The sequence below is a fragment of the Ascaphus truei genome, chromosome 2 (genome assembly GCF_040206685.1).
Source record: "Ascaphus truei isolate aAscTru1 chromosome 2, aAscTru1.hap1, whole genome shotgun sequence".
NCBI lineage: Eukaryota > Metazoa > Chordata > Amphibia > Anura > Ascaphidae > Ascaphus > Ascaphus truei.
In genome coordinates, this window is record NC_134484.1 from 418,462,695 (window position 1) to 418,751,052 (window position 288,358).

General features: G+C 43.5%; 2 long non-coding RNA genes across 3 annotated transcripts; one reads left to right on the top strand and one right to left on the bottom strand.

Moving 5' to 3' along the window:
• Window positions 1-28,112: 28,112 nt before the first annotated feature.
• Window positions 28,113-70,634, bottom strand: LOC142487755 (uncharacterized). The gene is made up of 3 exons (XR_012799304.1): window positions 70,556-70,634; window positions 66,546-66,669; window positions 28,113-28,483 (listed from the first exon to the last, which is right to left on the bottom strand). It is a non-coding gene; the product is annotated as an uncharacterized LOC142487755 (long non-coding RNA).
• LOC142487753 (uncharacterized) lies at window positions 45,368-238,863 on the top strand. 2 transcript variants are annotated; one of them, XR_012799301.1, is made up of 4 exons: window positions 45,368-46,075; window positions 217,206-217,433; window positions 237,936-237,977; window positions 238,127-238,863. It is a non-coding gene; the product is annotated as an uncharacterized LOC142487753 (long non-coding RNA). The 2 variants fall into 2 exon arrangements; XR_012799302.1 differs by lacking the exon at window positions 45,368-46,075 and adding an exon at window positions 210,576-211,028.
• The last annotated feature ends 49,495 nt before the right edge of the window (window positions 238,864-288,358 follow it).

The window sequence follows — 288,358 nt, forward strand, 5'->3', positions numbered from 1 at the left end:
ATAGTTCTGGAGGGCCCCTTTTCCATCAGTAATTTTTTTCAGTAGGAAGATTGGAATGTGAAACAAAGATAAGGTTGGTAACACGCAAGGTCAATATATGGTAATATATTTTTGTTACATCAGACAGAGAGGAGACAGAATAAAAACAATCAATTTGTGTCTAATAGAATAAACTCCAGTGAGCTATTGAAATTCTAATATTGATGAGAAAAGGTGTTTCCCAAATGCATGACTAATATGATGAGAATCACATAGTAATGAATACTGTGTACGTTTGACTGCTTTCATATATTTCTTTGTAATCGTTTCTTCCTATCCCGCGATTTCCCTGCTGGTGAGAGGCAGTTTGCTTGTGAGAGGAAAACTAAATTATATTCTGAGACAAACCCTACTTTGGTTATTTATTGTCATAGCTTATAAAACAATACATTGGACTGACTCTAAACGCCTTTTATTTATTGGGATCACAAAAGCTTATACAGAACCCTAGTGGCTTGATGTGTCAGCATCCAGATTGCCAATTAATTGATTATTGCTATTAATGGAAAATGAGTATCCATCTCTGACAACGAAAGTTGTCAGAAGGTCTTTGAAGAAAGGTAGTATTAATATTATTATCATTAGGACATTTAGGAGCAGGAGGAACCAAAATGTTAATTAAATGATGAGCTTTTCTGAAAACTATTTTTGGTCTTTCCATTAGTTTTTCCTTAAGACAAGGTTCCATTTGTAGTAATCCCCAATGTTTAACAAAGGTCCTACTTATGTCAAAATCTTGTGTACTATAAATGGTAACAAACATCGGTGCGCTCAAGGATTTAGAATAATTTATTTTGACTTTGTGTGTCAAAGTACAGTACCTCTTGTCATACACCTTTACTACTGTCAAATGATGTTTGACCAATGCTGGATCCATACCCTTTGTTCAAAAACATCTTGGGCTATAACATTTGTCTATTCATCAAAATCCTCTATTTTAAAAAAACAAATTCTAATTCTTAAAGATTGATCATTTGTTATGTTGTTGAGCCAAATGTTGGAATGGTTCATTGAAACTCCAGCTAAGAATTGACATCGACCTGTTTGAAAAATGTTTTACTGATCACTCAGTTGTTTTCAACAGTGAGACAAAGATCTAGAAACTGGATTTCATTGGGATGGTTTTCATTAAGTACTGTATTCCTATAAATAAAAAAGTGTGAAACCCTAACTCAAGCGCTAAACCTAGATATGTGTGAAATACACGTGAAAAACAAATACCAAATGTGATTAACAAGAGGTCAAAGCTGCCATAGGTTTCCCACAAAGCAAATATCTCAATTTGCATAAAGGACTATGAAAAATGAAAGGAGGATACCTGGCGCTTAAAGAGTCACTGTGTCCTTATGAAACAGTCTGATCTTTAAAGAGTGTCTCAAAGTCCAAAACTTGAAGTGGATGGCTGTAGTTTTTCTTCACTGCACTGCTCTTCAATACACCTGAAATTGATAAAAGGGTACACCATTGCGCAGTACTACTGATGTTTGATGTTAACCCCTTATTACCAACTTCCCCAGTGTGGACTGAATACACTTACAGGAGTGTTTCTTTCAGGGTACAGTGGAGACAATCTGTGCTTTATTCCCTTTCCGTTCTTTATACACCACGAATCCCCTGGGTGCTTCCTTTGTCTCATGGGATTTCGTGATCCCCAGAATCACCCGAACTCCACAAGCCCCCAGACAAGGAATTGAATAATAGCAAAGAAGGGGGTCACAAATTTATTAAAAAACGGCTTCAACAAGCCTAAAAACGGCTGATTAGCCTGCACTAAAAACAATTGGATGGTTACTCACATGTACTCACATGAATACATGCGTATCAAAACTTCATAAGGATGCCGTCCGCAGCTTGTGCCTCCTGTGTTTGCTCCGGATGAGAAGGGCTCTCTCACAGCATAACTTCTCCGGTTAGGTGTAATAGAGTCTCTACCTCCACTTGGCTGCGTTCCGGATTGCAACCGAGGGTTCTGGCAGACTCCTCACCTCTCAAACCACAGATGCTGCACTGCACTGCTCTCACGGGATCCTAACTCCTCCCACCCTAACGCGTTTCGTGACGTAGGCACGCCACTTTCTCAAAGGAATGAGGAGTTACAGCTGATCTCTCTTTAAATACCCTCTAGGGGTGGTTAACCTTGCAAGTAATGAACTGATAAGTATCACATGTTGGTGTACACTTGTCTGCTTTTAACCAATGTGTATCTAAGGGAGTTAACACCTTGGGATTCAAAGAATAAACAGATTCTATGCCCTTTTTATTTTACAGTAATGCCCTTAGCCTCATTCATATAGGGTTGGTCCGTTTTAGGAAAAGTATAGAATTTATTATGATGTATGTATATGTAAGTCTGTTATATCACGTTAAAGTGTAAGTCTGCTGAACATGCTGTTATTTGAATCCCAAGGTGTTAACTCCCTTAGATACACATTGGTTAATAGCAGACAAGTGTACACCAACATGTGATACTTATCAGTTCATTACTTGCAAGGTTAACCACCCCTAGAGGGTATTTAAAGAGAGATCAGCTGTAACTCCTCATTCCTTTGCGAAAGTGGCGTGCCTACGTCACGAAACGCGTTAGGGTGGGAGGAGTTAGGATCCCGTGAGAGCAGTGCAGTGCAGCATCTGTGGTTTGAGAGGTGAGGAGTCTGCCAGAACCCTCGGTTGCAATCCGGAACGCAGCCAAGTGGAGGTAGAGACTCTATTACACCTAACCGGAGAAGTTATGCTGTGAGAGAGCCCTTCTCATCCGGAGCAAACACAGGAGGCACAAGCTGCGGACGGCATCCTTATGAAGTTTTGATACGCATGTATTCATGTGAGTACATGTGAGTAACCATCCAATTGTTTTTAGTGCAGGCTAATCAGCCGTTTTTAGGCTTGTTGAAGCCGTTTTTTAATAAATTTGTGACCCCCTTCTTTGCTATTGTTCAATTCCTTGTCTGGGGGCTCGTGGAGTTCGGGTGATTCTGGGGATCACGAAATCCCAAGAGACAAAGGAAGCACCCAGGGGATTCGTGGTGTATAAAGAACGGAAAGGGAATAAAGCACAGATTGTCTCCACTGTACCCTGAAAGAAACACTCCTGTAAGTGTATTCAGTCCACACTGGGGAAGTTGGTAATAAGGGGTTAACATCAAACATCAGTAGTACTGCGCAATGGTGTACCCTTTTATCAATTTCAGGTGTATTGAAGAGCAGCAGCAGTGAAGAAAAACTACAGCCATCCACTTCAAGTTTTGGACTTTGAGACACTCTTTAAAGATCAGACTGTTTCATAAGGACACAGTGACTCTTTAAGCGCCAGGTATCCTCCTTTCATTTTTCACTGTATTCCTATAACTGGAATTCAAATATAAAACAAAAGTTTCCAAATCTTGCAAGGAACCACACCATATAATTAGGATATCATCAATATATCGTGTGTAATATTTGCCGTTAAAAATGTTATGGTAGGTAATAAAAAGTGACAAAAGCCTTCCACCATACAGTATAGAGCAACTAAAAATACCAATTGTGGGTACATTCGTGTGTCTCATACAGGTTTGCAACCCTGCTTTTCCCCATTATGTCTTTGGCTGCGTCCCCTGTGCTGCGGACCGCGCTCATGCTTGACAGTGGTGACGTCACCAACTCTACAAGCATGAGCGTTCGGGTGTCCGGCAACTTTTTCTGTCAGCGCGAGCAGGGGGCGTGGCCAAAACACTGACTGGCGCTGATTGGCTGAGGAGGTCATGTGACCCCTCAGCGCGCCTGAAAGTCAATTTAATTTGTCTCAGCAAGCCCCCAGCACTCATGAGCGTACATGCCCGCTCATGAGCGGGCGTGTTCCGCGTGAGCGTGGCTTGACCAATTAAAATTGATTGTTGGCGCGGTCAGCGGCAGCGTGGACAAAGCCTTAGCACTGCAGCCATGGATTATGGGTAGTAACATGCAAATGAGCACTAAGAGTGTGTCACTCTTTTCTTCTTATCCATTTTATGATGGACCCATATAAGCATATGCCTGCCATATTACACAGCCAGTAAATTTACTCATAGACAGCTGTTTTGATATTTTGTGTAATATTTGATGAAATCCTTTAAGGGATTATTCTCACAAATATGATAACTCTCCAAAATTCCCCTAAATAACCCTGCATTTTGTGCAACTTGTGTCCCCATGTCCATCCCATTGACATGTATATAGAATTGTTTTCAAATAAATAATAATTGTGATTCAGAATAAATGATATACTATCTAAAATATATTGTTGTGTGCTGATAAACGATGCAATGTGAGTGTTGAATGTGTAAAGTGAGGCTACATCCAAAGTAACCCTAAAAAAAATCTATAACTCTCATTCCAAGTGAAGGATTCTAGTGAATTAAGAACATCCAAACTATCCCTAAAATAAGAGGGTAGTGCAATAGTGAGTGGAGACAGAACAGCATCTACATATTATGATAGGCTTGAAGTGATATAATCTTTTCCTGACACAAAGGGATTGCCAGGGGGATTCATCACACACTTATGTATCTTGGGGAGATGGTACATAATGGGAATACGTGGATGTTCATTATAAATATGTTCATAGTCTTTTGGAGATAAAATATCCTCTTGCTTGACTCTTAATAAAAGATCTTGGAGAATGGATAAGTAAGGCAAAGTTGGATAACGATCTAATCGTTGATAAGGAACATTATCACTCAAAAGACAAATTGCATCGTTCACATAATCTTGACGGTTCTGCAACACCGTTCCACCTCCTTCTTCTGCCTGGAGTATGATCAGGTCCCAATTCCCACTGAGCTATTTGAGGGACTTTCTTTCCCATCTATCAAGATTATCATTGACTACATAATATCTAGAATCACTGCATTATTGAATGAAATCCTTTTATATAAATTTCCCAAAGATTTTAATGCATGGTCCCCTAAATTCTGTAACGCAGCTCGTCTCCAAACAGGACGCGGACCTGCAGGGCTGAGGTAGGGATGCAAATAAAACGACCAGGGACAGAGTCCTGTAAAAGTATTCGTAGTCGGTATGGAAGCAGGGGTCAGGGCTGGTGGCAATGGTGCAGAATCCAGGCGACAGGCAAAGGTTAGTGCAGGTGGAAGGCAGCGAGGTCGGGGTCACGGTCCGGGATCAGCAACAGGGAAATCCAATGTACAGGGGAGCCACAGGGATAGGCATGCCACAGCAACAGGCAGCCATACGGAAGGCTCAGGAACGGGGAGGCCACAGGGAATAGCAAGCCACAGCAACAGGCAAGCTACACGGAAGGCCCAGGAATGGGGAAGGCTCAGGAATGGGGAAGGCTCAGGAACTAGAGCCCAGGGTGGCCAGGAACACAGCTAAATGCATATAATGCTAGGACATGGACTGGGAGTCACTGGCTGCTATTTAAGCCCTGGAACAGGTGCAGCCAATAAAGCAGGCTGCCAGTAACCAAAATGTCCACCGCAGCCAGGTAAGGGAGGGTTCCAGTCAAAGCCTTGACTGGAACCCTTACAGTATCCCCCCTTTCAGGAGAGACCTCTGGGCAATCAGGACCTGGCTTGATCAAAGATCTTGGTGACCTGGAATTATTGCGGAAACATCTTGGATCTTGGACGGATAGTAGATTTGAGGCAAGACCGTTGCATGTACCATCTCTGAGACAGAAAGCAGTGGTACTGCAAGTTTTGATATGCAGGATGTATCATAGGGAAGTTCAGGAAACACGACAGGCATCATCAACACAAAGGTCAAGGCCTGCTGCTCAACAGTTTGCGCACACACACAGACACCAGTTCATGATGAGAGTCAGAATTATAAGGCAAAAGTTCCAGTGGAGCAACTACATCCATGATCAGCATGTAAACTTGTCTGGGATGTGGGACCCCCAGAATCCGCAGAGGAAGTGGTAGACACTGAAAAGGGAGTTGGGAGAAGCATGCCCGTGAGCATAAGAAGTAGGGACGGGCACTTCAGGCAAGGCAAGGAAGTCCAAGAGGAGTGCTTCAGTCTTTGAAGATGACACCATGAAATCAGGAGAGGGCACATCAGGCACTGCACAGGGACCAGTGAGTATTGAATCTGACATTAAAGTGGGAGAGCTTGGATCAGTACGGATTATATCAGGTACTGTAGGAAAATCCAAGATGACTGCGTCTGTCTTCATAGTCAGCGCCATACAATAAGTAAAGGGTATATCAGGCGCTGCACAGGAATCAGTTTGCAGTAATTCCGTTTTGAACACCTTTGAATCAGTAGGTATATCAGGTACTACAGAAACATCCATGAGAGGTAATCCTGAGTTTGAAGGAGACATTTTTAAGTCAGTCATGGGTACCTCAACTACTGTGACAGATCAGCGAGACACAGAGCTGTCTTTGGAGTGGGAATCCCAGACACAAAGGTTACATGAGGTACTGTAGGGAGAATAGCGAGAGGAAAACGATTCCTTGCTGTTGGAATTTTAGAGTCATCCACGGTTATAACAGGACCTGCAGAGCAGTCAGTGAATGATATGTTTGTCCCTGAAATGGATGTCTGAGAAGCAGCCGTGGTTACACTAGGTACTGCAAAGGAATCAGAGAGAGATTCGCTGGGCTCTGAAGTGGCTGTCTGAGAATCAGCAATGATTACCATAGGTGTTGCACAGGAATCAGAGAGAGATACACTGGTCTCTGAAATGGTTGTCTGGAAATCCACAGTGGTTATACTAGTTACTGCAGAGGGAGCAGAGACAGATATGCTGGTCTCTGAAGTGGGAGTCTGAGGACCAACAATAGGTACCAGATCCTGTGGGGAATTTTATGGCAAGAACCTTAGAAACAAAAATGTTTTATGCATGGAACCCAGCAGTAGGGGTACTTGTCTTGCAAAAATCAGAACTAGGTATATTTAATGATATGGGGACACTGGTGAAAGGTCTGCTTGTCACTGAAGTGGGTGTCTGATAATCCACAGTAGGTATACCAGATACTATGGGAAACTTTATGGCAAGAGCCTTAGAAACAGTCAAAGGAACCTCAGACATTGCAGGCGAATCAGAGAAACTTGACTTTAAAGAAATAGTTTTAGCATTAATGATAGGTATATCACACACTACAGGAGAGTCGGAGAAAGGGGAACCTGTTTTTTAAATCAGAGGCCTTATAACTAGTATAGCACAGGTCCCTTGGTTTCCCCCCATCAGCCCCTTACCTCCCGGCGTGGCCGCGCTAGGCAGCGGAGGAAGGGGGACAGATTCCGGCAGTGTTGGGGAGGTTGTGCAGGCGACTGCGTCGCCGGAGGTCCATCTGCAGGGCCAGAGTATGGGGTTGCGCATGCGCACTGAGTCCCCTTAGCCGGCGGCCATTACACCAGGCTTGGCGCATGTGCGGGATAGGCGCGCGAGGCGGCCAACGGGCAGGCAGTAGGGCAGGCAGTCAGCTGGCCAAGCACAGTCAATAGGGCTGAGAGGATTCCCTGCTTGCAAGAAGATACATTTGGCGCGCTTGCACCACGTTAGTCAGTCGGTACTGAGACAGGATAGGGGTAAGAGGTATGTGCAGGGGTCTGTGACTTCTGCACTAGGCCAGACATCCTTCCAGGCCCCAGCTAGGCCCCTACTCCTATACCAAGATTGTGGCTGCTACAGGGACAGGCCCTTAGGTAGGGACACTGCCCCATTAGCTGCTTGAGTTTAGGGACACAGCTGCAACGCTGCGCAACCCTGAGGATTGTGATCTGGGACCAGATCACTCTGCAAGGGATAAAGTCTATCCATACGTGGGACACTCCAGCTGGATACCACCCACGCGGAGGCGGAAGACATCGCTGGATCGGCGTATCCCATTGGTCACCCAGTTGGCGCGCCCGGGAGCTGGAGCATCCAGCAGGTACCTACATCACTAAGTGCACCAACCAAGTAACACACACCATAGTGGCAGTGCTGACCAAATCTAGGAGTGGGGGGGTTAGACTCTTGTGGATACCAGGGTGGTTGAGTGCCCGAGGGCTCCGTCAGGTACTGTGGACACGGTGTGGGATAACACAGTGGTGGGAAAAGGCTGTGCGAGGCTGTACGGTTAGCTGTAACCAGTAGTATTATTGTTATCATTGTTTGTCATTGCATATATGCCCAACAGTAAAGTTCTATTATTTTATTGCATCATTGTGTGTTGTACATATATGGTCCTGCACGGGGTTATCCCGCATCGTTGGGATCCCGCGCAGGTGGAGGCACTGTCACATATCGAATCAGGTACACCCCAGGCTCCCCGCAGCGGAGGTTCAGGTCTCCTGCGAACCACAGGTAACGCACACACACACACCGTAGACGCCTTATCTCCCAGGGGGTGGGGGAAAGTGTGCTACATTTGGAGGCTCTGCTGAGATCTCAGACCTGGGGTGCCCAACTTAAATTAAAAGCAGTCCGGTCAGTCTAGGACCATGTCCATACCGTCCCGCAAGAGCGTCCATGAGTGGGCACCACACATCTCCTCGCCACGTGGTCGCTGTTAGTCAAGTCCCTGTCTCCCTGCTGTTACCAAGCTTGCAAACCGCCCTGAGACAGATACCAGGGTTCACAAAAGCCCCGGTGGTAGACGCTAAGTGGGATACCGACATCCACTGGAGTACCCTCCTGGTTGATTGTCACCGTGACATTACGGTGGACAATGCCCCGCAGTTCTTACAGCTCCCCGACGCCACGCCCGGTGGGATTCCACTTATCTACCCTACCAGAACAGAAGCTTTATGCTTTAAAGCCCTGCTTGCTCAGCCAGAGCGGCTACCAGCACCTACTTTGGAGGTAAGTATCTCCAGAAGCAGGGGGATCCCTGACCTGAAATTAATGGTGTTCAGCTCCGGAGAATCCTTGCTTCAATTAAAAAATGTGGAAGAAAATTCACAGGCTTGGATTGCACCTTTAACTACCTCTAAAAGCAGATGACTCACATACTCATGCAACAGTACAGCAGCACTAAGAAGGTGCAGCAGCAAAGACAACAGAAGGAGCAGCAGCAGAGACAACAGAAGGAGCAGCAGCAGCAGCAGCAGCGACAACAGAAGGAGCAGCAGCAGCAGCAAAGACATCAGAAGGAGCAGTAAAGTCCCTTGTGAATTTGTTGCCAAAGGAAAAGCAGACAAAACAATGTTTTTCAGCAAGACAGGGTAGCCTTCCTCTTGCCTTCAACTGTATTGGTAATAATGTGTGTGTAGCCCTGTTCCCCCCTCTCTGGAAATTTTTTGCTGCTTCTGCTGATGTTGTGGTGCGTGCATACCTGTGAGGGTCCAGGAGAGCTGAGAGTCCACGATGGTGTGGGGTAACAGGACAGGCTTTTAGTGATCTTTACATTCGGTGACAGCGCCTCCAGTCACAGTAGGATGCAGTAGCTCTGCAGGCAGTCCCTACAATGACAGTCTTACTCTTAGGCCTTGGCCATGTTTAGCGCTTGCTGGCGGAAGCGCAGGTCTTAGGGGAATTTAAAATTCCCCCGCTTGCCGGCGCGACAGGCCGGTCACGTGAGCGGTTCGCCCAATGAGGGCGAACCAGCTCAGTGACGTCACTGGCCCGCCCCCGGCCAGTGACGCGCCCGCCCCCGGCCCACCCCTGACGGCCCGCTGACAGCGCGTGCGGTAAGCAACTGCAAGGCCAGAGAAAGCACCCGCTTTCCGTGCGCATCAACACACCAGCAGGGAGCATGGCCGAGGCCTTATTCTTCAGGCTAATAGACTGCAACTCAGCCAGAAGTATATAAACAAGATCTTTATTTGTAGCAACCACTGCAGATGGTAAATCAGTGTTGCATATAGTAGAGTAGGGGTTTCAGAACCCTGGATGGTGCTGGCCAGCAGATAATATTTGAGGCCTTGTGCTATGCACAGATCTTGGTTCCTCAACCCCAGGAGGGGCTGAGCTCCTCTCTCTTCCAGGTGGGAAGGCACACTCTGACCACCTCTCCCCAGGAGGGGTGGAGGAGAACTGAACTCCTATCATTTGGAACATCCTCACTAATGCAAAATGGGAGCGCACAGGGTCTGCACCATGATAGGCTGCAACACAGACCCAGTGTCACCACCTCTTCTGCCACTCAGGGAGTCTGCGTGAGGGGGGCAAGCCCCACAGGATAGCCTGTCACTGCATGTAGCTACTAGGGCTTACGTGACAGGGGGGTGGTAGAAAGATAGCTGGACCAGCCATGGCTATATGTGGGTTTATTAATGGAAAGAAAACATTGAATATAAACACTCCTCAGTGATCTTCAGATGTTAACCCTGTGATGCGAAAAGAAGAGGAGTGTCATAAAGGCAATTTCCCTTAGAAAACAAGCAAAAGGGGCATAATGTAGCTGCAAAATCATGGGGCCCCTGACGTGCCGCCCCTCAAGATGAAATAGGTGATTTACTTTGTTTATATGAACTCCTTTACACATGTAAGAACTGTACTGTTCTTATAAGATCTCAAGAAGGGTGTCCACAGATAATAATAACCTCTAACCATCTGCTCTGAAAAAGCTGTCATTCCCTTTTCCGTGTAAGCCATTCAGGACTTAAAAATAATTAAAGGCAGGAGTGAAATATGCAGTATAATGTACTGTGGGGGATATGTATCAAAGTCTTATAGCTGCCAAACAGGGATAGAACTGGAGCGAAAACAGATTTATCAAAGTAAAAGCTGCACAGCTTCAATTGGGAATTTTTTCTTGAATACATTTGGTGAGATTTTATTCCTCTCCAGTTTTACAGGCTGGAAACGTTAATATATATCCACCTGTGTGCATTTTGACCCTGCTCCTTTCATTTGTTCTGGGCCCCATGATTTCTGTTGGTGGCCCTTAGTTTGCTTCTGCAAAATTGTTGTTTTTTTGCAATTAATTTGCAAACTGGCAAGGCTTCACGGCAGTGAATATTTGTTGATTTGCATGATGAAAAATGTATTACTTCTCTTTTTATGCAAATATTGAAAAAAAAAAAATTTGCATGAAAATTTGCAACATTTTGTGGTGTTGCTGGTTTTTGGGGAACTTTTGTAAGTGTTTTTACACCAGCTGCAGGTGTTCAGAATTAGTCAAATTCCCAGTTCATCTGTCCCAAATAATTACCAAATCATATAGGCCCATATTGAATAAGAACTGCTGTTCTACATGTTCCCTTCCAACTCTGGTATCTTGTTGAGTAGCATCGCTTAGTAAATATAATCCATATGATACTGATAAATATACATGATAAAATCAAATTCAAGGCTAGAACTTAATGTACTTGACAAGCAAGTTATAAAATAATCTGAGTAATTTAGCATTCCACCCAATTATGAATCAGCGTATAATTGTTTTTAATTAAATCTCTGTGATCCTGTGAACAAAACATTCCAAGCATATAATAGACTAATAAAAATGTATTCTAGTGAGACAAGATCAGATCTGACACTTTTCTCTGGGAAGATCTTGAGTAAATCATGTTTTATATTTGAAATGGTTTATATTTATTGTTTATATTTTTGTTTGTTTTTTAAATATTTATTTATATTTTAAATATGTTATATTTGATGTGCCTTTTCTAGTTAACAGTGACTTTAAATATCTGTTCCAGTTCACATATAGCCTAGGGGTCTATTCTGCACCGACACACTTTATTCGAGCAAATACCCAGTATGTACCTGGCAGATACCTGGAATGCGCCGCTCCTCACCTCTGACAAGCCCCGTTGCGTTTGCCTTCCCAGCCTGGGTTCATGCCTGGCTGACGGGCGGCTGATCTGTTAAATGATAATGATTAGGATTTAATAGGCTGCAATGCTTCGCATGTCTACCAGATGGCATAAATTCATGAATTGTAATGCAGTATATATATATATATACTGTGCAGTATTGCAGCCAGCGGGAATAAAATGCTTCAATCCCTGCCTGGAAAATACCTCAATGCACTCGGGCAGAAAACAGTCACAAACCTCAATACACCCGGGTATACCCGAATTCGTGGGACTAGCCGAGCTCGAATAAAGTGTGTCGCCAGTGTATGCAAAGGCAATTTTGGAGCAAAACTGAGGCATTTTCACCCTGCACCTACTGTATGTATCAAAGCAAGTACGAAGGAGTGGCTCAGAGCCACTGACTGAAAAACAATGACACCGAGAATGAATCGGTATGATAGATCGAAATGACTGCCACTCAAGATTAATTGTGGACACTCACCAGCAGAATGAAACTAAAAACAATTTATTGGACTACATAAAAAACATGATCAAAACAGAAAAACCTCCTCCCACGCGTTTCACGCCCCCTATGGCACTTTCTCAAGGAGAAAGTGCCATAGGGGGCGTAAAACGCGTGGGAGGAGAGTTTTTTCTTGCTTGATCATGCTTTTTATGTAGTCCAATAAATTGTTTTTAGTTTCATTCTGCTGTTGAGTGTCCACATTTTTGAAGTGAAACTTCTTTAGTGGCACCTACTTCTGATAGGCAAAACGTGAGAGATTGAGACGAAATGTGAAACGGAAGTGATGTCACGGCTCCCCCCCGCTCCCACCACACGTCTGCTGTCACATGCGGCGGCGGCGATAGCCACCGGCGCCGCTCCTAACGGGCGCCGCTCCCCGCACACGGCCGATGACATATGCGGCTGCTCCTAACATTCCAGCCATTCCCCCCACACCGATGCTGTTCCGCGCCCGCTGACATGCCGCGCATGCGCGGTAGTCATGGCGACGGTCACGGACGCCACGGTTCGGAGACCTCCCTGCGCTGCCGGGTGAATGAGGACAGCTTTCACCTCCTCCCTCCTGAGTCCGCTCCCCCGAGTCCGCTCTCCCTCTCTGTCACCCGCCACGAGCAGAGCCCGCTCTCCCCCTCCTCCCCCCAGCCCACTGTCAAGACTGCACAGGCATTTCTGGTGCCCGCTGCTTGCGAGCACGCGCAGTCCTGCCGCCGTGATCTGAGGTGAGGGGAGGTGTAAGGGAGGTGCAGGGGGGTGATGTGAGATGAGGAGGTGCAGGGGGTGATGTACGGTGCAGGAGGGGTGATGTGCAGGAGGGGTGAAGTGCAGGGGGGTGATGTGCAGGAGGGGTGTTGTGCAGGGGGGGTGAAGTGCAGGGGGGTGAAGTGCAGGAGGGGTGATGTGCAGGGGGGGTGAAGTGCAGGGAGGGGTGAAGTGCAGGGGGGGTGAAGTGCAGGGGGGGTGATGTGCAGGGGGGTGATGTGCAGGGGGGGTGATGTGCAGGGGGGGGGGTGAAGTGCAGGGGGGTGAAGGGCAGGGGGGGTGAAGGGCAGGGGGGGTGATGTGCAGGGGGGGTGATGTGCAGGGGGGGTGATGTGCAGGGGGGTGAAGTGCAGGGGGGTGAAGTGCAGGGGGGGTGAAGTGCAGGGGGGGTGATGTGCAGGGGGGGTGAAGTGCAGGGGGGGGTGAAGTGCAGGGGGGGGTGAAGTGCAGGGGGGGTGATGTGCAGGGGGGGTGAAGGGCAGGGGGGGTGAAGGGCAGGGGGGGTGATGTGCAGGAGGGGTGATGTGCAGGGGGGGGGTGATGTGCAGGAGGGGTGATGTGCAGGAGGGGTGATGTGCAGGAGGGGTGATGGGGGTGATGTGCAGGGGGGGTGATGTGCAGGAGGGGTGATGTGCAGGAGGGGTGATGTGCAGAAGGGGTGATGTGCAGAGGGGGTGATGTGCAGAGGGGGTGATGAGCAGAGGGGGTGATGAGCAGGGGGGGTGATGAGCAGGGGGGGTGATGAGCAGGGGGGGTGATGTGCAGGGGGGGTAATGTGCAGGGGGGGTAATGTGCAGGGTGATGATGTGCAGGGTGATGATGTGCAGGGGGGGTGATGTGCAGGAGGGGTGATGTGCAGGGGGGGTTGATGGGGGTGATGTGCAGGGGGGGTGATGGGGGTGATGTGCAGGGGGGGTGATGGGGGTTATGTGCAGGGGGGGTGATGTGTAGGAGGGGTGATGTGCAGGAGGGGTGATGGGGATGATGTGCAGGGGGGGCGATGTGCAGGGGGGGCGATGTGCAGGGGGGGCGATGTGCAGGGGGGGCGATGTGCAGGGGGGGCGATGTGCAGGGGGGGCAATGTGCAGGGGGGGCAATGTGCAGGAGGGGCAATGTGCAGGAGGGGCAATGTGCAGGAGGGGCGATGTGCAGGAGGGGCGATGTGCAGGGGGAGAGATGTGCAGGGGGGGTGAGGTGCAGGAGGGGTGAGGTACAGGAGGGGTGAGGTACAGGAGGGGTGATGTGCAGGAGGGGTGATGTGCAGGAGGGTTGATGTGCAGGGGGGGTGATGTGCAGGGGGGGTGATGTGCAGGGGGGGTGATGTGCAGGAGGGGTGATGTGCAGGAGGGGTGATGTGCAGGAGGGGTGATGTGCAGGAGGGGTGATGGGGGTGATGTGCAGGGGGGGTGATGGGGGTGATGTGCAGGAGGGGTGATGGGGGTTATGTGCAGGGGGGGTGATGTGTAGGAGGGGTGATGTGCAGGAGGGGTGATGGGGATGATGTGCAGGGGGGTTGATGTGCAGGGGGGGTGATGTGCAGGGGGGGCGATGTGCAGGGGGGGCGATGTGCAGGGGGGGCGATGTGCAGGAGGGGCAATGTGCAGGAGGGGCAATGTGCAGGAGGGGTGATGTGCAGGAGGGGCGATGTGCAGGAGGGGTGATGTGCAGGGGGAGTGATGTGCGGGGGGTGAGGTGCAGGAGGGGTGAGGTACAGGAGGGGTGATGTGCAGGAGGGGTGATGTGCAGGAGGGTTGATGTGCATTGGGGTGATGTGCAGGGGGGGTGATGTGCAGGGGGGGTGATGTGCAGGGGGGGGGTGATGTGCAGGGGGGGGGTGATGTGCAGGGGGGGTGATGTGCAGGAGTGGTGATGTGCAGGAGGGGTGATGTGCAGGAGGGGTGATGTGCAGGAGGGGTGATGTGCAGGAGGGGTGATGTGCAGGAGGGGTGATGTGCAGGAGGGGTGATGTGCAGGAGGGGTGATGTGCAGGAGGGGTGATGTGCAGGAGGGGTGATGTGCAGGAGGGTTGATGTGCATTGGGGTGATGTGCAGGGGGGGTGATGTGCAGGGGGGTTGACGTGCAGGGGGGGGTGATGTGCAGGAGGGGAGAGGTACAGGAGGGGTGATGTGCATTGGGGTGATGTGCAGGGGGAATGATGTGCAGGGGGGGGTGTTGTGCAGGGGGGGGTGATGTGCAGGGGGGGGTGATGTGCAGGAGGGGAGAGGTACAGGAGGGGTGATGTGCATTGGGGTGATGTGCAGGGGGAATGATGTGCAGGGGGGGGTGATGTGCAGGGGGGGGTGATGTGCAGGGGGGGGTGATGTGCAGGGGGGGTTATGTGCAGGAGGGGTTATGTGCAGGAGGGGTGATGTGCAGGAGGGGTGATGTGCAGGAGGGGTGATGTGCAGGAGGGGTGATGTGCAGGAGGGGTGATGTGCAGGAGGGGTGATGTGCAGGAGGGGTGATGTGTAGGGGGAGTGATGTGCAGGGGGGTGAGGTGCAGGCGGGGTGAGGTACAGGAGGGGTGAGGTACAGGAGGGGTGATGTGCAGGAGGGGTGATGTGCAGGAGGGTTGATGTGCATTGGGGTAATGTGCAGGGGGGGTGATGTGCAGGGGGGGGTGACGTGCAGGGGGGGGTGATGTGCAGGAGGGGTGATGTGCAGGAGGGGTGATGTGCAGGAGGGGTGATGGGGGTGATGTGCAGGGGGGGTGATGGGGGTGATGTGCAGGAGGGGTGATGGGGGTTATGTGCAGGGGGGGTGATGTGTAGGAGGGGTGATGTGCAGGAGGGGTGATGGGGATGATGTGCAGGGGGGTTGATGTGCAGGGGGGTGATGTGCAGGGGGGGCGATGTGCAGGGGGGGCGATGTGCAGGGGGGGCGATGTGCAGGAGGGGCAATGTGCAGGGGGGGCGATGTGCAGGAGGGGCAATGTGCAGGAGGGGCAATGTGCAGGAGGGGCGATGTGCAGGAGGGGCGATGTGCAGGAGGGGCGATGTGCAGGAGGGGTGATGTGCAGGGGGAGTGATGTGCAGGGGGGGGTGAGGTGCAGGAGGGGTGAGGTACAGGAGGGGTGATGTGCAGGAGGGGTGATGTGCAGGAGGGTTGATGTGCATGGGGTGTGATGTGCAGGGGGTGTGATGTGCAGGAGGGGTGATGTGCAGGAGGGGTGATGTGCAGGAGGGGTGATGTGCAGGAGGGGTGATGTGCAGGAGGGGTGATGTGCAGGGGGGGTGATGTGCAGGGGGGGTGATGTGCAGGGGGGGGTGATGTGCAGGGGGGGGGTGATGTGCAGGGGGGGTGATGTGCAGGAGGGGTGATGTGCAGGAGGGGTGATGTGCAGGAGGGGTGATGTGCAGGAGGGGTGATGTGCAGGAGGGGTGATGTGATGGGGGTGCAGGAGGGTTGATGTGCAGGGGGGGGTGATGTGCAGGAGGGGAGAGGTACAGGAGGGGTGATGTGCATTGGGGTGATGTGCAGGGGGAATGATGTGCAGGAGGGGTGATGTGCAGGAGGGGTGATGTAATTGGGGTGATGTGCAGGGGGAGTGATGTGCAGGGGGAGTGATGTGCAGGAGGGGTGATGTGCAGGGGGGGTGATGTGCAGGGGGGGTGATGTGCAGGGGGGTGATGTGCAAGGGGGTGATGTGCAGGGGGGGCGATGTGCAGGGGGGGCGATGTGCAGGGGGGGCGATGTGCAGGGGGGGGGCGATGTGCAGGGGGGGGCGATGTGCAGGGGGGCGATGTGCAGGAGGGCGATGTGCAGGGGGGCGATGTGCAGGGGGGGCGATGTGCAGGGGGAGTGATGTGCAAGAGGGGTGAGGTACAGGAGGGGTGATGTGCAGGGGGAGTGATGTGCAGGAGGGGTGATGTGCAGGAGGGGTGATGTGCAGGAGGGGTGATGTGCAGGAGGGGGCGATGTGAAGGGAGGGTGCACATATGTCACACACACACTGTCACACACACAGTCACACACACACTGTCACACACACACACAGTCACACGTAGTCACACACACAAGGAATTCATGCTTAGTGCAAATAGCTAATACAGGGGATGTGTGCCGTGCACGCACTTTCTAAGTCAAATTTATTTGCGTTTTGTCAATTAAATTGTATTTTGATTTTTAATTAAAACATCACAAACACAAATACAATTTCTATGACAAAGGTCAAAGAAGTTTCACTTACTATGCGCGTGCACAGCACACACAGCTTCTTTTTTCTGGAGCAGCAGTCATTTCGAACTATCCATTCCCTTACCTGCACTAGCTTGCACCCTGGGGAGCGTCAGTATGAGGAGTTACATGGTGCACTGATTATAATGAGATGTATCCCAATCTACGTCTCTGTGTACCATGCTTTTTCCCTGTTTTTTGCCCCCCATAAGTCGTCCACATCTGAAGTGGCTAAAATCTACAATTCTGCATCACTGGAAAGAAACTGTTCTTACATATGCCATAACCCTTCTCCAAAAAAACAGAGCATTGCCTCTAAACACACTCTTCTCTCTGTTGCTACAGACCCCCCTCCTAACACATAATATATTACTTACTAGGTTATCGTATTTAGCCTCATCAATAAATCATTATGTTTTGGGGATTTTCAAATTTAAAAAAAAAAGGAAAATATATGAAGACAGATTACAGCACAATGTAGAGACTTTGTTAATATCTTTCGATGAAATACATTATAACAGGCTTAGTCATTTTAATTACAGTAACATTTTTCTCTGATTAATTCATCTTTAGATTATGACGATGACTCTTATTTCACTTTAAGTAATTACAGCCTGCTTCGGATGAAACCAATTAAAATACACAGCTCGCAGCTTATTTCTTAATTTCAAGTGCAAGTCCAATATTATTAGCATCATCCCACTGACTAAACAGGTATCAAGCATTCAACAGGCTAAGGAAGTCTGTGACCTCTTAACTGTCTGTGCATCATGACTGCTCTGTGAGATAATTCCCATAACATCCATCTCCCAGCCTAACAGAATGGTTATACCCAAAGAGAATAAGAGCATCTATAGTTCACTGCACAGTAAAATAGCTGTTAAATATCCCATGAATGGAGCCAATAAGAATATAATAACTCTTGTCAGAGGAAAATCACAGAATAGATTGAAAAAAAAATCTGAAAAGAATGACCGACAAAATACACCAGTCAAATACTGTATATGGACAAATCTAAAGCAAAAAAAAAATGAAGAAAAAAAACCTCTAAATATATTTGCTTATTAAAATGTATGTATGCATAACTTCTCTCCTTCCCTATTGTTTTTTTTTACAGGGATCTATGAACTAAGATTTTATTTTAAATGTCATTTTTCGTCAAAAATGTAAGTTCTAAAATAGTAATATAAACCTTTAAAAAAAAAAGTGCATCCTATTTATGAAAACGTATATATACGGTTGTGCCAAGACTTACTATTCCCAGAACCCTGGCAAGGTGCAAGATTTCTCCTGTGGGAAGACTTTGCTTACCGTGGGCTAACCATGGAAAGCTGAGGAAGCTTACGGAATGACATTCTAAACCACGGGTAGCGTTTTTTAACATCTTAATTGCAATTTCAGTACTTGTCCGCCAGGTGGCACAGTGAATATCTTTGTCGATGGTCACGGTGAGGCTATTGAACATCACAAGAACTTAACAGTACAAATAATAATCTTTTAATATTAATGTTTTTACACACAACTGTTTGTAATGTTATGTGACTGCAATAGGGTTCACTGTAAGAGCATGCAATGTTTCCTAGGGGAGATGAAACCACCGTAATAACCTTTGCACTACACTACTAAATGCACTACAATGTTGCATTCACAATCATTTCTTTTAAAAACCACTTGTTCTTATGTGAAACGCATACTGTACTGTCCATTCCAGGGAGATGCCTGCTGTACGTACATTGCATGCTTTGAGCACTGCACATACTATGCAGTGGACACCATGGAACACATGTAAGCATGTCACGGTTAGTTAAACTGTTGTCTACGCATGCTTGTCAGCACGCATTAAAATCCCTCACTCTCAATCATACATATTCTACGATAAAAGATATGCTCTTGTGCATTGTGGCCATTAAAATCCTACTAACTATGGTAACTATCTTTGAAACATTCCTTGATTTACTTTTATGTTTGTGTGGGGGAGTGGAGAAAGCTGCAGTATGTGTGACCAATTAATCAACATTAATTAGGGAAATCCTTACTTTAATGACACATTAGTCAACTTTGCCTAAGAATGTTCACTCACACAGTAGAATGTTGGTGCAAACAAAGCAAAAAATAAATAAAAACAAATAAAGGTTACAAAGCCCCATCACCTTAATATTCTACACAGCCTCATCACACCTTCCAATTAAACACCTCTCACTCCTGCTTGCACTTTTCTTGTCCCAATACTGCAAAAACCAAGATAGTGGTAATTGAATAAGAAATATTTATTAAGAGAGGGGAGACAGTACAGTGCAGTTGCTTTAACTAAAAGGTAACTACCATTGAAGAGCAGCTGTACAGTGCCTGTACCTTGACACACTTTAGTGTTAATCATTATAGGGTTCATACTGATTATCACATGTGATGTATCCCTTCACATCCCTGGACCATAGTAATTGCAGCATTGTTAAAGTCACGTTGCACTCTGGAACCTTCCATGACAGGGTGAGCACATAAAAAAAAAAAACATTGTTGCAGGGATGTGGAGTCCTTCTTTGAAGGACAGTCAAGCTGCAGGTGCGTCCAGGCAGAATGGAGAGAATCCCAGTGAAGCTGAAGGCAAGCCAAGTCAAAGCCAAAGTGGGGTCACATCCCACCAAACACTTTGTACATGCATCATGCCCACCTTTACCTGCCTGTACATGTCACCAACAAAGACGACACTGGGGGTATGTGGGATGCAGTACTCATCATGGTAAGTTACTGTATACTCTGTGTTTATGTGTAAACTGCATACATCTGGCTATTTCCACGCAAAAAAAATAAAAAATAACAGGTTTCAATTGCAAATGAAACAGTGTAGGTTTTAATATCTGTTAAAGCAGGGTTGTGCAAACTGGGGGACGCGCCCCCCAAGGGGGGGCAGGAGATTTTGCTGGGGGGCGGGGGCCATTGCAGAGGCCCCGCGCTCTTCCCTCAGCATTAAATGATTAATGCATGATTAAATGCCGGGGGATCGCGTGAGCCCTCTGCAACACTTTACTTACCCAGATTTAGCCGCTCTGTGGCGCATCGCCACGCGGCCAACGTGGTATCAAATGACGCAGCTCTTAGGCCTCGTTCAAGGTGCTGGCTTCGGAGGGCGGGCGTGCTGACGTGCGTGCTGCCGAGAGCAACAAAGTATTCAATTTGAATACTTGTTGTCAGGGTAGCAACTGCCCTGCCTCCGAAGCCAGGATTTGCCGCTGGCGACAGCTTCAGTAAACAAAAATTTCGTTTCTTGGAGCTGAAGCAGCGTCACAGGGACCAAGGCAGCCAATGAAATCATTCTTCAGAATGATTTCATGACTGCAACTTGGATACTTTACCCTTCCGTCTGTAGCCCCGCCCCCTCCCCAACGCTGAAAAGTCTGCTGGGGGATAATCACATGTCGCCCAGCAAACTCCCAGCACTGCCGCACGCCCTCCCTCCGAGTCCTCAGCTGGCTCCCTGAACGAGCCCTAAGGTAGGGAGGGGGTGTGGGAAACGCAGCAGGGAAGACGGGGGCCAGCACAAAAGGTTTGCGCTCCTGTGCGTTAAAGGATATCATCTGTTCCTCACTTATTGAGTTTGGTCACATTTAAGCTCGCAGGGCTTGTTCTACGTATCCTTTTGCTCTATGTTTTTTTTTTTTTTTTTACTGAGGTTTGTTTTTTTGCTGAGGTCTGTGTCTTCTCATGTGTATTATTGTTAGTGAAGTCCTCTGTGTGGTTAATGTTTTAAAACACAGTGAACGATTGACCAGAATGGAAGTGTTCTGAATTGTAAGGTGCTGCCGCTTTAGCTATAATAACCTCCTTGAAGTAAGCTTTATCCATGATTCCTGGTGATACAAAAAAAAAATTGATCCACTGTTAGAGTAGATGGCAAAAGTGACATGCTCATGCTATGGTAGAGTTACTGTACACAACAAAAAAAACAGATGTGGGTTTAACTTCAAAGATAACTAAGTTCTGGGCTGAGTCTAGGGCAGGGGTTCTCAACTCCAGTCCTCAAGACCCCCCAACAGGTCAGGTTTTATTGATATCCCTGCTTCAGCACACATGGCTCAGTCAAAACCTGACCTGTTGTGTGGTCTTGAGAAAAGAACTCTTGGTCTAGAGAATGCCCCCCACACATGAACTATTAGTGGATGCTCATTTTGAAGGACAATTTTGTTGGGGGGTGCAATAGTGGATAATTGTTCCACATCTGCTCAAGTTACAGAAAGATTGAATACCATGAATGCTGTACACTGACTAGCTACAGTCTCTGTCACAACCCGTATTCTTCACCGCTCAAGAGGATAGAAATATACCAGGCATCCCCACTTCCTTTTGACTATTATTCTTAAGGAAGGTATGGGGGAAAATTTCATGGACCTTGAATTTGCCAAAGATAACCTGGTTTCATCCAGACCTAAAGACTCTCCTGGAAGTAGTCTATGGTTCTCCACTAAACTCTGGTCCTGTTACCCATGAAACTGGTAATCTAACTCTCATCGTGAAGCCTGGTCATCAAGACGAGATATCTTTCAACCTCATTCTTTCACATCAGTTTCCAGTTATTCTGGGTATTCCTTGGCTCGTCGTTCATAACCCTCAAATTAATTGGAAAACTAGAACTGTTAATTTTCCCTCAGAACATTGTTGCGTGCTCTGAAGCAGCCCACCTTACAGGATAGCAATGTATAGAATTTCTTCCACCCATTCGGGTGCGCTACCACCTCAATATCAAGAATTTCAGAACAAAAGACCAAAGAAATGCAGATAAGCTTCCTCCACACCGACCATATCGTTGTCCAATTGATATAATGATCCATGCTGCATCAACTTCTTGGGTTTATTCATAGCAACTGCCGTCCACACAAACACTAATAGCAATCTTTTTATGGTTGAACTTGGTGTACTATTTTGATGCACTTTCAATTGATTTTGTGGACCACAGAAATATAATTGTTCAGTACATACCGTTCAAATCTATATGACAAGCACTGCACATTTCTTTGTGCCAAAATAAATGAAGAAAAAATCTTTTTTCATGCAGCTGGCACAGATGGAGAAACTTGCGCTTGGCACACAGAAGCACTTGAGATTGAGTTTGGCATGCATTAATTTTGCACCAAAAAAAGCTGTTGGTGACGCTTTGTACAAAGTCTTCATTGTTAATTAGGCCCAAAGTTTCTCAGAAAAAATGATTGACGACCCATGCAAATTAGAAGTGGTCACCCCAATATCATTTGTTCCGTTTTCATCTGATTCTATCCTTCTGGGCATTCCTTATCATTTATAAAAGCCTACAAATGAGGATTTTGACCATCAACATGCATAAATGGGGAACATTAATACTGATGTTATTCCATTGCCTATCAATGAGTGTTAAGCATGGTAAAGTATTCTCTCTCCCTCTCACTAAGAACTGTTACAGGGACCTCCGGGATCACCTGCCTCCCTAATTATGGAAGAAAACAGAGATTAGTTTATGCTGACATTATAAGGATGTATACTAGCAAGGACTCTAAGTTACATGATTTAAAATTTGCCAATATGTCTCTTTACATACTTGCTAATTTATTCCACTACTGTGATACATACTCTTTACATTTTGAAGAGCCAAAAAAGCAACTAAATGGAGAAGTAAAAGTAAATGCTCCATTCATAATGTAAGGCTGCGCTTATAGTGCCTGGCGATGCGATGTCGCGCCAAAACAAATACATTGAATCCGTTGCATGCGCTTATAGTAAGCGCGATGGAGCTACAAAAAATTTGGAAGCCATTGAAATTTGATTTTGGAAGAGACAGTCGCCACATGTGACTGTCTCTACACCAATCACAGAGCGCCTACTGCACTCTGCCCGCCCCCTTCGTGACGTCAATGGCCTTGTCGCAAGCGACATTGCTCCAAACTAAAGTGCAACATTCACCAGTGGCGACAGCAACGGGTGATGTCATCGGTCGCGTCGCCGGCACTACAAACGTGGCCTAAGACAACAAATGCGTGAGTACACAAATGTAAATAACCCTTGACCGCAATGGCTCAATGAATGGACAGGGAGTTTTGTCTTACTACAAATACATGGGCAGGTGGATGACACTTCCACAAGGTATAGGATTCATTCAGTAACGTACCTAACAAATATAGATACAGTACTTGTTCCAAATCATCACCCACAATTTACTGAACTGGTGTTACAGAAAATCGTATTCTTAGTACTAAACAAAAATGAATAGCAATCATTTATACATAGCTTGTCACAAACAAAAAACAGAAATATCTTTTATTGTTAGAAGTGATGTTTAATAAAGGGCAAATTTGGATAATCACTCTGGTTCGTTATTAAGGCATACAAATTTATATATAGATATTTTATTTCAACAGTTTGAAATCAGTTAACATGTGCCTTGTTTATTGGCAGATTTTAAATATATTTTTCTGGGTAGCTTCCAAATACTGTGTATGTGGATTTAAAGTATTATGCACCAAATACACAAAGCTCAAGTGATACTCAACTCAATTTTTAAAATGATCTTCACTGAGGCATTACAATCAAAAAAAGGCAAATGCACATGCATGGTCGTGCATAAGTACAAATTATAGTACATCTTCAAGGGTAAATGTAGACATAAATATCAGATGCAGAGCACGTCTTATACAGGAAATCACATCTATACAAACTATAAAAAAATCTCTCTTTTGACAGAGCAGATGGTAACAGTTTTCAATCCAACTTGATTTAATGAGAGGAAAGTACTAAATTAATTGGGAAGTGAAATATTAAATCTTGTGCAATTTCCTTTATTGTATTTACCTGTAAATTAAATGTGTTTCACTTTGATTTGTTATGACAAATACTGTATCACTGTCATTCAAAGTTTAAACTGCTGGTATGAAAATCTTGGTCATGAACGTGTAAATAACACTCTCTTTATATCTTCCTGTCTATTGTCACGATTTCATTAAAGTGTAAACCTGCTGCATTAGCCAACTTCCAAAGTCGGCAACCAAATTAGAGAGCGCTATTTCACAGTTTAGGTGTCAAGCCTGATCAGACTTCTTTTGTACTGCATGGTGTACGTGTGAGTACAGCGTAACATTTGTGCTTTTATTAAAAGTTCCTGTAAGGATTCGTGAGTCTTGCTACCCTCTGCGCGCTTCCTGCTTACCTCAGCCCACTATTGGGTGCTCCGCTTTCCTTGCCTCCTGTGGCGCATCACCTAGGTCATCTACGGGCACGTGCGTGTCACGCGCGAGAATTAAAGCAGACTCCTCTGGTCCCGCCTCCGGGGGGCGTCCTCGACACGCCATGTACGCGCGCTCTACACGCGCAGGTACCGCATCACCAATCCCCGCCAGTAAACCTTCCCATGTCTCCTGCACCTTTTCAGCTAATCACAGCAGGTGTTCCCGATGCGCCCCCTCTCACCTCGTCCTCATTGGTCCCAGTATGCCTTAAATGCTTAACCGTTTCACTGGTTCATCAGCTGAGCATAAACCTTCCTACGTGCAAAGTGTTCACTGCTGTCTTGCCTCCACAGTCTTGTCGTGCTTCCTGATATTTGCTCCTGACCTTGGCTATTGCTCCAGACTCGGCTCTTCTGTTCTCCTGACCTCGGCTACTTACGATAGTCCGCACCTCTCCAATACTGACCTCGGCAAAGTACCACGACGATCTGCCTTTCTCCAATCCAGATCATGGCTAAGTACCTCCTACTATCCGCTACTCTCCAACTCCAACCTCGGCAAGTATTACTGACCATCCAGACCTCTCTTACCCCGACCCGGCTACCTCGACCAATCTACACTCCAGACGCGCTCACGCGGCTGTGGGTTGGTGTAATATCAAATCCCCACCTTGGCCGCGCGGTCACATCTTGTTTGTGGTGAGCACTCTGTTACAGTATGCTCAGCCCCCCAAAAATGGACCCTGCTGAGGTGGAGCAAGTCTTGAGCCCGCATGCCAGCATGTTTTCCAAAATTGAACAATTCTTTGAACAAAATGACCATCACATGAAATTATTGCACCAGAATCTCATGTCCCTTACTGACCGGGTACAAACCCCTCCTTCTAGTCCTGTCCCTTCAGTGCCTTCTGCTGCAACTATTGCTTCTATGCCTATGTCCTCTTAATCTGAACCCTGATTTCCCACACCCAGCCGTTATGGTGGCGACCCCCATGGATGCAGGGGTTGGAAGCCATTGATGTCCGACCTCTGCAACCAGCATATCTCTTTACAGACCATTCACCTTCGTCTTCGTACAGGTGAGGACCACACGGAAGAGATCCAGCTGGATGTGGACGTGATTCTTGGCCTACCATGGCTGCAACTTCACAATCCACACATCGATTTGGTCTGACAAGGAACCTGTCCTTTGGAGCCCCTTTTGTTCCAAGAACTGCGCTGTGCCCATCAAAAGTATTTGTGGGATTACTGCTCCCAAAGAAGAGAAGGTAAAATTGGCCAAAGGTCTATGGCGAATTTCGTGACGTTTTTGATAAAGCCAGATCTGAGGATTTACCAGCACATCGTTCTTTCGATTGCCCTATTGACTTGCTTCCCGGCTGTGTACATCCCAGGAGCACTTCTTACCCACATTCCCTTCCTGAGACTAAAGCTATGAAGGAGTATATCCAAGAAAATTTACCAAGGGGCTTAATTCGAAAATCTTCTCCAGCTGGCGCAGACTTCATCTTTGTGAAGAAAAAGGACGGGCCGCTACGACCATGTATTGATTACAGAGGCCTTAACAAGATCACCATCAAAAAACGTTATCCTTTACCATTGATTTCGGAACTCTTCGATCGCCTCCAAGGAGCCAACATCTTCACTAAATTGGATCTCTGTGGGGCCTACAATTTAGTAAAGATCCACCAAGGTGACGAATGGAAAACGTCTTTCAATACCTATGACTGTCACTATGAATACCTTGTCTTGCCCTTCGGTCTCTGTAATGCCCCTGCCGTCTTCCAAGACATTCCCACATTCTCTCCCGTCTCGATTACTGTAACCTCCTGCTGTCCGGCCTTCATGCCTCTCACCTGTTTCCACAACAATCTATCCTAACCACTGCTGCCAGAATCACTCTGCTCTTTCCTAAATCTGTCTCAGCATCTCCCCTGCTAAAATCCCTCTCCTGGCTTCTGATCAAATCCCGCATCTCACACTCAATTCTCATCCTCACGTTTAAGCTTAACATTCTTCTGCTCCTCCTTACATTCCAGCCCTAATTTCTCGCTATGCACCATCCCAACTCTTGCGTTCCGCTCAAGGATGTCTTCTCCCTACCCCCTTTGTATCTAAAGCCCTCCCCCGCCTTAAACCCTTCTCACTGACTGCCCCACACTTCTGGAATGCCCTTCCCCTCTATACCCAACTAGCACCCTCTCTATCCACCTTTGAGATCCACCTTAAAACACACCTGCTTAACGAAGCATATGAGTAGCTCCGTGGCTAATACTATACACCTGATACGTAAAGCTTGGCCCCTTGCAGATGCACTTACCAGAATGCCCTCCAATTGCCTCTGCACGTTCTTCCGACCTACCAATTAGATTGTAAGCTCTTCGGAGCAGGGACTCCTCTGCCTAAATGTTTATTTTTATGTCTGATGCCCATCCCATCACTCACCTACACTGCTCCCATCATCCTAACATCCCCCTCATCCCATCACTCACCTACACTGCTCCTATTACCCTAACATTCCCTCATTCCATCACTCACCTACACTGCTCCCATCAGCCTAACATTCCCCTCATCCCATCACTCACCTACACTGCTCCTATTACCCTAACATTCCCTCATTCCATCACTCACCTACACTGCTCCCATCAGCCTAACATTCCCCTCATCCCATCACTCACCTACACTGCTCCTATTACCCTAACATTCCCTCATTCCATCACTCACCTACACTGCTCCCATCAGCCTAACATTCCCCTCATCCCATCACTCACCTACACTGCTCCCATCATCCTAACATCCCCCTCATCCCATCACTCACCTAAACTGCTCCCATCAGCCTAACATTCCCCTCATCCCATCACTCACCTACACTGCTCCCATCAGCCTAACATTCCCCTCATCCCATCACTCACCTACACTGCTCCCATCAGCCTAACATTCCCCTCATCCCATCACTCACCTACACTGCTCCCATCAGCCTAACATCCCCCCCATCCCATCACTCACCTACACTGCTCCTATTACCCTAACATCCCCTCATTCCATCACTCGCCTACACTGCTCCTATTACCCTAACATCCCCTCATTCCATCACTCGCCTACACTGCTCCCATCAACCTAACATCCCCCCCATCCCATCACTCACCTACTGAGTGAGTGCTGGGATGAGGGGTGGATGGAAGCAGTGAAGGTGAGAAAAGGTGAAGCGCAGACATGGAAAGGGTTTGGGAATGAAGGGATTAACCCTTTTTTTTCTGGAGGGATTTGCATTAAATCTCCCTGCAATGCCCTGCTGCCTCTTTGGTAGTAAAAGGGTTAGTAAAAGGAGGAGAAACGGGTTAAGAGGTAAGGGGCAAAGGAGTTAAGGAGAAAGATGAGGAAATTGGGGGCAGTGGGGTTAACAGTGGCAGGCAGTGGGGTTAACAGTGGCAGGCAGTGGGGTTAACAGTGGCAGGCAGTGGGGTTAACAGTGGCAGACAGGGGGGTTCACAAGGGCAGACGGGGTTCCCACGGGCAGGCAGGGCGGTTCACAGGGGCATGCAGGGGGGGAATCAACAGTGACAAGCACTGTCAGCCATTTAGTGAACCCCGAGCAGAATCTTCGCTGATCGATCATTGGAGAACGGGTCGATCGGCAATTTAGTCAATTACTTATCATTGTGTGGAATGTATTGATGCACATACTAAAGGGGAACAAATATATTTAAAAAAAAACGGCATCTTGGACTGCTGCTTTAAAGTATTCAATAATTCAGTTAGTATTACTTACTATTCAGTAGGAAACAGTTCTTTACTTATACATAAGCAAATAAAAAGCAGACATAGAGGGCTATAGACTGAAAGTTATTGTAAAGAGCATGACATAGAGAATTGTTGATGGTAGCTTTTAATGTCAGCATTGTGGATCGCAGTTTTTAATGCATAAAGACAAGTGCAGAAAACCTTTATAAATGCAGTACATGTATATGTGTTACCTCTGCCGCATCTGATGTATTTGTTCTGGACTTCAGCTGATCTGATAAATGTATTCTTTATATAAACAGAGCAATCTGGCCCTCTTCAGATGTACGGATTTGCTGGACACCGTCCCGGGCCAGCACTCCCTTTATCTTTGCCATGTCATCTATTCGCATCTTGTTTTTACCTGTCTCTGCAAGTGAGTTACTGTATCTTAGTGCTTTGTTTCAGAGCAAGTTAAATTATCAGTGTAGCATAAATGCAGTCAGGTAGCTTCATATTTCACACTATTTAAGATGAAAGATAGATACTGTATATCAGGATAATAATATTTGCAGTAATTAGAAAAATAAATCTGCTCAAGAACAACTTAATTCAATTATTGAGTCTTTCCCCTGTAACACTGTTTTCATTATAAACATGGCAAGGATTTTTTGTTATGGTATTAGGAGCTACTTTGCTTTGATACGGAAGGGCAAATTGATTGATACATTTATTTGAGCAAATACGTGCAATTAACGGCAAATTATTTGCATAATATTATTGTCCAGGAAATAGTGTTTGTGTGATATTTTCAAAATGAGTGTATGTGAAGACCATGGAAAATACCAAATGAATTTAACACATACTGTTGTTTTTTACTCAAGAGCAACTTAGAAAGTAACAGCACAGCCTTATGTGACTATCAAAAAAACCTGTAAAAATGTAGCAAATCTACACCACAATCTTTGTATTCTGTCTGTATTGTGCACTCCGCTTCATGTTGTTATTACAAGTTTACTATGCAGACTCAATACAATTTGTGTGCACTGTACGGTGGAGGGTTTTTGTCACTTTGTTTTACCAATCATAACTTTTTTTTTTTTAATGTTTGGTTAAACCCAACTTCACGTTGCATAGCCAGCAACCAACTTCGCTCTGACGAAACCCAAAAAATGGAAACAGCTGTCTGTGAGTAGGGTTACTGGCTATGCACTTCTTAAATCTAGACTGTGCTGGAAAGCTGTGTAATGCAGCAGGCATAAGCTTATAGGGGTCCATGTTAAAATGGATGAGAAGTAAAGAGTGACACTGTGCTCATTTGCATGTCATTACCCAGAATCCCTGGCTGCAGTGAAGCACTGTTTGCTAAGCGATAATAGGGAAAGCCGGTGTTGCAGACCGGTCAGAGACAGGAAAATGCCCCACCAGTGGTATTTTTATTTACTGTGTATTGTGTAAAATTAGATAATAGGATGCTATGCAAATACTAAATTAGTGCTAATAAAATATAAATATATACACAAAGGGATACATATTTTGGGCAGAGGCCTGACTCAGTTGAATGTTGGGTACTGCTATCTCCAACATTGACTGGGGTTTGCTGCTAAAACTGTTACAATATAGTTCAATTTATCAACATCTTCTATTGACTTGAAGAGCTTTCAAATCGCAGTGCAATTGGCCGCTTCAAAGGTTATTGAATACGCCCCTAAGGCCATGTCCATAGCAAGTAAGAGCTACGGCGTGAGCACCGAAAACAAAAGGCAGGAAGCAGTGCGCATGGACATACAGTAGACAGCACGTGCACGCATGTGCACATGAGCGCCAAAGTGGACGATGCGTGGTGAGACACATTTGCTTGAATTTGCCGGGTCACGTGCACGGTTCAGCCAATGAGGGCAAACCACTCATGTGATGTCACGGGCACACCCTCGGCACGCCTTTGGCACGCCCTCAACACGCCCCTTTCCCCCCCCCCCATAGCGCAACCCTGTAGGCCACGGATCGCTCCTAATACAAGCGTGCATGACATCACACGCTCTCTCACGCGCGCGCGTGCAACTACTCTGTACAAACCTAAGTGTTATCAATTCAGATCACAATAAAAACAGTAGGATAAGAAACTGATGAGACCAATAGAAACTTGAAGATGAGCTAAAATTACTTTGGCAGATCTATAGAATTTTTAAAATGAATAAATGGACGCTCATCAGTACAATTCATCAGAAACCAGCGAAACAAAATGTAGTGGCTGATGCTCACAGTCGGGTGAGGGCAGTGAGAAAAGATACAGCCTGGTTTTATGAGGATATTGATCAAGAACAGTTTAAGGACCCTGAGATAAACTCAGTGCACCACAAAATGTACAATGGGAAGCTTAAACTGGTATGGTGTAATGCTGTATAGAACCAGTTATCTATTGACTTGGCTATCAACCTACTAGTCTATGACAGCCCCAACATTGTATTATCAGCAAGTTTACAGAGAACAGTATAGGAATGTCTTCATGATAAGGAAGGATGTTGGCACTAGGAAGTGAAAAAACATTGCATCAAGTAGCAGATAGATGTTTCTGGCTGGGCATGTGAATGGAAGACAAAGATTGGCTACATTCTTGCCTTAACACAGAACCCTAGCAAGCTCTTTTTGGAAACCCCTGAGCCCCCACAAAATATATATGTATTTAAGTGTCAAAATGGAGTGCTATTGAGTGTGGCATATGTATACAACAGACGACAGAAAAGCCCAATGCTACATCCAACATGACAGAAATACACAGTAAAATACTTGTATATTCTCTTGAAAAAGGGTTATTTAGTTTAACCCTTTGGCCAAAGCGTTGTAAGCCTGCGAGCCACGACAAGGCAGACACCTGTTCGCAAGGCCTAACACTACCAGATAAAATACTACTATACCTCTATTAGGATTAAAATTGTCATTTAATCTATGCTACGCTCAATAGCACTCCATTTTGACACTTAAATACATATATTTTGTGGGGGCTCAGGGGTTCCCAAAAAGAGCTTGCTGGGGTTCTGTGTTTTGCTAACCTATTCTCAGCTGTTGGAGGTTGGTGGCTCTCCCTTCCCAGGTTTTAAGCCCGCCCCTCCCCACTTCCTTAGTTTGCAAGTCCTTTCATTCTGCTGGATATAGACTCACTGTGGTCTTTCTCCCTCCTAATAGAGGTAAATGAGAATTTTAATCCTAATAGAGGTATATTAGTATTTTATCTGGTAGTGTTAGGCCTTGCGAACGGGTGTCTGCCTTGTCGTGGCTCGCAAGCTTACAACGCTTTGGCCAAAGGGTTAAACTAAATGACCCTATTTCAAGAGAATATATAAGTATTTTACTGTGTATTTGTCATGCTGGATGTAGCATTGGGCTTCTCTGTCGTCTGTTGTATACATTCTTGCCTTACCTATCACATGAAGAAGGGCCCAACTAGAAAAAAACAAAACACATTGGGGAACATTACAGCCCAGTAAACAATGGAACTTCATGCAGGTTGATCTGAAGGGCCCATTTATCAGTAAAATCAGGTGGAAATCACTATTTACTGGTCATTTATGCCACCTACTCAAAGTACATGGTAGCACAGCCCATGAAGAACAAAAGAACTGAAACAGTTCTAGATGCATTGATGAAATATGGTGTGTTGCAATTTGGTCCATTTTGGAAATACAACCCAAAGAAGCTAGTGCTATTTTCAGTAAAGGCAAAAGTATCAGTTCAGTCCATTCAGTAGTCTAAAATTAAAATCATATATTTACATTATATTCTATGGGACAGCTTTTCAGGATCTGTACATGTCACAGTTTCAAACCGTTGAGAAATCTTTTGCACTCTGCTCTTTGGAAAAATTGAATCCTTTCTAATCTAAAATATATTATATTCAAACACACATCAAATCATATTAATATAGATATTTAAATGTGAAAAGGGATGAAGAAACACAAAAGGAGTGTAGTTATTATTCAAAATGACAAGAAGCCACAACGGTTTGATGCAATGCCTTACTTCCTTGTACACTATACCTGCCTATATTTTACCTTGCATAATATCTGGATGGATGTATTTTACATTGGGAAAAATATATGCAAAAGCTAAAGGGCAGATTTACTAAAGGGCATTATAGAATGAAGAATATTTGACTAATGGTCTATAAGGCACGTTCTATAGTGCCGGGTGCGCGCACGCAGGGAAATTTTACACAAGGGCCGCGCGCGCACGCACGCAGGGAGAGGGGAGCCGACAGACAGCAGCGCAGATGAGGAAAATCATCTTTTCGCGCTGCTGCCTGCGCTCAAATGTGTGTATGAATGAATGTATGTGTGTTTGTATGGATGTGTGTGTCAATGAATGCAGAACTAAAAAAAAAAAATATTTATTAAACTTTTTTTTCCGTTAAATCTTATTTAGTATTTTCATTCACTCGCACACAAATATACATACACATATACACACACATACATTACCTGCAGATCCTGGCTCTATAGACAGGAAAAGCATGTGGCACGTGCACGCGCGTTCGCATAGGCACGGCCGCATGCTGTATATAACAGCCCTAAGACGCCTTGAGGCAGTCGTATGGCTCCACAAGACATGCTCTAGCAGACATCTTATGGAAAAAATGCAATAAGCTTTCTACTTGATTATGAGCTCATTAAGGAAGCTTGTATATCCAAACTTACCAGACAATAGTATCCATACCGCCAATCAGGCCATATTTACTAAGAAATTGTACTTTTTAAGATATCCTACATGCTGGAAGCCACCTTACAACTCCATTCAAGTGAATTGGCCAGAAAGACCCATATTTATTAAGCAGTGTTACTCCACAGACACCTTCCATACCAGAAGACACCTTAAAGTGTCTTACAGCCTATTCATTTGAATGGGCCTGTAAGAGGCGATATTTACACAGCCATGCTGGACTGTGTCTTATGGAGTAGCATGGCTTAGTAAATATGGCACAAGATATTTTATAGAATATCAGCTCCAACTACGCTATTTGAAATTGTAATGCCGTAATAACTTGGGATTTACAGCTGCAGTCCCACCTACAACCCAAGTAAGTACCCCAACTTTGTTGTTACCAGCATGGGAAGCAGGGAGTCCAGAACACTGAATCACATTCATTTCAGTTATGGGAACACTCTGGTTCCCGAGATACTTACCAGTAAAGGTAGGGCCTACTTCCTGCTCTTTAATTCCCCTGTGTCACGTAGGCCAATAGGAAGCTGCAATAAATGACGTTGCAGCTTCCTTTTGGCCCGTGTCATTTGAGAGATTTAACAAACATTTTTGCTTTCCTACTTCCTCTATATAAATATACTGTGTGTATATATATGTATATGTATATATATATATATATATATATATATATATATATATGAGACCCATTAAGGTCGAGACAGCTGTCTGTGGGTGGTTTTCTGGGTATGCACCTTAACCCTGGCTGTGCTCAAAGCTGTGACCATGCAGCAAGCTTAAGCCTATAGGGAACCATGTTAAATATGTTTTTTGAAGCAAAAAGTGGCACTGTGTGCTCATTTGCATGTCATTTCCCAGAATCCCTTGCTGCAGTGGAAGTGCTGTGTGCTGGGTGATAATGGGGAAAGGCGGGGTTGCAGACCTGCCTAAGACATTCAGATGAGCATACAGATATATATATATATATATATATATATATATATATATATATATATATATATATGTATGTATGTGATCTTTTTAGCTATAGCCCGAGCAAAGTGTGTGTATTTGTAATTGTTACGCCGGTGCTGCCCGCAGACCAGACCCGTCCCCTGAGCTGAAGGGGGAAGTGGTAATACACGCACCCGCAGCAAAGGGAGCGTGTCGGAGTGTGGTATGAAGCGTTGCCAGGCCAGGTGTAGTAAGGTAGACAATACTTGCCGGTACCGGTTGTAGAGATAGAGTGATGAATGCCTTGCCGAAGTCAGGGAGTGGAGAGAGGTCTTAGTTCAAGCCGTGTTCAAGGGGTTACCAGAGGTGAGCGTTGTCCAAGGAGTGCCGAGATCGAGAGCCAGAGGGGGTAGTCGTACAAGCTGCGTCAAAACCTGTGAAAACACTGAGAGAATCCAGAAGTACTTCCATACAGAGACTGTCGAGCAAAGACTGAGAGCAGAGAGGAGCTAGATAAAGCAGGAAGGTCCAATTAGGAACGGAGGCGGGACAGTAAGAGCTACAGGGAGACACTGCAGATTGGTGCAGGCATAACAGGCCAGGTGAGTCTTGTTAGTAACCCGAGTATGCCCGTGCAGTGTGCGGGGGCGGAGCCTGAGGTCCGGGGGACGGGAATAAGAGTGCGCAGACTGAGCGTGCTCCGTAACTCGTGTACGCGTGTGAACCGAGCCAGTGGATGGTGCAGGTGTGCGTGCAGGAGGGCGTGGGTGCGCCGGGCGCTGAGCAGAAAAATCGCTGAGGGGAGTGATCCCGCGACGGCGGCAGGGGCGAGGAGCCGTGGAGGCCGGTAAGGCAGGATTGTTTTGTGTGTGCAGGGGCTCCCTGCGGGGAGGGAGTGCTCTGTGTGGGGAGCAAGGAGAATGCCGATTCCTGACAGTACCCCCCTCTTCAGGAACGGCCTCAGGACGGTCCAAGAACGGTTTCTCTGGAAACTTTTTCCTGAAGGACTTAAGAAGGGCCGGGGCATGGATGTCCTTTGAAGGTACCCAGGATCTTTCTTCAGGGCCAAAGCCCTTCCACTGCACCAAGAACTGGCGCTGACCCCTGGATAGGCGAGAATCCAAAAGAGAGTGAACTTCATATTCCTCGTTATTTTGTACAGTAATGGGATCCGGTTTACGAGTCTGATCCGGAAAGAAGTGACTGGAGATAAATGGTTTTAAGAGGGACACATGAAAGACATTGGGAATCTTCATACTGGGTGGTAGTTGGAGCCGGAATGCCACGGGATTGATTTGTTCACAAATAGGGAAGGGACCCAGGAACTTAGGTGCCAGTTTAGGAGATGGTACCTTGAGGTGGATATTCTTAGAGGAGAGCCATACCAAATCCCCTGGTTTGTAACTGGGCGCCGAACGACAACGACGATCGGCCTGTAGTTTCGATCTGCGGGAGGAGTTGAGAAGGGTAGACTGAATCCTGGACCATGCGGTTTGGAGGGAAGAAATGCGTTCATCTATGGCTGGTACTCCAGAAGGAATGTTGGGGATGGGAAGACAGGGAGGGTGGAACCCATAATTTTATAAAGAAGGGCGACTCCCGGGTGGACTCGTTTTTTTGCAGAATTGACGGCATACTCTGCCCAAGAGAGGAGTTGAGCCTAATCATCCTGGAAATCGGATATAAAACATCTCAGGTACTTCTCCAGGGATTGATTGATTCTCTCCGTTTGTCCATTGGACTGAGGATGATAGGCGGAAGAGAAAGAAGAGATGCCCAATCTCTTCGTGAAAGCTCTCCAAAATTTGGATACGAACTGAGAACCTCTGTCAGAAACAATGGACGAAGGGATCCCATGAATCCAGAAAATCTGCTCCGTAAAGATATCAGCAAGGGCGGGAGAGGTGGGTAATCCTTTAAGTGGAATGAAATGGGATATCTTCGAGAACCTGTCCACGACCACCAAGATAGTGTTCATTCCTCTGGACCTGGGCAACTCCACGATGAAGTCCATAGAAATGTGGGACCAGGGGCGGTCGGGAACTGGAAGGGGTAACAGAAAACCCTGAGGCTTTTGACGGAGAGTCTTGCTTTGAGCGCACGTGGGTCATGCGCGGGTAAACTCCAGAATATCTTGAGACATCCTTGGCCACCAGAAATTCCAACGAATGAGATCAGTAGTCTTCTTAACCTGGATGACCTGCAGATTTAGAGGAGTGACCCCAAGACAGGACCTCTGGAACAAATTTGGATGGTACAAAGCGTTTGTCGGGAACGACCAAGTCCTTGGGAATGCGTCTCTGGGAGTGCAAAATCTTGTCAAGATTCTTGAAAGAAGACGTGGTGAGAATCCTCTCATGTGGAAGGATAGTCTCCAAAGATTCCTCTGGCCTCTCTTCAGAAGAATGTATTCGGGAGAGTGCGTCTGCCTTTACTTCCTGGTCCCAGGGATATAGGAAAGGTGAAAATAGAATCGAGGAAAAAAAAAGAGCCCAACGAGCTTGTGGACCAAGGCGTCGAGCGTTCTCTATGTAAAGAAGGTTTTTGTGGTCCGTGAGAATAGTAAACGGCTCTTTCGACCCCTCTAGCAGGTGTCTCCACTTTTGAAGAGCCATCTTCACGGCCAGAAGTTCCCTGTTACCCACGTCATAGTTCCTCTCGGCAGACGAGAATTTCTTGGAAAAATATGCACAGGGATGTAACTTATCTTGGGGCGTGGGTCTCTGAGAGAGAACGGCACCAGCGCCACAATCAGAAGCGTCGACCTCCAGGACGAAGGGAAGTTCGATGTTGGGATGACGGAGAATAGGTGTGGATATAAAGGCTTCCTTGAGTGTCTCGAAGGCGGAGATGGCCTTGGATGACCAAGCAGAAGGATCAGCTCCTTTTTTGGTGAGCGCAGTGAGGGGTGCCACAATGGTGGAAAAACTCCGTATAAACTTACGATAGTAATTAGCGAACCCTAAAAAATGTTGTATGGCCTTGAGAGAGTTGAGTCTTGGCCATTCAGTGACTGCTTGAAGTTTACCGGGGTCAATCATAAACCCCTCATCGGAAATTATATACCCCAGGAACGGAGTAGAGGTCGTATGAAAGGTGCACTTCTCCAGTTTGGCGTACAAATGGTGTTCACGGAGATGGGAAAGGACGTAGGAGGTGTGGCGTATATGGTCCTGGAGATCTTTGGAAAAAATCAGGATATCATCCAAGTATACAATAACAAAAATATTGAGTACCTTACGAAAGACGTCGTTGAAGAAATCCTGGAAGACAGCGGCAGCATTACATAAGCCGAAAGGCATTACCAGATATTCGTAGTGTCCACTACGCGTGTTGAAGGCCGTCTTCCATTCATCCCCCTTCCTGAAGCGCACCAGGTTATAGGCACCACGTAGATCCAACTTGGAAAAAATCTTGGCCCCCTGTAATTTATCGAACAGTTCTGTAATAAGGGGAAGGGGGTAACGATTTTTAATAGTGATGTGGTTTAAACCCCTGTAGTCGATGCAAGGCCTCAACGACCGGTCCTTTTTCTTGACGAAGAAAAACCCAGCCCCTACTGGGGAATTGGAGTGACGAATAAAGCCTTTCTTGAGATTCTCCTGGATATATTCATCCATAGCGTGAGATTCTGGTAACGACAAGGGGTAGGTCTTGGACTTGGGTAGGGAGTAACCTGGAACTAGATTGATCGGACAATCGTAAGTCCTGTGTGGCGGCAAGAGGTCTGACTGTACCTTATTGAAAACGTCCCGGAATTGATGGTAAACGGAAGGTAGAATAACTTCGGTAACAGAGGTATTGGCCAGAAGTTGATGAGTCTCGCCTGACCTCGGCCTCCAGGAAATGGGAGCAGAGGAAGTCCAGTCAATGAGAGGATTGTTTAGCTGTAGCCAAGGAAGACAAAGGGTGATGGGTATCCCAGGAGCGTGAATGGCATCGAGAACTAAGATCTCCTTGTGCAGATGTGAGGACAGAAGCAAGGGAGCCGTCTCTAAGGAGATGTGGGCCGGGGTAAGAGGACGTCCATTGATACCGACGAGTGCGATGGGAACCTTCTTTCTCACGAGTAGTATGCAGTTTAACCTGGCGAATTCAAGATCCACGAAGTTTCCTCCAGCTCCTGAGTCAATGAAAGCGGCGGTAGAAGTCTTGAACTTATCGCCTGAAAGGGAGACTGGAAATGTAAGTTTCTTAGGGAGTTCACCTTTAGAAAGGGGACGTGGAGACATTACACCCAGACAGAGCCCCTCTGTACTCTCTGGGTGTTCCCGATTCCCGGACGCAGTGGACACTCTCGAACCAGATGTTCCATGGATCCGCAGTAGAAACACAATCCCCCGGCGTGGCGGAACTGCCGTATCGGTGTGCGGATGCGTTGTACCCCCAATTGCATTGGCTCTGGCAAATCCAGTGCAGGACGAAGAAGTATGGTAGCACTTGGGGGAGCAGGAGTGTTGCTGGGAGTACTGGAGAACGGAACTTGAAAGTTATGGACGTGAGTGTGCTGACGCTCTGAGCGGCGTACCTGGATACGTTGATCCACTCGGACAGCCAAATCAATGAGGACCTCCAATTGATCCGGCCTGGATTGGTGAGAGAGTTCATCCTTGATGGGATCTGCCAGGCCTTGCCAGAACACGGAGACGAGAGCCTCTTGTCCCCAGTTAGTCTCGGCTGCTAGAGTCTGGAATTCCACAGCATACTGCGTCACCATTCGCCGTCCCTGAGTGATCGGGAGGAGAGAAACAGATGCCATCTCCCGACGAGCGGGAGAATCGAATACTTGTTGAAACTCCGCTTTAAATGCCGGGTAATCCTTGGGTAAGGTCAGAACGTCGCTCCCAAACCGGGGAAGCCCAAGCCAGGGCGCTGCCAGTGAGGAGGTTATAAATGTAGGCTACCTTCTTGCGATCAGTATTGTAGAGATGGGGGGGCCATTTCAAACTGCACCTCACACTGGTTTAGGAAACCCCTACAATCTTGCGGTTCACCTGCATAAGGCTTGGGGGGAGGAATCCTTGCATCTGAGCTGCTAACTGCGCTTGCGGAGTGGGGGCTTACATCTGGCGGGGTCGCGTTGGTACCCTGTCTGAGAGTACTGCGACCTGGCGTGTAAGTGCCACAATTTGATCCGCCATGGCCTGGTTTTGCTGAAGCAGATTGGAGAGAAACTGTTGAAGTTCGGTCTGCGTCTTGTGGGCTCGACATAATGTTACGCCGGTGCTGCCCGCAGACCAGACCCGTCCCCTGAGCTGAAGGGGGAAGTGGTAATACACGCACCCGCAGCAAAGGGAGCGTGTTGGAGTGTGGTATGAAGCGTTGCCAGGCCAGGTGTAGTAAGGTAGACAATACTTGCCGGTACCGGTTGTAGAGATAGAGTGATGAATGCCTTGCCGAAGTCAGGGAGTGGAGAGAGGTCGTAGTTCAAGCCGTGTTCAAGGGGTTACCAGAGTGAGCGTTGTCCAAGGAGTGCCGAGATCGAGAGCCAGAGGGGGTAGTCGTACGAGCTGCGTCAGAACCTGTGAAAACACTGAGAGAATCCAGAAGTACTTCCATACAGAGACTGTCGAGCAAAGACTGAGAGCAGAGAGGAGCTAGATAAAGCAGGAAGGTCCAATTAGGAACGGAGGCGGGACAGGGAGACACTGCAGATTGGTGCAGGCATAACAGGCCAGGTGAGTCTTGTTAGTAACCTGAGTGTGCCCGTGCAGTGTGCGGGGGCGGAGCCTGAGGTCCGGGGGACGGGAATAAGAGTGTGCAGACTGAGCGTGCTCCGTAACTCGTGTACGCGTGTGAACCGAGCCAGTGGATGGTGCAGGTGTGCGTGCAGGAGGGCGTGGGCGCGCCTGGCGCTGAGCAGAGGAATCGCCGAGGGGAGTGATACGGCGGCAGGGGCGAGGAGCCGTGGAGGCCGGTAAGGCAGGATTGTTTTGTGTGTCCAGGGGCTCCCTGCGGGAGGCAGTGCTCTGTGTGGGGAGCGAGGAGAACGCCGATTCCTGACAGTAATGAATGTGTGTTTCATGCATTATGTGCATATATATATATTGTATATTTACTGTTTTTTTTTAATATATTGAATATAAAGGTGTATTTGTATATGGTTTATGTGTGTGTTACACTATTGTTGCATGGTGTGTGTGTGTGTGTGTGTGTATATATGGTGTAGTGTATGTGTTCTATAGGGGAGGGAGGAGAGAGAGGATGGGGAGGGAGGAGAGAGGATGGGGGTGGAAGATGGAGAGAGGGGGAGGGAGAGGTGGTGGGTAGGGAGGGGAGAGGTGGTGGGTAGGGAGGGGAGAGGTGGTGGGGAGAGAGGTGGTGGGGAGGGAGGAGAGAGGTGGTGGGGGTGGGGAGAGATGTGGATGTAGGAGAGGATGGGGAAGGGAGGAGAGGTAGAGGATGGGGGAAAGGAGGAGAGGATGGAGGTTGAGGGGGGGGGAGAGGATTGGGTGGAGAGGATTGGGTGGAGAGTGAAAATAGAGGTTGAGGGAAGAGAGCGAGGATGGGAAGAGGGAGAGAGCGAGGATGGGAAGAGGGAGAGAGCGAGGATGGGTGAGCGAGAGAGTGATGATGGGGGAGAGGGCAGAAAGCAAAAAAGGGGGGGGACATGTTTCTTGTTTTTTTATATTTTAAATTCTGGTCACCCTAAGGAGGGGGAGAAAGATGATGAGGAGGGGAAGAGATGATGAGGAGGGGGAGAGATGATGAATGATGACGAGGAGGGATGGGGAGAGAGAGGATCAGGAAAAGGATGGCAGAGGGAGTTAAAATTGTAGTCAGTATAAATATTAATGGGGCCCTGAAATTTTTTTTTTTTTTTGCCCGGGGGACCGCGAATACGCCGCTGCTCCATAGCATAGCTCTGTAGCAATTTATTAAATAAAAAAGAGATGGACTGAAGGACCTGCACTCACAAGGGGAGAATAAAATCAGAGATTAAATCTCTGCATGGATGACGTCACCAAACGAAGTCGAAAGCCGATACAGCTGGATTCACTGAAGTTTAATCCTTCGGTTCCATCTGAGCTTGCCTCAGAGAGGATCCGTCTCAGATGGTGTGGAACACTAGGGGGAAATCTCAGCGCCCTCGATAGCGGCAGTCTGCAGCTTGCACCCAAAGTTGTATTGGCTGCAATGGGCTGTTGTGGTAAGGAGACGGATCCAAACTCCAAGCATCAGCTTTCTCTTTCCGTGGTGACGTCAGACGCGTCAGCAAACATCCCAACGCATTTGATTACGTGAGTGACTTCCCCACTGAGGAATAACTACAATGTTATTGGATCTTAATCTAAGTCCTAATAATAGATAAAATAACCTGATCAAACAAATGACACAAACAAAATGATACTTTTTCAACGTTTATTTATCCAGAAGTTATTAAACATTCAATATCCATGTGTGAAAAAGTATGTGAACCTTTAGATTCAGCACCTGGTGGTACCTCCTTGAGCAACAATGAATTCAAGTAAGCGTTTCCTTTAACTGCTGGTCAGGCTCTCACATCGGTTTGGATTCATTTTGGCCCATTCCTGCCTACAGAATTGCTTTAACTTAGTGACATTGAGGGCTTCCTTGCAGGTACAACTTGCTACAGGTCCTGCCACAATATTTCAATGGGGTTTAGGTCCGGACTTTGACTAGGCCATTCTAAAACGCAGAATTTCTTCTTCTGCAGCCATTCTTTTTTAAATCTGCTTGTATGTTTACGATCATGTCTTGCTGCATAACCCACTTTCACTTCAGCTTTAGCTCACAGGCGGGTGGCCTGACATTCTCCTCTAGAATCTTCTGATACAATGCAGAATTCATGGTTGTGTCAATGATGGAAACCCGTCCGGGTCCTGAGGCTGCAAAGCAGCCTCAAACATCACACTTCCACCACCATGCTTGACGGTTGGGATGTGGTTCTTCTGTTCAAATACAGTTTTGGTTTTCACCAAACATAACATTTATCACTGAGGCCAAAAAGTTCTACCTTTTACTTGTCTTTCCAGAGAACATTGTTCCAGAAGTATGGTTGGTAATTTATGTGCTCTTTTATGAACTTCCAACGGCAGCAATGTTCTTTTTAGAGAGCAGTGGTTTCCTCCTGGCTATTCTTCCATGAACACCATTCTTTTTCTGATAGTTGAGACATGAACACTCACATTAGCCAAGGCGAGAGTGGCCTGCAGACCCCTAGATGTTCTGGTTTTGTTGGGGACTTCCTGGATGACTTGCCAGTTTGTTCTTGAAAAGATATTGGTAAGATGACCACTCCTGGGTAGAGTGACTGTGGTCTTGAACTTTCTCCATTTGTCTGACAGTGAATTGGTGTAGCCCCAAACACTTAGGAATGGATTTGTAGCGCTTTGTAGACTTATGAGCATCAATAACTGCTTTTCCGAGGTCCTTTAGAGATTCATTTGATTGTGACAAGACATGTTTCCACACACCTGTATGGTGAAGACCAAACTCAAAGTTTATGATCTTTATATAGGTTGGGGCCTCCCAAACTCACACCTGAAGACTTACCTAATTATTTAAACACCTGATTCTAATTATCCCCTTTAATGTAGATGATAAAATCAGTGTTTCACTTACTTTTTTTTACATACCCTTACTCTTAATTACTCATTATTTGTCTAATTCCTCCATCCTTTTGTTTCAAAAGACATGGAGTTGGTTAATATAAACTCTCTTGGATATTTAAGAAAAGCCTGGTTTTGATTCAAGAATGTTATCATGGAAAAACTATGGAATTTCTGTAATTATCATTGTGGTTCACAATATCAACAATATTGTTTCTCGTGTGTGTGTGTAACCATGTTGAATGGTTTTGAAGCAAAAAGTGGCACTGTGTGCTCATTTGCATGTCATTTCCCAGAATCCCTTGCTGTAGTGGAAGTGCTGTGTGCGGGGTGATAATGGTGAAAGGCAGGGTTGCAGACCTGTCTTAGACATGCAAATGAGCATATACTGCTGCGGCCGAGTTTATTCGAGCATTTGCCCGTTCTCGGCCGCAGCAGTTACCTGGCGCGCGCCGGAGGGTGCCAGGAGCGCGCCGAAGCAGCGGAGGAGAGGCCCGCCGATCGCGGCTTCCCCCTCTCCTCTCCGGGTCCGCCGGAACCCCCTGCCGCCGTCCCCCACATCGCGGGACACCAGGGCTCCCTCGGGGAGACCTGGACGCGCGTGCAGGGGGCGCAGGCACCCGATGACACGTGACCGCGCATCGGTGACGCGCGGCACGCCGAGGGGATGCCACTTGCAAGCCGGGAAATCTCCCGGCTTGCGGAACTGGCCACACTTCAATAAAGTGTGTCGCCAGTGTAGTACTATATCAATTTGCTATATGCTTTGTTGTGGAGGGTTTTTGTCACTTTTTTTACCCACCATAACTTAACTAAGTGTGTGTATATGTATGTATGTGTATGTGTGTGTATATGTATGTGTGTGTATATGTGTAACAATTTGTGAATCACAATGATAATTACATATATATAAATTCATACGCAATACTGCTATTGTTTTAAAACCACTTTGACAACTGGTTGATCCATAATAAAACCGATTTGCTCTTGGATCAATACTAAACTAAAAAGTCCATTAAATAAGTTTCAACATATGCTTATTACGCAGGTACAAAACTCTGATATGGTCTTCTTTGTTTGCATTTAATATGCCTCACATTTAATTATGCACAATCCATAGGAAGATCTGTGTTTCAACTGTAAAATCTCATTCTTATTTTTTTCCCCTCAGTGGACTCAACCTGAGCAGGTTGTTTCACGTTAAAACCCAGGGGTGATCAATCAGTTTTACTTGTGATGTCATTTTATAACTTCCCGCCAACACACAATATTCCCTTCAAAGCAAATGAATCATATCTACTGGACTTTACATTGTGCCTTTCTGAGCAACTATGAGGATTACTGAGATGTCAACTTCATGGAACGATATCTGTTAGATTTAGGGGGTCTGTGCCAATAAAATGGTATTTGAATAGAACATTTTTATCATTGACACTCAATTGAAGTCTATGAGATTGCTTGCGCTATGAAACTGAATCCAAATCAGTGAGATAAAAAAAAAAAAAAACCAGAGGGGAGCAGGCATGTCTGAGTCACAAATGAATCGTTTATCTTACACACACGGTTACAATACAGTTTTACTTTTTTTTTTTTTTCATTTAAAGAAGCAATCCATGCAATATCATACGTGTGTTTATTTTAAATAAACCAATGCTGTAGTATTAATTAATACTTACTAAAAAAAATAATCAACTATTAATGCCATTTTTTAATGAGTCTTAATACACGGTGCATCTTTTAATTTCTATATCAGGTTTTAGCACATGTCCCCAGCAGTGCAAGATCTTTCTAACACTTTCCTGTTTGTGATCACTTGTTGCCAATATCCCCAGCAGTTTCAGCTGCAAGCTGTAACAATAGATAATGTTACCTTAGTTGTATAAGGCGAGCTCAGACAGGCTGCTACAATACCATGTGTCCGCGCCTTTCTGCTGGGCAATGTGTGTTCATCCCCAGCAGACAGAATGACGTGATTGCAGGCGGGACTTTAAAAAAAAAAAAAAGTGTGTGTGTTTGTGATTGGCTGGCGAAATACACGTCACGTGGCTGCCGTTGGAAATTACAACTTCAGTTGTCTCCTTCAAGTGCAGCAGCAGCGTCAACGCTGTACTTCGCTGCCGGGTGTCGTTTTCAGTTTGAAAACTCCCACACACCAAAGCAAAAGAGTGGCAAACATGCGCACGCAAGTCGCATTGCATCCGGTCTGAGCTCAGCCTAAGAATACATTGTAGTTGCTGAGTTGCAGTGACTGAAGAATTGATTTGAAACTGAAAGGCAGCCATTTAGTGAAAACTGGGATGCAGGATTTTGCAGATCGATCAAGATAAAGGGAGAACTAATCGATTGGCAGCTTAGATAATTCATTTTCAATAAATGTAATTAAAAGCTGCATATATTAAAACACAATGATTTTTAAGATGCTTAGATTGCCTCTTTAATTCTGATCTGTAATATGAACCCTTTCTCTGTCAGTAACACATTACAAAGCAGCCACCTGTCCCTTGCAGAGAATGGGTACCATGGGTTTGCCCACTTCCTTTTGACAGTCACAGAGATGCAACTCAAGAAGTCTTCTAGACAAGAGTAAACACAACTGCTGTACATAGAGCATTCGGGGATTATGGCTTTATACCGCTTAATTCTCTTTATTAGTTCCTTATGTGGACATTCCAATCTCACTATTTAGGGAACGTTAACTAACTGATATACCTGCACCACAGAACCAGCATGCTATGTTTGAGGGGAATGGACAATTAATAAGTTAATATTTACAATGTGGTCAACAAGAGCTTGCGGTTCCCTTAATAGCAGCCCAACTATGTTGAGTGCTTCCTTGTATTGGTAAAACATTATGAGATGATATAGATTCTAGATGACGTCCTCGCTGTTGCCTTTAATGCTATAAGAAAATCATAGTTTACAACGGGCAGATAGCATCTTGTGTGGGGAGGAAAGGTACTGTACTAATAACTCACAACACCCAAGTGCCATAGCCCAGCCGTGATTGCATTGTTGGGTTACACCTCACCGTGCCATACCAACCTATGCCACCCTTTGTCAGCCACTCTGGGGGTGGGAGGTGACGTCATGGCTGCAGTCCATGGGAGCTGAGGGTAGAATATGGTTCTCCTTGGAGGGATCCTAGAGATGAGGACACAAACCCCGGCCAATCTCTGTGTTTTAGGGATCCCCATTCCTTACATATTCATATTACCGTGACCTGCCACCCAGTCCAGCTATGTACAGTATATAACCCATCACTACCTCGCAGAGCCCCGCACAGCCAGCCCTCCCTCCCTCCCTCTGCTCCATCCATGCCTAGTCTGGCAGGACCGCTCTGGTCCCTCCCTTTCGCCAGGTGAATTGAAAGTCGTTGCGCGAGAGAGAGAGAGAGAGAGAGGGAGGGAGAGAGAGAGAGAGTGGCGCTGCTGTCTCTGCTGCAGTCCTGTCATGCACAGAAAATTGCAACTCCGACAGAAAGAGCCCGCAGAGCTGGAGGAGAAGCGCAGCAGCACCGTGCGACCCTGGCTGGGAAACCAAGGCGTGCACCCTGCTGGGGGAGAGAGGGGAAGGAGAGGGTGCCCGCTGCCTGCCCAGCTCTCCCTGATCTCCAGGCACTGAACTCCTGATCCTCCGCGCGTCCTCATCCACACGGCTGCAGGGAGCAGGCACACGGGGAGGAGGCTCCCACTTTCCAAGCCCCCCCTCAGACGGATTTACATAGCCTGGGATGGCTACACATAGGGTCCAGTTCTTTAGCGCGTCTCCTGAGGTCCAGAGGAGAGGGAGCCTCAAACTAACCGGTAAGTGCGCTGAAAGTTTCTTGGAAGAGATGGCAGCTCTGACCTTGATGGTGCTCGGTGTTTCAGGTGAAGCCACCAGCTATTCCCTATCTCTGGTGAGCTAGGTCAACATTTAGTTGTTGTTACATGGAATTGGGCATTTAGGTGTGACATTGAACTTGTAATCAGATGCTATCGCCGGGGGTCATCTCCCCAGTGCCTTATTGCCTTTCCAATATGTACGGAAGTGTTGCAGTGGCCAATTCTCTAGGAAAGTGATTGTTTTCTATTTGATGATATTAAGATGATGGCAACTGAGCTTCTGAGCTACACAGTATTTACAGCTTGGTGTGAAAGGTTACACTGTCCAAAGTCTGTGACCTTTGGATTCAAATGATGAAGTGTATTACAGTATATGTTCTATGGAGTTCACTCTGCTAAACCATAACTGTACTGTTCTGAGATGGCAATGGTTGCTGTAGAGACTACTTTGGATTTATTGGGCTGCGAAGTGAAGTTTAATCTGAAATGTCAATATCTGTGAGTTAGCATATTGTAATGGTTGCCAGATGTAGTGAATCTAATAGTTAAATCCTATATACTAAATTAAAGAAAGTATTGGACACTATATGAAAACTATTGTAGTACCATAGATATTGTTTGGAAAGTGTTGAATAACCTGCAATAGTTATTTGTGTTTTGATGAGCATAAATGAGTGTTTGATTAATTATATTGTATAATGAAATATTACATGGTGAATAATAATGTGTATACATTTGTTAGACACATGTAAAGATACCTGTATTATTTTAATGTGTGTGTGTATGTGTATATAACAGAGTCTTTATTATATTTAAATACATGTAGAATGTATTTGCTGTTCGGATAGAACAGGCAGTGAAATAATGTAAGAAGACCTCACTTGTACACAATGCACATATATAATTGTGAAGTGCACAAGCCTGTTTGCTTCCCCAGGTGTACATTGTTTAAAGTACTGTAGTTATTTGTGTTGGATTTTGTAGAAAATCCTATTCTGTGTTACAGACCTGCTGCAAAAGTGGAGTAGGGGAGTATGTAAACTATCTACATTTATCACACATGTATCTGAACCATTTCTCAAATACAAAATATTGAATGATAGTTATGTCTTTCTGATTCCCAACCTAAATGGATTTTTGTGAGGAAAATGTGTAACTATTAAGCAGACGTGTAAATTTGTGTAACCTGGGAACTAATAGTATGGGGAATTTTGTAGATGTCAGTTATCATTCGTCTCTTATCCTCGCTGCAGCACATGCCTTAGATTACTATCAAATAATCACTAGGTTAGGGCCAGACAGAGTGCAGCTAAAGGCATCAGTGAGGCCACAAGTGAGAAGCAGGAGAGAGATTTCAGCTTGACAGCTTTTGCTTGCTTATCATTTTGTTGGTTGAAAGGATGGAGACCAGCCCCACACTCCACATAACATTTAAATATGTACTAGCTGTATCATCATATCAAAACATCCTTATACTGTTGGCAGTTATTCATATGCTATCACATAGTAAAGATTTCATTATTGAGCACAGCAGTAATTTACAGTTGCGTTTTTTTTCCATTGATGTTTTGTGCAGCACAGGGATTGTGCTGGACATTTTGGGGAAATAACGGTGCTTGTACTTATTAATGAGCATGAAATGAATGCAACACGCACACATTTTTAAAAGTCGTCTTGCAATCAAAATGATGTCTGAAAAAATAATGAAATGTTATTATTATTTCTCTTTTTATCATGGCTATTTATGAGTAACTCAAGGCAAGTTCACAGTGATGGAAAATATGCTGTATGCTCCATCTGCTGTAGAAAAAGAATTTCTAATTGGTTTATCCTAGACTGTAAGCCGCAAAATAGATCTATTAGAGGAAAATCGGTGCTTCTGATAATGCTGCGAGTAAACGTAAAACTGATTCAGTAGCGGTAATCTAGAAAAATGATAAAGGGTAGTTCGTGTAGGCCACAAATGAGAGGGAGAGAGAGTCAAATTGAGCTCAAGTCTTGTTGTTTCCAGAGTCTATTCCAAGAGTGAGAGAGTTATCATGGTATTATGTGAGCGCCAAACTCAGGCAACAGGACCCACTCAACTGTCTTTGATCTCTGTTTGGAGAGATATAACCATCACGGGACACAAGAAGGCAGTCAACCTCAGAAATCAATGTACAAGGTTTGATGCTCCCACCTCCAAGGGACCTGATTAAGGGCCATAGTCTGGTCAACAGAATGTTGTGTCTGACATGCTTCACAAGAAGCAACAGATAACAGAAAGTACTTAAGTTATAAGAAACATTTCTTATCGTGAATACGTGGAAAAAAACAGTATGGCTCTAAAGCCTTTCAAGCCAACAATAATTAAAGCTTAATTTTATTTACCAAGCACTGCATACAGAACATGATGTTGCTCTCCAGTAGTTATGCCCCACAGGACAACATATGCGCTAGGGGGCTTAATTATGTTCTTTCTTTTAAAGTTTGGGAAATAAAATGAAATTAAATTCAGTTTTAATTATTTAAAATAACAACACGCTATTAGCCCTGATATTTATTTGTTTTTCTTTGGGGTATATTTGGGATTCATCTCTTTTCAATGTTTTGCTAAATAACATTTCATATTTAATAGGTTTGTTTTTTTTACATCAAAGGCTCACGTGTGTCCCCCATTGAATATTTGAAGAACAGTGCAATGCATACACCATTAAGATCCTTCTGTATTTTTTACTTTTGTAATAAGAACTATTTGTTTATATTTTTGCATTATAGTATGCATAATAAAATAAAAAAAATGCAATTATAATTGTTCGAATATACAGTCACGGTATGCTCTTCATAAATAGAAAAGGTCTGGAAAGTTAGTCTACTGGAATCAAACCCTTGCAACATAATGATATGCTGCTGTAGTCTTTATGTGTTTTATACAGTGCATATAATTCAGTACATGATAATGTCGTTTGAAAGAGTGAAGTGACAATTCCTGTCCAAAATCAAGTTTGAGCCTAGAATTAAGCACTCCTCTGGAATATGGAGGCATGTGCTTAAAAAAACAAAATACTGTAGATTTTAGTTTCAGAGTAGAGGGGACATTTTCCCCTTTATAACTTAAAGTTTCACAGGCTTGATTGCGCCAGTGTAATTATTTTTGCTGACTTAACAAATAATAGTTTCATCCGAGGTATCGCCTTCTGGCAGCTAAGTTATTTATTACTTTACAGTACATTGGGCTGCATAGTATGCACCATATACTGTACTGTTGATATTGCAGTGGTGTAACTGCATTTGTGGACCCCATGCAAAAATGTTTAAAGCCCCCCAAATAAAAAATCCAAAATAAATCTAGTTTTCACTGCAGTCCCTGTGTCAGTGGCCCTGCGAGCCCTTTCCCCCTTGCTCTCACAGCCTTTATCTTTTCCCCTTCTCATACTCTCCCCTCTCATCGTTACCCTCCCCCAATGTATTTCTCCTCCCACCCTCACTCTCCCCCCTCTCTCTTGCTCACTCGCTCCTCTTTCTTACTCTTCCTTCCTCCCTCTCTCCCCCCCCTCTCACTTTTCCCACCCACCTCTTCATCCCCCAATATCCTTTCTCCCTCACGCTCAACCCCGCTCCTTGCACAATCCCCCCCACACACAATCTGGCACACACACACACAAAATTCCCTCCTTCCAGCACCGGATGATAGTTGTTATTGCTGTGGGAGGTCTGTGAGTGCTACAACGGTTGCCACCTACACCGTACAGTATATTGATTGCTAAGTGAGAAAAGTTTTACAGGCTTGATGGCTACAAATGGCTCACAAATGCCAATGGGAATTCACATTCCAATATTTGCATATTATACATACTGTAGATCGCACTATGGGGTATCCCCTTTATTTTTTATCTGAGAGCTTCGTGGTGCTGAGGACCAGTGAACAGACCTGATCTGATCGACCCACACTCTAATCCAGCACCAACATACCAAACTGATTTTGGAACTGCTTTATTCAATATTTTGAAATGTGAGTGTACATCTCATAAAACATCTCTAGCATTTACAATCCCCAATTCCAGACTATCTGCACTATTGTATGTTGTCTGTTTTTCATTTTTTGGTGATATCAGTGCTCCCCAACTTCACTGCCTAGTATTGTATGTATTGTATTGTATGTCTTTATTTATATAGCACCATTAATGCACATAGCGCTTTACAGTAGTAATACACATGGTAATCATATAAATAACAAATAATAACAGGTCATGAGAATAAGTGCTTCAGACATAGAAGTAACATTAAGGAAGAGGAGTCCCTGCCCCGAGGAGCTTACAATCTAATTGGTAGGTAGGGAGAACGTACAGAGACAGTAGAAGGGAATTCCGGTAAGTGCGTCTGCAGGGGGCCAAGCTTTATGTATTGTGTCCAGTATTATCCACAGTGCTATTCATATGCTTCTTTAAGCAAGCTTGTCTTAAGGTGGGTCTTAAAGGTGGATAGAGAGGGTGCTAGTCGGGTACTGAGGGGAAGGGCATTCCAGAGGTGTGGGGCAGTCAGTGAGAAAGGTTTAAGGCGGGAGAGGGCTTTAGATACAAAGGTGGTAGAAAGAAGACATCCTTGAGAAGAACGCATGAGTCGGGATGGTGCATAGCGAGAAATTAGGGCTGAGATGTAAGGAGGGGCAGAAGAGTGTAAAGCTTTAAAAGTGAGGAGAAGAATGGAGTGTGAGATGCGGGATTTGATCGGAAGCCAGGAGAGGGATTTCAGGAGGGGAGATGCGGAGACAGATTTAGGAAAGAGCAGAGTGATTCTGGCAGCTGCGTTTAGGATAGATTGTAGGGGAGACAGGTGAGAGGGGGGGTGTTGGTGGGAAGGGGGAGGAGGGGTGAGGTGGTGGGAAGGGGGAGGAGGGGTGAGGTGGTGGGAAGGGGGAGGTGGTGGGAAGGGGGGTGGGAGGCGGTGGAAAGGGGGGGAGGCGGGAGGGGGGGAGGTGGTGGGAAGGGGGGGGGGGGCGGGGGGGGAGGCGGTGGGAAGGGGTGGGGGAGGCGAAGGGGGGGTGGAAGGGAGGTGAAGGGGGGGGAGGTGAAGAGGGGGGGGGTGGAGGGGAGGTGGAGGGGAGGTGAAGGGTGGAAGGGAGGAGAAGTGGAGTGAGGGGAGGTGAAAGGGGGTGAGGGGAGGTGAACGGAGGGGAGGTGAACGGGGGTGAGGGGTGGGTGAGGGGAGGTGAAGGCCGCTCACTCACCAGTCCGGCAGGTCCCACGTGGATCTGAGGCGGGAGGCAGCGTGTTGTGGCCGCTCCCCCGCTGTGTCCCGGGCGCCGCCATCTTGGGTACTCGGCGCCGCGAGGCAGGCTGCCTTGCCACTGGCTGTTCCCCCGCCGGGGAAAGGGTGAGTTGTAGCGCCGGGGAGGGGGGGGCATGTATATGTGTGGGGGGGGGAGAGGTGGGAGCTATAAAAGGGGGGTCTTGCACGGCCGCTGACACTGGGTGGGGGGGGGGGCGCTGAAGGGGTAATAATAGTGTGTGTCCCGCTGACTGTAGCGGCGCCGGGGGAGGGGGGGGGGGTGAAAGCGCGGGAGACACGGGGAGAGGAGGAGGTGCGCGCGGGTGCTGCTAACACTGTGATCCGTGTGTGTGTGTGTGTTTGGACCTTTGGCCCGTCACTCCGCCTCAGGCCAATGAGAGGTGTGCGGGGGCGGGCGGGCCAAGGGACCAATGAGATTGCCGCTAGGGACGCAGACATACAGTGCTTTCAGAAATATATAGTAGATCAATTATGATTTCTCCATGTGGTGTTATTATACTTATTGTTTGTCTGCTTGTGTACTCTGGCAGTGTGCTTCCCGCGGTAGGGTAATGTATGCACAACAACTTTGCCAGGCACCCAGATTGTCAACTATATAGACTGGGACATTAAAGGAAAAAACACTATTTTAATTGCCCAGAGGCGCCTGGAACTTAGCCTGGACTTACCCTAGGTGGTGAAAGAGCTACCTTAAAATGGCACTTTAAGAGTTAACTACCTAGTTAACACATGGGCTCCTCACTGTTAACCAGTGGTTATCCCTATAAAATCACACAGCACAAATGATTGGAGCAGAGCCCCAGTGATGCTACTAAGATGATAGTCTGTACAATACCAAAAAGGAAAGTTCATCTCTGAGTCTAAAGAAAAATATACATGATGTTCCAGACAGTGTCTGTAATCCCGAATAAATTGTCCCACGGAGTCAGTAATTATGCAGAAAATCCAAAGAGGAAAAAATCCAAAGAGGAAAAAAGCGGAGCACAGCGGCAAAAATGGAAGGGGCTACAATGATAGAGCGAAACTACAATCAATTTATTAAGCAAGGTGACAACCTGGCATGCATATTGTAAGTAACTCTTACGTGTTTCACGCTTTTCCCAGCGCTTCTCAGAGAGTATTAAACTGTATTACACAAGTTGCTTTTTGTAGCCCGTTCTCTCAGCCGGAAGTACTGTGTCACTGGATGCCGCACAGGTGTGGTATCAGCGAGATCAGAAGGAAAGAGAATACTCTCTTCGTTATCTACAGTGACACCCTCCGGTTGGAGAAACCAGCTTGACATAGGTGCTGATATGCTTAAAAACAAGAATATAATCCAGTGTGACGTCCAAACATACAATTAACTTGATTAAAATGATTTTAAAAACAACGAATACAATGGAAAAAACTAAATTCCAAGGAACTCCGTCAATTTCTATGTATACCTTTAAATAGAAATGGTCTCGTGAAACACTTCTATGGGATAACTTGCTCAGTTGGCTAATAAAACATAGAGCTAGCAAAATGATATCCTATATAAAGCATCAAAAAACGTTATCCGTTGGCATAGAAATAAACACATACACATTGCTAGTTAGGATGCTAAAAAGAATATAATCAGGTGCTATACTCAGATGGTCCAGTTACTGTAATAGAATTCATAAATAAATCAAAATACCTAATGTTCTCCTGAAATATTCTAAATGTAGCTTTTCCAAGTAGCAAGTACATATAGAAAGCAGTAATGCTAGAGCTGTGACTAAGTAAACAGAGCACATATTGTGTCAATAAATAATGACTAATGCATAAATACACAAATGTATCAAACAGTCTACTCTGCACAGAAATAGTAAACAAATTGTAATTGAGTATAAGAAATCTCCTCTTATAGTGATATGAACAGGAGTACCATAATCACTCCTAATGGAGTCGAGAATCAATCTATATACCCTTAAAGCAAAGAATCGGACAGTCAAACAATAGAGACAAACTAAATTAATACAGGAAATATTGTGCATATTAGACTAGGAAGTGTTTTAATTCCCAGTCAGGATTCATACCCCAGGGTATAAATCCAATAGATTTCTCTGCAATTTAAAACTGCTTCTCTATTGCCTCCCCTGGTATGTAACTGAACGTGTTCCAAAGCACTGAATGTAAAAGTGCTAAGAGAACCCGGGGGCAATGCGAGAAGTGCCTGGAGACTGGATATTGTACATCTTTATTCCTAATAGACCTCAGATGTTCTGTGATCCTAGCCTTTAATGGCCTAATAGTTCTGCCCACATAGGGACTACCACAATCACATCTCAGGACATAAACGACATAACTTGTATTACAAGTCATAAAGCTTTGAAGTTTATGTCTACTGTATGATTCGTATATCTACACTTCACGGATTTAAGTGGAGTGGCATTCTTGTTGCAATTGCCACACTTGTAGAAACCCTTAGGAACTTTCTTTTCTAAATTACACCCCTCATTCGGTTTAAAAAGACTAGGGGAAAGATGATGACCGTTTGGTCTTTGCCTTCCTGTATACAAATCGGGGATAGGATCTGGTATATGTACTCCAATCCCTATCTAATCTCAGAACTCCCCAATGTCTCAGAGTCAGTAACTATCACTCATATCATAAAGCCATTATGTAACCTGATAGGCGTTTAGGAAACCACACTGGAGGCAGGCTCACTAACCTTCGCATTTAGGAACATTTTGTGCGAGTCTGCAGTTGTAAGAGCAATGAAGCCCAATATGATAAAGTCCGTAATGGAGTGAGTGTAAAATGCCGAATGAATTACTCACTCCATTCCATGGATCATTGAGGGATGTCGGCGTTGTCCTGCCGGGAAGAGATCGGTAACCAGGCTTGGTTGTGAGGCGGTGCAGCAGCCGCAGGGGAAAAAAAATGTGAAACCGGAGTGCCGTCGGATGAAGTACAACAAAAGATTTATTGGCACATGAATACAGCGAGGGATGATCCTCTTGCGCAATCACGCAGATGCCTACGCTTTGTCAAAGAGAGGATAAAGCGCAGACATTTGCGTGCATCGCGTAAGAGGATCATCCCTCGCTATATTCATGTGCCAATAAATCTTTTGTTGTACTTCATCCGACGACAGTCCAGTTTCACATTTTTTTTCCCTACGGCAGCTGCACCGCCTCACAACCCAGCCTGGTTACCGATATATACCTATAAATACTGCAGCAGTGAGCAATGAGGGGAGGGAACTTACATTTTTGAGAAGCGAAACATACATCAAGGGCAAGAGTCTCTCCGACGTCACACATTATGCAACGCAAACACCTTCACAGAAACTGGTAACCGGCCTGTTGCCGACGGGGCCTGACTTTAATGCCTCTGTTATCTGTGTTCACGTAGCTATAGCAGGGAGCTACGTTAACGGTGTCAGGGATAGATCAGCCGAAGCTGTTGGCTATTCCACTCCCTCTCTCTCTCCCTGCCTCTCTTTCTCACTTTTCCGACCCACCTCTTCATCCCCATGATATTGTAGGGTTAGATTTTTCTTTAAATCTGGTCTACACCTGACATCTGCTTTAGCGTAATACATTGCGACCGCAGCTACTACCTATGCAAGCCTTATTTATACAGAGGCCTCTCTAAGAGTTACTACGGGATACCATTTGTCCAACATATTGAGCATATTACCCTAATGGGGGGGCACGCACTATTAGCAGGTAGGAGTAAATCCATTTAGATTTCCCCTGGTCCCTATTAGTCTAATTGTGAGCAATTCCCTTTTTCTCCGCCATCCCTGAGGGGTAATGTGGTAACCTACCCACTTACTCAGCGGTACCTTACAGTTTATACCGACTGAGCAGGTATTAATTCATATGGCCACTGTCCCTCTATATCTACACTTAAGTCATACTACACTCAGGTAGCTGAACTACTATCCAGCTCCACTGCTTAAATGCTATTTTTAGTTCACTGATCATCATAGCTTTGCAGTTACCAGGGGTCCAGAGATATATACTGTCCATGACCCTGCGGTATTTGTGTGCATACATACTGGTGTAGTCTTTAATTCCATGTCGTTATTTAATGCAGACTGTCCATATTTTATTTGATCAGATTTTGTTCATTAATTCTTTAACAATACATAGGGGACAGCTGCTTGGTCTATAGCCCTAGGGCTATCACAATCCAGCACTACATTCTATGAGCTAATTCAAATCAGCCAGCTCAATACTTATTTTTATATTGTAAGTGTTCATGAGTCAGCGTGCACGTAATTTGGGGCCTTCCTGTCACCTCTCTAGCAGGGCCTCTTCTCTCTGTTCCTATTGCATTCCCCTAGTGCACTGATCCAAACTACTACTCCTTTTCACAGATAGATGGGGTATCATGTCTTTTTTTCTGTTTAATTTATTAGTGAAACTCTACATTTCGATCCTAAATCTTATAACAAAGGAGTTACACGTATTTAATTGCATCTTTTAAACAAAAATGATTGAAGCCTGTCTACATTTGCGTCGCCCCAAAGGTCGAAAGGGTTCCCAAAGAGCTGCTCCCCTCTGTACAGAACCAGCGTGCTAAGGGGTAACATCTGTTTTTGTGTAGTACTATGTGTTTGATCAACACCCCCACTAGAATGTTAATGACCCAGGAGGACAAAGGAAGTTGAAACTACAGCTGCATTCAATCTGAACCCCTTCAGTCTACATCTGCGTCGCCTCAAAGGTTGACAGACTTTGGCGCAGCCGTAGAGCAGCCAAAGGGTGTGAACCAGTTGCTGATGTTTGGTGATGTTAAAACTGCTCTATTTCAATCAGAAACTCACCAGCCCTTTTATCTCGTGTACCCAATTTTCCAACTTACCTGGCCGTATAGATTGTATGCCTCTTCTAACACATTGCAGGCTTATCCGACCTAGGGGCCTATGCAGAGAGCAACGAATTTTAAAATTGGCGAGTTTAATAAAAAGTAGCTTTTTTGGAGAGTTTTATTCTCCATATGCAGAAATGTGCGAATTCTGCTATGTTTAACATGAATGCGTCTGGCGAGTTTAAATTGGCGAGATGCGCGCTGCAGAAATGTGTTAAAAAAAATTCGCGCCTTTTTTTTCCCTTTGCTATGGCCGCGAGCGGCAGCTTCTTGCCAACTTTTTCAGGCGAGGCAAAAAGGAGACAATCGCGCCATTTTATTGGCGCGAACAGCCGCTAGATGCCGTTCGCGCCTCTCTGCATAAGGATATTTTTAAAACTGGCGAGATGGAGGTTCTCGCCAGCCACGAGGCGAGTTTTAGAAATAGAAAAAAAAAATTGGTGCGTTTTTCGCAACTCGCCATTTTCTGCTGTTTTCTGCGCGATTTTCTCCAAAAAATGGCGAATTTTCAAATAGCGCTGCTCTCTGCATAGGCCCCCTAGTCTAAAACAATTTAAATCTTGTCTGTAAAGGTTACATACACCAATAATCATATCTCTAACTTTACATAAAATGTCTGCGAATTGACTGTATAACCTCTGTTCATTTAATGTAACCATGTATTTGTCAGCATAACTCTGTGCCAAGGACATACTGGAAAACGAGAGGTAACTCTCAATGTATTACTTCTTAGTAAAACATTTGATAAATAAATAAAACCCATAAAGGTACACAACATTTAAGCCGTTATCCACACTAAATACATCATATTTCCAATTGTCTTAAGGACTAAATATTGTGAAATATGTGAAAGTGCCTAAAGGGTTAAATGAATGAAGTATTTATGATACAGTATCTGCGATTCAGTGCAAATAAAACTGGCAAAAACAAGAGATAAAATTCCCTTAGCATTATGAGGGAAAAATTGTGATTGCACAAGTTCTGTAGTGAAAAGTAGTACACATGGGAAGAATGTTGATCCAGGGATTTGATTGCCAATATTTGGAGTCAGCAAGGAATTTATTTTCTCCTTATGAGATATCATTGGATGATATTTCACTGTGGCTTTTTTTTCTGAGGCTTAAGCTTGCTGCATGGTCACAGCTTTGAGCACAGCCAGGGTTAAGGTACATACCCAGAAAACCACCCACAGACAGCTGTTTCGACCTTGATGGGTCTCATCAGTGTGGGGTTGATTTTACTGGGAATGCAAGAGAGGCTTATGGGATAGGCTAAACCATAATACTGAGTTAAGTTATGGTGAGTAAAAAAAGTGACAAAAACCCTCCACAGGAAAGCAAATATGCAAATATAGCTGTATGGTCATCTGCATGTCTTAGGCAGGTCTGCAACCCCACCTTTCCCCATTATCACCCAGCATACAGCACTTCCACTGCAGCAAGGGATTCTGGGAAATGACATGCAAATGAGCACACAGTGTCACTTTTTGCCTCAATAACCATTTTTAACATGGTTCCCTATAGGCTTAAGCTTGCTGCACTGTGTGCTCATTTGCATGTCATTTCCCAGAATCCCTTGCTGCAGTGGAAGTGCTGTATGCTGGGTGATAATGGGGAAAGGTGGGGTTGCAGACCTGCCTAAGACATGCAGATGACCATACAGCTATATTTGCATATTTGCTTTCCTGTGGAGGGGTTTTGTCACTTTTTTTACTCACCATAACTTAACTCAGTATTATGGTTTAGCCTATCCCATAAGCCTCTCTTGCATTCCCAGTAAAATCAACCCCACACCGATGAGACCCATCAAGGTCGAAACAGCTGTCTGTGGGTGGTTTTCTGGGTATGCACCTTAACCCTGGCTGTGCTCAAAGCTGTGACCATGCAGCAAGCTTAAGCCTATAGGGAACCATGTTAAAAATGGTTATTGAGGCAAAAAGGGACACTGTGTGCTCATTTGCATGTCATTTCCCAGAATCCCTTGCTGCAGTGGAAGTGCTGTATGCTGGGTGATAATGGGGAAAGGTGGGGTTGCAGACCTGCCTAAGACATGCAGATGACCATACAGCTATATTTGTGTGTGTATATATATATATATATATATATATATATATATATATATATATATACTATATTTGTGTGTGTATATATATATATATATATATATATATATATATATATATATATATATATACACTATATTTGTGTGTGTGTGTGTATATATATATATATATATATATATATATATGTATATATATATATATATATATATATATATATATATATATATATATATATATATTAGTGCCCAAGACATGGGCATACCTGGGAAATATGCTAATAGCAGTCAATCCCTATTTTATGGTTTGGAACAGGGGTAGCCAGCTCCAGTCTTCAAGAGCTACAAACAGGTCAGGTTTTCCAGATATCCCTGATTCAGCACAGGTGGCTCAATCAGTCCCTGATTCAGCACAGGTGGCTCAATCGGAGGCTCAGCCTTTGACTGAGCCTCTGATTGAGCCACCTGTGCTAAAGCTGGGATATCCTGAAAACCTGAGCTGTTGGGGAGGGTGTGAGGACTGGAGTTGAGGACCCCTGAGGTAAGACATGAATTAATGTCAGCTTATTTGAAGCTAACGCAAGGTAGTGTTAAATTGAAATAAAGTTAGCCCTATGCTAATGTGTTAAACGACGTGTTTTTGCCTATAATTATCTTAGCGAAATTAAGTTAAACTAGGTGAACAATAACAACGTTATTAATTTAGGTAGCCTGACGTTATTTGCCCTGATTTAACAAAGCTTTGGCTTCTCTTATTTAAATAATCAAAATGTAATATAAAATATAATGTTATCGCCGCTTAATAACTAACATTATAATGCAATAATTAAATATATAAATTAGCTGTATAGAATTGTGTAAACAAAAAAAAACTGGGGATGGTAGTAAAAGTATAAATGTAAAAAAGTAGTTAACATTCATGTAAATGTTTTTAAATATTTTTATTTGTCTAATATTAAAAAGACAGTGAATAAAGAAGAATTATAGATGAGAAAAAGAAGTTATAAATTGTGTGTGATCTTGCTCTCTTCATTTTCTTATTATAATCCTTTAATTCTTCTTATTGTTAAGCTCATTGCATATTATTTTCATTTTTGTTTTCATCAAAAAGATGTTAAAAAAAAAAAAAAAAATATATATATATATATATATATATATATATATATATATATATATATATATATATATATATATATATATATATATATATATATATATATATATATATATATATACTGTGTCATCATCTCTTACGTTTTGATTCTTATTAATTTTTGGAATTTTGCTACCCTTCCTATTCCTCGTTTAATGAAACAATGTGACAGTGTCACTCATTCTCTCTGCCTCCTGCCTCAGCTTGGACACAGGACACTTACTGTATGACCTTGTTGCAGTCCATTGATGAGTCACTTGTTTTAAGACCAAGTTATTCTCAACACACCACAGAGAAAAAGGAGTAATAAAAAAATATCTCATTTTAACCCACTGCAATGCGTTGCAGGCCACAAAATTGTTAAAGGAGCAATCCTACTTGACATTTTGTTGTTAAACACATCATATGAAAGCGAGGACGATTATATGTACCGCCCACATATTTTTTTTTGTAAATGCATCTTGTATATCTATTACACAGCATACGCCTGGTGTGTAATACGCCAGGCATTAGCTTATAGGAGTCCATGTTAAAATGGACATGAAGCAAAAAGTGACACACTGTGTGCTCATTTGCATGACATTTCCCAGAATCCCTGGCTGCAGGTGATGCACTGTATGCTAAGAGATAATGGGTAAAGTCAAGGTTGCTCACCTTTCTGAGACCTGTGAATGTGCTCTCAAGTGGTATTTCGATTTACTGTACACTGTACGGAGGAGGGTTTTTTGGACTTTTTTACCCACCATAACTTATATAACGTGTAAATGCATCTCAAAATATACTGACTGGTAAACTAATCCTATGGTTTTTTTTTTAAATATATTTTTGTTTAGTGTTTTTGCTAAGGAAAAATGTTTACATAAACATAAGAATACAAAAACCATAATAGCGTGCTAGATATATAATGAAATGAGCATACATTAATACATACTGTATATATTTAACTCGAAATCACTAAGATACTTCATCCCATTTGCTTGAAGAAGGGCCACAAATTCTAACACACAACACATATGGTATTACACATTAAAACAAACTTGAATGCACCGCAAAAAGAAAATAGTAGAAATACAAATACATTTCGTTTTAAGTATTTTCAGTGTATCAGGGAGGGTTTATGGCAGCTATTATCTTACCCAGAATCTTCGGCTTGTTTTATCCTCGCTGTTTATTGGCTCTCCATTCCAATGACATCATTAGATTGGAATTAATGCTTCATTTTATCATATGCTAATATTACAGCACATCTTTATTAACCCTTTCGGTGCTGAGGGCACAGTCAAGGACTCTCTGGCAATGTAACATCACGTGACAGCTGGATGACAGGGAGTTGGATGACCGCACGTCATTAGAGCACTGAAGGGCTTAAGCAGTGCTATTCCATACGGCACCTTACATTCCATTGAAGTGAATGTTCTGTGAGCTGTCTTCCATGCAGGGCTGACTTGATGGTGGTTTCCATTGGTGCAACTGCACTGGGCGCAACGCTTGCCGAGGCCCAGCGCTCTCCCGCGGCACCCAACCTGAGCAGCGACAGAGGGAGCCCGCCCTGGCACCGTTCATGGAAACTGAACCCGACTTCCGCTGGGGCCCAACTTCCGTGCCAGGACCCCCCAGGTGGGCCTCCTGTGCCACCGTCAACACGCCCCACAAGTAGAGCTACGGGGAAGGGAAGAGGCCCAGCACACACACTGTGCACGGGGCCCCACGATTTTGCAAGCTGGGACTGGAGGACGTTCTATGATATAGCACTACATAGTAAATATGTGTTATTTATCTTCCTGAGCAAGGGGAATATGGCTTCACAGCTTATTGAATGTATATGGAATTTTCATAAGGAGTTAGGTCTAAGGAAGTTTAGGAAGAGCCTGCAGGAATGCCCTTTGAAAAAACAAGGGAAGCATTTATTTAGGGATTACATTGTTAAAAGTTGTAAGAACATTTTGTTCTGATTAGTGGTATCTCTTTAATATGTTCTATGTAGCAAAATGTGTTGCTACTTTTACAATCCCCATGCTAAATTTAGGTTAACGTTTAGGTCTAACTGTTCAGTTATTTTTGCTAAGTTCCCACATTCTGTGACTTATTTTATAATGACTATATATTCCTTCTACCTGGATACGACCCAAAAAGATGCAGTACAGCTTGTTCCCCAAAGTAATAAAGTAGCTACCATTAAATGTCACTAAAAACTACAACAGTGATTTTTCTAGTCTTCTAATATCCTACCTTGCAGTAGAAATATATTGAATCATGTTTGCTATGTTATGCCTTCCACCTGCCAAGTACGCCAAAACACTTTCTCAGTATTGCAGATGGATAGAGAGGGTCTCTTCTAAACTACTAATTCCCCAGCACAAAAAAAACTTTCCAGCTAACATGTTCTGAAAGCTGAAAAGTCGAAATTTTACGGATATTTGTTTTCATGCGAAGAACACAGGGTATCAAAGCAATCAATTTGCCCTCACTACAGCAACATCGCAGTTGGTTTATTCCATATTAGCAGAATACCTCTGTTGCATTGTGCTACTGTATTGTATCCGACTACTACAGATGTGAGCTGCAACCTCGAGAGCCAGTATAAATGCTCTGCAAAGGGTGACGGGGCAGTTTTAAGCATTGACTCTGTCACCATGGTGATCCGTATTGGGCTGCTCTAAGAATCGTGGTGGACGACGCTTGACAGCTGTCAATCACCGTCAAACATTACAATGTTGCTCCCCAGAATTCTTAGCAACAGATGTCCTCATACACGGTGGATGGCGGATGAGTGCTTTGGGGGACGGCAAAAATATTCTTGAACTGGGTCCCCCATTCACTAGCTCTTCCGCGAATTGTATCTATAGTGGTGTGAACTTTTTTGCTTATTTAAACTAGGCATAGTTTCACATGCACCATACCATTGGTACTGCCCTCTGTATGTACCATAAACACAAATTCATCATTTAAATGTTATTAATTTCATTTGTGTCGTTTAGATATGTTTGAATTTAGCCTTTTTGAAAAAGAAATGCATCTTTGAAATAGGTCATTTTCTGAACCTTTCTAAAAAATAAAACCCCTGCAGTACAAAGCAGCATACAGTATGAATATACAATTCATCGTAGTCTGTGTACGAAACAGAACTCTTGTCAGTTTTATCACTGTTGACCCCCACTGCTTATAGTTTAGAAACTATGGGGTCTATTTACAACAATCTCCAGTCAGCAAAACTGGGGCAAACTCAGTGCAAAAAACAGAGCCCTATTCATCAAAGAAAAGGAATCCCATTGAAATCAATGTGTGTCTCATTTGATAAATCTGGTGCAATACTTTTCTACAGACATTGCCCCAGTTTTGCAGCCAACAGCCTTCAGTACATAACAACCGCAAGATTCTTGTGCTGGTTCCTTCCATGAATTGTCTGAAAACAGTGTCAATCATACAAAAGATCAAGGTGGGTGATGCACAGTCTAACAAGAAATCTTATTTTAGGACATAATTGCACATTTATTATGGGCAAAATGTAGATCACTAATATTTTTTAGAATGTAATTGTTCTAGTATTTTCTTCATATGACTAATCTCAGATATCTGACAATGGTCTCTAAATTAAGAGAAGTCAAATGTTTAAATACAAATGTATTTCATGTAATGCAATAGGAGGAGCAGAATGTCTGCCATCACTTACATTACTTGCCAACTGTAGGAAATGGGTGTTACCAATTTGACAGACTGGCAACGTACGTAGAGAAATTGATTAAACTCCAAAGCAGCTGATCATACCGCGATCGGGTGATACCTCCCAATATCTTGAATGTAGGTTTTAAGATGATTGCACATTGAATTACTCCCGATGTCTGCAAGAACTGAAGCATCCCATACATTTTTTAGGTGCCTCAGTAATGCCATTTTTTTTTTGCCAAAACAGTTTGGAGCTCTATGTATTCTTTAATATAAAAGTGTGCTTTGGTGTAGTTAGCCAGAAAGATTTCATGTGCATTCAAGTAAATCCTATAATCCTCCCCCGGTAGGTGAACATGTGTAAAAATGTAAGATAAATACTTAAATACGCTGTACATTGGGGCAGATTCATCAAACTCCGATACAGGGTCTCACACCTCTATCCGGCTTTAATAGCCATTGACTTGACGCTGGATCGGGTGGAACACCAAGCATTGGTGCTTGATAAATTCTGGCTATAGACACTAGATAAAAAAAATGTTTTCTCCAGAATGGCTTTCATATATAGACCTCGTAGTTCTAGCCTGGGCCCCCGATTGTCCCCTTACCTCCTGCTGCAGCTGCGACTGGCAGCCGAGGCTCGGGGGAGCGCGGGAGAAGTGTAGGAGCTGTGGGCCAATTGCCGGTTGCTCAGGTGAGACATGCGAGTCACCCGAGGTCCGCGGCAGTGCCCGTTGCAGGGCGTCGCCATCTTGGCTGTCAGTGCATATGCACGGGATCCGGCCCATGCGCAGAATGGACTAAGTTGCGGCGGCCATTCCAGGAAATGGGGAGAATGCGCAGAAGCCCAGTACAGCGGCGGCCATGTTCTGTTAGGGTCCGCAGGGGAACTAAAGTTCCCAGCAGCTGCTGGGGCTGCAATACCACATCGCCCAGTACAGCCAATAGGGCTGCAGCATTCCCCTGCTGCACACAATTGATACATTTGGCGCGCTGCGAGCCACACCAGTCGGAGCTGGGACACAGAATGGTGAGGTTGTGTGTGCAGAGTGTCAGTGACCCCTGCACTAGGCTAGAGATCCCCTATAGGCCCCGACTACCCTGCAAGTTTGTGGCTGCTACAGGGACAGGCCCATTAGATGCCACTGATTAGGGGCCACTGCCCCTGTAGTGCCAAGTGTGAGGGACACAGCCAGGACGCGGCGGCGGACTGGCAATCCGGTGGTTTGGGACCCGACCACCTCACCAATAGAAACTCTCTTCATCGTGGGACCATCCAGCTGGAACCCACCCCACACCGAAGCTTCGCTGACGACGACGTCGCTGGAACAGTGGATCCCTTTTGCTTTTCGGCCAGAGAGTCTCTATTGGTGAGGTGCTGGAGCACCTGGGCAGGTACCTCACAACGTGCACCAACTATAACACTTTCAGTTACTGTGGGCAACGCTGTCTCACAAATTGGGTGGGTTGGCTCTTGTGGACACCAGGGAGGTTGGGTACCCAGGGGAACCTCAGTACTTGCGGGGAATCCCATCAGGGTGTGGACACTACGGTTGGAGGGCACTGTGGGGCTATGGCCGTGCGAGGCCTATATTGTATGTGGGATAGTGATATACCTATTCTTATGTGTTCAATAAACTGTTATTATAAACAAGTGTGTGTCTATTGTATTGGGTCCTGTGCAAGGGGGTATCCAGCAGTGCTCGGATCCTTCACAGGTGGAGGCGCTGTCACCTGACAGATCAGGTGCACCCTGGGCTCCCAGAAGCGGAGGTTGAGGCCTCCTGTGAGTCACAGGTAAAGCACCACTCACACCCAGTAGCAGCCACATCTCCCATAGGGTGGGGAAAACAGCGCTACATAGTATATATAAAATATATACTTAATAATAGCATGAAGTTAATATCTCACTGTAAGTTATGCTCATAGGCTCCTATTCAGTATGCTCTGAAGCCACTTTACAGGACTGGAGAAGAGTCCAACTCCAGTCAAATGAATGTCATGAAATTCTTCTCCAGAACATATTGAATAGGAGCCGTAGTAAGTGAATAATCACATTTCAAAATGTAATCCTTAATTCCCATTAGCTGCGTGCCATTGTCTGTATATGTGTGTGTGTGTGTTTGTGTGTGTGTGTGTGTGTGTGTGTGTGTGTGTGTGTGTGTGTGTGTGTGTGTGTGTGTGTGTGTGTGTGTGTGTGTGTGTGTGTGTGTGTATATATAGTCTGTGCAAAAGCCAACAAAAAGTAACATTTACAGAAGTAGCAATAAACAAAAAAAAAAGCCTTAAAGATTATAGGAAATATGTAAGACACATGGCAGTATGTTGTTACTTTAAAAAATAAATAAACTCAAAGTTCTTTGGAAATGTATTGTTACTGACTAAGAGAGTGGAGTTTTCAGCAAATTATATACATATAGATGTTCCCTTTTTTTGACGTACACCAGTCACTTTGTGTATTATGAGAGTTCTAGTAATACGATATTTATCTAACGTGACTCACCAGTAGATGTCACTCTTAGTGCTAGTTCAAAGTTACCAAGTATGCTTCACTTTTTCAGTGTGTTTCAGTCTGTGGAATTACAGATTCCTCTCGAACCGTACGTTGGGGATTTTAGGTGTCATGTGAGACGTCACGGAGGGTGGAGCTTGGGGTAGCGGAGCTTTGTTTGTCTGTTGGTTCACTGCTGTGTCTCCTGTGCTGCGTTCGTTCCAAGCGTTTTGCTGCTTCAGATGTCAATCACTGATAGCATTTGAGTGGGGAGTACTCACACTAACGTTAGCATTGCACTTCAGCGGTACAAATATCTACATTACTACATCTGATCTGCAGAGTACTTGAGCTCTTTATAGTATGTGGTTCCCAGGCTTGGGGAGTGGATCTATCCTGCATTACCCAGTTGGGGTTTATTAACCACTAGATTGCCAGCTGGTATATGTATCTGGATCTACTTTTAGTGCTTGCTTGATATTCCTACTGTGTTATACAGTACACACAGGAGCAGATTTCTACCTTTATTACTCCGGCTAATTGATTAGCATGTATCAGACAACCACACCTTGTAGGCCAGAACACACCCTCCTTCTATCCCCTTCCACCCTTCATTTTTAAAGTTGTATATTATCTTTTAGTTTGATTAAACGTTAGTTTTTACCTCAATCATTCAGACATACCTTTCAGTTTATTACATTTTTTTTGTGTGTGCACAGTACACTAGAGAGACTCTTGGGATTCCTTCCCATTTTGTTTTGTGTGTTCTGTAACCATATGTAGCACCAACTTTTGCACTATTATTTATCTTGAGCAGTCTTTTCTTTCTATTTACACGTTACGTATTTACTCAAATGAAATGCCAGCTATACCACTTCCCCTCTATTAATAGCTTAAATGCAAATTTTGAAATAATATTATTGCCATATAAACTGAATTTCCTTCAGATTTTACTGTACATTATGAGGCTCGGGTAGGTTGCATACCTTTTTATGCGTGTAACCCCCTGTGCAGTGAGCTCCACACACACTGACGCTGCCTCCTGGGTTCCTCTCCAGTGTCCTCTAGACATGTGACTGTAATGGACATTAGAGCAGCCAATAATAACAGCTGTGGAAGAAGAGAGAGTATGAGGGAAAGGAGCCTTTAGAAAGGGGGGAGCGGGGAATGTTGAGTCAGATCGGCGCGGACCTGAGAGCTATCAGGTTCGGTCGAGGATTACAGAGTATGCACGTGTGCATTTGGCAGCAGGAGCAGAGTGTTACAGTCCGGATATGATCGAGACTTCAAGCGCGTCGGACGGGACCCTCGACGGCTATAAAACACAGCGGTACCGAAGCCCCCTTTTCGAAGTGCAGGCCTGCAACAGTCAGTACACGAGCTTCCACAGTGTGCCGGCACCATCACAAGCCAACATACACTGGGTGGCTAATTCACAACTTAGACCTGCTCAGTGTTCCTGGGAATTGTATTGTTGTTGTATGTGGTGATCCTCTGCTGTGGATCATAGGTTGTGAATAGAAAAAGAGATGTGACCCGCTCAACCTTCAATATATCATTTAGGCTAGAGTCGGTGCACTAGGGGAAACATAACTATAGCAAAGAAAATACCCTGTCAGAAAGGTGTCTCCTCTGATGGGGAGAATGGCAAGAAGGCCCCAGATTATATGCAGATGGTAGCCCAAATTTAAGGTGAGTAAATAAATTGAGACGCGGGGATGGGCTAAGGTACTAGATTGCCCTAAGGCTGGGGAGTGGTCTGTCTTGGATAAGTAGTGAGTGGAAGAATAAACTGCTAGATAAAAGCAATTTTAATAGTAATAAGCATATAAAATAAATTGAGGACAGTCCATCACAATTCCGTATGGTAGTATAATATCAGTCTTTATAAACGCACTCAGAATGTATCTGGATCGCAAAGCAGTCTAAGGCTGAGGACCGGCTGCAGCCCCTTACCTCATGCCTGGCTGTCCCCGCTGCCTCCTTCCGCCGAGGCTCACTATGTGCTGTGACGCGTCAGCCGTGAGGGGATGCAAGAGGATTGCGATCCCGAGCGGTGGCGCGTCACGTGGTGCCGCCGGTGAGCCTATCAGCGCCGGGGGCTGGAACTGTCAGAGCTTCCCCCACCTCCAAAAGGTAGGGGAGGGAAGTGTGTGTGTGTGTGTGGGGGGGGGAGAGACCGGGGGACGGACCGACCGGGGGAGCAAGCAGCAGAGTGCAAGTGTGGGGCTGGCCGCACCCTCTTGCAGCCCGGGAGACCCCTGCTGCAGCCCTCCGCTCGAACCACGCTCCCCCTCCCCCCCGCTCCAGCTCCCGCTCCCTACGGACCGCGGGTAGCGGTCAATTGCCTCTCCATGAGCCGCCTGCATGCAGTTCGGGCGCACTGACTGAGGCAGCGGGGCCTCGTCCTAATTGTGGCTGCTAGGTGGTACCTAGTGGTCAGTTCCCATAAGGGTCAGTATATAGTCAGAATGAGACCTCTCCTTATAGTAGTCGTGGGGGTAACCCTGCATATAATGACCGAGTACCTCTGTGCAGTGCTTCTTATCGTGAAGCAACAGAGTGGGGATTATTTATGGTAGATGTGCGACAGCCAATGAGCACCTAAAGATAGAAGAGTATGTAGTCACCTTTGCCTGCGTGGCAGTATACAGGGGTCTGTACACTGTCACTGGTATGTGCACCAGATGGATGGGATAAAATATGGTGCACCTGCAGACCACCAAATAATGAACTGCTAAGACCTTTAAATAGGGTGGTATACTTAGCTGTGTAGTTGCTCAGTAAGCTGGAAGCTATTCACCTTCGTTGGGGGTGATTGCCATGGAAAACAGGCTGCAGGCGGGAGGCAGAGACCAACCGTAATTATTCCAAATCACTAGCCCTACATGCATAACCCTGCGATAAAGGGAAGGTGGGGGGAAGTGAGAAGGGAAGGTTAAGGCCCCGGTAACGCCGCTGTAACGCGCGCCCGCGAGATTGGCGGCGCGTTCAGGCGATTCCCCGGTCTGCAGCTCACTGCTGGCAGAGAGACCGGGAGGGGCGTGGTGGGGGAGTGACGGGGGCGTGGCCATGACGTCACCCGGCAGGTTCGCCCTCATTGGCTGAACCGGCGGGGGGCGTGCCGTATCGCTCGACGCGAGTCCTGCTCTCAATTCTATTGAGAGCAGGAGCAACTCTAGCCCGAGCGCTGCGGCCCCCCCTCGCAGCGGGCCCGGCGCCATTGAGGGGAGGGCTCTGGTCCGTGCAGCGTCCGCCACAGCGGACACTGTAGTAGGCAGCCGGGGCAAGGCCTAAGGCTAGCAACTTCGGCTGCATCACTCTAGATACCCAGCGGTGTCAGGACTGGGCCTAGGGATATTGCAGCCGAAGTTGCCAGCCTTAATGCTTCTCTTCTCACGGAGGTGAATAGCTCCCAGCTTACTGTGCAACCAAAGGTATCCAATTAGGCGCAATGCAGCAATTGGTCAAAAACTGGAAATCAATAAGAGTTTAAGGGGGAGATTCGTTAAGTGCAGAAAAGTGGATGAGCCTTGTTTTCTGCTGAGTTTATCACACAACATGTGTGTGTATTAGGCAATTTCGTATTCGTTGGATTCTTTAAGATATTAAGAGGTAAATTCTATGTACTCAGAAGAGGCTGTTTGGTCCATGTACTAACAAAAATCCCCATTGAGGTTAATGGGGATTTTTGGCTGAAAACGGCCCAAAACCGCTACTTTGGTGGATATAGAATAAGGCCCTAAACCTCACTATACAATGGAGGGTGGACCTGTCTGTGGTTTTCTTTTTTTTTTAGAACAATTTTTTGACTACCTGGGATTTTGTAAGGTACTAATCACATACAGCAGCAGCCACCCAGAAATATTAAGACTGATTATATTGTATATACTTCCCCCCCGCCTCTCCCCCCCATCTTACTCGATTAGTGCACAATCCTCTTGATTTATGTTTTTGCCCTTATTAGACTTATGCCTTATATAAAATAATTGATTTAACTTTCATTTCTGGCCTTTTTTCATGTTCCAGGTATTGATACTGCTCCACCCTTCATGCTGTTTGTTTAAGTTGCAAAAATAACAATAATACAATGTACATATAGTGAGTGATCTTATTACTTTTTCTTCCGGCATGAAAAACTTCAGAGTCTCAGATCTCTTATTTGAAGCTGTTCTATCAAAATGTTATATGCATTAAGATGTTCAAGTTTTAACAAAATAGATGGGGAAAAAAACAGCCCTGTGAATTAAACATGAGTTCATTAGACAGTCTGATTACTACAAGGTTATTTTTAGATAAACATTTTCTTTTTGTAAAATAAATATTTCCCTACTATGCTGTCAAGTTGTGATTGTGCTTTTGAAAGGCGATTTTTTTTTTCTGTCTCTAAATGCCATCCTAATTAAGGCATCCTTTGCATAATGCAAAGGCATGCATATCATTAAGGTGAATCTTGTTCTCATATTCATATCTATTATCAATTTAAATTACTGGTGGCAAGTATAGTTTTTGAAGTTTGTAGATATTAAATAAGTTATGGTGGGTAATAAAGTGCCCAAAACCCTCCACCGCACAGCTAATAAAAATACCACTTGTGAGCACATTCACATGTCTCAGACAGGTCTGCAACCCCTGCTTTTCACCATTATCGTTTAGATATTAAACAAACTTATATGTTTGAAATATAATGAACAAGAGACCACTGAGTCTCCACTAGTGCTCAAACCACAAACAATAAAGAAGTTCAATGTGGTATCAAATGCAGTTCTTAAACCAGAGCAAGATGGTCATATATTGCACGTGAGTATGTAAGTGCTGGTAAAAGTCTTGATGGTGATATCAGTTGATACTGACTCCCTATAACACAAGTAGATGCATATTTGCACAGCACATAGTAGTATATACTTCTCAGTCCTGATGGCAATCCTAAATCCAATATTGCAGTCCAAGAGACCAAAATGATGAATAAGTCATAGTAGTAGAAAATTGTACTCACTGAGTGTAACCATCAACATAAGCTCCAAGTCGCGTGCATCTCCTGCCGGGGTACATAACACGAGGGGTTCCTAGTTGATCCAGCTAGAGCCAGGGAACCAGAAGAGCGCAGCAGCAAAAAGTGGGGACCAAGCAATAAAGTGCCGTGAAAACAAGGTTTTTTAATCCATTGAAAAGATACACAGGAACATACAAGTGGGCAAAGTGATCCTCTAACGTGTTTCGCACTTTGCAGCGCTTTGTCAAAGAGTAATCCACTTACTGATTACTTCCTGGATATAGCCGGCGAAATGCCCCGCCCCCCGCGTCACACCCTCACAGCCAATCACAGTGGAACACACCGAAGTGCCCGGATGGTAAACAAAGGCTTGAGGGACGGAACGAGAGGGAGGAGGGAATCCCACGATGTAATCACAGTAATAGTACACTAAACATAACAGAATATAATAAACATAACCAAATCTAATAAAAAAAAACTGAAGAGCGAACAAAAAAGACATACTGTACACAATTGCAAAAGAGACAAAGTGTATGTGAAAAGACTAAAAATTAAAAACAATATGAAAGCACCACCTGTAACTCAGGACACATGAACTGTTATTATAACAAAACCCAACCTATAATATATAGAGAATATATAATTATATAAATATATATAAAGATTATTAAACTCATAAGCTGAATCAGGGAAATAATACCATCTAATGACAACCAAAAAGAGAAATTGGAAGAAAAAAAGTAGTAATAAATCTAGATCAGTTTCAAAGTTAATAATTTGTAATATTTAATATATCTATATGTATTGATATATCAATATTAATTTAAAAAAAGTCTGAATCTTGCTCAAATCCTTTTTTAATCCATAGATTTAGGAGTTTTTTTGGTGTTTGCAGGGACCAATAGTGCCGTTTTAGGTTTACAAGGTATACTACTGATTTTTTCTATAATATATGTTGGATTAGTTATCCGGCCGTATACACATGCGACGATTACTCAATTATGGACGAGCCAATTGGTGAAGAGCCTAATGAGGCCTTTACATATATTTGCTCTGAAGACACTAAACAAGCTAAATATGCTTCCCAGCTGTTTGAAGGTCCTTTTTAATACCGTAATTGATGACCCTGAAGACCTGAATCTTTATTTTTCCAAATTTGAAAAATTGCTTATTACCAAAATAGATCAGCCTTAATTATCACTAAGAAAAATATAAGACCAGGTACTCTTAATCAGACCGCCAATTTAAATCTTGGGGCCCAGGACAAACTAAAGTAGCATGCACCCCCTCTTAATCCCCCCATTTACTTTTCGCACTGGGGGTCTCTGAGGGGGGGAGGATGAGATATGGAGGGTGAGAATGAGAGCGAGGAGTAGGAGAGTGGGGGGGGGGGGATGGGGAGAGAGACAGACGGGAGAGAGAGACGGTGGGAAAGAGAGCGAAGACGGGTGTAGATACAGTGCAGGAAGAGGGGGAGAGAAGGAAAGAGGAGGAAAGGGAAAGTGGGCAGAGAGTGAGAGTGATGGGGGGAGCAAAGGAAGGGGGTAGAGAGAGAGAGGGAGAGAGAGAGAGGGGGGGGAGCTCTGTGTACCCACTGCCTACCTGCTGTCCTGGTTTGAGGGGCCTGTTGAGGGGGCCTGCAGAGCTGCCTGCTGGAGGGTGCCCACGGCGGTGCCTGTCAGGGGAGCCTTCCTTCCATTTGCTTACAGCATGCAGCCTCAGAAAGGCACCTCAACAGACACCCTCCAGCAGGCCCCCCCTGCAACACCTGCTTATGAGGCCACTTTCACTCACTGGCCCGGACAGGATGCCTAGCTTTCCCCTTCTGTCCGCAGCCCTGCTTTTAATATAGATGTAGCCAAGTCCCCTTGGACTGCTGATTCCCTGATCCCTCTAACACTGTAAGTCCCAGTAAAGAGTGGGCAGTGTTAGGAGTAATTCCTGCAGGGCCTATTATATTGTGTTGTGTGTGTTATCAATAAAGTTCAGGAATAGTCTGTTATTGTAAGGGGGGTCTATGACTGTAGGTAGACTGGCTTACAAGTCACTCTCCAGGGAAGGAGGGTTTTTTCCCTCTTTAGGTTAGAGTAAGGGTTAGAGAGGGGAGTTCGGGGCTGCCCTCCATGCTATGAGGATACAGAAGAGAACCTCTCCTAAGAAGGAGTAGGCTGAGGCCTTGCCCCACTAGGGGGTAAGGTTTACTAAGAAGGGGTTATCCAAGGCCTCAAGTCTGAGTATTGCATTCAGGGACTGTATCCTGTGTATCCTGCTGTGTACCAAATAAACCCGAGTTATACCCAATCTGGTGTGCTAATTGAAAATGACCACTCAAAGAGGTGCCCCTGAGGTCCATCCTGGCAGCACCAGGATCCTCTTGGGCTGGAGGCGCTGCCACTGACTGATAACCATCCGTATAGCCTGTCCTTATGCCTCCCTATACCATCGCGGAGATCTCCAGTCTCCTGTTCTACCTCACAGGTACGCACCAGAATACACCGGTAGTGACATAATCTCATATAGGATGGGGAGGAAAGGGTGCTTCATAAACAACATATTAATGTGAGGGGGAAAAAATGTATAATAGTATTTGTGCCACAAGCTATAAAGCAAGGGCTCTTACATGTTGGAATCCAAATAGCAAACAATCAGTATAAGCTGCGCAAGCCCTGATGAAGAAACGTTGGTATTGTGAGCTTAAATAAATATATTTTTTTTATGTTCACACAACCACTTTCTTTTTTGCTGTCTTCTTGTTTTGCATTTGATAATATTTTGTCAATTTTGATAACATTATGGAAAGTATAAAAAGTAAATGAACACACGCAATTTTTATCATGGAACAAGAACCACATTTCTGCCTGACACCCCCTTCTGCTTGTCAGCTCCTTAAGTTCAGCTGCAGGCATTTGTTCCACATGCACACACCGTGTCTGTGTGATGTATTAATATGTTGCCCTTTCTGCCTGTGAGCAGGTAGCCAGTGAGTTGCTACAGCAACCTCTGAGATTCTTCTCAGAATGGGCTATTCTGCCCTCCCCTCTTGTTTGTTTCCAGATAGTCTGTCCCAAGACTATTCCTTCTACCCAGAATTCCCTCACACTTTCTTTTACCTTCAACATTGGCTGAGTGAGTACGTTCTGTTACTTCTCTACTGACAAGGCCTTATCCTTTTCACCTGCCCTTACTACAAAGCACCCACAGAGATACACTTTTCCAACACAAACATCTCATCCACAAGTGCCTGTTTTTATTGCTGCTGTCCTAAATAAAGTGAAGAAAATATACAGGACTTGTGCTTTGGAAAGAGGGCTGAGTTGAAGCTAGCTGGGTTCATTCATACCCCAGACATGACCCTGAATCCAGAATAATTTTTATTAAAGAAAAAGAAGCATCCGTCACTGTAAATTAGCCTGATAAACATATTTCCCATGGTTCACTTTTGTCTGGCATTGGCTGCAACTTTAAAACATCGTATTTGTTATACTTCACGGCCTGGTTTACTCTGGAGAAACAGCTTTCCATATTGATATCATTCGATTCTATAGTTTGGTTTCCACCAAGTTAAATCTTTCCTCTGGATACTGTTGGTTACACACTGCATGTGTGGTTCTTCTTCCAGAGTATGAGAAAGTGTACAAAGGAGCTACAAATCCGTTAGTCCTAGAATACCTTGAAGTCAGGGTAATGCTGTTTTTTCATGTACTGTAGTGCCGACGATTATTCTAAAACAAATCAGGGGCAATCACCAAAAAGACCCAGGTCATGTACATGCTGCAACTTTTCACACATTTCTGCAGACAGACTAATGGCCCATAGGATTAACAGTGGGGGTCCATGGCAGTCCCATTCAAACTGAATGGGAATGCCAGGAACCCCTGCTGTGTTAATCCGATGGGCCATTAGTCTCTGCAGAAATGTGTGAAATGTTGCAGCATGTACCTGGGTCTTGTTGGTGATAAACACAGATTTTCCAAGGCAAGTGTTAGAATACTCATTGGCGCACCTGTATATTAAAGGGAAAAAAGGCAAAGCACACATGCTTTAAGTGGAAAGAAGACTAAAAGTACTAGCCTCTCTCTATGGGCCAGATGCACACTTTATTTTGCCTGAGTTTAATTGCTAAGCTAACTATATGCAAAAGTAACGGCCAACATATAACTCATTAACATATGGTTAACGTTAGGTTAAAAAAACCTGACAAAGTCATGTTTTACTTAAAGTGTCATTAGCTCGGTCCAGAGCCAGAAATATGGAAGAGGGAGGGGGAGAGAGATAGGGGAATGGGGGAATGGGAGAGGGACCCAAGTGCTATATATATCCCCTTAAAGAACTCGTGTAGACACATCTGTACTCAAAAAGGAGCACACCTGAGATACCTCTCGCTCTCATCCCTATGCTAACCTGAACGACGTTTAGTGGATGTTAGGGGGAACACCTTTTGGATATCATTAACACTAACGTGCAGAAACAAAACAACTAGATGTTATTTAAGGAGTAGCACTGGGTTAACAATAGGTTATTTGCTTTAGTGGATTGGCGTTATGAGTAACCTAACACTAATTAACCTTTGCGTTAATGCAAAGCTGCACTGATTTTCTTTTTTACCATTGGCTATTTTAACGGTTGTCACAATCTACTGTGTTGCTTGCAGATTTACTGTGGTTTCATTCTACTGATAAAATTGAAATTACACCAAATATGGCTCTAATTTGCAAAGTGGCAGTGTTGAATTGCATGGAATCCAGTCACACGGCTCCAACTAGCTGTGCTGTGCTAAGCAAAAGAATGTTAACGCCCACACAGTCTGCTTTTGGATATTAATTTTTCCCAATGGCTATTTTCAAAGAACAGCGGGGGTCCCAGGCATAAACTAGGCCAAAAAGTGAAGCTACACTAGTATCAGAAAGGTCTCTTAGACCCATATCTACAAAAGGGTGCCACGTTTAGCAGGCCTTTACTTCTATTCAAGTGAATGGGAGTAAACACTTGCTAAAGATTAGCACCGTTTTATGGATCTGGGGCTAAGTTACGTAGCAAAACAGTAAATAGACAGCACTCAGCACCTTGTCTTCCCACACTGTGAGAGTGAGCAGAAGGACTGTCAGCTAGCAGACATCCACAAGCGCCCACGGGGTTTACATCAACACCCAGCACTTTCACTGGTCGGCACAGCCATATTATTACTGTGCTATTTTGAGCATTTTGCCTACACTGTTGTTCCCCATTGCCTGCCTGTAAGTGAGCACTAATTAAGCTTTATTTAGGTGTGCACCAAGGATACTCTGGAACTCTTACCTTATGGTCTGTGAGACTCTCACTGATCTTTAATCATGAGCTGCATATCCATCATTTTGCTGGAAGGTGTTGGCTTGTTTGCTAACTCTCTCCCCTTGGGGATGAACTTTATTTTTGCTTTTTGCATTGTATTATAGGGAGTTTTTACAAGGTCAAGGGAAGTACCATTGGCCATTTTTTGCCTTTTGGGAACAGCCTGAAGAAGGGGTCCTATCCCCGAAACGTTGCTCCCCTTCCCCTGTATTTTTACCTTGCTTGCACTACCCTTCCCCCCGCCCCTGCCCTACCCTTCACCTTGTTTTTCTATCCTCCCTTAACACATGTGTTCTGGTATTGTGATTTACTTATACCCCTTATGGGTGTGTGTGCTTTTCTCTCTCATTAAAACATTTGGCGTATACCCTTTTCAATTTGTCGTTTGAGTGCTGGGAACATTATATTTGTGTTAATTAGGCTAAGTTACCTACAGTATTGCCTTATAATAGTGTAATGGTTTAGTTAAACTTTTCTGATGGAGACCGTATAAAGTGTATATAATTTGCAGCTGCTTCTCTGGGAGTGCTCTCTGATAATTCAAAAGGGTTTGTCAGCTCGGATTTCAAAAGGCCACAAAATAAGCCAGCATACATATGTGACTACCCTGCTAGGGACTACTAGTAGTTAAAGGGTTTAGGACCCTATATGGATAACTGTGTGGGGTCACACCGAGTTACTTCCCTCCCCATCATGTGATACAGGGTGATTTAAAACAAATATACATATTGACCGTGCTTCTCCGTGTAAGGAGCATGCTGCGTGTGAAAAGATTGACCATACATATGTGAAAAAACAGAAAGTGAATCCCTGCACTTCTCCTATTGGGATAGCAATAAATGGGGAAATAAATATGCATAGTGAAAACTAAGTCTGTAAGACAAAGGAGAATTTTGGTTACATCCTTGGATCAAATAATGTTAAGCCTGCTAACCAACGTCAAGGTAAGTCTCAATAGCAGGTCCCTATGCTAAATGCATACAAATGCACTGTGAAATATACCCTGAAGGGGTTAATAAGCTTACACTTAGTTTATGTAACTTAGTGCAGTTAAAAACTGGTATATACCAGTGAGGATACTTACATGTGTAGCCCTGTTTCCTTCTGAATACAGTATAACTACCAATGCTGTACAACCTGTTGGCTCGCAGGGCCTAAGCCTCTGCCACGGAGAGCCTGGGGCAATGTATATGTATGGATTATCTCTTACCAAATGCAGCGCCTACACCTGCGATGGCTCCCAGCAGAGCGGGAGTTGTTCCTCGCAGGACAATAACACAATACTACTCACACAGCATGTAAAAGAAACAGTAGCTTTACTAGCGGTAACCATAACCATGCATGTATCATAACCTATCAGTATTACTCCTTGAGGAGACAATATAGCTAACGCGTCTCGCAGGACGCGACCCTTCACCGTGTTCCCACACCGTGTCCAACACCCCACACCGCAACCCCCAAATGTGTGTGTGTGTGTTACTGCACAGCCACTAATATGAGCAATGTTATAGTTGGTGCACTTAGATGGATGTTAGGAGCGCTCGGGCCCGCAAACTGTCTTCACAAAGGATCCGACTACGCAGAGCTGCCAGTGATGTCTTCCGGGGCGATCCCACCCGGAGGGCTGATTATGTTCCTGAGGAGGTCTGGTCCCAAACCTCTGGATGATGATGTGACAGTCTCTGTGTCCCTAGCTTCATTCACTAATGTGACAAGTTCCTATTCTATGACTTGTCCCTGCATTAACTGTAACTGACTGGGACTCAGGACCTATCTGGGCCTGGGGGTTTTCAGGCCTAGTGTAGAGGCTACTTGCCTCTCTACACACTGAGCTCCTACCTCTTCCCCTTCCCGGTCTTCCCTGCCAAGCGTGCTCCCCTGCGCAACCTCCTAACCCCTCCCTGCTCAGTCTCTCCGCCCTATTGGCTCCCGGGCGTCACCTAGTCCGGCTGAGGCTCATGGGTCTTGTAGTCCCCTGCTCTAAACCTCCTCTGGTTGGTCGGTGCTTCGCGCGCTACCGCAACCACTGCGCATGCGCAAATACAGAAATGGCGGTCACCGGAGCGCTCCCTGCAACCTTCCCTGACTCTCTCACCACAACGGAGGTGAGAGTCAGCCTGGGGGACACGGCTACATCCTCCGCCTCGTGGAATCCAACGTCCCCGCTTGGAACAGCATATCAATAACTGATCATAACTTCGTACACAGGTTATATAATAAAAATGCATAGAATACGTACAACTTAACATATCATAGCTCTATATAAGATTGTACATCTCACTGAACATAACGATAACAGATTTCACTCTATTGCGAGCCCACTGCTGAGCCTCATAATGGGGTGCCCCAAACTGATCATAGGTCATCTTCATTGGAGGCTGCCCGACTCTCTGACTCTTTCGAAGCTGTTTTTCGGTCACTCCCTCGGGAGAGCGACCACTATAGTCCTGAGGCTCAGCCTCTTCCCTTGAGGGGAGTAGAGTCTCTGAACAGACATTGGAAGGCACAAAACATGGACTCTGTGGATCCAGAGGTGAATTCTCAGGAGTCACCGTATTAGGCGTTTGGTTACAGAGCCCTTTACCCGTAGCTCCCCCAGGTGATGCTCTTTGAGTTCGAGGGCCCCTTTGAGAGGGTCCCTCTTGGGGATCTTCAGAGGTGGTATCATTACCAGTCTCTTGACCAACCTCACGCGGGTTCGGTTCCCCATCCAACGGAGTAGCTGATATCTCAGGTTCATCCTCTCCTACCTGTGGGATAGGAAGTAAATGGTTTCTGTGCTATACCTTTACCCGGCCCTCGGAGTCTTTGATACGGTAGACCGGGAGGCCAGGCACCTGAGACTCCACTTCATAGACACCCTCTCGCCACCGGTCGGCTAGCTTAGGTTTTCCCGGCACTCCCAAGTTGCGGAGAAGTACAGCATCACCAGGACGGATGTCACGGTGTTTGACCTTGTGGTCGTAGCGGTTTTTATTTCCGGCATTCAGTTTCTCTGTAGACTTTTCAGCCTGCTGATATGCCTGTTGCAAATTCTCTTGAAGCCGTCTTACAAATTTGAAATGATTGGCGTTTTGAATTCCATCAGTGGAGACCCTTAGTCGTATATCCACAGGTAGCCGTGCTTCTCTCCCGAACATCAGAAAGTAGGGAGAGAATCCAGTAGATTCATGTCGAGTACAATTGTAAGCGTGTACTAACGTTTCTACATGTCGACTCCACTCTGTCTTCTGTGCGCCAGTCAGGGTACCCAACATGTCTAGCAAGGTACGATTAAACCATTCCGGCAAGGCATCACCTTCAGGGTGATAAGGAGTGGTTCGTGATTTAGTGATGTTCAAAATCTTCAACAACTCTCGAATCAATTTGCTCTCAAAGTCTTGGCCTTTATCAGAATGCAATCTGTAGGGAAGGCCGTAATGCATAAAGTACTTTCCCAAAGGACCTTGGCTATGGTAATTGCTTTCTGGTCCTTGGTCGGGAAGGCTTGTGCGTACCTGGTGTAATGATCTGTGATGACTAGTACATTACATATCCCCCGGTTATCCGGCTCAATGCACAGGAATTCCAAACACACTAAGTCCATGGGGCCCGAGATTTTTTGGTGACCCATTGGGGCTGCTCTTGTCGGAAGAGTCTTGCGTTGGATACACCGACTGCAGCGTCGACAATGACGTTCCACCGCCTCTCTCATTTTTGGCCAGAAAAACCTATCTCTCATGAGCCCGAAGGTTTTATCGATGTCTAGGTGACCATGTTCATCATGTAGTGATCTCAGTACCATGTGTTGTAAGATTTTAGGGAGGACCAGTTGTCGTCTGCTTGGGTGATTGTGGTAATTCACTACTATATACAGCAGATTATCACGTATCTCGAACTTGTCAGCTTCCCTCATAAGGATGCCCACCACATCATTAGGGGCGTGCTTCAGCAGGTCTGGCCGATTTTTTTCTGGATAGCATAGCGTACAGTATAGTGCCAGCTATCGAGTCACGAACGTGGTATCGAACCATATCTTTCCAGGATATAATTTGTCTGGGGTAACGTGCATTCCACTAGGGTCACAGTACGCAGCCAGGATGGCTTTGGACGCACACCCTAGAGAGTCCGCCACTCTTAGTTCGGAAAACGCCACTTGATCATCAATGATGGCCGCTGTACAGCACATAACCCGCATTCCGGGTCCGGGAATCTCCTCCCACTGGTCATCATCTGGAGTGGCATTCAGCCCCGGTCTTCTAGACAGGGCGTCGGCTCCAACATTCAGAGGGCCAGGTTTATATTTCAGGGTGAAGTTATAGTTGCACAGTGCGGCCAACCAACGATGGCCAGCCGCGTCCAGTTTAGCTGAAGTCATAATGTACTGCTGCGGCCAAGTTTATTCGAGCATTTGCCCGTTCTTGGCCGCAGCAGTAGCCTGGCGCGCGCCCGAGAGTGACGGGCGCGCGCCGAAGCAGCGGAAGAGCGCCCTCCGATCGGGGCGCTCTCCCTACCGCTGCCGGGTCCGCCGGGTCCCCCGGAACCCCCTGCCGCTGTCCCGCGATCGCGGGACACCAGGGCTCCCTCGGGGAGCCCCTGGACGCGCGTGCAGGGGGCGCACGCTCCCGAAGACGCGTGACCGCGCGTCTATGACGCGCGGCACGCCGAGGGGCGGCCACTAGCAAGCCGGGAAATCTCCCGGCTTGCGGTACCGGCCACACTCTAATAAAGTGTGTCGGTAGTGTACGTAAGGGGATTATTGTTCGTCCGTACTTCGAAGGCAATTCCGTAGAGGTAGTCATGGAGCTTATCCACTATAGCCCATTTCAATGCCAGAAATTCTAACTTGTGCACCGGATAATTTTGTTCACTGGGAGTTAGACTGGGACTGATTGTAGGCTACCGGCCAAAGCCCCGCCGAGTGTTTCTGGTCTAACACCGCACCTAGTCCGTTGAGACTAGCGTCCACATGCAGAATGTATGGTTGTTCTGGATCAGCATATGCTAGCACTGGTGCAGCCGTCAAACTTTGTTTTAGGCCCATGAATGCCTGATCACACTCGGGTGTCCACTTGTTGCCAAACGATTGATGGGCAGATGTCGCCTTACGTCCAGTATCCTCCGGATATATTTTAAGGAGATTGTTGAGTGGTTTTGCGCGACGGGAATACCCTTCTACGAGCTGACGATAGTACCCGCAGAACCCCAGGAAAGAGCGCAGTTCCATAACATTATCGGGTCACTTTACTACTGCTTCTATGGGTCAGTGGCTATTCCTTCTGCGGACACGATATGTCCCACATAGGTCACTGAGGTTCTACAGAATCGGCACTTGTCCAAAGACAGTTTGAGTCCTTCTTTTGCTAGGCGGTCCAGTACTTTTAGGAGTCTCGTCTCATGTTCCTCCAATGTCTTTCCGAATACGATAATGTCGTCCAGATACACATTCTATATATGCATTCTCTTGGGTTCATATCTCCTAGGGTTTTCTCCATTAGTCTCTGGAAAGTGGCTGGTGCTCCACAAATGCCCTGTGGCATACATGTGAATTGGTAAAACCCTAAGGGGCAGATGAAAGCTGTCTTTTCTTGATCCTCTAGACCAGGGTTTCCCAAACTTTTTTTTCCGTGACCCGGTTATTTTTTAACTTCTTTTTCGTGACCCACTAAAAATTTTATCGCCTATATTGGCCTATAGGGCCTGCACAGACACACACACAGCTACTGATATACACACACACACACACACACAGCCACTGATACACACACACACAGCCACTGATACACACACACACACACACACAGCCACTGACACACGCAGCCACTGACACACACACTGATACACACACAGAGCCACTGATACACACACACGCAGCCACTGACACACACACCCAGCCACTGACACACACGCAGCCACATAGACACTGCTACACACACACACACACACACACTGCTACACACACAAACACTGATACACACACAGACACACACACACACACTCGCTCTCCCCTATACGCACACAGACACAAACAGTGAATTACAGGCAACGACGGATGTGAGTGACTGGAGGGGGGGCCAGGGACACTTGGGTGGGAGAGGGGGGGGCAGGGACACGTGGGTGGGTGGGAGGGGGCCAGGGACACTTGGGTGGGTGGGAGGGGGCCAGGGACACTTGGGTGGGTGGGTGGGAGGGAGGGGGCCAAGGACACTTGGGTGGGTGGGTGGTGGCCAGGGACACTTGGGTGGGAGGCAGTGACTGGGTGGGGTGACTTACCTTGCCGCCGGACACTTTCCCCTGCTGCCCCTGATATCCCCTGCTGCCCGGGACGGGAGGTGGGCTTGGGGGCACGGGAGGTGGGCTCGGGAGGGGGTGACACGGTAGGTGAGCTCGGGAAGCTGGCCGCGGGGGGAAGCGGGCCGCAGTAGGAGCTTGTACTTCCACCCTCCCCCATGTAACGTGCGGGCCGCAGAGGAGCTGGTACTTCCTCCTCCGTCCCACGTTGGGAGCGGGGAGGGGGAGGAAGGGAGTGGGCCCTGCTTGCCCTGCGCAAACGCGCGGGACCGCGGGGGGAATCGCCGCCATTTTTTTTAACTTGAGCGGGGGGGGGGCAATTTTGGTGCCGTGGCCCGGTGCCGGGTCGCGACCCACCATTTGGGAAACGCTGCTCTAGACTCATGGGTACTTGGTAGTATCCGGATCTTAAATCCAACACGCTAAACCATTGGCTTCCATTGAGGGCATTCAGAATCTCTTCTATACGGGGAAGATTATATTGATCTGGCACCGTGCGATTATTCAAGGTTCTATAGTCCACGCACAGTCTCATGGTCCCATTCTTCTTTCTCACCACCACAATGGGAGAAGCGTAGGGACTCCTTGATTCCGTGATAATCCCGGCTTCTTCCATCTCGTGGATCACAGCCCGTACATCTTCGACATCCCTAGAGGCGATACGACGGGAACATTCACGGAATGGGGTCATATCACTCAGGCAGATAGTATGCTGAGCGCTGCGACTGCACCCCACATCCATCTTGCTGGTAGAGAATACTTCTCGTCGGTCCTCCAATTTGCCCCTCAGTCTCTCTCTCCATTCGTCAGGCAGTCCGGAAGATCCAAAGTTGAAATCTAGCCCCCGTGTGAGTCTTGGGCTCTCGCGGAGTTGACGTGGAACGGTTCTTCCACCGAGCTGACCGGGTATATTCGACCCAATCTTTGTCCAGCATCTATAGCCATAGTGAAGGGGGACAGATCTTGCACCGACACATAGGTTCGACGGGGAATGGCTGATGTCCAATCTCTTATTTCTGGTATTATTTTATATCCTCTTCGAACGTCCTCCTCGGGGGTGCTCTCCTAGGAGAATAGGTGTTCTTCTTCATCTCGATCGGTATATGAACACCAAGCGGACATCCGCTGTATTCCTCCTGGCGGAATTTCAGTCAGCCCGGCTCGTCCGCAGAATAACAATCCATAGCTATCGGGTGTAAGTACATTAGGGTCCCTTTTTCACCTGGATGAGTTGTAGCTGAAGGCTGGACATATGCAATTCATTGGTCTCTTGTAGGTAGGCTCGAATGACGGCACGCACAATGTCTGAGTTAGTCCCTAGAATGATTGGGTATTTGGGTAGATCCTGAGGTTCCGGACAAACTAGAGCTTCCACCTCCATGGGGTGGGATTCCCAGTGTTGAGCTGTTGAATCTCTAGTGACACCGTTACGATACCATCGATGGGGTAATCTGCACTGCTCAGGCCCCTCACTTTCAAATGTTCCGCAAACTTCAGCGGTCTCTTCTGAAGATGCTGATCATAGAATCCTCAGTATATGATGTTCACTTGGGACCCTGTGTCTAGCAACGCCGAGGAATAGATACCATCCACTAACACGCGTATGAGGGCTACAGGTCCCACTCGAGTGTTCCCATCAAAGGTGAGGTTATCATCACCGGCAGTGGTTTTGACTGGATCATTGGTCGATAGGAGCTCTTGTTGCTCAGGGGACTCCAAGATCTCTCCATCTGCTGTGTATACCCCACAAACCATAGAGCTAGGAGGGAACTTCTTGGGGGACGGGCTCTGGTCATGGCGTTCTCCCATATGGCAGTCGTAGGATATATGCCCCTTTCTTCCACACTTATAGCACGCCAGGTCACGTGATGGCGTACGACGGTTGTAGGGAGGGGAGGCACTGTTTTCACCGGGGTTTCCTCCTTTTTTTTGCTAGGTCCTTTGCTCTTGGAGGTAGAAGATCCTTTAGATTTCTGGGGAGAATGGAGCAATAGATGAGCCTCGTGTTCCTTAACTTGTTGCAGTAATCCAGTGAATGTAGGCAGGCTCCCTCGTGTGAGGTTGTCGCGAATCATGTTAGCAATGGGGTGATTTGGACTGGAACCCCGCAGGTATTGCTTACGAAGGTATTCATCCATTTGGGAGGCTAGGACGAACTTACGGTGAAGCAAGGGTCCCAACGCTATCTGCACATGATGGATGAAAGCCGACAAATCTTCCCCTTCTTTTTGGGTGATAGCATAGTACTTAGCCCACAGGGCTCCGTCGTCTTCCGCCACTCTATAGGCTTCCGTCAGAAATTCCACTATCATCCGGGAGGTTAAGTCAGGGTGTTGCTCCCGATGGATACTGACCAGAGTAGAAGCAGGGGGTCTCAAACATTCCATGAGACGCTGGCGTTTGACAGCTTCTATACATGACCATTCCTCCATCACGCCCCAGGTGTGTTCCTTCCAAGGTTCTATCCCTTCTTCTCCAGTAGGGGTGGGGAGGGTTCCAGAGAAGGCCTTCAATTTCCTATAATTTTGAGACCGAGATGCCAGGGTTAAAGCCTCGACTAAGGGTGGTAAACTCGGCGGGGAGGCCAATAGGCTTATCTTTTCCGTGAGCTTTTGTAACATATCTCCACACAGTTCCGCTTCCTCTGACACACCGGAACCAGGACAACTGAGCTCCGACCGGCACCTACCCGCCTCACTTTCTGGGTAGGTAACTGATACCGGCGTGTGACACTCCTCCCTGGGTACTTCGGTTTGGATTTCCCTTAAAGGGTAGATGAACGGACTTCCGCCTGGTGAGGAATTAAGGAGCTGCAAATACTGTGGTGCTGGCGGCTCCATGATGGCAAGGTCTCTGCGACAATCAACTAGTAGGGTATTCCACTTAGAGTCTTTGTCTATTAGAACATCCACGAGATGGGCTTTGGAAAATCCCGGTATTTGCCTTAATGCAGTTTGCAATGTCTCTAAAGGTAAGGCCATAGGTACTTGACTTACTGCAACCACTCTGCGCGCGGGCGTGTGCGTCTGCCGCGCCCAGTTGCGTACGCTCTGACGTGATGGGAGAGTCATTCTCAACAGATAATTTGTATGAAATTCAAATTTTGGGCACCCCAGGTCTTGATCTCAGCAGCGCCTCCAAATGTAGCCCTGTTTCCTTCTGAATAGAGTATAACTACCAAAGCTGTACAACCTGTTGGCTCGCAGGGCCTAAGCCTCTGCCACGGAGAGCCGGGGGCAATGTATATGTATGGATTATCTCTTACCAAATGCATCGCCTCCACCTGCGATGGCTCCCAGCAGAGCGGGAGTTGTTCCTCGCAGGACAATAACACAATACTGCTCACACAGCATGTAAAAGAAACAGTAGCTTTACTAGCGCTAACCATAACCATGCATGTATCATAACCTATCAGTATTACTCCTTGAGGAGACACAATAGCTAACGCGTCTCGCAGGACGCGACCCTTCACCGTGTTCCCACACCGTGTCCAACACCCCACACCGCAACCCCCAAATGTGTGTGTGTGTGTTACTGCGCAGCCACTAATATGAGCAATGTTATAGTTGGTGCACTTAGATGGATGAGGAGCGCTCGGGCCCGCAAACTATCCTCACAAAGGATCCGACGACGCGGAGCTGCCAGTGATGTCCTCCGGGGCGATCCCACCCAGAGGGCTGATGATGTTCCTGAGGAGGTCTGGTCCCAAACCTCTGGATGATGATGTGACAGTCTCTGTGTCCCTAGCTTCATTCACTAATGTGAGAAGTTCCTATTCTATGGCTTGTCCCTGCATTAACTGTAACTGACTGGGACTCAGGGCCTATCTGGGCCTGGGGGTATTCGGGCCTAGTGTAAAGGCTACTTGCCTCTCTACACACTGAGCTCCTACCTCTTCCCCTTCCCGGTCTTCTCTGCCAAGCGTGCTCCCCTGCACAACCTCCTAACCTCTCCCTGCTCAGTCTCTCTCTCCGCTCTATAGGCTCCCGGGCGTCACCTGGTCCGGCTGAGGCTCATGGGACTTGTTGTCCCCGGCTCTAAACCTCCTCTGGTTGGTCGGTGCTTCGCGCGCTACCGCAACCACTTGCTGCGCATGCACAAATACAGAAATGGCGGCGCCCTGGATGCTCAGGCCTCCGCGGAACCTCCGGTGCACCAGAGCGCTCCCTGCAACCTTCCCTGACTCTCTCACCACAACGGAGTCAGCCTGGGGGACCTGGCTACACATTTATATGACCTGGTCTGTCGGCCATCTTGGTATACAGATAGAACCCTTATATTCACATACTTTATGGTGACAGAGAAAACCAAAGCAGAAAACTGTCAACAAAAGTATCACAAGCCTCACATTTCTTAATACATAGATTTGCACCAATATGCAAATGTATCCCAGCCCTAATTCCTCCCACTTGCTCCATAAATCCCTCACTGACTGGCACTGAGTTTGAAGCAGGGGAACCTGGTTCAATTCCCAGTGTCTGCTCCTTGTGACCTTGGGCAAGTCACCTTATCTCCCTGTGTCTCCGGCACAAAAAACATAGATTGTAAGCTCTACGGGGCAGGGACTGTGTCTGCAAAAATATCTCTCTAAAGCGCTACGTAAAACTAGCAGCGCTATACAAGAACAAACAATTCTTATTAACATGTTGCAGACAGACCAGAAAACTGCTCAAGAATAGACATAGCCTGGTGCAGGTGTATTTTAGCACAACAAAATAACAACTGTGCCTAAATGTTGCCTTTGATACATAGAGCCCTTAGAGCAGGGTTGGGCAACCCATGACCAGCGAGCTACTGACGCCATTTGGAATGGCCCGTGTGATGAAGGAGCAAAAAAGACAAATCAACTGAAAAAATTCGATTTTCTCAAGTGGCCACCAGTCGACAGCCCCTCAAGCCAAGAGACTTGCCTCTCTTGCCATTTTCTTTTGCAGCCCCACGCCCAGGCAGGCAGCTCTCCACCCTGCCATCCTGAACTTCCAGGCCACCCTCCCTCTCCACACAGACTGCCGTCGTCCCCACTGCTGGTGCTGACCCCAGCACTTATGACACCAGCAACTTGGGGCCTCTTGTCCTCGCCTCTTCCTTTAGGTTGTCTATCCAGGTTACTGGTGCAGACCACTGATCTGCTGTCAACCTCTCATGAACGCCCACCACTGCACTGGCTGCCATGGTTCTCCTTGACCTCAATGAATGTTTGTAATATTCTAATGCTTTTATTATGCTTGTTTACATTAGTTTTCGTTATCAATTTAAGCTTGATGTAGGAAGGACAGTCGGACAGTGGCCCGCCCCCCAAAATTGTGCCCTTTTAATGGCACACCTGAAAAAAAGGTTGTCTAAATCTGCCCTAGAGTGTAAAATCCAAGGGGAATGAATTTATGCCTGAGGAATTCTTGATGCACTGAAGCACTATATAAGTTGATTTAATAATAATTAAAAAAAAAGGATAATTGAGTAAATACATAGGGAAATGTAATGTATTTTGTGTAGGGCAGTTAATAAGTATGATCTCATAAGACCCAAGAATTTGTTTATGCCTAGAGCCTTGATAATAAATGGGAAGTAGGCTCATCTCTCTAAAACTAGAACAACTTATTAAATAAACTACAGCACTTGCTAAACAGAAAAATAAGCTGCATTGTTTTCTAAATAAAGTGTCACTTTGGGTTAATACATTATATTATGATGTGAGATGTTTGAGCAAAAGTGGTGCAATAAAACAGGTTGTTTAATTTCCCACAGTCATTGAGTTACAGTTTTCATAGCCAAAGGTGCCTGCAATGCCGACCTCTCTGGCACTGAATGACTTCATCAGTGTTTTGTGTGCATTACTAAGGCCAGTTAAATACTAATTAGGATGCTTGTTGTCCCTGATGTCAACATTTGTTTTTCATTAGTGAAGTACATGTGTAAACTTAAGGAAATAAAGTCCAGCTAAATAAAAATGAAAAGTGAACAATGCCTGTGAATTGGAGCCGCTTTCACTGCTGATGGCCCCAAGCAGTTGTTTTGTTTGTTTACGCATACATCAAGTTTGGGTCCAGAGACTGTATCAATTTTATGGCTTAGACATAAATTGAATGCAGAAATACTGTAATGGTACTTTAGAAAGTTGTAAACTTTTTTCCCGGTAAGAACTGAATTTATTTCGATCCTGTTAATAAGTGTGACTAACACAATTACTGTAAATGATGGAAAGGACCGGCTGTAACTTACATTTCTGTGCTTTCATCCAGGACAGCTCTGTGTAGCATTTAAAAAGAAATAAACAATAGGAACATTTTTTTGCTGGATTAAAAGAATAATTGGTTGAAAACTAAAGCTAGGATTTATTTATTACAAAACAGTGAATACTGACAGGTAAAGATATTAATGTATCTGTACTATAGTGAAGAGCGACTTGAGAGTATTGTTATTTAGTCCACTGCTACATTTCAGAAAATAATTCTTCCATGTTGCCTAATATTTACAGCATCCCGGCTACTGTGTTCACTGTGAGAAGCTTTTAGAAGGACACGGACCTCTGGTCCCTCTTTCTCTTGTGTTTCCACTCTCTCCTTGCTTTAGATATCAAGCTTCTTGGAGCAGGGCCCTCCTATCTAACTGTACTAGTAAATAGTAATGTTGTAATATTACATTGTATTGTCTTTTAATTCCCATTGTACTTGTAACGCGTAGCTCAGCGGTGCGCAAAGTGGGGGGCGCGACCCCCATGGGGGGTGCGAGATTACCAGCGGCGGGCGTGGGGTTTACAGAGGCCCCGCACGCTTTCCGAAGGCATTTAATTTAAGTGCCGGGGGAGCTGCAGGGCCTCTGTAAACCTCACTCACCGGGATACAGCCGGCATCTGGAGACGCGTCGCCATGGCAATGCGCCGATTGACGCCTCGGGGTCATGTGACGTGACGTCATTACGTCTAGACGCCGAGAATCAAGGTAAGGAGAGGAGGGAGGGGGGCGCGCGGAGACGAGGATATCCAGCAGGGGGGCACAGGGGAAAAAGTTTGCGCCCCCCTGGCGTAGCTCACCACAAACGAAGCACGACCGCGGTGCCGAGGTAGGGAATTGGTTAACTCCGACCCACAGCCACGTAGGCGCGCCTAGGATGTAGAGTAGTCGTTCAAGCCAGGTCAGGATTACAGATAGGAGAATAGTCAAAATACTTGCCACGTTAAAGAGTGGAGAGTTGCGGATCGTCAGAGTGCGTAGCCAAGTTCGGGATTGGAGAGTAGCGGATTGTCGGGGTACGTAGCCAGGTTCAGGATTGGAGAATATCTGATCGTTGGAGTACTTAGCCAAGGTCAGGACTGGAGACAGGAGAATGGTCATTCGTAGCCGGATCAGGAGAGGAGAAGTGCGGAATCCAAGAGACAAGCGGGGTCAGGCAGCAAGAGGTTAAACAGCAAGGCAAGGCAAGTTCTGGAGCTAGAATGCAGCAAGGCATGGCGTCACACTAGACTATGCTCAGCAAAGATTGAGAGCAGACCTGAAGGTATATAAGGCAGGGCCTCCAATAGCCAGCCAGGCGGATCCAAGAAGTAAGCATCGATAGGCTGCTGGTGCACACAGGTGTGCCCTATGACACAGCCTAATCGGGGATGGGGGCGGAACTGCTCGCGCGCCGACCCGCGTGCATCACGGAGGTCAGGGGGCGGCGCGTCACGCCGGTCCTGTCCATCACCAGAGCGGGGACGGGGCTTGTACCGCTCGTCAGCAGGGAGGCTGGCCGAACGCACCCGTCGTGCGTCAGCGGGGGGGTGGGGTCAGAATCTGCGGACGGGGAATCAAGCCGCGCAAGGTCCGCACGAGCGAGTACTGGGACCACGAGACCGCGCATCCCGAGTGTCCGTCACGGAAGGCTTGTTGGGGTGAGGAGACGGTTTGTGACCTCCAGGATGGCGAATCCTCACAGTACTGCACTGCAAAATATAGATTAAAAAACGATACTAATAGTAATAACAAAGGTAATAGTGTAAAAGGTATGACTAAAAATCCTTCATTATGTGAACGATTCTTTCACAATTTTTCCCCCCAATTTGAAATCTATTGCTTTAACCAAGGGCTCCTTGCTGTGTGACTTTGGATGAGGCCAGCAAAATAAACACACATCATGTTTAATACATGAGTCCTTGAGATCATACATGTTCAATAAAAGGTAAAGTGCAATGAATCCAGTGGGACCAGCACAGCTACCAGGATTCTGTGCTTCAAAGATTCAATCTCTGCTACTGTATTTTCAGAAAAACATATATTTTTTATTATTGCCAACTTTCCATAATGTTCAATGGCGAACATTTCTTTTTCAGGATGAGGCACGCAGACTTTTGTTTGTGACTTTTGGGGCATATGAAAAGATGACTGCCATTTCCTTCATAGTAAATAATACATTTGAATCGGTGCATACATTATGAATTAAAGGCAGACAATAATAGGTGGAGCATAAACAGAATGGGAGTTGAATAAATGTGTTACATAAATCCCAATAATAAAGTATTTTGCATTATTTTATCATTTTTTATAAACTTTATGGAAGAATTTCACGTTGATGTCGGTGAAATTAAATTCTGCAGTGACGAAGGGTTAATAAAACATGCAAGAAGCTCACTGAATTCTGATTGGTGTGTAGGGTATTAAAAAGTAAATGAGATTCATTATTGTACAAAAGTATATGTAGCAAATGGTTAGACTCTAAGGTTACGTCCCCAGTGGCCGCTGCCGCGCATGCTGCGGAGTGCACACCACACGCTACACACCACAGCACAGCTCTCTATGGGGCAGGCCCAGTGTGGCCATGTGTGTGTGGGTGCGCAAAGCGCTGTGATGCGTACGCTGGCAGGGAAGACAAGAATTTTGTCTTCCCGTGCCACCACGCAGTAACGTGCTCGGCGGGCAGCCAATGGAAGGGCAGATATGCCCTGCAATGCCCGCGTCCCCCGTCATGGCCCCGCCCCACACACATCCCATAGCTCATCTACAGACCACAGATCGCGGCTGTAATCTGTGCCCCCGCTGCCAGGCCGCCAGACGCGCGTGCAGCAGAGAGCACTGGGACGTAGCCTAACTCTGAGCTTTCTGCTTCCCATGTGACGTTCATACAGTATATTGCATACATCACCAAATCTTTTTTGGGATCCACCATAATGTAAAACGTATTCGATATTCTGCTGTGTGATTGTGAGAATCCTCATTCCTTAGCTGGGCATCTTCAAACTTTTCACCATCTGATAAGGTCTTGTGATTTTATAGTGTATATTAAATGTTAATCAAATAAATGTGCTTCTTTTATAATGAGGGTAGAGTCACCATGAATTTTACTAAGTACAAGTATCTTCCTTGAACATCCTAAGAAATGTGTGGAAAAACTACGCACTCTCTTCACAGTTGGAGGTAGACTGAGAGAATGTTACCTTTAATGAGCCTATGCCTCTCAGTAGGCTGCAGAATAGAAACAGCAGGCTGACCAAAAGCTCATTCAGCAATCCCCAGAGTCTCAGGAAAGACATGAACATTACATGACTTTTCATTTTCTATATGTAGCCCTTTTTCTGACACTCTAAAGAGACTACGGGTAACTGCACGCACCTGTGGCTCCAGGAGATCTGAGCCTCCGCTAGCTGGGAGCCTGGGGTAACACTGATTAGCGCAGCGCCTCCACTTACCCAGGATCCCCGTGATGTGAGAATCCCCTGGGCAAGAAACATATACACACACATATGCTTGTAACTGATTTCACTGTAACGCAATAATTGTCTTAGCACTCTATATGGCATCACACATAACATAACACTTATACTATAACGCTTATCCTTAACTCGGCTAACTGGTAGTGTCCTTATAACGTGAGTGGCTCAGCCACGCTCTTAATGAGTATTGTCCTGTACAATAGTGGCTCGGCCACGCTCTTAATGAGTATGTCTCTGTCCCGTCACCTCCGTGCCCCACGCGCCGTGTCCTTGTACTAATAGAAAGATTGCTCTGTGTATTTAGGCCTTTGGCCACTCACTAGTGTCCCCAAAGAGTTACGCCTAAGGCGGGATCAGCGCCTATTGACCGGTGTTGGTGCACGTGATGTAAATACCTTCCGGTCACGGCGGTGACCGGTAACACTTCGAAAAGGATCAGATGAATCCTCTGCTTGTCTTGAATGTCCGCTGTGCAGCTGTCTGGTCCCAAACAGCTCACCACCAAACTTGCTCCGCACACTTGTCCCTAACTGTCTACACAGTAAGGTGACTGATCACTACCACTATGGGCGTCCCTGCAGCACAGCAGCCTACTGTGACTCAGGGATTCTCCTAAGGGCCTGCGGGGTAAAGCTGTCCTATGCAGGTGGGTCACGGACCCCCTGCACGCACACACCCTCCTCCCTTACCTTCCGGATCCCCTCTGCCTAGCGTGGTCTCTCCCCCATGCTTCCCTTTCCTCCTCCCGTAATCCCAGCCTTCTGATTGGCTCCTGACATCAGCTGACTGTCCCAGAGCTCATGGGAGTTGTAGTTTGCCAACGGAGCCTTTTCCCTATTGGTCCGTCGTTCGCGCGCTTACACCGCGCATGCGCGACCTCTCCGCTCTGTCAGTGCCCTCTGAAAGGTTGCGCAATAACATGGCGGTGCCCTATACTATCGGTCCGCCGCGGAACCTACACCTCTCTCCGAGCCCTCACTGCAACCACCTGAGGTAATTAACACATCCCTACATATACTTCCTCTCAAAAAATATAATTAGATTCGTACCATATTTATTAAAAAATAACTAGTAAATGTTTCCCTGTGTTAAGCTCCTTAAATGGCCTATTTGCCATTCAATGCAATAATAATAATGTGTTTCCAGAATTAGTATTTGTGTCTCTTACTGTCACGTACGGCACACCTGTGAGCACGTGACCTTTATATGGGACAAGGGTTAATATACACATCTATCTAGCTCAGGGGTGTGCAAACTGGGGGATGAGATTGTCTGCGGGGGGCGCGGGATTTACAGAGGGGCCGCGCGCTTCCCGAAGGCACTTACATTAAAGTGTCAAATGCCTCTGTAAACTGCACTTACCTTGGTTCAGGTGGCTTCTGGAGAAGCGTCGCCATGTCAATGCGGAGCGGGGTCATGTGGCAACGTGATATCATGACGCCCAAACGCCGGAGCTGAGGTAAGAGGGGGGGCTTAGAGAGGGGGACAGCCGGCAGGGGGACGCAGGGAAAAAAAGGTTGTGCTCCCCTGATCTAGCTGATCGATTTTTCTCCATGCTTGGACCCTCACATGAATAATATCTCCCCTCAATCTGTCCCCATATACCATCTGTCACGAACACCATACTTGTGAGCACGTGGCTTATAAATGCAACCAGGGTTAATACTCACAGCCAACTCACTGCCTCACCTTTCTCCTTCACAAGGTACTTCATATGAGTTAATATTTACCCTTACTCTGTTACAATATATATATATATACTTTATACTATATACTATATATATTTACCCTTACTCTGTTACAATATATATTATCCGCTGCCACCACCAAAGGTACAGTATTATGAAAAGTAAGTACAGAGCCTCTGGCCTGTTCATTAAGAAAAACTATGCACTTAACATACGAAAATCTGTAGTTGCAAAATATGTCCTAAAATGTAAAATACTCTCTACAAAGCATGCACCTGTTCAAAGTATTACTTATTAAAGTTCAGCTTTAATATACAAAACGTACAGTGCTTAGATTACAGAAAAAGATTATACAAGAACATATAGTTATAATAAATGCAGATCATTTCATCAAAATAATAAGGAAAAACAATCTAATTTACGTTATCGTCTAACATTGATTAGATCTTTTCCCAAAGGGTCCTGAGTGTTCCAGCATGGACACTCCCTTAGTTGAAATGTAACTCATAATTAAAAAGTATGGCTTTGTATTCTAAATTCCCTTCATTGAGAACAACATAAGCCCACTTTTCTGTGTTTTGAACCCACCCCTTTCTTCAATCACTAATGACAGATTTGCAACTTAAAAGAAAAAAAAAACAGTTCTTTTGACATTTAAAGTTTACCTCAATATATAAAAGACTTCATAACTTTGCTTCTATAATACTTGGAATAACATGATTCATATCAATAGGTTCGTGCGAGTTTGGCGAATGTAACAAAACTAATTGACCATCTTCCTCCTGAGTTTGATTGAGAAACAGATGTCTATCCTTCGCACCTCCTAATCATGAAGGGTTTAACATCATTTGATTTGTCTTATTGCAATTGTTACAAATATCTGTTTGTTATTCATAAGAATAGGTGTCAGCCCATGATGTCTTCATATTTAAAAAATATACTCTCTTTGGCATATCTTCTTAGCCATGCCCCATGATACTTTGCAGAATCCCCCAAAGAATGCCTTTCAAGGTACATTTAAAATGATCATGTTTATTCTAGTGTCCTGGGAAGCCATATTTCAATCCCATCACTGGCAAAAACAGATGTTGACTTGAGATATCAGTCCTTTAAACCGTAGACTTGGTCAGGAGTTTAACCAGCCATAGAAACAATTCTTGTATTTTTAAGACAATTTGTAACCAACGTTAACCCCTCGCATGCCAGATTGCTTAAAATACTTAATATCATGATATTATCATGACACCATCATTTTTTACTAGCATTTAAACTTCAATGCTGAAGGGGTAAAATCTGTTTAAAGAATATGCACCATAGATCAAAATCTTCATTACAAAGTATCTCTCATTTGAAATGGATGCTAAGAGACACCACATGAGAGTATGCTAAGGCAGCGGTGTGCAAACTGGGGGAAGCGCCCCCCAGGGAAGGCGGGAGAATTTGCAGGGGGGGCGCGGGCTTTTACAGAGGCCGTGCGCTCTTCCCCAGGCATTTAATTTCAGGGCTCTGTAACCTCACTTACCTACTGGCAGCCGGGTCTTCGGCGATGCGTCGCCATGGCAATGCGAAGTCAAATGACGCCGCGGGGTCATGTGACATCATGCGTCACCATGGCAACGCGCGTCAAATGACATGGTGGGGGCACGTGACGTGACCCGCAATGTCATTTGAAACCGTGCCTTCGGGGGAGGGAGGGCGCGAACGCTGCGGCTCCCAGGAAGGGGGCCACAGCTGAAAATGTTTGCGAAGCGCTGTGCTAAGGCATACATTTTAGGAAATGAATCAAAGTAATTTGAGTTCAAATTGACTTTTGGCTTAACACATTCTCCTCAATGGGAACTATTCTGCCATGCAAATTCGCCTGAAAATGGAATGCAATTTGATGCGGTAAAAACCTTGAGTCTTCAATGTATTTATTAAGATTTCTCTATGCTAAAAATCACAACTAAAAATTATCATGAACTTTCTCATCAAATGTGTGTTTTTTTTTTTGATGTGTAGCCCTGGTAAGAAATTGGGCTATATGTCTTTCCTCCTTCTGGTATAAGCCCTGGTAAGGGCAGGCTGCCAGAAGTTATCATGGGTTTCCCCCCCTTCAAGCACTGCCCTGAGTGGTGGAGGTAGGTCACCTGACCCTGTGTCTAAGGCAAGAGACACAGGGGAGGGGCCTGCTGAAAGCATAAAGAGCAGTGCACTTCCTATTTAGAGTTAGTTAAGAAGAGGTTAAGAGTGTCTGGCTGTACTGTCAGCACACTGTGTGAGTAGCTAGTGCTAGGTTCCTGAGGAGTAGGGCCTAGTGAGTTAGTGAGGTGGACCAATACCTCTCACCCGGTTTAGGGGGTGAGGGAAGAGCTAGCCCCACCCTGGGTGCCCTTGATCCAGGGTGGTGGCAGGGAAGATACCATCCTGAGGGAGAACAGTCAGAGTGGACTGTGCATCCTGTACCTGGCGGCTGCTGCTGCTGCTGTGTGAATAAAGACCTGCTGCTTTTAAGAAAGACCAACCATGTGAGACTGGAATCTCATCCCTGTGTGGGAACTCTCTGGAAGGATTCCACCCCGCATTCCTGGGGCTTACCAGAGATGGAGGCGCTGCACCAATAGATGAAACGAAGGCATCCACCCCAGAAACCTGTTCCTGTCATCCCCCATACCATCGCGGGAGACTCAGGCCCTCCTGTTGCCAGCAGGTATGCACCACACTCAGACATGTAGCCAGACCCTAGTACAGTGTAGGGGGGCTGATCTGCGATTGCCCCGGGGTCCATGGACTATAAATGCAATATGTATTTCTTGCCTTCCCAAAAGGGCAAGAATTAAGTTTTTATGGAGGATAAAAGATAGAGAGAATCAGGGTAGCCTGTTCAGTGAACTCAGATAAGTGCATTTCCGAATTTGCATCCTGCCATATTCATGAAGCCCATGTCGAAAACGTGTGCGTGTGGCATTTTTGTTTCATGATTTGGTTCCGGGTTTACAATTTTATATGGTATGCCAATTTTATAATGAGGCAAACTAGCTAAATTACATATGCATGGGTTATTTATTGAGCTGCGTGTTTGCAGATTGCCTGGAATGTTATGCCCAGAAAGCACTCCGTCAGGTAAGCAAAAGAAGTCTTTTGCTGGAGAGGAGAAAAACATAATTGTTTGTTCTTGTATAGCGCTGCTAGTTTTAAGTAGCGCTTTACAGAGACATTTTGCAGGCACAGGTCCCTGCCCCGTGGAACTTACAATCTATGTTTTTGGTGCCTGAGGCACAGGGAGATAAAGTGACTTGCCCAAGGTCACAAGGATCCAACACTGGGAATTGAACCAGGTTCCCCTACTTCAAACTCGGTGCCAGTCAGTGATTTTACTCACGGAGCCACTCCTCCCAATAATAAGCAAATGTGAGTATATAAAATGTATTCAAAGGCTTTACATGTGCATATTTCCCAGGATTCTAGGGTGTGTTCACAGTTATATTACCATGTAGAGTATATTTGGCTGTATACAGTATGTCAATAGGCTCTGTCTTTGCAAAAACTGCATGCAAATGACATGTCCAACTAGACAATTGTTCTGCATAGGTAATTCTGAATGAATATGGTAAAAATTACAGATTTTTCTTGCATCAAATGGTATGCTACTTTTGGAAAAGTTGCATAGATAGCATTGCAGTTTAATCCCTTGGGTGAATCAGGACGTTGTCACTAAGTTATGATGACTAGCGCTTTGGTGGCCTGATGACGTAGTGACTATGTCATGCCTAGGGAGTGTTTAAAAAAAAAATTAGCTTAGATCGTGTCCTGTGTTCCTATGGATCTAACCAGTAAGGAAATGGAAGAGAAGGTTCCCTCCTCCTCAGTTTCCTCCAAAATGGCTGCCGCGGTCCACACTGTGCCGGAGGGGGCGTGGCACTCAGACACCACGACTCCTCCCCCTCCCCTACCCCTTTTCCCACGCTCAAAGGGTTAAAGCAGCAATTCCGGCTGCTTGGTTTTTGTTAGCTCCCATTTTTTTTAACAGTGTGGGAACCAGGGCGCCCCTGGAGCTGAACTAAATTTCAGCTCTGGGGAGCCCTCGTTCTTGAGATCCTTACCGCTGAAGTTACTGCCATTCAGTTATCTCCAGGGGAAACAAAATGTCACTCTAAATCTCCCACATCACATGAGCCAATAGTCTCGACAACATCATCCATTGAAAATGTAGCATGTAACATCAGTACCTTTACTGGTAAGTATTTTTGGGACCCAGGGGCTGAAAAATAGCTTGGTTCCCATCCTGTAAAAAAAAAAGGGTGGTTAGGAAGGGAATATTGCTGCTTTAATGAATAGGCTTTAGAGAGAGAGACCAATTATAGCGATCTGTGGCCAACTCTACACAACATCTCTTCCCTAAATCTAATTGGCTATTTGGAATAAGCAAGTAAGTGGATAATGAATGGTAGATCGTGGAGATGTGCTAAACTGTACAAGTCCGCTTCCCAAAGATTTGGCTCAACTTGTAAAGAAATCTGCTTAGAAACGTTTGTTAGTTTAGAGTATAGAAAATCCTGTGACGGTTGAGGCTAAAATCACAAACTTAATGTTGACCCGTGTCCTACTTTAAATAAAAAACGGGTAACGGGTACCCGGCCAAAATCAAATGATCTACCCGGCCGGGTACCCGGATACCCGGTTGGCACTTACCAGGGGGTGGAGGAAGATGGCGGCAACATCTAGGTAGGTCAGCAGAGGTCCTGTGGCAGTTGCAGCATCAGCAGTCTGTATTCAGCCCGCGTGGGAGCTGCAGGACTCCGTAGCTGTGTAAGCTGGGGAACCATGTGACCGGAGCAGAAGCGTTCCTATTGGACAGCCGGCTGAGGCTTGAAGGTTGAGGCTAAAATCACAAAATCATATGATCCCCTGTGGGAAATGTGCTTTTTGCAAACTTTTGCAAGTTCATTTTACTTTTTCGCAAGCAGAGACGGTCTAAAGATAATCTTACTAATTAATTTGGGATAAACTTGTACACTTTGGATGATTTCTGTATCTGATGAATACAATATACTGTAGCTTGCTGGCCAATAAAAACGTCTTTCTGTGCACGGTAAAGTAAAAGTAGCCTTAAACTAGTACTTGTCCTACTGCTGCTGCATTAAAAATGCGAGTGGTACAGCAAAGAGAGCTTTTATCTGGCAATTAGTTTTTTATATCTCTTTATGCCACGGAAGTATGAAAGCACGATCCACTGTATCGCTCCTGAATTGGAGATATCTGCCATTAACTTTAATAACAGATATCGCTTATTCAGGCACAATACAGACAATTGCGCTTTGATGACCAGGGCTAAGAATCATATATAGTAGATATTTGCGGGTTTTAGCTGCTGACTGTAACGGTATACCAACCCAGCAATCCGCTCTCCCTCCCTCTCCAAAGATATTGCAGTTGTGAATCACAGCTTCTTCCCACTCCCTGTGCTCTCTAATGAGGATACTAAGAACTAATTCCCAGCATAAGGAGAGGAATGGGACCGTTTTTATCAGTGTGCCAAGATTAAGAAGCTGACATGAGCTTCTCTCCTCCAAACCATAGCTGCAACGTCCCTTCTGCCTCTGCACCATAGATATATGGGGGTAATGTGCGGCTGTTTTGCCTACTACTGATATTAGATGGTAGTGTATTGCTTTTGTGCTTTGCGTTGCACATATGCATTGTTTTCATTGATTATCCATATAGTGTTATGAAAATTGCTCTCCCCAAGCTGACATATGGGTAGTTACATACATTTAAGGGGAGCAAAAGTTGTGTCATTTGCATGGTCACTTGTATTCACTATTCACTAAGCCCAATTCACACATATATTGCTCACACAAGTGATGTTAAAATATGCCTTTTAGTCTGGAGAATGATCAACCTAATTTTAGAACTACTACTAATTAGTGGTGAAAACAGTGCAGAAGTTCACAGACTCAGACAGCCACATCGTCCAACCTTAAATGTTTCACTGTATGGAGATGTGCAAGTTTGACTCTAGTGGCAGTTTTCAGTGGTTAGGATGTGACCCTACAAGGAGATCAAGGTTAAATAGTATGAGGGGTTTGTGGACTACCACTGCTATTTAATTTATATACCCACTCCTTTTTTACATGTTGTAATATATTTTAGAAGCTTTATTAGTTGCTGTTTTTTTAACTGAACCAGATTACATATTGTAAACTCATGTGTGGCATCACAGAATGCAAACACAGACAAGAAATACTACAGTTTGTCATGAATATTAAATTAAATACATAACAGAACAAAGCAATTATTATGTAACTACCACAGTAAAAATGCATAAGAACATAAGGAAGACATGATTTTAAAGTAGCAATCTGTGCAGCTCAGGTAAAAAATATATGATGTAAGTGTAGCCATATGTAAAAATGGTGTACATCTCTTTCTCATGCTGGCAGCAAGCCTGGTAAGTATGCAGGATTGCCAGCAACAATCATGGAGGTTTGCCCTCAAACCCTGGTGAGGTGTCATATGTAACAAAGGAAGTGACAACATGCTTTGTGTCCACTGTTAGTGACACAAAGGTGTGTCTGTTTCTTGAGTCTATATAAGACACAGAACTGCCTAAAGTTAGTGTGTTCTGTAGGAGTTATGTTCTAGTTCAAGGTGAAGTGTCTGCAGCAGTTCAAGGCTGTCAGATACTTCAGTGCAAGCTGATTACACACTGTGTCCAGGGAACTGGCACAGCTGGTGGATCTCCCTTAGGGGAGAGGCGGAACAAACTCTATTAAGAGAGGAGGAAACTTCTGAAGGGGGTACCTCAACAAGATGAGCGGCTGAGCACGACCGCTATGAGGGGCAGTCTGCCTAGAAAGATGCCAATAAAGATGCCCTGGTTCCAAAGATCCCTTCTGCGTGAGAGTGAAGTTATTCCACAGAAGGATGCACCTGAGAGGAGTTCCCCATCAGATACTTCCCCTGCTGCAGCAGAGATCCTGATGGGGTGGAGGCGCTGTAACCAAATGTGAGTAGGACTCCAAGCACACTACCTCAGATGCCTGTCATGGTGATATTGCCCATACCAACCAAGCGGGAGACTCAGGAGTCCTGTAAGCCAGCAGGTGCACCACACATACACATCCATGTAATTGGGGGATTTCCTTACATATGGGTCAGGATAGGCAGGGCCCAGGGAAAACACCGTTACATAAGGTACTTTTTTGAACCATGTTATGGCATCTCTTTAACATGAGTTACTGAGCCAAACCCTACCCCCAACCCCCAAAGGATTGTCATAGACAAACAGAGGTAACACAAATGTGTATACATTTTTCATGCTTCACGTTGGAGATATTTATCACCCTGTTTCTCCCTCTACTTCAGCTGAAGCTCTGTTCCATAATATCATGAGATAATAAGTATTTTAATCAATCTGGCACACAAGTGGTTACCATGATTACAAATTGTCTTAAAAATACAATAATTGTTTTCATGGCCTGTAAGAATCACAACTAGATATTGGTAACTGCTGCGATTACACGAATCAAATGATGTCAAACACTTAATGATTAGAAGGTGCCATGGACACATATCTTTTTCTCCTGCAAAAATTTACGTTACGTGGTCATATGTTAGTTTGAGGCGTGCTCAGATACAACAGTGAAGATGGCGTGTGCCAAAGTATTATAGAAACAAAGTTAGGAAGCCTTTTATACATTTGAGGCAAACTTTAAAGAGTCAACAGGAAGGTTTTTTCTTTTAAGTCGTATAAATTTCAGCCACAGCTGATTGACGACAGGGATGGGCTTATGTTGTTTTCAATGAGAGAAGAATAGTATATTAGTCTTGCCCTAGAGTTATGAAATCACAATTGAACAGAGGTGTGTTTTGGAATCAGACATGTGAATTCTCTTCTTTTCTACTCCAGTCACCTCTCTGGGAAGAACCTATGATATGTGGCAACGTATAGGATTTCTGCTTATGTTTATTCTTTAATTTTAAGAAACTGTTCTGCATTTATCTGTAAATCTGTATCTGTAACTGTATGTTCTTGTAATAATCGTTTTCTGTAATCTAAGCACTGTATTTTTGTATATTAAAGCCAAACTTTAATAAGTAATACTTTGGGCTCTGAATTAACTGTAGCACGCCTTCTAGAGAGTAAATACAATTTTCGGACACATTTTGCTACAACAGATTTTTGTTTGTTAAGTGTATAGTTTTTCTTTAGTAAACAGGGACAGGTTATGCTGATATATATATATATATATATATATATATATATATATTTTTTTATTTTTTTTATTATATATATATATGTCACAAACAACACACTTGTGAGCACGTGACATATATGAACTAGGGTTAATACACATGGCTAAACTAGTCGACTCACCTTTCTCCTTCGCAAGGTACTTCAAATTAGTTCATATTTACCCTTACTCGGTTACAATGTATCTATCCGCTGCCATCAACAAAGATAAATGCAAATATATATTGTGACAAACGCCCCTCTTTTGTAGTGCTGACGTTTGTCTGGGATCTTCCCGACACAGTCTTCTAGGGTTAATTATATGAATAACCGGATCATACAAAGCATTATGTTGTTTAACTCAGGCTTCTGCCTGCTTTAGTTTCATCCCAGTAGGGGACTGCAGCTTTAACAGGTGTAGGCAGGAGGCACTCAGACAAGAACCTTCAGCGGTTTACTCATATCAACATTATAACATTTCACACACTGTCACTTTTAAGAACCAAAGTAAATCATATAACGAAATCCTATCCCATTCAGGGATCTAACTACACAGCAGAATCAGCCTCTCTAACTGCTGCTGGGCCAACTAACCTGGTTCCCCAGCTTAAAACAATGCCCTCTCATTTAGGGTCACTAGATACAGTATACAGTCTTTTAGATACAGCAATAAACATTTGTTTGTCTTATCTGTTTGTGGTGGGAACTCGGTCCCAAGTGTCCAGGCAAATCCTCTGGTACTGTGATACTTGAAGGGGGCGTCCTCCCCGAACTGGGTGCAGGGGATCAGCGACACCCCCAGCCCCCAGGCTCTAAGAAGAGAGACTGAAAAGCAACCCTCTCTGCTCTGAATACCTGTGCTAGTGATTAGTAGAGCAGGTGAGGGAGAACTAGACACATTGTAAACTGTGGTCTGGATTTTCCATCCACCAGCCTGAGTAAATGTGAAGCTGTGGAATGGATCATTTTGCACTATTCCTGCACTTTCTGACCTAAAACGGGGCAGAAAGCTGCCTAACATCTTTTGGACTATGTCACAATATATATACAGTATATTTCCGAATTTGCATCCCGCCATATACAGATGCAGCCACGAGTATTAGAACTCTTACCTGGGAAATTCTGGGGCAGTCTCACAGTAAATGCCTCAACATTTCTGTGAGATTCTTAATGGCCCATCGGATTAACACAGCGGGGGGTCCCTGCAGTCCCATTCAGTTTGAATGGGACTGCAGGGACCCCCCGTTGTGTTAATCAAATGGGCCATTAAGAATCTCACAGAAATGTTGCAGCAATGTTGTGGCATATACTGTGTGTATATATATATATATATATATATATATATATATATATATATATATATATATATATAAATCTATATATATATATATATATATATATACATATTTGCATTTATCTTTGTTGATGGCAGCGGATAGATACATTGTAACCGAGTAAGGGTAAATATGAACTAATTTGAAGTACCTTGTGAAGGAGAAAGGTGAGTCGGCTAGTTTAGCCATGTGTATTAGCCCTGGTTCATATATGTCACGTGCTCACAAGTGTGTTGTTTGTGACACATGGTATATTGGGACGGTTTGGGGGGAAATACTATTCATTTGAGGGACCTTGCGAGGTGAAGTTTGAATCCGCTATATAACTGTGTGTATTAACCCTGGTCTCATATACAGGTCACGTGCTCACAGGTGTGCCGTACGTGATACCCTATTTCAGGGTCTGGATGGGAGTTATACCAGAGCTAGGTATGACTTAAATAGCACATTATTTCCTGGTTTTAACCTTAACAGAGCTTAGTAAATATGGGATACATATAATTTAGGCAAAATGTGCTAATTTACATGTAGTTTGCAATAACAGCTGTTCAAAATAACGCCATGCTTTCTACAGAAGTAAAACCTGATTCATGTAATGTTATTTGCTTTAGTGAATACTGTGTTCTGATCAATGGGAATTAACATACATCATGTTAAATAGACGGATTGAGATTAGTGCATCTAGCTCTTTGTCTTCGCTGTGACGATAAGCCCTACCTATATTCCGTATTCTACGACGTCAGCACATAAAAGGTTAATTTTTGTTACAAATTACATCTTTATAATACATAGTATTGTTTTATGGGGGTCAGGCCACAATGACACGGTTTTCTGTGTTTGTCTAGAAGTGGGCTTACCTAAGAGCAAACTTTTTATCTACTTCTCCCATTATTTCTATTAAAACTCAATAAATACATGAGTTAAAAAAAAAACCAACATACTTTGTTACAAACATCCAAGCTCTGAAATGAATAAATTATCTAAAAACAATATCCTTATGTAAAGTAAAAGTTGGGTTCAGTTTTCAGAAAAATAGTTTCCAGGCAATTTGAGCACTGGGGAACATGCACAAAAATGTACTGTGAAAATCAAATGACAGCTGCTGACAGATAGCTGTATGTTTTCATTGCCATCAGCCAACATATTCATTTAACATTTTGCGCTTATTTTATCCATGACAGTATTTCTAACATAATTATTATTACCATAGAGTATGATGAGTGTCCAGTTTAAAATTTCATTTGATAACTGAAAAATGTACTTTATGAAACTAGATCATTGACTCGTATATAGTAGGCAACATGCAAACTGCACCCCAAAAAAAAAAAAATCAAGATTGATATGTCTTGTGCTAATTAGATAAGACCAAAACTAACCCTACTGTGGCGCTATGTATCAAGCTTCCAAAACAAAGTCCGCTTTGATGTCCATTAAACCTTTATCAATCTTTCTGCTTGCATCTGTGTCAAATGTAAGAAATGTTAATCACGTTTCCCACGGCTGAGGCAGATCTGCCAGACACAGTTCAGTGTGGCAGAGAAAAGTGAGGAAATGATGGCAAGATAGAGAGAAATTGACGTGAAAGTACGCGGGCCACATAACTCAATCTACTGTTCCATAGAACTAATCTACATAGTCTACCCTCCCCAAGTAGTGGTTCATTAAATAGCAACCAGAGGTGCTAGAACGCCAAGCAAAGAGGAATTCATTTATATCTATACTGCAATAAATAATTCAAGTTTAAATAAAGAAATGTGGTAGTTACAGTTAGTATCTCTGCCCCAATCCTAATTATTTATAATGATATCCCTAGAGTTCCCCCACAAAAATAGCCGGGCCAAACCTTTTATTACATTGATAAAATGATTGATCAAAATGCTTGACCTTTATTTCAGTTTAAATCATGGAGCAGAAGCATAGGGTTTTACAGCCTGTTTGCATGCACCATTTTTCTATAGACAACGCCAAAGGAAACCCAGGGCTGCTGGAATCCTAAACTAAACAACTAACGAGCTGCGCATTTTGAAAAGACAAAAAATGTTGTCTTTTCAAGCGACGGCCGCATCACTGGAGCGTCACGGTCATCTCACGTGAGTGGTTCAGCCAATCACGGTGAACGAGCCTCATTATGCGTCCGCCATGCCTCCCCATCGCCTCCCAATCACTTGCATCAGAATTCACACATTGCTTGGGCAAGAGGAGCCCGCGATGCGATGAGCACATGCGAACGCGCGCCAGCGCAAACTATAATCTCAGCTTAAGGCAATTACTTTATTTCAATTGTTAGTTATATAGTAGATGAGGTTGAAAAATGACATACGTCCAGCAAGTTCAATGTATGCTAAATTTAGACGACAGATACATTATCCTATATTTGTACTTACAGTATATTGATCCAGACGAAGGCAAACAAAAAACCCCAGTGACATATCATCCAATGATATCTCATAAGGGGAAAAATAAATTCCTTCCTGACTCCAAATATTGGCAATCAGATTGCTCTCTTTATCAACATCCATCCTTTCTATGTTTACTTATTTGGTGTATCCCTGTATACCTTTCCTTTCTAAAAAGATGTCCAACCTTTTTGTGAAGATATTTATTGTATCTGCTATCACAGTCTCCATGGGTAATGAATTCCACATTGTAACTGCCCTTACTGTAAAGAACCCTTTCCTTTCCTCCAACCTTAATGGGTGACCCTGTGTCGTTTGTACTGCCCTTGGGATGAATAGCTCTTTTGAAAGCTCCTTGTATTGTCCCCAAATATATTTGTATATACTGTAGTTATCATGTCCCCGCTTAAATGCATTTTTCCAAGGAATCGTGTCTCAGAAATGAAGTAGGCCACAAAGATACCAGAACAGAGTTGAAAATAATAGGAACAACAGTTTTAAGGCGTGTTAGGGAAAATTATTCAATTGTGAGCACTATATGTCAGATTAATATATTAAAGGGCTCGGTTGTTATCCCAAAAAGCGCAGAAAACTTTATTAGATGTTGGAAACTGAAAAATGCCTGTACAGCAGGTAGGATTGTCAGGTGTCCAGTATTGAACCGGACTGTCCTGTATATGGACACTTTGTCCAGTAAAAAATTAGAGGTAAAACTGGAAATGTATGTGTATTACCTCTCTGGACATAGTGACCTGACAAGCTTGGGTGGCCACGGGATTTTCCTGAGCAGGACTGTTGCTAGGGGGGTGGGCAGCTTCCTCCATCCTGATTAGCTGCATTACCCAGCAGCAGCCAATGAGGAGGAGGTCTCAGAAGCCTGTGGGTGGGGCCAAGGAGAGGAGCAACAGCACGGAACAGAGAGAGGTGTTTGTGTGTCTCGATTGCGTCGCACTTTCACTATTGTGTCCAGTATTTTTGGAGAAACCCACAGTCATGTAGGTAAACAGAGCACAGTCCAACGACATCCAGAGCAGGATAAAGCAAATAAGAAAAAATCCCAGGCCAACTCCATTTTTTTGATCACTATATATTTTTAAATATTGCAAGCTTCTGCCCTTCCTGCCCCATTAAGGGGGTTGGTATACACATATGTGGGGTTAATATCATCATACTTATGAATACCAACACTATATATGAAGATAATTCACTTACCCACTGTGTTGACATGGACCATGTGGATATAGATCAAATTGACCTCAGTGAAACCACCGAAGATGACTATGTGTTTAATTATCTTGATAACACCCAGAGATCTAAAAGAGCAAAAAGAGTGTTTAATAATCAATCAGTCACAGACTTTGAAGACACAGCAGATCTTAAAGATCATTTTTCAAGACTGAGCAGACTGCTCATTAATGACACTAGACTTTGTTGGGATGTAGTTACTCTGAAGAATTACCTATTGGTAAAGAGAATTCCTAGAGGGCTACGGGTAAAGAAATCCCCCACATTCGGATTCGTGGATCCAGAATTTGAGAATGACTGGAAACCCATCATTAATGAGTGCTCATTTAGACTCATTACATTAATCATTAAATCTATGTCTAAGGATAAATTACTTATGGAATAAGATATTGCTATTAGACAAAAACATCTTGCCAAATTCTCTAAGATGGAGGGGTTCAGAGAACTGATCAAGCCCTAGCCAAATCCATAAAAGACTTTGAAAGTATTATAATGGACAAAAAAGAACAAAAGTTTGAAAGGGATAAACTCGATTGCGAATGCAAACAAGTATATTCATGGGAGAAGATTGTCCCACTTAGGAGAGGTAGTCGGGACACACGCCCAGCTCATTCTACCCCTGAAAATAAATCTTGGTCCCAAAAGTCCATTCTTAAAAATAAGAAAAATTTCACAACCACACAAAGTGCGGACTCAGATGCAGAAAATCTAGGACACTCAGTGTCATTCTTCACTTCTCATGAGGAGGACAATTCCCAATCCGAAACAGACGCCCCTAAAGAACAGCGCACTTATTGGGGTAAAAAAACAGAAAGAAAGAGCCTCAGAATATAGACCCTATTTAGGAAATCCTCCTGAGTGTTCTGGACAACAAGTGATTCCAAAAAAATCAAAAGGTCCAGAAGGGGCAAAAAAAACCCAAAAGATCAATACGAGCGAGTTCCAAACAAAAGAAAGAAGAACTTTTAGAAGGGGAATGTGAAGTGGTTAACATTTCTAATGTAGAACTTTCTAAAGAAGAATTATCACTCCTGAACAAAGGTTTGGGATTTGTCCCAGACATTCATTTCAATTTTTTTGAGACAGTTATTGGCTTACAAATGTTTGTGAGAAAGTGTACTTTAAAAAAAAATTCTTTCATGTTATCCTCAGTCCCCACTAATTTTGATTCTTCCCCTACAGGTGATCTGCCGTCAGATACCCACTTTAATCAGCCTCTGAAGAAACTTACATTTAGAGAAGAATGTGTTCTACATGATATGGAAGAACTAGCAGGTTATCGTGAGTCAGACTTTGACCCAGACACTTTTTTAGGTAGAAGTAATACTAACCTTAAAAAGAAATCTCTTTTTTTCCCCACATTTATGAAAGGTAAATTTCTCTCTGCCTTTGAAAGTTTGGCAGAGAGAAATCTAAGGTTGCTGGAGAAGGGATTTTCCTTCGATGCTCCCTATAGAACCTCAAACGTGGGGAATGTGACTAAAGATGAAACGTTGGTTCTTCAGGACCTTAAGAATAACAGATTGTTAATCATAAAAAATGCAGACAAGGGTGGGGCGGTAGTAGTATAGCATAGGGATGACTACTTTAAGGAAGCCATGCGCCAACTTACGGACACTTGCTCCTATGCTGTACTGCCGTCTGACCCCACCCTTGAATTTCAAAAAGAATTGAGAGACCTGTTGGATTTTGGTTTGGTTATAGGGGTATCAATGATAATGATACAAATTTTCTATACAATCAAACACCTACTATGGCTGTGTTTCACCATCTCCCGAAGATTCATAAGACATTGGTCTCCCCTCCTGGGAGGCCAATTGTCTCCAGCATTGGGTCTTTGGGAGATGGTGTCTCATGGTACATAGATTTTTTTTTTTCAACCCATTGTGCAGTAATTGCCCTCCTATATTAGGGACAGTAGAGATTTGCTCCAAAATATTGAGCATTTCAAGTGGAAACGTAACCTTATATGGGTAACAATTGATGTCACATACCTCTATACCATCATTTCCCATGAGCAGGGTTTGACAGCTACTAGTTATTTCCTCAATTGTTCTGATTTATCACCAGCAAAAATCACTTTTATTTTAGACTCAATTCACTTTCTTCTTACTGTCGCGGCCAGCTTTATTCTAAAGCTTGCCGGGATAAATGCGGGGCTTTTTTCCGATTTGAATCAGAGTTTCCCGCGTGGCGGCCGCTTCAGCAGATAAGCACTAATGGCACTTATCATTGAAAGCGCCCGAGGTGCGGGAAACCGGCCGAAAAGGAGCTGCACGCCGTCCGCGGGTTAAAAATTCCCGCGGTGGCGGCCGCTTTAGGGTAAAGGCGGCCGCCACTGTACACACAATTTCTTTTTGTTTGATGGGGTTCATTATCTCCAAACACGTGGAACGGCAATGGGGACAAGTTGTGCCCCGTCCTATGCCAATCTCTTTATGGGATGGTGGGAGTTGTTCCACGTGTTTGGAGATAAGAACAAGTATAGGGAGCACATTTTATTTTACAAACGTTATATTGATGACCTCTTACTGATTTGGGAAGGGGATGTCACTACTTTATTAGATTTTATCACTTCACTCAATCACAATGACTATAATTTATCTTTCACTTATTCTTATAATTGACATCACATACACTACTTAGATGTGTATTTGTATATTGACAATGCACTCAATATACAGACTACTCTTTATCGGAAATTAAATTCGCGTAATACGTTCTTGAGGGCTAACAGCTGTCACTCAAAAGCCCTGTTCAGGGGAATACCAAAGGGACAATTCATGCGGGAATGGCGCATTTGTTCCAGTGATGCAGATTTTGTGATACAATCAAGGGATCTGTATAAACGTTTTCTTAATAGAGTATACAATAAATGGGATTTAGACAAATCCCTTGAAGTATCATCTATGGACAGGGACTCCCTTTTTAGACGGACTACTAGTAGATCTAGATCCAATGATAGTCCTTTCTTTATTACCTCTTATAGCAAACAAGCGGAATCCATAAAATTCATTCTCAAAAAACATTGGAATATCTTATCCCTTGACCCTGTACTAAAGTCATATGTATCCCTAGGTCCAAATGTAATTTTCAAGCGAGCCAAAACCTCGGCTAATTCATTATCCCCGAGTCTTTTTAGACTTCAGGATGACAATAAATCTAAACTTCCTAAAGGGTCATTTGCATGTAATAATTGTAAAATTTGTAAAAAAAATGGGTCAAGTAGGCACGTTCACTTCTTCAGTTACAAGAATGACATATAATATTCAAACATTCATTAACTGTAATACCACCTTTACTATTTACTTATTAACATGTGCCTGTGGCCTACAGTACGTAGGCAGAACCACTAGATGTCTAAAAATCAGAGTGATGGAACACTTGCGACTGATCACTAAAAAAGATCAGAATCATCCGGTATCCAAACATGTCTCAAATTGCCCGAGGGGCAATGTTGATCATTTCAAATTTCAAGGTATAGAACACATCCCTATACCATTTAGGGGTGGCGATAGATTAAAAATGTTAGATAAGCGTGAAGCATATTGGATCTTCACATTAAGAACAAGGATACCATTAGATATGAATGTGGACTGGGATTTGAGCCACTTTCTTTAAATCAACTGAAATCATATATCGTGAATCCACTGCGGTATTGATATTAAAAAGTGGCTCAAAGAAGTTTCTTTTGTAATAGAGTTATATCTTAATTTGCAAATAAATTCTCCAAAGTTTTTCATATATATAACATAATGAATTTTCAACTATATTAACCATACATTGTGTTTTCAAGAAGGTCAATTGTTCATATATATACTTTTATTACCTTTTGATCTATGTACCTCTCATTTAAACATGTGTGGAATATAACAATAATCTGACACTATATTATTTAATATATGATCATAACAAATGGTTTATTGAGATTATTCCACACACAATGTTTGTCTTATTATCATGAACTACAAGGTTTTATCAATCCCTGTCACAATCATGAGCAGTTCTATTAAAGTATATCAATCATACTAGCTTATTAATAACTCTGTACAGGCATACCCCACATTAACGTACGCAATGGGACCAGAGCATGGATGTAAAGCGAAAATGTACTTAAAGTGAAGCACTACCTTTTTCCCACATATTGATGCATGTACTGTACTGCAATCGTCATATACGTGCATAACTGATGTAAATAACGCATTTGTAACAGGCTCTATAGTCTCCCCGCTTGCGCACACCTTCGGTACAGGTAGGGAGCCGGTATTGCTGTTCATGACGTGCTGACAGGCGCATGCGTTAGCTGGCGTTTGCCTATTGAGCGAGATGTACTTACTCGCGAGTGTACTTAAAGTGAGTGTCCTTAAATCGGGGTATGCCTGTATATGATCTTATCATATATATATTCTTATAACATCTACTTGTATGATCTCAAACTTTTTTCTCCACACAAAAAACTGCCCACGATTGTGACTCAGGAGTTTGCATTCTATATCTGACAGTAATTATGCAAATGTTTTTGATTTAACTTGTTTTTAACATCTTTTTCACTGTTTGTTATGTTTTTTATTAATAAAGTTTATTTTAGAAAAAAATGCGCACCACGTCACCCGCCCGGCCAATGAGGATGTACGTTACGTCAACGCGACGTCCATTGCAGACGCGTGCCGATGACGTCACCCTCGGCGGTAAGGCGGATCAACCAGGTGTGTATAAAAATGCAGATTGTGTTGAGCCTTGTACACCTTGATAAAGTACTCTTTGCACGAAATGCGTAGGTGCGTTCGTGAAGCCCCTGTTTTTGGCATTAGCTTGCTAATAAATTGATCTGCTTATTTTGGAGTTGGCTTGGGATTTTTTCTTATTTGCTTTATCCTGCTCTGGATGTCGTTGGACTGTGCTACGTTTACCTACATGACTGTGGATTTCTCACCCGTGGATACACGTCGTGGATACAGTGGACGTCCCTTCAAGGTATACAGGTAATGGGCCACATCGCCCTTTTATGTACCCTGTCTATGCCGGACATTTCCATTTATACTTTACTATCTGGGTCATAAATGTGCACCATCAACTGCGGTAGTCACGTGGACACCGCTAGGTGCATACCCATTTCAGTATTTACAAATATTTATTCAGGACGTCGCATGAGTATCTAGACATTTATCTCTATATCTGTTATATAAACCATATAGGACTACCTGAGCACCACATTCTACTGTTTCATTTTTGGAGAAACCACCTGGCAACCTTAACAGCAGGGCTCTGCAACTCGTGGCCCACGTTCAAAATCCAGCCCACATAGAGCCTTGATGTAACCGTTAAACATTTAGCATCTGGTAATTTCCTACCTATTGCTTAAGTATCTAAGTGCAGTTTTACACACTGAAACTCACTTAAACATGGTACAGATTCCATAAATGCTTGCAAAATATTTACATTAAATAATTTTAAAGGTATCACAAATTAAATTACAATAAGCTTGCAGCCTTTGTGCTCCTAATTTTTTTTATTATTGCCCTCTTTAGAAAATGTGTTAAAGAGCCCTGCTGTACAGTCACTCTCCCGAAAGCTTTCCTTTCAGTTCTGCCATTCTGACTTGGGTTGAGACACTGTAGTACTGTGTTTGTATTCTCTGAATTGGTTTCAGAAGTTATTTTGAGTAAGGGCTGTTATACAGTATACAGCATGCGGTCGTGCGGCCGCGCGTACCTATGCGAACGCGCGTGCACGTGCCGCATGCTTTTCCTGAGTATACTGTGTTGAGTGTATGCAGTGTTGAGTGTGTTTGTGTGTATTTATGTGTATATGTATGTGTGTGTATGTGTATGTATATGGGTGTGCGTGTGTGTTTATGTGTAATTTATTATTTATATATAAAAAAAAAACATTAATAACATTTTTATTTTTACCAGACTTGTGTAGACACACAAATACATACACACACACACACACACACACACACACACACACACACACACACACACACACACATACATTCAGAGCCGGTAGCGGCGCGAAAAGATGAATTTCTTCATCTTTGCCGCTGTCGGTCGTCTCCCCTCTCCCTGTGTGCGCGCACGCGTGGCCCTTGTATAGAAAGGCTGACTGACATCAGCCAACTACAATTCCGCACGCGCACGGCATAGCACGCGCTCGGCACTATGGAACGTACCTAAGAAAGAGAGGAAGCAAAAACCCAGCATTGGCTTTATCTGTGAATGTATGTATGTATGTATATATGTCTATATTTATATAGCTCTATTAATGTACATAGCACTTCACAGCAGTAATATGCGTGACAATCATATAAATAACAAATAATATAAATAGCACATAAAGGGAAGAAGTGCTTCAGACATAAAAGTAACATTTAGGAAGAGGAGTCCCTGCTCCAAAGAGCTTATAATCTAATTTGTTGGTAGGAAGAATGTACAGAGACAGAGGAGGGTGTTCTGATATGTGCGTCTGCAAGGGGCCAAGGCTAATTTAAGAGTTGTATAGTATCAGCCATGGAGCAACTCATATGCTTCCTTAAGCAGGTGTGTTTTAAGGTGGGTCTTAAATGTGGATAGAGAGGATGCCAGTCATATATTGAGTGGAAGGGCATTACAGAGGTGTGGGGCAGTCGGTGAGAAAGGTTTAAGGTGGGAGAGGGCTTTAGATACAAAGGGGTAGAGAGAAAACATCCTTGAGCAGAACGCAAGAGTCGGGATGGTGTATAGTGAGAAATTAGGGCTGAGATGTAAGGAGGGGCAGAAGAGTGTAAAGCTTTAAAAGTGAGGAGGAGAATTGAGTGTGTGATACAGGATTTGATAGAAGGATTTCAGCAGGGGGGATGCTGAGACAGATTTTGGAAATAGTAGTGTGATACTGGCAGTAGCATTTAGGATAGATTGTAGGGTAGACAGGTGAGGGGCAGGAAGGCTAGACAGCAGGAGGTTACAGTAGTAAAGACGGGAGAGAATGAGGGTCTGTGTCACAGTTTTTGCAGTTGAGCAACAGAGGAAAAGGCATATCCTGGTAATATTGCAGAGGAAAAAACAACATTTTTGTGAGTGAGGAGTCATGTGTGACCCTTAGGTAGCATGCTTGGGCTACTGGGTGAATTATAGTACTTCCAACAGTAATGTGGAAGGAGGAAATAGGGCCAGGTTTGGGAGGAAGTATGAGGAGCTCTGTTTTTGCAATGTTAAGTTTAAGTCAGCGGAGGGCCATCCAGGATGATATAGCCGAGAGACATTCAGAAACTTTAGTCTGTATAGCAGGTGTAAGGTCAGGGGTAGAAAAGTAAATGTGTTTGTCATCAGCATAGAGGTGATATTTGAACCCAAGAGATGTGATTAGGTCACCTAGAGAGAGTGTGTAAAGAGAAAAGAGAAGAGGTCCCAGGACAGAGCCCTGGGGTACCCCCACAGAGAGATCGATAGAGGACGAGGAGGTGTTAGCAAAGAAACTCTGAAAGTACGATGGGCGAGGTAGGAGGAGATCCAGGATAGAGCTTTGTTACGAATACCAAGAGTATGGAAAATGTGAAGAAGAAGAGGGTGGTCCAAAGTATCAAATGCTGCAGAGAGGTCGAGTAATATGAGCAGAGTGTAATAATTTCTGTCTTTGGCAGCATGGAGGTCATTAGTTCTTTTAGTGAGGGCTGTATCAGTGGAGTGAGCAGTGCGGAAGCCAGATTGTAGAGGGTCTAGGAGAGTAGGTGTTGAGAAAATGGAGCAAGCAAGGCAAAAGGTTGGAGCGAGACATGTCGATAGTTAGAAAAACAGGTAGGGTCAAGCTTGCTGCTGTTGAGTAATGGTATACCTGTTGCATGTTTGAATGAACATGGAAAGGTACCAGAGTAGAGGGAGGAGTTACAAATGTGTGTGAGCGTAGGGATTATAGTAGGAGAGAGAGGTTTTAGGAGATGGTAGGGAATGGGGTCAAGAGGACAGGTGGTAGAGGGAGAAGAGGAGATCAGCAATGACACATCCTCCTCTGTGACAGCAGATAAAGAGTCAAGGAATGCAGGAGGAGAGTTAGGAGGAAGTGTAGGATGGGAGGAGAATACAGAGGGGATGGCCTGACGTATGGATTCCACCTTTTCCTTTAAATAGTCGGCAAAGTCCTGAGGTGAGATGGAGGAAGAAGAACAGGCAGCAGAGGGTGGTCTGAGTAGGGAGTCAAAAATAGAGAAGAGTCTGCGTGTTGATTGGTGAAGAAAAGTAGATTTGTTTAGTTTGAGAGAAGGCAGAGTTGAAACAGGATAGCATAAATTTGTAGTGAAGGAAGTCTGCGAAAGTGTGAGATTTCCTCCAGAGGCGTTCAGAGGAACGAGTGCAGGAGCGGAGCATGCGTGTTTAGGAATTTAGCCAGGGTCTGGGGTTCAAAGGGCGAGAACGGCAGAGAGAAGGCGGGGCATGTAGATCAAGAGATGAGGATAGGGCACAGTTGTAATTCCTGACCAGGTTGTCAGGGTCTTTAGCAGAGCTGAGAGAGGAGAGGGAGAAGCGTAACGTGGACTCAAAAGCTGGTAGGTTAATAGAGCTCAGGTCTCTGCAGAGACGAGGTGTAGATGGAGGTGGAGAAGGGGAGAAGTGAGAGAATGAAAATGAGATGAGGTGATGGTCAGAGAGAGGATACGGGGAAATGGAGAAATCGGAGAGAGAAAAGTTTTTAGTGAAAACCAGGTCTAGGTAGTGGCCATCCTTGTGGGTGCTGGCTGCAGTCCACTGTTGAAGGCCAAAAGAAGAGGTTAGAGAGAGAAAGCGGGAAGCCCAAGGGAGAGAGGGGTCATCAATATGGCAGTTGAAGTCCCCAAGGAGAAGAGAAGGGGGCAGTCTGAGGAGAGAAAGAAAGAGAGCCAGGATTCAAAGTGAGAGAGAAAGACAGAAGGGGGATGAGTAGAGGTAGGTGGGCAATAGATGACCACCACATGGATAGGGATAGGAGAAAAAAACTGGACAGTGTGATCCTCAAAGGAGGCAAAAACAAAAGAGGGAGGAGTAGGACGGGTATGGTAGCGGCAGATAGAGGAGAGCAGGAGCCCCACGCCTCCAGCCCTGCCATCAGGGCGTGGAGTGTGGGAGAAAGAAAGGCCATCATAAGAGAGGGCAGCATCCAGAGCAGTCAGACTGAGGGAGCCAGGCCTCAGTTATAGCAAAGAGAAGCAGGGAGTGGGAGAAAATGAAGTAATGCAAAGAGAGGAACTTGTTAGAAAGGGAGTGTGACAGGGGAAGGGCACAGGAGAAAGGGAGGGTGACAGGGGAAGGGTATGTTAGAGGGGTTGACACCAGAAGGTGTAGAAGTTGTATGTGGAAGGTGAGGACGAGATCATATAGAAATAAGGCAGGGATCAGGATTGGGAGAGATCCCCAGAAGCAAGGAGGAGAAGCATGGATAGAAAGAGGATGTGTGAGGATTTGTAGGGGTGTTTTAGTGCACGGGTGGAGACCGCCTTTTCCATGCTCTAGCTCAGGGGTGCACAAACTTTCTGTGCTGCATCCCCCTGCCTGCTCTCCCCCAGTGTCGCGTACCCCCTTACCTTTAATCTGGCGTCAAATGATGCTGCGGGGTCATGTGACGTCACGTGACCCCGGGGTGCCATTGGATGCCGCGTTGCCACACGTCGCCCGAAGCCGGCTGAATTTAGGTAAGTGAGTTACAGAGGCCTCGCGCTGAAGAGCGTGGGGCCTCTGTAACCGCCGCACCCCTCCAAAAAAATCTTGCGTCCCACAGTTTGCGCACTCCTGCTCTAGCTAACATATCCCCACCAGGCAAGTTTGTTACAAGGATTAAAGCAGAAAAACATGTAGCAGTGCACGATTATTCTTTTCATTTATTTTTTATTACAGGTTTGAAGCAGAGGGTCTGCAGAGCTAAAGTGTGTTAATTTCAGCTCCCGGGACCCTCTGCTTTCAGAGATACTTACCTCTGTTGCGAATGCCGTTATCTCTGTGAAGTTTAAATGTCCCAGTCACGCGGGCCAATAGGAAACCGCAAGGGATGACGTCACGTTTAACATTTAATCCGCCGTTTCATTATGCACACAAGCTCCGTGGCTTCAGCCCTACGGAAGTAAGTATATCTGGAACATGGTGTCCACGGAGCTGAAATTAACCCGGTTCAGCTCTGAAAAAACCCTACTTCAATTCTCTAATAAAATAAAAAATAAAAACCAAATTGCGCAGTGCTACATGCTTTACTGCTTTAAAGTAAGATATCTAAAACCATAAAGAACGATAATTGACATTTGTTTTATGGAAGGAGACACTAGAAACACATTAATAAATTGCTTGCTGTCATAGCAGTTATTTACTGAGCAATTGAATTTAAACTGCATTTCCCATTAATTGACAACTTTCAGACATCTTAGGATATAAGTAGTATTGCCTTGGGCCAGTTGGCTGTTAACCATGACCCTGTACATTTTCTCCATTTAGCACTATTACCATAGGAGCCCTGTAGGAAAAGGCAGCTATATTATGTTAGTCAAAGCTAATTTGTTTACTTAGCTTTGTGATTTTTAAAAGCCTTACTAGAAAAAATACAACATGTACTAATGTAAAAAATGAAATAACATAAAAACAAACCAAACATTGATAAAAACATGATCATCTTGTGCAAAGGGGCCTATGCAGAGAGCAGCGAATTTAAAAATTGGAGAGTTTCAGAAAAAGTAGCTTTAATGGAGAGTTTTATTCTCCATATGCAGAAATGGGCGAAATCCGCTATTTTTAGCATTACTGCATGTGGAGAATTGTAAAGGAGGAGATTCGCGCAGCTGAAAGGGAGAGAAAAAAAAATCGCGCATTTTTTTTTCCCCTATAGCCGGCGAGCTCCTGCTTTTTGCCAACTTTAGTTGGCGGAGAAAATTGACGAAAATCGCGCGAAAAACAGCCGCTAGATGGCGAGCGCGCCTTTCTGAATTTGGACATTTTTCAGACTGGCAAGATGTAGTTTCTCGCCAGCCACGCGGCGAGATTTTCAATTGGAAAAAAAAAAATGGCGCTTTTTTCCAAACTCGCCATTTTCGGCTGTTTTTAGCGCGATTTTCGCCAGAAAATGGCGAGATTGTTCATAGCGCTGCTCTCTGCATGAGGCCCATAGTAGGATACACAAACTTTGCAAGCAGAACTCAGCTACAGTACAGGTATATTGTACATCTAGCCACTTTCACCATGATTAACTTCACCTAACTAGTACCATACTATACTTGTACAGTAGGCACATATGTTATATTTAGTAACCAAGGTTCAATTGTAGTTGAGTGGAAACAAAATATTAAATTGTGAGATCACAAATTAAGAATTTGTTGCTACCAGATATCTTCTGAACGCGTTGCATGGGTTCAAAGTCAATAATTCAGTCCTTTATTTTTTGTGTAGCTATTAAAAAACAGTTCATCTTAAACACAGATATTTGTTCACATCTTTGTGTACAGAGAAGTCTTTGTCGGTTTAAAGATGGTTTCCAGATATTGGGGGAAAGCATTCCCTTTTGAGGAATAAGAAATTCCCTCAGAGATTTAGTAGGAGGAAATATCCTCTTTATATTTTCTACAAATTATTGTCTTTAAGACTATCAGAAACAGACGGGAGGTAGAGGCACTCGCATTCACTCGATACGTCATGCTCGGTGCAGACAGGAAACGCTGTGAGAAAATCCAATTCCTCACTGGTAACAATATAGACAAAAACAATGGCGTCCTCGAGGCCCTCAGGAACAAAACTTTCTTCAGAGTCCAACTGACATCATAGAAAAACTTTTTTATGGCAGAAGAAAGAACAATGTTTCGGGACAAAAGTCCCGTCGTTAGGTGCAGTAGTGTGTGTAAACTATAATCCAGTTTAAATACCCTCACTGATACAGGTATTTCTTGGTATATCACTTAACTAACATTCTTGCCTCACACAACTTAATACAAAAGACATTGAAGATTATTCATAATCATTAAACTATCATGGTGACAATCAAGACACAGAAACTCACATATGTACTGCAGCAGTTTAATGAATACCCCCTGTACTGTAACTTTAAGAGTAAAATCAATTAGTACCCTGTTATTCTCGAGTTGTTGTGGACAACTCATAGCACTCTGGGTTCATTGATAGTTAAAAAAAAAAGAATACGATCTTTAAATGTTACATATGGTCCAGAGGTGCAATTCTGTGTAGTGGGACCAAGAAGAAGAAGCCAGAGTGTGCTTTGCAGTACTGTTACTTTATAGAGCAGTTGGCACTGCTGCTTTCATATACAGCATGGGTAGCAAACTCTAGTCCACGAGAGCTACCAGCAAGCCAGGTTTTCAGGATATCCCTGCTTCAGCACAGGTAGCTCAATCAGTGGCTTAGTTTTCATCTGAAGCAGGGATATCCTGAAAACCTGACCTGTTGGTGGCCCATGAGGACTGGAGTTGGTATACTAAGTCCCCTGGTCTACGAGATGTTTAACATTAACATTATAATTACTGGGATAATTTGTTAAATAATGACAGCTACAATTCTCAAAATATAAATGCGGTAGATTTGAAAAAAAAAAAAAAAAGGTGGAAATAAGATGTCGGGTACAGAAGGATTCGTACGATTTTTGACTGCTGGGTCTGCGTTGATCGGAGAACCACCGGAAGACTTGAAGATGGCTGCTAAAAAGCAAATGAGTGGCATGGTTTTAAAACTAAAGTAATTGCAGCTGATTTTATTATTGTTTTAAAAGATTGAAAAATTGTTTTGATTTATATATGAGTTAAACAACTTGCTTAATTTTAAAAGAGCTTAAAAATGTAATGTAATTGTGTTCGTTTTCGCCTTAAAACAGTAACATTTGTTGAACTTTTTCCGAATTGTACAACAGAAAACTGGCACTTATTCCCACAGCGGGTAGCTACTTCGGGACTTCCTTTTTGATATATGATGCACACGTATATCTAGGTATATCATCTTTTGCAAAGATGTATCTTATGAAAAGTTACTGAACATCAATGAATTTAACATTTTTTTATAAGTAGATTATCATCAGAAAAGGTATTACCTTAGAAAATGGCACAGAAGATAATCAATATTAAAGCAAGAAAATGTACTCAAAAATTAAATAAATGATTGTCTATAGCACTCTAACTAAAGCCTAATGGCTAATCCAGTGGTTTTCTGTTCATTCATAATGCATTTCTGTTAATTATTACAAATGTGAAAGGCAGGAAAAAAACTACTGAGTCTCTTCCATTGAAAGTTTGTGTATGTATTAATCATGGGCTATTGAGTTTAATTAATGTATAAAAGGTGGTAGGAATTTTTCAGAATTGGACATTTTGTTCCACCTATCTATAGGTTAATTAAAGACTCTGAATCTGATGGGAAACCTTATGAATTGTCTGGATATAGGGCTTAATCCAATTTGTGAGGGGGCACATCCTGTGAGTACAGTAACGTGTACCAGGGGCAAAGTACAGTATTACTGCACTTGGCTTGGCAAACCATGAATACATAAGTTATACAATATATAAAGGGTCTATAATAAGTGTAGATCTTAACATTTATAATTGTATTTATGAAAACGGAAGTTTTTGTTGCAAGTCACCTTGTTTTCCCACTACAGCAAAAGCAAAGGAGTAATGCTGCTGAATGTAGCCTGCTTTTGGAGGCAGCTTTCTTTGATTTCTTATAAAAGAAAGAAAACAGTGGTACAGTATAAATGTGGCAACCATTATACATGAAAACACTAGCAGTGTTTTTTTACTTTACACTAGTTGTGTGGCCACATCCTCAGCATTACATTTTTGCGTGGAAGTAGAATAGACAAAGTGTAAGGCTACCAGGGGATATGACAAACAAAAAACACCATATGCTGTAGTGCAGAGAATCCAAAAACCTAATAAAAAAGTGAGAACATATATAAAAATAGGAGGTATCCCACTCACATGCTACCAGATCATCACATGCATGTAGAGATGAATCTCTTGATGATAAACTCTTGATCAGTGGCACAATTCAGATGTGGCAGGAGACATCAAACTTCCAATATATGGGCAAGAACGGAGAGGCAAAGATAATGCAAAAACATTTGTATTCCAAAGATGAAATAAAGTAATGCACTTACAAGACAAAAATTCAGACACAGATTGACTACACAGAGTCACAGGGTAAGGAACGCTGAATCCTCATGGGACCTGTCTCTCCATTTGTCGTCTGCTCAGCACAATCCGATGACATCACCGCTGCAGTTGGAATGAAGCAGAGAGGGAGAGTCTGTCCGTCAGAGACCAGGGATATCTTCCACTGCTGTCTGATATGATAAGATTGTTTCTTAGTGGTAGTCCAAAACACCCTACGTGTTTAACTCTATCCTAGAGCTTCATTAGGGTTAGTGGCCTCATAGTGATGCAATTCTTCTTGTGGTCCATGTGTAGACATTGCAATGGCAATCATGGCCAATCAAAATATAGATAGTGCACTGACAATTAAATAGTCAATAATGCTAACTAAGCAGCAATTAGCTGCTACACTGAAAAAACTTATGACTACCAGTTACTAAAAGGATTAAATAAACATGTTAATTATCACAAACTACTAATATATAAGAGTAAATAGACTCAAGTTTAATAATGGGCTAATAAATAGAAACAAAAAAATTCAGTGTAACCCCCTCTCTAAAGGGCCACTAGTATGGTTTGCGTGTAGTGGGCCCACCCTGTGTTGCCATGGAATCATGAGATCACAGAGGGTACATAAGGGGAGGGGAAAGTTCGAGAAGGCAGGTTCTAGGAGGACATGAGTAGAGGAGTCTCAGGGAGAGTGGATAAGTAATGTTTATAAAGTAATAGCACAGACCAAGTCCCTGTTTATTATATTGTAGATAGGGACAGTACCCTTTAGGTCAAGATACCAGAAGGACATTAAGGGAGTCCAATATAAGCTTTGAAGTGGGCATAGAGGGATAGAGTAACAAGGAGTCTTGGGTTCTGATGGATCGTCTCTAACCGCGGATCTGCAGGAACAATCCTCTTTAGCCACAGGGACGTAGCAGTTCCTGCACCGACAAAACATATTTGGGTCACTTGTACAGGATTTTCAAGGAGTCCCAATGGGACTAACATTACTGGAATAATACAGAAGGTTATCCCTAATAGAAGAAAGAGGGTGGCCGGGGTCTCAGAACAGTTAAGCAACTAAGAGATATACCTCCCTCTGAGTGTTAAGAGTGGGCATTCAAGGAAGCACTTAAAGCATCGATAATAATAAAGAAATAAAGAGACCTTTCAACATTGTACAAGGTTTGTTGTGCGATCCCCGTGCCTGGGAACCTGAATAAAAGACAGTTGCATAACAAATGTTCTTGGCGCCCATTTCTCCATAACCTTACTACCTCATCACCCAGCCACCTGTATCCAGCCCCTGAGTCAAGCTAACCCATGCGGAGTAGCCATACATAACACACCGATGTAATCTCCCTAGAAGCTGGTCAGGGAGGGTTACATATAAATATATATAAAAGCCCCAACAGATATAGAAAGTAAAGATATGAAAGAGTTCAAATATGAAGAAAACCAGCATCAATGTTGAAAAATATTAGGTTAAAAAGCATTAAAATCTAAATCTACATTTAAACCTTGGGTGCTAATGTGCATTGTTTATAAATCCAGTAAGACTCTTGTTGTGAGAGATGCTGTAATCTATTGCCTACCCTCCAAAAAGGTCGAACTAGATCTATACCCAAATAGATTAACCATTTGGGATTAGATTTATATACACTACATGCTTCAAAACCCATAATTATGTTGCGGATATGTTCAGGTATTTTAACACGTAGCGGGAAAATAGTGTGACCGACGTATTGCGATCTGCATGGCCATATGAGTAAATATACCACATGGTCACTTTTACAGTTTATAAATTCAGAAATCTTAAAGGTCTCTTTGGGGACAAATGACACAAAAAAAATCTGTTTTGTTATGTCCCAAACTAAAGGCATTACATTTATAGAAGCCTTTGGGCTTAGTAGTCAACCAGTTGTTTGTGCTTAGAGTCTCACTTTTTCTTAAAGCACTAGGTGCCAATTTGTCTTTGAGATTTCATGCCTCGGAGTCACCATCTGTTGTTTGTCAGGCAGGAAATCACGAAGAATTGAGTCCTGTTTCAGAATATGCCAGTGTTTGCAAACAGTATTACTGATTTCCTGGCATCTTTACTGTATTGTGTAATAAAAGAGATAAATGTGTCCAGATTTTTATTTTTAGTGTTTGGTTTCAGAATTTCCAATCTGTCTAAAACATTGATGTCCAATAGTGCAGATTTGACTTGCTAACTAGGATATTTGCTTTCCAGGAACTTTTTCTCTACAATGGAAGATTGTTCCACAAAAGTTGTAAAATGTGTACAATTTCTTCTGATCCTTCTAAATTGACCATATAGAATATTGGACGTCCAATATTGGACAATAAGGTCACTATAGAGTGAAACACCTAGGGTGTTTTGGACTACCACTAAGAGTCAATCTACACATCAGAGGTAAGATAAAATAGCCCTGGTCTCTGGCGGGTGGACTCTTCCTCTCTCTTCATTACGACTGCAGCTGTAGCGTCATCGGATTGTGCGATCCAGCTGAGCAGATGGAGAGGCGGGTTCCATGAAGATTCAGCATTCCTTCCCCTGTGACTCTGTGAAGTCAATCAGTGCCTGACTTTTTGCCTTGTTGTAAGTGCATTACTTTATTTCATTTTTGGAATACAAACATTTTTGCACTATCTTTGCCTCTCCTTTCTTCCCCATATATTGGAAGTTTGATGTTTCCTACCACATCTGAATGGTGCCGCTGATCAAGATTTTTGATCAAGAGATTCGTCTCTGTATGCATGTGATGATTTTGAAGCATGTTAGTGGGATACCTCCTATATATATATATATATATATATATATATATTCACTTTTTTTTAATCGATTTTTGGATTCTCTGCACTATATGGTGTATTTTATTATCCATATCCCTTGGCAGCCTTACACTTTGTCTATTCTACTTCCAGTCCTTTTTGGTGCCTGCAAACATCATTCTCATTCATAGCTGCATTTCTACCAGAGGTTGTAATTATTTGTTATATTTTATATTTATCACTTGGCACTTTCACTGCTTTTACAGTATATATGTAAATGTATTCCCTATAAAACACTATAAGACCGACTTCCAGTATGGCACCAGAGGGTGAAGTTACATCCCCCTGTGCGCCTGCAGCCCCACTGCTCCTACATAGATCAGCAGCTTAAACAACCAGAACAAATGATTTAAGCCAGTAGATAAAAACTCACTGAAATGATCCTGTGAACAGCAAAAAGCAGACAGACTTTGCATGCTCCTGTGAGTAGGGTTGCCAGGTGTCCGGTTTTGAACCGGACAGGCCGGTAATTCCGATGCTTGTCTGGTATAAAATTGGAGGTAATACCGGACACGTGTATTACAATTTTTTGCGGTGGAGGGCTGGCAGCGCGAAGGCGGCGCGACGGCGGAGGGCTAGAAGTACTGAGACTGAGGGCGGGGGTGGGCACAGTCAGGAGCACTGTATGAGTGTTTGTGCAGCCTGTCCCTGATTGGAGGAGCGGAGAGCCAATTAGAGGACAGCGGGGGCGGAGCCCACACCCCGGCGGCCCAGAAAAGTCTGTGTTAGGGTTAGGTGAGATGATGAGGGAGTCAGGGTGAGGTGATGGGGGAGCCAGGATGAGGTGAGATGATGGGGGGGGGGGGCAGGGTGAGGTGAGATGATGGGGGGCCAGGATGAGGTGAGGTGATGGGAGGCCGGGATTAGGTGAGTTGATGGGGGGCCAGGGTGTGGTGAAGAGATAGGGGAGCCAGGATGAGGTGAGATGATGGGGAGCCAGGATGAGGTGAGATAATGGGGAGCCAGGATGAGGTGAGATAATGGGGAGCCAGGATGAGGTGAGGTGATGGGGAGCCAGGATGATCTGAGGAGATGATGGGGAGCCAGGATGAAGTGAGATGATGGGGAGTCAGGATGAGGTGAGGTGATGAGGAGCCAGGATGAGGTGAGATAATGGGGAGCCAGGATGAGGTCAGGTGATGGGGGAGCCAGGATGAGGAGAGGTGATAGGGAGCCTGGATCAGGTGAGGTGATGGGGGTCCAGGATGACCTGAGGAGAGGTGATGGGTGGCCAGGATGAGCTGAGGAGATGATGGGGGCCAGGACGAGCTGTGGTGATGATGGGGGGCAGGTGGGGGTATATTGTATATGTATTAGGGAGGTGGGGGTATTTTTAAAATGTATTGGGGAGGTTGGGGTATTTATAAAATGTATTGGGGAGGTGAGGGTATATTTTATAATGTTTTGGGGAGGTGGGGTATATTTTATAATGTTTTGGGGAGGTGGGGGTATATTTTATATGTATTCGGGGGGTGAGGGGGTATTTTTTATATGTATCCGGGGGCGTGGGGGTATTTTTTTATATGTATTCGGGGGGCGTGGGGGTATTTTTTATATGTATTTGGAAGGTGTGGTGGTCCAGTATTGTGCCCAGTGTTTTTGGACAAGCCATCTGGCAACCCTCTTAGTGAGTTCAAGGGATTTAAAGAGGCAGATGCGGTAGACTAGAAAAGACCAGCAGATTGAAAGTTTTGGTGCCACTTGTGCTTTTGGGCTGAATTTCACATGGGAACCCACCCAACCCCAGTATTTGGGGAACTGGTATGTTATCTTAACAAAATGTATAATACAATACACGGTTGTTTTCTTGCATTAACCTTTTTGGGTGCCCTATGTCAAAGCTACCACATCAAGGGGGTCTGGCGATCTGAGTATCAGTCACGTAATCACTGTGTGCTGCAGGGGCTGTGGAACTCTGGTGCTGTGGCTCCTCTGGCACTCAAATGGTTAATAATGTCTCCTGCCATGAAATATCACTCATGACCAATGATCAATATCTCCTGGGTACAAAATTAGGACAAATATAGAGCAAAGGAAAATCCACATTTTCAAACATAAAAATAATAAAATATTAAAGATAAAACTCCTTCTGTAGACTCAGGTTCACAGTAGGGAGACTTTAAATAATAATAGACCCCAAGTCGACTTATTTATTATTGTATCCCAACTGCAAGTAGTTTGCAAAAAAAAAACAGCACTTGATTCATCAAAGAACAATATCTCATTGCTTCCTGTAAGATACCTCTTCTTTGATAAATCTGTTATTGGTTTGTGCTCCAGTTTTGCAGATGGGAAACTTTGATGGACAGGCCCCTCAGAATTACTTTTTTTTCTCTCACTTTGTTCACATTAAAAAAACACTCAGATCTTCTGAGCCAAAACATATTTAAAAGGAATAGCCTTGGTTCTTAACCGTGTATGTGTAGTCATAACATTCATAGAGCGTGAGAAAACTCTTGCACAAAGCATTCATTTCTTGTATATTTATTTCAGTGGTTTTGACCAATAATTTTTATATGTAATGTGACTTAAAGCAATCGTTTTGTTTGGATGGAATTTAGAAAGTAACAATTTTGGACTGTGACCAATTAACCTAATATAGTGCTCCTTTTTAACTTAAATACTGTATGCTTCATTTAAAGTTGTATTCCTTGTCAATTTGCCAAAACAAACATTGTTGAAAACAACTTAACAATCTAATGTTCTTCTTTAAACAATTGCCATCATACATAGAGAAGACACTAGGGGTTTCTTTGGAAGTACAGAAGGATGGAGTGCTTTTTAATTAAGTGTTTACTCCACCTCCAACCCACCGTGTCAATAAAGGCAAATTAAGAAAGGGAAGGAGCAGAGATAACGCTGCTCAGCACCCTGGGATATCCCACAAAAAGGAGCAGCTAGATAAGGTCACCCCAACCCCCTATATCTCAGTTTACCATTTTCACAAAGACATTTTAATGTCTAATAAAGGTGTCAATCAACTAGTATGTTTCCATTTTATTAACATTTCAGTCTTTACATTGACCTACTGTAGATCCCCCCGAAAGGCCCATACACTTCTTTCCCACTAACAATAGCTACAAATAAAACCACAGACAGGACTGGAGATGAATTGCACAGCATTTATTAAATCATAAATAAAACATTACCCATAATAGAATAATAATACCTTGACAGACAGAAAACAAGCCATTCCTCTGGGCTTCGCAGCCAAGAGGATTTAGTTTAAGACCAAAGCACAACTCCAAGAGATTAATACGATAGCATCAGGTGCCACCTCAAGGCGAGGGCTTTGTGTACATCCTGCTCAGGCGCCATATAGGGGACAGAACACTTCATCCACCTTATTAACAACCTCTGACAAGGTACTCTGGCTCTCTCTCCATCTCTCCCTCTCCCCATTGCCCCCTCTTCAGAAGAATTCACCCCCTACCAAATGTAGCAGGGTCACCCCTGACTACTATGCTGCCCTAGGACTGGCAGTAAACCCTGGTACTATCAGGTTGCCAGTAGTTGCTATGGGCTTTTCCACCTCACCTTTGGTACTGCACTTGAGTGACAGCAGAGGGTGGTACATCCTATTGTAGCTGGGACAACGGGGTGCTCGCCTTCTGGCTGTAATTAAGGGCAGGACCGCCCTAAAGTGTTTCCTTTCCCTCTGAGGAAGGCAGTAACACAACTGGGAGCCTGAGATTAGGGCCTTCCCTTGTGCTCTTCCCTCCGGGGGAGAGTGAGTGTGTACCTTACCATTGCCTCCGCTAGGGAGGTGGGGAAGAGCTAGGACGGCAGCGGGTGCCCTTGGCCTGTAGTGACGGTCCAGGAACCATCTTCAGTGATAGCTGACCTAACAGACTGCATCCAGCAGAGAACTGCCGTGTAACTGTTCTTGCAGAGTGTTGTAATAAACCCGTTCCTGTTTGCAATATACCTCCTGCCTGGTGCGTGACCTTACTGGGGGGAGCGGTAATAAGTTCTACCGTGGGAGATCACCTTCAGTTCCTGGAGTCTACGGCAGATGGAGGCGCTGCACTGCTAAGGAGATATGTGGGGTATGAAACCCAGAAGCCTGTTCCTGTGTCCCCACTACCATCGGCGGACGACTCAGCCCTCCTGTTGCCAGCAGGAATATGCACCATACACCCTGTAATGCCCCTATCTGCGATTGGGTGGGGGAAACACCATTACACAATAATGTCACATTTTGTTGAATTTCAAATAATGTATGCATAGTTTTTCAAACAAACTTTTTTTTTATTCTAAGCTGTATACAAAGCTGTAGTGGTTAAACTGAAGACTATTATATGATGAGGAGGTTAAATGACAGCAAAAGAAATGTACAACATTTAATTTACTGGTTACATAAGTATTCAGCCCCTTATGTCAGTACTGGTAGAAGCACCTTTTGCAGCAATTACAGTTATGAGTGTTTTTAGGATAGGTCTGTACTAGCTTTGCACAGTACGATGGTGACATTTTTGCCCATTCTTCCCGGGAAATTGATCCAGTTCTGATAAGTTTGTTTGGGATCGTTGATGGACTGCAATCTTCAAGTCTTGCCATAAATGTTAGATTGGGATTTTGACTGGGCCACAGAAGAACATTAATTCTCTTCTTGTTTCACCACCCCAGTGTGGCTTTGGCTTTGTGCTTTGGGTCATTAACCTGCTGAAATGTGAATTTCCTCCATAGTTTCAGAGTCTTGACTGACTCAAACAGGTTTTCTCACAGGATTCAACGGTGGTTTGCATCATTTATTCTCCCCACTATACTGTCAAGCTTCCCAGTTCCTGCTGAAGAGTAGCATCCCCATAACACGATGTTTCCGCCACCATGCTTAACAGTTAAGATGGTGTTGACTGGGTGATGTGCAGTGTTGGACTACAGCTGCAGCGGCTGTTATTCAAACAAATCACGGCGCCGATTTCATGTGCTCTCCTGTACTCCACGCAGCATGAACGCGGCCAATCGCCCGAGGCACCCGCACTTATCGCGATTGCTTTGTTGAATTTCATGGATTCTTTTTCTTTGGGTGCAATTAAATTAATTAATTGCAATGTGTACAGTACTGTGCTACTGTGCCAATTTAAGGTGTTTAAAAAACAGAACTCTAAAATGCCATTTTCTGCACTCGCTGCACTCGCGTCAAGACGATATGCTTGGAAGACATCCTGCGTCATGACCAGTATTCCGATGTACACAACGCGTGAAGTGTTTGAATGACGGCCGCTGCAGCGCCAGATGTAAGGCTTGGAATTTAGACCAAAAAGTATTTTTTGTGTCTCCTCTGATCACAAAACTTTTTTCCACTTTCCATTTGTTTTTTCACAAACTCCATACATGATTTACGATGAGTCTTTTTGAGTAATTGCTTCTTTCTTACCACTCGTCCATACAGGCCAGCTTTGGGAAGGAACTGGCTTATTGTTGATGTGTGAACACTGACGCCCATCTCAGACACATAGCTTTGCAGATCTCTCAAGGTCAGTGTTGACTTCAGAGTTACATCATGAACCAGTTTAGTGCTTGCCCGGCTGCTCAGTTTTGGAGAGTGACCTGATCTGGGTAGCGTCTGAGTGGTATGATGCATCTTCCACTTCTTAATGATGGACTTCACTCTGCTGAGAGGCTTAATCAGCGATTTTAAATGTTCTTGTTCCCTTCGCCTACTCCGTACCTCCTTCCATATTTTTTACTTGTTTCGAAAGCTCCATGGTCTTCATGGTTGCTTTGTTGGATCACCATGTGAGTTGCGGCTTGAAAGGCTTTATATACCAGAGGGAAATTATCTACAAGTGAAACCACTTTGATTACACACAGGCTGAAACCAGTTCACTAATTTTGTGATCTTTCAAACAATTAATTTGCGCCTGAGCTGATTTAGGGCTGCAATAGCAAAGGGGTTGAATACTTACAGTGGGGGAGAAGCAGTGCTACATACTTATATACAAACAAAAGAAGATGGAGAAGAGGCCCACAAAACCTACACTAAAGTACAAGTGACGTGAATGTATAATGTATAAGATATATTATCTTAATTTGGGATGGAGAAGAGGAAGTTCTCGCTGATATTCTGTCATCCTTTGTCAACAATGATATGGGTTTGATATTTATGTTTGCCATTAGTTCCAGTTCTATTGTCTTTCTACACCCGCTGCTTTCGGTCGATTATTGGTTTAATATTAAAATTCTCACAATTAAGCATGTTTAGTTATTGTTCATGTGAATTGACCAATGTAATAGCTAAAGTTCCTATGTGTTGAGAGTTAACATGGGGTACAGTTATTTAATCTGCATATACAATCAATTTATTTGCTACTTTTGTTATTCAAAACCTGAGTTTCATAATGGCAAAGTTATCATATTTAAAAAAAATAATCAGAACTGTAAGGTACATCGCTGATCATTTGTACTTTAAAGTGATATCATGCAGATGCTTTTCACACCAGTGAGACAGACGGCTCTCAGCAGGGAATTATACATTCTTAACTGAAACAATAGAAAGAAGGGCACAGAATCTGCCAGCCCGGTGCACAAAAGACAACAATTCTTAAACTATGAATAAATATATGGTTATTATGATTTTATCATTTGCAAACACTGAACAAGTAGCCAGCATTTTAGAGAAAAATCACACAATTTAAAATATGAGTCAGATACAGTAAATGTCATCAGATAAAATGTAAATGTTTAGATAAGGTAAGTGCTACTCCAAAGAGCATACATCAAATGTAAAATTGTCTTAAATGCCTCTCCATTTACCATTCTGTATACTGCAAAAGCAGCCTTGGCATTTTCAACTGCATAACCTAACTCAGTCCCAAATGACTTAATTAAAAACTTGTGCTAACAGATTTAGTGATATCTTCTGGACCACACATTATAGATATAATATCAGCCCCAAATCATATTTTATCGTAACACATATTATGAAAGAGTGACCAATTGCACATCCCAACCACCCACCCAAAAATGAAAAAATCTTGACCTATAAATATTGTAGCCCACGCTAATAAAAGGGAGCTTGATGGACATGGTTAACCCACAAGTGGTCTATTAGTTAGAACATGCAAGTCTGGTTGGTCCGGGAATGTCTCACGGAGATGGTAGATAGCTACAAGAATGTTTAGGCCCCAATTAATTCAAATTAAATTAAAACAGAATTATGTGTATATTTTATTAATAATAGCTATACTGTGAAATACAGTTTATTAACATATATGATGAAACATCCATGCTGAGTCAAATCCATTTTTGATTGTTAGCGTATAATTAATTTTCTTTGTATCAAAATAACCAGTCATTTTAGGATTTACAACAGATTCAATTTTGCAGATTATTTTCTTGCTGGTTCAACAATTTGTATGGCGCACAATACAATTTATTTTACTACAAACCATTTACATCTGTATGCCATGTTCATCCCATTTATTTGCGCCAATATACGTGACCAAAACCATTTTTGACACTTATGGAGCAATATACGAAAAAAAAACTACTTGTACATAGATGGACACACGTGCAATATTATTATTTTTCTCTGTGCGTCAATTTTACAACAGAAATTCCAATTTGCAACATTTAGTACATAAGCCCTTTAGTCTTGCAAAATTAAAGTCTCCCACCAAGGACTACCGGGGTCCCCAGACTTTCCTCAGAAAGGCACTATAGTTGTAAGGGGTGGGGCATGCTACCCAAAGCCGAAAGTTGGGTTTCAGATTCTAAGAAGTGTGACTCTAAGCCTTCGTCCCTAGTGCAGGCTACAGCGCTAGCTACGTAACTTACCAAAAGAAACGCTATGACGGCAATGTAGTAGTGCATAGTGTGCGCACGCTAGCGCGTGCACATGCACTACAGGGTGAGCGGCGCTTTGCAATACAAACAAGTTTGTTTTGAAAGCGTGATGCCGGGGAGGAGGAGCGCGGAAGCTAGCGCGTCCTACTATGGACAAAGCCAAAGGCAGTGGTTTTCAAAAAAATTTTTTCCGTTAAGGAACCCTATAATTATATTGTGAAATTCTGCAGAACCTCAGCCTTGTATCTGAGATCAGATGCATTGTAAGGAGCCCAACCCTCTCTAATAGCGTGTCTGAGATCAGATGCATTGTAAGGAACCCCATCCCTCTCTAATAGTTGCTTATGAGATCCAATGCACTGTAAGGAACCGCAACCATCACTAATTGCGTGTCTGAGATCAGATGCATTGTAAATTTTTGTGTATTTAGTACAATTTTCAAATGACCGGAAAATTCAAGGGAACTCTAGGGATGAAGGCAAGGAAGTCCGTGCTCACCCTGTCCCATAAGTCTTTGATATACTGAAAATCTCTTGCAGCAGTCAGCAGGAGTAGTCCACGATCTCCTGTATAGTAAGCCCCACCTAAGGTAGCTCACAATGTGACACAAAAACAAAGAAGCGGAGAGCGCTCCGAGATTAAGTATCAATGGGTATGTATTTTAAAAAGTCCCACAACAGGACTGCACATTACAATAAAAAGCAAAAATACAGATATTACAAAAGTAAACTTACAACTGGTTTAAAACTGAAGTTGGGACCAGGAGATCTGGAAAGACAGCTTATGAAGGAGATATTGCAGGTCCCTTTAGGGATGCACTAGGAACCCCGTTTGAAAAGCACTGCACCAACGTCTATCTTCTGTCTTTCTCTAGCCTATCAGCTATCTCAGTTAGCCAACAGAAAAAACAAGAAAAGCGCACAACTCATAGTGTAGCAAATAAATAATATATTCAGTGATATGGTGAAGGTGTAAAGCTTGCGCTACCCACGAGCAAGACAGGACCCCGGTACTGAGGTGGGGAAGTATAGAACCACGCACCCACAGCAGCGGAAGCGTGCCTGGCAGGCGGATTGTCAATGTAGCCGGGTCTGGGTTGGAGAGAGCGGGTTATTCCAGATACTTGCCAAGGTCTTGGGATGGAGAGGTCTGAATAGTAAAAGTCTGTTTGAGAGGTACTGTACACAGAGTTGAGGGTAAGCCGGGGTCGATGTCAAGAGGGGTTCAGAAGTCAAGCCGGGTCGGTACACGTAGAATCCAAAAACTGCAAGAGAGAATGAGACAGGAGCAAGGCACAACAGACGCAGGAGCACAAGGCTACAACTAGTTATGGCAAAAACACAAATGGCAAACAGAATCACCCAGGTCTCTATTGGCACTCACTCATGATGCACAAGTATAATTAGCAAGGATACATATCCATTAATTTCAACCAAAATTCCCACTACCCCAATGAGAGTATATCAACAATAACAGACAGACAGTCTGTATAAAAACAGAAAATAACAAAACTTTAACGTTGACAGATAGTCACGCCGAAATAAGTGTAAGTATGTACAGGTGAGTTAAATAAGGAATAAAAATGATCCCCTGAGGGGAGGTGTATCAGGTGGAAAGTTAGTAGTGAAATCAATCGGCTTAGTAGCTATATTGTAATAATCTTAGCCTCACTACAAATCATTCCATATATAAGGTGGTGCGGTAATTACTAATATAACCCTGCTAAGGTATATACCCTACAAACTGAATACACATGTGGTATATCGTAAGCTGCAGCCGCAGCAGAGGTAAGTATAATAAAGAGTGAGTTGTATAACAACATACACGCTGTGTGTGCAGGCAATAGATAGTGGTGCAGTGATAAGCACCTATACGCCTAAGAATGCCTCTGTCAGATAATGCCCCAACACTCAACCCCAAAACTGATAATATCAGAAGGCTGCAGCTGCAACACCACAATGTCAGCAGTGTCTGGTATACGACCGTATCTCCAAGCAGAGTGAGGAATTCTCCCGCCACCACTGTCCTGAACACCGTCCCGCTCGCAGACGCCACAACCGTGACGTCACTGCACCCCGACGCCGTTTCGTGTCCGTAGACACTTCAGGGGGAGGAGCTAGTTATGCTCAACAAAGACTAGAAGTGAGAGCAGGGTATATAACAGGAACAGGAACCAATAGCCAAGGAGGCAGAGCGGAGGTGTGGCCTCTGTGGAGGCTAGGATAGGCTGCAGGAGACAAGTGGGCATTAGGAGATCTTGCCACGCAGCTGGGGAGCGGTGCATGGCGTCACGTGAGCGTGCCGCACGAGAGAGAAGCGCAGTGTGTCCCAGGGGGCGGAGCTAAGCTCCGCGGCCGCATTAGAAGAGCTACGCATGCGTGCACACTCTGTAAACAGAGCAGGGGTGCGTGCTGGTGCCAGAGCGGAGGTCTGTGCAGAGACAGGTAAGGAGGCAACACGTCGCAAAGGACGTGTTCCCCGATTCCTTACAGAAGGTAAGTATCAGACGTCCTAGACAAAAAGTATTTTGAAGCATGTCATGCATTAACCAGCATGGTACCACAAGCAGATCGGGCTCCCGCAGATGGACACCGTCATCAGCTGCTGGAACAGATGTAGAAATGGTCTTCTTCTCCAGGTGCCGTATAGATAATGTCCAGGTTCCAAAGCAGTGAAGGGATAAGATCAGAAGCCATCCGGTGGTCCCAAGAGGAATATATAACCACCGTTGAGATCAGCAGTATAGAACAGTAAACCTGTATCACAGTGGGTGAGTGCACACACAAATCACCGTTCACGAGGTGAATGGCAACTTAGCACCTAACCTGCACAGGTAAAAAAAACTGTAGCTGGTTGCTGTAGATGAGCAACTAGTAATAGTAATATTGAATAGTCCAGATGACAAAAATGCCGTCAATTCAGATGGAGCAAACTCCCGCTCTAATGGCTCCAAGCAGGGTTCAGCTGTGAAGCAGAGGGGAATGCCGGATGATGTCACCTCAAGCGCCATTTGAAACGCAAGGCGGGGAACGTCCAGGCAAAACCGCTAGTATTTCTGCACAGATCAATGAGCCAGATGCTAATATAAGCCACAATGGGGAGATAGTCTAGTAGATGATAACAGTAACAAATAACTAGTGCATACACATCCAACGCGTTTCAGAGGAACAAACTTGCTTCATCAGGGATACATTTTACTGTAGGCAATGCTGATATCTATATACCATACAACAACCCTATTGGTCTCCTAAAATTAGGGAGTATACACAGAAGAACCAAATTAGACACATTCTGTTGATTGGGCAGGTGATATCATTAATATATGTGCATAATTAACACAACAATTATCTTCTGTGGATTGTTTCTTCTGTGTATACTCCCTTATTTTAGGAGACCAATAGAGTTGTTGTACCCTTTTGGGCTCTGTACCTTAGTACGGATATACTGTAGGTGAAATTGCTGTCCCCTAGAACTGAAGTTGTATTAGAGGGTTTGCATAACGAACAGATCAGCTCATGTTATTACATTGTTAAATAGTGTCCTGTATTAAAGGAGAATTTTTAATATCAATGTAAGAACTCTCAAAACTTATGTCGGGAAATAAAATATTGATCACTTTACAGCAATCAGTTTCGTCCATATGAATCAAATCATTCCACAGCACAGGTCATTTTTAAGCAAATGTAACACATTTTGTCTAAGGAATTAGGCAAATTACCATATATTTTACAATAGAAGCACATAGCAATAAAATAAAACCTATTATATAGCCTCAATAATTCTGTTTAAATTGTAACAACTGTAATACCACAATGGTATTGTTCTCATAGATAGCAATGCTTCCCATACATCTTTATTATTAATATTATCCTTTATGTACAAGGTACAAGGACAATGAAAGATATTGACATAAACGTGAGTGGAAATACCATACTTATTCAAAATGTTAAAGGATCCTTGGGCAGAGGATCAAGTGACACCATACTGTAAGTGTTCGCTCTGTGAGTAGCAGTTGTCATGCACCTCATTTTCTTTCGGTTCCGTTTACAGGTATCATGGTATCATCGAAAAGGAAGTGACATCAAGGCTTCAGATGTGTGAGCTTTAAATGTGCTTTCTATTGAAGTAAAGTGTGAGGACTGGGCAAGGAATTCCAGTGATGGAATACAGAAAAAGTCTTACATGTTGGACGTTGGAAGAAGTGTTAAAGGGGTGGGTTAGGTGACAACTTCTAAAGTATGGGGGATAATATTTAAAAAAAAACTGCGATGCTCAGAGAAACAATGACAGATATGTAGAGTCTTACTGCAACTTAAAGCAAATATTGCATAGTACTTTCCCAGTAACTGATATAGTATAGTATAAGCAGGTGAATGAACCAATAAACACACCTAACTGGATTGATCCCACAGAGCACAGACGTGAAGATACAAACACAACTTTGTGTCCAGAACAATTGATGTGTAAAATGAAAGGGTCAAAACCTTATTGAAATCAGTGTGGATATATAACATAAGACTCACGTAAACCTGCAGGGTCCAGATGGATATCCAGTGTCCTAGAGCATGGGTGTGCAAACTATTAGAGTTGTGCCCCCCTTGCCTTCTCTCCCCCCCCCCCCATGCTCGCGCCCCCCTCACCTCTTGTGTCGGCGTTAAATGATGCCACGGGGTCACGTGACGTCAAGTCAATGACAGTTAGAAACATAGAATTTGACTGCAGATAAAAAACCCTGGTCCCACCAAGGCCCAAATATACAAATCTCTGTTAACTCTGATAATGTCATGTTATCAAAATCATGAGAGGAGAGATCACGTGCCTAAAAAAATGTAAAAATATTTAACATTCTTTTTTTTTTTAAAAATAGGCCAACCTCAATTTTAAAAGGTGTAGGTTGACTTACGGGAGGCACAAATGATATCCCTTTTGCTAGTACAGGCCGTCCTTGTTATCCGACGTTCCGCTTACCGACGAACGCGTTATCCGACGCCGCACAATGCAGTCTCCGGACACATTGTCCGATGCCGAATTCGCGTATCCGATGGTCACTGCCACCGATTCATACCCCTAAGGAAGTGACGAAACGTAACGCGAAGGGTCAGAGGTTGTGCAACTTTGGAGATACGCATGCGCAGCCTTTCAGGCATGGGGAAATATCCAGCTTTAAAGCTAAAAACTGCCAACAACTACCCCTCCACACAGAAGAGTACCGATCAGAACCCCCCCTCCTCCCTGTTGACGGAGGAAAGAGCAGTAGCTGTTTTGCTATTGATGGACTACCACGCTTATTATCATTGCTGTGCTGTAAGTAGGATTCTGGTTTTACCACGAGATCGCCTACAAGAAGCCTTCTCCTTTTTATTTATTAATTTTTATTGATATTACATTTTATTAAATCAGATTAATTGTTCTCATTAGCCTGTGTTTGTTTGTATTGTATATGTTAAGTGTTTGTTTAGTGGTTTTTGTGTTCGTCTGTTGATTGTTATATATTAGTAGCAGTATACACTATGATTATTCTTTGTGTTTGATTTTACATGTACGTGGTACCATCTACGGAAAGTTTCATGCTGGCTTTATATCTATAAGATCCACCCCCCCCCTACAAGGATTCCACGTGGTCATATTCATCAGTCTATTTTGATATTTATTTGGACTTTAAGGCGCCGGTTTGTATGTTTCTTCACACTATGAGGTGTGCGCTCCTTTCTTCTTTTGTTTTACTTGGTTAACATGGAAGCATTTTAATAAATTGCTTTAATTTGTTCCTATCCCTCTACTCTCTCTTAAACTGTGATGCAGAATATCGAACCCTGATCCAGCATTAACTGCCATTGAATTGAACTGAAGTCAATGACAGTTAGAAACATAGAATTTGACTACAGATAAAAAACCCTGGTCCCACCAAGGCCCAAATATACAAATCTCTGTTGACTCTGATAATGTCATGTTATCAAAATCATGAGAGGAGAGATCACGTGCCTAAAAAAAAATGTAAAAATATTTAACATTCTTTTTTTTTAAAAATAGGCCAACCTCCATTTTTAAAGGAGTAGGTCGACTTACGGGAGGCACAAATGATATCCCTTTTGCTAGTACAGGCCGTCCTTGTTATCCGACGTTCCGCTTACCAACGAACGCGTTATCCGATGCCGCACAATGCAGTCCCCGGACACATTGTCCGATGCCAATACGCGTATCCGATGGTCCTTTGTCCTGGACCTTGTTCTGATTGATGGACTTAATTGTTGGAGCTTTCTTGCACCGGAGCCCCCTCCTCGTGATTTTACATCTTCACCCAGCCCTAAAAAACGCAGAGTCAGATGATGTTCCTCCCTCTGCGACTCATCTTTCAATGTCTTTGTCACAGGAGACCTGATCTTAACCCAGGGATCAAGGCACCAGACAGGACCAAGCAGTTCAATTTTTTTTTTCCAGCCGGATCCAGCAAGCACAACACAAAAACACACAATCAGAGCAATACTCACAAAAACAGAGGCATACAAGGGAATCCTGGCTGGCTGGGGGCTGAACACAACATCAAATGCTTACCCAGGGCTTGCTTCCACTCTTTGATGAGGTGCGTACGGTCCAGACCTCTGGTACAATTCATGGCGGAGCACTTTATAAAAGTCCGACTGAATGATCCTGATCTCCACTTCTCTGGCACAGCTACCCATAGCATAAAGCACTTTTGAATTTCCTGCTGGCACAGCTCTCAGCCTAGTTTTCGGGTATCCCTAGCAAAGCCTTGGAGCACATTACTTAGATCACCTACACGTTAGGATCCAAATGAGCTGTGGAGCACTGATCGGGTTCCCATTATCTAGCTTCCCCGCTGCCATCGAAAAGCATGGAAGAGCGGCTAGCAATTAATCACAGTGTGGATGCTGTTCATGTACCAATCAGGAGCAAAGGGATCGCCAGCAATTGCACAATCAGGGCTGGGGGCATGTTTATAGCATTAAAAGGCTTGTGGAGGGAAGTTTAAACGAGGCAATGGGAGCAGCGCCTACTAGAGGGACGTCTCTCGGGCAACAGGATATCTTCCACTGGGCTGGTGCCTCCCTGGCTGGGGAGGCAACCAAAAGCTCTGCTTTTCGGGGGATGTCCCGCCAGCCTGATCTCTAGCCCTGGACACTATTTTCTTTGTACCTGCACCTCTCCTGCCCCTCCAGACCAAGTAGCAGCCATTTTCCCTGGACATTCATTCAGCACAAGGGTTTCTCTACCCTGTATGTCCAAAGACTTTGGCTCTGCTTTACTGTTGCACAAAACACATTTTTATACTTGCAGTTACATTAAACACAGGAGTAGAGTACATTTTTACATCAGATGCAAGGGGCTACCGGGCATGTAAGAACATGGTAGCCCAGTGTCTGGTGGCCAGATGAGCCCCAGGGCAGGACGGCAGGTCCTAGAGACCAGGTTTAACGTTTATTGACTGGTTCCTGGGCTCCTTGCCATCACAGCCATCATGGCTTATAATTTGTGCTTGTGTACGATAGAAACAGACCCATCTTTTGAATGTCCTTTCCCCCTTTGGCCAAGGGTAAATGTTATTGTCTTGCTAGTCAGAGAGTACCCATATAAATGTATTATTTTTAGAGGGAAATAATTCCTCTTTAAACTCAGCCAGACTTGTATCTCTTGTTATCAAGTTTAGCCTGGGATTGTTCAGTAGACAGTGATGGATAAATTGAATCAATGTCCTTTTGGAAAGTTATAATGTCCTGTCGTACCGTACTAAACTGTGCGGACACTTCCTCAATAGCTAGTAGTATTACAGTAGGTCAAGAAATGTCTTGTTTAATGTGTCACACCGATGGTGAAAAAGTCATAGCTGTTGCGGCCAATGGTAGGTTGATTGCAAATCCAGAAACATCTTGGTATTCCCCTTTCTTTATAATAGCCAGTTAAAGGCAAGCCATGTAAATTGTGTCCAATTTGACAATATTTAAGCTTCTTAAGATCACGTAATAAATCTTCAGATTGATCTTTGCTAAAGGCTTACCTCGGTGTGGAATTAAATAATAACCGCTCTATATCAGTATCAATTAATGAAACTGTCTGCGTTTTATAAGCTTTTCTTTGTGAGGGAGATCAAACCTCCTCCACAAAGCAAATCTTGTGTAAAAAAAAAAAAAGGACACAAAATAGCCTCATTAGAATTAATCACAATCTTAAAAAGAGGAAAAATAAGAAAAAATAGACAAAAGCAGCAACCCGCAAGCAACGTAGGTGGTTGCCCACCCCAAGTCTTCCTTCAGATCTACAGTGGGAGGATGCTGTCGGTGATCGTGGGGACTTCTGCTTGTGGCCAGCGTTGTCACGTACTGTTTGGTGAGTTTATGCCACTATGCCCTGATGTAGCCCCTCCCCTATTTTTCATGATTTTCGTGGCATTTCTTATTTTTATTTATTTTATATTGGGTTTTACGTAGCACTTGGAGAGAATTGATTGTTAACCCTGATGAAGGTCCTCGCAGGACCAAAACATTGGTTTATATGTCCAATGTAATAAATTAATTTTTATTTATTTTGCAAATTCGAGTGCGCTCTGGATTATTTCTGTAACAACAATATTGGTGTTTGGCTGCTGACGCTCTCCATGCAGCACCCAGTGTTAACACCATTTATTCTTTATCTTCCTACATATTTTTGTGACATGCATGTCTTTTTTATTATAATAGTGATTTCTATTATTGCTTACTTTAAAAGCAGTGCAATTTTCGTTGTTCTGTCTGCACCAATCATTAACACTTGAATGAGAACAATGTATACACAATGCCGGCTAATCTGGCTTGTACTGAATGGTTTTGAAGTACAGTATCCTGTTTCGTTTCCCTTTGGCAAATTCAGTACACCTCACGCTTGAAACCCTGACATAACAGGAGTACAAATCTAAATCAAGGCAGAAACTGCAAAAGAAGGGTGTCCATCTGCTCAAAATTTTAAGAACAAGTTCACATATTTAATTTATAGATCACATCAAGGTCCATGTTGGACAATTATGTGATGTAATTAACCTAACAAGAAACCTAAAGGATAAGCTGAGATTGCTGTGAACAAAATCAATGCATTAGGGATATTTAAAATGCTGGCACAATGTCAAGGGATGACAGAGATAAAAACTGTCTGAGCAAGCATGACAATGAGACTGGCAGGGTCACCTTCCTCGGACAGGTTTTAACAATTAAAGATTGCTTTTGTTCAGGGTCTTCTTCAAGAGCATTTTGTTCTCCTCTCAATACAAATATTTACTGCACTTATGTTTCCGTACAGTACTTCGATACTTTTTTTAAGTGTCTACCTTTGCATGGAGCTTACCTCTCACTCCTGCAGTTTGTTGCGCTGATAAGTTGCATTACTGCCTGTGATTTGCTGTCTGATAGTTAGCGGTGCTTGTTGTGTGATTTTCTGTTACCCGCACGACAGAATTGTTAAACTTCGGGAGACTGATTTCCAAGGCAGATGCAAGGGGCTTTCCCCCCACACATTTTGTTTTATTTGGCGACATATAAATAATTTTTTACTTTATACTGTACAGTATATGCTATTTGATTTGTGACTTAGGGCCTCATGCAGTAAGCGACGAATATGTGAAATCGGCAAGCTTACCGATTAGCCATGTTATTGGCGATTTTTCCTCTCCGTATGCAGTAAGTGCCGAATACATTCAAAATCAATGCGAAAACAAATCCGCCCACTCTCACGATGATTAGCCGATCACACACAGGTGTATCGGCGTGCGTGGCGGGGTGCTGTTAGGTTGCCCAATCACAAATCTTGCTGAATCAGGCGAACCAAGCATGTATTGGATAGCGCGCCATATTTAAAGGCAACGTGTACTGCTAATCATTCTCTGTGTTGTTGGGAGTGAGAGAGAGAGAGACGCACAGAGCTTGGTGATTTAAGATTTGCATATTGACTGAGAGACTTGTTGTGTATTGGGAAAGCTTTGTCCTTTGTTGTTTTGTTTACATCTTTGTCTTGTTTTATATGTGGAAGTGTTTCGTGTGATTGGCTGTACATTTGTTGTCTGTTTTTTGTGAGTGCTGTAAGTATGCCCGCAAAGCGTGGGAAGAGTGATGCTGGTGGGAGTGGGAGTGCTACTCGTGCGAGTACGCGTCGGAGTGAACGTACTGTTCAGGGGAGTGATGTTGCTGGGAGTGGGAGTGCTGGTGCTGGGAGTGCTGGTGCTAGGAGTGGGAGTGCTGGTGCTAGGAGTGGGAGTGCTGGTGCTAGGAGTGGGAGTGCTGGTGCTGGGAGTGCTGCTGGTGGCGCAGTTGCTGATGGGGTGTCTGGTGGTGGCGTGCTTGCTGGTGGCCAGCTTTTGGAGGCTCTTCCATTGGAAGAAGGAGAGTCCAGTCAGCACCAGCCAAGCTCTGACCCTAAACCTGCTCGGAAGAAACGTGTGGAGAAGCCACGTAATCCTCGCTTCAATGACCAGGAAAATACAGCTCTTGTCACTGGGATTCTGGAGCACTATGACAGTATCTATGGACATTTAGTAGGTAAGTGTACCTTTACATTTATTATTCAAATACATGTGATCCTAGGTCATCTGAGTTTTGTTCATATGCAAATATGGGTACAGAATATCTTTCTATGTTAATTAGTGTGGAAACACAGCTTTTTATCATGCGTTACAAGGACAACAAAACTCAGGCGTTCAATTTGCGATAACTGCATACAATATTAATGCAACCTTGCTTACATGTATAGGTTTAGTAGTGAATGCTCATGTGCTTCACATATTACACCTAAAACAGCATGTTTGCTTTCTCTTGGAACAGCTAGCAGTGTAGGAAACTGGTGCTTGTATTATTATTAATTAACCTCATATATTTTATATGTTTTTCAAGGGCGGACAAGTTCATCAAGCAAAAAAGAAATGTGGGACACAATAGTCATTGGTGTCAATGCGTGTGGGAATCATGTCAGGGTCAAGGAGAATTGTCGCAAGAGATTTGACGATATTCGGTCAAAATTAAAACAGAAAATACAAGACCAACGCGTGCATGCTACTGGCACTAGAGGTGGGCCCACACCACAACGTCTGATATTAACTCCATTGGAGGAGCTGCTTCGGGGAAAATTACTTCCCGTCGTCGTGGAGGGATTGGCTGGTGACCGTGATATTGGAATTTATCCCTCACAATTTCCACCAGGTGAGAAATATTACTGTACGTGTCGTTGTTTACAGTTATTTTGCATATTTACGCAGCTTTTTATAGTGTCTTCCCAATATAAACATACCTACATCTATATATGTATATGTCTGTTTCTCTCTGTCTCTCATATATATATATATATATATATATATATATATATATATATATATATATATATATATTTATATATATATATATATATATATATATATATATATATATATATATATGTGTGTGTGTGTGTGTCAAATTAGACATATCTGTTGTAGTCCTACTAAAAGCAGTAACTAATATACCACGTTGCATTGCGTGCTCATTTGCATGTGAATTCCCACAATGCTTTGCTGCATTGGAAGCAATTTATGGTGGGCGAAGATGGGGAACAACAGGGTAGCACACATGTGTAACACATGATAATGAGAAATTATTACTACCTACAGGTACAGAACATAAATATGTATAATATTATTGTGTATTTTATTTATTTTACTCCTACAAACACGACATTACTGCCTATTTTAAACATGCATCAAATATATTGCATGCAACGGCCTACAAACATCACTTGCACTAACACATCTATAGTTGTTTATGAAAAGGTCCATTTTTGCTTTATGTCATATACAGACAGCATAATGAGGCACACGTAGCATATGTTATGTCATTGTGTTCATAACTTAAACACTGCAGACGACTATTTAGCTCCTCTACCATTGTGTTAAAGCAGCTGCAATTAATATCTCATCACAGCATACACTTCAACAGAGGGGGTGGGGTTCAGCACACACACAAATTACAGGCTCATTTTAGGGTCAACTTAGTTCACACCATTTTCACCTGTTTGAAGTAATTGAAAGGTGTGGCTGATTAGGCTTTTTGGGGAAGGGAATACCATTCTTACAACCTGACTAGCACAACTGAAGTTAATCACACTCATTTGAAAGCTTAACTCTAGCTACTAAATGCCCCAACAACTCATTAGTTATCAAACCGTACGTCACACATTAGTTCACTCATATCTATAGTTGAACTACTATCAACGACACATTATCACACACTGCATGTGTTGTCTTGTTGAGTGACAGCCACATTCAGGTGTGCCACGTCTTCTATTAATGTACCACACATATCCTGTACCAAAAACAAAACTTTTTGCAATATGACCACCTTCATGATAACCATTGTGAATGGTCATCCCATGATAGTTATGTACATTATGATACTGATATGACTACACAACATATGATTTTTATGTACTAATTTAATCTATTTATCCTCACGCATTACTGCAGAAACATAGTATGTTGTATGTTAGGGAACTCAAAAGTTCTAAGTACACAGGCATGTACATTGTTATTACAACTATTTATGTTCACTTTCACACACATTTTCGGTTAAGGAACTGATGCTGTTAGGTACTCATAAATACAGAACATACAATAAGTGTTTGTTCAATATTTACACATGTAAATGTAAAACTAATGTTATTGTTATATATAGTTGCCCCTGGAGGACATGTGTCACCTGAGATGGAACAAGTGTCTTCACCTGGGTCATGCAGCTCAACACACCTAGAAGGTGAGTGTATCAGTTGGTGGCCATATAATATGTGCACTTCTATATGTTATGTTGTCATGTTCATTATTTGTTTTGCACATCTTCTTTAAATAGGATTACTTAGTGTCAGTGAAAATGAAGTGTAAGGCAACATGTATTGTGTTAGTGATGTGAACTATCATGTAGGAGTTCTGAGTTTAGAGCAAGTTTTCATTCATTCATATTTCATACTGAGTCCAAACATTATTCGTAAGTCAAGGTAGTTTTTAATGTGAGGTTATAAAACGTATGGAAACATGTTAGGTGTTACTTATGACACAGTAGAATTACATAGTAACACAGCAGAGATTAACATGCCATTTAATAATGTGTACATTTATTTTTAGAACATGATGATGAGGATGATGATGATGATGATGATGATGCCGCCATAGACACAGAAATACAAGCAAGTGAGCATGAAGACGTTCCAATTGAAACTGTTTTACCGCCAAATCGTCCAGCAACTACCACATATGATGCAATTGTAGCTTCTGAGGGAAAAATTGTGGAAGCAGAAAATCGTCGCCATTCTGACCTGATGACAGTGCTGGAAAGGATGATTGCACTGCAGGAAGAAACAGTATCACAATTGGCACATCTCCACAGAGTCTTCATTGAAGTGCCTAAACAGTTGCAAAAAATCAACACCTCATTCGAAGCATTAGTTGTTCAGCAAACCCAAGCAAATTACTTGAGAATGACTAATGTACCACAATTCAACTTCAACACCTCACAGGCAGGATCTTTACATGCTGGTCAGTTTTCACCACATGCATCTGATCTTCATTCCCCAGGTCCGAATGTTACCGGTCAAGTAGCAGACATTGCTGTGCACGTTCCTGACGACATCGTACCGCTGCCATCTGTACAAAATCAGCAGCTGACACCTACAAAGGAGGCGACAAAAACAAAACAGCACAAGCAGTTACTACTGACCAGTTTTTGGACAAAAACAAAAAAAGACACACATGAAACAGACCAACCATCACTTGTGCAGTGTCTACCAACTTGCTCACATGTGTCAGTGGGCACAAGCCCTGTCCGTGAACAGTCACTGCCCAAAAGCCCTGTAGGTGAGTCACTGCCCAAAAGTCCTGTAAGTGAGCAGTCACTGGCCAAAAGCCCTGTAGGTGAACAGTCACTGCCCAAAAGCCCTGTAGGTGAGTCACTGCCCAAAAGCCCTGTAGATGAGTCACTGCCCAAAAGCCCTGTAGGTGAGTCACTGCCCAAAAGCCCTGTAGGTGAGTCACTGGCCACAAGCCCTGTAGGTGAGTCACTGGCCACAAGCCCTGCCCGTGACGTGCCAGAGGCCACTCAAAGTGGCTCTGTTGTGGCTAAAGTTGTTGCAAAAAGAAAAAGGAAAATCTAAGAGACAACAAGCAGGCCTGTTACTCGCTCTCAAAAGGAACAAAAAAAATAAATGTTATAATTCACTAAATATGTCTTTGGCCTTGTTTTGTTGACTTCAGATTATCTAATTAATATTGTATGTATGCTGAAGACTGTGTTGTTTCCAAACTTTCAAGTATGTTCTTGTACACGTGAAGTTTTGGAAATTTTAACAGTCGTAATTAATGAATAGTGTTATTAATATTGATGTATGAATCGTGTATTCAGTAATGGTCCACCAGGAGCCAGTTGCTAAGTTTAGAGAAGCTGCCATTGACTTTGCAGCAAAACATTGCATTTGGGTGTGTTACTTGATGTAATCATTGCATGTGCATATTATTCACATGCAATTAAAAAAACACCTATTTAACTGCAAACATCTTTCTTGTACGTGTACAGCAGGATTTTGTGTTAAATATTACTTACCTTTGCTGCCCATTGTAATGTTGTCCTTTAATCATTTATGTGTTCTTGTTTCAAGAACATCTCTGAATTTATACTAATATATATGTAGTATGTATGGATATATGCACACACACACACACACACACAGACACACACTGTGTGTGTGTGTGTGTGTGTGTGTGTGTGTGTGTGTGTGTGTGTGTGTGTGTGTGTGTGTGTGTGTGTGTGTGTGTGTGTGTGTGTGTGTGTGTGTGTGTGTGTGTGTGTGTGTGTGTGTGTGTGTGTGTGTATGTATATATAGTACTATCTAAACTGGTATATATGTATTTACAAAAAACATACACTTCATGCTTCCTTGTGAAAACACACTATTGTAAGAATACAGGCCTAATGTTTGAGAACTATACTAACTGTGAGCCTATAACAGTATTGGCCTAAAACAAATGTTTATTACTTAATTCACTCATGTTTAACACCATTGTAATAGGTTTCATACAAGGCCTACTTACTGCCATCAATATGTTGTGTGTACTCCTGCATTATATATATATATATATATATATATATATATATATATATATATATATATATATATATATATATATATATATACATATACTACAATATATACTTTATATATATATATATATATTTATGAGAGAGATATATTTATAGATATATATACAGACGTACTTCAACTGATGCAGACAGGGAGTTAACCAAACTTTCAAATACACACAGAAATTTATGCGGAAAAAAAACATTTTCTTTTGCAGGTGTCTGTGTATTTCATTATATGGCTGTGTAAGCACTATTTTCACACAGTGCTCTATTTTATTTTTCAAGAAACCACAATGTTACTTAATTAAAAGTCTCGGAATGTTGTGAGAATCGAGATAAAAAAATGATACATGTTTGTCAGACAAACGGCTATCAGAAACCACAAACGTTCAACCAATTAATTCAACATATCCAATTGGAGCTTCAAAAAAGGAGTAACAGTTGATACTTTTTATGACCTTGAAAAGGAAACACAGCAAATTGTTATGCATTGACCACTTTCATTCTTATGAGCAAAGAACAGAGACCTGCACACATTTTTTGTGTTAATCTGCAATGGCTGATGAATTCGTAACGACTATGAATCCGCACAGAGGGTATAAATTCATGATAGCAGAAGCGATTTTGTCCACTTGCGGACACAAAGCTAACACACGTCAAATCTATGATTTGATTAGAGCCAAATATCCTTATTACCAAGACCGTGGGCATGCGCGCAATTTTAATTCCTCAGTAAGATTCACTTTATCAACTAATGACTGTTTTGAACGTGTGCAGGATAAGCTAGAAGACAGGTATGGTTTCTGGAAGATTGCCAAGGATAAACATTTCACCGTGAAAGAGGGCACACATATTGTGCTTAATGGCATATTTATTCCTAATGCCAATAGCAATGGATCCGCTACTACTGTTCCGTGTGAATCGATACCTGCTGCAATATCTGCACCCTCCATTCCTGAAACCCACATTGCACAAGAACATAACTACTATGATTATGTACCAAGCCTTTCAGCTGAAAATGCATTGGAATGGGTACCCGAAGAAATGAACCTACCTCCGGACCAATTGTTTGAAGAAAGCAGTGGCGATTCCTATGAGCGCTTCATGGAGGACATGTGTGTCATACTGGATTCAGCGTTTGGGTCAAGCGTGGATGAAAATGCCTTGCATTTCTGGAGCGAACAGTTGCAGGCAGACGAAGAGTTAATTCTAGAAGAATGGTAAATATAACAATCGTTATGCGTTGACTCTGCGTTTAAATTTTTTTTTTTTTGTAACCACCATTTTCACTTTCAATGCGTCGATACAGCGTAACATTGCAGACTGCATAACATGTAGCGATCACAAACAAATTGTTTCCTAATACAATATAGTAGAACCTGAAAGAGTAGTACACATTGCTGACGGAATAAATATACGTACTTTCTTATCCCTTTAAATATATTAGCAACATTTTACCATAACTCTAACACATACCTGTTTTGTTATCATGCAACATCTACAAAATAAAAAACCGGGTCCACCACGTATGACGTGGGACCCTTGTCATGGGCCAAGGCGTCCTTAAAAAGGATTACGGATGTAAGTCCCGCCCCCAAGCGACGTGCGCGCCTCAAAGCCTATTGGCTGTCTTGTTTTGTTATAGTAACGGTAACTGCACTGTGTCATACAGTGGGGGCGTACACTGGGCGTTAGCCGAATGTTAATTGAGTGGGAGGAGTGTTAGCGTGCGTTTCACGCTGGCTTAACATGACGTCACACGTATTGCATTTGCGCATTTTGTTATCGGCCGTGCTTTCTGTCCAAACACGTCTGTTTAAAAAGAATACAGATGTACTCGTTCAGAACGAATGTAGTTTCGTCTTCATTGTATTAGAAATAAAGATTTTATGTTTACTGGTATTTTCAACATGTATTGAAGGCACAACGTACGCATTGTTTTGCACATGCGCTAACATTTAGTCGACCCAAGCGTGAAGTGCGTGCGCACACTAAGATGTGCGCGCACATTTTTCAGTATACAGGCAACGTTCACTTCATATACATAGTTATGCCTGCTACAAATTTAAAGAAAAATTACATACTGATGTACACTTGTACTTCTAACATATAAGTGACTGACGTGTGTATGTACACAATCATATAGAGCTGTGTAACGCGTTGTCACGGATACATATATAGTAAGGTTCCATCTTTGACCATCATGTGTTTGCTGTATTTCAGAGATGTCGGGGAAGATACAATCGGATCAATGTATGATTTCAGAAGAGTCTAGCTTTATATGAGATGATTGTGAGGAGGAGCCACTGACTACTATACTACATATGGAACTAATTTTATATTGCTTGCAGCGCTTATTAACAAACAATTAAAAATGTGATACCCTTATGCCTATATTGCATAAGCACTTAATTAACATAATGATGTTGCAAAAGAGTGCCTCATGAATTTTTATTGAGTGTTCTTTAATTACTACTAGCATTTTATGGCATGGTGTGTTTTATATATAACAACCATTCCCACTCTGCTAACACATTTGTGTATTCTATTGTGTAATGGAACGTATGACTGTCGAAACTATGTAACAATAATAATAATTATAATATGAGCATGTTCATGTATAGCGCTGCTAGTTGTACGCAGCGCTTTACAGACACATTTTTCAGGCTGAGGTCCCTGGCCCGTGGAACTTACAATTTATTTTTGGCCGCCTGAGGCACAGGGAGATAAAGTGACTTGCCCAAGGTCACAAGGAGCCGACACCGGGAATTGAACCAGACTCCCCTGCTTCAAACTCTCAGTGCCAGTGTGTGTCTTTACTCACTGAGCCACTCCTTCTCCCAATGTAAAGGACACTTACAACCAACTAGCCATTTATTGTTAAAAATCTCTTGTTACATGGGTATGTTGATAAAATGGTTTGGGACTGTAGCAAATAATGTTATTGCTCAGATGTTGTGGTCCCCTACAATGCATGATGTTCTGAATATTACATCAACATCATGTAATGAAGTACGTTTCTGTGTATATTTCATTAACCTAACTAACTATAGTTTACTGTGTTTATTAAACGTTCTAAAAATAAATAGTATAGTCAATATGATGATATAAGCTACCATAATAAAGCTGCTGTTATCATTTGTCGGTGTTATACATGGATCCTACACAAATTGATACAGACACAAACAGTTGTCTTAAAAAGTGTGTCTATGCTAATGTGCACGTGATTGACGTTACAATTGTGAGAATACTTGATAATTATCATCATGATAATGATGAAGTGACGTGATTGACATTCAAAAAACATTACCAACATTGTCATAGTGGGAAATTAGAAATGCTAAATGACAGTAACATTTGCGACAAAATTGTGTTTTCTGTTAACAGTTTTACACTTGGTACATGTAGGACACATCCACACACGTGTGACTTATACATACACATGTCACAAATTTAAATTAATGTTGACTATTAATTCCTAGCATTAATAAACACCTACATTGCTAAATATAAGATGTAGTACGCATTGTTGTGATTACAGGCATTCATGCATGGAGTGTTATGATCAGTCAATTTCATCCGTGATGAATGATCTCCCGTAAGTAAACAAATAAGTACAGTTATCCCCTTTTCTCCAAACACCTCTATATTACATTAATGGAATTTATAAGGAAACATACATAAAATGTGATGAAATGTGAGTAATCATTTTGTAATACAATGCACATGAAACCTCAAGAGTAGCTAAATGCATATACATGATACAGAAAGTACATATATGTAACATTTGTGTTTAAACCAATATGTTGTGTTTTTACTTCAAATAATTATAGGAAGATTGAGGTAGGCACATCTTATGAGAGATGTCAGCAAATATACATACCATGATCAGTCATACTGGAGATATACCTATAATGCAAAGGAACAATATATAAATTGCAAACATTGACATGCCATCTTCAGTACCGTAAACAACACAGCAAAGTGTGTATTTGGTGTTAAATGTGCAACACCATGTATATTTAATCACATTCAAAATGTAAATCAGCCTGGTGTACACATCATATGGATGTACATGTTACACTGCACCAATAACATTGTATGTAAGCATACTAGAAGCATGAATGAGTATGGGCATAATATGTGTATTGTCTTAGCATAAGGAACAACACAATGCTAAAATATTAGTGCTTTGTTACCCCAGTTGTATTCACATACACACAACTAAAGTACAATTGAAGAGGGATTATATAACCTGTGCAACAATAACATACCGGTGCCACATCCCTTTGTGCACACAGCAGAGAAAAGAAAGGTGTGCAACCCATATTCATCTGTGTCCTAACAGAAGGTTATATAAAAAAACATTATTGTTAAGATAACATAATTTAACTATAAAAGTAGAACTTGGAACATATCTGTTTTTACTTACAAGAAAAAAATGAATTGATGAGATTCTGGCGTGTCTGGCCACCACTGGCTGTTTGTTCATTTTCAGCAGCTACATGGGTGGGATGCTCGTCTACCAAAGGCTCAGCTAGGTCTGATTGTACATTGTGCCTGAGTGCAACATTGTGCAAAATGCAACAGGCAAGGATAATATCAGACACTTTTTGAGGCTTGTATAGAAGAGCCCCACCAGTTCTGTCCAGACACCTAAATCTGGTCTTGAGTAGGCCAAATGTCCTCTCTATAACAGATCTTGTAGATATATGGGCTGCATTGTACCTCTCCTCTGCTTCAGTTTGAGGGTTTAGCACCGGAGTCAAGAGCCACGGCCTAATTCCGTATCCTGAGTCACCTATAATGAATGGAGCACACATAAGCTGACATTAGTGATCAAATTCTACAATGCCAACATTCCTAAATAAAAATGTGTTTTGTGTTAGAACATGTAAATCTGTACTCACCCAGCAGCCAACCATGTTCAAAATGTCCCTCTTCGAACGCATGGAAGACTGAAGAGTTCCTCAGGATAGAGGAATCGTGACTGGAACCAGGGAATTTGGGTACCACATGCATTATCCTCATCGTGGCATCACATACCACCTGTACATTGAGTGAATGGTAGTGCTTCCGATTGCGGTACACATGCTCACTCTGACTAGGTGCAATCAAAGCAACATGTGTGCAATAAATTGCACCCAGCACACATGGTATCCCTGCTATATTATAAAAGCCAGTCCTGACTTCCAGCCACTCTGTTACCTCTGTAGGAAAATGAATATAATTCCTAGCGCGTCTATTGAGTGCATAGAGAAACTGGGTAAAGGCCCGCGAGAATGTAGATTGCGAGACCCCGCCCACTATGCCCACAGTTGTCTGGTATGACGCGGAAGCAAGATAATGTAATGAGCACAGCATTTTAACAAGCCCAGGGACTGCACGACCTCTGGCTGTGAAAAAATCTAAATCTCCCCTTATCTCCTCATAAAGAGATAAGATTGCTGCTGAACTCAAACGATAGCGACTTACTATCTCCTCCTCACTCATCCCATCTAACAGGGTTCTCTCCCTGTACACACGCGGACGAGGCACAACTTGTCTCCTCTGTCTTCTCCTCTGATCTCCTGTCCCTCTACCTGTCCCTCGGCCTGTCCCTCTCCCTGTCCCTGTCGTATCCGCGTGACTGTCCCTGTCACTGTCCCTCGGTCTGTCCCTCCCATGCCCTATATCATTCTCTTGATCAGCAAGCATGTCATAGAAAAGAATGTTCCTCCGTCTCCTAAACAATCGCAACATTTTGAAATGAGTAGCTGTGAATGAGCAGGTAATGTGCGTCCTTTAAATAGGTATGTGATGATGTCAGGTGACATAGTAAAATGCAAGGTGTTACATTAACATAATAAAGTACTTCTGTGGCAAGCTGTGTGCAGTTGTTCTTAGAAGTATTTGTTGTGTGTATTCTGCAGGGAATGATGATATTTGCCAATGATGTGACGTGAAGCTTTGTACAAAGATTGGTTGAAAATAAATAGTTTAATGTGCAATGCATGTAACACTTGTGAACGCAACAGTCAGTCATGTAATTAGACAAAAAGGCTTAGATTGACGTGGGAAAAGTTTGGTGTAACATGTGTAATTAGCCATGTTATTGTCACATGTTGACAACAATGAATAGTCGTGTGCATATGCATGCATTTCTGTAATGAGGATAGTTGCTATAGAATGAGTTTACAAGGTGTCCCAATGATGAATTACTGTACATGTGTGTATAAGTTAGGTTGACGTGCTTGTAATGCTACGGTTACAATGTAAACATGCAATGTGATTGAGCGTCCAATAAGTGACGTCATGAAAATAGGGAGGACCCAAACCTAGATGTAAACATGAGAAGACAGATGTACATGAACGTTTAAAGATGCGTCACACATTACAAGCATTGTGTAATGTAAAGGAACATGAATATACGGTGTATGTGTGACATGTGTGACATGTGTAACATCATGTAAATAATTGTTGCTCAGTTCAGTAAAATGTGTGATATGATGTGAGGTTCTCCTTTAAGAGTTGAGTATAGTATTTTCCCTTGACACATCATCACATGATGAGTAATGTGACCCGCAAATGCTGAAAACATGTAAAAGTACAATGTTATGCAAATAATACACGTCAGCTGTGACACAATGCAGGGAATGCCCCCCACACTGTAATGCAAATGACGTTTGTATTGTGAGCAATGAAACGTAAACAGTACTATACTGTTATACGTCCCCGCTCCATAGACTCCATTGATGTACAGAAGATTTTTTTTTTCTAAGTGCCGTTCCGGCAGCCTTAGCGATCGTTCTCCCCTCCAAACTGCCAACTTTAGTTGGCGGGAGAAATTGGCCATAACATCTCAATTTCGTAGTGCCGATCAGCCCCGATAAGCTGATTTTTTTTCTTGAATTCAGCCGATTTAAAAAAGTGGCGATCAGTGGCGAAAACAGGCTTATCGGCAGCCGACTGGCCATAACCAAATTATCGGCTCCGAAACCTGCCGAAATCAAGCACTTATCGGCGCTTACTGAATCTCAAACCCAATTTTGGCTATAAAATGCCGAAAAATACCTTATCAACGCTTACTGCATGAGGCCCTTAATGTCTGAGGTAGTGATAATGCCACAGTTTTTAAATATGCAGTAGTATGGCTTCAAGATGTACAATATGAGTGCATTATTAGTGAAGTATTATTACTAATAGTATTTTCATTCTGAACATTGGTTTATGATGAGTAATTATAATTCAAAGTTCTAGTAACTATACAGGGCTTGGAAAGGTATAGATTTATGGAATTTTGGGATACATTTTAAGGGACTAACATAAGATTTCTCCATCTCTGAAATTATAGTGTATAGAGAATTTGAAACCTCACAGGACTCTTCTACCAGTGTACTGCACCGACACACTTTATTCGAGCAAATACCCGGTATGTACCTGGCAGATACCTGGAATGTGCCGCTCCTCACCTCTGACAAGCCCCGTTGTGTTTGCCTTCCCAGCCTGGGTTCATGCCTGGCTGATGGGCGGCTGATCTGTTAAATGATAATGATTAGGATTTAATAGGCTGCAATGCTTCGCGTGTCTACCAGATGGCATAAATTCATGAATTGTAATGCAGTATATATATATATACTGTGCAGTATTGCAGCCAGCGGGAATAAAATGCTTCAATCCCTGCTTGGAAAATAACTCAATGCACTCGGGCAGAAAACAGTCACAAACCTCAATACACCCGGGTATACCCGAATTCGTGGGACTAGCCGAGCTCGAATAAAGTGTGTCGCCAGTGTATTAACTCTATAATAATAAAGAGGGATACCGGCAAACCATAACGGGGCCTGTAACTCGGGAAGTAGAAGATCCCAGAGGCTGAAATCAACTTTGTTCAGCTCAGGAGACCCCCTGCTCACGCACACTATAAATAAAAATAAAATGTATGCAGGTTCATTACATTAGCGGCTAGCCGCTATGGCAACGAAGGGGTTAAGGCAAATTACTGTGTCTGGGGGTCCTCGAGTGGTGGCCGGGGGCCTCCAGGTGGTCCCCGCGGGTGTTCGGGGGCCCCACGGGGGTGTTCAGGTGGTCCCTGCGGGTGTCTGGGGGCCGCGGGTGGTTCCAGCGGGTGTACAGTACTGTAATGTTTGATTTTAAATAAAAACCCCGCAATCGCCTTTGAGAGGCGCGCAGTTAGAGTTACTGATTCATACTGCGCGTCTCTTACAGACAGGTAGACCCCGGTAGGATTAACATAGCAGTGTCCCCTGCTGTGTTAATCCGATGGGCCATTTAGTCTGCAGAGGACTATTTCAGACAACCACGCGGTATAATACATGATTCACCCAGGTAAATGATCGGATTGCATCTGTATACATTATTTTAATTATTAAATTGAAGTACAGAGGAGAAACCTGACTTCCCTATTTTGTTTCAAGATATTTGTACATTAGACATAAAGAGAACTATATTAAATAATCCCTGCACTTGGTTTATTGATGTATTTGCCGTGTTTGCACCAATTTTGAACTTTGGTACGTTTCACCTTTAGTGGTCTAAAATGTATCTAAACATCACAACCTGACAAGTAAGTATAATTTGTAAGCCTATTTAATTATGTGCACTCCTGATCTGATGAAACCATCATTAAGAGCTGTGAAATTGAAAAATACTTAATTAAGCCGCTTGCATGGTTACTAAGGCCTTCTATTTAAATGTGTCATTTTTCTCCTGATGGAAATGGAAAAGCAAAGGCATTAAAAGGCTGCAGGAATTTATAAACAAAGGCAGAGACAAAGGCATAATAACCATATTAGACATCAGGGGTCTCTTTATTAATTCCAGTACATTTGAAATGAAGTAGAAATAGCCATGTTAGTCCAGTTGCAATAGTGCAGTGTAAATGAGTGCCTTATATTGAAGTACATTTTAAATGTATTTAACTGAGGTTCCATCACTTTGGATGACATTTACCTTGCCCTTTGTTAAGAAGGTCTGCTTAATTTACATCATATAACATTGAACAAAAGCAGAATTCGCACTGTGCCCTGGTTATACATCAGAGGTGCTTTAGCTATGTCAAGCAACTGCAATTTTGGTTTATTCATTTGAACACATTGAGGGTTATTTACCAAAATCTCACAGCTGCAAAACTAGGATATAACTTTCAGCTGGACCTTTTTTCTCTAGTAAATCTGAGTCAATTTTTTTTTTCTGTGCAAATTCTGTTACTTTTTATTTCTATTTTTGGCACCTGGTTGGTAACGAGAAACTCTCATAAATAGCTCCATTTACCTTTGTCAGCATATTATCTTTAACATATACCATGTTTTATCTATAGTGACTGGCACTTTGCTCAATTCTTGGCTTTGTGGCCAGATACTGTACCCCACTTCCTAACCCCATCTTACTTGCAGCACCATTATCAGTGAGCCAAAGAATAAGGAGAACATTGCACGTCCCAGTTGCTTTTCTAAATTCCCTGGTCACAATCATGTGGTCATTTTTTAATCATAAGAAATTTAAAGTGCGTATTGAACGGCGAGCCTCCCAGGAGTGACACTTGGTAGCTCCGGACGGTACTGTGACTTATTTAAAAAAAATCAGTTTATTAAACATTGGGACACAGCTATGTATGAAGGAAAGGTTTATGCAAATACTTATTCTTTAAAATAAAGAAGGATGAGATGGGAAAGCTGTTTAACAAAATAAAAAAGATCTCTTTCCTTTAAATGGAAAATGGAATTATAAGATGTACTGTATGTATGTATGTCTTTATTTATATAGCACCATTAGTGTACATAGTTAGTGTACATAGCGCTTCACATTAGTAAAGATGGTAAATATAAAATTTAGTAGTGCTCTGTGTCAAAATAAAAAGTAATTGTACTCTTTGCCACCAGTACCATCACACTGAGTCCCGTTTTATTACCATACCCATCAACGTCAACACTTTCAATAGCCATGTAATAAAAATGGCAGGGGATATTAGTATTTTAATAAATTTGGTACTTCTTGGGTTAACGTTGGTTAGAAATTGTAATAAAATACAACAATAATTTTTATGGCAGGTCAAGACTCTTCCTGTTTCTGTGCTGATCCAGAAAGGGGGCTTAGCTGAAGGCTATCACTGATGTACCACAAAAGGCAAATATGTGTAGTTTAGAAGGCTGTTTATGATAGCCAGATCATGGTCTGTCACTTAGTCGGAGGGCTATATTAAATATAGGATATCATGGGATGACATCTATTCTAAAGAATAACATATAGATATTCAAAATAGTTGCAATTAGATGGATGCAATAAGGCAAACCCCTTCATATTTGGGTGGTGGCAAGGGACAGATATCCGTTTGTCACTCAAATTTAGGAGCAAGCTATATTGTTACATTCAGCAAACTCGACTGAATCTATTGATATGACTCGCGTCTGCGAGTATTAGATAAATAAGATATGAGGTCTTTTATATATTTAACGATGAAGAATAGCAGGTGCGCAAATTTCATCAGGACATGGAAGAAAATAAAGACACCCAATAGTGCAATATTGTCTGGTTCAACAGATAGAGTATTGATGAGGACTCTATAGATTTTTCACTCACATATTAGACGTGATGATCAGGCAGTGTGGTTGTTATAAGTTACCAACTTTTCTCCAAACAGGTACTCCGTGTTTACACAGGTATTATCCCATGGGATGGGAGGGAAAATCCACATATAGAAAAGAAAAAGCAAAAATAGTATAATATTGCATTTATTTTAAAAAACATAAAGTAATGCACTTACATAAGTGACTTTGTGGTGAGCATTTAGACCACCCCGGGTCAATTTGGACGAACAGCACTTTACACAGCAACAGCTTCTGCTTCACGGCCGATACAGCATCCACTGGGCTAGATAATGCAGTCCTCCGTTTTCAATGTCCCTAACAAAGTGTCCTTCAGCAGTGCAAGACTCCACCCTACGCGCTTTTCAACATATTAGTCTTCCTCAGGGGCTAATCTAATGATATCTGGTGTTCCCTCCCTTAAATAGCCCGCCGCCTTACTTCCTGCTTGCGACGCGTTATTGGTGACGTCATTACACATGCCGTCACTATGACACGTCATCACGTGTCTCAAGTTTGTTTACATTCTGAACACACAAAAGGTGGAGTCTTGCACTGCTGAAGGACACTTTGTTGGGGACATTGAAAACGGAAGACTGCATTATCTAGCCCAGTGGATGCTGTATCGGCCGTGAAGCAGAAGCTGTTGCTGTGTAAAGTGCTGTTCGTCCAAATTGACCCAGGGTGGTCTAAATGCTCACCACAAAGTCACTTATGTAAGTGCATTACTTTATGTTTTTTAAAATAAAAGCAATATTATACTATTGTTGCTTTTTCTTTTCTATATGTGGATTTTCCCTCCCATCCCATGGGATAATACCTGTGTAAACACGGAGTACCTGAGAAAAGTTGGTAACTTATAACAACCACCCTGCCTGATCATCACGTCTAATATGTGAGTGAAAAATCTATAGAGTCCTCATCAATACTCTATTTGTTGAACCAGACAATATTGCACTATTGGGTGTCTTTATTTTCTTCCATGTCCTGATGAAATTTGCGCACCTGCTGTTCTTCATCATTTGCTGTTTGGATTGGGATTGAGTCCTGTTTCAGGAGCTGCACTTTCTAAGGATAGTATATATTTTATTTGTTTGTATTTTGTTAAAGTAGTGTTATTTGCGCTCAATTTTCTCTGTTAACTTTTATATATTTAGTCAGACTTTTAAAATCCAAAGAGAGGATTTTCTTTTCCGTTAAGTCGTAAAACTGTCATTTCGAGCTGATTTACAACAGGGGTGGGCTTATGTTGTTTAAATGAGAAAAAGATAGTACATAAATCTTACCAATGTAATATCAACATCAGAATTCAACAGAGGTGAGTTTGGGATCAAACACGTGAATTTTCATATTTCATATGCCAGTGACCTCTCTGAAAAGAACTTATGAGATGTGGTAAAGTATAGGAATTTCTATCTATGTTTATCCTTTCAGTTTAAGAAACTGTTTTGCATTTATTATAACTATATACCTCTTACCGGGGTGGAAATGGTCACAATACCAGAACATTTGAAATTGTCAATGGAGCCTAAAGGCCAAGATATGAAATATCTAGAAACTGGATAACGATCATTAGCAAGTCTAATGGAATGTAAATGTTTCATTATGTGCAACCTGAGAGGTCTAATGATCCCGTACAAAGAAGAAGAAGCAGGCACACGGTCTTACTCAAAAGGAGGTTTAATATGCCATAAAGTCCAACGTTTCGGCAGTCAAATACTGCCTTTCTCAAGGTGAAGCCTTCACCTTGAGAAAGGCAGTATTTGACTGCCGAAACGTTGGACTTTATGGCATATTAAACCTCATTTTGAGTAAGACCGTGTGCCTGCTTCTTCTTCTTTGTACTGGACCATTTGGGACTACAGGAGCTCCCCAGGACCGGCGCACCGGCAGCTAAGTACCCCACCTCTATTACCATTGATATTGAGTGCGTGTCTCATCCTCTGTCTAGGTCTAATGATCCCCCAATATATGCCATCCCACAACCACATGTAAGTTGATACACAATGTAGGTGGAATTGCAATTGATGAACATTGTAATGATGGAAGGAGATCTCAAACGACTACTCTCAATGGTTTTAATAGGTGCCACATAAGAACAAACGCTACAGTGCCCACATTTGAAAAATCTTTAGGGATTCTAAATATGTCGGTAGATTTATTTTGTGAAAAAAGACTTGGCGATAAATGAGTAGCAAGGGTTTTGGATTTCCTGAAAAACAGTTAATGACCAGAATCAATTAATGGTTTAAGAGATTTATACAGTTTCAACACATTACAATGTCTATGAATAATCACTTTAATTTGATACACCTGATGACTATACCGAGTAATAAACAGAGGCACCTTACAAAACTGTGTACGTGTATTAACAGAAAACTGTTTAGACAGTTTCTTTGGAACTAATAAATCAGATCTATCCGCCCACTATGCACACAAAAATGCATCTTCTATATTGGAGGGTTTATAGCTTCTCTGTATAAGCGTTGTCTTAAGATCCTCTGATTGTGCCAAAAAGGTCTCTTTTTTTAAATTTATTTAAAATTGAGCAAAAGGCTTTGACCGCACTAAAACTGAGCAAGAAATGTATTATTAAAAATGCGTATTAGGGAGGTGCTTCTATTATTCAGAACAAAACGGACTATAGGTTGGAAGCTCTTAGACAGCTTCATGATACACATTTTTAATCTAAACTCAAATCGAATCCTACCCAGATTTTCTTGGGTGATCTTCAAATTCTTTTGGAATTAGGGAAGATCCTATGTGTTCTGAGTGATAAGGAATGTAATTTTCTTTTTCTTTAATCTCCTGTTATACCTATATTTCATAATCTCCCAAAGATCCATAAATTACTGACCTTCCCTCCATGCAGGCCTATAGTGGCTAGTATTGGATCTTTGGAGATGGACTTTCTAGATATATTTATCTATATTTACAGCCCTTAGTGCAGAGACTACCATTATTTATACCTGATACTGTGGATGTACTTTCCACTGTGCACAAAGTATCTTGGTCTAAATCGTATTTATGGGTTATGATGGGTTATGATTGACATTATGTCCTTATGATCAATGATGGTGTATGAGTTGGGGATGATTTTCTTAATGATTCAGGTCTCTCTACGGCACAGGTTACATTAATTTTGGATGTGATTCATTTTTTACTCGCACACAATTATTTTCTTTTTGACTCACAATTTTTTCTGCAAATACGGGTTCTGCTAGGGGCACTTCCTTTGCGTCATCCTATGCCAATCTCTTTATGGGCCTCTGGGATTCACAAAACATTTATGGGGATTCCAATTTATTTCATCATATTATTATTTATTGAGAGAGGTATATAGATGATCTTATCTTTATTTGGGATGGGGATGTTGACACTATTATTTTGTTTATCAATATCCTTAATACTAACAACTATAACCTCCCATTTACTTATTCTTATCACCATCACCACATTCACTATTTAGATCTGTCTCTGTATATTGATATGGAGTATACTATACAGACAGAGACTTATCGCAAAGCTAATTCACGTAATGCTATTCTTAGAGCTGACAGCAGTCACCCTCACTCAACTATTCAGGGCATACCCAAAGGCCATTTTTTGAGATTCTAAATAAATCCAATCAAGAGACCTTTTTGGCGCAATCAGAGGATCTCAAGACAAGGTTTATACAGAGAGGCTATAAACCCTCTAATATAGAAGATGCATTTTTGTGTGCACAGTGGATGGATAGATCTGATTTATTAGCTCCAAAGAAACTGTCTAAACAGTCTTCTGTTAATATATGTGCACAGTTTTCTGAGGTGCCTCTGTTTATTACTACAGTCGTCAGGCGTTTTAAATTAAAGCCCTTATTCATAAACAATGTAATGTGTTGAAACTTGATAAATCTCTTAAACCGTTAATTGATTCTGGTCCTCAGAAAAAAATGGAGCAATGCTCCGTAACTGTGCTCTAAAACGTGAGCATAAAACATCTTGCAAAGATAAATATGAACTATTCAAATCATCATGATGTAACAATGTTCCAATGGTAGATACAGGTGTATTCTCAATGAAAATTGCTAACCAGTGTGTCCAGTCATATGTTGCTCCTATTATGGGGAGAAATATCCATAACGGGTAATGTGGTGGGATGACCAAATTGACAGATATAAAAGGTCAAACAGCCAGCCCCCACACTCAAAAACACCTAATGTCCTGAGATACACCCCTGGTGCTAGACTGGTTAAACTCTAAAGGTACTAAAACATATAAGTTGATTGAAGTTTAGAGTACTCACACTTGGTAGCCATATATGCTGTTGTCAGCGTGCTGCTGTTCCGTTTTGTTCAGAGAGAAAAGGTCCCAGAGAGGGGATGCAAACAGTGCACAGCTTGTTGGAATAAACGTGAAAAATGACGTTGGCTGGATCAAAAAAAGTTTGGCAAACGGGTTTCTTTTTATTGAATGGACATCTCCAAACACTCACAATGCCTTGTGAGAGGAACCTCTGACACGTTTCGGGCTTGCCTGCCTCTTTGTAAAAGGGCAGGCTAGCCCGAAACGCGTCAGAGGTTCCTCTCTGTAAGGAATCCGTTCCTGGGTTTGATGGACACCCTTTCCTTATAGAACTATGCTGTCTCCAGACAACCTGCCCTCACATCCACCTGTGCTGGCAATTACTGCAGTCCTGCCTCTGTGCTCTCTCATTGGAGGAATGCCCTCACACCTCTCTCCTGTGATTGGCCAACTGGCTTTTTTATACTGTTCTCTCACATTGCCTCAGTGCCGAGCATAGTCCTTTCTCATAGGATGTTACTGTGTTTGCCACAAGCTACCTGTTTGGCCATCCTGTTCTTCTATTCTTGTTCCTGGTTACTAGATCTGGTTCCTGATCCCAGTTCCTGGTTCCTGTGACCTGCTGCCTGTTCCCATAGCAGAGGACTGCCTTCTGAGTCCCTAGGTCTGCTGCTCTCTCTCCTCGCAGAGGCCTGTTTTGGACTCCTGTGCTGAAGCGCTGGTTTGCCAGCGCTGCCCTGCGGTTTGCCTTGTCCGGTCTGCCTTCTCCCTTTGCTGTGACCGGTACCATGGGCTGTTCCCGCTCCTCGCACAGAGGCCACTCCCGCGCTGCTACTGCTCCTACGCTGAAGCGGAGCGCACCTGACTTCCCGTTGCCAAACCCCTGCTTGGATATCGATGTTTCTACTGTCTCCAACCCAGACCCTGGCGTGTCAAAGGATTACCCTGGCCTCTCCAACCCTGACCCTGCTATGAACGACTACGAACTGCGCAATCCAGGACCAGCTTCGTGGCCTAAGGTCGGTGTATTCACATCCCCACCTCAGCCCCGCGGTCCAGTCCAGGTTTGTGGTGAGCACAAGCCTGACACTCTCACAAGGCGTTGTGAGTGTTTGGTGATGTGCATTCAATAAAAAGAAACCCTTTTACCAAACTTTTTTTCATCCAGCCACCGTCATTTTTCACTTTTATTCCAACAAGCTGTGCACTGTTTGCATCCCCTCTTTTGGGACTTTTTCTCTCTGATTCTGGTCCTGAACTGGTTTTCAGGAAAGCTAAAACCCCTTGCTAGTCATTTATCTCCAAGTCTTTTTTTTCACAAGATAATTCTTCTAACATATTTAGAATCCCTAAAGGTTTTTTCAAATGTGGGCATGGTAGCGTTTGTTCTTATCCGGCACCTATTAAAACCATGAGAGTAGTCGTTTTAGATCTCCTTCCATTATTACAACGTTCATCAATTACAATTCCACCTACATTGTGTATCAACTTACATGTGGTTGTGGGATGACATATAGTGAAGACCATTAGACCTCTCAGGTTGCACATAATGGAACATTTACATTCCGTTAGACATGCTAATAATCGTTATCTGGTTTCCAGATATTTCATATTTTTCCCTTCAGGTTCAATTTACAATTTCAATTTTTCTGGTATTGAAACCATTTCCATCCCGGTAAGAGGAGGGGATAGACTTCTATTTTTCAATCAACGAGAAATGTATTGGATTTTCACTCTAAATACACTTTATCCATCAGGTATCAATGTAGACTGGGAGCTTTGCCTTTTCCTACATTGATACTTTGTTGATATTCATTTTGATACATTGTTATCATCATCTAGGGTTTTCTTTGACGTGGATGTAAATCTATAGATATATGATACTTCATTACTATTCAGTCTTTTTCAGCATTCTACATACATTTTATGTCGCTATGTGGTATTTTCTCTATCTAAGTACTGTAGTATATTTCATGATTTATTATGTTGTATTCATATCTTCATTTAGGCATGCATCTGTTGGGCTTTTTTCATTAGCACTGTGGGTATTCATATATTTCAGTTTTTTTCTATTATATGTTCTAGATATAGATTTTTTTCAGATCTTTTCTAGGCCATCTACTAACAAGGATTATATTTTATATTGTTTACAGATATTATGTTCACACATTCATTGTAGTGCTCTCCTAATCCCAGTGGCGGTATAACTGATTTAATTTCATTTTACTTTTATGATTTCCTTCTGTGTCCTTTTGTTTCAAGTACTAGATTTGTCATTATATTGGGTTTTATTGTTCATTTTGTTATATTTCATAATCAACTAATTATTTGATGTTGTTATTGTTCTTATTATTTTGTATTTATTCCTTAAATGTGTAATAAGTAATTGATTAGATATCTAAATCATGATTATCGTATTTAACCGGTTTTAAATTGTTATACATTTATTTGTTTGTTTTTCCATGTTAGCAGTTTTTGTATCAGGACAATGTTCCTGGTTTTAATCTGATCATATATGTGCTTTATCTTTTCTATCTAGAAACAGGTCTATTATGAGAACACATTTTTTACCTTCATGGGTTAATTCTATTTGTTAATACTTTCTGATTCATGTTCCTCATGGGTGCACCTGACCCGGTTCATGGCTATTTATTCCTGAGCTGGGGGCGGTGCATCCAGTTGATGGTACTATTTATCAGCTGTTGTATGCGATGTACCTATTCTCGTTAATAAAGCACTCGTGTTTGGTGCAAAACGCGTCCGAGGATTCGTTGTTCTTTTTTACTTATGGCATTGGCTGAATAAATTATATTTGTATCCAGTCAAGTTTGGTTGCTTTTGTTTGGTGCTGTGCGCTGTATTTTTTCAATTTCATTGTTGCCTTCCTTACCTTCGGATACACGCAGCTGAGCTCCTTGTGGATTTCACCTCTGAGTAGTTTCTTCCTTGCCTTTTCCACTATGCCCCATTCCCTGCACTCTACACTGACTACATTTTCTGAGGAGCGTTGGAATTACCTGTACCCGGGGATGCTAAGCAATTGGTGCTAGATGTGTGGGGGTTTCCCTCAGTAGGCTGTTCAATTGATGATCATTCTGTACGCAGATTATTTTCATGATGTTTCTAGGCATGTGAAGTTTTTATTACAGTATATACTGTACTACTCACCACTTCAATCAAGGGAAGCATAGGACGCACATATCCTTTACATCAGATATTCTTGTTATCCATTATCCTTTTTGAAGAAGTATTGGACTTTGTATCAAGTTTTGCTCTAAACCACCGAAGTGTGGATTTTGGCCACTTTTCCCATAATTAAATGAAACATTGTAGTCACAGAAAATAGAAGTCAGTAAACAAATTCAGTAATATCTTACATGCTACAAAATGTGTGGGTACATTAACATCACATATTCTTCAGGGAACGTGGACAGAGAGATACTGTAATAGTAGACATAGCAGCTTAAATTAACCATGTAATAAACAGAAATTAATGAGAACCGAGAAATAGCATGTACATACAATACTGTTCAATGAATCATTAAAAATGTTAACCAACACTACCCATGTAATGTGTGCACATAAGGAGCTTTTTAATCATGCACAACTGTTCCAGTTTTTGATTTAGCATACAATGGTGCGGCAAACACAGAAATGTACACTGTAAGTACAGTTCACCTGCACTTTTATTCTGAGATAAGTCACATATTCAAAACCTTAAGTTAATAAAAGTAACATAAATGATGACTTGACATAACATAATTTGAGAGGCAATTATAAAGATTAGTAAAGATGTACTTATACTGTAACTAGACGAGTCAGTGAAGCTTACAACAAAGGCCTTGGAGAAATTTTTTTTTCTTTTAAATGATTGTTAGTCATTTGGATTTACTACAGGGCATCAATTGAAAAGAAACACATTTGACATATTCACTAAAATTAATGCATTCTTAAATTGCAGGTACTAAATAGTTTAATAGCTTAAGCAGTTTATTTTTTTTGTTCTGCTAAATAGATTGTATTTTATTTAATTGTGTATTTTTTAGGTTGCCCATTGACCAGCAATGTGGGTATCTATGCCCATTTCAGGGTATAGATAAACTCATTGACAATCAATGCATTTTTTGACAAATGTTTATTTTTATTAAAATTGTATTTTATTTGGTGGTTGTTTTTTTTAGGTTGCCCATTTATTGCCATTGTGGAAATCCATGCCAATATTGTGGGCATGGTTTACCAGAGTAACAATCAATGGGTTTATTGGTAAGTGTAATATATTGTCATGTTATGTCAATATTATTTTATTGTGTAATTGTTTTGTTTTGCAAACAAATGGGCAAACGTGCTATTAGCCATTTTTGGCTACTAGTGGTTTTGCCCATTTGTATGTGTGGTGATGGGGGTCTAGGGGGTGGGGGATGGGTGTAGTTGCCCCAGGGAGGGTGCTTAGGCCTCCCGGATGAGTAGCGGATGGTGTTAACCCCTTAATTACTACAGCAGTAAATAACCACTGAGTTAATTAAGGGGTTAGTGGTCAGTAGTTAGTTTTTTTTATTTTAAAGTTGCTGCCTACGGAAGACGTGGAGGATGGAGATGAGGACGAGGTCAGCCTTCATCCTGGTAGGGGTAAGTACAACTTTAATTTACCATATGCTTGCTGGGTACTGTTTTATTTTTCAATGGGCAAATGCACTATTATCCACATCTGGATAATAGATATTTTGCCCATTACTGTACTGTATGTGTTGGCGGATGGTGTTTAAATCTCCTGTGTCACGTGACCGAGACATTTAACTTTTGCGGAAATATCTGCGCCCCATACCGGGGACCTGTAATTTGGGAAGCATGGGGTCCCCGAGGCTGAAACTAATGCAGTTCATCTTCGGAGACCCCCTGCTTCAATACTGTATTAAAATAAAATAAAAACAGTGCAATCGCCTGTAAGAGCTGTGCAGGGAGATGCAGCTGTCTGTGCAGCTCTCTCTGTGCAGCTCTCACAGACTGCAGGCAGATCGCACGGGCAGAACTTAGAAAAATACACTGCTAAAGACACTGCTATTCCGAACAGTATGGCATTTTCCTACCTAACGGTTTCTGACTTACGATAACGCTATCTGAATACCGTGATAAAACAAATGTCAGACCGATCGGTAGGGTCATGCCAAACTGCTTGATTTGGCAGTGATAATACCGAAGCTACCTGAATAGGTCCCTAAGACTGAGTTCTGTATAATGATTTTCTTACTTTGAAGTATTTGCTATGATAGACTTTGCTCTGCTATAATGTGTTCTGCTGCACCTTGTCTGAGAAAAGACTGTTTTTTTAATGAACTTTGGGAAAATTAACGTGTACTGGTACGTTTATTTTCCCAACGCAAGATTCCTATCATAACCTCTGCGACAGTCCCCATATAAGCCCTTACATATCCAATATATATATATTCTGTAAGAGAGTCCCAATCATGCAGGCTCTCACTCTGGGATGAAATAGGAATGTCTATGATGAAGAAAACCTCCTTACAGCAGGTGTCTGAGTATGCGCTCCGTTCACCCACAGAGAGATCCTCCGGATCTCAAACAAGAAAAATAAGGAAGACACTGCACACCGGAGGTGAGTTGCAAATAAATGTATTGAAAAACACACAACATGAATCAGTAACTTACATGAGAATAAGTAAAACATGGCGCAGCACTGCATTCCAAGTAGCAGGGGGTCCATAGATGAAATTCCGCAAGGACCTGGTGCACCGGGTCCCTGGACTACAATTTACAGCTTCAGGAACAGCAGGGGCGTACAAGCGTCAAAGCAAAAGACGCAAGAATAGGATGACGTCAGTCGTGAGATATGCTGCGTGGCAACGTAACAGCAATACCTCAATGCATTTCGACGTGCTTCATCAGGGGGTAGTGTTACACTAGTAAATCCTCTAATATATACCCAAGCAAAAGACTTAATCTATTGGTAAATCAATTGAAGACTTGTAAAGAGACATTTGCATAGGTATACTCAGGAAGACCGATTTGGGGGAAATGAACCGTAGCATTATTCAGCCTGTCACTTTAAACAACAGTTTAAGGCAATACACTCATATTTACAAAGAAACAAAACACCTATCCCTGTGTTTGGGCTAACACACTTCCCCAGTCCCTATCTTCAAGGCTGGGGGGGAAAGCCCCTTACCAACCTATCACCCCAAAGTCTAAAGAGTACCTGTAAGCAGGGGCTATTTGTGGCAGTCTCTGAGTCGGGTGGAGGTCTGTTGAGGGGCCAGACTCTGGCAGGTTCCTGGGTCCTCTGTGTCCAGAAAAAGATGTCTGGTCCCCTGGTGTCTTGATATCAGCATACAGTCATGTCTGTGGGCTCAAGAGAGTCTTAGGATTGTTATCCTTGTCTGATTAACAGGTGGAGCTGGTTAATAGTCTAGCTGCAATTAACCAGCTCCCTGCTGGATTCCTCAGGCACTGGACATTTATATTGCAGCCTTATTTAAACAGGGGTTAAGTCACTGTTACACACACACAATGCAATACACATGCCCCCAATACACATACTCAACATACAAATAAAATGTCATAGAGAGAGATACAATGCTCTATCATGTAAGTGCAAAAGTGCATAATTAAATATGTATAAAGATCAAAAATAACATAAATGTAAATATGAGGGATACATAATAATCGAATAAACAAATATTCTGGCAAGAAGTGGCTACTGATGCCACTTAACCTTCAGAGAAAAAAAGAAAAACGTGCAAAAACATGATACATTCACTCAAGAATGAAAACCTGAATGTTAATAAATGTGAATGGGATAAATGTTGGTGGAACACAAAAACCAATACAATATATAGGTCGCGCTGAGTATTTGGTTAAGGTCTGGCAGATGGGACGTAATACTCATCTGGACCGAGTAGAGTATGTTAGTGAGTACAGCAAGAAGAAGTGCTACTCAGTGACAGTGCCTGATAAGGAGGGTAAGCTTGTCCTGAAGCCAGACCCTGATCACTACTATTGATACAGCAGGGGCGGTACTGCAATGTGAAAAGGGAGATACAGCAGGGATATACTGCATATTGAGTCAGGAGGTATTTACAGCAGGAACTGTACTGCAACCGGGCGAAAGGTTCCCGATTAAGAGGAACCATTAATGCCGCTATTGTATTGTACTGTATTCTATGTGTTTTATAATTCTGTGGGCCGTCACAATTATTGATGGTGCATAATTATGCTTCTCATGCGGGGTCGTGAGGAGGATTTTCACCAGAGTGAGGATGTTGCCAAATGCCCCTGGCTACAGCCTTCTACTGGCCTCAACACTATAAGTCCTGATAGGAACAGGAAGTGTTGGGGTTAAATTCCTGCGCAGGGCCTAGTCTGCAGTTGCAGCCTGGATGGGTACTATGTTGCCTTATCCAGGGGCAGACCTAAACCGGCAGTTAGAGTGTCATACCTGGGGAGGGCACTGACTGGGTCACATATATATGGTATGATGCCTATCAGTACCCGGACCTGCCCTTTTTGGGGTGGGATTACAAGCCCTTCCCCCTGGGTATAAAAGATGACACTCCACCAAATTAAGGTTGGTTGTATATGGTATGGAGTGATACCCTTTTACCTGCAAGAGGGTACAGAAGATTGGGAGGGGCTCTTGGGGCCTCAAGCCCCTGGGTCTGCTCCAGGGCTGGAGATGTGCCATGCTGCTATACAATAAACCTGCCGTTGGACCAACTACAGTGTGTGGTTAGTGGGAAGGAGTATTGCCTGAGGCGACCATCCCGCACTCCGCAGGATCCTCATGGGATGGAGGCGCTGCACTGTGAGAGATGGAGAAAACCTGCCCTGTTGCTACTCCCAAACACCAACCGCGGAGCAACTCCGACCTCCTGAACCAAGCAGGCATGGGCGTCCGCAGGAGGGGGCAAAGGGGGGCGCTCGCCCCCCCCTGGTTCCAGGGCCGCCAACAGGGGGAGCACAGGGGGGACAAAGGGTACTGCTTCCCGGGCCCCGTGGGTCAGGCCCGGCCCCCTGCGCGGCCGGGCACCAGTTAATTAAATAATTTTTTAAAAAAAAGTTTAAAAAAATGGCGCCGATTCCCCGCTGTCCCGGCGCGCATGCGCAGGGCCCGCTTCCCCCCGCTCCCAGAGTGGGACGGAAGGGGAAATACAAGCCAAGCTCCTCTGCGGCCCGCTCCCCCTCCCGCTCCCAACGTGGGATAGAGGGGGAAGTACCAGCTCCTCTGCAGCCCGCTCCCAACGTGGGATGGAGGGGGAAGTACCAGCTCCTCTGCGGCCCGCTCCCAACGTGGGAGGACGGAGGGGGAAGTACCAGCTCCTCCTGGGGCCCGCTTCCCCCCCTTGGCCAGCTTCCCGCACACCCACCTCCCACGCGCCCCCCGGCCCACCTCCCGTGCCCCCCCCCCCCGAGCCCTCCTCCCGCGCCCCCTCCCCAAGCCCAGCTCCCGTCCCTGGCAGCTGCCGCGAGGATATCGGGGGCAGAAGGGGATATCGGGGGCAGGAGGTGGAAGCGTCCGGCGACAAGCTGCACCCACCCGGTCAAGGTAAGTCACCCCACCCAGTCACTGTCACCCACTGTCACCGTCACCCACTGTCACCGTCACCCACTGTCACTGTCACCCACTGTCACCGTCACCCACTGTCACTGTCACCCACCCAGTCACTGACTGTCACTCACCAAGTCACTGTCACATACCCAGTCACTGTCAAGTCACTATCACCCACCCAGTCACTGTCACTCACTCAGTCACCCAGTCTCACCCAGTCACTGTCTCCCACCCACCCACTGTCTCCCACCCACCCACTGTCTCCCACCCACCCAGTCACTGTCTCCCACCCAGTCACTGTCACCCACCCACCCACCCAGTCACTGTTACCCAGTCACTGTCTCCCACCCACCCACTGTCTCCCACCCACCCACTGTCTCCCACCCACCCAGTCACTGTCTCCCACCCACCCAGTCACTGTCTCCCACCCACCCAGTCACTGTCTCCCACCCACCCAGTCACTGTCTCCCACCCACCCAGTCACTGTCACCCACCCACCCACCCAGTCACTGTCACCCAGTCACTCTCTAAAAACCGTCATTCACCCACCCACCATCATTCACCCACATTCTACATTCACCCACCCACTGTCATTCACCCACTGTCATTCACCCACCCATCCACCCACTCACTCACTGTCATTCACCCACCCACCCACCATCATTCATCCACCCACCTACCGTCATTATCCCACCCACCCACCCACCATCATTCAACCGTCATTCACCCACCCACCGTCATTCACCCACCCACCCACTGTCATTCACCCACCGACCCACCGTCATTCACCCACCCACTGTCATTCACCCACCCACTGTCATTCACCCACCGACCCACTGTCATTCACCCACCCACTGTCATTCACCCACTCACCCACTCACCCACTGTCATTCTACTGTCATTCACCCACCCACTCACCCACCCAGGCAGGCAGACACATGTCTTTTGTTGAAAATATAAAAATAAACAGGTTGCATTGTAATGTTTTATTCTGTATCACAATAAGAAAACAGTTAAGTAAAAGTTGCGCTCTAAAAGATATTTTTTCGTGGTAGGTGCGCTATGGGTTCGGGGGTGCCTGCTCCTTTAATTTGTCCTGGGCCCCATGATTTCTGTTGGTGGCTCTGCCTGGATCACTCGCAGTCCTGGGCTGTTTTTGGCATTTATGGCGCCGTGCAGTACGTTAACGGCGCTATAAACGCCAAAACAGACTCTGGGTGGACCGGGACGGAGGTGGGTGGACCGGGATGGAGGTGGGTGGACCGGGACGGAGGTGGGTGGACCGGGACGGAGGTGGGTGGGTGCCCCTGGCACCGCGGCAGGTAGCTAGTGGTAGGCTAGCCTATGCTGCTACGCAGGAGGAAGCGCAGCGCACTGTCATTGGTAGCACTCGGGAGTGATGCGGCTCTCATTGGTAACACTACCTACCAATGAAAGCCGTCTCACTCCCAAGTCAGGACCAATCTGTGCTGCAGCCGGGACCGCCATTGCGCTGCGGTTATAAATTATGCCCCCCCCCCCTGAAAATTTTTCTGCGGACGCCCATGCAAGCAGGTGAGAGAAAGCACCGGGGAAACACCCATATAGTGGCCAGATCTTCCGTGGCAGAGGGGAACAGGTGCGATATATTTATTTATTTATTTATTTATTTATGGCTTAGTGAGTAAAGACACTGACTGGCACTGAGTTTGAAGCAGGGGAACCTGGTTCAATTCTCGGTGTCGGCTCCATGTGACCGTGGGCAAGTCACTTTATCTTCCTGTGCCTCAGGCACCAAAAAAAACATAGATTGTAAGCTCTGTGGGGTAGGGACTGTGTCTGCAAAATGTCTCTATAAAGCACTACGTAAAACTAGCAGCGCTATACAAGAACATGCTATTATTATTTTTATATGTGGATAAGCATCCAACTAATTGAATGCTGAACTAAAATGAAATAGTAATAATCACAGGTAATCCTTGAAAGAATAACATCTGTGAGTACTTGAAAAAACAATATAGCTATTAAAATAGCCAATGTTAAACAAAATACCTAAATATGTGACAAGTGTTAATGAGGAAACTGGTATCTCTGAAAGAAATGTTAAGTACACACATATAAACACATATTTAAAACGCAACTCATAAACAGTTAATAAATCAACAAATGGACAACAAATGGAGTCCTATCTATAAAACAATAAGATAACACTATACTGTATTTTATGAGAAGTGTGTGTGAAATAACACACACATCGCCATAATGTACAGAATGATACAAAAGACACTGGTGATTATTAAAAATGAACATAAAACTCCTGAAGTGAAACACATCTCAAAGATGCATTCATTTCAGAAAGGGTGATATCTACCCCATCATTAAAACCCAGAGGATACTTGGTCTTAAGTATAAAAATCCAGCACTGTTCCCTCCTTAGCAGACATAATGTAAGTCCTTATTATTGGATCTGACATCATCCTTAAGAGATTCTATGGCAGAGAAATGTAACGCACGGGTGTCACAATTATATATATGTAACAAGTGCTCCAAAAGGAGCGCAAGGGGTTTGCCTTTATCTAAAAAAAAAAATTGGCATATTTTTAATGTTTCTTAGATGTTCAAAAATTCTGATTTTAAGGCACCTTATAGTCTTCCCTACATATTGGATACTACAATCACACTGCAATACTGTAGATATATAATCAATTGAGTACTGCAGTTTATAAAGGAAGCCACATTAAAAGGTTTCCTTGGTGGTATAAGATATAAACTGCTTGGCAGGTCTGATAGATCCAAATGCTTTGCAACCTGAACATTTGAAACAACCCTCAGGCCTATATATCCGCAAAAATGGGGGTGCAGAAGTCTGTGCTAAACTGGGTGCTAGAATACTATTGAGATCTTTGGCCTTTTTCAATACAATTTTAGATCGTGAAGGTAAAGAAGTGCCAAGGATAGTGTCTAATTTCAAAATGTCCCAATGGCGGGATAAAATGTTTCTAATTTGGAGGTGGGCACCATTAAACTGAGTAATAAAAAAGGGTGCATCCCTTTTTTTATCTACTCCTGACACTTGTCTAGCCACAGTAGTAATAGATTCCCTGAAAGCATCAGTTTCCATTGATAGACTAGAAGAATTGGATCTGGACTGAAATACATCATTACATTTCCTACTTCTGACCCTACACTGCAATAAGAGTGACCCTCTATTTTGTTGTAAGGCCTGTTGATAAGCTTGTGCTAATACTTATTTGTCATAATATTTGTTTTTGCACTTATCTTTCAAAAAGATGGCCTGGTCAACGAACAACGATACTTCTGTACAATTCCTCCTAAGGTGAAGGAATTGACTGTAAGGGATATTATTAATCCATTGACACACACTTCATTGAAATAGGTTTTAGTGCAGATGTCCGTATTCATGATGTAGACCTCTAGATCTAAAAAAAATAAGATTGAAGATTGAATGTATCAAAATTCTATAAGGAGACAAACTTGGAAACGGAATCCAAGTCGCTGTCCCAGGTGATAATGACATGTATCTTCTCCACAATCTGAGCATCAATGCTCCCTAACACCTCCTTCTCCCAATATCCATGTAAAGTTGGGCAAAAAATTGGGCAAACCACGTGCCCATGGTGGTACCACATACCTTGTGATGGAACTTACTGTAACTTGGACTCACATAAGAAATAATTATGTTGTAAAATGCATATAATCCCATCCAAAATAAAGTTATTTTGAAGAGTTGGGAGTGTGTCATCATGATCAAGGAAATGACCAACTGCCTAAGCACCCCCAATATGGGGAATGCTCGTATACAGAGAAGAAACATCCAATGTGGGCAATCTATATGTGACTGCCCACTCATTCTCAGATAAAACCTGAATGATGTGTTGTATGTTTTAAAAACTATGGCAATTTAAAAACCAATGGCTGAAGATAAAAATCAGTGTACACTGACAGATTGCTAGTCAATAACTCAATTCCCGAGACTATAGGAGGTTCCGGAGGTTGAATCAATGTCTTGTGTATTATGGAGATGTGGTACATGATGGGAATCATGGGTTTCTTAACGTAAAGAAATTGAAACTCTTGTTTATTTATAATGCTGGTACCAGCCGATCCTGCATGTTGAGCATTTCTTAAAATTCATCAAGATAACTAAAAGTTGGATCCGAATTCAGAGGTAGATAAGAGACCCTGTTGGACAATAATTGACAGGCCTTTATATGGTAGTCATCAACATTCTGTATGGCAATCCCACCACCTTTGTCAGCCATTCGAATAACTATCTCATTATTTGAGTTTAAATCTTGAATGGCTGATCTTTCTTGTGAATTGAGATTGTGCTTAAATCTAAGGTTTCGTGAACACAACCTTAGAAAATCATTCTCAACTGCTTGCTAAAGGTGTCAACAAACTTACTGTGTGTGTGTGTGTGTGTGTGTGTGTGTGTGTGTGTGTGTGTGTGTGTGTGTGTGTGTGTGTAAGGAAATGCACACACAAAATCAATTCAGGCAAATGTGACATAAATCACCACCAATCTGGTCACTCTGCGTCTGTATTCCACAATCCAAAGTACCCTCAGGGCTGTAGAGGTGCAATTATTACAATTTATTTTAACGCACAATTATTTTGTATTCAAAAGTCAATTTTATTTGCAAATTAGGGGAACGGCAATGGGCGCCACATGTGCGCCCTCCTATTTCAACCTATTCCTTGGTTTTTGGGAACATGAGGTTGTATTCCAGGAGGAGGTTAATCCTAAGATTCAGCACGTTTTGTTGTGGTTGAGGTTCATAGATGACGTCTTCATCATTTGGAATGGGTCACCAACGGCCCTGAAGGCGTTCATTTTGGGCCTCAACCACAACAATCTGAACATGAAGCTGACGAGCACTATTGGTCTGGACTGTGTTGACTTTCTCGACGTTAGAATTAATATTGATCTGGATGGTAGCATCAGTACCGATATTAATCGCAAAAGTACTTCCACCAACTCAATTTTGCATGCATCCAGCGCCCACCCGGCACATCAAATACAGGGTGTGCCGGTGGGTGAATTTTTACATCTAAAGAGAAATTGCTCACAGCAACAGACCTTTAGTGCAAGGGCGGTGGAGATGACCTCGCGGTTCCGAGATCGGGGTTACAGTAATTCCATCATTGGTAGAGGAAGATCCAAAACTAAAAATAGATCCCGTATTTCACTGCTGACAGGCACAGTGGAGGACAAAAAGAAAAACAGCAGATACGACCATACGCTTCATTGGCACCTATGATCGCAATTGGCGGAAGTATAGGGAAGCCACCCAAAAACACTGGCACATCCTCACCACAGATGCGGATTTGAAACAAGTTCTGGGTGAGAGAGTTCATTTGGTTAGCCGTAGGGCACCTAATTAAGGGACAAACTGGTTAACAGCCACTATATCCCCAGTAGATCCTCTACCTTGTCGATTATGCTCAGTCTGTCATTATATGCATGCTAGCAAGGAATTTTATGATTCTAGAGGACTTACAAAATTTGAAATAAGGTCTACTTTGAATTGCAAGTCTAAGGCTGTGATCTATTATCTTAAATGTCCGTGCCCAATGATCTACATTGGGATGACAATTAGAGAGCTTAGATTTCGTGTGTTGGAACACGTTCGTAACATCAAAAATAGTGATCATGACTTTCAAAGCGGATGTAAATTGACCACAGTTGCAAGACACTTTAGACTTAAGCATAATTCAAATATTGACCTATTAAAAGTTTTTGCCATTGATCAGGTATTTTTGGGCATTAGAGGTGGCGATCTGGAAAGATCACTATTACAACGCGAATGCCGCTGGATCGTTAACTTGGGAACCTTGCTGCCCCTAGGAATGAACGAATACATGGGGTTCGCAATGTTCCTTTAACGATCCAGTGTCTTTATTCATCTCATTTTATGGGCACATATAAATATATATATATATATAGTTTTATTTAAGTTGCCAGCCAATCTTTGTCGCCATTAGTATCTGTTTATTTCATCATTAACACATATTTATTTGTGCATTCATATGTGTTTTTTTGTATATGATTTTTGGCAGTTTGATTTGTTTTTCAAATTTTGAAATTTAACTTTATCTTTTAGTTCCTCTACATATATATATATATATATACACATATACTCTATTCTTTTATTTTTATTAGTTTTTATTAGTTGTTGCCCTCTACAGACTTTTTGATCTCCTGTGTGCTGTATTAATTATTTCTTTTATTTTCTCCTTGTACTCAGGCAGTAAATCCCTGCTTCATACTGCAGATTCCTTTAACAAATAAGGGTCCCTGGAGACAGTTCATTACCATTGCCTCTTTCCAGCTGACTCACTCTTCTGATTACCCCATACGTCACAAATTGATCAGACTATTTAAATGTTTGCTATTACACTACAAGTTAAGCCCCCGGACGAAGCAGATGGCGAAACTTGCACGTCGGGGCTTGTTTGTCTCTCCTGGATCCGGTGGTGCCCCCAGCTGACATCACTTCTTCCTGCCGCATCACGTGTTTCCGCCCGACGCTCCCACTATACAGGGAGCATGCGCATTGTGGCGGTTGCGGCCGTGACTTACCTTCACTGAACCCACGAGTATTTTCCTTGGCTGTGGACACTTTTTACTGCTGGACTTATGCTAAGTACCTCTTGCACCTTGGTTTGACTCTGTTGTATATCATCTGTCAATCAGTCAACCTCTGTGTGTGACAAATTATACTCATTCCATTCACTGCATATTATTGCTGTTATGCACACACTGACTCACTATAGGGGTTGTTATTTTAGTAGTTACTGACCGGCCGGTCTGAGTTGTTAGAGGCAAACATTGGTTAGCTTCTATACTCTCATCACTTTTTGGTGCAGTTATTTAATCTGCTAAGCATTTAGTACCAGCTTTTCATTACATGATTCCACATTATAGTTCAGTTATATGTTCTCCTCTTAGACCAATTTAAATTTAGTAACAGCCTACTGTATTTCAGCTTGTTATGTTTGTCTTTAAGTAGTTTTAGTACTATCCCACAGCAAGCAGGACACCACCGCTCGCTTTTTTAACCTATGTATGTCTACTTGTGATTAATAAATGTTGTTACTTTTGCATGCTAGAGTGCTATCAGGGGATTCTTTTTTTTTCTGTGTTGGTTTTCATAATATTCCCATCCCCAGCACAGCCAGTGGTGTTATTATTTACACCTCATTGAACTGGTTTTAGCACAGCTTATTTATATACACTGGCGACACACTTTATCGCAGTGCGGCCAGATCCGCAAGCCGGGAGATTTCCCGGCTTGCAAGTGGCCGCCCCTCGGCGTGCCGCGCGTCATAGACGCGCGGTCACGCGTCTTCGGGAGCCTGCGCCCCCTGCACGCGCGTCCAGGGCTCCCCGAGGGAGCCCTGGTGTCCCGCGATCGCGGGACAGCGGCAGGGGGTTCCGGGGGACCCGGCGGACCCGGCAGCGGTAGGGAGAGCGCCCCGATCGGAGGGCGCTCTTCCGCTGCTTCGGCGCGCGCCCGTCACACTCGGGCGCGCGCCAGGCTACTGCTGCGGCACAGAACGGGCAAATGCTCGAATAAACTGTGCCGCAGCAGTAGATCTGTTGCAGGCTTTTCTGCGTGATATATATATATATATATATATATATATATATATATATATATATATATATAGTCAGATAAGGCAGTTGGCACTCCAATAGGTGCTGGTAAGCCACAGGTGCACGTCCCATATAGAGAATGTAGTTATACGTTACCGTTCCAAGGATTGGTAAACAAGAGACAGCACTCAATGTTGAAAATCAAAGTGTATTAGTGAAAGCAAAAATACATCCAGAAACCCAACGTTTCGGTCCTACAGAATGGGACCTTCCTCAGGGAGATACAAAAAAAAAATATATATATATATACAGAGGCGACACGTTTTATTTGCATTCGGCTAGTTCCGCAAGCCGGGAGGTGCCCCGGCTTGCTAGCCAATACCCCTCGGCGTGCCGCGCGTCACCGATGCGCGGTCACGCTTCATCGGGTGCCTGCACCCCCTGCGCGCGTGCCCAGGGCTCCCCGAGGGAGCCCTGGTGTCCCGCGATGTGGGGGACGGCGGTGGGGGGTTCCGGGGGACCCGGCGGACCTGGAGAGGGGAGGGGGAATCCTCGATCGGAGGGCCGCTCCTCCGAGGCTTCGGCGCGCGCACGGGACACCCCGGCGCGCGCCCGGTTACTGTCGCGGCCGAGACCGGGCAAATGCTCGAATAAACTTGGCCGCGACAGTATATGCAAATACAACTGTATGCTCATCTGCATGTCTTAGGCAGGTCTGCAACCCCGCCTTTCCCCATTATCCCCCAGCATACAGCACTTCCACTGCAGCAAGGGATTCTGGGAAATGACATGCAAATGAGCACACAGTGTCACTTTTTGCCTCAAAAACCATTTTTAACATGGTTCGCCTAAGACATGCAGATGAGCATACAGTTGTATTTGCATATTTGCTTTCCTGTGGAGGGTTTTTGTCACTTTTTTTACTCACCATAACTTAACTCAGTATTATGGTATATATATATAAAAATAGCCATGTTCGTCCAGTTGCGATAGTGCAGAATAAATGAGTTCTTCAGTATTAGTTGATACCTTTTTTATTTTTGGACTAACAAAGAAAGTGTGGATAAGAATAGAGGCAAGCAGGATAATTACAAACAATTTTGATAGGGTGTGAGAAAACCCATGTCCGCATTAAGTCCTTTGGTGTTGGTGTCAAAGAGTCTTATCATTCTGAGTTCAAATGTTTTCCGTTCTTGGGTGCGTTTAAACATTCCATTGAGGATTGTGTGTGTGTGTGTGTGTGTGTGTGTTTGTGTGTGTTTGTGTGTGTGTGTGTGTGTGTGTGTGTGTGTGTGTGTGTGTGTGTGTGTGTGTGTGTGTGTGTGTGTGTGTGTGTGTGTGTGTGTGTGTGTGTGTGTGTGTGTGTGTGTAAATGAGAGAAAAAAGGGAAATAATTCCCCAAAAAATCGTGCTCTAGAGTAAGCTGATAGTGTCCAAATAACTTGTTGTTATAATGTTCATGAACAAAATATATATCCAGATGAGTACGTAGTGGTACATATAGAGGAAAGTCAACATTACCTTAGTCAATAGTACAATTGTCAGGTTGGAGAAAGACACAGATAATAACATCAAGAGGGGATGTCTTCACAATGCCACAAAGTTGCAGACACAAACCCCCTCACAACATACAGTATAAAGTACAATCTCCTGGAGTTAGACTTATAAAAATCAGGTAAGCATATCCAATTTATTCACGACCGTTTTGTTTTGTATCTGGAGGTAGTGTGCTCCCAGCTTGCAGTCGAAAACCGGAAGTGGAATCCCGTGGGGGAAGAAATAAGCGGTGCACTACTTTGAAAAGCAGTATTAATATACTGTATTTGATGCCGTTTTCTATGAAATCACTGTATGCCTCGGTATACAGTACATTGATTTCATTGGAAACGGCATCTAATACAGTATGTTAATATTGCGCCGAGATACATAGATCCAGAGAATAAGAAGGCTCATGTACTGTTTAGTAATCTAGGCTTATATCACAAGAGTAAAAATGGAGTCTGCGCTCTGTTCAGGTTTTGAAGGTGTTTTTAATTTGCGAGTTCATGGATTTCAATAAAACTTTTTTTTATTATTTTTGTAACATCCTATTAGGAGGCACATGAGTGCACGACATTGGGTTCTGTTCTTTATTTCGTGAAGAGACACAGTGGGCAAAGAGGGGTTGGAAGTTCACTTCCTTACTGGCTAATGTTCTCTATCTATAAAGTAGGCTCAATCAAAGTTGCTCAAAAAGTTATACTTTTTCAACATTCCCTGGATTTTTATTTTTATACGTTGGCCAGTGTGCTTACATCATTTTTCTAAGTCCCCTGCACGTATTATGATATAATATAGGGTCTCATTGTGTATAACGAGTTCAAAATGTAACATATTTGTATGCCATTTAATTCTTTTAAAGTTTGTAAGGATTGGAATCTTATTTGTTAGGCTGATAGATACAGATGCAGCTATGAGTATCCGAACACTTGCCTTGGAAAATCTGGGGCAATCTCCCAATAATGCTGCAACATTTCGGTGACATTTCTGCAGTCAGACTAATTGCCCATCAGATTAACACAGCGGGGGTCCCTGGCAGTCCCATTCAAACAGACCAGGGATCCCTGCTGTGTTAATCCGATGGGCCTTTAGTCTTTCTGCAGAAATGTCAGAGAAATGTTGCAGCATTACTGGGAGATTGCCCCAGATTTTTCAAAGCAGTGTTCGGATACTCGTAGCTGCATCTGTATATACCGGTAGTTCTCAGTGTGATATTTTATTGGGATTATTTGTTTGTGTGGCGGTCCATGTCTTTTGCTTTACACTGCACATTGTTAGTGAGCACAATGTTGTCCATGGGACTTTTTGTGAATATATCTTTAGATTTCTCACTATGCCTTTGAGTACATAAGCAGCAAATAACTTAAATTGCTAACCACGAAGTTAATAGAGACTATTAAGTATGAAGAGTTTCCAAAATTAGTTATTACTTGCTGTTTTTCACAGTTGTTCTTTTCTTCTTTGTTCATAATGATGTACAGTAAGCTTCATTTTACTCATCACATGTTGCTAACTATTTATTTCTTGACACAATCACAGTCAACCCTATTGGATCCTTGAAACATGTCAGTGAGTGTGAATTATTTGGAGACATGATGTCTTTTCTACGGTTAAATCAAGTATTTAGTTTTCTTTTGGAATTACAGGTCAGGTCATGCTCAGAAAAGCATCAAATATTAAAAGAGAAAATTACATTGGAACTCTGCCCAGATTCAAGAAGTTAGAGAGTGCAGTATTTGGGTTTCTTACAGTATAAGGACTTAGTCTGTGCCGTGATAGATAAATGTGCAAGCAATTCGGGAGCCTCCAGCAGAAAAGGATTGCTACTTAAGCAGAACTGTTACATGTGCCCTTCTTTATGCTAAGAAGCCACTTTCCAGTACTAGAGATCAGTTGAGTTCAATTCAAGTGAATGGGACTAAATTATTTTCCAGCAAAGGGAAGTGGCTTCACAGCATATTGAATAAGGGCCATGGTGATCAGAATGTTGGTCTTGAATACAGCATATTTGCTGCCATCACAGAGACTAGACACTTATGATCCTATCATCCATCAATCATGTCACCAAGACTGCATGATATACAGTGTGACGGTAGGGGTTAGCCGGCCTTCATAATAAAGGTGAAGCCCGGCTGGCTGCCATTAGACTTAAGGGAGTGAGAACGCCGATCACACACACACACAAACTGATCAGTCCTAGCATTGTGAAGGGTATTACACAACAACAAATCCATATAAAATCTGATGAGATTTTTACTCTAATTTGGTGATCTGATATTCTAAATTATCATTGTGAGTGCAGCTGTTGTAAATATATATATTTTTACTAGAAATAAGTAGACATACTACGCTATATTTTATTTCTCTGTCTTTATTCAGATTCCTGTTACACTTTGTTCCCTCTGTAACTAGAGGGAAGAAAAAAAGAAAACTCCTAGAGGTGGATAACAGAGGGGATACATTAATCAGAATAGTCTGAATATTTCATGCTATTGTGAGTGCAGAGAGAAAAAATGTCTTCTTTTCAAATGAGTTCTTAGAACAATTACACTATATTCTTCTTCCTTTTATTCTTTTATATCTTGATCCATGTGACTGCACTCCCTGGTTGGAATAATTTTCTGCGTTAAGTATCCATTATTTCCTCTCTTTAACATGTGTACGAAGTTACTAGGTTCCATCATTGCAAGTCATGGTCTCAAGTCAACCAGACAGTTACGTTTTGCCTCTGCTAACTCTGTTTCCTTAAGAGACTAAAGTGCAGAAAAGTGATATAGCGCACCGCGATCCAAAAGAAGAACAGGTCTGGCCAAAAATGAAGAATCTTTATTGAGGTATCATAAAATCAAGGGATGCAGCCCTTCTACGCGTTTCGTGCATAGCACTTTATCAAGAAGTGTTTTTGCACTGTGAAAAAAGCGTTTTAATAACAATGGCTGCCAAATCTCGCGATATTTGGTGACGTCACGATCGCGTCATATCCAATGGGAACTGACTAACCCGCGCATGCGCATCGCGGCGCTAAACGGGGGAAGTACCAGTATTCACACCAACTCCTCACCACTGCTAAGGAACGCCTCCAGGGGAGTGCCAAACAGGGAGGAGGGACGTGTGAGGGACTGTATCCGCCCCCATCCTGGCTCTGCGTGCCTGCTTGTGGGAAAAAAACATTGCAAAGGTCTAATAGTGGCATCTCAACTGTATGTTACTTGAAGAATTTATGTGCCTAATGCCATATTTAACCTATTATGACCACATATAATGGGAGCCCAGATATCTCCACCTCAGCCAGCCTATCATCCTGGATGTCACCGGAGAAGGCTGAATATGAAGCACAGTGCCTGTCCCCCATATCTGTGATCACATGAATATTAAAGAAAAAATAAAAATAAAGATACCACATTTATCAGACATAATTGTTGGAAAAATGTATACAAAACCATGAAATCATTATATATTGTTCTATGTTCATAAATTTATTAAAGTACAGTAATGCCATAAAATCTAATGATTCAAAGGTAATTTGTTTGTGAAAAGAGATTATATAGCTAAACTGGGCAGCCATTTTACAAAAATCAAAACATGCAATTTTATTAGTTAAAAAATATATATATATACACATGACAAACATAAATAAAAACAATAAATTCGTGTAAAAACAAATGAGCATCCTTGTGATGACAGTGAGATCATGAGTAATGTAAACAACTATATTTTGGATTCTACATTTCATCTTGTGGGGTGCCTCAAGGAGGTTACATATTACACATTGCTTATGGTATAACAATATTCATCACACCAGTAAATTGATCAGTGGCCATAGTGACCCGAGATTGGTAGCTAAATATGTAACAACAATTTTATATCATATTATAGCTCAATGTATTGTCCATTAATCTGGTACGTTGAAAGAAATGGCATGGGGAAATTTTTAGGAAGTTTAGGGGAAGGTTTTAATCTAGAAGAGCCCTATTGTCATGACAGTGATAATAAAGATACCATTATCTCAAAAAGTGGTTTATGGTCCACTCCACATTTATACCTTCAGGAAATCTCGTTCTCAACGTAAATATCCAAAAGGACTCTCTACAGTTTAAGGTATTAACAATATCTCCCCCTCTCTCCTTTTTTGATATTTTCTCAATTCCCACAAACGAGAAATTTCTGATGCCACCCTTATCACATTCTGTGAAGTGCTTTGACACCGGATGTTCTTGGTCTTTCTTACGTATCAATCTGCAGTGCTCCTGCATTCTTATTTTTAGGGCTCTTGTGGTTCGACCCACATATCCCTTCCCACAGCCGCAAGTGATCAGATACACTACCATATTGGTGTTACAATTAATGAAGCTATTAATATTGTACTGCTTATGCGGACTGTGGGAAAAGACATGTCTGGATGGCCTCATAAATTTACACATGTTGCATTGATTACACCTAAAAGATCCCTTGGTCAGAAAGCGATCAGGATTACCCACGGGGGTGGAGATGACACTCGGTGAGATAAACGCAGCCAATGTTTTGGCACGTCTGTAAACATGCCTTGGAGCTTGCTTAGTGTATTCACATAGAATAGGATCCATTTGTAATAAGTTCCAATGTTTGTTTACAATGTCTTTTATCTGATTACTAGATTTGTTATATTGGGATATAAAAATTGGACATTTTTTCTCAAAACCCTGTGAATGTTTATTCATTTTCCTGGTATCCCTCATCCTGGAGCTGTGGGGTAACAGTGTTTCTCTTTCAATCCCCACCACTTCCTGTAGGGTTAATTGGAGGGTCTCCCTGTCATAACCTCTTTCAACAAATCTATTCGTCAGCGCCTCAGACTGCGCGAGGAAGTCACTCATTGTAGAGCAATTCCTCCTCAGTCTGAGGTACTGACCCTTGGGTATACCCCTAATAACAGACCTGGGGTGACAGCTGTCCGCCCTCAAAAATGAGTTCCTTGAGTTGATTTTTTTGTAAACATCTGTCTGAATTTTTCTTTCTAGATCGATATAAAACAGAATGTCCAGGTAGCTTATGTGATGTGCATGATAATTCATAGTAAAGTGAACATCTAAAGTGTTATTATTTACATACTCAAAAAATGCTAATAAACTATCTGTGCTCCCGTGCCAAATAAAAATAAGATCATCTATGAAACGTTTATAAAAAATGATATTGTGCCTAAAGGTGTTGGTGCTATTAAAAATAAAGTTGTTTTCCCACCACCCCATAAAAAGATTGGCATAGGAGGGGGCGAAGCTCGTCCCCATTGCCGTACCCCGTAATTGCAGATAAAATTTGTGCTCAAAAAGAAAATAATTGTGTGTTAAGAGGAAAAGTATAGCTTCCATAATGAATGTGATCATTGGTAATGAGCTACCGGGACATTCTATAAAGTGGCGGACAGCCATCATACCCAGGTCATGGCGTATAATTGAGTACAGGGAGACCACATCCATGGTTACCCACAAGAATTCCCGATTCCATTCAATTTCCTTCATTTTAGTCAACAAATCGCCTGAATCCAAGATGAAGGATGGCAGTTGTCTCACAAAAGGCTGCAAATATTATTTATTTGCAGCCTTTTGTGAGACAACTGCCATCCTTCATCTTGGATTCAGGCGATTTGTTGACTAAAATGAAGGAAATTGAATGGAATCAGGAATTCTTGTGGGTAACCATGGATGTGGTCTCCCTGTACTCAATTATACGCCATGACCTGGGTATGACGGCTGTCCGCCACTTTATAGAATGTCCCGGTAGCTCATTACCAATGATCACATTCATTATGGAAGCTATACTTTTCCTCTTAACACACAATTATTTTCTTTTTGAGCACAAATTTTATCTGTAATTACGGGGTACGGCAATGGGGACGAGCTTCGCCCCCTCCTATGCCAATCTTTTTATGGGGTGGTGGGAAAACAACTTTATTTTTAATAGCACCAACACCTTTAGGCACAATATCATTTTTTATAAACGTTTCATAGATGATCTTATTTTTATTTGGCACGGGAGCACAGATAGTTTATTAGCATTTTTTGAGTATGTAAATAATAACACTTTAGATGTTCACTTTACTATGAATTATCATGCACATCACATAAGCTACCTGGACATTCTGTTTTATATCGATCTAGAAAAAAAAATTCAGACAGATGTTTACAAAAAAATCAACTCAAGGAACTCATTTTTGAGGGCGGACAGCTGTCACCCCAGGTCTGTTATTAGGGGTATACCCAAGGGTCAGTACCTCAGACTGAGGAGGAATTGCTCTACAATGAGTGACTTCCTCGCGCAGTCTGAGGCGCTGACGAATAGATTTGTTGAAAGAGGTTATGACAGGGAGACCCTCCAATTAACCCTACAGGAAGTGGTGGGGATTGAAAGAGAAACACTGTTACCCCACAGCTCCAGGATGAGGGATACCAGGAAAATGAATAAACATTCACAGGGTTTTGAGAAAAAATGTCCAATTTTTATATCCCAATATAACAAATCTAGTAATCAGATAAAAGACATTGTAAACAAACATTGGAACTTATTACAAATGGATCCTATTCTATGTGAATACACTAAGCAAGCTCCAAGGCATGTTTACAGACGTGCCAAAACATTGGCTGCGTTTATCTCACCGAGTGTCATCTCCACCCCCGTGGGTAATCCTGATCGCTTTCTGACCAAGGGATCTTTTAGGTGTAATCAATGCAACATGTGTAAATTTATGAGGCCATCCAGACATGTCTTTTCCCACAGTCCGCATAAGCAGTACAATATTAATAGCTTCATTAATTGTAACACCAATATGGTAGTGTATCTGATCACTTGCGGCTGTGGGAAGGGATATGTGGGTCGAACCACAAGAGCCCTAAAAATAAGAATGCAGGAGCACTGCAGATTGATACGTAAGAAAGACCAAGAACATCCGGTGTCAAAGCACTTCACAGAATGTGATAAGGGTGGCATCAGAAATTTCTCGTTTGTGGGAATTGAGAAAATATCAAAAAAGGAGAGAGGGGGAGATATTGTTAATACCTTAAACTGTAGAGAGTCCTTTTGGATATTTACGTTGAGAACGAGATTTCCTGAAGGTATAAATGTGGAGTGGACCATAAACCACTTTTTGAGATAATGGTATCTTTATTATCACTGTCATGACAATAGGGCTCTTCTAGATTAAAACCTTCCCCTAAACTTCCTAAAAATTTCCCCATGCCATTTCTTTCAACGTACCAGATTAATGGACAATACATTGAGCTATAATATGATATAAAATTGTTGTTACATATTTAGCTACCAATCTCGGGTCACTATGGCCACTGATCAATTTACTGGTGTGATGAATATTGTTATACCATAAGCAATGTGTAATATGTAACCTCCTTGAGGCACCCCACAAGGTGAAATGTAGAATCCAAAATATAGTTGTTTACATTACTCATGATCTCACTGTCATCACAAGGATGCTCATTTGTTTTTACACGAATTTATTGTTTTTATTTATGTTTGTCATGTGTATATATATATATTTTTTAACTAATAAAATTGCATGTTTTGATTTTTGTAAAATGGCTGCCCAGTTTCGCTATATAATCTCTTTTCACAAACAAATTACCTTTGAATCATTAGATTTTATGGCATTACTGTACTTTAATAAATTTATGAACATAGAACAATATATAATGATTTCATGGTTTTGTATACATTTTTCCAACAATTATGTCTGATAAATGTGGTATCTTTATTATTTTTTTATTTTTTCTTTAATATTCATGTGATCACAGATATGGGGGACAGGCACTGTGCTTCATATTCAGCCTTCTCCGGTGACATCCAGGATGATAGGCTGGCTGAGGTGGAGAAATCTGGGCTCCCATTATATGTGGTCATAATAGGTTAAATATGGCATTAGGCACATAAATTCTTCAAGTAACATACAGTTGAGATGCCACTATTAGACCTTTGCAATGTTTTTTTCCCACAAGCAGGCACGCAGAGCCAGGATGGGGGCGGATACAGTCCCTCACACGTCCCTCCTCCCTGTTTGGCACTCCCCTGGAGGCGTTCCTTAGCAGTGGTGAGGAGTTGGTGTGAATACTGGTACTTCCCCCGTTTAGCGCCGCGATGCGCATGCGCGGGTTAGTCAGTTCCCATTGGATATGACGCGATCGTGACGTCACCAAATATCGCGAGATTTGGCAGCCATTGTTATTAAAACGCTTTTTACACAGTGCAAAAACACTTCTTGATAAAGTGCTATGCACGAAACGCGTAGAAGGGCTGCATCCCTTGATTTTATGATACCTCAATAAAGATTCTTCATTTTTGGCCAGACCTGTTCTTCTTTTGGATCGCGGTGCGCTATATCACTTTTCTGCACTTCTGGACATCACTCTACAGCAGCACGCGATGGAGGGGAAATTCTGGTGAAAGCAGTGGTACAGTGAGTACATAGGGCCAGCCCAATGAGGCAGAGGAGGCTGTCCTAGGACTACCTACCCCTGCCTTCAGGGTATCTGGTGCCCGAATTTATTGAGACTCTAATGAATGTATATTAAAATTGTCAAAATCCAGACTGCATTCCCCTCCTACCTGTGTATAAGGACACTCCAGAGCACCTTACTCTATCCTAACCTCCTTAAGAGACTAAAGCTTCCAAGAAATTACTTAAGACCCACTAATTCTGTGAAGAATTTGTGCACTAGCCTCAAATGCTCAGTATAATTGACCAAAACACTTGGGTAGTCAGCCTGCTAATTATTATTATAATTATTATTATTATATGATTGATTGATTCATTAATTGAATACACAAGGTTTGCTGGTTACATTTCTCCCTGGGCTGCTTACATTCATTTTGAACTTGTCTAAGTGACTGTATGTCCCTGTGGCTTCTCAAGCTACACGTATAAACTACATACACCTCAATGCATCATACTTGTTAAATACATTAATGAAATATATTAATTATAAATGGCAAAAACAATAATAATATCCAAATAACCATCATACATTCTAAAACAAAAGTGTAAAGTTAATTTTTTTTACCAGTTCACGTCTTTTCAAGAAGAGGGGGGGGGGGGGAGTCTGTGACTATTAAAAATCATGAAAACTTCACTGAAGAAGAGGATGAGGTTGTTCATTTTTCAAGCAATACTATGGCATAAAACACGATCTGGCAGTACAAGGCACCTTGTAGCCCATTCATTGAATAGGCTATATGGAGTTCACCTTTCAGTGTCTGATGGCATAAATAAATATGGGCCATGGATGGCCCATAGTCCTTTAAATATGTCACTGTCATTAGTGCTCTTTTGTCCTATGAGAGACTGCCCTTTTAAATACATTAACTAGCATAATACTAGGAAAATTAGGATAATACGTACAGTTTATGCATCTTTTAAAATTAAAGCAAATCATTAATTAAGATTGTATAAAGGATTACTTAAATATCTGCCTTTCTGTTGTTGGCTTTTTTAGAACATGTAATGACAATCATATGCTTTGCAGGCAGCAAAGGTTACACTGAGCTCAGAGTGATGAGCTCAACAAAGTTGTACATCACGGTTTCAGATTAAATTTTCACGACAATGCAAGTATAATGAATGAAACCCATTACAAGCTTTGCATTCCCATTTAACATGGTATTTACTTTCAAGCTACTTTTAGCTTTAGTGGCTGACTTGGGAGTCCTAACGGAAAACAAAGACATCAGCAGCACTCTGATCCCTATTACTTATATTCCCAATGCGTTTTCACAAATGAATCCTGAAGTTGGGAGAGATTCAACTCTAGTTTCCCAGTGTGGGCAATTACAGACGTTTTACTCAAACTGACATTCACAACAATTTAAAATCATGCTAATTGTGTGGACATACATTCATTTGTAGATGTTAGTACTAGTACATTTATATCATGTCTCAGTAATTCTGAATTGTTTCAGTGTACACAAGGAAGATTGTGTCCTTAGCTCTCAGTAAAGGTATGTACAGTATGTATGTTTTTATTTATATAGCCCAGACATATAGGGCCCTATGCAGAGAGCAGCGTTAGAAATAATTGGAGAGTTTAAGAAAAAGTAGGTTTAATGGAGAGTTTTATTCTCCATATGCAGAAATGTGCGAAAACTGCAATTGAAAGCATGAATGCGTGTGTTGAGTTTAAAATGGAGAGATGCGCGCTGCAGAAAAGTGTTTTCTATGGCCGGCGAGCTCCTGCTTCTTGCCAACTTTTGTTGGCGGAGGAAATTGTAGAAAATCGCGCCAATAACAGCCGCTAGATGGCGATCGCGCCTTTCTGAATTTGGATATTTTTAACACTGGCGAGATGTAGGTTCTCGCCAGCCGCGCGGCGAGATTTTCAAATATAAAAGAAAATGGCGCGTTTTCCGTTACCCGGCATTTTCTCCTGTTTTGTACGCAAATTTCACCAAAAAATGGCGACATTTACAATAGCGCAGCTCTCTGCATAGGGCCCATAGAGTGAATACTGCACACCTTGAAAAATATTAAATGATACATTTACGGTGCTCCCGTGCTTGAACGAAAGCCTGTTTCCAGTCCTAGATCAGCAGTAGAAGGAACACAGGGCACAACGGATTTGCAAATCTAAACTCATTTATTTGAGCCAACACAACGTTTCGACCTCAGAGGTCTTTATCAAGTGCCATAGTAGCATGCTCAAATAAATGAGTTTAGATTTGCAAATCCGTTGTGCCCTGTGTTTATTTATATAGCGCCATAAATTTACCTAGCGCTTCACAGTAGTAATACACGTGACAATCATATAAATAACAAATAACTACAAATAACACATCATGGGAATAAGTGCATCATACTGTAGCCCTTTTTCTGACGCTCCCAAAGAGACTACTGTTCACTGTAAACACCTGTCGCTCCAGGAGATCTGAGCCTCCGCTAGCTGGGAGTCTGGGGTAACACTTATTAGCGCAGCGCCTCCACTTACCCAGGATCCCCGTGATGTGAGATTCCCCTGGGCAAGAAATACAACAACACACATATGAATGCAACTGATTTTACTGTAACACAACAGTACCTTATCACTTTATAATGAACCGTGGTAATAATACATGATATACCTTATACTATTGTAGCCCTTTTTGTGAACCGGCCGACCCACCCAATCCCACATTGGCCCCTCGTGGTCTAACCGGTCCCTTTCCCTGTAACACACCTGCTCTAAGGGACTACTGGTACTGCATAACCTGTGTGGCTCCAGGAGATCTGAGCCTCCGCTAGCTGGGAGCCTGGGGAAAAACCCTTACCCTTACTTGGTGCAGCGCCTCCACTTACCCAGGATCCCCCGTGAGGAAAGATAGCCCTGAGTAAGAAATACAATAACACACAGATACGATAACCAATAACTAACTCTTTACTTAACACACATATAACACATTACATAACATAACCATAACCAGATGCTCTACCCGCATCACATCAACCCAATGTCTGGTGTACCCCACCCAGTGTCCTGTGATCACCCCACACCCAATGTCTCGTCCTCCTACGAAAGGTCGTGGGTGACTGCGCAGTCACTATTTAAGCTAGGGCCCAGTTGGTGCACTTAGAATAGGGAAGATACCTTCCGAGCACTCCGATGCTCGGGACCGCAACACACTTTCTTCTAAAAGGGTCAGACGTCCGTCTGATCCTATTCCAGGTACTCTGCCGGTGGACCCCAACGAGGGTCCCACCGCTCAACGGGAACTGCAACCGGACCAACCGCGTGGGAACAGCAACCGCCGCTATCCCTATCACTAACCACTGCTAGAGCGACAGCAACCCTAACCTAGGGCCTGTCCCTGAGGAACCGCAACCTGGGATGGCTTGAGGGAAACTCCTAGGGCCTGTGGACATAACCTGCCCCCCCCTTCCCCTAGCTACCCAGTCCTAACTGTAACTGCTACTAACTATTCCCAACTCACCTGCAGCTGACACACCGCACACACTGTCAGCCTGCAGGGATCCACACTTCACACACACTGCACGCACTGTGCCCAGCACATACAGCGACACTACTCACAGGCAGCTGCAATCACACACAGCCCCTGGATCCCGCAGCAAACACACTGCTAGCACACCGTGCCTCTTTGACAGTGCCCACAGCACTCTCCGCTGCGACACTGCCAAACCAGCACCTTCCACACTCAAGGGCCACCTCCCTAGTTAAGGCGTCCCTCTTCAGTTACCCCCTACCCTTTACCCGGGAATTGGGGCCTGCCTGGGAATCTAGGGAGGACCCTTACCTGATGCAGGAGCCACGCGCTCCCTGCACCCTTCCTACTCCTTCCTTCTCCTCTGCCTGACTGACGCATGCAAAGCCCGGGAAATGTATCTATATTCCCGGGCTGAGCTTCCTCCAGCCCTATTGGCCACTAGGGAGCACCTGACCTCTGCCTCCCTAAGCCTCCTGGGAGTTGTAGTTCCCAGGGGCTGCCTAAAGCATTGGGGCCGCGTGCGCGCTTCCCTTGCGCATGCGCGAACCCCTAATGGCCGCCGCAAGCTCTCTCTTCCCTGTCCTGCCCTCGCGCGATCTCTCTGGGGCCTTCCCTGCACTTTGCGCCTACTGCGCATGCGCGAGCTAACGCGCAATGGCGGCACCCTGCTCTCGGAGCCGCCCGAACCTCCAGGGATGCCGAGCGCTCCCTTCACTGGCCCCCACCCTCGTGAAGCGCCGGCGGGTCCGTCGCAGCCTCCGGCGGCACCCGCTACCACACGGCCTTCACGGAGGGGGGCCAGAAAGTGAAAATTCACCTCGGGGCTACATTCTCCCCTTCGCAGAATCCCAACGCCCTCGCTTGGGTAGCAGCCATGCAGTGGTTTATATAATGGAAAATGCATTGTACACATTACATCATACACAAGCAATTTCCCATTTGTACCCAACATCCCCGCATGGATACCCGAGGCCAGCTGAGTTTCAGATTGGAGTGCCCCTAACAGACTGGGTGAGGGTATCCCACCTTGACTCCTGCGAGTCTTTTGGAGTTCAAAACTGGTCCCTTGCACCAACCCACCTTCTCCCCCTCGCAGAAAAAATAGTAAGGGGGCCTGGGTGTTGACCCTTGCCGGATCCTCCGGTCTCGTCTCACGGGAGACAGGGAGGCTCAGTCTCTTTCCTCGATCCACCACATGGCGAACATAGCGCTCCATCGCGCACCTGGGAGAGGCCACAACTACCAGAGCGGTCTCAACAGAGTCTTTGTCCGCTCCAACAATCCCTTTAACGGTGACTTCGTCCGCGGACGGCACCACGTCTTCGGGTAGGCCCGTTTCTTGAGAAGGCCAAGCTTGGAGACTCCTCGCGCAGGAGTATGTGTCGCTCCGGTCCGCTACACCGGATACCTTGATAAGGTCGAGTTCATTCCACGATCTGCAGAGATCTTCTGGGGGAGACACCTCCACCAGGACACGATGACGGGGTGAGCCCATCGCCCGGGTGACCCTACCTCTGGAGTCACCAGGCTCCACGATCACCGGGGAGCTCACACCCGACACCCCTGGGGCAGTCAACTTACCCCGGTCGGTATTGGCAGGTACTGATCCCACGCCTGGGACCGCTGGTACCTCGGTGGTAGGCCGGACTGGCCGTTGCAGGGCACACGGGCCCACATCATGGTCTGTATCAGTGGAGGTGGTTGCCTCGGTGACCTCACTGGAGTGGTCCGCCGGAAGGCGCATCACCACGCTCGGTTGGTCGCTCGAATCATCACACATGGGCGGGGGTACAAGCACCTTACCCTGGCCGTCCGGAATCTGTGGTTCTGGTCTCGGTGGTTCTTGCTCGGGAACCGGGTCTGGAACCGACATCTGGGGTCCCAACTTCTGGAGCTCCGCCTTCAGCGGCTCCGCCTCAGCGTCTAGAAAGTTCATTTGGGCACACGGCCCCTCCACCACCTCCATCGCTGAAGTGGAAAAATTAGTAGCGGCTTCACCCACCTTGGTAGCACCATCAGGCGCCTCTTTCTCTGTAGGTTCCGCCATCAGAGGTTCCTGCTCTTCCTTCTCAGGGAAAGGACAATCCAGTTCTGCTACAGTGTCCTCCCCCACTGGCAGCTCGGTAGGCTGCGGCAGTTTGGGTTGCAGGAACTGCGCCGCACAGTCAGGGCACTCGGGCCCTCGGGTCAGTTCACCCACAGGACACTCACATTCATGCAGACGGCCGTGCAGGCATTCTTCCCCGTCTACCACGGTCATCGTGAGGGCAACGGCTAACTCAGGGGACCCGTCCGCCCAGCCACCAGTCGCCTTCCAGTCTCTTAATGCACACGGGCACACCGCCATTGACAAGTCTAAATGGGGGGCCCGTACGATTCTATACAGCCAAGGGTGCTTTTCTCGGCATCCCTTGCTTTCCTTAGGGGGAACAGAGTTGGCTGATTTCTGCTCACGACACTCCCTCCCCCTGGTGGACTCTAGAGGAAAAGCAGCACAGTCTTTTGGGGAATGTTGCAAACTCTGTTCTGAGTCACTCACAGTGTGGGGGCGGGGCTCTGGCTTTCCCGCCAGTCCTGGGAGAAGGGTTGCAACATTTTCCTGTGCATGCTGGCAGTCAGCCGCACACGTGCCATTTGGATTTGGCGGGAGCCGCCATTTTAGGTGGGGCTCACGGTCAATGTCTATAGGGCTCTCGGTGCAGGTAGAAACTGCCAAGTCAGGGTAGATAAAGGGGCACCCATCAGTCGGACCCCCGGGCAAATTTAAGAACTTAGGGCCATCTTCCTCGCTTAGGGTCTGGCCTACATATATCAGGACAGTACTCCATTGCACGGTGTCATCATACCTTCGCCCTCTGACCCACGTACCCGACAGTCCAGGGAGCTTCCGAACCTGCGCCTGGACTTCTAACAAGGGCACGCCAGCCGGGACTGCCCCCACGGCAACCACGCGGTTAGGATTCACGTTTACTTTCAAGGCCCAAGCGTAGACCTCCTGCTTTGAGAGCACCCACATGGTGGAACAAAAATAGGACAATTTAGAACAAAAACAAGTACAGGGCACCCCAGGTCTGATATCTCAGCAGCGCCTCCAAATGTAGCCCTTTTTGTGAACCGGCCGACCCACCCAATCCCACATTGGCCCCTCGTGGTCTAACCGGTCCCTTTCCCTGTAACACACCTGCTCTAAGGGACTACTGGTACTGCATAACCTGTGTGGCTCCAGGAGATCTGAGCCTCCGCTAGCTGGGAGCCTGGGGAAAAACCCTTACCCTTACTTGGTGCAGCGCCTCCACTTACCCAGGATCCCCCGTGAGGAAAGATAGCCCTGAGTAAGAAATACAATAACACACAGATACGATAACCAATAACTAACTCTTTACTTAACACACATATAACACATTACATAACATAACCATAACCAGATGCTCTACCCGCATCACATCAACCCAATGTCTGGTGTACCCCACCCAGTGTCCTGTGATCACCCCACACCCAATGTCTCGTCCTCCTACGAAAGGTCGTGGGTGACTGCGCAGTCACTATTTAAGCTAGGGCCCAGTTGGTGCACTTAGAATAGGGAAGATACCTTCCGAGCACTCCGATGCTCGGGACCGCAACACACTTTCTTCTAAAAGGGTCAGACGTCCGTCTGATCCTATTCCAGGTACTCTGCCGGTGGACCCCAACGAGGGTCCCACCGCTCAACGGGAACTGCAACCGGACCACGGCAACACCAACCGCGTGGGAACAGCAACCGCCGCTATCCCTATCACTAACCACTGCTAGAGCGACAGCAACCCTAACCTAGGGCCTGTCCCTGAGGAACCGCAACCTGGGATGGCTTGAGGGAAACTCCTAGGGCCTGTGGACATAACCTGCCCCCCCCTTCCCCTAGCTACCCAGTCCTAACTGTAACTGCTACTAACTATTCCCAACTCATCTGCAGCTGACACACCGCACACACTGTCAGCCTGCAGGGATCCACACTTCACACACACTGCACGCACTGTGCCCAGCACATACAGCGACACTACTCACAGGCAGCTGCAATCACACACAGCCCCTGGATCCCGCAGCAAACACACTGCTAGCACACCGTGCCTCTTTGACAGTGCCCACAGCACTCTCCGCTGCGACACTGCCAAATCAGCACCTTCCACACTCAAGGGCCACCTCCCTAGTTAAGGCGTCCCTCTTCAGTTACCCCCTACCCTTTACTCGGGAATTGGGGCCTGCCTGGGAATCTAGGGAGGACCCTTACCTGATGCAGGAGCCACGCGCTCCCTGCACCCTTCCTACTCCTTCCTTCTCCTCTGCCTGACTGACGCATGCAAAGCCCGGGAAATGTATCTATATTCCCGGGCTGAGCTTCCTCCAGCCCTATTGGCCACTAGGGAGCACCTGACCTCTGCCTCCCTAAGCCTCCTGGGAGTTGTAGTTCCCAGGGGCTGCCTAAAGCATTGGGGCCGCGTGCGCGCTTCCCTTGCGCATGCGCGAACCCCTAATGGCCGCCGCAAGCTCTCTCTTCCCTGTCCTGCCCTCGCGCGATCTCTCTGGGGCCTTCCCTGCACTTTGCGCCTACTGCGCATGCGCGAGCTAACGCGCAATGGCGGCACCCTGCTCTCGGAGCCGCCCGAACCTCCAGGGATGCCGAGTGCTCCCTTCACTGGCCCCCACCCTCGTGAAGCGCCGGCGGGTCCGTCGCAGCCTCCGGCGGCACCCGCTACCACACGGCCTTCACGGAGGGGGGCCAGAAAGTGAAAATTCACCTCGGGGCTACACTATAACGCAATATAACCTTAGTGGCTCGGCCACTCTCATCAGAAGTAATGTCTCCGTCCCCTCACCGCGTGCCCCACACACCGTGTCCATGTATAGTACTATATTTGTATAGGCTCAGTCCTTTGGCCACTTCACTAGTGTCCCCAAAGAGTTACGCCTAAGGCGGGATCAGCGCCTGTTGACCTGTGTTGGTGCACTTGATGTAAATAATACCTTCCGGTCATGGCGGTGACCGGTAACAACTTCGCAAAGGGTCAGACGATCCGACACGTGGCCTCCAGATATCACGGTGTCCAGCCGTCTGGTCCCAGATGACTGCAACCGCTGCAACTCTGTGCTTTGTCCCTAACTGGTACTCAGTAAGGGGTGATGTTCGCTACCACTATAGGGCTTCCCTGCCGCACAGCAACCTATGGTGACTTCAGGGATACTCCTAGGGGCCTGCGGGGAAGAACTGCCCTATGCAGGCGGGTCACTGACCCCCTGCACCCACACTACCTCTCCCTTCACCTCCCGGATCCCCTCTCACTAGCTTCTCTGCTTAACCTGCGACAGCTGCACTGCACTCAACCTAATACCTGTAGCAACCGCACTGCACTCAACCTGGTACCTGCAGAAACCGCACTGCACTCAACCTGGTACCTGAAGCAATCGCACTGCACTCACACTGGTACCTGCAGCAACTGCACTGCACTCACACTGGTAACTGCAGCAACCGCACTGCACTCACACTGGGCCTTCTTGTCAGCGCTCACAGCGCTCACAGCACTGACAGCCGTGACACTGACAAGACTCCACACCACCCACGCACCTAAGGGCAGGGTCCCTACCTTAGGGGCCTTCCCTCAGAACCTACCCACTACCCTATTGTGGATAGGGGCCTGCCTGGGACCTGGGGATTACCTTACCTGGTGTAGGAGCCACTTGCTCCCTACACCCTGCCTCCCCCTTCCTGCTCCCAGCTTCAACTGCCGTTTCCCTAAGCCGGTGAAAAGTATCTATCACTGCTCTAGGGAATCCTGGCCTCTCATTGGCCACATGGGGACACCTGGGGTCTTTGGCCCTAAGCCTCATGGGAACTGTAGTCCCGCAGAGGCTGCAGATACATTGGGGCCGCGTGCGCGCTTGTCCTGCGCATGCGTGATTCCCTGATGGTCGCTGCAACTCCCTAGCCCTATCTGCGCATGCGCGATCACTGCGCATGCGCGCGCATCGGTAATGGCGGCCCCCGCTAGCCGGGTGCGCCGTCGAGGCTCCGAGGACTCGGAGCGCTCCCTGATCCGGCCCCCACCTTCTCGGCACCCCGGCGGGTCCGTCGCTGCCTCCGGCGGCACCCGCGACCGCTCGGAGCGCAGACCTGGGGGTCGCTGAGGAGGAAAATAGACCGGGGCTACAATACATAAAAGTAACATCGTGGAAGAGGAGTCCCTGCTCCGAAGAGCTTACAATCTAATTGGTAGGGAGAACGTACAGTAGGAGGCGAAGAGTGAAGATCTCCTTTTCCGTTGCTGGGGCAATTTACAGCCATGTGATCACAACACTGCAAACCCTTCGACGCCCAAAGGTTTAATAAAGAGTATTATAGGCTAAAGCAGTAAAATTCCGGGCATTATTGAAAACCCTGCTCTCTGATTGGTTAAAATTCCGGGCATTATCCAATCAGAAATGCCTGGAATTGTAGCAGCATGCAAAGTGCAGTTTTCAATGTGTTTATTTCCAGCCTAACAGCTTTCAGAACAGCTGAGGCAGGGCAGGGGATTGGTTAAAATGAAGTAACAGCTCTAAGACAGGGCAGGGGATTGGTCAGGACGTATCAGCCACGGGTTGACTCCTTCCCCTCCCGAGCTGACTGAGATTTTCTGAGCAGATTCAGTTGAATTGGGGGGGGGGTTCTGCAAATAAGTAAGTGTCTGTCCGCAGTTTGTTTGTGGCTGCAGTTTGTGTGTGAGTGTGTCAGTAGCAGTGTTTGTGCTGTTGTGTTGTATATCTGTGTAGAGGTGCTGTGTGTGTATAGAGCTCCAGTGTGTGTGTGTGTGTGTCAGTGTCAGCAGCAGTGTTTATGGGTGTAGCATGTGTGTGTAGCAGCAGTTTTTGAGTGTGTGTGTATGTTGTGTGTTTAGAGTTGCTGTGTTGTGTATAGAGGTGCAGTGTTGTGTGTGTGGGGTGTGTGTAGAGGTGCTGTGTTGTGTGTAGAGGTGGGGGGGGGGGACAGAGTGCAAAGATTAGTAAGTGGCTGCATTTTTTATTGTGGCTGCAGTGTGTGTGTGTTTGTGTGTGTGTGTTGTGCTGTTTGTATGTGTAGCAGCAGTTTGTGTGTGTGTAGAGCTGATGTGTGTGTGTGTGTGTGTGTGTGTGTGTGTGTGTGTGTGTGTGTGTGTGTGTGTGTGTGTGTGTGTGTGTGTGTGTATATAGAGCTCCAGTGTGTGTGTGTGTGGGGGGGGGGGTGTGGGGGGTGTCAGTGTCAGCTGCAGTGTTTATGGGTGTAGCATGTGTGTGTAGCAGCAGAGTTTGTGTGTGTGTAGAGCTGCTGTGTTGTGTGTGTAGAGGGGCTGTGTTGTGAGTGTAGAGGAGGTGCTGTGTTGTGTGTCTAGAGCTCCAATGTGTGTGTGTGTGTGTGTGTGTGTGTGTGTGTGTGTGTGTGTGTGTGTGTGTGTGTGTGTGTGTGTGTGTGTGTGTGTGTGTGTGTGTGTGTGTGTGTGTGTGTAGGTGCTGTGTTGTGTGTGGTGTGCTGTTGTGTGACTGTGTGTGTGTGCGTACACTGAGGGGGCGGCAGTGTGTGGATATAGATATCTGCAGTGTAAGCATATATAGAGGTGGTTTCATGTATTTACCATTTTATTTTAATAAAAAATCTATTTAACTATACAAAAGTGTCTATTATTTATTAAATATGCCTACATTTAGCCTATAATAATAATAATCCCCTCAGAACAGGGCATTACTGGCCAATAATGCCCTGGCTGGGTTAAAGTCCCTCTGCTTCGCCTCGGGCCTTCAACTCTTCCAGCCTGGGCATTATTGGCCAGTAATGTCCTGTTCTTCAGGGATTATTACTTAATTATAGACTAAAGCAGTAAAATTCCGGACATTATTGAAATCCCTGCTCTCTGATTGGTTAAAATTCCAGGCATTATTCATTCAGTAATGTCCGGAATTTTTGCAGCTTGCAATGTGTTTATTTCCAGCCAATCAGCTTTTCCTTTTGTCAGAGCAGCTCAGAGACAGAGCAGGGGATTGGTCAGGAGGCAGGAACAGCAGGAAGTGACTCCTCCCACTTCCTCCGTGAACACATCTTCATTTTGAGTTGAGGAGGGAGAGCGTGTTTGTGTAGCTGCAAAGTAAGTGGCTGTTTGCAGTATGTTTGTAGCCTTTGTCTATTCAGTGTGTGTGTGTGTCTGCAGTGTGTGTGTCTGTGTGTCTGCAGTGTGTGTGTCTGTAGTGTGTGTGTCTGTGTCTGCAGTGTGTGTGTGTGTGTGTGTATAGCTGCAGTAGGTGTGTGTGCGTGTGTGTGTAGCTGCAGTGTGTGTGGGTGTGTGTAGCTGCGGTGTGTGTGTAGACAGAGTTTGCGGCAGTGTGTGTTTGTGTGTTTGTACACAGAGGGGGCGGCAGTGTGTGACTTTAGATAGCTGCAGTGTAAGTGTATATAGAGGGGCTTTAATGTATTTGCCACTTTATTTTAATAAATAAAATCTATATAACTATACAAAAGTGTCTATTATTTATGAAATAAGCCTACATTTAGCCTATAATAATAATTATCCCCTCAGAACAGGGTATTACTGGCCAATAATGCCCTGGCTGGGTTAAACTCTTCCAGCCTGGGCATTATTGCCAGTCATGCCCTGTTCCTCAGGAATTATTATTTAAATAGTGTATACGACAATGTTGTTGAAACTACCATGTTTATGAAAACAGATACCCAAAAAGAATATTATTATCTTGTGACAATGATTACTACCACCGACTCCCACTGCCACTGCTAATGCCGTCTATCCCCTTGCAGCAATAGAACAAGTGTGGGAAATGAATCCTGTTATTTACACAATATATTGCCATTACAAATCATCAATGTTTGCCTAATTTGCATTTGTCAGTGTAGGGACAGTTTATTGGTTAATGCAGAAGGTAGAGGAAATATAAAATCCCTAATAACCAGTTTTTATTTAGCTCCAGTCACGAGTTTATGAGATTAGCAAAAGTAAAACCTATAAAGTAGCAACAAACTCCTTTGATCAGTGTATCTCTGCATTGAAGACTATAGAGGCATACTTTTTATTGGCAAACGTGTGTTTTACAACAGTTGGATATGGAGTCCACAAACTTAATATGACCATTTGATTTACCAGGATTATAACAATGGATGTTTTAATGGGGTTATTAAAGCTGCAGTTCAAGCAATATCCTACATGTGTTTTTTTTTGTTTTTTTAAATAAATCAGTTCTGAGAAAATACTTGGAGCATTTAAAAAAAAAAAACATTTTTAAAGACCTTTTTAATGTATTCTAATGTAACAAGCATTTTTGTTCCTATAGCAACCATTTACAAAGTCACATCCCCTTCCTCTTTTTAAACAGTATCACCTTTTTGAGCCCTGCCTTCTCTAGCAGTGAACCAATTGAATCCAGTGCCTGCCCGGTCACACATCCTCATAGATCTTTGGCTGTCAGTGCAACAGAAGATTACCCAAGATGCATTTAGTGATCCCAAGCCAAACCTTCAGCAATCAATTACAGGGGAATGGATCGATCAGCAATTTAGCTAATCACTTGTCAGTGTGTAGATTGTATTGATGCACATATGGAAAAATGCTCAGCAACTTGCACAGGAACAGACAGGGTAAATGAAGGAGGTAGGAACCAATCAGGAGGCAGCAGTGGAGTGACATCAGACATAGGCTGCGAGCCGATAGTAGGAGGGGAGATTGGCTGCAGGTGAGACAGCTGATACCTGTCTTGGGATCAGCTGCCGCGCTGCGTGCGCACGTAGGAGGAGCGCGGCATGGGACGCACGTCACCAGCGGAGGCAGGCGTCGTGGTGACGTGCTGGAGACGTGTCTCTGCGGGTGTTTTATTAGGTTGGCGCGCACACGCAGACAGGGTCTGTGCGCCGCAGGTACTGTTGCGTAACGCGTCAGAGGGGCGGAGCCTAGCAGCGTTCCTGACAGCTATGTGTTATTTTTCTTCTATTTCATACACCTGGAATCCATCTACATTGAATTTCCAAGGTAAGGATAGAAAAATGGTGCTCAAAGTGCTGTGTGTGTGTTTCTGAAGGGAGGGAGAGCACTGGGTATTAAGGTATCAATTAATTGTATGTATACTCAGTCCATAGTAATGGGGCGGCACCAAAAAAACCCTGAAGGTTGGGGTAGGTTGTCCTGGGACACCCTCCTCCACCTCATTGGGATAGCCCCTTGTGAGTACTCACTGTCTCAATCACCTCCAGAGTCTCCCTTCCAATGCGTGCTGCTGTATAGAGTAAAGTCCAGAAATGTAGGTGTGCAGCGCACAGCATCCAACCGAGAGCAGGTCTGGCAAAAACTTCCTTTATTTAGCAAGGCATAAAATTGGGGGACGCAGCCCTTCAACACGTTTCGTGCAAAGCACTTTGTCAAGAAGTGCCTTTACACGATATACAGCCACTTAAATACAGATGACCGGTCAAATCTCGCGATATGTGGTGACGTCATCAAACCGCCACTAGCCAATGAAAATTATATCCCTCGCGCATGCGCGCCGCGATCGAGCCCCGTGATAATTACAACCACCGCATACCAATCATCTCACTGCCACGGCGACGTGCACCAGCTGGTAAACACAGCGCTGCTCAGGAGACCAACCCTGGATGCGGCAATTGAGTACCCCAGACCCCTCGCCGCGCGCATGCGCATGTGGATAATCTAAAATGCCTTATCCATTGACGGATCGATGCGTCTGAGCTGCCTAAGAGTAGAAGAGAGCAGACTCATATACAACGATCCATCCGGAGAGGCAATGACAGATTTATACAAGTGTACATTAAAAAAGCGGCTTATCTCCACAAAACTACGCGTTTAGTTTGGCAATCAATGTCACCATACATCATTATAATAAACAGTTCAATAATATACAATTTATTGTTTAAAAACTTAACTAAACTTAACTAGATACACCCTTAAAATACAAGTATACTGCTATACTCATGTAAAAACAGTTGTGCTCCCTCCTGATGACATTGTGATCATTATATCCATATAAAGCAATACTCAAATATTTATTTATTTCCTCTGTGGAGAACCCTATAGAAAAAACACATTGGCAATTAAGCACTGAAAGCATTAGTATAAGCCATTGTACCACATAGGGAACAACAACAGGAAACAACAAGTTATTGTCTATTTGTGCCCGTTCCTGAACGGTTAATTCATCATTTTTGATTTGCTATTAATAAGGTTCTTTTCATAAACCAATCATATAATGAACCATTAGAATATTTCCTGAACATAATTTCTGTAAATAATTTCTTTAGAAAAAAGCCCCACACAGTATATTTCTTTAACTGAAATTTCGTTTGGAGCAACAAGAACAATTGTCTTATACCAGAACATCTAACAGTTGTATACTCTAATTGTAATTAATATCAGGCGCCGAATATATTTTCTTTCGTCTTGCACAGTTTTTATCTGACATAGGTAGTCAGTCGTATTATTTGGCAGCCGTCCCTCACTCATTTATTTTGTGATTATTTAGGTTATTAACTTATTAATTAGTATTTTTATATAATTGTTAGCGCTACATTATCTCCTATTTTGCACTATAGTTTGTACCTGTTTGTTAGCAGCTTTCATATTTAAACATGACACCATTTTTTGTATCATGTCTTAATACAGTAGGAATATTGATCTAGACAAAATATTTTCCACACCTGAGTCTATCATGGAAGTTAACATACGCCCAGATAATTTTTATCCTTTATTTGAAAAACTAGAGAAGTTGCTAATAAGCGAAACGAGGCAATGGTGGGATGCGATCACCCTTGAAAAATATGTGGAACAAAAACGCTTACCACGGGGTCATAGAATTTTCAAAATGCCTACATCAGACTTTAATAGTGAACCATTTATAGCAGAATGGAATCACATTTTGGACAAGTAAGTAAATTTAAATTCTAGGCATATTGATTCCCATTTATATATATGCAGCCAGGTCCCCCCTGCCTGCCAAGCCCCCCTCACCTTCCTGGCGATCGCGGGTGCCGCCGAGCCCAATGGCGGTCCCGTCGGCCGATCGGAAGAGTGGGGGCGGTCAGGATCCTGCTCGGGGGTTGCCGGGGATGCGTGCGGCCGGTTGCCAGGACCGCGATCGCGTTGTTAGGGCTCCCGGCGCTCCCGAAGCAGGGCGGCGAGGGTGCCGCCATCTTCTAATTGTTGGCGCATGCGCAGTGCAGATCTGGGTGCGGTGGCCAGCAGGGAAGTTCGCGCATGCGCAGGAGACGCGCACGAACGAGGGCCAATCAGTTAGGGCTCACAGAAGGGACTACATCTACCATGAGCTTTAGGAGCGCCCCACGTGACCCCAGGGAGCCAATAGGACTACAGTATCTCCCTGCTCAAGGATAGATACTTTTCGCGGGGTTTAGGAGCACGTTAGTTGGCATCAGGAGCAGCTAGGGGAAGGAGGTAGGGTGCAGGAGTCAGTGACTCCCTGCACTAGGCCAGCAGCCCCCTAGGCCCCAGATAGCCCTGAGTCACCAGTAGTTTGAGTGTTGTAGGGACAGGCCCCAGGTTAGGGACCCTGCCCCTTACTACCCAGAGTCAGTTAGGGACACAGCGGACGCTGCACGTCCATCCAGAGGTTTGGGCTCAGACCTCCGCTGCCGCTGCAGCAGCCATCCGGGTGGGATCGCCCCGGACGGTAGTTCCTGTATTCATCAGCCTTCGGATCCTTTGTGAAGCTCCTTGGCAGGCCCGGGCACTGGAGTGCTCGGCAGGTAACCATCACCAAGTGCACCAACGATCCTACATATAGATTATATTCATACGGGACTAGTGGCTGCGCAATCACACATATCATCTCCCTTTAAGGGTGCGGGACATATTGTGTGGGGTTATTGGACAAGGGATGGGATCACCCGGTGTAGGTGGGAGCATCCTGCGAGACGCAGTAGTTAGTGTCTCCTCTAGAGAGGGACACCTGTTGATATATGAATAAGTATATGCTATACAGTAAAGTCATTGGTTATTTTACATGCGGTGTGTGGAGTGATATATATAGTTGTCCTGCGAGGAACCACTCCCCCTCTGGCGGGAGACGTCGCAGGTGGAGGCGTTGCACCACGAGATTGTGTTATATGTATGTACCCCAGGCTCCCCGAGCGGAGGCTTAGGCTCCTGAGAGCCACACAGGTATACACAGCAGGTAGTAGCGTCTGTATTCACAGGGAATACCCGTTACATATATAAAAAAATTTTTTTATCGAGTTAAGAACTTATGTGTGGGCCAGCATTCAAAAGGGGAATATATGTGAATGTTTCATTTTCTTCAAGAAGGTGGCAGGATTCGGCTATTTGTGGCTTAGATTACCTTACAGGAAAATCAATCATTTTCAAAAATATTAAGAGAACTTACTGGACACCACATATACTTTTTAAAGCAGGTCAGTCAACCTTGGACACATGTTGGAAATGTAGCCTTTCTACAGGAAAACACTCCACTATTTGCTTTGGTATTGCCTCAAAGTTTTGGAATTTTTTAAACAGGTTAAAACAATTGTAGATTAGGCAGTGATTTATAACCAGATCCATTAAAGTTTTTGCTAGGTTCTCATAAAAAATTAGAACATTTAAAAGTTCCAATTGTTTATGGTTACTTAGAATGACAGTTACAAGCACAAAGGGGATTATTATAGAAATCTGAATTAATTCCCAGTATAGAGCATTGAGTTTACTCAATTACTTAATTAGCTGATCTTAAAAATATATATATTTTACAGAATTTAATCAAATAAGTTTATATGAAGATATCTGGAAACCCTTCTTAAATAGTTGTAGTTGGAAAACGAGCAATCATACAGAATGTGGAGAAGAGTGAGATAGAAAATTGAATGGATGCTTTTTATGTTATGAGAAGAATGGTGCAAACTGTGTATCTTCATCATCTGTGCCACTCAAGCTTAATAACTCATCGTGAGTTTATAAATGGCAAAGTTTGACCTTGTGAGCAAAATGTATGACTTACATTTTTGCTGGAATATATTATTGCACGTTGTTTCATGTTTCCTCAATTAGTTTGTATAAGTGAGGAGATTTGAAACTGGGATATTCAGTACAGTGCTTTTAAAAGCATGAAATGTCGATATTAAATGCTCACATAAATTATTTCTAATATTATTTTTGCTTTTTCTGTAACAGAAAAAGTTTTAGCCATTCTCAGTTTTAGCAAGCTCAGAGCCCAAACAGAAAAACTTTAGTTAATCACCATTTAATTGGCTTTTATGGATCTGCTAATGTATTCCTTTCATCCACTGGCATGTCTGTTCAATAATGTGATAACAATATGGTCCAATCCATTAAGGAATTAGAATTTACACAGGTTGTCTAATAAACTTTTAATGAAAATGAACAAAGAAAAATGAATGATTCCTGCTGAAGATATCACCAAAGTGCAATGACGTCAATGCAATTTGGACAGGGCTTACATTAAACAAGAGATATTGAGATCTGTTGCTACTTTTGGGGAATTTTCACAGTAAACATCGATTCATGTTGTAGTGTAAGTCTATGCTTTTGCATTTCGTTTATTACTTGGCTTTAAAAAGGCAATTTCCCCATAACTCACAGCACTTCATAGCTCTTTTGTGTTCATCTAAGCTTGCTTTTATGGGTCCGCTTTTCAATTGATTGATGGTCAAGAATTCAATTACTTAACCACTAAAATGTGTCCAAGAAGAGTTTATTCGATAGCAAACATTTTTGAATCAAAAACACAGATATCTCTCAGCTGCATTATCTTCTCTCTTAGATTTTAAAAACAAATATATTTTACTATTAGGACACGCTGCTGCAAAACTCCCAAGCATTTGAGCGGATGGATGTAGTCGATGAAATTGCTTTTGTTGAATGTCTGACATTTCAGCTGAGGAAAGCTAAAATATAGCTTCCTCGAAACCTGATTAATAATAGATTGCCATTCTTTAACAGTGGATAGCATTTTTTCATGTTCCGATAGTTTGAAGACATATGGCTAAATGTTCCTTATCTCTTGCTGTACTTTGAAGCTACAGATAGGAAGTGATTTCTCTGATCAAAGACAAATGCAACCGTCATGAACGGCACACCTGTGGGAATGTAATTTGTATACGCGATAAGGGTTAATACACAGCTATCCAGATGACACATTTATCCCCCCGCTGGGTTCCCCTAAATGTGTAATATCTACCTTCAATCCGTCATACTACAGTATATATCTTTAATCGCTGCCACTACCAAGGATGAAGAAAATTAGAATCGCCAGGGTCATTGGTCCCTGTCTACTAAGCAAAATATGTAATTAGTGTAACCCCTCTATTTTACTGTACCGCAGACTATATGCCTGGTGCTGAGGTGGGAGCCTGTGTGCGTCAGTACCTGAAATTGTTCAGCGGGTTCCTGAGATTTTTGGGTTACAGCGATCTCATATTGGGTAATTATCTTTCCACAGTCATTACCTAGCAACACATAAGCAAGAATAGCATCAATTATTCCCACCTCCCGCACACCCTACCTAGTACACCAATTTAAGTATAAAGATGCAGCCACCAGTATTAGATCACTTGTCTTAGAAAATCTGGGGCAATCTCCCAATAAACTGCAACATTTCTGTCAGATTTCTGCCGCCAGACTAATGGCCCATCGGATTAACATAGCGGGGGTCCCTGCTGTGTTAATCCGATGGGCCATTAGGAATCTCACAGAAATGTTGAGGCATTTACTGTGAGATGCCTTAGTTTTTACCCAGGCAAGTGATCAGATACTGGTGGCTGCATCTGTACCTCTGCCACCAACACATCATGGCGGCCACCTCCTGTCACTGCCAAACGCAAAGTCCTTCCAGGAATAATTTCCTCAGGTCGCACCACCCCTGGTGCTCCTGTGTAGCTCCTGTGTCTCTTAGTCCTTGGGTGAGTTTCTGACCCACCGTGACAGGCTGCAGTGGGCGCCTCTGTTTTCCTGCATCCCAGGCTCCACATAGTCACCGAGACGCACTCCTGAGGGGCGATCTTCCCCAGAGGTAGTTGCAGGCTTCTTCTTTTCTAGGCAGGCAGTGCTGATATGCCCCAGCTATTTGCAGGCAAAACACCTATGGGTATTCCCTGACCGGTGTGCCAACCGCCCCCCCAAAAGAAGTCTCAGTAAGCGTAACACAATGAGGTTGTGGGGTTTCTATGGTTTTACCCGCTTTCCCTCTTGGGACACACTTGTTAACTACTGGGGTCCTGTTAGTCGTGTATGAATCTGCTTTCCAGCTTAGGACCTCAGTCGAATCCCTTTAAGATACATAAAAGAGGGGTTTCGTTTATTTCTACAGTCAGAGAAGAATTGTTACACCACATTTCAATCATCTAATTTGAAAAGCGAGACCTTAGATAACCTCATTTCCGGAGAAACACATAAACTAGGCATGGTCACTGGCTTGACCTGCAACAAAAACAATTAATGTATTTTTAAGCTGTAAATTGTAACTCAAATTAACCTCTGGTGTGCCAGATTTATTAAAATACTGAATATCTTCTGGCATTGTCATTACAATTCTCCATCAACATTTTTGGGGGGACATTGCTTTCTTCTAGTATAACTGTTACAATACTGCAACGTGTCAGTGGATGGAATGTGTAAAGCTCTGACAGATGTTCGGAGGCCTACACTATCAATCAGGCTTTGAATGGTCAGCCACAGACATCAGTTTAAACATCCTTATGAGTGACACTAATTGGTACTCTATCTGACAGTGATAGAACACAGGCTGGTGAGTGAAAAGCAAGCTATGGTTTCATGTAAGATCTACAGTACAGAAAAGGAGCGCAATGAAAGGTTGATTTACCAATAGCATGTTTACTCTGACTTAACTAATAGTATAGGTTAGAAATAGGCATTCTGATTTGCTGCGAATATTGCCTTGGAGCCACGAATATTCAGGGCTCACACACCTCTTTTTTTTCTTTTTAAACATTTGTGCACGAATGCCAAGGAGCTGGTGTTTGCACATTCGAGCACAAATGTCTGCACTTTCAGATCGAATGTATAAACATTCCTCGGTGGATGTTATGTCATTGACAGAAAGGTAAGCAAAGCAAAAATGACAGCGATTTTAGGAGCATCAGTCCACATTTTTTACTGTCCAATCGGCCTTTGAAAATTTGTCTGAATATCAAATATTTTGTTCAGAATACCATGTAGAAGTCGGGGCTCCAATTTTTACACATTTGCCCATCTCTAGTGTAGATTTAATATGATTTAATTTTCATATGTTCCAAATACTGTACCATTTGTATTGTTAAATGTATTGAAAATAAATCAACTAATAAAATGAATATGACAGTGAATTGTAGATACTTAATTCTTACTCTCCAGTTCTGATGTTTCCAACAATAGTAAAAATGATGACACATCATTATTTCTTTGGCTAGATTAAAACAGGTTTTTCCCTTGAATCTGTTATTGTAACAGTTTATTATCAACATTTCAATTAGATTATCTTTAAAAAAAAACAAAAAACACTGAAATATAATTAAGTACAAATGATTAATATCTGCACAAAAAATAATTTAAACTGGAAAGAACTTTTCCAGACAAATCTTTAAGTTTTAATACATAGCGGCTTTTCTTTTAGTCTTGGAATAATAGCATTCGACACTGTTCATCGATTTCTCCTGTGCACTTTACACTCCATTGGCCTCTGTGAAGCCCTCTCCTGGTTCAAATCCTACCTATCCAACCATTCTTTTAAGGTTTCCTTCTTTGGTGTCTCTCCCTCTTCACTCTCTCTTGCTGTTGGGTGTCCCACAAGGCTCTGTCCTTGGCGCTCTGCTCTTCGCACTCAATATATCTTCTCTTGGTGAACTAATACAATATTGTAGTTTTGAGTATCATCTCTATGCCGAGGACGTCCAAATCTACCCGTCCTCCCCTGACCTTCCCCCTCTCTCCTGTCTTGTGTCACCAACTGTCTCTCCGCAATCCCCTTCTGGATGAACCACTGTTACCTAAAGCTTAACATACCCAAAACAGAATTAATAATCTTTTCCCCTTCCACTATCACCCCTACACCCAAACGCTCCCTCACTTTTAATAATACCACAATTTCATGAACATACCAAACCCGCTGCCTAGGGGTCACCTGCCCTCTCCTTCATTCCTCACATTCAAGCCCTCACTAACTCCTGCTGCCCTCACCTCTGAAATATTGCTCAAATATGCCCATTTTCTCACTCATGACACAACTAAAATCCTAATTCTCTCACTTATTATGTCCCACTTCACTACTGCAACATTCTCCTAGTTGGCATTCCCCTCGCCCACCTGTGCCCATCTTCAATCCATACAAAATGCTTCTGCCATACTCCTAACTCACAACTCCACTTCTGCTCCTCCTCTATGCAAATCCCTACACTGGCTTCCCATATACTCTAGAATTAAATGTAAAATCCTAGCTCTGATTTACAAAGCTCTCAATGACACTGCCGCCCTTTATATCCCAGCGCTCATCCCCAAATGTACCTCTAAATGCCCCCTCCGTTCTGCCCATGACATTCTCCTTTCCTCCTGCATTTTTACCTCCTCTCACTCCCGCCTATAAGACTTATCCTGTGCTGCACCATCTCTCTGGAATTCCATACCACGTACATTACCATCAGACTCTCCCACCGCTTTCAAATATTTAAAAAATCTCTCTTTTTAAAGAAGCCTATCTGGCATAGCCCATACATCCACCCCTTTTACCTCTCAACCTTATTGGTACCAGCTGTGTGGCTGGAACAAGCTACACGCTATCGAATACCCCCTGACATCCACACCCCTCAATCATAATGGGACCAGCTGCGCGGCTAGACCATGCTCCATCCTGAGATATACTCTGTCCCACAATGAGCAGGCAATTTACTTTGATTTTCAACATTGCCCTTATTCCCTCTAGATTGTAAATTCTCATGAGCAGGGCCCTCCTTACCTTCTGTATCTGTTTGCACTGCTTTTGTCCTTAATTGTATCTAATTCTGTTTATGTAATTGATGTCACTCTGTACTCCAATTGTACCACGCTGCGGAATATGTTGGCACTTTAAACGATAATAATTCTGTATTTATACCACGGCTTCAAATCAAAAGCATTTCAGCTATTTCTGGGGATGAAAACCTGGAAGCACTTTTCTGGGGCTCTGGACTGTGCTATTTTTGAACAATACAGAGATGCAGTCTTTGACAGTGAATGTTCATCTGATTCCAGTTAAATCTATATGGAAGCACAGGCTGAAGAATTTCATTCCTAACTCATGCGTTTTGTCTCCAGACTGTTTCCAAAATGTCTATTTCAGCCGCAGTCTAACAATAAAAATTACATTTGCAATGACACATGCAGCTACATCCTAAATTATTTAACAAATGTGTTTAATGGTTCAATAAAACAATAACATTCTGACACAGCCACAACTAGTATTCATATCTTGATGAAAATGAATGTGCTTTGAGGCAAGATAAGTGAGTGAAACAAATGATATGTTAGGGAATTGGAGACAGATGGAAGAGCAGAAAATAAATACAGGCCATCAACTTCTCGTGAGTTTGTAAGATTTAATAGAGGAAAAGGCAGAGGGCAGAGAACAGGATGTGTAGATGTTTGAGAAAGGGGAGGAAGTGATGGAGATGGATAATAAGAGATAACATAGTGTGGTATAGAATTTTTTATCAGGGCAGAATAAAAAAGCTGTTTTTCTCCAAAAGCGGACTTGGAAATGAGGTCAAAGATGTAGAAAGGAGCGGTGTTATGCATAGCCTTGCAGGTCAGCACAAGTACTGTATGTTTGTGATTTGCAAAGTGGGGCAGCAGAAGAAGAGCAGTGGGTGAGCTAAATGAGCCTGGTAGCAGCATTTACAATGTACTGGAGAGGGTACAGACAGCGGAGGTGGAGACCGACTGGAAGCAGGTTGCAAAAGTCCAGCCGGGATATGAGTGAGTAATTAAGACTTTTGATTGATTGTTTGGCGGAAGTAACTCAGGCAACTAAATGGGTATGTTTCTCTTGAACTGAAGGGTCTCCAGAGCTAAACGTAGAGTGGGTTAGCTACGGAGGATCCCTGCTTCTAATTATGTAAAAAATAATCAATATTGAAAATCGTCAGAATTGTTGCTTTAAGAAAAATTCTTTTGGTTGAGCAGCTGTTTTTTGGTTTTCCCGGTGGTCGTTATTGCTTTAGAAAGAGAGGGAAGCAATTGTTGCTTGAGGAAATGGTTAAACTTGATATAAAAATAATATATAAATGGAAAAGAACATCTGCCATTTTAATTCAAACGACACCCTATTTCACATCAGAGCCGTAACGTATAATACATGTGTAGCCCTCTTTCCCCCCCCGTAAGTGAGATTGGGGTGTGTAGGTGTATCTGACTACTTCTCAGTGTGGTGCTATACCTGTTGGCTCACAGGAGGGCTGAGCTTCCGCCATGGGGAACCTGGGGCATTTATACTAGGGGTACTTACTTCCAACGATGCAGCGCCTCCACCTGCGATGGCTCCCACCATAGGGGGAGTGGTTCCTCGCAGGACAATCACAATAATCGATACTCACACAGATATATATATTAACTAGGGACTTTACTGAACATGCAAGAAAACATATCATAACATCATAACCTGTGTCCCTCTCTAGAGGAGACACTTACTGCGTCGCGCAGGACGCTTCCCCGACACTAGGTGATCCCACCCAGTGTCCCGAGAATCCCCACCCAATGTCCCGCACTCTAGTAGAGAACGTGGGTGACTGCGCAGTCACTAATTAATGTGTTAGGCCTGTTGGTGCACATATATATTGAATACCTTCCGAGCACTCAAATGCTCGGGCCTGCAACACTCTTCTAAAAGGGTCAGACGTGCGATGCATCCGTCTGATCCTATCCAGGTACTTCTCCAGGAACCCCAATGAGGGTCCCACCGCTTCACGGGAACACAACCGTCTCACGGTAACAGCAACCGAATCACGGGAACAGCAACCGCCGCTATCCCTGTCTATCCCTAACTAACCCTAACGTGACAGGAACCCTAACCTAGGGCCTGTCCCTGATGAACCGCAACCTGGGGTGACTTGGGGAAATCTCCTAGGGCCTGCGGGGTAATAACCTGCCCCACTCCCCTAACTCATCCCAGTCCTGACACTCACTGAACCCTAACACTAACACTAGCAGCTACGCACTGCAACCTTCGGAACGCGTACAGCAACTTGCTGCACACTAGCACTATGCCTTCTTGTCAGGCCTCACAGCCCTGCCAGCCGTGATCCTGACAAGACAGCACACACACACGCACTAAGGGCAGCTTCCCTATCTGGGCCGTCCCTCAACACTTACCCACTAACCTGGTGGGGAGTTGAGGCCTTACTTGGGATGTGGGGACCTTACTCGATGCAGGAGCTGCACATGCTCTCTGCACCCTTCCTTCCCTCACAGCTCCCCAGCTCCAACTGACAAACGTGCTGCAGCCCAAACAATGTATCTCTTTGCCTGCCTAGCCTTCCTAAGCCCTATTGGCTCCCTGGTGTCACGTGGGGCATACAGAGGCTCATGGGATATGTAGTCCCAGCTCAGAGCCTTCCCTGGTAGGCTAGGGGTTCGCGGGCTTTTCCTACCCTGCACTGCGCTTGCGCAAGCTTTCCCGGGCTGTCTCAACCTTCCCTGAGCTGTCCCTATGCTCGCGCGACTTTGCCCTGTCTCTGGGGCTCTCCCTGCGCCTACGCGTCCCTGCGCATGCGCAACCCGCATCCCAATGGTGGCGCCCTGCTTCACCGGCCGCCGGGACCTTAGAGACGCGATCGCGGCTTTAGCAACGGCCCGATCGCGTCCCCGGCAACCGGCCGCAGGCAGGGGAAGCCGCACTGCTCCCTGCTCCAGCCCCCACCCTTGGAAGCAGCCGTCGGGTCTTTCGGCACCCGCGATCGAGCTGCTCAAGGGGAGGGGGGTCTCAAGGAGCTGCGGAAGCTCAAGGCTACACTCTCCCCCTGGTGGAAAATCCAACGTCCCCGCTTGGGGAACGACATCACACGGCATAATAGTTATATAATCAAAATGCAGGGCGTCGAAAATACAACTTATCATGTGATCATTAAACATCCGATTACAATGCATTTCACACCATACTATACCCGAGACTAGCTGAGACCATTTGTGGGGTGCCCCTAACTGATCATGTGGGGGTACCTCACTTTTGCGTCCGTGAGCCTCCCCCAGAAAAATTTTCTGAAGAGCACACCGGAGGGCAAAAGTCACGGGTTCCTCGCTACTTCCTCCCCCTGGTGGAAGGAGTAGCACAATGTCTCTGAAGCAGGCCGTTACCCGGTCACCCTCGGCAGGGATGCAGTAGACCAGGAGGCCAGGACCTTTTCCGCGGTCCACTACTTGACGAATGGCATGCTCCTTTTTGGGCTTAAAGGAGGCCAGTCTCCCTGGATCTTCCTTTACACAGTCCTTGTCCCTACGGACTTGCGAGGCTTCCACTGAGAAGCGAGCACTGGACAATGTCTCTGTTTCACCTGGCAGGGGGTAAAGAGTAGACACCCTACCACTGCGGTGACTCACGGTGGCCAACAGGTCCTCGGGGATGCTGTCAGTTCCCACCTCGGCTGTCTTGGAACCTGCCCCCGGCACTTCTGGGGCAGTCCACTTACGCGCTGAAAACTCGGGAGTGTGGGATCCCAGTCCTGGGACCACTTGTATCAAAGCGCACGGGCTCATACTCCGTTCAGAAGCCGCAACTCTGGCCTTCTTCACGGCCACCTCCATCGGAGATTGTGGGGAGTTAGGGAGTTCCTTACCACTCCGCTGGCTTGGGATGGATTCTCCCAAGGAGGACACCTCCGCCAGGACGCGATGCAGAGGGGAGCCCTTCACCCGGGTGACCAGACTTAAGGAGCCATCATGCTCCGCGGTCACCTGGAGGCTCACCCCCCACACCCCGGGGGCAGTCGACTCACCCTCATCGTCGTTTGGTACTGGTCCCCATTCTAGGACCGATGGTACCTTGGTAGTAGGTCGGACTGACCATTGTAGAGTGCACGGGCCCACAGCAGGGTCCGCAACATCGGGATACACCTCTTCTAGGGCACACGGGCCCACAGCAGGCTCGGCATCCGCCAAGATAGGGTGTTCATTGCTGTCACTAAAGTGGTCCGCCGGCAGGCGCATCGCCACAAGTGACTGGTCGCTGGATTCACTAGAAGAAGGTGGGGGTATATACACCTTACCCTGTGATTCCTCTGTATCATCGCTGGGGTGGTTCGCCGGTAGGCGCATCGCCACCGATGGGACTTCAACCTCGTCCCGCTCAGGAACCGGATCTGAAATGTTCACTCGGGCACACGGGCCCTCCACAACCGGTTGTTGGTAGCTGGAATCCCTAAGTAACTTCTCCCTGAAGACAGACTTAACTTCAGCACAACTCATAGTGATATAGAGGTCAGGCTCCTCCTCCGGTTTTGAGGCTATCACGATCGGATCCTCAGAATTTTCTATGAGAGGGGTAGACAGGTTAGCTATACTGACCGGCTCATCGTCCTCTGCTGGTTCTACAGGCTGGGGCACAATAGACTTCAATAACCGGGCACCGCAACAGTCACATTTAGGCTCCCACGCCAATGCCTCCCTAGAACAGTCTGTCTCATCCACGTTTGGTTGAAAGTCACCGTGCTTGCTCCCCCTGGTGGAATCTGAAGGAGGGGCACTTTCTACAAGGGAGCGGTTCTGGCTCTGTGCTGAGTCACTCACAGTGCAGGGGCGGGGTTCAGGGTTTCGCGCCCAACACGGACAATACTCTGCAACAATTTCTTGCACAGTCCTGGTGCTCTCCCGACTTGGCGGGAGCCGCCATCTTAGGTGTGACTCACTGCTAGAGAGAGACTCCATTTTAATCACAGTCTCTGCAATTACCCTAGGGCTCTCTGTATAGATAGGGGGGTAGCCTTCTGGTTTTCCCGCCAATCCCGGACAGTTTTCCTCAACACAATTTAGTGCAGGCTTGCAGCCAGCAGCATGTGCGCTCCCCTGCTCTGGCGGGAGACGCCATTTGGCTGGGTCGGCGTAAACCAGGGGGTACCCCTCAGACGGGCCCCCGGGCATACACAGGGCGGACGGTGCCTCTGCTAGGCATATATCCGCAGTGGGGATGGCCACAAAAAGTATCGTTTTCCATAGGGCCGTGGGATCGTGTTCTTCTTCTAAGAAACATGCGTGCGGCCACCCTGAAATTTTACGCATATAATACTGAACCTCACCCGCGGGCATAGTTGCGGGAAGGCCTCCAACCGCCACCACCCGGCCAGGTTCCATACATTGCCTCAAAGCCCAGGCAAGGATCTCATGGCCGGACTTTCCAAACATGGTGACAAAAAAATGAGACTTGGACAATTTGGGAAAAAAATGGAACAGGGCACCCCAGGTCTGTATCTCAGCAGCGCCTCCAAATGTAGCCCTCTTACCCCCACCCTAAGTGAGATTGGGGGGTACACTCCTTCTGGTCACTCTGAGTGGTCTGGGTGCTGTGACCTGCTGGCAAACAGGAGGGCTGAGGGCTCCGCGGTGTTGTGGGGAGAACCAGGACAGGGACAGGAGGTGGTGTGGGACAGGTTACCTTGCTCTCTCTGGGTGGTGCAGTGCCTCCAGCCAGTAGGGATCCCCTGGGGTCTCCAGAGGAGAGACCCCCACTGACACTCCATTCTCCATACACAGGAACAGGGACACACACAGCAGCTTCTTTTCTGTGGATCTTTATTCAGCATAGGTGTGCAGACAGCATACAGCATGATATCACAGGCATGGTGTAATCTCTGCCTCTCTGCTCATGGCAGCTGGAATCCCCCCCCCTCCTTACCCAGGTGGGGCAAGAGGGGGAGACCTCTTCTTAGCTTCCTATCTCTCTCAGCTCTCTCACTCTAGACTCCTGATCACTAACTGAATTTGGGAATATGTCTCAATTTGAATATCCTCAGGGAGTGTTTCTAGCTTTGAATCATTACAACTCAAAGCTGGATACCGATTGGCTCACACACACATTAGGGGGTGTTCCAACCCATATCCACCCTTTGGATTAACACATTCAAATGTTGCTTAGGCCCGCCTCTGAATATTGCTACAATACTTCAGAGCTGAAACTCACAAACAGGCCAACTGAAGGAATTAACCTTTCCACTGCCTGTTCTAACAGGACTGACAGAGGAAAGGCCCAGAATTAGCAATAGCTGCCGAAGGCCAGGCTATACATGCTTATAAAAACATAACGAACTTGAGGATGAGAATACACTGGGGGTTTGTCTCACCGCTCTTTACAGCCCTCAGTGGAATGTTTATTCCTTCCTACAGTGTCCTATCCTCTGTAACTTGCAAGATAGCTGCAAAAATACAAAATATATACAAAAAAGCAGTGGTTCTGGGTGCTCAAGTACTGAATCACCAATGTATGACATATTGATGATAATAAATGGAGACAGTATTTTTTTAAAAAGCGAGAAAAAGGGGTGAGGTACAGTACAAACTTCCAAAAATGTGTTTATGTAATGGGTGCGGAGTCTAATGATATCTATGGCAAGGGACAGATATTCCCTGAAAGAAATGAGTTGGTGAAAGTGAATCCACCTCTCAAAGACTCATTGGGATTGTCCCTAGACAAAAAAACAATAAGACTCATATTCACATGTCCAATCCTCCTCTGTCACCCCTGAATCTGTGTCTCCAAGGATGGCATGCAGCCGCTTGTGAAGATCCAAATGTAGAAAAAGGCTTAAACGCACACAGTCACAGAGAGTCACAGGGAGTTAGAGGGAGTCACAGGGAGTCAGGGTCAGCGTAATGAAAAGCTCAACTTATTGAAGAACATAATTTGAAAAGGAGGTGTGGCACTCTCCTCTGCGTTTCGTACCCAGTGGCACTTTATCAAGTACTTGCGTTTATCAAGTACTACCAGGTACGAAACGCAGAGGAGAGTGCCACATTCCTTTTTAAATGATGTTTATTCAATAAATCGAGTTTTTGTATTACGCTGTCCCTGACTCTCTGTGGCTCTGCGCGTTTAACCCTTTTCCTACAAAAATACAAAATACCCATTATTTTGTCCACATAGACCTGAGAGTTTAATTTTTCCTTTTCTAGATTAGAGTTCCTCATTGCACTGGATGAAGGGGCTCCAAAACGTCATGCTGTTCCACGCTTCAGCTTAAATAAATGCAGCAAACTGTTCAGGTGAGCCCAAGTACAGTACCTGTGTGCAGCAGAGACTAACTTCAGATGTTCCTATGTGATGAGAGCAGGATCCCTGCTTTGATTGCTGCCAGCACCATCAAGAACAACTATAATGGCGTTCAGAGGAGGTGTGCACAGGTATCCAGATTTCTTTATTTCGCTTCATAAATGTTTGGGATATATTTGGCTTAGAGCTGTGACACCCTTCAATAATATATCAATGCACTAGCATTGAGCTGGTTCCTTCCTGTGAGCTGGTTATAAGGTACAGGAGTCCTGGGATTGAGATGTGACTCTTCAGACTTTACTTTTGAAACAGAATGAACTATAGGAGTAAGTGGATTATCTACTTAAGTGCCCCTGCTGCAAAACTCGGACAATACCTGCACACGCAAAAATGCACAAAATGAAGCAAAGGGATAATTTTAGCTGCTTTCAATTGGAGTTTTTCCAATGATACATCTGGTGCAATTAGTTTGCACTTTTTCTACCCCAGGTTTGCACCTTGAAGCTCATCTGTTCCTCTTACCCTGATAGTTGACAGCACCTTTGAGTGTGAGTGATTCATGTCACCACACAATAAATGTCCTAAACAAAAAATTAACGAACCAGTCTTCTCCTATTGCTGGCCCCTCTGTCAGGAAAGAAACCTTTCAAACGATTCACTAGGGCCATCTTTCAGCGAAACAATTCTATGTTAGCTAATGTATTATAAAACCGCTCTGTTCTCCCGTCTGAAGAAGAGCCACCCGGCCCCAAACGCCTGAGTGCCCCTCTTTCCCCCTGCTCTGGAAAATATGTTGGAGCTAAGTTGTTATCCTTATTTGGCATATGCTTGTAATTAGACAAATATGGCCTTCTTTTATATTTTTGAAAGGGCGTCTTTTTACTCTTTTTGTGAGCTGTTCTTTGATCAATAAATATTTTTTTGCTTTACGAGTTTTAAGAGAAGCTGCCTTTTATTTGAAAAAAAAAAAAAAACAATAAAAAAAAAGATCTTTATAACTGTTAAAAATTGTCTGTATTGCTCAGGATAGGGAAAAATAAGAACCACATTCTGACGGAGTGGTGCTTTTAGTCTTGGCATTTCTCCCCCTTCAATCATGCTTATCCCCATGTTAATTAAATTCATGGTTAGCAGCCACTTAAAGTTTAGAGCGCTTGCTTAGTTCTTAATGTTTTTGAAAAACCGTGTTTATGGTGAAGATGTGAATTTCCATGCCCGTCTGCTGAAGGGAAAATGAATTAATTGAGTTCATGCTGCGAAACAAATAAATCAGTAGGTGCAAAATTCTCGATCTTACCAGTGGAAGTAATTAGATCAAATAATCCTTGCATGCTTTCAGAAAATGACTGATCCTTTTAGAAACATCATTATTTCTGAATGGGCGCCTTTACCAGATGCAGCACTGATTAAACTGTATCTTTGTGTCATATTTCCTCAGTGATATAGGGACTCTTGTAGATTTGTATGTGCTATCTTACATAAATATTCAGTCCATATTTAATCTAATTTCAGCAGCTCAGTGAGTGTTATTTATGTGTTTACTTATCTAGCTCTTGTATGGATGAATTTAAAATTCAGATAAATAGTGCAGCTAAACGGAATAGTCAGTAATTAGTCAGGGGCAATGATTGCACCTGGTTATGATTGTTTGTTAGTGTCCTACATGTAATCGTGTTTTCCCAAACAGATAGTGAAATGTGTTAACAGAAAGCTATTAGGTGGTGGAATATCATTGGTGGTCACCTTGTAAAAGTAGATGTTTGGTAAGGTCTGAAAAAGCTCGGTTTGAGAGTTCTGGATTCTGCATCACTGTGACAGGAAAATGAGTCAAGGAAGGCAGGAGGAGAGTTGGGTAGACAAGCTGTAGAATTTGAAGAGGATACAGAGGGGATGCCTCGCTGAATGGAATCAACTTTAGTCTTGAAATAGTCAGCAAAGTCTGAGGGCTTTATTAAATATAGGATAGCATGGGATGACATCTGTTCTGAAAAATAACGTCCTGTATAGATATTTGAAACAGTTGCAATTAGACTGATGCAATAAGGCCAAACCCTTCAGGTTTTGGAGGTGACAAAGGACAGATATCCATTTGTCACTCAAATTTAGGAGCACACCGATCAAAATGAGTATGGTAACATTCAGCTAACTCGCCTGCACCTATTGATATGACTCATCAGTAGTTTTTTTTCTTACGTCATAAAACTGTCAGCTAAAGCTGATTTATGATAGGGGTGGGCTTATGCTGTCTCAATGGGGAAAAGATAGTAGTGAAGAAATACTTCTCTGCACATAGTGACCTGACCGGCTTAGAGGGCCATGGCATTTCCCCGAGCAGGGAGAGAGCAGCGTTGTTGCTAGGGGGCTGGGCAGCTTCCTCAATCCTGATTGGCTGCATTACCCAGCAGCAGCCAATCAGGAGGATTTGTCAGAAGCCTACGGTTGGGACCAAAGAGAGGAGGAATCGGCATAGAGTGGATTGAGGTGTAGGTATGTGTGTGTGTGTGTGAAGCACATCGCACCTTTCACCATTGTGTCCTGTATTTTTGGAGAAGCCATCTGGCAACCCTACTCACAGGTGTGCCGTACATGAAAATGTTAAATGGCGGTTCATTGCTGGTAAAATGGGTGGTGATGCAAAAATGATGATAGACAATTCAGTGCGTACGGCAGCCACTGCTGGTTCACAGAGGCGCAGAAAATATGAATTCTTGCGATGGGCACAACAAAGTTAGGTTTGGCTTCAGCAGTTCTACAGTATCTTAATGGAAGTAGACATGTAAGGGGGAAGGTGCTATTTAATCATTACCTCCTGAACCTGCTATCTTTAGCTTGCACTATGAACATTGTAGTAAACTGTTCATTTTCTTTTCCGTACTTCATTTTATAATGCTACAGTACATGCTCACAGCAATGTGCAGAGAAATTAGGAAGGTAAATCTCCCTAGAAGCACAACGTTGAAGAATGACTCGTTATGAACATTTGTGGCAGGATCATATATCAGTAGAACAATATTTCCCAAAAAGGAGCAGATTAAAGCATGTTATAAAGATAGTGTGTTGAAATTTAAGGGCAAGAATAAATCAGTAATATGAAAAGTTAATTCCACAAAGAAAGCACAGAAGATGCAGAATGTGGAGCCTTTTAATATTTTTTGGTGGCACTAATGTTCTCAGTGAAATACGTTTTATTATTATTAAAGTATTATGTACTGTATGTACTGTATTTATGTATGTACTGTTTATCTTTATTTATATAGTGCCCATAGTGTACTCAGCACTTTACGAAGAGACAATACAGTACAGGGAATTATAATACAATAAGTGCAACAGAACCAGATAGTAGGAAAGGAAATCCCTACCCCAGAGAGCTTACAATCTATGTGTTATATTGTGCGACTTACACAAAATTAGGAGACTTACTGCAAGTTTAAATCTCCTGTGTCTCGGCCCACATGACTGGGACATTTAAACTTGCAGGAGATATTGGCACCCCATACAGGGACCTGTAACTCATGAAGTAGGTGTCCCCAGACATGAAATGAATGCGATTCATCTCTGGAAACCTCCTGCTTCAATACTATGTAATTATAATAAAATAACAGCAGCTTCATTACCTAGCTGCTAAGGTAATGAAGGTGTTAAACAGAAGTACACGGTTTGTTGGTGGTAGAGGGGGTGGATGAAGGGGTAGTAACTGCTAAGGTAATTAAGGGGTCAACCCCTCCTGGTACCGACCCGGGAGGCCTAACCACTCACCCCTGAGCAACTACCCCCTTCACTCACCCCTCCCCCTCCCAAATATGTCTACCAGCACTTTTTCCCATTCAAATATACAGTAAAATACAAATTGAATTAATAAATGTTTTACTTACCCCTGCCAGGATGAAGGCTGTCCTTCTTTTGCTCTTCCTCTTCATCCTCACCATCATTAAATAAAGATGCCCAACAATTAAAACACCAGTAACCCCTTAATTACTTTAGCAGTTACTACTGCTAAGGTAATTAAGGGATTACGGCTGTTTTAATGGGGTGGGTGAAGGGTGTACTGTAGTTGCCCCAAGGTGGGTGGTTAGGCCTCACAAGAGGGATGCAGGAGGGGTTAATCCCTCAATTACCTTAGTGGTTACTAGTGCTACACAACCAGGATGCCTAACCACCCACCCTGGAGCAACAACCCCCATCTCCCACCTCCTCTGCACCCATCACCACAGACATAAGTGGGCAAAAGCACTAGTAGCCAAATGGCAAACAGTGCTTTTGCCCATTTGTGATGCAAAAAAGAAAAATACACATTTAAATACAATAGACATTACAAAAAATGCAATAAAAACCTCACTAGCAAATACACTCATTGATTATCACTGTGTCATGTACCCTCAATGGGGACAAAGATAACCACATCGGCAATCAATGGGCACCCTAAAAAAAAATCACAATGAAATAAAATACAATAAATGTGTTTCATTTGAGGCCGCACAATCACATTGCCATGGCAACAAGACACAGTGTTAAGTCACGTTGCTGTGTCAACAAGACACCATTTGACGCTGAAGAAGGATGAGGGCGACATGAAGGAGAAGGTAAAAACTGAAAGTAAGCTTGACCCTACCTGTCTTTCTAACTATCGTCCTGTCTCCCTCCTGCATTTGCCTCTAAACTCCTTGAATGCCTTGTATTCTCTCGCTTGCTCCATTTTCTCACCACCTATACTCTCCTAGACACTCTACAATTTGGCTTTCGCACTGCTCATTCCACTGAAACAGCCCTCACTAAAATAACTAATGACCTCCAAGCTGCCAAAGACAAACAAATTAACCTTTCAACCCCTGACCTTACACCGACTGTACCTACTGTACAGACCAAAGTTTTTGAATATCTCTCCGCTATATCATCCTGGATAGCCCTCCGCCGACTTAAATTTAACATGTCAAAAACAGAGCTCCTCATATTTCCTCCCAAACCTTGCCAACATTACTGTTGGAATCACTATCATACACCCAGCATCACAAGCTGGGTGCCTCGGGGTCACACTCGTCTCCTCTCTCACATTCAAAAGGTAGTTAAAACCTGTCATTTTTTCCTACGCCATATTACAAAGATACGCCCTTCCCTCTTCTGCTGAAACTCTGACTGAGGCCCTCATTCTCTCCCGTCTCAACTACTGTAACCTCCTGCTGTCCGCCCTTCCTGTCTCTCACTTGTCTGCCCTACAATATATCCTAAACGATGCTGCCAGAATCACTTTACTCTTTCCTAAATTTGTCTCAGTCTCTCCCCTGCTGAATTCCTTCTCCTGGCTTCCTATCAGATCCCGTATCCCACTCTCAATTCTCCTTCTCACTTTTAAAGCTTTACACTCTTCTGCCCCTCCTTACATCTTAGCCCTAATTTCTCGCTATACACCATCCCGACGTATCCTTAACGAAGCATATGTGTAGCTCCGTGGCTGATACTATATACCTGATATATAAAGCTTGGCCCCTTGCAGACGCACTTACCAGAATGCCCTCCTACTGTCTCTGTATGTTCTTCCTACTTACGAATTAGATTGCAAGCTCTTCAGGGCCGGGACTCCATTTACTAAATGTTACTTTTATGTCTAAAGCACTTATTCCCTTTATGTGTTATTTATATTATTTTTTATTTATATAATTATGTCACGCTTATAACTTCTGTGAAGCGCTATGTACATTATTTTCACTATATAAATAAAGCTGTACATACATACTACTGTATAGAGACCCCACATCCTCCCCTGGCAATCAGCAGGGAAGAGAGCATGGCATCTCTATATGGGAAAAGAAAGGAAAATTGCTGCCGCCAAAATTTGGCTGCCCTAGGCTCGGGCCTATCAGGCCTAATAAGAAATCCGCCACTGAGTCCAAGCTATTGAAATGCTTTATTTAAGAGGTGAGTTTTAAGGTTTGTCTTGAGGATCGGGAGAGAGGGTGTTTGGTGTATACTGAGTTTGATGGAGTTCCACAGGTAAAGTGTAGTGAGGGAAAATGGTTTAAGGCGAGAGAGAGAGCAGTTGAAATGAAAGGGGTGGAGATGAGATGGGTAGAGCATAGCAGACAAGCAGGGGCATAAGTGGAGTGGAGAGCCCTAAAGGTAAGAAGGAGACTTTATAGTTAATCGGAAATTTGATGAGAAGGCAGGACAGGGATTTAAGGAGGAAATGAGCGGATACTTTTTGAGAGAAAGTGAAATTATTCTAGTAGCCGAATTTTGGATTGATGGCAAGGAAGCAAGTGGTGAGACAAGGAGGCCTGTTAGCAGTATGCTTCAATAATTCAGACGGGAGAGGATAAGGGCATGCATTAGCATTTTAGCAGTAGATTGACAGAGGAAAAGGCGGATCTTGGCAATATTACAGCGGAAGAATCTACACATTTTGGCTATGCCATGAATGAGAATGGAGAAGGAAAGGGAAGAGTCAAATGTCACTCCTAGGCAACGTGCTTTGGTGACAGAATAAACAGTAGTATCATTTACTGTGTTTGAAAAGTGGGATATTAAGCCTGATTTAGGGAGAAATGTAAGGATCTCAGTTTAAGACAAATTAGGTTTAAGGTGGTGGTGGAGTGCCATCCACAAAGAATATAGACGGACTTGGGACTGGATTGTAGGAGTGAAGATAGCGGTGGAAAGATATATCTGTGTATCATATGCATAGATATAATACCTACAGTAAAGACAAATTAGGTCACCAAGTGATATTGTGTAGAGAGGGAAAAGGAGAGTTCCTAGAACAAAGCCTTGAGGTACACAAAGAGACGATCAATAGAAGATGAAGAGATGTTATCAACAGAGGCAGAAAATGTGGAATGGGAGAAGTAAGATGAAAACCAGGATAAAGCTTTGTTGCCAAGAGAGTTTAGAATATACAGGCGAAGAGTGTGATCAACAGTTTCAAAAGCAGCAGAGAGATCAAGTAGGATTAGTAGGGAAAGATGACTTAGGGATTTAGATTCATGTAGATCATTGGCTTCTTTAGTAAATCACAGTCTCTGTTGAGTGAGCTGTACGAAAGCCAGATTGTAAAGGGTCCAGGAGGGCACTGGAATTAAGAAAGTTGATCATAAAGGAGAATACGAGACGTTCTTGCAAATGGAGGCAAACAGCAGGAGGGATACAGGGCAGTAATTAGTAAGCTACATAGGGTCTAGGATGCTTTTGAGAATAGGTATGACCACCACATACTTAAAGGAAGAGGGGAAAGTGCCAGAGATCAGGGAGGAATTGAAGATGTGGGTGAGAGTGGGGACTGAAACAGGAGTAAGATCTGATAAGGTGTGAAGGGATAGGATTGAGAGAGCATGTGGTAGAGGAGAAGAGAAGATAAGCTTAGAAACTTCCAACTCTGTAACAGGAGAAAAGGATTCAAGAGTGGAAAAAGGAGGTTTAGGTAGAAGCAGAGAGGAGGGGAAAGAGACAGAAGGAATCTCCTTGTGGATTACATCCACTATAGATGGGTGAATGTTTTTGGCTGATTTGGATCCGCAGTGGATCGGCCGGTTCCTTTGGTTCGCGGATTTCAGCGGATCAGTCTCAAAAAGGGTGATTCACGTGTTTCCGATTTTTTATCATTATTACCAATATACTCCATGGATTCCTCAATCCGTTGACAGATTTCTAGAATTCAATCCGCGGACTCAGCAATCCTTTGACGGATTTTTAAGAATCCGCCAATGAGTTGCTGAATCCGCAGATTGGATTCTACAAATCTATCAACGGATTGTATCCAATGCATGCATCCCAACGTTGGTGGGATAACCCTCACAGGAACCAATACACAGTAATAAGCAATATACCACACAATGTATATAACTAAGCTTTACTATACACACACTAAACACAGATAACACAATAAAGGGTACCCACAGTATAAGGCAGTGACCCCAAACACAGAGTGGTTCCCCCAAAGTACAGAGGGTGCCATGGCACCAATAAACCCTGGTGTCCTGCCCACGCAATCCCGCCCAAATGTGAGGTAGTGCTACCGCCTGTAGATGTAGGTGCATGTTGGGTACCTGCCTGGGTACTCCAGGTGCTGCTTGGCGTGGTGTGTTGCAGCGGGTCCCACGTGGTGGGGCTTCCAACACAAATCCCCTCTCTCCTAAGGGTCCTGATCCTTCTCGCAGTGTGAGCTCCTGCCGGAGGATCTCACGCAATGTCTCAGGGTCCTATGTAGTCCCACTGCTGCATATGCAGAGCCAAAATGGCCACCGCACTCCTTACTACGCATGCGTGCCTCGCCGCTCTGCGCATGCGCGACTCACAAAATGGCCGCTCCCGATCGCGCGGAGCTCTGGGTGATAGCCGGGCAGAACCCCACACCAGAGGCAGGGTAGGGGACTTTGCTACATATGTAAACATCTTCATACAGTGCACTGGTAGAGCTAAACAAGAGCTAATCATTATAACAACAAATCTTCAATAATGGTGGTCTCTTTGAGCGCACTTGCTGCACATGCGATCCGTGGCCTGTGGGGTCTGGAGGAGAAAACGCGACTAAGAGCAGCTCAAATTCAATGTTTGGTGGCGTGCCCGTGATGCCACGTGAGCGGTTCTCCATCATTGACTGAACCGTGCACTTGACCTGGCCGCCGCGTGACAAAATCAAAAGATTTTGTCTCGCGGAAAATCGGCCGCACCGTCACACTCGTGCTCGCGCACTCTAAGGTTATGCACATAGCGCACAACATGCACAAAAGCTTGTAAAGCAATGTCGCGCTCACCGTTGTGCTAACTATCGACACTGGTTCACACAGGAGTTTTAGAAATGTTTCCATCTGCATAATGTAACAGGGCTAATTCAGAAGTTTAACATTCTCAACATGTTCTTCAATTGGTTTAACAAGGGGTCTACAAACAAATAAATATGTGTAGGAGGGCCAGAAAATGTGTTACTGCAATTCTAGTTGTTTTTCAAGATTTAATTGTTTTACCTATTTTATACTCTGTTTAAAAAAATAGCAAGTAGGTGCATTGTGTAAACATTTTTACCATTCAATATTAATAACTGCATGTAGCTGTTTGAGCAATCACAAGCTTGTATGTTGTCAGAACATTGACAAAAACATTAAGGGACCAGAATCTGGTCTGCAAGCTGCATGGTCTTTGACTTGAAGGGCCCTGCTCTAAATGGTAAGAACAAGTAGGGTTGCCAGGCGGCTTCTCCAAAAATACTGGACACAATGGTGAAAGGTGTGACGCGCTCGAGACACACACCTCTCCCCGCTCCATGCTGTTTCCTCCTCTTTTTGGCCTAACCCCAGGCTCCTGACACCTCCTCCTGCATTACCCAGCAGCATCCATTCAGGATGGAGGAAGCTGCCCAGCCCCCTAGCAAGTGTCCCACTTTCTCCCTGCTCGGGGAAATCCCGCGGCCGTCTCCAAGCCGGTCAAGTCACTATGTCCAGAGAGGTAATAGCAGACACATACAGTACATGTCCATTATTACCTCTAACTTTTTACTGGACAGTGTCCAAATACAGGACAGTCCGGTTCAATACTGGACACCTGGCAACCCTAAACAAGGCAAATTAGTCCTATACAATTGAAGCCACATACTCAGTCCAAACACACACACACAGAATTGTGGACTCAGAGTTAATTTTGTAATGAGATCTGTGTTGTATTTTACACTCATGTTTTAGGGGTTATATGTTGAGTATAAAGTACATACTCATACAGATGGCGTCTCCAGTTCTGGCTTACCATCCAGGCACACTCCGTGGGCAGTCCGTTGGCTGCCCCCCGTGGGAATTCGTGTCTCCCCGCAGTACGCTTTCACCTGCAATGGCTTTTAAAAAGCCAGGTGAAGCTCACACACACACGTTACGTGCGCACGTCACGGCAGCGGCTGCCATTCAGGAGCCACGAGGGGGGCAAGCCAGAACCGGTGACTGCATCTGAAAATTAATAATATATTATTTTCAAATAGATTTAGGTTCAATACAAAGCATTTACACCCAGTGGTGTATGTACACATGTAAATCATGTGGTACTTCACAGCAAGGACATGAGAATGTAGAATGCACAGTACCACTAGACACTGTTATGATAGTTCTTATAGTTACATTTAAGAATAGGTGAAATGTCTTATTAGAAAGAAAAATTATCAAGATACTGGATGTGACTGGCAGGTGATCAATAGAGCGATCTCATTTACAGTTGCTGGAGCCAGAAAGGAACATGTTGCTTTTTTCCATTGTGGACATAGATAGCAGAGGCTGCATTAGGGACTGTGTTTGGTTTCCCTGAATCAATATAAATGATCTGTAAGTATCTCATCCAGTACAGCACTAAGACAAATGTTGAACTTGATGGACATGCATCTTGTTTCCATCCCAACCCTTGTGGTATTTTAGAAAATACTATTTCCATTTACCACAAGAGCGTTTGTCCTACCAATTAAATGTGTACGCTAGGATGTTTCTTGAATTAATATTTATCCGGGTTACCATATGTCCAATTTTTCCTGACATTTGGTACGCGATAAATACGCGGCCAACACTCACGCATGCGCGACCAAAAGCCGGCCGCGCATTTGGTGTGGCCGGCTTTTGGTGTCCTTTTTTAGAATATGGACTTGTGGAAAATCCTACATTTATAATCTAAAAAAAAATAAGACTGAATAATACAAGACAAGTTGTGCTCCTTTGAGATGTATATGTAAGCTTCTTTGAGAGATTTAAAAAAGCATTTTCTTGTTTCTGTTACAATTTCTAGTCAGCCTTTCCCCTCAGTGGTTACACGCAAAGCAAAAATTGACCTTGCACCTTTTACATGAAAGACTTGTTAAAATTGTGAAATGAGGCCCTCTGTGTTCTGGTAAATAATTCCAGATGCTGAAGGTTATGTTCTTGAGAAATTTCTCTCGTGGAACAATCCTTGACAATACATTATTAGTATCTTACCAAGCATTGCCCTTTTTAAGTACAGAAAGTCTAATGTTTCGGCTAAATAGGAATATATTATGATCACAGCTGGAAGAGTGGCAAAGAATACTAATAAACCCCCTCAAAGGAAGTGTGATGCAACAATGACATTATGTTATCCTAATGGATATATAATATTAAAACAATTGTCTCACGAAGGCATGATGGAAAAAGCCAGATGACAGTCCACTAAACTGAATGATCCTAATAGAAGAAGTAGCTGTACCAAGGCATTCAGTCAATTAAGAGATCTGGCTGGTTGAACACACCCTAGTGATTTATAATTAAGATCAATTATATAAGAAGGTTTTTCGAAAAAGTAGCAGCCTGTGACAAACCACTGAGGATATAGAGAGACATTCCATGCAGATAAGAAATGTGTTACGTGGTCCTATTTAATCATTCATTTCCGGGATTTATTTTAGAAGGTAGATTACACAGCCTTGTGTGCTGGGAGCAAGGATGGGCCTAGATTACCCCTATTGGGTAGATCCACAAAGCTCTGTTAAATCAGGACGTTATGTTCCCTGAGTTTAAAAGAGATCAACCATGTAAAATATATGCAAAAACAATGTCCATTAGGGCTATCATTTGCAGTGATAAAATACCCTTGCGCTAGCAGCCAGTAACGCTGACTTGCACCATATTCTAAGGAAGATGTCGGGTATACAGTATATTGCAGTGCATTATATACCTGGCATCTACCTTCCCCCAAAAATAATGAATTGACCCCTTGGAAGCAATAGTCGTTATGAGGGCATGCCTTCATTGTCACTAAGCTAGCCAAGGGGCTAACACCAATATCCTAACAAACTGACTACTCATTGTATGTCATAGAGGTGCAGCTGCTATAGCATACAAAAGGGTTAATCACTCCTTTGTTTCCCCCTTCCCTCCCAGTGGCCTAACTTCTCTCCCAGGGGCACCTGATAACCATAACTCCGCATGGGAGAATGATGCCACAGGGTCACGTGATGTCACGTTGCCATGACGACGTGACGCACATGACCCCACGGCGTCATTTGATGCTGAAGCCAGGGGGGAGGGGGGTGCAGGCAGCAAGCTCCCTGCCACCTGGCATATGAAAAGCAGGGAAGATAGAAAACCGCATGGTAGGAGATCTGCTGCTTATTGTATTGGGAGCCACGCCCAAAACGCATTATAAGCGGATCCGCGTTGTGTCGGATTGCGCTATAACGGGGTTGAGCTGTTTTATCCAGATATGGATAATAGCCCATTATAATATAGCATAAATAAAGTAAATAAAACATTCAACTTAACCCCTGCCATCATGAAGGGCGTCCTCGTCAGCATACTTCAGGTCCATGTCCTCCGTCGCCAGCAAAACTACATGAAAAAATACAATCTAATGGCCCCTAACCCCTCCATTTCCTTAGCGGTTAATAACCGCTATAGTAATTAAGGGGTTAACCCACCCTCCCACGCTGTCCACCTGGGAGGCGTAACCACCCATTGATTATTATAGTGGTATATCATACCCATATAATATGGGCATGATAAGCCACTATAGAACTCAATGGTTAAGCTAATAAAAATAATTAAGGCCAAAAATACACAATAATCAAAGAAATACAAAAGCACCTAAAAACACCAACAATAAAAAAATGAAAAAGCCTAATAGTACACATGAATAAAAATTATCTGTAACCAAAACATCAAAACAATCAAAATTATGTTATTTCAAAGCATACGATTTAAATTAAATAAACACCTATCCAACCAATTAAAGAAATAACGTAGTTTGTTTGTGAATGGTGCTCTAAAAGTGCTAGGACTGTGTATAATGGAAGGGAGCATAAACTGGGTATAATAATATAAACAGTACTAAACCTTAGGTGGGCATAGGATACCCTGAAGGTTGGGGTGGTTGTCCAAAGACACCCCCCCTTCCTCATTGGGTTAGCCCCCGGTAATGTACTCACGTATTGTCCTTCCCAGGGTCTCCCTTCCAGAGCGTGCAGCTGTATGGTAAAACGTTCCAAAGGCCAGGGTGTGCAGCGCACAGCAAAGATGAAAGAGCAGGTCTTGCAATAAAAATCCTTTAATATTCAAACATCTGGTTGTGGGACAGCAGCAAACTTCAACGCGTTTCGTTCAAAGAACTTTTTCAACTTTTTAAAAAAAAACTTCTTGAAAAAAGAAGACCTGCTCTTTCATCTTTGCTGTGCGCTGCACACCCTGGCCTTTGGAACAATTAAAGAAATAAAACTACTAGCCAACAAATCAATAAAAGAAATAAAACCAGTAGATAACAAATCAATTAATTAATTTAAATCAGTAGCCAACAAAGCACAGAATTAATTTAAACCAGTAGCCAATAAAATAAATAATAAATGTAAAACTCTAACAATCCTAAAATGTACTAAAAACAAGCCATCCAAATTCAAAACTATTTTATCCAAACAATAAACAGATATCGAAAAAATAACAATCAATAGAAAACAAGCATTTACAAAAAACATGCATTGGCTGTCACTGTATTTATCTGTACCCTAAAGGGGCACAGATTAATACATTATCAGTCAATGGGCAATCACAAACATAAAAATAAATAAATACAATAAAAAAAACATTAACATACATTAAATATTTTACTTACCTTTAGAAGTCTTCACCCTCCAACTCCTTGCATATCTGGAACCTTTCGTACCATGACGTCATCATCCGCAATCCAACACCATCCACCTTGAAGACCAATGTCAAGTAAAAAAAAATGTTTCTTTCTTTTATCTTCTATTACCGTCTTCTATCTCCATCTGTAATTATTTTCTTCTTTTCTTTAATGTTCTTTCTTCATCTGTCAATCCAAAGTGCCCTATGGTAAATCCAAATGAATGTTGTCACGTCGACTTCTCCCCCTAAAATGAGACATACAGGCCTTATGACATCATCCCTTAAAGTGATGTCACATCCTTTTGAACTAATGTAAACTATCACATGGTACAGCAACCCTGGCTGTAATGCCATGTGATTTCAAGGATGTGACGTACCTCCCTTGGAGATGACGTCACATCCTTAAACAAAAAAAAGGAGGCAGGCACATGATACAGCATCCAATCGGATTGGAGCTGTATTATCTGACCCAAAAATGTGACGTCACAGGCACTATATAAGGCCTGTACGTTTCATTTTAGTGGAAGAAGGTCAATATGGGAACATCCGTTTGGATTTACCATGGGGAAATTTGGATTGAAAGATGAAAATAATGACAGATGAAGATAGAAGAAGGTGAAAGAAGATTAAAGAAAGAAGGTTTTTGTTATCTGTTCCGGATCTTAAATGTGGGTGGCGTTGGATTTCCGGTTATGATGTCGCGGTTCGAGAGCTTGCAGATTCACCAGGATTCGAAGGGTGAAGACTTCAAAAGTTAAGAGAAATATTGAATGTATGTAATTTTTCAGTTTTTTTTTTATTGTATTTATTTTTATGTATTTGCTTGCCCATTGACTGATCCTGTATTAATCTGTGCCCCTTTAGGGTACAGATCAATATAATGACAGCCAATGCATTTTTTGGCAAATGCTTGTTTTCTATTTATTGTTATTTTTTCGATTTCTGTTTATTGTTTGGATTAAATTGTTGTGAATTTGGATGGCTTGTTTTAGTACATTTTAGGATTCGTTAGAGTTTTAAATTGATTATTTGTTTTGTTGGCTATTGCTTTTAATTAATTAATTGATTTGTTGGCTACTGGTTTTATTTCTATAACTGATTGGTTGGCTACTGGTTTAAATGAATTCTTTGTTTGTTAGCTACTGGTTTAAATGTATTCATTGTTTTGTTGGCCAGTGGTTTAAATTAATTAATTGTTTTGTTGGCTAGTGGTTTTATTTCTTTAATTGATTGGTTGGCTAGTTCTTTTATTTCTTGAATTGTGGTGTTTAGGTGCTTGTGTATATATTTTATTATTGTGTAATTTTGGCCTTCATGTTTTTTTTATTAGGTTTATCATATACTGCTATATTATATGGGTGTGATATACCACTGTGTCAATCAATGGGTATAGAGTGGGTATAGTGGTCCAAGGGTGGGTGGTTAGGCCTCCCGGGTGGGTAGCGGGGAAGGGTGTGTTAACCCCTTAATTACTATAGCAGTTATTAACCGCTAAGGTGATTAAGGGGTTAGGGGCCATTAGATTGAATTTTTTCTTGTAGTCTTGCTAGCATCAGAGGACATGGACCTGAAGTATGCTGACAAGGATGCCCTTCATGATGGCAGGGGTAGGTTGAACGTTTTATTTACTTTATTTGTGCTGCCTGGCTAATATTTAATTTTACAAAGGGCAAATGCACTATTATCCATATGTGGATAATAGTAATTTTGCCCATTACTGTACTGTATGTGTTGGGGGGGGGGGGTTATTGGGGGTAGAGGATGTAGGTAGTAGGGTTGTTGTGTGTATTTTTGTTTATTGTGGGTAGAGCGATTGGGTGAAGGGGGTAGTAGCCCCAAAGATTGCTGTTTATGCCTACCTGCTGGTAGCAGGAGGGCTTAACCCCTTAACCTCCCCCCCCCCCCCCCACAATGTCTAAATACCCACTAAGGGCCAAATACCACCATCACCCACCCAGCTACCCACAATAAAGATGGCACTGGTAGTTAACCCCTTCATTGCCTTAGCGTTTATCCGCTAAGATAATGAAGTTGCCTGTAATTGCATTTTTATTGCATGGATTCATGCCGGGGGTCTCTGGTGCTAATATTAATGTGTATCAGCTCTGGAGACTCCCGGCATGAATCTGATGCAGAAAATCTGCATTTTATTTCCTAAGTCATCTCTCGCCGCCTTATCGGCAGGTTCTCACCACCTCCACGCCAACTTTCCTGGCTGGAGGATTTTGAGAAGAAATCGCCATTCTAGAGCCTCGATTAGCCCCGATAACCTACTCAAGGCTACTAGAATTGCACGAATGGGAGAACCTGCCGATAAGTAGCTTATCACGGCTTGACTGGCGATTGTGTTTGTGTGGGAAAAAGTGGCTTATCGAGGCTTATAGCATAGGATCCTATTTCTGCAAAAGTTAAGAAGAAGAAGAAAAGCAGAAACCATAGTGATCAACTATTGAAATAAGTAAATACAATAGTGTTTGATTGCGTGATGTCTCAGCCAAAAATGTGACACCCTCAAACTTTTTACCACTCTCAATCCATGAACATGCTATATCAAATTTTTTAATCTTGTTAGCATCCCTTACCATGGGATAAGCTCTACAATATTCATTTAAAATGTGGTTAGGACGGGAATATAATACAATGTTCAGACATATCACTTGGCATGTGTAGAAACAAACTGTACAGCACAGCACTTTACCTCCACATGTCCAAAGATCCAACCCAAAACCACATCGCATTAGGCTGATGCTGGACTCATCCACTGAATCCCCTCACACTATGAAAAGACAGAATTATAAAGATTAAACAGAGAAAAGAATCATACTTTACACTATATACAGTACACTACAGGATGAAAACGACATGCACGGAACAACTATACTGTATACAGTAGTGTACTTACTCGGTTCTGACCCTGGGGACCATCCTATAAACCTTTGTCTTCCCCTGAGCATGATACATACTGTCACCTGGCTGCCCCTTGCAACAGCCAATATTGTTTTGTTCAGGTTGTAAATCCCTTATTGTACATTATTTTCAGACTCGTCTCTTTATTGTTTGGTCATAGTTGGTATTTCAAATATACTGTTTAGTGCTTAGTGGGGCTTCATAATACAAGTTTTATACAATGATCAGTTTTGTAGTAGTAAATGAAGAGTTCCTACATTTGATACCTTGTCAAAATAGGCATCCAATTAGGAGTTCTGACTGACCTTACACATTTACACAACCAACGTCCAATCATATTCTTAATCGCTTGCACTGGCATGACTACATCAGCTATATATAAATGTCCCGAAAAATTGAACTGGCATGCAACCAAAAATAGAAAAGACTTCTAGATCAGAACTATTCTAGTGCATCACTCTTCTCATCTTTGGCTTGATACATGGATACATTTAGCTTCAACAGACGCAAGAACCTTTTCATGTCTGTACCAGAAACAGTTCTTCAGACCCTAAGAAGGCGCTGGATCCTTGTTGACAATTCTAGATGGCCTGTTATGCTGAAAATCAATCATGGATAGCATCCAGCTGACAAAGAAAACCCATTTGGATCGGCAAAAGTTAAGAAGAAGAAAAGCAAAAACTATAGTGATCAACCATGCAACGTGTAAATACAATCTTGTATAATTACCCAGTCTCAGCCGAAAATATGACATCCTCAAACTTTTTTCCACTCTCAATCCATGTACGTGCTATTTTAACTCTTTTAATCTTGTTAACAGCCCTTATAATTGGATAAGCTCTACAATATTCATTTTTAAAAATGTGGTTAGAACAGGAATATAATACAATGTTCATGCATATCACTTGGCATGTGCAGAAGCAAACTGTACAGTATAGCACACGTCCGAAGGTCCAGACTAAATTGTGTTTCATTAGTCTGATGTTGGACTCAGACACTGGAATATCATGCTCGTGATGTAGAATATTCCTCACCACTGCAGCAGATTGCAGATCTCATCCACCAGCCGAATCGCTGCACTGTCAAAAGAAAAAATTAGGAAGGTGAAAAAGATTACAGAAGCATAATGTACAGTACATACTGTATGGAAAGCACATGAGAGGAACAACTGTATACAGTAGTGTATTTCCGTGGTTCTTGAGCATGATACCTAACGCAACATAGTGTCACCTGGTTGCCCCCTTGCCACAGCTACCATTGTATTCTTGAGGTTGTAAATCCCTTTTTGTACATATGCATTATTTTAATACTAGTGTCTTTGTTGAGTTTTTGGTCATAGTTGCCCTTCAGAATGTACTATTGAATGTTTAATGCTGCGCCATAATGCAGGTTTGATACCATTGTAAGTGTGCTGAAGCAGCAAAGCTACGGTTATAGTTCTACCTACTTTTGACACCTTGCCACAATAGACACACAATTACTGAAGTAGAGCGTCACCATCGGTGACGTCATCGGAGTCCGACATCAGCCACCTGAATATGGCTTGTATCTTCGCCTCCTCGACTTCTGACCCGCCGTGGCAGAGTGGTTGTATATACACATGTTATACACACTGTTTCCCATTGTAAACTGCCTTCTCTCTTAGCCAGCTTAAACACACCTTTGCAGACACTTATCATTTAAACCGATTGTGGTATCATATTCTAATATAGGTGATATTGTATCAATAGCTTAGGCAATTTCGAGAATAAAGGCTAAGACATTAAGGAATTACATGTGTTATTGGGACAGGTGTTTATAAAATTACTTACATAAGACTCCTATATCATCATTTCAATCAAGATTGGATTGTATTAATTTATGTGGATAGGACGATTCTGGTGAAAGTAACTTTCAGTACAATCACCTTATATATCCACATTTCAGACACAATTAGTGCAAATTCCATATGCAAAATCTGCAAAAAATGTCTATTAGAGGACTGAAATGCGCTTGATTGTAAGAGACATTGTGTGTCAAAAGAGAACGTGTTATATACTATATACAATGTGGAAATAAGGAGTATATATGTTATTACCAACCTATAAGTAATCCAGGTGATATTATTCACTGCAACCCAGTGACTCACTAAGAGAAAATAAGATTGATGATCTCATGTGCTTTACTTAAGTCACTTGGAGGCAGTATATATACTGTACAGTGCCACAAATAATTTTTTGGAGAAAACAATATTCCGCTGATGTCGCAGTAATATTGGACTTTACCGCTAAGGTAAAATAAACAAAATATCTGCCTATACACTTTTGGCATTAAAGACAAGCAATATTACCACTCCTCTACGGCGATTTTAAAACATTGTTTTTATTAGAATAAATTCACATTGTCACGTATATTGATGTAATAAAATTTTATTATTTTTGTTTTTATTCAGACCCTGATATCTCCATAGAAGCCATTGTAATTCCTAATACTTACCTTATCAGTTCTATACTATCATAGAGTGCATGCATTTGGAGGGTCTTTTTCTTGATCCCTTTGGGACCAATTTGGGAAACCACACAATTACTGTACCTACTCAGCTCTCCCCCACATTAACACTTTGTATTGTCCATAAGTACTGTATGAATGTTGCCCCAGCCAATGAGAAGTAACCAACTTTTGACACCTTGACAGAAATGACGTCAGCTGTACTGTATATAAAGTCCCACATATATTGGATTGTCATACAAACAGATAGAAAAGGCTGATCAAGATCAGAACTCTTCTTCTGCATCTCTCTTCTCCATCTTTTGCTTCACCGATGGATCAATCTAGCTTCTCCAGGTGCAAGAACCTGCATACTGCTGTACCACCTAGATCACTGAGAACAGTAAGATGCTTGCTGAGAATACCAAATGGCCCGTGACCCCTAAATGCAGTATTGCACAGAATAAAGTGGAAAAAGAAAACCCAATGGAAGCATCCAAAATAAGGCAAGACTTGTGGACCCATCTGGAAAATGAAGCAAGCAAAAACCATAGGGATTGACCTACCCCTCTAAGAAGTTTCTGCACCTGGTACCTCAAGCACAATCACACCAAGCTCACGTCACCTTGGACCCATCACACCCCAACCCCAGACCCAGCTCGCCCCACTTCGGACCCATCACACCCGACTCCAGACCCCAACTTGAACCCAATAAACCCGACCAAGGACTGAGCTTAAGTCTAACTAGTGTAATGGGTGTCCTGTTTAAGGATAGCACTGCAAAAAAGAATTTGGGTCAATTGTTATGCTGCTATATATTGCACACCTGTGACCAGACCATGCACCTGAGCTGGAGCAGAGAGTGAACTTAATGGACAAAAATATTGATCTTCTTTTTAAGAGGATGGGCCATATGGCAAGGCACATTGACGGTCTCTATTCTCTTGTGGGTACATTGCAGAAATAGAGACCACGACATCTGGAGGAAGCCTCTTCTCCCCCATGTGCCTCCAAGTAATACGCAGATTATGGGAATCCCATACTGCCTGAACATACCATCCAGCTCATTCAGTGACAATGACTTTGTACCTATGACCCCCCCCTCCCCCCCATGCTACTGGCACTGACCAGCAAGAAAATGCAATCCCAAAGCAGTTACCTGTGCCTGTTTGTCAAAGCATACCTGTGGCACCTGAACCATGGAGTTGTAAACGCATCTTTATCCCAGTCTGTGGGGTTCCACTAGATGACATCCCTCTTTCCGTTTTACCCAGGAAAACTGTACAAATATATGCTACACGCTGCAGGGAGCAACCACATCGATTTGCACTATTAATATGCCAACACCATGTGCCTTTTGATTGTTATAGAGAGTGGGCCAGACGTGAATTTAAATGGCTTCGGTGGTAAAAAGGCTTTATGTAATAATTTGAGGACAGCTATTTTAGATGAACTTGGAAAGCAGTGTAAATACACGACTACAGAATTCAAGACCGTGAAAAACATAATCTATTGACTTTTATAGCATCTGAGGACTGTGGGATGGAATAATCAGTGACTACAAAGTGACTGATGAAAACATTGATTTTGTTTTACACATGTAGTTTTTTTAATTATGTCTGTGGGAGGTGAAATTGTTTTAGCATGGGTTTAATCCTTCTTTTCATCCTTGTTTTGCAGATTATGAAGGTTGGTCAATGTCATCACTATTGGATAATTAAGGTAATGTATGCATTCCATTCAAGTTGCATATACCTGTAATGCATGCGCACAATTCAATAGAAGTCATATTCGTTCCTTTTCAGTATAAATTGAGCGCGCATGCACCAATGTTTCATTAATGCGTCTATTTCTTCTCGATTATCTTACAGGTCAGACTGTACAAGAGACAGCCAGGGCATGTACTGTAGGAAGAAGATTGTATTATTTGAAGATGATTGTATGATTTTCCCAAGTCTTTGTTATTTCTCTAATTTACTGTAATAAATATTTAATATATTTCAAATATTCCATCATTTATAAAGACTGACTATCTGTTATATGAAGTTTTTGTTAGAAAGAGTGAATGGGAATAAGGAGTGGGCTACTTTCCTGCACATTACACAGAACAGTACACACTGTGCATTACTGTAATAATAGCCTCTGAATGCTGTGCATTGAATTTAGATTAAAGACATACTAGCACCGCTTATCATCCATGCAAAGTACTACAGCACCGGCAAATCACCATTTTGCAGTCATAGGACTGCGACACCCAAAGTAATCCCAGGGATTTCCACTTAATTTTGTGCGGTCACGAGAGAGTAAGGGGCCTACGCTAGTAGCCTTCATAAATCATCTCGCTGGGCCTGTTACGCCGCCAGTTTTCTCAGTGTAGTTATCACGGTATTCAGAAAGACTATGAAGACCGGCGATAGCTAAATGCCCAAAACTGGCGAGGAGCAGCGATGTGATATTCGCCTCTCTTAAAAGTTCTCTCCCGTGGATCTGCAGCGATATGGGCGGCCCAGCTGCACAGAGAGCTGCACAGAGAGCCGCCTCTCCCTGCGCATATCTCACCAGCGATCGCAGGGTTTTAATAACAATTTTAATACTAGTGTACGTGAGCAGGTGGTCTCCGGAGCAGAACCGTGTTGATTTCAGGTCCGGAGACTCCCTGCTTCCTGAGATACAGACCCCGTTAGGGGGTGCCGGTATCTCCTATACATTTAAATGTCCAGGTCACGTGACGCGAGACATTTTAATGCATAGGAGATACCGGCACCCCATAACGGGGCCTGTATCTCGAGAAGCAGGCGATCTCCGGACCTGAAATCAATACGGTTCTGCTCCGGTGACCCCCTGCTCACGTACACTAGTATTAACATTTTTATTAATACAGCATCATTACCTTAGTGGTTAGCCGCTAAGGCAATGAAGGGTTTCAACTTCAATATCCTGTTTATTGGGGGCAGAGGGGGTGGATGAAGGGAGCAGAAGCCCCAGGGTGGGTGGTTAGGCCTGTCTGGAAGGTTGCGGGAGGAGTTAACCCCTTCGCTACCGTAGCGGTATTAACCACTATGGTAATGAAGGGGTTAACCAGTCCCGCTACCACCCCCCGGTAGGCCTAAGCATCCATCTTTGGGGCTACTACCCCCTTCACCCAATCCCTCTACCCCCAATAAAGAAAAATAAATACAACAACCCTACTACCCACATTCTCTACCCCCAACAACTCCCCCAACATATACCGTACAGTAATGGGCAAAATTACTATTATCCAGATATGGATAATAGCTGATTTGCCCATTCTAAATCAAACATTAGCCAGGCAGCATAAATAAAGTAAATACAACTTTCTACTTAAGGGGTAGAGGAGGTGGGTAGTATGGTTGTTGTGTTTTTTAATGTTTATTGTGAGTAGCGAGGATGGGTGAAGTTGGCATTTTGCCCTTGGTAGGTGTTTATACCTACCGGGTGAGTAGCTGGAAGGGTTAACCCCTTCATTACTTTAGCGGTATCCAGCTAAAGTAATGAAGGGAGTTAACTCCACCCGCACCCCCCCCCCCCCCCACAAGACCTAAACACCCACCAATGGCCAAATACCACCTTCAACCACCCGCGCTACCCACAATAAACATAGCACCGGTTGTTAACCTCTTCATTGCCTTATCGGTTAGCCGCTAAGATAATTAAGTGGCCTGTAAATGCATTTTTCATGCATCTGATTGATGCCGGGGGCACCGGTGCTGATATTAATGTGCAGGAAAAATGCATTTTTATTTCTAAGTCCCTCTCTCGCCGCCGCTTCTGAAGCTTCTTGGCAGCTTCACGCCAACTTTTTCTGGCGAGAGGAATTTGATAGGAAATTGCCATTCTATAGCCGCGATTAGCCTCGATAAGCTAATCGAGGCTACTAGAATTGCACGACTTTAAAAACCTGCTAAGAAGCTTATCGTGTTTCACTTGGCTATGTGTTTTGGACAGCAGCAAAAAATGGCAATTCAGCCCATAAAAGTATGTTCTATTCATGTTTTTTTGGGTGGAGGGTGGTTTCTTGGTCAGACAAAGTTAACAATTTTGCTGCCTGCAATGTTTTGAATCCACGAGAAACACTTCTTTACTTTGAGATTAAGAGACATATTCTGCATAACTTTTCATTTAAAGCCAAAGTTTGATACATCTACCACAATATCTCAGCTCACAATGCCTTTGCAGCAATGGTTATATATGAATGATGAATATTTTACAATATATTGTTGGATATTAAACATTTTCCATTACTTTTCTTTTATTTATTTATATATATATATATATATAACTAATGTATCTGTTATTATTTTATCAAATAAAAAAAACAAACAGAAAATACCAGCACTGCTTGGATGACATTCTATTCTACTATTGGTTGTCAATTACTGCTATTACCATTGTACTGTACTTCTTTATGTACTGTACAAATGTAACACGTCAAGGGACACCTGGAGGTTTACACTGCCGTGGATTTTCCTTCCTTAAAGTTAAAGTCGCTCTACATTTGTGTGCATGATCTATAGTGTATGACATAAAATGATGGTAGTAATAATAACAGGACTGCTAATAAGAACAATAATAATAAAATAATGCTCTATAAAGGATGAGCTCCGGATCATTGGAAAGTCAACTTTAAATGCCCTTCTTTCATTTGGGGTGTATAAAAATCTGCTGAGATGTAAGTGATGAAGCTTCTATCGGTAACCTCTTGTATGCTGCAGAGACCAACCAAATGGTGTGAAATGCCAAAAAATCTGTAACTAATGACAGAGGTCCTCAGAGTTTTAAGGGGTAGTTCTATATCTGCTGAAGTTTAAGTTTTGGTCGTTTTTTTTAGCAAGAATACCTATAGGCTTCAACAAATAAGGACCTTAGATACTGCTGAAAACATTCCCTGATGTTAAGCTGTTTGTTATTCTCATATGGGAGAAGGAGTGCCTCAGTGAGTAAAGCAGGGGAACCTGGTTCAATTCCTGGTGTCGGCTCCTTGTGACCTTGGGCAAGTCAATTTATCTCCCTGTGCCTCAGGCACCAAAAACATAGATTGTAGAGGGCAGGGACCTGTGCCTGCAAAATGTCTCTTTAAAGCGCCACGGAAAACTAGCAGCACTGTACAAGAACACGCTATTATTATTATTATTATTATTATTATTATAAAAGTATAATTGTATTCTGGAAAGACAGATCTGAGAGGTTCAGAGATGCAGGTTATTGAATATTGCCTCATTGATACAAGAGAAAGAAATGGTCCTAACAAAATCGACATTTTTTTTAAAATAAAACCACAAACCCCTTATTTTAGATAACTGTTGAAACCATAAGCTATTGGAAAGAAAAACTATGTAGTGCAGATATAATAACTCCACTTTCGGTCTTCTTGGTTATTATCATTACACTGTAAAGAAAGAAGCACTTACTGCCAAGTTGAAAAATGGTGGTCGCAATGAAGCTAAGCAGTTTGCAGAGGATTCTACAAACTTCCCCCATAAACAAGCACTCAACCATCACCTCTCCCTGCACGTGCCAAACACCCAGTACATTGAGCTACTGAATAAAACAAAATAAAAAGACTGAAATATTGATTTTAACATCTTCCCTTCTCCAGAAAAACATGTCCAGCATACGCTCAGTGACCCTTAAGCACCATTCTACCATTCATTGGTGATAAAGTAAGCACACTGCATTATTTTGCAGTGTAAATAACCACAACATTTATAGAAATGATCCATACAATACTAAACATTGAAACAAAACTTTGTCACCCATACCGTGATTTTGTTGTCCAAGCCAAATGGTGTCCAGGGTATGGAACACAAAATCCAAGATACCACCATGATGTCTAATCACTCCCTATATCCTCTTCAACCACCTTGTTACGTTTGTTACAGTGTTAACTCTATAGTCTTTATATTCCTGTCCCTGTTTAATTCAACATAACCTCGAACTGTACCAAAATTAGCATTGAATTAGATTATATACAGTATTAAAGATAATATGTTCTAATTCCATTGTTAATCTTCTCAATAAAACATATTAACTAACAAGGTAGGCCGTTCCAGGCCATATGCCAGTTTAAAAACTTTTATTCTTGTTCCTTAACTAGTTTTGTTTACATTTTACACTCAAGAAACGCAAACACTGGAGACCATAATGAAAATAAATGTTGAAATGTGTAAATTTAGACTTTGTTTTTATTTTAAAATAGTATGAAAAATGTGCGCTTTATATGATAAGCATGGTACAGTTATGTAGTATAATATATATATATATGCTGTTTGCTGGGTGATAATGGTGAAAGACAGGGTTGCAGACCTGTCTAAGACATGCAAATGAATATACAGGAATATTTACAGTTGCTATATATATATATATATATATATAGCCCTGGTAAGATTATGGGCTATATTTCTATCCTCCTCCTGCGCAGTAATCCCTGTTAAGGGCAGGTTTGCCAGGAGTTATCATGGGTTTTCCCCACCTCAAGCACTTGCCCTGAAATGGTGAAGGTAGGTCACCTGACCCTGTGTCCAATCAAGAGACACAGGGGCAGTGCCTGCTGAAACTATAAAGAGCAGTGCACTTCCTATTTAGTTAGTCCTGGGAGCCCTGGGCTCTCTGGAGTTAGTGTGTGAGTGAGTAGTGAGTTAGCATCCAGATGAGTAGAGCTGATAGATATAGAAAGGTGGACCAAGTACCTCTCACCCTGCTTAGGGGGTGAGGGTAGAGCTAGCCCCACTCCGGGTGCCCCTGAGGCCCAGAGTGGAGGCAGGGACATCCTGAAGGAGTACAGCTGGCTAGCTGTATACTGTCTGTTCCTGAATTATTGCTGCTGCTGCTGCTGCTGCTGCTGCTGCTGCTGCTGCTGCTGCTGCTGCTGCTGCTGCTGCTGCTGCTGCTGCGAAGCAATAAAGAGTTTTACTTAAAGAGACAGAGTGTGAGATTGGAATCTCTCATCCCTGGGAGGGGATTCTGCAGTAGGGATTCCACCCCGTATCCCTGGGGCCTACTACAGATGGAGGTGCTGCACCATTGAAGAAGAATGAAGGCATTCACCCCAGAAACCTGTCCTGTTGTCCCCCATGTCACCACGGGAAACTCAGGCCCTCCTGTTGCCAGCAGGTACGCACCACACACAGACATGTAGCCAGACCATGAAACACCCTAGGGTACCCGATATGAGGTTGGGGGGGGGGGGGAGGTCAATGGGCTACATAACCTTTTATACACACACCTTTTGTGATATTGCTTCGGCCCTCTTGTACCCTAGAATACTCAACCCTAACCACAATTGTAAAGTAGCAAAAAGTGTCAACATTTTTCATTTTCACTTTTGGTTTTTTTACTACTGTATGTTGTGTTTTTCTTCCCTCCTTCATTATCTGCTCCTCCAGTCACAAAGCTGCCATAACGCCTTTAAACTGCTGTTCATCTCGTGTGTTTCATTACTTTGAAAAGCAGGTACAGATGTAGAAAACTTAACGTCTTCGGTGCCACGACCGCTTGCAATCATGTGACCGTGGGGGGTCGGGGCACCGAAGGGTTAATGCTGCGGTGCGTCCCATTCAGAAGCCTGGACCCCCTCCATCCCCCCCGCAGCGTGTTCATGGCAGACCCTAATCCCAGAACCGCAGACTGTACCTTGTTCGTCCACATCGCTGGAGACAGTGGAGCCTATTCTAGTAGCCTCGATGAGTTACTCGATGAGAAACTGTACTAATTTACTGTGCTTTCAGCAATGTTATTGGAATATAGATGTATATCTTGTACAATTGTGACACAAATGTCTGATTTGAAAACATTTCTCAAAGCCAATTCTAAATACAACAGTTTTGCGGAGACCTGCATGTCTTTGTCACTTTTTTTACTCACCATAATTTATTTTGTGTCTGGTTGTAGCCACTTCCAGCTTCACATTGCAAGGTCAGTAACCAAGCTCACACTGATGAGACCCAAAAGCTCAATACACCTGCCTGTTAGTAGGTTTACTGGCTTCTTCAACCCAGGCTGTGCTGAAAACGCTATGTAATCCGGCAGGTATAATCTTATAGGGGGTCCATGTTAAAATAGAGCAGAAGTAAAAGTTGACACTGTGTGCTCATTTGCATGTCATTACCCAGAATCCCTGGCTGCAGTGAAAGCTTCGTATGCTAGAGATCATGGGCAAAGACAGATTTGCAGACCTGTCTGATGTGAATTTGCTCACAAGTGTTATTTTTATTTGCTAAATAATCAGTGAAATATTGTGTTTTCAAAATGTTTTACTAAGTGAATCCTACTTTTAAGACTTACACTCATACAATTTTAATGTTATTCCTTATATAAATCGCTCGGGATAACGTAACTCTGAGACTTCAGACAAATGTTTAGTTCAATGTTCTAGTAGCTAGTAGCTAGTAGCTGTATTGATCCGGGAGAAATATAGGTTCTGATGCCTTTTTATGGACCAACATGAGAGTTCTTAGAGATGTAGAACTTGATGTTCTACTAGATGTAGAACTGTGAACTTCAAGAAGAAACACGGGAGATTTTGAAAGCTCGATATACTATAAAAAATCTCATGTTGGTCCCTTGAAAGGTGTCATAACCTACAAAAAAAGTATGTTTAGGTAATTACTCGTCTTTTTAGATTAGAGGTGGATTAGTATTTGTTTGGGGTGTTAACAATATAATTTTAAGTATTCAGTGAAAAACTGAAAAAGCTTGAAAGCTAAAATGTCACAGATTGCCTTTCAGTCCCCTCCTGAATATTCGTAGGCTACTTTCTAAACGTAATAATTCATTTTTTTCAATGTATAGTTTTCTTTAGCTGCATAGAAGAATTTTGCTCTAATAGTGTTTTCCCAACTGTACCCATAACATAATTAGTCAACTGACCATTCCATAACTGTTGAATGCACAGTTTGGCAAGCTCACCCATATTAGGTGTGGATTTTGGACTTGGCCTTGGAGGTACAGTATGTGCTTTTAGTTCCCCTTCACCTCCCCACAGATGATCAACAATTTAGCAGGCCAGGGCTGCTTTTAAACGTTTGAGTGTTCTTTCTTATGCAGCTCCCTTTCTGTATGACTAAGGGAACTACGTGTGCTGATATACCTGATAGCTCACAGGAGGCCTAAGCCTCCGCCACTGGGAGCCTGGGATGAGCTCTTTCTCCTCTCGGTACAGTGCCTCCACCTATGAGCGATCCCAGCATTGGCGGGATAACCCCTCACAAGAACCAATCACTGTAAAGAGTAATACACACGCAGGTATATAACAAATGTTTGCTGACACACACACATTCAATAACACTAATGATAAAAATAATAACTGCTGAGGTACACCCAATATAATGCACAACCCCGGTGTGTGTGTCCCAAAGTACTGAGGGTGCCCTAGACACCTGAACACCCAGTGTCCATAGAACAGTCCCCACCCAGAGTTTGAGGAAGTGCTACCCCTGTGTATATTGCTGGTGCACGTAATACCTCCCTGGGCATTCCTGTACCTAGGTACCGCTGATGAAATATAGATCAGTCAGGTACCACGCAGGGGGGCCTCTGACATAAATCCCCTCATGTCTGAGAGTCCTGATCCGCCTCATGGGTGAGCTCCAGCAGGAGTGTCTCACGTAATGTCTAGGATGTGGCCTGTGGCCTGGTCCCAGACCGCAGGGCACCGCGTGGCCGTTCGATCACCGGTGTCACAACTCTACTATAATGTAATCAGGAAGAGTCCCTATCTGGGGCCTTACTACAATACTCTGCTGGGGATGACTCAGGGACTAACTGGGGCCTAGGGGGAAAGTCTATGCCTAGTCCAGGGAAGCACTGCTCCCTGGACGCTACCTCTCCCTTTGCCTCCCTCCGTCAAACTGCTTCGTAGTCTCTGTTCACGCCAAACACATATACTTCCTCCTAGAGGATTCTGGGACTTTTGTCCCGCAGTCCTGTATCTGCTGAGCCACCTAAGATGGCCGCCGTAACATTACACAGCGCATGCGCAACGCATTGTACTGCGCATGCGCGAGAACTTAAAATAGCGGCCCCCGCACTCCGGGTCCGCCGCAGAGCTCCGGCGGCTCTGATCACCCGCAAGCCTCCCTCCCCGCACCGGAGGTAAGAGGGGAACTTGGCTACACTTATATAAATGAAATAATTGCAACCCAAAATGCATTTATAGGTTAGTGCCACAGGCCTGTAGTGCAGATTCTAACACAGCAGAAGAAGGTAGTAGGCACTCACATGTAATCCAATGAACATTTAATGCATTATTCATTTGTGTAAAAATGCTTGGGGAAAGTGAGCTATGCCACAAATGCAAAAACATTTGTACAAAAACTGCTTCTTACTCTTGAAACCCTTCTGATTGTGACTTTGGATTTGTTGCATCAGCCTTTCCTCAGTTAGATATGAGCTGTGTTACTGTCCAATTTTGTACCGCAATTGGGCCTACATTTTCATTGTAATTAAACACATCTTTAATTAATAAGAAAACATTAACATATGGTAAAGTATGTGATATATGGCTGAATGGTTAACTATGTTGCTACTCCAAAATGTATATGTTGTTACATGGGCCTGTAGAAATTGAACAAGGGACACTTGTCAAGGAGTCTAATGAGGCAAAGTGTACTGCAAACATTTCTAGGCTACCCAGCATGTTGGTCATAACTTATTGTATTGTCTTACTTTACAACATCTGTTGTCAACATCAAAAGACAAACAAGGAACTCAGAGCTTATAGCTGGTTGGGAGCATGCTCATTATTATAACACAGTTTGTTATAACACTGTTCTAACTCATTGGAAGTTATTCATTAAACTGCTTAAGTAGTGCCGATCTAAAACTCCCATTGAAGTCAATGGGGCCTATGCTATAAGCGTTCTTAAAAAAAATCGCTGGCCCATTTAAATCGCCATTTTTTTGAGCATTGCTATCAGGTATTCAGAAAGCCTTGTTTACCTGTGATAGCAAAATTCCCAAAACTGGTCTCCGAAGCAGAACTGCATTGATTTCAGGTCCGGGGACCCCCTGCTTCCCGACATACAGGCCGCGCTATGGGGAGCCGGTATCTCCTATGCATTTTATTCCCACGGTCATGTGACGTGGGACATTTAAATGCATAGGAGATACAGGCCCCGTTATGGGTGCCGGTATCTCGGGTAGCAGGGGGTCCCCGGACCTCAAATCAACGAGGTTCTGCTCCGGAGACCCCCTGCTAACGTACACTAGTAATACAATTTATATTAAACAGCTACTACCCACAATAAACATTAAAAACACAACAACACTAATACTCACCTCCTTTATGCCCACATGTTGATACCAGAGGCCGCAGGTGTCTGTGGGTCCTCGGGTGGTTCCTGATGGTTTCCGGGGGTCCTCAGGTTGTCCCAGCGGGTGTCTGTGGGCCCTCGTGTGGTTCCGCGTATCCCCGCTGGCCTGCGGTACCAATTCTGTGGCAACATTTTTTTTGCTAACATTTAAATATATACACCCCCCCCCCCAACACATACAGTACAGTAATGGTCAAGATATGGATAATAGCTAATTTGCCCATTATTAAATCAAACATTAGCCAGCCAGCATAAATAAAATAAATAAACCTTTCTACTTACCCCTGCCATCATGAAGGGTGTCCTCATCAGCAGGGCCATGTTCTCAGTTGCCAGAAAGAATACAAGAAAAAATACAATCTAACTGTGTTACGATTGTGCTCGCCACAAACCGGGACCGGACCGCGGGGCTGAGGTGGGGTTATACAATCACCGACCTTAGTCCGCGCAGACTGATCCGGAGTGTGCAGTTTGTAGTCGTACGTAGCAGGGTCAGGAGTGGAGAAGGCAGCATCGTCGTTATTCAAGCAGGAGTTCGGCAACAGGTAGTCAGGAGTTCCCCGCTTCAGCTTAGGAGCGTGAGTGCGGCAGTGACCTCTTCGTGAGGAGCGGCCTCGGCCCATGACGCCAGTCTCAGCAGGGGGAGACAGCAGGCTGGCCGAAGTACACCGCAGGTCAGCATCGGGAAACCAACGCTTCAGCACAGAAGTCAGGAATGGGCCCCCGCATGTACCTAGCAGGGGGCCTCAGGAAACAACGCTTCAGCAGAGAAGTCAGGAACGGGCCCCTGCATGGAACTAGCAGGCGGCCTCAGGAAACAACGCTTCAGCAGAGAAGTCAGGAACGGGCCCCCACATGGAACTAGCAGGCGGCCTCAGGAAACAACGCTTCAGCAGAGAAGTCAGGAACGGGCCCCCGCATGGAACTAGCAGCAGGCCTCAGGAACTAGGGACAAGAACCAGAGAGGTTAGTACACCAGGATACAAGCCAGGGTGGCTTGTGGCAGATACTAGGGAAAAGCTGGGGGTGATGGAAGGGAAAGAAGGTACCCTCGCAGCAGCTAAGAATAGATTCTGAGGTGCTTCTATCCGGGGTAAATATAAACTAATACTTGTGAGAGGAAGGGACCCCAATGGAGAGCACTCAAGCAGATGCACAGAGTACACTAGACAAAGGATATGTGTGTATGTTGATAAGTGATATGTACACGATAAAAAACATTTCTTAGAGTCTTAACTCAAGATAAAATTGGCAAGTGACGTCATCACGTCAGAGGGGCGGGACTCACGCTCGTGATCGGAGCGCTCCCGGCACCCACACAAACTCCCTAAACAGAGAGTTTGTTTCAGCATTGAGCTTGAGACTGATTTATATCAAGCAGCAACCGTGTGTGCATTAGTGTGATCACTAAGCATTAGCTAGTGTGTATACAGCCACAGAATAGAAGCACGGTGCTTGCCTTTTTATGCTACCAGCTTCTCCTGTGTTTTTATTGTTTCTAAGTGTATGTAGACACTACTTGTGTACTGCAATATATTTTTTCTACCTACCTGGACTTATGGTCACTTGTGTACAGCAGATACATCCATCTAGATATCTGCATCTAGGTACAATTCAAGTGAGTGTATGTGAGTGATTGACTGATTAATCCCTATGGTGGTCTGAATTGCTGCCCCCCCCCCTCCCCCAGGGATCAAAGCAGTGACCTGCTGATACAGACAACCCTATGACTGGTGACTTTAGTCTGTCCCCTGGGAATCCACTACAGCTAACTACTCACTTGTTTTACCTACCTACATACAGTATATGTGGTGATGTGATATACATATATATACCACTCACACTGATAGGCACAAGTGACTATACCTGTGACCAAATACTCACGGACACAGTCTCCAGGAGGCATTGATTACATCTGACTCTACCCTGCATATATCATCAAGGGCAGTAGTCCACACTATACACTTGAGAGTTGGTATTTTTTACTTTCGCTGCGCTTTTTTGACTTCATTGAGTCTCATTTATTTGGGCACCTAGCGTCCAACTTTATTTTATCTTTAGTTAAGACTCTAATAAATGGTTTTTATCGTGTACATATCACTTATCAACATACACACATATCCTTTGTCTAGTGTACTCTGTGCATCTGCTTGAGTGCTCCCCATTGGGGTCCCTTCCTCTCACAAGTATTGGCTTGTGGCAGAGACAGTAACGTCCAGGGTAGGAATTTATGCTCGGCACTGTTTCAGTGCCAAAGCCCAGGATATAAAGGGCGGAGATCCAATCACAGCGAAAGGGTGTGTGAGCATTCCTCCAATGATGGAGCACAGGGCAGAAGCTGCAATGAGAAGCAGCACATGTGCCATTGATTGCCAGAGGAAGCTTTTGCAACTGCAGAAGTCTGCAAAAGCTATAATCAAAGCCAGGAGTGGATTCCTTACAAATGGCCACTAACCCCTTAATCACCTTAGCGGTTAATAACTGCTATAGTAATTAAGGGGTTAACCCACCCTCCGCCGCTCCAACACCACGAGGCCTAACCACCCACACCAGGACCCCATGGGATCAATCAAAGCATTTTTTTTCTAAGTCCTCTCTCGCCGCTTCTCAGCAAGTTCTTATCACCTTCACGCCAACTTTTTCCGGCGTGAGGATTTTGGAAGAAACTTGCCATTCTAGAGCTGCAATAGGCCCTGATAACCTAATCGCAGCTACTAGAATTGAATGAGTTTCAGAACCTGCCAATAAGTTGCTTATCGCCGCTCACTGTGCGTTGGTTTTTTTGAAGGCTCAAAATGTTGGCGATTCAATCTTTTATCGCTCACTTATCGACGCTTACAAAATCGTAGTTGGCATTTTGACCGATAAGTGCTCGATAAGTGGCTTATGAACGCTTAGAGCAGAGGCCCCAATCAGTTTCTGTGCAATAATGCCCCCTGATCACAACTATTGCAATATAAAGAATTACCCCCATTGTCTTCAAAAATTAGACTGCTTTGAATTATAATTTTTTACTTTGCTACGATGCCCGCAGGCTTTACTCATCTGGAAATTCCAGCAAGACCACTTAATGCTTCATTAATTTGAAGCATAACTTTTCCGATACAGTTCATATTTCCCTAATATGTTTATACTTTTGAGCATTTTATGCAAAGACAAATACATTTCACTCAGTGTCTTGCAGTGATATTCTATGAAAAATTGTATTTGATTGGTAGGTGACAAGTATAAGTACTTCAAAATGTATTTTTTCTCTCAAAATATGCAGCAGCAATCAAAATATTTCCCCCTGGCAAGTTCAATTTTTATTTCATGTTAACTCATGCAGAAAATTGACATTTGCATGGTTTATTTTTACTAAAAGCAGCATAATTCTACCATAAGCAGACTTGTTATCATTCAATAAATCATTGTTTAAATCAAGAGCTAAATACGGTCTTAATCCCAACCTAATAAAGAAGCATTCTACCAATAGACTTGTCTAATACAGAAAGTACCATTGTAACATTATGTTTTCTCTCCCGACTCTTATAAAAATACATCAGCCGAGTTGATGACTTAAAAAGGTGTCCTAGAGAGCACACTTTACATTTAAATTGCAGAAGCACGCACCCAGACATCTCATTGCTAGAACCATGGTCAGTTTCTGTGGCTTGAACTTTACTTGCCTGCAATCAAACCAACACCACCATAGTCGCTATTTCAAATGTTTATAGCTGTTTGCAAAAAAAAAAATATATATATATATATAGATATATATATCTATATATATCTATATATATCTATATATATCTATATATATCTATATATATATATATATATATATATATATATATATATATATATATATAAAGAGAAATAAATCATGACAGAAATAGCATTGCACAATTAAGTAGTTTATTTATTTATATTTGAATTGACGACTGCAAAATCTCACAGAAAAGTGTTTAATTGAGAGATGTACAATAAAATAAGATTTCACCTTTGAAAACTTCTGCAGTATGTTAAATTATTTTCGGACCAATTATTAAAACTTCATAGGTAATGATACAGTACATTTGAACGGTTCAACAAGTTCTTCATACATGTAAAAGTGTGCATAGGGCTATTATAAACTCACATGTCTTCTTCATGTGGACAACTAAAACAGTCTTCATACAGTATATTGTAAACTTTGCATCTATGAGTGATTCTGGTACAGTTTATTTCTAAATAGAAGACACTGTTTTATTTTTAGAAATAAAACCTATGATTATACCAAGAAAATAAGCACATTCCTTTCTTTTTGGATGGAGTACATGGCTTGATCTCAGTGCATTCCTTGGAACTGCAAGACTTGATTACAGTGGTTTGGCCCATAGACATTGAAGCACAATGAAACCTTTCGTGTTTCTGAATGTTGAGGTTTTAGCCCTAGGATACTATAGTTGTTTGTACTTTTACATGCATTAATCGCTTTTGATGATTTCAATAATTTTCTCATTGTCTTAAGGAATTGTTGGAACATTTTTCCCTTTGTATACTCAGGTTCTTAGCTATAGACAGAGAAGAGGTCACTTCATAGAATCAGAGGGTTCTTTATTATAGGCAACAAGTCGATTACAATTAGTAAATCAGTTACCTGGTGTAAGCAGATATCCGTCTTTTGGTCAGTGCACTACAAAATACACATCAGGGGGACTCATTATCTATACTCCCCTTGCATACATCACTTACATAGTCTCGCTCCTCTTGCCAATTTCTCATATGGATTTTCTTCTCGGATCTGTATATTTTGCACATTCCTTGTGTATCTCCCTGGACCTCAGGCATCAAAACATAGATTGTAAGCTCATCTGAGCAGGGATTGTTTCTGTAAAAATTCATATGTACTGCATACTGAACACTATACTGTAATTGTGAATCGCTTTGAGTCCCATTGGGAGAAAAGCGCTATAAGAAATAAAGTTGTTATTACAGTATATAATATATATATATATGAATGCAAATACGGTTTGAAATAATACACTCTTATTCAACCGACATCTTCTTATTGCTGTCTCTTTTACAGGTTTAATGTACAATAATTGTGAGATTCTTAGTTAGAAAAGAACTGGATGCATCAATTACATTACATTACAGTATTGCTGGATGTATTTCCTACACAAATATGGTGTTGATGCTCATCAGTTTGACAAACATTTATCACAAGGATGAAAACAGGAATTAAACAATCACTAGAATAAATTACTGTAATAAATAACTTCTTTTTAAAAACTATTTATTCAATAAAAGGTTCCATCACTTGGATGACTCTGATGCCATAAAAGTGCATTGATTGTGTCTTTCATGTCCATGAATTGTGCTGCAGTGTATTGAACCTGATTCTTCATTTCATCTAAAATCCCTCTCTTCAAATTGTTGGGAATAGCCTTTTTACCCCTGGAGCCGTCAAAGTTGACTTGTTTGGACAACTGGGAATATTGCTGAAAAGTCACACGGTGTTGGTACTGTAGATTAGCTGGGCATGTCAATTCGGCTGTCCTCCGCTGTTTGCAATAATCTTTCCAAAGCTTCTGTGGTATTACGAAAAGCTGGATGATATCTATTGCATTCCCACAGACAGAGCCGCAGACAGATTTCCCGGGGCCCAGGAGTTGCGTCCGCCTCCCTCCCCCCTGGCGGTATTGCGAGCTCCCCCCTTTCACACCTCACGAGCCCCCTCTATTTCCAACCCTCTTCCAATGTATTTCTCTCCCCCCGTCTCACTCCCTCTTCCTCACTCACCCCATCAGTCTCCCCCCTTCCACCTTGCATGTATTTCTCTCCCCTGCATCTCACTCTTACTCCCTCTTTTCCTCACTCACCCCCTCTCTCCTCTCAGTCGCCCGCACCTTCCATCAATTACCCTACTCTCACTCAATCCCCTCCACACAAAATACATTTTAAAAAGATCCCCACCGGTTCAACCGCAGGTTGTCATTTCTCTCCAGAAGGATGTGGATAGACTGGAAACTTGGGCAGGTAAATGGCAGAGGAGGTTTAATACAGATATTTAAAATCCCAGTGCAAATATTTTTACCATGTCCAATTTCTTTTATTTTTTACACAAACCTCTTGTAGTACCAAAATTAGTGCATCTACCCATAGTAGCTCTCTCCCCAGGGCTTTCTTTAAAAGCAGACCACTTCCACTTCCTGGTTGACAGTTTACTGTTCCTTGTGGAGCACACCTGAGATACCTGTGAGATACACTAATAGCTAGATTAGCTACATGTGTAAGCAGTGATCAGTTCAAAAGTAGGATAGTAAAACTCCCTATTAGCTGATTTAGCTCACACTGCTAGAGCTGTTCCCTAGAAAAGCAGTGTTTGTGGGTTCTAGGGCTGGTGGATCTAACATGATTCCAGTTGGGTTGGTGCCTTAATCTTATTATAAACTCTATATACTGTAGTTGATATGGATATCCTCTTAGGAAGTGTGAGACAGGACTCATTTAAATATAATTTGCATATCCATTAGCATATCACTCAGGTGTGCTTCTTTTTCAGCAGAGGCATGTCTCCCTAATTTATTTGGAGGAACGCTTGAAGGGATATATATACAACTGGTGACTGCTAATACAAGTAGAAAGGTCTCTCTCGTGTCAAAAATCTCTCTGGGAACTGATTTTTCATTGCCTGTGAAAAATTAAACAAACTTTTGGTAGAGTGATCCGCAAAAATCTGCAGATCAAATTAACTGCCGGATTCGAGGCGGATCCAAATTCACAAAAATAAATTGCCCATCTCTATCTGGGATGTTGGTAACATCTGGGTATGTCATGGAGACACATGGGGTGGGGAGAGTTCCTCCAGATGTCTTGCTCTCTCCTGCAGTTGTGGGTATAGAATATAATAGAGACCCACCATGGCACACGCCCTTTGGTCCATCGTCTCCAAATCAGGTTCATTTTTCCTTCCATTGTGACCCGTCCTTGCTCCGGATGCGATAGCAGGGCCCAATCAGTGACAGGTCTGGTCACAGGTGTAAATGTGTTTTGTACAAGGATATCATATTGATACGTTACAAATTCACTCAACATTGCCAAGCTGCATCTGAAAAAATCACCAGTTGCAGCAAGGCTGGAGCTGTGGACGTTGGTGTGGGTTTGTCCGAGTTGGGCTGAGCTGGATCCAGGACAAAGTGAGCAGAGTCTAAGTTGTGCTGAGCTGAGGTCAGGGTGTGCTGAACAGGGTCCGAGTTGGGTTGAGCTGGGTCCAAGGTGAGGTGACCAGGTAGGGGAGCTGAGCAGGGTCTGGAGCTGCGATGGGGATTCAGGTACAGGTATTTGGTGCGGAAGCAGGTTTCCTGTGTACCCGAATGGTAAAGGTTTTGGTCACATTTTCTTTCTCCACATTAGTCCCGGATTCTTCATCTTTGGAGTTTTGGGTGCTGATTTGTTTTCTTTCGACACTTTTGCCTTTTTGTTTTTGAGTGTCTCAGGTAGAGTTGGCTCAAAAGGCATCCTTCGCTTTCTTAGGCTTTTTGCTGGTAAAGCACCAGTAAGCATGTTCTTGTGTCCATACATGCTGGATTGAACCATCAATAAAGCACAAGATATCTGAAAGCACAAGATTTAGCGCAAGAGTTAGTTCTGATCAAGATCATTGAGTGTGGCATTGAAAACATTTATATCTCTTTATTAAAATATATAATTATATGTACTTTTCCATTCTCATCACACACACATTTTAATAGTTTTATTTTTCTATAAAATGCTAATGGTGTTCTATGAGATGAACCATCATTCAAGGCTAGTGGGCATAGTAACAAAGGAATCTTTTTGGATTCTCCAGGTTTACCTAAGTATTATTGTCAGGTTCTAGCCTGCAGTACCCTTGCACATCCACCGGGACTGCTGCTGCTCTTGCTAGCTTTCTCAAAGAACCTTCCAGACTCTGAAATCTGACACCTCTGAATCTGCCCCATGCCTCCAGCCAGACATATATAAACCTCTCCTGTTATTATGGTTCCTCCATATATAAACCTTTCCTGTTATTATGGTTCCTCCAACACCTGCTAGGTTCCTGTATTCGCTGCTGCTGGTTTTTCTGCTATTTGCTATTGCCCTGATTCCTCAGTCCCAGTCCTGTTACCGAGTCCCAGTCCTTTTCCTGTCGCTCGACCTTTGCTTGTGACCACGACCACGTTATCTGCCGCCTGCACCCGACCGCTGCTTATGACCCCGACCACACTCCCTGTTGCCTGTCTCTGACCTTTGCTTGTGACCCTGACCATGCTTCCTGCTGTTCCTGTCAACCTTTGACAATTATCATGAAACCAATCTTTTTCCCATTCATATAAGTATCAGAAAGATGATGATGACCAGGACAAGAGTGGACCAGGAATGCGTCCTAACACTGCCCCAGCACTTATTGTAGCAGCTGGAACAGCGTTCTGGCAGTTGTGCAGGCTTCACTCTGCCTTCTTGTAGAGAGGGGCGTGCAGGGCATACATGGCCTTAGCCGGTGCCGACGGGGATCTGCCCCAGTGGTCCTAACCCAAAGTTGGGCCCAACTTCTGCAAAAGAGGGAGGGGGTGATAAAGTGGAGGGGGTGAGAGAAGAACAGGGGCGTGAGAAAGAAAAGGGGGTGAGAGAAGAACAGGAGAGTTTGAAAGAGAAGGAGGGGAGAGAAGAGGAGGCAAGAGTAAGAGAGAAGAGGGGCAGAGAGAGAGAAAATGGGGAGCGAGGAGAGAGAGGGGAAGACAAGAAGGTGGGGGGGTGGGAGTGACAGAAGGGGAAGGAGGGAGTGAGGAAAGGAAAAGAGAGAGAAAAGGGGGATGTGCTAGAGAGAGGGAGAGTGAGAGGAGGGGGTGTGTGAGAGAAGAGGGGGAGGAGTGAGAGAGAAGGGTGAGGGGGGAAGTGAGAGAGATGGGAGAGGGAGAGAAGAGGTAGGGGTAGAGAGAAGAGGAATCAGGGAGATGGTGAGAGAAGACTGAGGGAAGAATGGGAGAGGGGCAGAGCATGGTGAGTAGAAATGCATGAAAAGGAGAAACAAAAGAGGAGTGGAACATGAAGGAGATAAGCAGGTGAGGAGAAAAGCATGCTGGAGAGAAGCTGGGGAGGAAAGAGAGGGGCGTGAGAAGGAATAACAGCTGAGAAGAGCATGTAGGGGACTACCTGGAGAGGAGGGGAGCATGTGGAGGAGAATGAAATGAAAACATGTAATAATGGGGTTTTCTTTTTAATTGCTGTGTTTACAGTGCTGTGCTTTTAGGACTCTAGTGCTAAAGACAACATGTAACCCATCGGCATTGATTAAAATGTCGTAATGATCTATGTGTAAGAACTTCCATGTTTTCTAATAGGCTATTATGTACACTATCAAATTGTCATTCCACTCGCTCTAACGTTACATTTGTTAATTATCTAATTAATGTTCAACATATAATTCTCTAATAAAACAGATCTTTCTGGCGCTGTGGTTGGAAGAAACATGCACAACCTACGTGCAATATATAATGAGTGTCACTAGCGATGAATCCAAATCTTGAGATGACCATTGACCTCAAGGAAAAGGGAGACAAAAACATGGATAACACTACCATAGTATATTACCCAAGTGGCAAATTGACTGAATGATTAGCAGCATTACTGGCAGAAACTATTTAATATTCCATATGGAAATAAGATTGAACATCAATCTACATAAAATGTGTACATGAGTACATGACAATATTACAATGTAAAACCGAATGCTCCTTGCACTCAATGGATATCTGCTCCGCTGGTATGTAAAAATTGGAATCCTACTCACAACAGGTGACTAGGACATGAGCCTTAGCGTGGATTTCACTGGTGCCTTGATTCACCGCTCTTTGGTAGGTGTTGGATTTCAGTCTTCTCGGGATGCGTTGCCACCGAATCCGCTCCGCTCGGCACCTCTGCTGACGTCACCACAATTTTCTCCTACTACGGTGACCGCGCTGTGCCACAAGTCCTACGCATTTCGAAACTCACAATAACGGGTCTCTTCATCGGGGATAAGTTCTAAGTTGGGTTTGTAACGCCTGTATGCCCGCAGACCTGGCCACCCCCCAGTACTGAGGTGGGTAAGGGTATAACATGCACCCACAGCAGTGAGGGCATGCCCGGAGTGTGGTAAGTTGCATTTCCGGGCCTGGGGAGAAAAGGGTTAATGATATACTTGCAGAGTCCGGGGTGCCAGAAGTTGACGGGAAAATGTCCAAGAGCCAAGGGTCGGGTAGGAGAAAGCAGCATAGTGAAATCCAAAGCAGTGTCCCGGAGTAGAGAGGTACACGTAGTCAAGCCAAGCCGAGATCAATCCAGGGAAATCCAAACAGAGGCAGGGTCAGGAACAAGGAGCTGAAACAGAGAGCTAAGCACAAGTCACTGCCCACAGGAGCCACAGGGAAGCTATGCTGAGCGACTACGGAGAGGGCAGACTGGGTTATTAAAGGGCGGAGAACCAATGGTAGCAAGGGGTGGAGCGGAGGCTTGGCTGAGTGGCTGCAGTGATAGGTCCAGGTAAGCAGGAAGGGAGACAGGGGAGTGATACCTGTTATAGCCTGCAGCCGATGAGGGGAGGAGCCAGAAGCACGGGAGGACAGGTAAGAGGATCGGGTGCGTGCACCTTCTGTAAGGCTGCCTTGCGCGCCTTTTGTAAGGCTGCCGTGCGCGCGCCCCGATCATGTGCACGAAGATGAGGCGTGTGCCGCGGAGGAACGGCCTGGCGTGGAGGAGGTAAGGTGTTGAGAGAGTGGGACAATGGGGCAGGGAGCCGCCGTGGGACTGGAGGTGATGGCGACCCGCTGAGAGGCGCATATCCCCCAATCCGTTACAGTACCACCCCTTGAGGATCGGACTCCGGACAAACTCTGCCCAGGGTAATAGGTCCACCCAATTGTCTTGATATTCTGATACAAAGCATCTGAGATACTGCTCCAAGGTCTGATTCCTTTTTTCCGTCTGGCCGTTGGTCTGCGGATGATAACCCGAGGAGAAATGCCAAGTCTTTGTGAGAATGCTCACCAAAATTTAGAGATAAATTGCGTACCTCTGTCAGAAACAATGGAAAGTGGCACGCCATGTAACCTGAAAATTTCTTTAGAGAAAATGTCAGCCAAGGTGGCTGAATTGGGAAGACCCTTGAGGGGTATAAAATGTGTGTGCTTAGAAAACCTGTCCACTACCACGAGGATCGTATTCATCCCGTGAGAATTGGGAAGTTCTACAATAAAGTCCATGGAAATATTCTTCCAAGGCTGCTCGGGAAGGGGAAGGAGGAGACCAGAAGGTTTGTGTTGGGCGGACTTGCTCTGAGCACATACTGGGCAAGCTCTGGTGAAGTCAAAAATGTCCTTGTTCATTTTGGGCCACCAAAAAGTCAGTTTGATAAGGTCTAGTGTCCTCTTGAAGCCTGGATGCCCTGCCGATCTCGAAGAATGCCCCCACTCCAGGATCTTGTGGAGAAAACGTGGAGCAGCGTACAGACGTCCTTCTGGCACCTTAAATCTCCTGGGAATATGAGCCTGGGCTTTATTGATTTCATCCAGAATATCAAAATTATTAGCAGAAATGATGTGTTTTGCGGGAAGGATCGTCTCAGAAGATTCATTAGATCCTTCCTCCGTAGAGAATTGGCGAGAAAGAGCATCGGCATTGATATTCTTGGTACCGGGAATATAAGAAATCGTATAATTAAAGCGAGATAAAAACAATGCCCAACGTGCCTGGCGGGGTCCTAGACGACGAGCCCCCTCAATATATAATACATTTTGTGATCCGTGAGAATGGCTACTGGCTCCTTGGTACCCTTGAGAAGATGTCTCCATTCCTGCAGAGCTAATTTGATAGCTAAAAGTTCACGGTTCCCGACATCATAATTTCTCGCGGCGGAAGAGAATTTCCTGGAAAAGAATCCGCATGGGTAGAGTTTTTCCTGTGTTTTATCCTTTGTGAGAGTACTGCCCCAGCTCCCACATCAGAAGCGGCTACATCCAGGGTGAAAGGAAAGGTTGTATCCGGATGCCGCAGGATGGGGGCGGAGACAAAAGCCCTTTTGAGGAACTCAAGGGCTTTGATGGCTTCGGAAGACCATGCTGTGGGATCAGCACCTTTTTTGGTCAAAGCCGTAATGGGTAATGCGATAGTGGAGAAATTACGGATGAACGTTCGATAGTAGTTAGCGAAACCAAGGAAACGCTGCACGGCTTTCAGTGAGTTCGGCAGTGGCCAATCCAAAACAAATTTCAACTTCTCTGGATCCATGGTGAACCCCTTATTGGAGATTATGTAGCCAAGGAAGGCTGTGGAAGATTGGTGGAAGAGGCATTTCTCCATCTTCGCGTAGAGGCGATTAGTACGCAGACGTGAGAGGACCACCCTGGTGTGACGAATGTGTTCTTCCAGGTTCTTGGAGAATATGAGGATGTCATTTAAGTATACGATGACGAAGATTCCCAGAATGTCCCGGAAGATATCATTCATGAATTCTTGGAAGACGGCAGGAGCATTGCAGAGGCCGAACGGCATCACTAGGTATTCATAATGACCAGAACGCGTATTAAATGCAGTTTTCCATTCGTCACCATCTCGTATTCGGATGAGGTTATAGGCTCCTCTCAGGTCAAGTTTAGAAAATATAGAGGCTCCCTGGAGCCGATCAAAGAGTTTGGAAATTAGGGGAAGAGGGTACCGATTTTTGACTGTAATCTTGTTAAGCCCACGAAAATTGATACAGGGTCTCAAAGAGCCATCCTTTTTTTTCACGAAGAAGAAACCGGCCCCAGCGGGGGAGGTGGAATTCCAGATAAACCCTTTCTTAAGATTCTCATTGATGTAGGTCGCCATAGCTTCGGTCTCGGGAACAGACAAGGGATATGATTTAGACTTGGGGAGAGTGGTTCCAGGAATTAATTCGATGGGACAGTCGTACGAACGATGAGGGGGTAGAACTTCAGCCTGGGTCTTGTTAAAGACATCCGAGAAGTCGTGGTATACCTCAGGCAGGGAGGAAAGAGATGAGTAGAGGCGTTGAGACCGGCGAGCACGGTAACAGGAGGAGAAACCGTCTTCTCCAAGGTAGAAGCCCACTGGATAGGTAGTTCGTTGGTCCAATCAATCCGCGGGTTGTGAAGTTGGAGCCACGGCAATCCCAAAATTACCTGGACAGTAGGGGAGTGAAAGACATCGAAGATGATGATTTCAGTATGACCATGGTCATGGTGAGGGGGATAGATTCCCAAATAATGAAGGCTGGTTGGAGTGGTTGGCCATCGATAGCCTCCAGGCCGATGGGCGACTTCTTCTTGACTAACAGAATACGATTATTGCAGGCATAGTCATGATCCAAAAAGTTGCCACCAGACCCGGAGTCGATGAAGGCTTCAACCTCTACCTTGCATTGGGACCAATGGGAGTTATGGGAAGGAGGATTCTCTTCGGTAGGTCTTTAGGGAAAGAGGGGGAAGGTGAAATAGTACCCAGTAGAAGCCCCTCTACCTTTACTGGGCGTTCTCGTTTCCCGGTCTCAGACGATAGTGACGTAGCTGGGGTTCCGGGGGAGCCGCAGTAGTAGCAGAGTCCCTCATCTCGGCGGCGGGTTCTCTCAGTGGCCCGAAGCTGTTGGCTACCGATTTGCATTGGTTCAGGGGCGTCCAACGCAGGAAGAGCCGAGGGGGGAGACCTAGGAGAGACAGACAAGGGAGACAGTAAACGAGGGCGCTGGCGCTCGTGGCATCGCTCTTGGATGCGCTGATCCATCCGGATGCTGAGGGCAATGAGTTCCTCCAGAGATGAAGGACGAACATGAGCTGCGAGGTCATCCTTGAGGGATTCAGACAAACCCTGCCAGTATGCCGCGGCGAGAGCCTCATCGTTCCACAGGGTTTCTGCAGCGATGGTGCAGAACTCCACCGCGTATCTTGCAGCCGGCCTGCGACCCTGGGAAAGATAAAACAAAGAAGAAGCGGCAGTCTCCCTATGTGCCGGCGTGTCGAAGTCTAGCTGGAATTCTCGTCGGAACTTGGGATAATCCTGGGTTAGGTCCAAGCGGTGTTCCCAGAAGGGAGAAGCCCAAGCGAGCGCATCACCAGTGAGCAGAGCATAAACGTAGGCCACTTTCGAACGACCTGAGGGAAACCGAGATGGGGACATTTCGAACTGAACATCACACTGGTTCAAGAATCCCCGGCAAGTAAGGGGGTCTCCGGCATACCGATTATGAGGTGGAATACATGGTTCCAAATTACCCATAGGTAGTGGGGCAGGAGGGGACGGTAGAGTTGGAGAATCCCGCAGGGAGAGTGTAGAAAGTTTTTGCGCCACAGCGGTAACTTGATCGCTCACAAATTGCCAGTGATCCATAGTGACACCTTGGCCCACCTCAGGGGGGTCTGTGTTTGTTGGGCTCAGCATAATGTAACGCCTGTATGCCCGCAGACCTGGCCAGTCCCCAGTACTGAAGTGGGCAAGGGTATAACACACACCCACAGCAGTGAGAGCATGCCCGGAGTGTGGTAAGTTGCGTTGCCGGGCCTGGTGAGAAAAGGGTTAACGATATTCTTGCAGAGTCCAGAGTCCGGGGTACCAGAAGTTGATGGGAAAATGTCCAAGAGCCAAGCGTCAGGGGCAGGAGAAAGCAGCGTAGTGAGATCCAAAGCAGTGTCCAGGAGTAGAGAGGTACACGTAGTCAAGCCAAGCCGAGATCAATCCAAGCTAATCCAAACAGAGGCAGGAACAGGAACAAGGAGCTGAAACAGAGAGCTAAGCACAAGTCACTGCATACAGGAGCCACAGAGAAGCTATGCTGAGCGACAACGGAGAGGGCAGACTGGGCGGAGAACCAATGGTAGCAAGTGGTGGAGCAGAGGCTTGGTTGAGTGGCTGCAGTGATAGGTCCAGGTAAGCAGGAAGGGAGACAGGGGAGTGATTATAACAACATATTAGAAGTTATGGTATTTAGCCATTAATTGAGTCCTCCTCCATGATGTAGTCAATAACATCACATAATGCAAGTTGGCATTATGTAATACTCGATATTTTGATTTTTGAATTAAAGTTTATATCTGCAGTGGAGGTAGTCCATTAGTAAATAAATCCTAAGTCCCTTATTAGGAATAAGTATTATAACAACAAGTCAATTGATCCTGTTTCTCAGTTCCAGTTTGAGTTTATCGCTTTTGTCATGTAAATATTGCTGTAGCTATGAATTATATTATTATTGTTTATTGTTTATTATCCAGATCTCATTAGTATCCGATATATGTATTAGAATTGTATCAATATTACTTGTTTATATATATTTAAATTTATATACAAGTTCATTTGTTGGCCCGTATATTCGTTTGAGTAGCACCTTAAATATTATATCATTACGTTTATTATGCATAAATTTTAAGGTGTGATGTGTGTCATATGAGATTTAAGCAATTAATAAGATTTAATTCACAGATCCACCGATCAAATTGTGGACAGATGTATTGAATATAGTAATCAGTATGAAACTTTATGGTATCATCAGTAGTCTAAGTATATTCAATTAAATATAATTAATTGGTGATTCATTGGGTTTAAATAGTAGACCATACCAAACTTAGAACTTATCCCCGATGAAGAGACCTGTTATTGTGAGTTTCGAAACGCGTAGGACATCTGGCACAGTGCGGACACTGTAGAAGGAGAAAATTGTGGTGACGTCAGCAGAGGTGCCGAGCGGAGCGGATTTGGAGGAGTCCGGGCGGCAAGGCATCCCGAGAGGACTGAAATCCAACACCTACCAAAGAGCGGTGAATCAAGGCACCAGTGAAATCTACGCTAAGGCTCATGTCCTAGTCACCTGTTGTGAGTAGGATTCCAATTTTTACATACCAGCGGAGCAGATATCCATTGAGTGCAAGGAGCATTCGGTTTTACATTGTAATATTGTCATGTACTCATGTACACATTTTATGTAGATTGATGTTCAATCTTATTTCCATATGGAATATTAAATAGTTTCTGCCAGTAACGCTGCTAATCATTCAGTCAATTTGCCACTTGGGTAATACACTATGGTAGTGTTTTCCATGGTTTTGCTCCCTTTTCCTTGAGGTCAATGGTCATCTGAAGATTTGGATTCATCGCTAGTGACACTCATTATATATTGCACGTAGGTTGTGCATGTTTCTTCCAACCACAGCGCCAGAAAGGTCTGTTTTGTTCTACATTACTATAACTGGTTGTGAGACAACCAGTGGGACTTTTTAGGCAGCGGTTTGGACTTGTGTTCACAGGACTTTATTATTATTATTTTTGAATTTTCAATACATTGTATTGTATGTTCTTTGCGACAATGGCACTTGTTTGTGCACTACATTTTCACTCCAGATAGATCTCTAATAGATAATCAGCGTAGATGCGGCATTGCCTATATTTTGAGTCATATTTAGAAATATAAGAGCAATTCTTATTCTAGTCCATTACAACATTTGAACTTTTATTGAGATTATAGCCTCCCATCCAGTTGTAATTGGTATAATGTATCACCTGCTTGAGCCATAGGGTCCTTTATTGAGGAATTGTATAAACTGATGCATGTCTATGCATAGTGCAAGATAAAATATTGATGGTGGGGAATTTTAATCTGCCAGGTGATGGTGCCCCTTATTCGTTTATAGTGTCATCTTATGGGTTCATTTCATTTTGAAAGGTTACAAACTGGTGTCACTAATGAAAAGTGTTATTGCTTGGTCTTTCAGAGAAGAAACTACACTTGGTAATTGAACTCATTTTAGCTATTACTGTTACTTCATCAGTTTTATTAACATTTAATGTAAATCATTTTTCATTCATGAAAGTTCTACACAGCCAATCTTTAGGAGAAATGTCAGAAATGTAGGTCAAACTTAGTTTTTAAATTCTATTATTACTAAGTTGCCATCACTTGCTTAATGTTCTGATCTTTCTCCAATATATCATTTGAATGCAGATCACTCAGTCTTAACACTATCAGCTGACAATTCAGCACAGTTAAAACGTAAGAACTTTTATTCTTGATGCCAACTATGGATATCACATACATGTAGATGATGCAGTAAAGTATGCACTGTATGGCTGAAAGAAAGTTGTATTCAAAAAATATTTTGGGGGTGTACAAATCCTTTCTAATTAATTGCTCTCTAAATGTTGGTGCATGGTTATCATCAATGTATTTTATTCTCGTCTTTCTATCTTTCTATCTTCCAATTGTATTTGACACTTTAGGATCTTTGTATGATTAGTTTACTAATTATTGATCTAATTTGTCTTTTAAGATTCAAGGGCACACTCATTTACTGCATAGTTACCTAACTTCAGTGGGGGTTTCCCAGGGTTCAGTTTTAGTGCCTGTTCTTTATTGATTACTAACATGCTGATGAGGCACGCAATTTCATTTTCATTTTTCACGGTCCATATCGGACTTTCTGAAAGCTATTAAAAAAAAAGGTAAAGTGAGCATTTTTTACAATTAAAAATGGAGAAAAACAAGTTTGTCTTTTTTCTCCAGATATCATCCTTTACGCAACAAATTTAGGTCTTGATAATGACCATAGGATTTTTTGGGGAAACCAGCATAAAATATTGGAGTTCCGTTTGATTCAAATTTATCATTCAAAGAGTTTAATTCAACAATACAGTAGATCAGAGTTGCAGATGTTACTTGGTAAGTGTTTGGAAAATTAGAGGCCATGCAGATTTTGGCTTGTGCATTTAATACGTGAAGATTTGATGATACCAATTAAAACTACTTGCAGGGTTACCTGTTAAATGTAGTAGACCTCTTCAGTTGGTTTAGAATACAGCGACACAATTTGTTTATACTTAACCTAAGAAAATGTCAGATATCTTATATTTACAGCAACTTCACTGGTTATTAGTGGCTCCCCAGATACAATTAAAATGAGAGACAGCTAAAGTCTTGAAATTACTTATACTGGAAGCGGTCTTGAGAGTCTCTAGAAGGTTGTTCCAGGCGTAAGGTGCACAGTAAGAGAAGCAGGAGCAACCGGATTCCTTGTTGATCCTTGGTACGTGAACAGTCTTTTGGAGTCAGATCTCAGGTTATAAGAGCTGCATGTGGTAGGGGAGAGGAGCTTGTTCAGATAGGTGGGCAGCTTGCCCAGAAAGTATTTGAAGGCGAGACAGGAAAATTGTACAGCAGGGCCCCACTAATACGGCGGGTTCCGTTCTGAGGATCCGCCGTAATGCAAAATAAATGCGCCGTTATGCGCATGCGCAACCTCTGCAAATACCCCCATTCTGCGCATCCGCAACCCCCGGCCCGGCCTGCGCATGCGCAGACATGGCGGCTCCCTTCCTGTACTTTGCGTCTGGACTCAAGGGATAGCTAATCTAGTTCTTGGAGCATTTTGCAGTGGTGTGTATTATAATTACATTGTAGTACAAAGCAGCATATTGAGGTGGAGATGGTGAAAGGTGGAGGGAAGTATCTGGTGCCACAGCAGACAGTGAAAATTGAATCCAACTCCGGTAATAGTGCAAAAGGCTTTATTTAGAAAAACACACACTAAAAACAGCAGGCTGCAACACAGCCTCCTCCTCTACGCGTTTCACGCTATGGTAGCGCTTCGTCTGGGAGTGGGGAGGTGACTGCAGACCAGATATTTAAAATACAAAAGCCCGCGAACTGGAGCTAATTAACATGCATCAGCTGAGTGTCTCATAGAGAAAAACATGTATGCGCCGGCAAACAAATGGTTAACTTGCGCTTACAACCTGTATACCAATATGCACAAAGGTATAATCATTGTAATTCTACACATACCTAATAGATATAGAATGTGTAGTGTACATGTAATACATAGAAATTTTAAACAGCAGCAAATGATGCATGGGGAATATATATACAGGCATACCCCGCATTAACGTACGCAATGGGACCGGAGCATGTATGTAAAGCGAAAATGTACTTAAAGTGAAGCACTACCTTTTCCCCACTTATCAATGCATGTACCTTACTGCAATCATCATATACGTGCATAACTGATGTAAATAACGCATGTGTAACAGGCTCTATAGTCCCCCCGCTTGCACACAGCTTCGGTACAGGTAGGGAGTCGGTATTGCTGTTCAGGACGTGCTGAGAGGTGCATGCGTGAGCTGCCGTTTATCTATTGAGCGAGATGTACTTACTCGCGAGTGTACTTAAAGTGAGTGTCCTTAAACCGGGGTATGCCTGTAAAGAAATGATACTTCTAAAGGGCAGCAAAGGTGTAGCAATATGGACATGAAACTAAAACCTAATCTTAGACTGAATGTACCAAAACAAATAAATGGTAACATATTGCACAAGAATTAAATGTAAATCCATAAGTACATAGAGCAAGGAAATACGGAGAAAAACAGAAGAAAAAAGGGGATGGAATAAGAGGGGGAAAAATAATTATGTGTGAGGGAAAAACGAATACTGTCCAGAATAAATGTGATATGTGCAGGGTAAAGCGTGGAGTGAGAATGGAGGAAAAACTGGTAGCTGTGATGCCATGCTTGTGCTGAATGATATTGTAAAGGGAGACTGCATCAAGGGTGACCCATATATAGGATGTATGCCAAGTGAATGGTGCAAGTAGTGATAAAATGTGTTTGGTATCCATAACGTAGGAGGTAAGGCGTGCACAAGTGGTTGCAAAAAGTGATCTATATATTGCGAAAGGTGCTCACCCAGGGAACCAATGCTATAAATAATGGGTCTACCTGGGGGTGCCGTGAGTGTCTTGTGAATTTTGGGGAGGTGATGAAAAATGGGTGTGATAGGGTCTGTAGTGGTGAGAAAGTCCCTCTCGGTGGAAGAGAGAACCTGTAACATCTCTCCTTCAACAAGCAGCTCAACAAGCTCCTTCTGAAACATGACAGTGTTAACATTCCTGAGTTGTAGATGGTGTCTAGTTTGGTAAGGAGAGTTTGGGGTGCTGTTCCATATATTATATCCCCATAGTCTATAATTGGTATTAGCATCTGCTGTGCGATGCACTTTCTGATCAGCCGGCCCAAGGAGGATTTCTTCCTATAAAGTATATCTAGTTTGCATACTGTAGGTTTTGGATGTCAGAGTATCAATACGCAGCCTGAATGTTATGTGGGAGTCAAGCCAAATTTCCATACACTTAAAACTATTGACAGGGGCTAGAATGGTGTTAAAGTTGGTTCTGATCTGTAGCTCTGCTGTTTGTAGCTTTAGAAATGTATCCTTAGTCCCAAATACCATCAATACAGTTTTGTACAGTATTTATTTTAAAAAGTTTATTTTGGGAACTCCAGTATTCAAGTCTTGACAAATTAGATTGAAGTGCATGTCCAAAGTCAGTGAGGCAAGGGCTCTGTGCATATAAAAGGGTGTCATCCAAATACATGTGCTTTGAAGCTCTGACTTAAAAGTTGTAGACGATCATTAATGAAGATTGAAAAGAGATGGGACCCCATGTATTCTCCATGCATGTTTATTATACATATGTTCTGGGAGCTTTATAAACAGCCACTAAAGTGAACTGAGATCTGCTTTGTGTCTTACCCACATCACTACACATGCTGAAGAATTTCATCTTTAGATGTACGAGCTTCTAACAATAATGTTTTGTATAATTCTTACTTCATGGTACAGTACTCTAGTTGTATGTTTAGAAGTAACAGTAGAGTGTGGGGCCAGATTAGATTAGTAAAACAAGCATTCAAACTACAGAATACAGAAGCTATAACCTGGTTGAGTGCTTTCATTTGTTTAGGAAAACAAAACGACAACATTATATATGAATGTCTACAGCTTGAATCTTACATCAACACATAAGTAGAAATGGGATCACGAGGACAGGGTAGAACAAGAGGAGGAATACAAATGAGCTACTTCCTACTCTGAGGTTAGGATTCAATGACCGGGAGTCGGATTTAACAAGAGAGGAAGAATGTGCAGGTGGCATAATATTGTGATGGATGGAAGCAACTTCACTCTGCCACCTATACATAAATCCCTCTCTGGGGATCCCTCCTTACTTAGGACAGATAGAACCACCTCCATATCTGCCTCCTTATCCTTATCTACAGTGCGTGTACCCGTGGTGAGCCTACATATCATCCTGGCCCTATTCCAATCACAGGAGTAGGCCATACCATATTTATTAACACACATTCGCAGCTAGCTCAAATTCCTACACCCACCACATCATGAATATATATTTATGTCAAAAAAGAGTGTTACTGGGCGAGGCAAATGTATACAACAAAAGACAGGGGTGCCCAATGCTACATCCAATTGACAAAACATATAAAGTAATAAGTATAAAGTTTAAATACTTCAATAATAATAATTACTTGGTTATTTAGTTAAACCCTTTGGCCAAAGCTCACTCCTCCTCACCTGTTTAACTTGGGAGGTCTTTTCACTTTGCTGCAAGAACAGGATCTACTATGGTTCTTTCCCCTCATACAGAGGTAAAAGGAAGGGTTCACAGTGTAGTGTAGGACCTGCATTAATTTTGTTATACCTTGATGTTTGGTATGCAGGCTTACGACGCTTTGGCCAAAGGGTTTAACTAAATAACCAAGTCATTATTATTATTATTATTGAAGTATTTAAACTTTATACTTATTACCATATATGTTTTTTCAATTGGATGTAGCATTGGGCACCCCTGTCTTTTGTTGCATACCATATTTATTACTGCTCCACTCCTGCTTCAGTAAAGTTACACAATACAAACAGAAAACGATAACGTATAAAAATGAACCAGTTGTATTAGTCCTTCATTTATCTATTTCTGGAACCATGCCTTTAAAGTCATCAGCTACATTTAGTATATTATTTCCACTAATGATTGCAAAGCAAAGCTCATTGGCAATATTTGATTATGCCTGTAAAACATTTTTCATTTTATAATAGATTAATAACAAATTGCATACTATATAAAGGTCTCACAGGGGATTAATAATGTTTAATTAGATCTTGGCTGCAAGGAAAAAGCTATCCAGCAAGGCATTTCCGTGGATTAGTGGAATTAATTATTTCAGTGCTGAAATGCCATGTAACGAGATTTAAAGGTTAAACCCTTAGCTGTCGGAGTGGCTATAAACGCATTGCTTTTCATGGGTTAATATTTTTTTGCTTTTCATTTATTTACATGCTATTAGTAGCAGAGATAGTTGTTTCTCAGCATGATATCAGGTGAGATTATTATTCACCATAATTTGTACTGATATTAGATAATGAAGTTTAATGACATGTATTATTCTGTGGCCACAAGGGAGTACAAAGAAAACTTACTAAGTTGTGAAAATGGATTTATATTTTTTTCTAATAGCAGAATACCATGTTGTCTTTAATATTGTAATACTAAGAGCATTAAAGCAATTCATTGGAAAGGTGACCTGGCATCTATTGTAGTTGTCTGTAGGTCATGAATTTAATTGTAACACTAATGCTTTATTTTTCATACTATTGATATCACTGTAAAACAGAAGATGTGTAATACATCGCTGCCCACTCACAACATCTGATCCCATTAATATCTGAGGTAATGTGAACCTGTAAGGATGTAGTTATAGGAGAAAGAGAGGCTCAGTGAGTAAAGACACCGACTCTGTAAACAACGACACTGAGTTTGAATCAGGGTAACATGGTTCAAGTCCTGGTGTCAGTTCCTTGTGACCTTGGGTAAGTCACTGTATCTCCCCTGTGCCTCAGGCACTAAAATCATAGATTATAAGGTTATGTGGGCAGGAACTGTGTCTGTTAAAATTCCAATGTGTGGCATACCACGCACTATATTGTAATTGGGAAGCGCTTTGAGTCCCATTGGTGAGAAAATAAAGTTATATGTGCAGTGTTTAGTGATCAATATATATTCATATGTTCATTTAAATTGACCTTCATTGATATGTAACCCATCTACCCCCTCCCCCCCCCGGTCGCAGATCGGACCCCTAGGGTGTACTGAGGGCTGCTACATGTCTCTTGGTGGTGCATACCTGTGAGGAACAGGAGGGCCTGAGTCTCCCGCGATGGTATGGGGGACAACAGGGACAGGCTTCTGGGGTTCTTGCCTTCATCTTTTAATGGTGATACAGCGCCTCCATCTCTGGCAAGCACTATCAGGGTAGGGTGAAATCCTTCCAGAGAAGCCCCCTCAAGGGAGCGAGAGATTTCAGTCTCAGTCTTTGGTAAAACAAGCAGCACTTTATTGTCCACACAGCATCACACAGCATACAGCGGCAGCAGTACTCAGGTACAGTAGATCCTCTCCTCCTCCAGACTGTTCCCCTTCAGGATGGGCTGTCTGGGACTCTCACTGTTCCCTGCCACCATCCCAAGGTACAGACACTCAGGGTGGGGCTAGCTCTTCCCTCATCCCCTAGGCAGGGCGAGGGGCACTGGTCCACCACAGTTCTATAAGCTCTACTCAGGTCCTGCCTGAGCTCCTCCTCCAAATGTAATACATCACTCCACTCTGAACATAGGACTCTGCTTAGACTCTTGAACTGACACACTCCTTCTGCACCCAGGACAGAACTGCTTGTCACTGACAGGAACAGGCAACTAAATTTAGACAGCCCTGCCCCTTATGATGTCAGCAGGCCCCTCCCCTGTGTCTCTTGCCTTAGACACAGAGGGAGGTGGCCTACCTTCACCTCTCAAGGCAGGGCTTGAGGTTGGGGAAACCCATGATAACTACTGGCAGCCCGCCCTTAGCAGGGCTTACACCAGTAGGAGGAAAGACATATAGCCCAATCTCTTACCAGGGCTACAGATATATAGAAATATATGTTTTGTATAACCTGGGACCAGGTTACAGGCTCCATAGATATTTTGTGAGACCCTCCAGCTTGAGCTCACATGCCAAGGAGGATCCAGACCCCTTAGGAGAAAGGGGATTTGTGTTGGAGGCCCCGCTGTGTGGGACCCGCTCCAACTTACTACTCCAAGCAGCACTTGGGTACTGGAGTACCCAGGCAAGTTCCCAACGTGCACCTACATCCAGAGGGGGTAGCCCTACCTCACACTTGGGTGGGAATTACTGGGACAGGACACCAGGGGTATTTTTGCCATATCAGTCTCAGTACTTTGGGGGAACCACCATGTGTTGGGTCATTGGGGGTACACTGTGGGTACAGTTATTGCATATGTGTATGTGTTAGTAGGTGTATACAGTAAACCTTAGTTATATACATTGTGTGGTGTATTATTCTTTACTGTGTATCGGTTCCTGTGAAGAGTTATCCCGCCAACGCTGGGATCCCTCACAGGTGGAGGCGCTGCAGTGCAAGGAGAAAGAGCTCATCCCAGGCTCCCAGAGGCAGAGGCTTAGGCCTCCTGTGAGCAGACAGGTACAGCAGCAAGCGTAGTTACCCACATAGTTACCTTAGGCATAGGGAAAGGGGGCTACTTAAGTATAGGGGGGGTGTATTTTTATTATGTATTGGGGGGGTGTATTTTTATTATGTATTGTGGAGGGGGGTGTATTTTTATTATGTTTTGGGGGTGTATTTTTATTATGTATTGGGGGTGTATTTTTATTATGTATGGGGGGTGTATTTTTATTATGTATTGTGGAGGGGGTGTATTTTTATTATGTATTGGGGGTGTATTTTTATTATGTATTGGGGGGTGTATTTTTATTATGTATTGTGGAGGAGAATTGAGTGAGAGTTGGGTAATTGATGGAGGGGAGGGAGACTGAGAGGGGAGAATGAGGAAGAGGGAATGAGACAGAGAGGAGAGAAATACATGGGAAGAGGGGGGAAATAGAGGGGGCTCGTGAGGTATGAAATGGGGGGCTCACAAGACAGCCAACACAAGGGGGGGGCGCGACACGTAGGGGGGCTCGGACGTTACTCTAGTTCTGGGCCCTGGGAAATATGTCTGCGACCCTGATGGTACTAGGGGTACTGAGTAATACTGCTTTTTTTATTTATCAAATTACATTTCAATTTACGGGGGGAAAAATAATTTATTAGAGAAAGCTTCTCCACATTGCTGTTTTTACAGCATAAGTATTGTTTTAACCTTTCTAAAATACAGTGCAAATGCCTAATCTGTACAACATTTAGAACGTTTGGCACAATGTCACTACTTTTTAAACCACTTCAACCACTGGAGAAGGTTACATACAACAGGGAGGGCAAGGAGAAGCATGACTAAGAAATTAGACAATAACATCATTAAAAACAAAAGAAGATAAAATAACAGAATATAAGCAATTAAATAAATACATAAAATGGGGAATGGTAATTACTGCATTCGAATCATAGGACACAAAAGTGTTTCACGACAGTAAGTGCCAAAATATATAATGGTAGAAAATACTTATTAAAATAAGGAACAATAAAAAATACAGCAAGGCAGAACCATAATTGAAGTGGATAGCAATCAGTCAGTGTGATTAAGACCAGGGAAATCACCAAAGGAGACAAGCCAATGTGAATCGGGGGAATAAAAGGCTTTCTCCGAGCAGAGATTATTGACCATCTTGCTGCAATCAAAATAAATCACTCATTTCATTCTTAGGGAGGTCCATGGCGTTCCAACATAAAAGAGCAATCCAAAGATTGACAGGGACACCTGCTTCTATGACTGTACATTTGATATACATTTTCCTTTAAAAAGGGATTTATTTTACAGTAGTCCAACCATATGTGATATAATAGTTGTAACATTCAGTATGGCTCACAAGTGAGACATTTTGAATACTTTTATGTAGTCTCAGTGGGGTTAATATCACCTGTATTGGGAGTTTGCAGGCATTTTGTTTGAGCGTAGTACAAATTAAGCTTTTGAAAGCATTTGTCAAATGTCTTCTCACTTATCTGCATCCAAATATATAAGTTTCTCAGACTTTGTAGTTGGAGAGTTTCTTGCCAATCCTAAAAAGAAAAATACCTCTCTATGGGGCAGATTAAAAAAATGCTTTGATAAATGCGCCTCGAGTCCGACGAAATATATTGTGCAGTGATACATTTAGATTTTTTTAACCTAATTCAATAACATTTTGATATGCATTGGTGAAGAGTGATAGCTAGGGTGACCAGATTTTCAAAATGAAAAACCGGGACACATTAAAAAATTATTTATAAAACAAATTACATCACGTGACGCCCCCCGTTGACATGACAACGAGACACTGACGTCAGACGGTGACATGTTGCCATGGCAATGTGGCATCACGTGATGCCTCGTCACCATAATGCATCCCGTTGTCATGTCAACTTGATGCCGCATGATGTCATGGAGCGGCTCGTTGTTATTGCAATGGGCATAACGTGACGTCGCGCAGCCATGTTGATGGAATTTGGAGGGGAGGATACAGCCACACACAGACACATAGACAGTGACACAGACAGTGACACAGACAGTGACACACACACACACAGTGACACACAGTGACAGTGACACACAGTGACAGTGACACACAGTGACAGTGACACACACACACAGTGACAGTGACACACACACACAGTGACACACAATGACACAAACACAGACAGTGACAGTGACACACACACAGTGACACAGACACAGACACACACACAGTGACACACACACAGACACACACACAGTGACAGTGACACACACACACACACATACTGTGACACTCACAGTGACACACACACACATCAGTGTGACACACACACACACATCAGTGTGACACACACACAGAGGCACACACACACACACACACTGTGACAGTTACACACACACACACACACACAGTGACACACAGTGACACACAGTGGCAGTGACACACACACACAGTTACAGTGACACACACAGTGACACACACACACAGTGACAGTGACACACACAGTGACAGTGACACACACACAGTGACACACAGTGGCAATGACACACACACACAGTGACAGTGACACACACACACAGTGACAGACACACACACACAGACTGTGATACTCACAGAGACAAACACACACACACACACAGAGAGAGTGTGACACACACACACACAGACAGTGTGACACACACATAGACAGTGTGACATACACACACACAGACAGACAGTGGCACACACACAGTGACAAACACACACACAGTGACACACACACACGCACACTGACACACAATAAGCCAACCTCTGCAAACACACACATAAAAATAAGGCCTCTCCCCCCTTGGGGTGGGTAAAGTGCCGGGGAGGGTGGGTATAGGGGGGCATGTGGGTTACCTGGGGCCCAGGATGTTCTGCTGGAGCAGCATAGGTTGCCAGTGCAGCTGAGAGACAGGAAGGCCCGCGGAGCCTAAAGGGAGGAACAGAGGGGCAGAGCCTAAAGGGAGGAACAGGGGCAGAGCCTAAGGAAGGGGAGGACCTGGCATTACTGGAGGAGTGAAGGGGGCAGTGCTGAGGGAAGGGGAGGCCCGGCTTGCAGCACCACGTCAAACCTCCGCCCCCCCGCATCCTCCAATCACAGCCGGCATTCTCCTGCTATCTCTGCACCCCCACACCACTCCGCCGGCTTGGGAGGGCAGCCAGCATCCTCCGCTCCCCGCAGCCCCAAAAGCCGGGACCCCAAGTAAAAACCGGGACATTTTGAGAATTTATTGGAAACCGGAACAGCACATGAAAAACCGGGACAGCACATGAAAAACCGGGACAGCACATGAAAAACCGGGACTGTCCCAGCTAAACCAGGACAACTGGTCACCCTAGTGATAGCATTAGCATACTGTACAGTATGTCAGGACATGAAAAATGCTTGTAATACTGATGAATATCTAATTGAAAGTGAAGTGATCTAAAAAACTAGTGACAAAGTTGTGACCTCTGAGAGCCCTATATACTACAGTAGTATATAGGGCCCTCAGAGCAATTTCCCCAAAGCACATAGGTAGTGTGCAACACACAGGAATTGGAGGGCTTTGTCAGATAGCGATTTTATTGTGATTTTCCCTTGTTCTTGTAAGTGTCTGTTTTTCTGTTGTAGTTACAATTGTCTGTGAGTGAGTGGGGGTTCCCCGAGACACATTTATTAATGTGGGAAATTGTACTGTTTTATTCCATAACTCAAACAAGGTCAATAAATGTTAGACTGTACTGTTATAGATTACATTCATACAATGCTGTTAGAGTATGTGAAAACTATAAGCCCTATCACTGCAATAGTACTGTATGTAACACCTCTTCTCCCCCGGTCAACAGAAGAGGGCCACTCCAAAGTGACCTTATGTCTTTTCATGTGGTGCTCAGTGGTTTGTTACCTTGTTCTCAGGCATTCGTGAAGGGCTGGTCTGGTAAGCAATAATGAAAAGGGCGCCAGGAACTCTCTTTAACTTCATCCACAGGAACACATACAAACTTCTTCATTTGGGGTGCTCATGCAGCATGCCTCAGAGGCACAACTCTTGCACGTATTGTACTGTAAAGTAGCACTCCATTGTTTGGATGCTGGCTGTTCCCACCTCCTCTGGGATCCCTAGGCAGGGTGCCCTCTTGCATAAGGAATTCACCCTATCACCAATGAGTGATACTCCAAGGCCCTTATTAAGGAACGTCCTATGGAGTTCCTGTCCATCCCCTCTTGTGGGTGGAACATGCTAAGGTCATATAGAGGGATCATATCTGTAGGAGTGACACTTCCCTAGCTGGGAAACAACAAAGTGACCCTATTACTAAAGCCGTTAGTTACAGACTAACAGGAATTACATGATGTACAATGAGATCCCCCATCTTGGTCGCCTCCTGGAATCTGAACTAGAATGTTCCATCCCCAATATATATACCCCATAGTGACATCACATGTCAATATGACTATTAGGGGCGGGGTATGACATTCTACTTAGTAGCATTATTTAATGACATCACTAGGTACCGTCTAGAAGGTGGGTCTGGCTAGGTTCTGCCTAGTAATTCCATCAATGTGATGGATAGAGGCGATACACTGTAGCTATACCTAAAGTTAAAACTCTAGGGCACTTTAGTAGTATTCCACAGAGGTGCTACATGTATATTTATATGCATAAGATATTGTGCCAAGGATTCTGCAAACAAATTGTACTTTTAATAATAGTTCACCAGTTCTTCAAAGTTAGAGAACAATCAAGGCTGCCAGTGCCACCGCCTCGTGCATACAGCTGGGATAACAGTCCCAGGTCCAGTGAATCACGGGCCCCGTCGCCAGGTGGTCAACAGACCATTTTATAGGCTAACGAAATTATCCACAAAATGGCAGGGCCAGTGCAAGGGGGAAATATAAGCAACTCAACAACAGTCCTTGCTGTGCAGCTGCTTGTATTACTGTACAATTGCCCTGATTTCTGACTCCACAAAGTTCCAAGATCATCATCTATTATTTCTGTGGTTTGAAGAGAGTGTGTGTGTTGTATTGTGTGTGTTTCTGCTGTTGTGAGAATGAGTGACAATACAACTGTGTGGTTTGTGTGTCAGTGATTGTGTGTTATTTGTGCCCCCCTCCCCTGGTCCCTATTTGCCTTCCCTCCCTTTTTCCTCTTCCTTCCCCTGACGTACACAGTTAAGGACCCCTACTCAGCCTACCGTATTTTGACTTATTACAAGCTGATCTTTTTTAAATGTATTTTTACTTTAATATATGCAGCCTTTGATTACCTTTAATGATAACTAATTACCTAAGCTGCCGATCAATTCATTCTCCCGTGAACGACCGGCAAAGATCCTGCTTCCCCGGGTTCACATAATGACTGCCTTTTAGTTTCAATCAATCTGAACAGAACTTCAGTCAGTGTAACCCAGCAGCTAGATTATGTCCTTATATTATTAATGTAACATTGTCTATGGTTACAGTTTGCAGCTCAGACAGTGTCCTCCTGGGAACATTGGCAAGAAATTATCACAGTCAATGTACTAGAAAAGGAGCAGTCACGGTATTGTTGATCTGCCATGGATGCTCATGAATCCAGTGAGCCACAGAGAGCTCATGTAAGTAAACAAGAAGATATCCAGGCACTTCAGTGGTATTAGTGAAATATAAAATGTGTTTATTTAAATCAGGGTCGGTCCGAGGTGGGGCGAAACGTTGATCCTGATTTAAATAAATGCATTTTATATTTCACTAAGACCACTGGATATCTTCTTGTTTAACAAATGATCACAAACAGGAAAGTGTTGCAAGGATCTTGCACTGCTGGGGACATCAAAAAAGAAAAAGGGTGTGCGCAGATCCCAGATCGTCCAGTATTCAAATAGTCCCTCCTGCTGCTCAATCTTTCCCCCGCGATCAAAAATGGGGCCAACTAGAACACATACATACATAAAAGAGAACGCAAAAAAAAGGGGGGTTGTAATTTTTAAAAAATATCACTTTATGTAAATTACGAACAATACATTCACTTACATTGCAAATATTAAGATGGTACCACGCTGTCCACGATATCCCTGCCCACCAACCCGTCAGATGAAAAAACAAGCAGTCCTGCTGGATGAAAAATGTCCCGACACACCGAGAACACAGAAGGAACTGCTGTGCAGAGTAAAGGTATGGTGGCTGCCGAGCTCCAAACAACCTCCAAACACAAACAGCAAAGCAGGGAACCAGCGCTGGCGTCTGACGTCACAGCGTCCAACGTGGTACCAAAGTAACCAGTATCACCTCTGCGCATTTTGAGTTCACTACTCTTCGTCAGGGGGTGTAATCACTGGTTGGAAAGGACTGTAAGATATATCCCACAGAGGAACCTGACGAAGCATTACTGCGAAACGCGTAGTTCCCTGCCGGAGCCCATTGAGTGAAGGACCCAGCCAGCCTGCTGACATCCGGGAAGATCTCTTCTTCCGGTCCCGCCGTCGGACGCGATCGCGGGAGTCTCACTGGAGAGAAGGATACCACCGGATGGATCGGGCTGACGCTGGGCTGTTTTAAACTGTATCGTGAGTGTTATTTTACTGTTTTTGCACTATAATAAATGTTACCTGCTTACTCACCGAGTTCGGCCCATTTTTTCTAATTTGGGCACCTGGGAGAGAAGCAACTCACATACTGCCTCCATTGGGAGGGTGAGATAGCCAACTTATCTACCGTTTCTGGCAGTACTCCCTGCGGGAAAGACTACACAATAGACTTTATGAGCCAGTTACATTACCCCATTAACCCCTGATCAACAGCAGGCTATCCAAGCATATAGAAGCCCGCTAGTCACCCATATCTATCACACATATTTATTCTACTTACCCCCAAGTCGAATTATACGCTCTATAGTTCCAGTCTTGTATATACACAATTGATATTAGCATTATCACACATTTTATCTCCAACAGCATTGTCACTTTGCACACAGACTGTTCAACAACCAAACAATTTTAATTTTTTTAATTTTTTAATAATTTTTTTAAAAATTTTTAACTCCTCATTGTTCTGTTTGCCTACTCAAAACACAAATTCCGTGTTTCCCATTGTTTTATCTCAATCTCTGAGCAAAATCTCGTGCGCTGACCAACCCTCCATTTCCATATCCCACAGTCCCACACTTTTGGTTACCCTCTAATCTATGTAATTAAAGTGCTCAGGTGCTAAGTGCTTAAGGTGCCATTCAAAACAAACTACAATAAAAATAAACATAGACATACATAATCCCTATACCATAAATTACATTAACACACTTAAATTAAGAATGCCATAATGCTTACAAATTGAATATATACCATTAATACCACATTAATTAAAATGTACAGCTCAACCCCATTATAATGCGATTCATTACAACGCGAATCCGCTTATAACGCGATGTGATTCTTTGGACCCAAGCACAGCGTTATAAGGGGATTGAGCTGTATATACTCATTGTTACCCACCAATGAATCAAGTTTTAAATAAAACTTTTTAAATTATTACATTAGTAAAAACTTGAAAGGCTGATATTCAAAGAATGTGCATAAATTAGTAACACATGACATGATCAATGATTATAATGGGTCCCCCATAAATTAAAAATAGGGACCCCAATAATAACCCACATCTCCTATGTCTTAACAGAACATAACCTCAGGGGACTATGGACATGGAACATAAAAACTGATAATCAGGGGAGAATTATGATGACCCCCACTTATATCATCATTTCAAAAAGGGGTTTAGTTCAATGATTTCATTTAACCCAAGGGGTGTTTTGCTATGCATGGTAAAGATCCAAGACTGCTCACGCTGCAGCAGCTTGAGATCCCTATCCCCCCTTCTTGGATCTCGAGGGATTACTTCCAACCCTCTAAATCTCAAATCTCCATGTCTCCCCCAATGGTGATCCAAAAAATGTTGGGCCAAATTATGAATTTTCTTACCCTTTTCCAATAAACATCTCACATTTTTTATACAGTACCATTAACATGTTCCCCAATGTGCTGGGGACATGTGCTAAAGCCTGCAATAGAAAACAAAGGTAGCTCAGTATATTTAAACTCATTAAAAATGGCATTAAGAGTTTATTCCCTCCCCCCCACTCCCCCTGCATTCAACATTGTGCCTTTACCGCAGCCCCACCTTCACTGACCCATGCTGTTGCTGTCCATAGACCTGACTGCCCACTCCCAGACTAACTCCACACCCAGCCCCCCTGCTATCCCCCCAGGTCCCTCATCAACTCTCCAAGCCTTTTCTGACTCTCCAGGTCTCCCACTGACTCCCTAGGCCTCCCTCAGGCCCCTGCTGCGACTGATCAGGCTTCAATTGACTCCCCATACCCTAGCTGACTCAACCAGGCCCCCATCTAGACTATCCTAGGCTCCTGACTGACTCATTAGGCCCCCACTCCCTGACTCAGCAGGCCCCCAACTGCTCTGACTCCAAGTTCCTGGTTTACTCTCCAGGGCAGCCTCCAACTGGCTCCCCAGGATCCAGATTCCCCAGCCAGGCCAGACTTGATTGTCTGTCTGCCTTCCCAAACCTGCACAGTGGTACTGCCGCAGAGGAACATGGTCAAGGCCGCATGGTCCAGGTGCGGTAGTGTCACACAAGCGCAGGTAGTCTGTGGGTACAGGGTAAGTAACCCTTTATTAGTTTCTATCTTCAGGCAGTCACCTTATATCCATTCATTCACCTGAGATATTCCTCCAAAAGCCTGAGGTACCTCATCAGCAGTTTAAGGTAACCCCCCCCCCCAGCATGTTCTCTAGCCTGAGGTGCCACAAGGCCATCCAGCAGCCTGAGGTACCTCACCAACAGTCTACTGTAATGTTCTGAGCTATCCCCTGCTGTTTCCTTGTCTGGGCTTTAGGTAAGGGTCACCTCTCCCTTTGAAGACTATCACCTCCATAACGACTGCCACATTACATGTTAAAGTAACATTTCTGTGCAACTGCTGATTTCGTACTAAATTTGAACATGTTTTTAAAAGTATGTAGTCATGCCTAACAATGCCTACTGTCATCTCTCCTGCTGGCAATAAGACCTGGTAAGTTACAGGAGTGCCAGTGGTAATTCTGGAGGTTTGCCCTCACACCCTGGTGAGGTGCCCTATGTATGGATGGGAGTGGCTACATGTTCTGAGTCCATTGTTAGTGACCTCAGAGATGTGCCTGCCTCCTGAGGTATAAAAGGCACTACACTGCCTAAAGTTAGTGCGCGCACGTACGGGAGTAGAAGTGGAAGGTTGAAGTTACAAGTTTAAGGTGCCCCCTAGTGTCATAACTAGGGGTACGACTAATCTTTAAAGTAAGCTAAGGCCAACGGTTCCAGGGACCTGGAACAGGGGTGATCTTCCTACGGGGAGAGGGAATCCCACTCCATTGGGAGGGCGTACCTTTTGAAGGGAATCACGGAGAATGTACGGCTGAGAAGTTTCACTGCACAGGACAGCTCGCCCACCTCTGATACAATAAAGATGACTTGTAAAAAGGAAACCCCCTGGTGTGAGTTTGCAATTATTCTCCGGGGGCCCTCACCACCAAGAAGGAGTTCCTCATCAGGACCCTCTACCTGCATCTGCATACATCCTGATGAGGTGGAGGCGCTGCACGTAATGTGAGTAAGACTCAACACCCACTACCTCAGATGCTGTCCGCCTTGACATCCCCCAATACCATCAAGCGGGAGACTCAGGAGTCCTGTTGCCTACAGGTGTACCATCATACACAGACATGTAACTGAGCTGGATAGACCACAGGGGCCAATGTGAGATTGGGGGGTCAGACCAGACACGAACACCTGTTACAAGTATTTTCTAAGTATTTTTAATAAGTGCAGAATTTTTTGATTGGGGACAGGGTTGTAATTGTAAGTGACTTTAATTGTTATGGGGCTCTTGCACTGGGGCATTTGGCCAAAGCTAAAATGCCGCTGGTGCTCCGCCGCCATGCATGTTGAGCGGCACAACTGGCCAGAGGGCACCTCGCCGCTTCACATTTCACGGTGCGAAATGTCGATGTTCCGCCACGCGTGCTCCCACGCACGACAGCTCTCAGACAAGCACGCGACCGCACATGACCGGTCATCTGATTAACTTACTATAGGTTGCCTGTCAGTGCAATCTATTGTCCTCTCAATACACCGTATATCCTATATATCTTATTTCATAATAAATAATAGGCACAAAAGTGTTTTGGTTACCTGATAGTACAACACATTGAATTTTAAAATGTACCATACCATATGTCTGGCTCTCAAAAACGGAAGAACATGAACAGGAGGAGGTCAGGTTAAGAAATAAGAAATTAATATTGCAGTATTTTAACAAAGCATAAATGCCGCCAGCAAGATGTTGTTGAAAATAATTTGTCTTCGGCGACAGAAGTTGAAAAAGTTCACAAGGAAGTAGAACAGGAGGAATGTGCTTAATGCAGCACTTCGCCTTTCATCAGCGAGACTTTGGCTATGGATGTAAATCCTGAACAGATGCCTGAGTTAGATGAACAAGCTCAAAGCAGCAGCTCTGATTCTCAAAATATACTTGGAAAACGCTATATTTTATACTGTGTTGTTGGGTGAGCGATTAAACCTAATTCCTTCATAACACGGAATGGAACAGGCACAAACAATCTTTGAAATGCCATCAATTTATATATATTTTCAAATTGTCATGATATTCTCAAACTTTGGTTAAAAACAGTAATGTCTGGCCAATGTAATTCTCACACTATTGTGTTCTATTATATGAACGTATACTGTAAATAAGCCTAGTTTACACTGACAGTCTAGACAACGACAATGTAGTTGTCCAGAGAGGCGGCTATTGTCTGACGATCAAGCACTTGAAGTCAAACAACAATCTAAATACTGAACACCACTTCAACTCTCACATTATTGCGACTTGAAAACAAATCCGGTTAATGTAATATCAGAAACTGCTAAACACTTCCGTGTAACAATCTAATTCACAACAAACTAGGAAAGTTGGAAAAAACCCCACAAAAACTGATTATTCTCAAGAACGCCGTAATGTATGAAATGTCATACTGACATCATGGGTACCATGAAAAACTATCCAAAACCTATTGTACAGTGAATAATTATCACTGCCACCTACTGTAAATGTCAAAGTAAATCTACAGGTTGTTATTTACAGTTTGTAAAGTGTAGTAAAAAGTGCCCTTCTAAAAAAGTCATAATCAACTAATTATTTGTATAAAAAATACATATATACACTTAGATGTGTATACAATAAGATGTGTATTGCACAAGTTTAAAAAATGTATATACAAAAGTGTAAAAAATAATATATCAAATATGTGATAAAGTGCATAAACGTCAAAAAAAAATATCAAATGTAATTAAAGAAAATTCAAGAATTGTTCAATCATAAATAAAAAGTAGATCTAAAACAGACTCCTGATAACTATATGTAACCCATGTCCCCCCCCCCCGGTCGCAGACTGGACCCCTAGGGTGTTGTGAGGGCTGGTTACATGTATGTGGGTGGTGCGTACCTGTGAGGAACAGGAGGGCCTGAGTCTCCCGTGGTGGTATTGGGGATAACAGGGACAGGCTTCTGGGGTATATGCCTCCATCTTCTCTAGCAACGGTGGTGCAGCGCCTCCATCTCTGGCGAGCCTTAAGGGATAAGGTGAAATCCTCCCAGAGAAGCCCTGGTCTCAGGGTGAGAGATTTCAGTCTCACACACAAGTATTTGATATAACAGCAGCAATGTCTCTTTATTGTCCTTGTAACAGCAGAGCAGTAGCAGCACACAGCAGCAGTTCATCCACAGCAGCAGTTCATATGCAGTGTACAGGGTCTTGTCCTCCTCTCCTTTTCCTCCAGGCTGTACTCCTGCAGGATGGGCTGTATGGGGCTTCAATACCCCTGACACCCACCCCAAGGGTATACCCTCTGGGTGAGGCAAGATCCCCCCCTCACCCCCTGAGCAGGGTGAGGGGCATTGGTCCACCGCCTATAGTTTTATCAGCTCTAAACAGGCTGGTCTTCTGCCTCCTCTCCAAGCACAGGTGTCACTCTAATCATGACCTCTCAGGTCAGACACTCCAGCACTCTCTGCTCCCAGGACAGAACTGCTTGTCACAGGAAAAGGCAGGACTAAGTTTAGCCAGCCCCACCCCTCCTGATGTCAGCAGGCCCTCCCCTGTGTCTCATGCCTTCACACAGAGTCAGGGGGCATACCTCCACCAATCATGGCAGGGCTTGAAGCGGGGGAAACCCATGATAACTACTGGCGGCCTGCCCTTAGCAGGACTTACACCAGTAGGAGAAAGATATATAGCCCCCATTTCTTACCGGGGCTACATATAGTTTTTGTCTTTTCTTATATTCCTTATAATAGTCCTCCTTAGATATAGTTACTTCAGTTGGAATGACACTCTCTGCCAGGTGCGAATGCAGCTCTCAAACAGAGGTATTCCAATACTCACTAGAAGCAATATAAAGGCAAGAAAAGAGAAAGCGCAAAAAGCCCATAGCAGAATACTGTGAAAAAAATTATCAAGTCATCTGTGATGGATAAAAAAAGCAGTCACACTTTTAAGGGACTGTGGTGCCCTTTAGCATGTGTCCATGGAGCTCCTCACCTCTCTCCCAGACCTCGTCTACTCCCACCTGTTATTACTTCGGTACTTCCGGTAGGTGACACGCTGGATTTCCAATTGGCATGTGGGATTACTGGGCAGGTTGAGTCTCCGCTTTACTCGATACACAAATTTCAATTTTCAATCATATGCATTTCGTGACAGTGTCACTTCATCAGGGAGAATGATATGATCACCAGGATATGAGTCTTTAATAGTCCCAACAATTAGCCTAATGGCAATTGACCTGAGTATATGTTACTAATAATTGAACAACTGTCACATACAAATAAATATTACATAAGAGATCTTAGAAAATAACTTTTACGCCCATAAATGTATCCCACAGTTTATCTCCTATCCATGGACCTCTACATTGTGTACAATATATATATATATATACACAGTTAGGTCCAGAAATAATTGGAAACTGACCCAATTTTCATAATTTGGCTCTGTACGCCATCACAATGGATTTGAAATGAAACGACCGAGATGCAATAGAAGTGCAGACTTTCAGCTTTAATTCAAGGGGTTGATCAAAAATATTGTATGAAACGTTTAGGAATTGCAACCATTTTCATACACAGTCCCCTTATTTCAGGGGCTCAAATGTAATGGGACAAATTAACACAATCATAAATAAAATGTTCATTTGTAATACTTTGTTGAGAATCCTTTGCTGGCAATGACTGCTTGAAGTCTGGAACGCATGGACATCACCAAACGCTGGGTTTCCTTCTTTGTGATGCTTTGCCAGGCCTTTACTGCAGCTGTCTTCAGTTGTTAGCATAAAAACAAAAAATAAAACAAACAGAAATAGTCCTTGGCGCACTATCTGGTAAATAAACCTGACAGAAAATGAAGTCCAAAGATCTTGGTAGTGAGGATAATGAATCTGGAATCCAATCGCACTCAGAGTCCTTTATGGTAGTGGAATCAGATCTGTAATTGTATAAAAAACAAGACAGCCATTGCGCAGTACTTCTGGTTAATCGTTAACTCCCTCACCGTTGCCAGCTACTTACTTAAAAATAGAGATAAAGGGCCTCAAAAGGTATCTTTAACTTCCTTCCCGGTTTGCTGATCCCACATTAGTTGTCAGGCGATGTAACCCCTCTTCTCAGATAAAGGCTCGCACCAACACAACCCGAAATATAAGGAAAAAACAGGAACCAATGGTGTGATACCGTAAAATTTTATAAAAAACTACAAGACTAAACAACAGTGCACTCACATGCCGATAGTCCCTATGCACAGGATACAACGTGCCGTCCGCTTGCGTGAGAGGATGCCGGGGTGATGCAGATGGAGGTGAGACCTAGTCGCGGCTACGAAGCGGGGATTCACGCTAGGTCTCACCTCCATCATGGAGTTATGTGCTGTATTTAATACATTTATTTTCATTCACCTGAGTGCTGTCTCCCTTATATATATATATATATATATATATATATATATATATATATATATATATATATATATATATATATATATATATATATGTATGTATATATGTATATATGTATATATATATATATATATATATATATATATACACACAGTGTACATACATACATACATGAAGTATCCTTACCGGGCAGACCCCTTTCAGCAGACTTTCCAGCAAGAATGAGACAGCACACAAAGTCATCCAATGTCAAGATGTATTGTAGTTAAATGGCACACACACTAGGTGAACCTATTCTACTATTCTACACCTTTAGAAAGTATAGATTCCTTTGAGATAGTGGCGTCCCTACGTCACGAAACGCGTTAGGGTGGGAGGAGTTAGGATTCCCTGTCAGCAGTGCACTCGCTGTGACTGCAGTGGTGAGGAGTCTGTCATACCTGTCGGTTACAAACCGGAACGTAGCCGAGCGGGGGGAGAGACTCAAACACACCAAACCGGATGAGATAAGCAGTGAGAGAGCCCATCTCTTCCGGAGCAAGCACAGGAGGTACACCACAAGCTGCGGACGGCATCCTCGTGTCGATTTAAACCGCATGTATTCATGTGAGTACATGTGAGTAGCATTTTAACTTGTTTTAATATTGCAGGCTTGTTTTAGCTGGTCTGTTAGGCTTGTTGAAGCCGTTTTTAATAAATTTGTGACCCCCTTTTGCCATTGTTCATTCTCCTTCTCTGGGGGTTCGTGGAGTTCGGGTGATTCTGGGAATCACGAAATTCCAAGAGATTAAGGAAGTACCCAGGGGATTCGTGGTACATACGAACGCAAAAAGGAATAAAGTACAGATTGTCTCCACTGTACCCTGAAAGAGACACTCCTGTAAGTGTACTCAGTCCACACTGGGGAAGTTACATGCAAGGGGTTAACATCAGCAATCAGTAGTACTGCGCAATGGTGTATCCTTCTATCATTTCCAGGTGTATTGAAAAGCAGCAGCAGTGAAGAAACACTACAGCCATCCACTTCAAGTTTTGGACTTTGGGACACTCTTTAAAGACTGGTTTTGTTTCATATGGACACAGTGATTTTCTAAGCGCCAGGTATCCTTATTTCACCATTACAGATTTGTATGCAGATTTGAGATAATTTGCATTGTGAGAAGCCTACGGCAGCTTTGGCCTCTTGTTATCACAATTGGTTTATTTATTTGTAAGGTTCATTTAATTCACGTGTAATTCACACTATAATTAGGTCAAGCGCTATAGTTAGGGTTTATTCATCTTTTTAGAAAGTATAGGATGTTACCTCTTTCTGTGGCCAAAGGAGAACAAGCTTTCACCAAAAACTAGCTTTGTTCCACAAAACGTGAACACCTCAACAATCTTATAATTCTGTCAATTGCACATAAACTTGTTCAGAACCTCTTATTTAGTATCACTGTAGTCACTAGCGTGTTCTGAGAATTATAGATGTACTGTAGACACCCAATGAGCAGTTTGCAGTTCCTATAATACGGCTTCAACATTTCATAACGAAGAGTGGGTCGAAATGTAGCAGTATAATTAATCTAAAGGCCACTGTTTCTTCAGCTACAGTATATTCAGTCAGTTTCTACAGTATGTTTCTTTGTAAGAAACATTTATTGTTAATAATTCAGTTGGTTTTACTCTGTGCATGTGTGATTCCACTCTAAACGTGCACATATTTAGTTTATTTGACACTTTGTGGATTCTGCAGTCACTGCTTTCTGTTTCAAAGCTTTCAGGCTCTGAGTCTTTTTTCAGGGAGTTAAAAAACTGTATGGGATGTGTCAAGGATTAAATTACTTTTCCTGGATGCACTCAGCAGCACCTGTACAGTATATGAAAATGGTGAAGTGTAGAATAAATTGTTTCCATAGTGTTAGTCAAGTTAAAAGAAGAAACATTTCATATTCACTGGTGCATTTTCTCCATATCAGAACACTTTTAATTTAAAAAACGTTTATGGAAACACGAGAAAAATCACAGTGTGTTTGGTTTTTTGTCCACTGCATACTGTACTTCACCAGGTAAAAACATGAATAGACATTAAATGCATTTGTTTATATAGACTTACATGGAACAATCATGGCAATAATGGAGGCAACTTTATGTGAAAAGGAAAGCACAGAATTAAACTGTATTTACAGTGGATAATTATCACCTTAGAAACACTTGTAATGGTGTTTCCCACACCCAATAGTAAATAGGGGCCAATACAGGTTGTATGGTGCATATACCTGCTGGCAACAGCAGGGCTGAGTCGTTCGCCAATGGTAGTGGGGACACAGGATCAGGCTCCTGGGGTCATACCCCACATATCGCTTTAGCACTGCAGCGCCTCCATCTGCCGTAGACTCCAGAAACTGAAGGTGATCTCCCACGGTAGAACTAATTACCTCTCCC